This window comes from Jaculus jaculus, chromosome 2 (assembly GCF_020740685.1).
Source record: "Jaculus jaculus isolate mJacJac1 chromosome 2, mJacJac1.mat.Y.cur, whole genome shotgun sequence".
NCBI classification, from domain to species: Eukaryota; Metazoa; Chordata; class Mammalia; order Rodentia; family Dipodidae; genus Jaculus; species Jaculus jaculus.
In genome coordinates, this window is record NC_059103.1 from 134661333 (window position 1) to 134949690 (window position 288358).

Below are 288358 nucleotides of genomic sequence, written 5' to 3' on the forward strand. Positions count from 1 at the left end.
ATATTTTTTCACATGAAAAGGCCTCTCAAAAAGAATTAGAGATGTAAGAAGCATCACTGCAGAACTCAGAATGGTTTGTTTAACAACAAAACTCTTTGAGGCTGGTAATTCTGAATAACACTGTAGTTAAAGACCTTTATACCATTAAACATTCCCTATGTGCTCCATTTACCCTTCTAAGGCCTCTCTACTTACTATTATTTTTCTCCTTCAAAGGAAAAACTAGGTACCAAATAATTAATGTGTCTGAAACTAAGGAGGGCCTGCTTTCTTCATTCAATATAGGTGCGTGCTCTGTCCAGTTCTTACTGGAGTAAACAGCACATGTCCTTAAGGTCAAACAAGTACAGATGCTCAAGCGTGAATAATTAATAAGGATGTACAAGATGTCAGACCTCACATTCCCTGGATTTGCTAAGATACAGACAAATTGGAATCTGACAAAAACAAATTGTGTTTAATAGTCCTTAAAAACGTGATCCCTGAAGCATTCTGCACTGCGTCAGTTGTCCCTTGCGCAACTTCTTTTATCTTAATTTGTAGTTGACAAAGACTAGTGAGAAAAAAAGTGCTTAAACTTCACTGGTAAGATCAGTTACAAAACACTTTATCACATATTTATTGTGCTTTCCTACCATTGTGTGTGTGTGTGTGTGTGTGTGTATACATAATATACATATATACATAAATAACTTTCTATTTGGGGAAGACACATAAAGTATCACTTTTTTTCAGATGAGAAAGCATCTTTCAGAGTCCACTCGGGCCTCAGTAGCACAGTGTGAATCACCCTTGTCAACTACCTTGCTTAAATGAGGGAGATGGGTGATAGAAACTAGTCTCACATCCATCAGGAAAATAAAATGCCTTTTGATGCCTTGAAGCAAAACTTCCCAAAATGGGACATAGCTCTGCCCTGATCAAATTGTGTTGCTTAGGAGGAATTATATTACTAAGTAATTCTACATTCCTCAGAATTTTTATCACCATTTCTCCTTGGAGCAGTATAGAAGGGTCTTCAAACCTTAATATTTGGCATATATATTCTTCATGTGTCTTTATGAGACTATCCAAATATCTTCTTCCTTCATGAGTTGACAAGCCCATTTAGGACTCAACTATACATGTATGGAAACCAGTGAAGAGAAAGCATGAGTAGCATAAATACTTTAAAGGAATATACTAGAAATAACAAGCATCACCATAAAGGGCAAAAAGGTATTAATTACTTTCCATGTTCATATGATTAAATACCTTGTAGGGGCTGAAGAAGGAACTTGCTTACAAAATCTGACAGTCAGGATTCAATTTCTCAGTACCCACATAAAGCCAGGTGCACAAGTGGCACATGTGTCCAGAGTTTGCATCAGTAGAAGACCCTAGTGTATCCATTCTCTCTCTCTCTTGCTCTCTCTCACTCTCTCACTCACTCTCTCCATTCAAATGCAGGAATATTTTTTAAAAGCTGGGGAGATGGACCATCAGTTGAAGGCACTAGTCTACAGAGCCTACAAAGTACCCACATACCCACATAAAGCCAGATGCACAAAGTGGCACATGCATTTGGAGTTTGTTTACAGTGACAGAAGGCCCTAGTGCACCTTCTCTCTCTCTCTCTCTCTCTCTCTCTCTCTCTCTCTCTCTCTCTCTCTCTCTCTTTCTTTGTCTCCCTAAAAATAAATATTTCAAAATGGAGGTGCACTGAAGAGAAGACTCTGCAATTAAAGTTGTTTACTTTCAAAGTCTGATGGCCTAGATTCAACTCTCAGTATAAATATAAAGCCAGATACACAAAGTGACACATGCATGTGGAGTTCACTTGCAGTGGCAAAAGGTTCTAATGCACACATTCCCTCTTGTTCTCCGTTTCTTTCTGTCTTTTTCTTAAATATATGAATAAAATTATTTTTAAAAATAAATACCTAGATCAATGGAACAGAACAAAGGACCCAAATGTAAGTCCGAGTAGCTATAGCCACCTGATATTTGACAAAAATGCCAAAAATACTCATTGGAGAAAAGACAGCCTCTTCAGCAAATGGTGATGGGAAAACTGGATATGTATCTGTAGAAGGATGAAAGTAGATCCTTTTCTCTTTCCATGAACAAGAACTAAGTCCAAATGGATTAAAGACCTTAATGTCAGACCTGAAACTCGGAAACTACTAAAGGAAAAAGTAGGGGAAACACTTCAACATATTGGTCTTGGCAAAGACTTTATGAATATAACCCCAGTTGATCAGGCAATAAAATCACAGATTAACCGCTGGGACCTCATGAAATTACAAAGATTTGGTACAGCAAAAAACACTGTGAATAAAGCAAAGATGCAACCTGCAGAATAGGGAAAAAGTCTTTGCCAGCTATACATCTGACAAAAAATTAATATCTAGGATATACAAAGAACTCAAAAATTTTAATAATAAGAAGGAAAACAAGCCAACTAAAAATGGGCTATGGAATTAAATAAAGAGTTCTCAAAAGAAGAAATACAGATGGCATATAAGCATCTAAAAAAATGTTCTTTATTCCTAGTCATCAGGGAAATGCAGATTTAAAACTATGTTGAGATTCCATCTCACTCCTGTCAGACTGGCTACAATCATGAAAACAAATGACCATAAATGCTGGCAAGGATGCAAAAAAAGTGGAACCCTTCTACACTGTTGGTTGGAATGCAATCTGGTCCAGCCATTGTGGAAATCAGTGTGGAGGTTCCTAAAACAGCTAAAGATAGATCTACCATATGACCCAGCTATAGCACTTCTAGTCATAAATCCTAAGGACTCATCTCATTACCTTAGAAGTACTTGCTCAACCATGTTTATTGACACTCAATTCACAATAGCTGGGAAATGGAACCAGCCTAGATGTCCCTCAACTGATGAGTGGATAATGAAGATGTGGCACATTTATACAATGGAGTTCTACTCAGTGGTAAAGAAAAATGAAGTTGTAAAATTTGCAGGAAAATGGATGGATATGGAAAGGATTATACTAAGTAAGATAACCCAGGCCCAGAAAGCCAAGTGTCACATGTTCTCTCTCATATGTGGATCCTAGCTACAGATGATTGGAGTTCTGTGTGAGTAGGAAGACAACTCAGAAGCAAAGTCCAGTAAGCTAGAAAAGAGATATAAAGGGAAGAGAAAGGAAGGAAGGAGATAATTAATAGGATGGTATTGTATATATGTAAGTAGAGAAATAGTTTAATGGGGGTGAAAAGGCCCAATTGAGGTCAGGGGAAGAGATTGAGTAAAGGAAAGGCAGAGGGAAGGCTAATCAAAATCTAAGAAGATATAAATAAATAAATATGGAGGCCTGCTCCATGGGAGTGAACACATCCTGATACTGAAAACCTACAACAGGGGTTGTCATGAGCCCTAGGGATATAACGTCTGCTGCTGTCTGGCCAAATGTATATACCATGTTCATCAAACTGCCCAGTAAGCACTTTTCTTAATGCTCACACCAATATATTAATGCTACTCTCACTTTTGGTAGAGAAGCTTCTCTTTTCAGATGGCAGTGACTTTGGGATGACTCTGAAGGCATCATGGTGCTGGGAAGAAGTGACAGGAGTGCTCAGCACTGCAAAATCTCTATTACACCTTCCAAGGCTCAGGGTCCATTGAGGAAGAGGTGGCAGAAAGAATGTAAGAGCCAAAGGAGGGGTAGGATTTTTTACAATATGTCCAGACACAAAGTGGCCTGAATATCCATGACCTCACATTGCCTGACACTACCTACACAAGACCATGATAATAGGAGGAAAAGATCATGACATCAAAGTAAAAAAGGGACTGATTGGGAGGAGGAGGAGATATTTTGGAGAATGGAATTTCAAAGGAGAAAGAGGGGGAGGGACGGAATTACCATAGGATATTGTTTATAATCATGGAAGTTGTGAATAAAAGATAATTTAAAAAATAAAATGGAGACTATTAGAGGCTATGTTAGTAAAAAAAAAGAAGGAAAGAAAGAAACAAACAAACATACATACAAATTCCTTATAAGGCTGCAATTTAAAGTAGCAAGGATTTCTTTTGGCTTTCAGTTTGAGAGTGTAGTTTTCCTGGCTGGGAATTCATGGGTCAGAAGCATGAGTAGTAGATTTTCACATCACCTCCAAGGTCAGGAGCAGAGAGAGATGAATGCTGGTGCTCAGTTGGTTTTCTCCTTTTTGTTTAGTGACACGTGCTGTCCACATGCAGGATGGGTCTTCCCTCCTTGTCAACCTTTCTGGAGACACTCTTACAGACACACCAGAGGTGTGTTTCTATAGTGATTCTAAATCCAGGCAAGTTAACAATAAACGTTAACTTTCACAAAAAAAAAAAAAAATCAAAACTCAAATTACCATTCAAGGTTGAGTGGATACAAATTGTTTTTAGCATAGCTATGATACTTCCCAGATGTCAATGATTTCTTCAGTGAATCTTTTATGGTACTGTGTGTGATAAAATAACTTCAATTACACATTTCTTCAAAGGCTTGGCATAAAATCCAAAATAAATTAACCCTTTTAAAAACCCTAGTTCACTAAGGTATGGCACAGGAAAGAAGGGGATTTTTTTCACAATTTAACAGCCACTGCATCTAAGCACTGCATTGAAAAATAGCATTTTCGTAATCAGGTTGGAACTTCCAGTCACTGAGGAAATGAAGAATTATTCACTAAGTGGTGTTGGAAAAAATTACCAATCATTTGTGTAACATTTGAGTTCTTCATATATTATACAACACCAAAATAAAGTTCAAGGAAATTACAGATTTAAATACAAAAATAAAATCATAAAACATTAACAAGAAGTATGAGTAGTAACTTAATAATGATGTGAAGAGAAGGTCTTTTTAAGAATTGTTAAAAACCATAGCTAAGTATTATGCAATTTGATGCTATCAATATTAGAGCTTGTGTATATCAAATATTCATGGCAAAAATAAATCGATATTGAAAATTTAAGAATAAACTACTGGCAATGTATGATGAGAAAAGAACTGAGATTCTTACCAATTAGGTACATAGAAATAATAGCAAAAAGGGTGTTGGAGACATGAGTGAAGGCTTGCTGGGCAAGCATGAGGTCCTTACTTCAGATCTCCAGAAACCACAGGGAAGCTGGATGTGGTGACACATACCTGTAATCCCAGCACTGGGGAGGTGGTCACAGGAGAATCCAACATGTCTGCTCATACATTGAAGCATTCCTAAATGCACGCATGCACACACACACACACACACGCACACACACACACACACACACACACACACACACACACACACATCTATATATACAAAACAATAGAAGAAAACTCACTTTACAAATGATCAAATTAACCAGTTCAAAAAAAAAGTTAAAATGTATAAAACAATGGTAATTAAGGAAATGCACTTTCAAACAGACACGCAAAGCTGTTTTTTTACAGCCTAAATTGGCAAGGATGTTGAAGAGCTAAACTTCTAGAAGCTGACGAGTGAGAACAAGAATGCTCCCTCACAGAACCATTGTTGGCAATGAGTATGAAATGACAAAGATTATTCTCACTCCTTTCCCAACCTCCCATGCCTGGAAATCATCCTAAAGTCGGCATGTGTGGTAGCTTAGTAATATGTTTGAGAATCAGAGCAGATTAAGTCCATTCATCTTCATTTCCACTCCTTTGTGGCACGTTTCTGTCAATCAATATACAATTGCATAATCAATGTTAATGCCTTCATAATATAGGTTTGAGGGGATGTATAACATACATATTCATTTCTATGCTGATAAACATTGAACATGCTTAAGAATTTTGTTTTTGTTTAAAATGTCACAGAAAACATCTTACTAGATACATCTGTATTCACATTTCCAACTAGTTCCTTAAGATTAGTTCTTCAATATAATACCACTGAGTCAATGTATGCCCATTAAAAATTTAAATACAGGGCTGGAGAGATGGCTTAGCGGTTAAGCGCTTGCCTGTGAAGCCTAAGGACCCCGGTTCAAGGCTCGGTTCCCCAGGTCCCACGTTAGCCAGATGCACAAGGGGGCGCACGCGTCTGGAGTTCGTTTGCAGAGGCTTGAAAGCCCTGGCACGCCCATTCTGTCTCTCTCCCTCTATCTGTCTTTCTCTCTGTGTCTATCGCTCTCAAATAAGTAAATAAAAAATTTAAAAAAAAAAATAATCTAAAAAAAAAAATTTAAATACAGTTTTTAAAGGTTGTGACAATGTATTAGTGTCAGCAATGTGCAGGTGCTTTTTCCGCACTCTTGTATCTTTCAAAATACATTTTTAAAAAATATTTTACTTACTTATTCATTTATTTGAGGGGGGAGAAAGAGAGAGAGAGAATAGGCATACCAGGGCCTATAGCCTTTGTAAACAAACTCCAGCAGCATGCTTCACCTTGTGCATTTGGCTTTACGTGGGCACTGGGGAATCAAACGTAGGTTCTTTGACTTTGAAGGCAAGCACTTTAGCTAGTAATCCATCTCTGTAGCCCCACCATTCAGGATATCTTATCAAAAACCCTTTCAACATTTTCATTTTCATACACAATAGTATCTTACAGCTATACTTGCTAACTGAATTTGCCCATCTTTAATTCCCATCTGCACTTTTCTTGTTTGGATGTGTGAATGATGAGAATGTGTGTATTCATGTTTTTATATGTGACGACACATGTATGAAAGCTTACATGCACATACAGAGGTTGAGATTAGATGTCTTCTCTGTTCACTTTATTTACTAAGACAGAGTCTCTCATTGAACACAGAGCTCACTGATTTGCCTAGTCTAGTTAGCGAACTTCCCTAGGCATCTGCTTGTCGCCACCTCCTGAATGGTGTGATTAAAGATGTGTGCCCCTACATCAATTATTCTATGTGGATGCTGGGATCCAACCTTAAATCCTTAGCTTCTGTGATATCTTCCTATTTGTTATTCTCCAGTTAAAGTGTCACAACAAGAACATTATTTTTTTCCTAACTACATGTTTGAGATTATCAAAATATATTCGTTTTTGAACATTTTTTTTATTTTTTTGGTATAAAATTTTAAATTTTACTCTTTGCACCTTTAGTCTTTCCTCTCATTTCTGTACCTGATGTCATTTCAAGGATGTCCTTCTGACCAAAAGTACATGTGATAGAAATAAATCCTCACATAGTGTTGGGAATGCTTTGTTATAAATATTCAAACATATAAAGTGGGGAGACACGCAAAGATGTCCAAGAGCCCATATCTGCCTCTCATTTGTACCTCTGCTGTATTTACTTCTATTCATGATTTACCAGTTTTACTTTGTTAAAATATTTTAAAATTTTTTGTGTATTTAAAATTTATTTATATGAGAGAGATAGAGAGTGAAAGAGGCAGAGAGAGGAAGAGAGAGTGAGAGAGAGAGAGCGAGTATGGGCGAGCCAGGGCTTCCGGCCACTGCAAAGGAACTCCAGAGGCGTGTGCCCCCTTGTGCATCTGGCTAACGTGGGTCCTGGGGAATCAAGCCTTGAACCAGGGTCCTTAGGCTTCATAGGCAAGCGCTTAACCACTAAGCCATCTCTCCAGCCCTGTTAAAATATTTTAAAGCAAATTTCTAACACCATACCCCTTTGTCATATGTATGTACAACTTTCATTAAAATTCACAGTAAGATGTTCACAACTAATAAATCATTGCTCATAACACAACCATAATCAGAATGCCCCGGTTAACTAAGCAATGCCTCTTTACTATTGTTAATTCAAGTTGGTATCTAAGCAAAGCTTACACAGTACTTTGGATCCCATGTTTCTTAGCTCTCATTTAACTTAAGGAGTCCTGCTCCTTCTCCTCTGCTTTTGTCCTTGGTATTGAATTGTGCAAGCAACTAGATAATTTATATTCCCACTTTTCAGATTTACTTGTCTATTTCCTTGTAGTCTTATAACTTATTCCTCAATCTGCATATTAACACTGGACTGAAGTGAACTCTGGAAGCTTAAATTTTACTTTAGATTTTTATATGTAAGAACTTTCTAGGTATTATATGGCTACTATTACATGAGAACTAAAGAACATCTAGCTGAACACTTTCTTACTTTCATGGACAAGAGCAATATGATTACCCTCAATTCTGTTATTCTAATTGCAAACAAACAAAGTTATAGTTTGATACCTAGTAATGTCAAAAGCTGTCTAATTATTCATTAGCTTTTTGCCCTGTGAGCCTACAGGTTTTTGTATATGAAATGTGTTCATCATTAGGAACTCTTATGTTTACAACGTTTAAATTGTGCAATTTATAGCCAGTGGGAGCCCTGTTTAGTTTCCATGCTATTTAATATAAAATCAATAAATAACTGTTAAGTTAGTTTTCTATTTCTTTAAAAAATTGTCTACAATAGTTCATAGTTTCCATATTATCCATACTCACTTTCTCATTATTAATATCTTACAATAATAGGTGCATTTGTCATAATTAAGGAATCAAAACTGACACATTGTTATTAGCTGAAGCTTTTGGTTTTTATCTAATATCATTTAATGCTATATTACATCTGATTGGCATACCTCTGTAAGATCTCCTTATCTCTGACAGTCTCACAGACATTAGTTGATTATTAGAAGTTGCCAGCATCTGAAGTTCATTTTGTATATTTCTCTCCCAATATCCATCATCAATTATCTCGAATTTGTCATTGAAGAATTATATGTAGAATTTAAAAATTGAAGGGCAATTCTGACCAATTGTTACAGGGCTATTATTATCTTTGGACTGGGCTATTCCAGTAAACATAACTTTGAAATACATATTTTTGAGAAAAATAAATTCATACTGACATTTTCTTTTATTTATTTATTTATTTATTTATTTATTTATTTATTTATTTATTTGAGAGCGACAGACACAGAGAGAAAGACAGATAGAGGGAGAGAGAGAGAATGGGCGCGCCAGGGCTTCCAGCCACTGCAAAGGAACTCCAGATGGGTGCGCCCCCTTGTGCATCTGGCTAACGTGGGACCTGGGGAACCGAGCCTCGAACCGGAGTCCTTAGGCTTCACAGGCAAGCGCTTAACCGCTAAGCCATCTCTCCAGCCCCAAACTGATATTTTCAAAGCAAAGTTTAAGGGTTATGGGTATAGTTCAGTGGTAGATCACTTGCCTAACATGCGCAGGGTCCTGGGTTTGACTCTACCATCACAAAAACAAATAAAAGAAAGGTAAAATTATAGAATATTTACTTGTCACTTCAGTTTATACTTTTATCTTTCTGTTACACTGAAAATCCTATTTGGTAATAGTATTGTTATGCTTAGTTATTAGTATTACTTTATAATTAGTTATTTGGTAATAGCATTGTTATACTTAGTTATTAGTATTACTTTAGTTGTATAAAATTTTCAAGATAATAATATCATTATGATCATTAGACTATTATGTGGCCTTTAAGATTTCCTGGTAATGTTTTACCTCTGGACCATATATCACTAAACTATATAATTAAAGTACATTATTCTAAAGTTACTCAGTAAAATGTTTCTGCAATTTGACATAGAGCTAAGCATGTTTATTACTGTTTGCTTTCCAAATTTATAGATGTGTGCATTTATTATTGTTTTATGATTATGTTAGACAGGCTTAACTCCACTCATTTACCATATATTTAATTATTTTTAATTGAAAACTTTATTGTATACACATATTGCATAATGATTATATTCCCATTGTATACAGATATGCATTCATATATATAATATTGTATGCACATATTGCATAATGACTATATTCCCATTGGGTTATACTCTCTCACCCTGTTCTATTTAGAGTATACTTCCACATACAAAGCAAAGTACATTTTATATTAAATTATAATTTATTGTATAAAATTGGGATACACTTGCTTCTCTGTTAACAGCACTGTATTCCTTCCCCCATAGAAGACCACTGGAAAGTCCACCTCTGTGTAATTATCCAAAATAATTGAAATCAGAATCTTAAAGAGATTTTCATTCACATGTTCATTTTGGAGCATTATTCACATTCAACATAAAATATTATTGCCTATATATAGTGGGATATTAATCAACTATAATGAATACCATATTATAGATTCCAACATTATGTCAAGTGAAATGAAATGATTATGGAAAGACAAATACTGTTTGAACCCACTTATATAAAGTATCTAAAGTAATTAAACTTATCAAAGCAAACTTTAAACATAATAGTTGCCAGAGGTGAGGGATAGAACAAATTGGCATTGCAATTTAATAGATATAGTTTAAGTCATGCAAGATGAAAAAAATTAATATATGTGTACAGCACTGTTCTTTGAGTTAAAATGCTGATCTTAGAATTGTGATATATTCCTGAAATCCCAGCAGAAGAGGCTGAAACAAAAGAATCATGCCAAGGCAGCCTGGGCTACTTAGTGAGACCACCATCTCAAAAAAATAAAAAGCATGCCTGTACAATATTGAGCCCATCAGCTGTTTGACATAGAGGACAAAAGGACAAAAGAATGAGATATCAAAACCGAACTTGAGTTTACCCAGAGATCTGATACTAAAAACCAATGTTCCTTGTGTATGAGAGACAACTCTACTATGTTATTATTCCCTTCTTTTTAATTTTCTTTAGTGATTAGGAAAGTTTGTATATTTGTTGTAATTCTTATATTTAATTTACTAATTCCTTATATAAAAGTGACTCAGGGTCAGCCTGGGCTAGACCCTACATCAAAAAAAAAAAATGACTTTAATTTTTATGACATTTTCAAATGCAACTTGTTTTCTTTATTCCCATTCCTCCTTCCTCTCTTCCCCCACCCTGTATTGTCCTTCCTTCTGTTTACAAGAATGACTTCAAGTTTTTGTTTCTTCCTTTTTGTTTTCTTCATTAGTTAAGGATTTCTATCACAATCTCTACTTTAAAGCCTGGCATGGTCACCAATGCCTTTTATCCCCAGCACTCAGGAGGCAGAGTTGGGAAGATCACAATGAGCTTGATGCTACCCTGTGACTACATATTGAATTCCAGGTCAGCCTGGGATACAGCAAGACCCTACCTTTAAAAACAAAACCTAACAACAACAACAAAAAATCTCTGCTTTGATACTTAAATCAAATTTTTTATGATGTAGCTTAAAACTACTCATTGCATAACAAAAACTTGTAGCTTGCCAAATTTAAAACTCATTCAGTTATTCTTAACAATAGAAAATAAAATTTGGGTTCAATTGACATTATCCATCCCATAGAAGATCCTAGTTAGTTTGGGGTAACTAACGATGAATCATAATAAATCTAGATATTCTGGACCCAGAACTCAGTAAAAATGTAACATTCACAATCCCTAGACATGATGTTTTGCTCTTCTCTGCACTTTCTTAGAAGTAAACCCTCCCACATCACGGAGTGATCACTTCCTGGGAGTCCAGGTGCCTGGTTACAGACTGGTATAAAACTGATCAGAAGTACATGACAAAGAACAAAAGCAAATTAATTAATTATTTTGAGAGTATTAATCAAATCTACACATGGTGCTGCTCTGGACTATCTTCTATAAATATGAATGAGGCAACAACAGTTGTATATTGGTTATCTAGGGGATCTAGTCCCTTTCAATGCCTAAGTAGATATTGTGAAGATTGAAGATTTAACCCACATAGGGTGTTTACAGTGGTGTCATTGAAGGGCTTCAAGAGATACTTGCTAGTTGCTCTCATTATAAGTCTCCATTACCATGGTACCAAAGAGAAAGAATCCAGCACAGATGTGCCCAAAGCAAAGTATATCTCCTTTTGTCCTTCACTTAGATGGGCTATTTATCAGAAAGAAAGATAATTAATTGACCTCTGTGCTGTTGTGGTACTTAACTAATTAATACTATAAGTGCTTTGGTAACATCATGTGAAATGAATACACTAAATATTTTGCAACAGCTTCCTTTGAATAGCATAGTCAATAAAGAATAACCTAACTTAAATAAACAATACAAAGTTAAATAGTAAATACCAGAGGAAGAAATAAATTAAGAGGCACAGTCCAGGGAGAAGGGCATGTTTTCAGATAAGGCTTGGAAAGAGATTTGGAATCAATGAGGCAGAGAGACACTAGGAAGCTGTTTTACTTGAGAGAAGATATAGACAAGGTCTCTTCTTAGACAATCTGCTGCATTCCCTGGTACCTAATTATAACATTAAATACATCAGCATCTGCAATAACATGAATGTTAATGACAACCATTGCTGAGACACAAAAGAGCACTTAATTACCCTTTGGGAGAGTAAATGCCATCATTACTGAGAATTGTTGAAGCCATATAAAAGTCGAAAAATGTAATAAGTCTTGACTGGCTAACACTGAAGACCTGTGCTCCACTTCCATAGTTTAACTTTGCTGCAGGGAATACCTGGCCATCAAGAATCTAACCACTTTGCATTTAAAGGAAGCTGGTGGCTGTCCGGCTGATGGAATACAAGCAGAAGAGACACATGTCTGAAGTGGGCAACCATCACTTTTGCTACAACTGTATTCATTTTGCTCCCCACAATCACCTTACAGTGTGTGTTTTGAAGTTAGTGTCATCCAAATGGTAGAAGGAGCCTAAGTCAAATAATCCCTAAGAAAGAAACCCAGGAGAGATATTCAACTAACATCACATACACTGGACCAGGACAAGTGTGAAATGAAGTTTTATTTGTTAAGTCACTCATTGACTAAGGACATAGCATAGTTAGTAGGGTGCTTGCCTAGCATGAATGAAGCTCTAGGTTCAATCCCAGCATCCCAAAAAGCCCGGTGTGGTGGTACACTCAGGAGGTGGATGTTGAGGGATCAGAAATTCAAGGTCATCCTCAGCTTGAGGTAAGCCTATAGTATAGTAAACTCAGTCTCAAAAGATGATTAGCTTTTAAAGTGCGCTAAGAGAATGGCTCCATGTTAAAGTGCTTACCTAGCAAATATTGGGATCAGAGTTCAGTTCCCTAGAACCCAAATAAAAGCTAGGCATGGCTACACATGCCTGTAATTCCAGCACTAGGGAGATGGAGAAGGAGTATCCCTGGGATTTGCAGGCTAGCTAGTCTAGCTGAGTTGGTGAAATTCTGAGTCAGTAAGACTCTTCAAAAAAATTAGTTGGAAAGTGATAGCATCACCCTCTGGCTTCCACACATATACGCACACACACAAACAAATGTGATACACACATCCACCCCACACACATGTACACATGCAAAATAACTCTCATATTTTAAAGTGGTTCATACCATTTCAATTAATATAATTTGTAGTAGTGTATTTTTATTTCTAAATTTAGATTTTTGGCTTAAACATCTAGTTGTATGAAAACCATAAGTATTAAAGATTATGCAATGGTGGGATTGGAGATGGCTCGGCAGTTTAGAGCACTTGTAGTGAGAGTATCCAGGTAAGCAACTGTGCATGGCCATGCATGACTATAACCCCATTCTTGTGGGAAACAAAGACCAGAGAATGACTGGGACTCACAAAAATGCAGCTGTGGGTTAAGAGAGAAACTTGGTCTTAAGGAATTATGAAATATAGAAGGGCATCTGGCATTCTTCTCTAGCCTCCACACATGTGTGGAGGGTGCACACATCTGCACATACGAGAGAGAGAGAGAGAGAGAGAGAGAGAGAGAGAGAGAGAGAGAAGACAGTGGAGGGATAGGGACAGAATCTCATAATCTAGTTTGAAGAACACATATGCACAGAGGAAAAGGGAAGAAGACATATGACAAGTTGGCCCGGATGGCTTAAGAGAAGATGTAAGCAAATGTCTGTGATAAATGGAGCAGAAAGGTCAAATAAATGTTTCTTTTTAATAACATTTATTTGCTCTGCATTGGACTTAAAAATAAGAACATCATAATTGTTTTTGTGAAATTAATTTTCATTGTTAGTAGAATAATTCAAATGATAGGGGATCAGAGGATAGATTAGTGAATGGGAACCAAAACAGAGAGAAAGAAGGTAGAAGTTATCAAGAAAACTGGTCTTAAAGGCAAAGACAAATCGAGGAGAACTGCTACTGGACAGTGTTGAGATAAGTGGAGCTTTGTTCCATTTAATTTTCTTTCCAGTTTGGAATGATGGATGGATACTTTTTAGTGGGGGATATGAGGAGGTGTGGTGTGTGAAGATATGTGTGTGTGTACACGAGTTCCACGGTGTCCACGTCTAGCTCAGAGAATAACACTGAGAGATGACCCTTGTCTCCTACATTGTTGGAGGTAGCTTGTTGTCCATCACTGCATTCATGGGGTTAACTGGTCTGTGAGCTTCTGGGAGATTCTCCTTGTCTCCACCTCCCTGCTTCCAGTACATGCACTGGGATTACAGACCTCTGCAACACTGTCTACTAGATACATAAATCTTCTGGATATACCTCAATGGAATGGAGTGGTGTTAAGGGAGGAAGAGGCTCAGAGCAATGGAATGTTCCCTTACATAATGGGAACAGCACCTCTTCTTCTCAGGCACATGAGGCAAAAGCAGGTACTACAGCAAATTGCAGGAAGATGACTGCTTGCTTGGACATGGGACTTGCAAACAGTTTAGAAAACATGTTTTTATGCTTCTGTTCAGATAATTATGTTTCATCCCAAAAGAGAAAGAAATTGAAATGTTATCGACATAATGCTCAATCAAATAAGAATAAAATACTGAGGACCTGAGAGACCAATACCACACAAGTGCCAGCACACATTTCCATGAGCCATTCTCCCTTCCCTGCCCCAGGCACTGGAACTCAGGGACTGGTGCTTCCTTAATTTGGGCACACAATACTTGTCCCAAAGCCATTCTGCCTTTCTTGACCCTGGTGCTTGAGCTCAGAGACCCAACGTGTCCTCGTTCAAGCACATGGTTCCCTGGAGCCATTCTATGCTTCCCTACCCCTGGCGGCCAGTCAAGGTTTCTCCCATTGAAACTGCGGAACTCAAATCTCAGTATACACAATTGTCCTAAGACATTCTTCTTGCCCATCATTGGGCATCCAGAAGACCTGCCATTGGAGAAGGAGGACATGCACTATGCTAGTTCCCCAAAACATTCTCCCTTCCTCTCAGTGGGTGGCCAAGGTTTCTTCATTTGGAGTTTATCACCCATATCAGCTGGGACACAGCTGCAAACTCACCACAACTAACACATCCACAAAACACCACCAATTATCTGTGAAACTGAACTCCATGCAGCACAAAAAAGAACAGCAAAAAGACAATGAACACAAAGAAACACTAGTACTGTTCCAAATACTCACTTACTCTAGAAAGACTTTAGCATAGCACTATGCCAGATGGGAAACTCAACATGAGTAACATGAAAAGCAACCAATATGTCTCCCCAAAGACTACTAATCCCATAGTAGAGTACCCCATGAGAGTAACTTAGAAAAAACTCCAAAGAATTCAAAATAAGGATTCTAAATCTGTACAAAATAATTATTCTAAGAGGACTCAGGCATAGCAGAATTACACCACAAACAAATACAAAAAGGACACAAATAAATGTCTAAATGAACTCCAAGAGATCACAAACAGGAAGTCAAATGTGGAAATGAAATTTACTAAAATGATAGAAATTCTGGAGACAAACACACTGAAATAAAATAGTAAATGAAACATGCCACAAATCAAATAAAAGCTCCTCCCCAACAGGGTGGATTAAGAGGAAGACAAAATAAGAAAAATTGGAACAGTTCATCAAAATCAATAAGAAGTTTTTTTAAAAAAAAAAAAAACAGCATGAACTGAACATGAGAAGTGTTTGAGACAACTTGAAAAGACCAGATGTTCAAATAATGGGCATCTAAGGAAAAGAACTTCATTCAATGGTGCAGAACATATGCTCAATAAAAGTACAGAGTAAATATCCAAATCTAGGAGAAAAGATGCCTACCCAAGTATACGGGGCATATAGAACACCAAATAAAAAGCACCAGAAAACAAACTCCCCACATCATATTACAGTCAAAACACTGAATACACAGAACAAAGAAAGGATCCTGAATGCCACAGAGAGAAACATCTGGCTAAATGTAAAGGCAATCCCATAAAAATAATAGCCCATTTTTCAATGGAAACTTAAAAGAGAAGGAATTTCAAGTATTGAAAGACCATAGCTGCCAACCCAAACTACTGCACAAATAAATATCATCCCTTATTGAGCTGGAGAGATGGCTCAGCAGTTAAGTGCTTGTCTGTGAAGCCTAAGGACCCTGGTTCAAGGATTGATTCCCCAAGACCCATATAAGTCAGGCTCACAATGTGGCTCATGCATCTAGAGTTCATTTGCAGTGGCTGGAGGCCCTGGCATGCCCATTCTCTCTCTCTCTCTCTCTCTCTCTCTCTCTCTCTCTCTCTCTCTCTGTGTGTGTGTGTGTGTGTGTGTGTGTGTCTGTTGCTCTCAAATAAATAAATAAAAGTAAACAAAAAGTTATTTAAAAAGAAATGCTCATCAAAAACCATCCTCTATAATAGAAGAATATAAAAAAGCTTCACATGACAAAATAAATTAAAGAGAATTTATGACCACTAGGTTAGCTCTTCAGCAGATACTTCACATCCAAGAGAAGAATAAGCACATTTAAGCAGATAAAGGAGAGAACAATAATAATCAATTCTAGAATAGGTTAAGCAATGGGGACTTAGAAAATACCAAACACTACAGAATCATCAACCTAACAAGGGTTAACTCACTTTTCAATAATAATTCTGAATATTCATGGTCTCAACTCCCTAACCAAAATGCTGATTAACGGAGTTGGTAAGAAAACAGTATCTATCTTAACCATCAAAGACAGACACTAACTTCAGGTGAAAAGATGGAAAAAGATATTCCATAAAAATGGAAACAGGAAGCAAACAAGAGTTCTGACAAATATCTAATATTTAATCTAATATCTGACAAAATAAAATTCAAATCAAAATTTTAAAAAAGAGAGAAATGGTCACGTCATACTAAGGGAGCAATCCACCTAGAAGACATTATAATTCTAAATATGCATGTACCAAACACAAGTGTATCTAAAATGATATAAACAGATCCTAGGGCTAGAAAGATTGCTCAGAGGTTAAGGCACTTGCTTGCAAAGTATAATGGCCCCAGGTTAAATTTCTCAGTACCAAAGCCAGATATACAAAGTGGCACATGTGTGTGGAGTTTGCAGTGGCCAGAGGCCTTATCATGCTCCCTCTCTCTCTCTCTCTCTCTCTCTCTCTCTCTCTCTCTCTCTCTCTCTCTCTCTCTCTCCCCTCCCTTGCAAACAAATAAAAAATATTAAATAAAAATAGATTCTATTTGATATAAAGTCAAAGAGAAATCCCAAGAAAGAAATAGTGAGCAACATTAGCACCTGATTCTCAAAACCGACAAGTCATCTGGACAAAAATAAGCAGAGAAACACTGGTTTTATATGATGCCTTCAATCAACTGGACCTGACAGATGCTTGCAGAACATTCCATCCATGCAGTGTAGAATACACATTCTGCTCAACAGCTCATGAAACATTCCCTAAAATAGATCATATATTAAGAAACAAAGGAAATCTCAACAAATTCAGAAAAATTTCTTGAGATGTTTTCTATTTTTCTGACCACAATACAATGAAGCTAGGCATTTTCAGAAAGATTACAGAAAATACACACTGTCAGTGTATAAGGAGAACACATTCTTCCTTTATACTAGGTCCTAATAATTGTGAGTACTATAAAAGTCTAAACAGTATATTGTTGTCAATTAACACCTATCAAATATTCCAAAATGACTTTGTTTGTTCCAAAACCTTCATTGAATTTTAAAATTCCATTTCCATGTTCACACAATAAATAATAATTTTTGCTTAAGTTGAGTTAACCCTTTTTTAAGTTCTATTTGGGATGTTCACATCACACACTAATATATACAATTTTAACAACATGGAGTTAAGAGTTTAGAATCAAAATACTGAATATTCTAATGAAAGTTCACAGTTTTAGGTATCAAAAGAAATCATAATATGCATAATGCACAATAAGCAACATTTGTAAACTACACGTATGGTGTGGGTACATCTGGTGTAATATTTAATTTGAATACTATTTTTGCATTATGTACTGAGCATCTCAAACAGTACCAGGTTTTTCAATACCCCAGCAAATAACAAAATATTTAAGATGCTTCTCTCTAAACTTATAATCAACAAAGCTCCACAAACCTAAAATAATAGTGTGAGAGAAAAGTATAAGTTAAAGGAAAAATGCAACCTCTTTTCTCTTATTCAGTGCTGAGAGTATAGCTCAACGGTAGAGATGTTGCATGTATGAATCCCTGGGTTCAATCCTTTTTAATAAATGCTTTCATTAAGTGACATATGTTGCATCTTTAAAATTCAAACTAAAAAGAGATTTCAGATCAAACCAGTAAATTTTTTTTCTATTTAAACATAGATGAATGTCAGTCTAAATATGTCTATATGTACATATACAGATAAATGATAGACATAAATGACTATCAATCCTTTATTCTATGTATTTTAATTACTTTATTTATACTTAATAAAAAATAGAATAGAAATGAAACAAAAAGTATTCTCATTTTAAATGAGTGTTCTATGGTCATCAAAATTAGTCAAAATCACAAAGAAAAAAGTTAGTGGTTGGAATTATCACTATTATTAAAACCACACTGAGTTGTTAATGCTGTTTGATAATATACAAAGATGAAGAAATCACCACACTTCTTTTGCCTTTCATTTTGTTTTTGTTAATTATAACTTAGGGACTGTCAAGGGCTTCCACATTTAAACTCTCTCCTATTGTACATATTCCCATATACATTTAGTCTTAGTTTTATTTGAAACAAATTGACACTCACCACTGCTGTCCCTTTTGCCAAATCCTGTCTGCTCCTGACCTCTATTTTAACACATTGTATGACTGGCTAAATTTCAGTATCAACTAGCCTTTCCAGACAGGACTCAACAATGTTTAGTCTGTTCATGTTTGGGAATGGATGTCTTTTGACTTCACATTTGATGGATAATTTTCACATGTGGATTATTTTTTTACCATCTTTTATTTTTTTTTTTTCAAGGTAGGGTCTCACTTTCTAGCCCAAGCTGACCTGGAATTCACTATGTAGTCTCAGGGTGACCTCAAATTCATGGTGATCCACCTACCTCTGCCTCCCAAGTGATGGGATTAAAGGCGTGTGCCACCACTTCTGGCTTTGACCAGCTGTTTCCAAATGAAGCTGATTTCAGTCTATTATTTCTGGGCAATTAATACAGCTATGAAGAAATATAAGGCCAGTTCCCTTCTTAAAGGTGACATCCAATTTCTACTTAAATGCCTTCATAATTTCCTCATTGTTAAGTAATAATTTAGGTTTTTTTAAATTCTCTCTATGATGCTCTAGATAACCTGGAACTCACAGATGTTAACTTTCTTCTCTCTTTTCCTCATGAACATTCTATTTGAATCTATTTCAGAAGAAGGCAGCCCCTTAACTATATTACCTGCTACTCTGAGCCGGGACAGGGCAAGCCATGAAGTGATCCATGTTTTTGGATGGGGTTCATAGAAGTAACTCCAAACAGGTTTACTCTTTAATACATAAAGCAAATTGTGTAATTGTCTACAATCATAAATTAAGGGTAAATCACCATGAAAATAAAGTTAATTCTGAACGTAGTTTAAGTGTGTTTTTATTGATGTGTCAAAAAAATTAATCAGGAAAGAGGAAAAGCCAAGGTACTTGAAAATATTCAACAACCACTCACAAAAGTCTTAAATAACTGCAAGGATGTGAATTGTAGAAATTATATTTTACATTTAAGCAAATGAAAACATACACAAATCCACTTTTACTTTATAAAATTGGAGTTTGAAAAATGTCTTTTTCATTTAATAGTCTATTTTGCCATCACCATCTCTGTGACCTCCCTTACAAGTTTAGAGTGTATTATAATTGTCTGTCTTTTCCAAGGTAAACACTGCATATACAGTTGTGGACACAAAAAGGTAGACAGAAGAAGAATGGCAAATGTGTTTAAAAGGGTGTGTCTTGCCCTAAATAAGAGAAAACAGTAATTGCATTGGCCAATCAGTAGTAGGATATTTATTTTATATCCTATGTAAGGGTCACTGCTAGCGTTACAGTAGCTCCATGTTGCTGCAATGAAATTCCAAACAGAAAGTTCATGGGAGGAATGGGATTTATTTCAAGCTTACAGACCCAGGGGAAGTTCCGTAATGGCAGAAGAGGCTGGCCCCCTTTTACATATCTAATCAGAGAAACCACCACCAGCCAGCACCACAAGCAAGCAAACACTGGCAGCAAACAGCAGGTATCCACCCACAGCTCAGACTTCTCTGCATACCTTTAGCCTAGAATTCAGGTCTTCCCCCAGTACACCTTAGGCCTGGACACCAGAATTTATCCCCAATGACAACTTCTCCAGCCAGGCAGCTGGAGATAAGTTCTAATAATACACATGAGTCTATTACATTCGAACTACCACTGCTACTGGGAGTTTATTGAGTGAAGTAGATGCTCTGTTACGTGCATACAGCATGAGCCATGTATACAGATTCAGGTCTATGTCATCATGAGGAGGCAGTGACACCATAGTGTTTACCTTACACAACTGTTTCAGTAGGATTACAGAATGCCACACCCATATAGAATGTGGCACTTTGGAATAATTAATACGTTTCATTCAAAATTGATTCCTTATTACTAAAAGTGACTGCAGGTCTAAAGATAGCTCAGTCCATAAAGTACTAACCTCATGAGTATGAGAGCCTGAATTTGACCCCTAGGATTCATGTAAAAATTACATGTAGCAGTTTATGCTGAGCACTGGGGAAGTAGACATTAGAAGATTCCTTGAGTTCACTGGCCGGCTAATTTAACATAATTAGTGATCTCCAGGCCAATGAGAGACTCTGTCTAAGAACAAAAGAGGGTGGACAGCATTCCTGTGGAAACACTCTAAAGACTGTCCTCTGGCCTCTGCACATGCAGACAATTCACATGCACCCACAATACATGTGCCCTGCTGCACACAAATAAACTATGCACAAAAGATAGAGAAAAGAGTACCAGCATTTACAAACAAGACATTATTTAGGTATTAGCAAGTTTTGAAGAAAGAGAGCCCTATGGGTTAACATTGAATTTTTGCTACTGTGTTCTCCCCAGTGGAATTGAGTTGAATTGAACTGCACGGAACTGAATCAAGTCAGCACAGACAGATGCATTGCAGGAACGTTTAAATAGGCTTTGTCACCACTTACCTTAATTTAGGTTACAAAATTACTGTGACATGCTTCATAGAGGCAGGATCTTTCCTGAGTCTGCTTCTTCAGGTGAGTTCTAACCCCCCTGCTCACTCTTACGAAGTTGAACATCACATTTTATCTTGATAATGAGCTCTGAAGCAGTTTTGACTTGCTGGACTCTGACTCTCCAGAAATAGAATGCAGACACTCTTATGGGAGCACACTGCTTCTTCTTATGCCTCCCATACTTACCTATAGCTCAAAAGTGTCACTTCTATTATGGGTCACCCTCACTGAGAATCAATTCTTTCTTATACGCCTTGTCATCTGTAAGCCCCTGAAAGCTTTTCCTCACACAAAGCTTCTTTTATTATGAAATATTTTCCTATACATTGTTCAAGACACTTTATGAACTTAACTGATAGGCTTCATATTTCTTCATATCTGTCCTTAAAAAAGTTTTTCTCTCTTGTCTGCTATTGTGCTTTGAAGTAGACAAAAGATTGATTTCAAAACTGCTTAACAGTTATGCCTTCATGTCTTAACTAGCATGAGTTATCACAAAGAAAGTGCCTGCATTCATTCAAAAATCTGTTCTGAGATTATTGTCAACATATCTACTTAGTTATAGCATAATATTTTTCAAAACTTGCAAAAATGACCATGTATTTAAGAAAAGGAAAGCTGTAACATCAGCGTTAGTAACCAGGTAACGTAAGGAATTTGATAGAGGCAAAACTCCAAATCAAGAAACAAGTGAAAAGTGGGTCTGAGCTCAAGTAGCATGCAAATTGTTTCCTTTTAAATGGTAGCATGATAACACATGATATTTCGGGATCTTGGCACATCAAGTTACCCACAGGAGAAAGATGACTTAATTGCTTTGACCATGATCAGAGTCTGAATAGCTTGGTTGGTAAGTATAAAAATAGGTTGGTGCTGTTTGCATTTGAACAAAGAATGATTTCAGTTCAATGTCCCAAGTCCAGATAACAAAGTAACTAGGAGGGTGGTGAAACCCTGCTTGCAAGTAAGAGAAGCAATTCCTGACCATAGTGTCTAAGAGTTGCATGGGACACATTGATCTTGTCAGCTACATCCGTGTGCATAGGAAATAACCCTGTCAGTACAGTGCCTTGAAATTCAGATCACAGTATATGGAGAGTTTATGTCTTTGGAGGTATAACAGTTAAGCATTCACAGAGATTTGTTGCTCATGCTATCACCTTTAAATAACCTCCTAAAAATCTTTTAATAAGTCATTGTTACCCTGAATATTTAATGTTACTGCTAATAGCTTAAATTACCTCTCATAATTTTACCTAAAAAAGTGTTTCAAATAATCATAGCATAGTGAGGTTTGGTATATTTTGGACTTTACTATGTCGCAGCCCAAATAAAGTAAAAAATATATAAAAGTGTAAAAATATGACACAAAGAATAGGAATTTTCTTCAGGCTACGTATTAAATGTGAATCTAGAGCAAGAAATGATAAAACACAGATACAGACTCTTCATTCTTCCCAATGGACTATGTTTGAGATGATGTTACTTTTATGTTTTCTAAACTTTGTAATCTAAACAGCAAACTTAATTCAGAAAAAAAAAAATCTACCATAACTGATTACCATAACCAGAATCACAGACATTTAAATCAAAAGTCACTTGAGTTGGAAAAGGTTTAGGTTTTTTCAATAAATTATTTTTTATAATGACTATAAAAGTTATATAGTATACTCAGGCTAGCTGGAGAGAGACACTTTACTGTACCTGAATTGCAGGGAACACTTTCTGAGACATAAAGCTGACAATCAGACATCTGAGTGTGACTGGAAAATAACAGTCCCTGAAAGATTGAAGTCAGAACGTTAGCAACAGGAAGGCAGAAACCATTGTTCTTTCAACCAGGGGAGAGAATGGGTAAATTATGATTCAAAGACATGTAAACTGATGAGAAGACTAAAATCTCATCCCAAAATCATTTTGTCAAAGCAGGTAATAAAATTTCTTGCTCTGTAAATCAATATTTCTTCTGCCTTTTGGAAAATAGTTCTGTGATCATACTAAACTGAATGCATCAAAAAAAGGATTAATTTATAATATAAGACCCTAATTTATAATATAAGACCCTATTACTCTATTGAAATTTAATAAAGTGACTACTTTTCCAATATGATTACTTTGTAATTTTAATGTTGGAAATTTTCTTCAAAAATATTATATCAAAGGACAGATATATGTAGTTACGTTATATATACATATATATTGCCTACAGAAATAATTATGAAAGAGGAAGTTTTAAGGTGTTGATATGAGGGGATTTTAAATAAATTTTAAGATAAGGAAATGAGTTATGTATATTTATAATGGAAAAGAAAATAAATAATGCTGCAAAATCCCTAGAGAAAATGTTAATACTTTTACTTATTTATTCTTTAATGGAAAACAAAAATCTGTCATCTATAATCTTTCCAACTTTTTGGAGGTTCTTTTAAAGAAAATTATAAAACAAATTCCACTCTAAATCTTCTCATCTTTGTTCCCAAAGGTAAACAGAGTTAAATGTTGAGTGAAATTTCAGACCATTTGTTTTTCAGCCAGTGAGTGGATAAAACTCACCATATATGAAGTGTATAAAATGATATGAAACAAAATGGGGGAGAATAAATCTTTCATGTGTTAGTTTTTGAGACAAGGTCTTACCATGTAGCCCAAGTGGGCTTTGAAGTAATTACAGCCCTCCTGCCTCAGCCTCTTAAGGGCTGAATTACAGATATGAACCACTATGCCAGGCTTGGGGTATAATTGTTAATAGGCTTTGACCTTATTTTTTAACTGGTTCTCTGCTGTCAGACTGGCCTTGTCATTTATCAGGGTCCCCACTTTGCCCTTCAATTAAAAAACAAAAACATGTTTCTCATATATATGACTTTCACAACATAGGTTATGAACATCACTAGCAATGTTGGCCTTTCTTGCTGGTGTCTGACTCCCTATCACCACTCGAGCAGGGGAAGTCATGTCAGCTACCTCTTGACCTGCTTGATAGCAATGACAGATGGGCTTGAGCACCAGGAAAGGCATGATCATCACATGGTCATCACAGCTGATAACTCTAGTGGAAGGTCCAAATAAATCTGGAACTTTATGCTAGAGGACCTCCCTTTTCTTATATTAATCATCTTAGACATTGGAAGGAGACATATGCTTTTTAAAAGATGCTATATTCTATATCTTGTTTTTTTTTTCAATTTACATATTACAAAATTTTTTCCAGGCAATTGTTTGTAAAAATTCATCACATTTGCTTGTTCTGAGAATAGGTTTCCACTCTGTATCCCAGTTTTGTCTCACTCCCTGCTCTTATACCTGTGCATCCGTCCTGAGTGTTAGCACTACAGGTATATGTCACCACTGCCAGCTTCATAGTCATTTTTGTAATAGTGAATTATTTCATTGGCTGCAAATAGTATCATTTATTTAATCAGTTGCTTACTGGAGAACATTTAGATTGTTTCATATTATCCACTCTTTAAGAAAATCCAGGGCTGGAGAGATGGCTTAGTGGTTAAGCGCTTGCCTGTGAAGCCTAAGGACCCCGGTTCGAGGCTCGGTTCCCCAGGTCCCACGTTAGCCAGATGCACAAGGGGGCGCACACATCTGGAGTTCGTTTGCAGAGGCTGGAAGCCCTGGCGAGCCCATTCTCTCTCTCCCTCTATCTGTCTTTCTCTCTGTGTCTGTCGCTGTCAAATAAATAAATAAATAAAATTAAAAAAAAAAATTCTCTCTGTGTCTGTCGCTCTCAAATAAATAAATAAATAAAATTAAAAAAAAAAGAAAAGAAAATCCATCCACTCATATTTATATTTCTACATGTAGTCATGTTCTTATGTATTCTTAGGTTTGTACCAATTTTTACTACAACAAACTTTATTATAATTTTTCATATAGTCTTTTTTGGGGGGAGGGTTTTGAGGTACAGTCTCCGTCTAGCTTAGGCTGACCTAGAATTCACTATGTAGTCTCAGGGTGGCCTTGAACTCATGGTGATTGTCCTACCTCTGCCTCCCGAGTGCTGGGATTAAAGGTGTGTGCCACCATGCCCGGCTTAGTCATTTTTAAATTTGACCTTTTTTATTTTATTTTTATTTGAGAGAGTGAGAGAAAGAGGGAGATAGGAAGAGAGAGGGAGAGAGAGAGAGAAAGACAGAGAATGAGCATGCCAGGGCCTCTAGCCACTGCAAATGAACTCCAGATACATGTTTCACCTTGTGCATCTGGCTTACGTGGGTATTGGGGAATCAAACCTGCATCCTTAGGCTTCACAGGCAAGTGCCTTAACCACTAAGCAATCTCTCCAGCCCCAAATCTGACCTATTTTAAAATTGTTTCAACTTTTATTTTCTTTTCACTAAAGATCTCAAATATTTTTTATATAACTTTGGATATTTTATTTGTGTACTTAATTTCCAGATTTTTCTTTTCCAGTTTTGCTGGTAGATAACTTCTGGTAGTTTTTGTGGGTGCTATTTCTTTGTATGTTTTCTGTAATTCTTTTATCCCAATCCAGCTTTACTTTGTTTATGGTATTTTTCTCTACAGAATAGGGATTTGGTATTTTTAAGTATTCTGACCTTTTATATGAGTCCTTAGGTTTTACCTTATGTAGGAAAGCCTTTTTTACTCTAAGTCTATAAAAATAAAACTCTATATAAATAGTATTCTATAGTTCAAGTACTTGAAATATATTTTCTTTTCCTTTTTCTTTCTTTCTTTCTTTCTTTCTTTCTTTCTTTCTCTCTTTCTTTCTTTCTTTCTTTTTCGAATTTGAGTCCCACTTTAGCTCAGGCTGTCCTGGAATTCACTATGTAGTCTCAGGGTGGCCTTGAGCTCATAGTGATCCTCCTACCTCTGCCTCCCAAGGGCTGGGATTAAAGGACTGCACCACCACACCTGGCTGAAATGTATTTTTCAATCCATAGTAAGTCTGATTTAACTTGGATTCTAGCATTGTGTTTCCAGAAAAGAAAAGAAAAGAAAAGAAAATATAATAAAAACTTTAAATAGATATCTTCAAGTACCAAATAATAAAATACAGGACAATAAATAGCTGAGGATTTAAAGGGAAAATAATTCAGACAAATATGACTTCCTTTATTGATTAAAAAACCTAGTTGGTTCAAAAAGCAATGGAATTAATAGCTTACATTATCTCCATAGATCTTTTATTAAAAATTAATTTGTATTGGCTTCTTTGATCTGAATCCTGTCACTGAATTGAAAACTTTCTGATGGACCAACCATAAGCAGCAGAAGTTATGACATCACTCCTACATCCAACCAAAGGGAAAAAGAATCAAGTATCACACTGAACCAGGGACAGAGCTAGAGTAACAGAGATTTTACACCACCCATCTGTAAGGGGAGGGGAGAACCACTACAGGGGCTGGAGAGATGGCTTAATGTTCAAGGTGCTTGCAGGCCAAGCCAAAGGACCCAGACCTGATTTCTCTCTCTCTCTCTCTCTCTCTCTCTCTGTCTCTCTCTTGCTCAAACAAATAAAGATGTTTCAAAATGACATAGCCACTGATCTTCACAATGTCACAAAATTGAGGCATGTTCTAAAAATCAGGAAGCACTGTAGGAGATGATTGCAGTGAGGAACACTTAGTACCTGCAAGTGAAACTTGACTTTGCACAAACCATGGCCATGTTTCTATCCATATACCAGTTACTTCAGACAAATCACACCATGGTGACCACTTTGCAACAGACTAGAGGCAAAGTTATTCAGTTTCAGGCAGCAACAAGAAGACAAGAACTCAACGAGGAAGGCAGTAGGGATATTCATAGTGGCAAAAGTGAGAGGCGGAAATGGTTATGGTCATCAAGGATATAGAAATGTAAAAAGTTAAAACTCTGGCTCCAAGTATTTTGAGACCATGTCTCATAAATTCCAGGCTGGCCTTGAGTTCTCTATGTTGCCCAGGCTGGCTTTGAACGCCTGATCTTCCCGCCTGTCTTCACCTCTGAAGCGCTAGGATTACAGGTATGTGCTACCAGACCTAGCATTCCACGATTGTTCAACATGGTCCAGGCAGTGAAATGGCACAGGCCAAGTGGTGAAACGTGCTCAAAAATCTGATAGTACATGAAAGCTGTGATGTGATGGTAGAAAAACATTAATAAAATATGAACCAACAGCAAGTTAGGTGAAAAGGGACAAAACTGGTATACGTAAAATGACTAAGAGAGCATACGGAGGTATCAACATTAAATCCACATATCATCTCAGACTGGGTTCACAGTCTCCATTGCTTGTACTTTGAGGTAGTTAGGAAAGGCATGATCAACACTTCCATTTTCCTCCTGAAGCAAACTAGGATCAAGGAATTGCAAAACATTACAGTCTACGGCTGACGTGCTATTTCTATGACCTTATAAAACAATTCACAGGAGTGCAGTCAGGCTTGACACATTTGAAAAATCACAATTCATAAACTTCACTTTAGAACAAAAGTGCATCTTTACAAGAAAAGCACTGTCCACATATACTACACACAATAATCACAACTTTTGAATTCAAATCTATATATTTACTTTCCTCCATTTCTTTCTTTCCTTTTGTTTTCTCGTGAGTTTTGTTTTTGCAAACATGGAAAGTAAGTCAAAGGAGTAAGAATATTTTAGTATATGGATACAAAATATTCTATTTTGAAAAATCTCAACTTCTCAAGCATCACAGCAGTGAGGAATTTTGTTTTTCATTTGAGTAGTACCAATAGCCCAGGAGGACCCTTAATCGGTTTGAGATTTGCTTCAGTACCTCTATGCCACCACCCATATGGTATCGCCATTCTCCATGTGGTCATCGTACTAAACTGCAAGTTCTTGATTATAAATGGCCCCCCTTCGGAGAGTGGGGCTGAAACATTTCCTCAGAAGAGGCAGCTTTGTGGGCTGTCCCTGTCCTTTGTCATTGTTATTTGGCTTTGTGTTTTCTTGAGACAGAATCTTCCCATGTAGCCTGGGCTGTCCTAGAACTCAGCATCCTACTACCTCTGTCTCCAGAGTGTTACGATTACAGGCTTTTGCCACCACACCTAGCTTGATTTTCTTTTTCAACACTTGCTAGCCAATGTATAAATATAGAAAAAAAAAAAAGTGTGTGTGTGTGTGTGTGTGTGTGTGTGTGTGTTTATTTATTTTATAATTGAAAAATGCAATCCATGCTTTGCAAATATATTAACAGTACAGCCAAGCCTAATGTTCCTTCAACATAAGTTAATATGATTCTGTGCAACAATATCTTATTTTATAATAGATTAAGTGACCTCATCAAAATCACTTGAGAAGGTGTCAAATATCTCCATGTTAAGTTTCAGTTTTTAACTGTGAAAAGCTCTCAAACTAACCATCTGTCTATCTAGTTCCTCCTATATGTAATCAAATTTCTCCAAACAGGATTTCTTACACTGACAGAGTAAATGAGTCCAAATATTTGGCTTAATAGATCTTCATTTTAATTAATCAAATAAAATTAATCTTCAACTGAAATGACATTTACGTTTATCTGTTTGATCTGTTATTTTTGAAGGATATTCATAATATTTGTACACTACAAAGAGCATCTCCACTTTCATTTGTATTTCAAGCAGCTGGCTTGTGTATGCAATCATTGATGAGAAGTGCGTTAATAGGGATATCATCACTAATTCTTTTTCCTGTATTGCGGGTTACATCCTGGGCCTTGCACGTGTGTAGAAAGCATTTCATCAATGGGCATGCACCCCGACCCTATCCCTCTGCTTTACTACACTTCAACTTTACTTATGGGAAGGAAGAAACCTTCTAAAACTGCACTTCAGAACATTTTAATTCACAAAAGTATTAAGCATCTATGGCTCTATTAGGTGCATTACATTTTTGAAAAATTATTTATCCCCACATGATATTTCAGGGCCAAAAGCCTAATGTAGGCATTCTGTATGACTGCATGATGAAAAAACTGTTAAATAAAGAAAACAAAAGTTTACTAAGGAAAATGGAGCTGGAGTATTTAATACTAAATCTTTTTAAATCACTTACCTTTCTTCCATATGTAGTGTAAATACCACCCACAAAAAAAAAAAAAAAGAAAAGAAAAGAACTGATTCTGTTGAAAGTACACATGTTTGGAGGCTGAGCGTGGTGGCACATGCTCTTAATCCCAGCACTGGAGAGGCAGAGGTAGAGGTAGGAGGATCGCTGTGAGTTCAAGGCCACCCTGAGATTACGTAATTAATTCCAGATCAGCCTGCGTCAGAGTGAGAGCCTGCCTTGAAAAACAAAATAAGAAGAAAGCACTCATATTCCAATGATGAATGTTTTGCTCTGGTGACTATATCTGAATAGTAACTGAGTATTATTTCTTCAGAGCACTTCAGGTGATAGTGTGTATGCAAATATAAATAGTTCAAATTCATCACTTCGAAGCTAAGCTATGACTTAATTTCTTCAAATTATGTAGTTAATTAATAATATTTTAGTAAAACTACCCAGCATAACTATATGTGAATCCATAAGCTCTACAATGTGTCTAAAAATAGCACATTAACTTCTATTTGCAAATAATTCACTTCCATAACTATGTCTGAAAACGGTTATACGTATAAACATCCAGATAATTCTTTCAGTAATAATCACCGAGCAGTAGAATAATTTTAAGGTGTAAAATTAAGTACATCTCTCACACTTGAATATTTCACATTTAGCGTTACAAGATTTTTATATCCGAGCTATTCTCTTTATTGCCAGTAGATGGCGCTGTGGGTCTTAATCACAGAGCTAAAAACCCCAGAGTCCTGCTGAATTTTCAGTTGAGTTGTGTTATGTGTGCACACCGGGCAAGCCCCGAAAGAGTTCACTCTTGTAGCCGTGAAAGTGTTCACCTTTTTGTTCTAATAATTTTAACTTTGACTTTTCTCGGCACTCTGTGAAGGTACGATCCCAGGACAGAGATACGTATCTTCTTATGAACCTCTAGGAAAACACGGGACTGTCTTCACGTTAAGCAGGTAACAGTGAAATCTTCATTAACTCTTCCCATTAATCCCCCACGACCTTGGTCGGCACACATGGGCAGTTCTCCGGGTTTGGGAAATGATTACCAGGTAACAAGTTGTACACACTACGGACGACCAGCCGGAAAGGCAGGCAGGAGACTGGGGACATCTCTTCCCGCAGCCCAGGCGCGGTTGAGCCCTTTCAGCTGGGAAAGCTACTTGTCGCTTTCTGAGGACTTCCCCCCTCCCCCAGTAATGTGTGTCCAAAGTTAAGCCAGGGCTCTCTAAAAGTGCCTAAGAATGGAGAGGTCAGACTCCTAGGCTTCTTTCTGTAAAATAGACAAAGAATCTTCGTGAAGAGTTTCGTATCGAGTTCCAACTTTTCCAGGGTGGGAACCTTGAAGAAAGGCTGAGCCTTGGAGGGATGCTGAGGCCCGGAACCAGCGGCTCCGCAGGCGCCACGACTCTGGACCTTCCTGGCCGCCCAGTCTTGAGCCCCGCCCAGCCTTGACAACCCTGGACCCAGAGGGTCCAGTGCGCTCTGTAGTGGGATGAAGAGGGCCAGAAAATTGTAATGGCGAAATGACGCTGAAAAAGTTTGACCTGGGGGTGGGGTGGGGGAACTTGATGGCTTTGAATTTCTCTGCCGCCAAGTAGATTCCCGCTTCTAAACCTTTCAGGGGCTAGGAGGAGAAAATCAGCTTCGAACCCACACAGGCACCACTAGATGATGCAGGGTGGAAGAGAAGAAAAGCAAGTTGAAGGTCAAAGTGCCTCTCACCGGGCCTGGTGAGGAGGGGGCGCCCATGCTTCGCGGCTTGGGAAGAGGCCTCTCCAACCACAGAGCCACCAGGACCCTGCGATTTCTCCCGCAGGGTTCCTCTGGGGTTCCGCGGTCCCCGCCCGAGGACCCTCCAGCTGGCCGTTCCCTGGCTGTCAGAGAGAGCGCATTTATTTATTTTTTTTTCAGAGCAGCTCCCCAGGTTTTTTGTTTCTTTTGCAAAACTTTGTTTTCATTTTTTAAATGTTCTAAAGTAAACAAATTGAAACACACAAACACAAGTCTTTCTCAGAAAGTACACACAGCTACCCAAATCCAGACTTCCCCTGTCTACTTCAGGTAAAGCACCAACCTGTTCATCCGAGACGAGGAACTAACAAGGAGCAATTCGTAGGACCGCGTTTTAAAGTTAGTGATTTCCACTCTGATTGCTTGGCTCCAATTTCAATTTTCCAGCAAATATTAGGACGTTTGCTAAGAGATATTAAATGTAACCTAAAGGTGGCTTTGGTCTGAAGCACCGCGCTCTAATATCCGAGCGGCGTTACTGAATATTTCGGAGTCATAGGTGTGTTCCCTCCCACAATAACAAAACTGTTCACTTACAAAACGTGCTCTAGGGTGTAAACACTTGGTACCCAACACTGTCTAAAAGGCAGCTATTCCTGTTGGCTAATGAGCATCGCTGATCCAATCAGCGCGATGGCCAAGAAACCCAGCTACACGTTTCTCTGTAGTGGCCCTTCCTGCTGCCAGCCAAGGGGACTGACTGTCGCCCGAGTCTCCAGCTGCTTGGAGAACTCAATGTTCCCCGTTGAGAAACGGGACCAGCCCAGGACTTCCTTCCCTGTTTGAGTCTGAAGGGGTCATCTGTGGGTCAGGAGATTTGGCGGAGGGAAGTCCCATCTTCTCCGCCCTTTCTACAGGGAAGGGGAAGGCTCTGGTTGTAGCCTCCCCTCGTGTCACTTTCCTAACTTGCCCACTGCACGAGTTGCTTAAAGTTGCAGGACACAGTTGCGATTTCTGGAGTTGTTCTGGCCAGAAGGCGATGGGCGAGCTGCTGACGTCACCCTTCTGAGGGCCCGAAACCAGGCAGCTGGGATCCCCCACAAGTGAGAGAGAGAGCTGGGGGCCCGTGACTTAGGGTTGGCCATGATTAAACCAGGTAACGAGACATCGGGCAGATGTGTTTTCATTGCCCTGTAAGATAAATGCAGTGTTAAGTGCCTGACGACTTCCCAGAAGCAATCAGCAAAAGTTTACGAGTGCATAAACCTCAGAGACCATTCCCCGACGGCGGTTATAAGGCCCGCGTTTAGAACGCCCATAAATTCCCAAGCCATTTCCCACAGCAAAGTTTTAGACTATTAAACTGCCACCTCCTCCGGGGAGACTAGGGGGATTTTCTTGCATTGCAACACAAAGACTTTGGGCTACTGCTAAGCGAAATGAAGTTGGCCCAGAAGTTTGCTCCAGAAGTTTGTATGGCCTCAAGTCCAAGGTGGGGTTACATAATCAAAGAAGAGGTCCCAGGAGCTGATTTATCTGCCAGTCATGCAAAACGACCAAAGAAACAAAAACAAACAGAAAAAAAAAAAAAAGGTTTTGCTAGGGTCTCAGATCTTAGCTGGGTGGGGCAGGCTTCCCTTTTGCCAGTGTCGTCCCTGTTCAGCCATCCTCGTCACATAAGGCGCCAAGACACCTGCAGCTAAGTTTGTGGTCTCACCAGGCCGGCGCCCGGGAGATCTGTGCCCTTCCAATATTATCTCCGCCATCCACAGGAATCCGGGCATCCCGAGGAAGGTTCCAGGACTGATTGGAAGTGGGGTAGACACCCCGCCTACAGCCACAAGGTCGCTTGCTTCCGTCACTGTGTAGGAACCCCAGGACTTTGATACGTTTCTGTCATTTGGTACGTAGGTCCCACCTTCGTTTAGAGAACCATAGGTTACCCGCCCTTTGAAAACAAAGCCGTTAATCGGGAAACAATAACTCGGAGCGTTTCTTTTGCTTCCTAAAGAGACAGGTTAACAACTGCTAGCGCCAGAGGAGGAAAAGGCTACGACAATTCGCAAGTGAGGCGCAGCCCTGCACAGAAACAGCTCTGGGTCCCCTGCGAGACACCGGACAGGAGCGGGTCTGGGACCCTCGTAGTGGGCCCCGGGTCAGCGCGCCTCCTGGGTCTCTTCGATCTTTGGGATCCAGTATATCCAAAGGCTCACTGGTTAGGATGGCTGTTTCTTTGTTTTGGCGACTGTATGTCAGACAATTTATTCTGGAAAGACAGCAGCGTCAGGCCCCTTTTCCTCCTTTCCAGGTGAACACGCACGGGGCATCAGCCTCACTCCTCCTTCAGGAAATAAGGCGCCCAACTGTTCTGGTGCTGCCACTCACAAACAGGGTCTGTGGTGAACCTCATTTGTGAATCTATTACAGAGATTAATAGATTATTTCTCCTTTTTCAACTAATTCTCAGTGGGGAAATTTAACCATATGGTAAGGAGAGAATTAGAATTTCATCACATTAGAGCAAAATGTAATGAAAAGAGCCCAACACCTGGGGCCAACTCTGAAAGCCACAATTAAAAGGGTTTTAATGAAACCAGTGAAACCCCAAACTGCACAGTCTTCAGTAATTCTGCCACATATTAGGGAATTATGAGAGGTGTTGGGAAATATTGTTTTTACTTATGTCACAAGGATGAAAACTAGTCGCTAAGTACCATGTGCTCCTAGAGACCAAACTCAGTAGCCAAAGGACGGCGTGTACTCTTCCCCATCCTGCGAGAAGCGCTTGTTTTCACAGTTCTGCCCTCAACTAACCCTTGGGGATCAGCCCAGGCAGATGCAGATGTCCCCAAATGGCTGGCTAGCTGCAGTGGTTACGTCTGCGGCTAAACAGATATGCCCTCCCCCCGACACCCCCCCGCCCCACTCGGTGTGTGAGAGGGTTGGACTGTTGGTGTGCACCCTTATGAGGCAACTGGAGTCTCTCACTGCTTGGGAAATCCATGGCTTCTCTGTCACCCAAGGCTGTGGCAGCTTTGGAGAGTCCTGCAAAAGCCATCCCCCCGCCCCTCCTCCCAGGCTTTTAAATGAAAGAGGCTGCAAAGCCAACCTGTCTTTATGTTGCTTTTTAAAATTTTTTATCTCATCCTTGTAAGAAATGGGCAATGGAAGTGTGTGTGCGGGGGAGGCAGTGTGGGGAAGCGGGGCGGGGGGGGGGCGATTGCTTTGCTCTTGTCATCGCTGACAATCTAGACTGAGTTTTGGACAAGCCAGCTGGGACACCGCCTTCCCTACCCAAGGTCCCATATCCCAATGAAATCTCCTGTGAACAGGGGTGGAGTGTACGTCTGTCCTCTGAGGGTAATGCAGCAGTAGCTGAGACTGCAGTGGAAGTGGGGGCGGGGGTGGGGGTGCGGTGGGGGCGGGCGGGCGGGGGCGTCGGCTTTCCACCGGACTCCCAGCCTCAGCCGCCACTCTACAATTTGCTGGAGGAGCAAAGAACATCCTGGGCTCTAAGTAGGGCTTTTAGTGTGCTCATTGATGAGTGAAAGTCGCCACACATGTCAAGCTAAAGGCAGTTGTTGGGTTACTAACAGGACCCAGCGCCTTGCAAACATATGCGCTAAGCTGTGTATACAGATGGCAGGCAGAATAATGGAGCGGGCGCCTTTTATAAAGCTGTAGCTCGGCCCGTCTTCAGACCTGGGAGATGAAACTATTCAGACTCGCGGCCAGATAGCGCCTGCGATTGTTTGTTACCGTTTTAATCCTATTAATTAAAACGTTAACCTGATTGGGTAGAAAGCGCTGTCCCAACAGGCGAGACTTCTTCATAATAACCTACTCAGAGATAATGATGTAAAAGACTCCCCCGTCTGTGGCGGCGGCTGGTTGATGGGTCCGGAAATCTCTTGAAGGTGAATCCAAGCAAGATAAACGGTGCGGTGCGGAGAGGCGGCGCGGGGCCGGGCTCCGGGCTCCGGGCGGCGGCGGCTGCACTCCGTGCGCGCCCACCCTCCCACCATGCGGGGCCGCGGCCCATGGTGAGCCCCAGCGGCCAGCACCATCGGCTGGAGACGAAAAAGAAGAAGAAGAGGAGGCGGCGAGCGCGGGGGAAGGCGAAAAAGAAAAAGAAAGAAGGGGACCACCGGGCTGCTGGCAGCGCGCGGAGCGACGCTCGCACCAGCCGCGGAGCCCGGCTCGCGCGCGTCGGTGCGGCCGCCGGAGTGGGGAGTCCAGGCGGCAGCGGTGGGCGCGGCGGGCATGGAGCGCGGGCTGCACCTCGGCGCGGCGGCCGCGGGCGACGACGACCTGTTCCTGCACAAGAGCCTGAGCGCTTCCACCGCCAAGCGCTTGGAGGCGGCTTTCCGCTCCACGCCCCCGGGCATGGACCTGTCCCTGGCGCCGCCGCCGCCGCCGCCGCCCCGGGAACGCCCGGCGTCGTCGTCCTCGTCGCCCCTCGGCTGCTTCGAGCCGGCTGACCCCGAAGGGGCAGGGCTGCTGCTGCCGCCGCCCGGAGGAGGCGGCGGAGGCGGCGGCGGCGGGGTGAGTGTCCCCGGGCTGCTGGTGGGCTCAGCCGGCGTTGGGGGTGACCCGAGCCTGAGCAGCCTGCCGGCGGGGGCCGCCCTGTGCCTCAAGTACGGCGAGGGCGCCGGCCGAGGCTCGGTGGTGGCGGAGAGCAGCGGTGGCGAGCAGAGCCCCGACGACGACAGCGACGGTCGCTGCGAGCTGGTGCTCCGGGCGGGAGGCGGCGACCCGCGGGCATCCCCGGGCGCGGGAGGAGGTGGCGGCGGCGGCGGCGGCGCCAAGGCGGCCGAGGGCAGCTCCAACGCCCACCTCCACGGCGGCGCCAGCGTCCCCCCGGGGGGTCCTGGAGGCGGCGGCGGGGGTAGCGGTAGCGCCGGCGGCGGCGGCGGCGGCAGTAGCAAGAAATCCAAAGAGCAAAAGGCGCTGCGGCTCAACATCAACGCCCGCGAGCGGCGGCGGATGCACGACCTGAACGACGCGCTGGACGAGCTGCGCGCGGTCATCCCCTACGCGCACAGCCCCTCGGTGCGCAAGCTGTCCAAGATCGCCACGCTGCTGCTGGCCAAGAACTACATCCTGATGCAGGCGCAGGCCCTGGAGGAGATGCGGCGCCTCGTCGCCTACCTCAACCAGGGCCAGGCCATCTCCGCGGCCTCCCTGCCCAGCTCGGCGGCCGCGGCCGCGGCGGCCGCGGCCCTGCACCCCGCGCTCGGCGCCTACGAGCAGGCGGCCGGCTACCCGTTCAGCGCAGGGCTGCCCCCCGCCGCCTCCTGTCCCGAGAAGTGCGCCCTGTTCAACAGCGTCTCCTCCAGCCTCTGCAAACAGTGCACGGAGAAGCCTTAAACATCCTCCCGCACCCCCCCCCCCAACCTCGGAAACCACAAGACCGACCCACAAGCTACAGAAAAGCGAAAAGCTGTCCCCCCCAATCCCTTTTATTTTGGTCCTCTCCTAGTTGTGAAACCCTTGCAGAGTGAACGGTGCAGAACTGAGAAGTTCCAGAGACAAACCGGACTTTTAGCCTGGACGTCCTCAGAATCTCGGCCTGTGGGGTGGGACGGAGGGAGGAGGGAGGTGGAGTGGGGATGAAGTGTGGATGTCTTTTTTTTCTCCTTCTTCTTTTTCTCAGAAAAGTGGCAACTTTAGTGGCAGCCCAGATCCAGAAGAAGAACTCTTCCTTGAAGGTGAAAATAAATTGAGAAGTAGTGCTTGATTAAGCCTGAAGAGTGTTAGATGAAAAAAAAAAAAAAAAAAAAAAACCTACTAAAAACTGTGAATCTAGCTAGTGCTGGAGGGGACCAACCAGAGGGGTCCAGGTCTGGGAGGCATGGGGGACAGAATATTCATCCAGACAACTCAAGAAAGGGTACTCTATAATAAATTTTGATTCTGAGCCAGGAGAAAACTTGAAATGTGGACTTATTTAAGTGGGACTGGGGGGAGGGGCAGAAGAGACATGTTGCTATGAAAAACTTGTATTTTTTATTGTCTCTGAACTTAAATCCTGTGAAAATGCTCAAAAAGTTTTGGCGAGAGTAATACAAGAAAAAAAAAAACTGACTGTGGCAGAAAGAATTGCATTTAAAGTATTTATGTGCACCTTGTTACTTTCTACTCTGCAATGATGTATTAACAATCCATGGTATTTATTTGTTACTCTCCAATGGTCATTCCGCATCAACAGTATTTATCATGTGTTAAAGTCATGGGTCCTATGTGTAGATTTTTAAATTTCTGTTTTATAGATTAATTTATAATGTGTGCCAAGTGTTTAAAGGTTTATTTGCCAACAAGTATGAAGAAAAAAATATTGATGTATCTGAGCTGCTTAGGTTTTGAAAGGTCACCTGGATACTTTTCAGTTGCATCATCCCTGTATTTAAATTGAGCTTTAATAAATTGCTTCAGTCCAAAAATTACAGGAAAGGTGTATTCTTAATTGATGAATGAATTGATCTCTTTTTTTTGGAAAGGGGACTTCTTTGCATTCCAAAAGGGAATAACATCACAGCAATAGATCCTATAAGTAAGAACGTGCTGAGCAAATATTTTTCCAGGCTGTGCTGTGCATTTTAAAAGGTCTAATTAAATTGCTTTTAATATATGTATATATATATTATTTAACTGTGGAAAATTATTAAGTTAAAAGATTGGTTTGATTTGCTTATGGTGTGAAATCTTTTGTTATTTTTCTAAAAAAAATAATAAAATCTTAAAAGAAATAAATTAAGGTAAGGAAGAACAAGAAGCTATTTACCCAAAGTGAGCTTTCAGTTTTAGTTTGCATGGCTATCTGCCTGCCTTTCCTTCCTATAAAATCAAGAAAACCTCTTTTTAAAAATGGAGTCCTGCTATTTTCCACTCCTTGCAAATAATACAAATTCAATTTGTCAGGTTGGATGTTGAGTTGGGAGCTGTGATGGGACTGTGGTGAGTTTTGAATATGTAAAGAATGATATATATATATATATATTAAATAGGTCAATCAGACTGACAGCTATGTATGACCATTTGTATGTGTATCTATGTCAGAAAGAATCTTTATTAAAATATTTTGATCAAACATTTTATTATGCTGTGCTTTGTGGAAGGAGCCATCACCACTCTTCTGTGTTACTCTTTGCTTAAAAGGTAACAGAAAGGACAGGACTTTCAGAGAAGGTGGAACTAAAGTTTTGGCAGGATTTCAAAATTAAGAATGGCCCTAGTTCATTTGCTAACTTGCTAACATTACAATAACTGGAGCTAGTCATGGAAGGAGAGGTGAATGGGGTCAGTGGTGGGACCAACACAAGGCCCAAAGTTCCTGGATACTGGCATGAACTTTGAAGGCCAGGATATCCCTGGAATTTTCTTCCACTTGTGTGGCATTGATAGCCATGTCAGCACCTGTGAAGTGGGGAAACTGTCTTGAGTTTTAAATGAAAGTTCTATTCCTAGATGCTTAAAGACAAGAGACCAAAAAGAATTTTGATTCTTTGAGAACTGACATTTTTGTGGCTGTCCACTTTTTTTTTTTGTGACCAAAGAATTAACAAGGTTGAATTATGTAATGCTCACAGAGCTTTCAAAAGCTATTGTAGTAGTTGCTTGATAATGAGAGTTTTAGATGCATGTGTTGGGCATAGATTCTATTAATGACTGATATCTATGCATGTATGTAGACTTTTCTATTGCCCTCAAATATGTAGGTGTATTTGTATTGTAAGTGGAGGCTGTGGAGACAGTACTGATGGAGATGCTGGTGTGGCAGTCAGAAGGTATGGGACTTCCTATGTACCCAGCAAGCTAAGTGAGTTTTTATTTTTTATTTTTTTGGTCTGTATAGCCTCAGCTCATAAAGATATCTCTAAATGCCATCAAACTTAGTGGGGAGTGAGAGAGGATATTTTCTGCTCCACTTGCCATCAAAGAAGATTAATCAGAACCTGTAACTTTTCAGAAAACATAACAGCAAAGGGCCTTGAAGCTGAGCCCTCCCAGTCTGGGAGTGGGTGTAGACAGGGGGAAGGGACTAGGGCAGCCCCCAGGCAGAAGACCTGTCTCTCAGCATTTACCAGACAAAGCCTGTGTGCGTCTAATTATGATTATTAAAACAATTTCCATGACGATGTCTAATATTATGTTAATTTGAAAACAACTGTGTATGAAAACTGTCGACTATAATACCTAAATTCATTTAATGAAACACATCGTTAAGGCAATTAAACCTCCTGGATGTGATTAAGAAACATAATTACGACACTGTTCTGCACCATAATTGGGTGTCTTTAATCAAGGGGTAAAGTGATCAGCAACACAGCCATTAGTTTGTATTGTTCTGGCCCTGCTGTCCATCATTCTGATTAGGAATTAACCACAGCACCACCAGTAGTTTTTTTTTTTTTTTCTCTTGTATATTAACATTGTAGGGGACACATTAGCTGTAAGATTTACTACTTGATATTTCTCATTATTAAGAAGGCCTCTTTGAAATACCTCCTTTATACCCTATGTACTATTCAACTCTTATTAGAAATTGGACAGAATAACAAACTTGAACTTCAGGGGGAAAAAAATACTCACTCTCCCCTAACCCTGTAATCATTCAGCCTGAAGGAAGAGGATAAGTTGAAATGTCAGATAAACAGATATAACTTAAATGCAGCAGGGTTAAATGCTATTTATCTTCATTTAATAATTTCAGACAAATCAATCTTCTTTCTAGGTCCAATAATTGTTTTCATGATTTTAGAAATAACCATGGGACATTTGAAAGGATAGACAAGATGACTTTTGATTGCCTTGGGTAGCCTAGCCTGCCCCAACTACAACTTACCCAGAAATCTTTCAGCAGCAGTTTTTGAAGAAAAAAAGGATGTTTAGAGAAAGTCCACTCTGTGTCTACCCCAGTAACCCACAGAGCACGCTTGCTTTTCTTCTGCAGGTTGAGCCCTGCTTTTCTGTCCTCTCTCACTGTTGAGTCCAGGATGTCAGTCCAGCATGGAGAACTCACATCCTCGCCTTCAGAGTGCTGGGCATCCTGCTTCCTAAACCCTAGTGCACGTGGTAGGAAACAGTAGCTGGTCCAGGGCCCTGCTCTGGCTCCCACTAGGCCTTGAGGTGCTTCTCCTAGGAACATTGCTTCCTCATACACCCGTCCTCAGGTTCCTTTGGGGAATGAGAATGGGCAGATGGATACTTGAGCCCTGCTTGGATCTTGGTCTCAGTGGCAGCCCAGTGCGACACTGCCCTGACAGAAGCTTATTTTCTACTACAAGACCAGCAAGTCATCATCTTTCCCCCTCTCTGTGGTGCACATGTATTTGTGTGTGTACGTGGGCACACATGACATGCACTCTGCAGTACACCCTCCACCAGACACCTGGGCACTTCCTCCAAGTTCTTGAGGTACATTGGGATTTTTCTTCCAGAAAACGCACCCCCTGCCTACCATCAGCTTACAGCCCAGGCTCACAAAATTTCCTTTCTCACACACTTTTGGTCCTTGAAACCCAAACAGATCTTTACTCTGAGACCCTGACCCCACGACTGTTCCAGAATGAGTGGCAGCGACTTTTCCAATGTAATGACTTATGAAAGATATAATCATGTGTTAAATTGAATCCTCCGTTTAACTGTTAATGGTGTGCTCTGGGCACCATTTACGTATTAGATGCTATGGTAACTAATTACCACTAGGAAAAAAGGATAATACACTTCCCAGACTTTGAAAAATAATGATGAGAGTTCACTTCCCGTCTTGCAGCACATTGTGGCAGGTGTGCCCGGTGGAGCAAGGAAGAGAGGGAGCAAGTGGAGATGGAGGGTCTGCAAGTGCTCCTGGAACACCTGAGGTAATGAAACCTGCTCAGAAGAGGCTCCCAGGCTCCCATGTCCATCATTTAAGGAAAATGAGTTCAGCTGCGGAGCGGTGGTGGTGGTGGTGGTGGTGGGTGGCCTGGGAAGCGCAGTATACAATGAGGAGATGCATCTATTCTTAATTAAGTTGCAAACCTAAACATCAAAAACACAAATATGCTATCTTTTAATCAAAATACAGGCCAGACTAAATTATCCATGTGCCAAGCACTTTACATCAATTAACGGTTTTTGTTGTGAGGGTAAAATAATTGCGCCAGTCTCCTGTGCAGTGCACAGGCATGGGCAACTATTGTGCCCCTGGAATGTCCAAGCCACAGAGCTCCAGGTTGATTTAAACTCTTCCTTTCGGTCAAACATTAGCACAGTGCGAGGGGGAAACCAAGAAACTGGAACTTCAGTAGAAGCAAGTTTCAGGAAAAAGTCTTTCTCTCCCTGTGGATATCTGGCGCTACTAATACATTGGTATTTTCTGGAACCGGGGTTCCCCAGGCGGTACTGAATAGCCCGAAATTTGTTCCAGTGCAGATCTCCGTCAAGGTTTGTGCCGGCGCCTGGCACCCTGGGGGGACGAGGGGGCGGCCTCCTCTCTCCCCGCCTTGCGGACTGACGCCCTCCACGCGGGCGTCCACCGTGCACTTCCCGCTCAGCACACCGAGCTTTCCCAGCATGGCCCTCCCACCCACACAGTGGCCCAACTGCGGTCCAAGTTTCCTGGGGCAGAAGGGGAACTTCAGGTGCTTAAACCTGACCTCTCCACGGGGGTGTTATTAGGTTAGGGCGGGTCTCCATTCTAAGAAGCGTTCTCTGTACCCCTGGCAAACCTGGAGATTCTGCGGGAGTGCCCCAGTTTTAAACCCCAAAGAACTCCAGATTCCTTACGTGGCAGAGAAATGCTTTGCTCGCCTTTCTTGATTAAATTCTTTTATTTATTAAATTCTTTTACTTATTCTAAGATAAAGAAGAGGAAATTGGAGAGGGAGGGAAGGGAGAAACGGAAGGAGAGAGAGAGGGCGGGACTGAGGGAGGGCGGGAGACTGACAGAGGGGAAGGAGGAATTATTCTCCGCTGGACAGGATTTTCTAATTCAGCAACACAGAAATAAGAGATTAACTCGTTTTGGAGGGGAAATGTCTGGCCACCCTGCAAAGGCAAAGAGAACTTTGCATTTAGGCCCTGCCCAGATGTTGGGCAACCCTATCTCACAAGCCAACAGCATGCTTGTGGTGGAGAGTTGGCTTTAGTTGGGAATGATATGATACCATTCTACTTCCCAGCCCCAGAAAGAGTTAATTCTTTCCCAAAGACCATAGTTGCCCTTGTCTTCTCAAACTGATTCAGAGATGCAATAAAACATGAAGCAAATTTATGATCTGTTTCAAGCATTTTATTGCTGTATTTTTAAATTCATATATGCACATATAAGAACTATGATCTGTGAATAATTTGAAATGCTATAGTAGAATGATACATTTTAGATAAAACATAACTACATCTTTACATAATTGCTGCAGATTAAAAGAAAAAAAAGAAAAATAGATTTCTAATGTGGACCAAACTGAAAAACTAATGAGAGCCATAAACTGCTAACCAACCATAATTTAACATCTTCATCAAATGCTAAAATGGTGTCTGTGGTTATATAAAGCAATTGTTATTTCTCCTTATAAGCTTTAGAATAAAGTTCAGGAATATTTAAAGGATCCATTATTTACAAATGTTTCTTAGTCTTAAAAGATTCCATTTTTATTAGGAGGAAGGGTGCAAATTAAATCGGCTCTGCTAATAGAGGTGATGAGAGACAAGGATTGAGACTTTAACATAAAAATGGTTCATAATTCAACTTTAATTTATACATCTATTCTCATCTTATAATTACTGATCAATTTTGGTATAAGGATTTCTCTGTTAACTGTCTTTATTTAGTGCTGTCCTATCTGGCAGAGATTCGGCTTATGTCCCTAACTAGTTACAATATTAAACACTGTCTTTTCAAGGAAGTACAACCACTTTTGTGTTTATATTCATGCTGCAGTATTATGGTCAGACCACCCACCAGGCTGAGTCTGTGCCCTTCATTGGAGACTTTGATGAAAGGAAATGTTGCTTTTCTAGTCAGACATCCACAAAAAGATAAGCAGCCATGAAAGAGCAAAGAATATCTACTTATTGCATGCGGGATGTAACAGGAAGTGGGGTCAGTTCATACTTGGGGAAACATAACTTTAATTTTCTTCTGAAGAGACATATATTTAAACTGTAGTTCTCTTACAAGACTGAATATTTTAAGTATGCAACTGTTCAACAAATAGAACAATTATAACAATTTGAACAATTTAGATATTTTATGAAAGCAAAACAATTATTTGAACAATGGAGAATGTGAGTAGCAAATATACTCAAGTTACCTCTGCTACTTGGCTATTGTCTGCAGTGTGTTTCTTGGAAAACTATGGGTTATACAGATCAAAGATTAATGAAAATATTCGTAAGTCCTATAGCCCTTCTTTGAGTTTAATTTTTGAATGCATTGATTAGTTTACTTCCTTTAACATTAAAAGTATATATCGTAACTTTTCTGTAGGTCTAATAGTTCAAGATAAAAACGCATAAAAATGAATATCTGATTTCACAACATGGAAAAAATGACTACACTATGAGCTTTATTAAAAATTTTGGGATTTACAATAATTTAAAATATTTATTTTAATGTATAGAACATAAGCATATGTAAAATTTTAATTCTGGTTCTTAGAAATATGGGATTAAACTATATCAGATTTAAACATTAACTTAAAAATAGAGATAAACATTTATTCAAACTTCTTTTAGTATTAATACATACAGTTTATGTTAACTGCAATGGCTGGTTCTTATAAATGAAAGTTATATTGAGTGTTACCTTGAAAGACAGTATCTCCAACTGGTACATGCTTCATATTTACAAATGTTAAAATTTGATTCAATGATGAATCATTACATAGCAATATCTTCTCTAGTTATTCATTCCTCTGCCTTCTACTATAAGCACAAGTTGTTGTCAAGGAAGATAAAATGCTAATGAACCTATCTGTGCAGTCTGAAATATAGTCTTTCCTTATAACAGTCAATATATGTAGGAATTATGTAGGACATAAATTGGAGCCAGTCATGGTGGCACATGCCTTTAATCCCAGCACTAGGGAGGCAGAGGTGGGAGGATCCCCATGAGTTGGATGGAGGCCATCCTGAGAATACAGAGTGAATTCCAGGTCATCCTAGGCTAGAGTGATACCCTACCTTGAAAAAACAAACAAACAAGCAAACAAACACCCTCATAAACTGTCCTTCAAATAATAATAAACAAAATAATAAACAATATCACTTTAGAAAATCCAGTATATCCATAGATTTTCTATTCAGCCTTACTGTGAATGAAATGCACCTTATTACTCCCATAATCATAGCTAATTCCAAAAAAATGCAAATTTTATTTACTTAGAAAGTATTTTTCAGAGAATAATGGAAAGAAGGGGACTTTTTTCTCACCCTGTTGGTAAATATTACTGAACTGACTACTACAAAGGATTAGGAGTACCTTCTGCCACAGTGAGCTTCTGTCAACTGCTAGCCAGAGTACTTCACTATAGACTTCTAACTGCACCACAAGCTCCTCAAAGCCTTATTTACTCTAAGCCAGTAACTCACAAAAGGTTTTAGGAAGCCAAGTGTCTCAATAGAATACTGACTGTATAGTTACTGAAAGAACCACATTTAATTTTTATCAACAGTATTGTGTAACATAGGCTTTTTTTTTTATAATTGGAATTTGTTTTATGAATAAAGTGAGTCCCATCCAAATACTTCTTAGTTTTATTCATTATTGATGGTATGATGAACAAAGATATAGAAGGCAAAAACTAGATCTAATGAGCTCTACCTCCCATTTCCTGATGTTCTTATTCATCTCTTTATCTATGGAATAATGTTAAGAATCATAGCCCAGCAGAATCAGCCCAATGCTTAAAACAACACTTAGTGATATATCTTAGATCTGCTTTTATTTCACACATAAACAACTAAGTTAAAATTCACAGAAATATGTTTATAGCATAACAATTAATACTTTTAAAGAAAGCACTAGAAGATAAGAATATATGCATAGGCCAGCCTGGACTAGAGTGAGACCCTACCTTGAAAAAGCAAAACCATGTGTGTGTGTGTGTGTGTGTGTGTATGTGTATATATATATATATATATATATGTGTATATATATATATATATATATACATACACACACACATATATATGTACACACACACCTATATTATATATATATGTATAGATAGATATAGATATAAAATATAGATATAGATATATAGATATATAGTTATATGTATGTATGTATGTGGGAAGGGAAGTGAGGAATGGAGTCAGGAGTATTCAGCAAAATCATGTTCCAAATAGTCTACTATTTTTAATCAAATACTTTGTCACCCAATTTATTCTTAGTAGAGGAAATGGCAGATAATCATTCATCCATACTTTGCAAGTTGATTTATTAATTTTTGTAAAGAAAAGAACATTATAACATTCATAAAGTATTTGAATTTATTATTTAATAGCCCTTTAAGATAATTTCCTTCCTTATACAGCCATACATATACCATTTCAAAAATAAAAACAGCCTAATATACCAAGTCAGTATTTTATGATTTACAACACTTTTCCATCTAAAAACATTTTCAAACATAATTTCTGACAAATTCTCATGTGTTCAAAGTTATTCAGTTCAGTTTTTCATTAACTAAGTTTAACTTTATGTAGAAAATAACATAACATACATTTAAGCTACAAAGTTCAAACTGACTGACATTACCACTATGAAGAAAAGGAAGTATTAATTGTTTTAGATAAATGATGCAGTTTTATGAGATCACTCATAATTCAAAATAATGCAATAAGGAAATGTAATCTTGGCATGCTAACTTTGCTTAATTGAGTATGTGAATATCAATACCTAATAATGCAATATAAGTACACGATAGTTTACAATATTGGAAAATTTAATAGGTTAAAAAGCACACACCTTAAAAGCATGAAATTAGTGTCTATGTAATTATTTCCATTTTTAATACCATGATCAAAACCTGGATAAATTTTGTGTTTTGGTCTTTGAAGAATTTTAATGTTTCAGTTTAACTGGAAGATGCTTAAAGGGAATTATTATTCAAATCACTTTTTTTTGATAAAATAAGCACAAATGACTTGATGCATTTGGATTGTGGGTTTTCCTTTCCCTTGACATGTGACCCAGGATTTAATGACAAAATGGAGATGACATAACAGGAAAGCCCAAACAAGGCACATGTACCTTCCCAGATAGTTTGCTCCTCAACATGCTTTTTGTTGTAAAAAGTAGACTTAAATATCCCCTTAAGGCATCTCTCTTTTACTAACCAACCAAATATTTCATTACTGTTGGTCATTGGTATAAAACAATACCATGCTTATTATATCATCTATTTATTTTCATTAAAAATTAGGTTTAGCTATATGAATGAGATGAGTCTTTATTTTTCATCACATAGTGGACACACACAATTAGAGCCAAAGTGACTTGTTCATAATAGCACACTAGTTTTTGCCATAGCTGGAATTCTCATCTTTTGTTGTTCTGTTTGAGACATGGTGTTATGGCAGCCCAGATAAGCCAAGAACTCATGGTCCTCCTGTCTCTGCTTCTCACAAGTTGGGTTTACTATCACGTGCCACCACATATTGATTTTATCTATTATTTTTCATATGATCTTCCCTCTATTACTTACTTTTACTTCTTATTTTAAATTTATACATGTATAAATTTAAACTATATATTAACTCACAGTTAGAAAGCAGTGATTTCATGTGTGCTCTCTGCTGAAGTATCATAATGGTGTACTATGAGATTGAATGTGCCAACCTAAGACATTTCTACTTCAGACAACACGGCAAACTAGATGCCCTAGTACAAAATGAATTGACTATGTTTTCTGGAAATAATGTCTAGAACCCAAAGTGTGTGTGTGTGTAGGGGGTGATGAGAAGTCCAATATCCCTGCACAAAAACACCAATCTTCAAAGCCAACATGATTTGTAGGTAGATTAGAAAGAAACATTGCCCCAAAGATGCAGATTGTGGGTCTGCTTCCTGGTCTCAGCTTAGCATCTGGGCGAAACAAAACACAAGTGTCCCTCCGTCTAGTCCTAATCATAGGATTTCATTCTACCTGATTTTGAGCTAGAATTTTTAACACCTTGGTAGTGGCCCTCAAACTAAATTTTCAGTAACCTGAGTTTGATAGTATCAGTGATTGCCAGACAAGAGCAAGTTCTCTTTGAAAGACTGAAGGTGAAGGTCAGGTGGCAAACATTTTCCAGAGAAAAAATCCAAGGACCATGGACTCTGTTTAGTGAGGATGGCTTAATAACCATTAAAAGTTCAAGTTGAAAGAGAATTAAACATACTATAGGAGGGAGAGGTGGGAAAAAAAGAGACTACAGATTATGACACATCAAACACAGGTGAGTTGGAAATATATGAAAATGGAAGCCATGCTTGTTTAATATAATTAAAAGAATAAAAATAATGGTGAATGCATGTTGAGGGAACAAGATATTTAAGGGCTGGAGAGATGGCTTAGTGGTTAAGGTACTTGCCTGCAAAGTCTAAGGACCCAGGTTTGATTCTCCAGGTCCCACATAAGCCAGAGGCACATGGTGGTACATGCACCTGGAGTTTGTCTGCAGTGGCTATAGGCCCTGGCATATCTATCCTCTCTCTTTCTCTGTCTCTAATAAATAGATAAAAATAAATGTAAAAAATACTTTAAAAAAGATATTATTTTTAAAATGTAATGAACAAAAGAAAATTATTGAACTAGAAAATGCCATCCTGAAATGGGAAATTTGAAAGCTGACAAGTTGGAGGCTGCCTCTTTGCTTTAAGTCAAGAGGGTCAGATGGAGCTGGAGGAGGGAAATGAAGGCATGTCCATTGTGTGTTGGGAGAATGACCGCTATCATGAACTACGTGTGTGAGAATGGTTAGAAGTAGGAATTAGGATAAAAAACAATGTGCTATATACACATGACAGAATATTCTTCAGGCATAATGAAGACTGTGTCATTTGTAACAACATAAATGGACTTATGGAAAGTAAAACAAAACTAGGCACAAATAGACTAATACCATACACTCTCACTCGTATGTGAATTTAAAATAATCACGTTCACAGAAACACAAAGTAAAGTGGTGTTTACAAAGGCTAGAGGCAGATCAGAGGTAATGGTCAAAAGGTACAAGAACTCATCTAAAAGAAATTATTTTTCTTTCTTTGGGGCAAGGGGATTCTATTGAACAGCAGAGTGGATATATTTAATAACTGAATTATGAAGTTTAAAAATTGCTGAGAGTATATTTCAAATGCTCTTACAACAAAAATTTGAGTACCTGATGTTAAAGGTATGTTGACAGGTATGTTATTTGGTGGTTTTATTACTCTACATCCTACTCTTAAGTCATAACATCACTTTGTACTTCATACCTTTACATAATTATAACTTGTCATTTTGCAAATTAAACAAAGAATGATGATGAGAATAAAGTCATCCTCAACCAAGCAAACAGAGAATTCATGCCTCTAGATCATCACAGAAGAGCATACAGAGCTGATACTTCAGGAAGGAAAAAGAAGTGCTACAATATCTTCTTTACCTCCTAAGTATCATAACGCTATTTAAAAAATCAATTTGTTTTATAATATCAATAGCAATTTCCCAGACCATTATCATGTCCAATAAATGCAGCATGAATGAACTGCATTTAGTTACCTGCCTTCTCAGTTTACATTTAGCCATTGTGATAGTTTGAATATATATATTCAGTGTTTTATTAGCTTGTACTTTGGATCTGCAGCCACCCTGGCTAGAGGCAATGCTACTGGGTGGATCTTAGAGTCCATCCCTAAGGTATGGTGGTGGGCTTGAGAGTCCAATCTAAAGATATGCAAAATGTGCCTATCTGGAGTTCCTGAAGTGTGCTGAGTGGTGTGGCTTTTGGTTTGTGTCTTTTTCTCTGTTTGGTCTGGTAAGAGCAGGCCAGCTTCTTCTGCCACGATGGAACTTCCCCTGGATCTGCAAGCTTCAATAAGTCCCTTCCTCCATAACTGTGCTTGGTCTGAAAGTTCATCTCAGTGAACCTGAAGCTGTCTGCCAAAGTCATCATTCATGTGGAATATCTATTACTTGTAAATTGATATTAGAAATCATTGAGTCACTGACACAAGACTGCCTTGTGTTATATGTAAATGTACACTTCATAATAATGCAAATAAACTAGAAGTCAAAATGTAGGAAGACAAGAACAGATATTGCTGTCTTTTTTCTCAGTTGATACAGATGGCAATATCTAGAGAAGGGTTTGCTGCAGCATTGGAACACACTTCTGATTTATCCTAAAGCCAATCACTACTGTAAATGCTGTAATGAGCTCAACATTTCCACCTGTAATCAACCTTATACTAATGTCTAGGGCAACTGTAGAAAATACAATAGGGGTTGTGTTTTCCTACACTCTAAATCTTATCAGTGTCTAACTTGAACAGAGAACTTTTAGATAACAAGAGATTCTCTTGTGTTGAGTCATGGTATGCAAAGTAATAAGGAATTTTATGGATGACTAAATATTGAAGTGAAGTGGAAGCATTTTATCTATTGCAAAACTCATTTAATGCAAGCACACCCTGGCAATATAGGAAGTCCTGATCTTGTACTCGAAGGGAACATTTTCATATAGCTTAACTCATAGGAATTTAATTTCCTTCACCAAGAATTTGGAATTTGTTAGACTGTGTCCATTTCTAGCATGATTTCTCAGTACTACATAAAATGTACTTTTACAAATTGGAAAAGGGTTCAGGTAACTTTAAAAAATGCTGCATGCACACAACTGATAAGAATCACAATAGCACAAACTTAAGAAGAGCTAAACTTATAATGGTGATTGCAATGTCCATTTTTATGACACCACCCTATTTTACTTTATCCTACTTTACTTTATGATAGGGTTAGTGACCAAGCAGAAACTGGACTGATCTCAGGTCAAATTTAAGTTGGGACTTTTTAAAACAACAAACAAATGAAATAAGATCTATACTTGCAGGAAATAGAAACAAACAGAAGAGCTTAGGGCATTGAGGTTCATTTGGACAGAGTTCTTTTCCTTCCTTTCAGCTTCTCTATGCTTTTGCCTTGTACCTAAATAAAACATTAGAATCTGGATACTGAACACCAAACAACAAGCGGCTTTGGCCTCGTCTCACAGGCTTCTTGTCAAGTAGTTCTAAATCAAAATAAGTTAAAAATACGACCAGTAGTAGTTTTATTTCAACAACTGCCAGATATCGGCCTGGACATTTGCTGGTCCCAAATCCAAATGGCATTATGTAAAACTTCAGCTTCTTTCCACTTTTGTAAAAGTTGGTTTTCTTCTTACCGTCTTCCATGAAACGATCAAATCTAAATTCCTGTAGAGACAAAAGACAGTTTCAAAGTTATTTTCTGTTCTTCCCCTGTAATTATTGTGAAATAATGAAAGTCAGCAACCCTGGTGTAGATCCCAAAGTTTGCTGGCTCTCTCTGCCTGTTTTACAAGGCTGCTTTTCATCTGCAATGACCAGGAAGTTAAACTTGTCATAGTCAAGTTTACATAAACTTTAAAAATCACAAATGTTACATGGAGATCACTTGTCTATATCCAAGTGAAATCTAAACATCTGTACCACTTCTCTTCCTTGTTCAACCTTCTCTTATATTGTTTTGTTGGTCTTTGGTGCTCTCACTGAATACTTGAGGCTGGGTAATTTATGAAAGAAAAAGAGTTATTTTGGCTTATGATTCTGGAGTCTGAAAAGTCCAAGAGCCTGCTGCTGCTGGTGAGCCTTGTGCTACTGTATATCATGAACTGCATATCATGATAGAAAGCCTAAGAGCACATGCATTCATTTGCAAGAAGTAAAATCTAAGGGGTGGCTTTAATTCATAATAAATAACCCACATTATGATAGTCATCCAAGTTCTAAGAAACTGAGAACTTGCATGAGAAAGGCATAATCACCTCTTAAAGTCCCTAACTCTCCAGAAGCAACAACAAGGCAATTTCTACATGAGTTTTGGAGAAGACACATCATACTCAAACCATAGCACCTATACCGAGCTTTCTAATGAGACAGGCAGTATCTTCCTTTTGGTTTGCTAATGTGGATCTTGACATACGGGTCCTTAATATGCCAGTTTTGTCTAGAACAGATTCCTGTAGTACTGTTGTTATCACCAGGAAACAATGAATCTTAGAAGCTGTAATGTACAGCTTACATATCCCTTGTAAGCCAGCTGCTGACAGGTGAGCACCATGAGTTTAGGATCCAGTGGTTATGTTTGGATTGAATAGATATGAAATAGACCTTTGGCCTGGATGCTCTTCACAGACATCGGAATCCAGCTTTTTAAGCCTTCTAACATGGATTGAAGACCAGCAAAAATTTAGGAATACTCTAGCAGCAGATTGGGCCTGCTGAAGCATCCAGCCTCATTGAGCAGCTACTAAGTGCAGACCATCTGGCCTGTAGACGGCCCATATCCTGTAAGCCAATCCAATAAATCCTCTTTATAATACATATTCATTCTCTTATTATATTCCTATAAGAACCTGGGCTGATACACAGTTACTTATTATTTTTCCTTGTGTTGTACAAAGTTGATAGACATCAGGCTTGGTCATTAAAAAGTGGACCTCACATTCTGTTAACTTGGTCACATTAGATATGAAAAAGCCACTTCCAACCAGAGAAACAAAGACCTCTGGTTCTAGATGGAGCTTGTAAGTCACTGGATCAAGAGATCAACCCTCACCTGCAGACATTCAGAAGAGGTGGGAAAAATAGTAATCTCCTTAAGGAGAAGATGGGTGAGGAAGCACTCCCCCTCCAACACCACACATACACTGAAGTTGCTTCAGCCCTGTGGAGTTGCTCTGTTTTTCTAAGTTCCAACTTTTACCTTTCTTTCTATTCTTTGGATGCCAGTAGACCCCCAAGCAGCTGACACTGAGGCTTTCCCATACTTTTCTCAATAAATCTTCTTTGCCCTACTCATAAAAATGTTATAATAAGATTCAGACAAAACACTAGAGAAAAATCTTAGCCACAAAATCAATTTTCTTTTTTGACATTGAGGTCAATTTCTCCTGTGCCATTACTATCATAATGAACTCTGTTTTGGTTAATACCAGGATATCAGGCATTTTTGCATATTTTCACAAATAAGTTGTTAACTGCTATACAAAATCAGGGGACTGGTTTATCTAGGGTAGTTGGCCTGAGAAGTTTAATTTTGCCATGCTGTCAAAGATTCTTATAGGGGACTGAGAAACCTTGTTTTAGCCCATGGTGAATTAAACCATTGATTAAATTAATGCCCATGGCTTGCATGAAAATGACCAACTATCTCCTGTAGTTGGAGCTCATTAGCATTTGGCCTGATCAACAGACAACTTTGATCTGAACCACATGAAGAAAATGTAAGGAAGCAAGTCAGACTCAACACTATTCAGGCTGTGGTGAAACTCTATAGCATGGTAAGATCATGAATCCATCAAAATGATGTATTTATCTCATTTGGTGCCAGGGTTGCAAATGTAGTGTATCATTTTCCCTAATAGTATTGAGCTTACCTGAGCTTTACCTTTGACTACTAAGTTTAATAAATATTTGAGCTTAAAAATTTAAAAAAAAAAACAAACTTTGACTAGTTCCCATTCCCCTCAAGCTTGCAAGTCAGTGCAATTATATTTTTATGCTTATAATGCAAAAAAATTAGCTTTTTTTTTTTTTTTTTACAGTTTTCTTTATTCCCTGACAAGTAATACTTTGAATACTTCAATGTATTTTACTACTGTTCTGGGATGTACCCTACTTGGCCTTAGTAGTGCTAAACTAAAAGTACCTGTTCCTTCCTGTGATAAAATAGGGGACACATGCTGTTGCTAGACATAGAGGTACTATATAGAACTATGTGGTGAGGAAATGCTTCAATTTCTGGGCCTGCCTGTCTGCCTTTGGTGCTGATGACTTCTCCTTCCTGCAGCCAACTGCAGGAGACTCGTGCTCTCCCTGATAGCTCCGTGGAGAGACCAAGTCCATTTAGGTAAACTTTGCTATGAAACAATATTCTAGAAAACATCTCACTATTGCTCAGGTGTTTAAGCCATAAAATATATAAAAGTAAACTTATCATGGGTTAGCACTTCATAAGTGCCCTGATAATGAATAAGTCCCAAACTATCATGGCTTTCCAGGTTCTCCTTTTGAAAAAACAATGGGTTTCCTTCTAAGAGGCAATTCTCTAAAACTTCTTCTTAGTCATTAATGTGATTCCCCCTAGTTTCTTTGGAATAAATATCTTACACATGTCTATTTTATGGTTTCTTTCATAAAGCTAAGTATCTTCTGTTCCATGACCACCACCACGGGGACATGAATATAGTTTTGAGCCTGTTTCACTGCTGCACATGGTGGTGAAGCCTGAGCAGGTTAGTGTTAGGAAGAGGCTGCTAGAGAATTGGTTCAGTTTTAACTCAAAAGTAAAGGCATCTTCTAATTTTACCTGAGAGTTGTGGGATTACAATGAGCTAAAACAAAGGGGTCAGCAAGATGAAGCCACACTCATTTGTTTGGATCCCCCTAGCTCAGAATTCATCATGCTGGCTTAAATCCTCTGCAGGGGACAAAATATGCTCAATGCTTTACATGCCAAAAGAGTAGGTGAAGTTGGTGATAGTGAAGGAATCATAATGGAATGCATAAGGTTAAATTTTGCATTCCTCCTTTAATTGTTCTGACAGGTTTGTTTAGATCGCACCTGGTATCATGTTCCCCTCCTAAGATGGACTTTAAGTAGGATGTGTGAATCACACTGGCCAATAAAACATGGGAAAATTCTGTGGGGAACCTCAGAGTCATCTTTTTTTTTCTTGTAAAGAAAGAAAGAAAGAAAAAAAAAAGAAATGGTTGGTTATCCTTCCTCCCCTGGACCTCATCATGTGTCTGTGTGATGTCTGGGACTGTTGCAGCTATTCTGCCACCAGGCTGAAGACTGAGCCCATAGGAATAGCAAAGTAAGGAAACCCCCAAGGGGCTGGAGCTTGTCCCATGTGTTATTTACCTATTTCTGCATTTTCAAAGCCTTCAGCACAACACCACTACTAGAGTAGAGATTCTATATATGTGTGTTGATTTAATGAGCAAATATATGATAGTAAAGTGTTCTTTAAAAGCAACATTCTAATTCTTGAAGAAAACAGATATTGTATATGAAAATAACCATGCAAAGAATGAAAAGCAGTTGAATATTCAGAGTTCACAAACAGTAGGACTGGTCTATTGTCAAAGCACTTGACATGAAGACTAGATAGAAGATATAATTTTCTGAACAGAGAATAATTCTTTGTACATATAACAGAAGAATACTGCATAACTTCAACATTTGTGTTTTCCAAATACTATGTTTAGGTTAGCTCAACAGATTTTTTTGAACACTTCCTGTATGTGAAGCATTGGTGTTAAATAAGGATATCAAAATGGTCCTTCTGAAGTTGGTGATACATGATAGGTTCATGTCTTTTATCTACTGAGTTCATGATGGGGGAGTAGGGATATAAATTAGACAAAAGATGTGATTTCCTAGCAATAAATAAACACCTGTTAGTATTTGGAAGGGATGATTAAGGGGCAGCATTGCTGCCCCCGGTTTATAGTGCTCAGAGGACATGATAAAATATAGTCCTTCTTTATCTCCATGACTTGTGTTCATATCTGGTGAGAGTTGTCAGCTAGAACCAGCTGAAAGCTAATGCATGACTCTAGTCAACTGTATGTCCACAGCCTTCATGTTGGTAGTATGCAATTCACCCAGGATAGTAGTGGTTATACTATGGAATCTGAAAAAAGTTATAATCAAAGCTTTTCAAAGCTCTGACCAACCAGGACCCTGGTGGTTTCAGTATGGTAGGCATGAAGTGACAAGTTGATGACATGGAAGAAACTCTATGTGAAGCATTTGGCTATGAGAAAATGGCATGTGATAAGCCAGTTCCCTATATTCAAGACTCTGAAGGGCAATGGATTTTTTTTTTTTTTTCCTGTGTGACCTATTGTGGTAGTTTCAAAGGGAAATGTCCCTCATAATCCCATGTGTTTATGACTAAGCATGCTATTCAATCCCCAGATGGTGGCAATTTGGGAGGTTAAGCCTTGTTGGAAGTGTGTTACCAGTGGTGGACCTTGTGGTTTGTTAACCCAGTTCCCAGTCCAGTACTTAAGACTATTTCTACCCAGGTATGAAAGAAAATGTTGCTTCCTGCCACTTACTCCCTGTCTAGATGAAACTTCCTCTTGAAACAGTAAGCTGAAAATAAACCCTACCCTTCCACTACCTGCTTCTGGTTGAGTGTTTTGTTCCAGCAATGAGAAGGTAACTGCTACAGCCGTTATGGCCATCAAAGTGCTTTTGGGGAAAGTAGGAACTCAATAATGTTTTCTTTCTTAATATCTACTGAGCACACAATTCCTATTCATGCTGGAGTTACAGAAAAAATATGTATGTAGTATTTTCTCATTCATGAAAATTGGTCTACTCTATGAAGAGTGATGATCATGAGAACAGTATTAACACTGAAATCCTGTAGTGATTTAGGATTCTCTCTCATGGGCCTTCAAATTAATTTAGCATTCTTTTATGCCTACAATTCTAAGAAGGAAGAACTGCATAAGTCTAGCACACCCCTTAAAGTAGAACTTCTACAGAGTACTTTGGAGGCTCTGGAATTCTGACATCATGTCATCCTGTGTCTGCCTGGGAGGCTGCATACGGATGTGAGACACTGTCATCTTAAAGGGCATGTTTATTCCCCCGTAGCCCAATAGTGTCACCAGGTCTCTTTCTGTTCCTGAGTACATCTATACCTGGAAAACCAAACCCACGGGGTTGATCTTTCTATGGCTCCAGTTCTGGAGATTTTTGTCCAAAAAGAAGTCACCACCATTTATTTCTGATTACCTGATGACCAGTTACATGATATGTGGGTGATAACGAGTTGCAAAATTATTGAAGAACTTAGAAAAAATTAAAAATCTACCTCCCTCCTATATATCAATTAAGAGATGATATGAAGTTTGGAAGATAGCAACTATACATCCAAAGAGAGAGACAGAGTCAAGACAGGGTGCTTCCTTTGCTTTGATTCTCAGTGTCAGTTTCATTTGCCAGTATGTTCTCCTACATAGGTACAAGCCATCCACATGTAAGACATGGTAACCAGTACCCAATGCTCAGAAAAGAATAATCCTTAAATACAGAAGTTGCATGGTGGTAATTTAGAGGACAAATTAGATCTCATAACATATTATGTATTTCCCATATTGTTTTAAGCACTGTTTTGCCAAATATTAAAAATTCAACACTTCACCCAAAAGTTCCAAGTTCTTAAAAGAGAATCAATATGATTTTCCCAAACTATTTATAAATTTTGGAATTATTATTATGTGGTGCTATATACATGACATCTCATATTTCTTTTCACCTTAGTTCTTTCCACCATAACAAAGAAATGAACAGATGATGCAGGAACAATGGCCATTTCTCTGGAATGAGGTGGAACTGCACATTATCAAAGCAGAGATGATAAAGATGATTCCTGTGCAGTTTAGAACTTCCTGGATGGGCAAGGAGAGAGATGCCAGGAACAGAATGGTGCAGGTGACCGAGCTGTGTAAGTTTGAAGGAAGGCCACAGCCTACTTTGGAATGTGATATTCCAGAGTCTTTGGGGTTCAGACATTTTGAAACTATAACTCACTAGGATGGGAGAGCCTATGTTTTACAAAGGCTCCTTAGCTTCCTGTAAGTCCTCTAGGAGCAGATAAACCTATATTGGAGTTAGGCAGTTCATATTTTTGCCCCTAAAACTATTGCCTGTTTTCTCCATCTAAGTCCTAGTCTTTTCAATAAAAGGCTATAATGAGGAGTATGAATATCTGGTAAACTCATGAGCCAGTTATCTCAGTGACAGGGAGTGAGTGACATGATTTTCCAGACGGTTAGTACATGGGGTTTGGCATGGGCATCTGTTATGTAAGTTTATATCTACTTACTTAGTGCTATCTTGAGTCAAGTACTGAAGAAATTCATGTCCACCTGGGTGTAGTGTTTAGTAAATGGTAATAGAATGAATGTTAAGACCTGGATAAATCATATAAAAGTGTCAAAATTTTATGTATATGTGTGTGTGTGTGTATTCTGTACTGAAAAGTACAAGCATTTCCAAACTAATTTCAATAAATAATAACATGGGAAAAAATAGCTATTTTTACCATGCGTCAGGTCTAATTGGCTAATGTTAAACCTAGTAAACACAGTATTCAACAACTCAAGTTAATGCTTGGTCAATTTTTTTATGTAAAGTTTAGGTGTTTTCATTTAGTATTCCACCAGAAACACAAATTGAAATTTCTCTCTTTCTCCTTCCCTCCTCGTCTCTCTCCTCTTTCTGACATAGGGTTGTGTTACACAGTCCAGGCTAGCCTTGAACTTGCTATCTTCCTATACCAGCTTCTCAAACGATGGGAATACAGGTGTACATCATCACACTCAGATAAATAGCTACATATTTAAATTTTGGTTTTAAATTCTTAAAAATTTGTCAATCAAAGATTTTTTTTTTTATCATGAAGGTAGAGGGAGTAAAAACTGGAAAGATTCCAGGGTACCATAAAGATGATGACAATCTGATAAACATTTGTTGAGTATTTGATGATAACTATAATGTTAATTTAGTTATACAAGTGTGGTAAATTTAGTAACTAGTGGAATAATCACAAAGAAAGCAGCAAGTATAATTTCAGTGAAAATTACAGAGAGAAACAAAACAATTTTCACATTTAATAATATTTTCATTAACTTAAATTCCTTTCTTTATTGAATAGCCACTAGTAACTGGGATTGTTTTGATATGTACAAATATGGTGATGAAGCTTGTTTCTAGAGCATACTTACTTCCTCAGTAGTACTCTATTACCTAGTAACTCTTGTCATTCATATAATGCTTTTCCTTCTGAAGCCCAGGGAAAATGTATGTACTTTCCCCATAATAAAACATTTCTGTTTCGAGACACACAAATTACATTACTTAAAGTCTGTTCTCTTGTTGATTATGAAATTTTAGTAATATGATTCAGCAAAACATCTAAATAACCAGCTTTAAAAGTTGTCCAGGTATGAAGCATTGAATGAGAACACAGAAGTTTCTTTGAAAAAATGGCATGGTCTATAGTACAAGTCTGAGAGCAACGTTACTTCATGAGAAGCACAAGCAGACTATTGCTGCACTCAATTTGCATGCAGGTGGTGATGCTCGGAAGTGGTATTAAGGGATGAACTAGGGTGGATTAATTTCCAGTCTTTGATATTCATTAACTCCAGCTTCAGAAAAAAATACAAGGAGATGACACAATTACCCTCAGAGCTTCACCCGTGAGCAGCAGCTTTACAATCTCTAGTTCATAATGCCACACTAATTGATCAAGCAGGGGCACATACCTCTAGCTAAAAGGGCTTAACTACTAGTCGGGTTTAACTATAGCAGTGATGGTATTTGACTTTGGGAGAGTCAACTGCACTTTGGAAATGCTTAGCAAAATAATTGTCATTATTTATTTTCTATGCTACTGATCAGAAGTTAGCCCTCCATGGTTTCCAGTAATTCTGCATCAAGAACTTTTGATATGGTACCTGCAGGTAATGGTGACCATGGTAAAACGACCATTTCATTTGAAGCAAATAACACTGAGCCTTCTCTGTATTCCAATTTATAAAACACATAACCTTTCAAAAACAGATCCCTCGGTAATATTTACATATAGAGGAGTCTTCCCATTTGACATTCTCATTAGAGGGTAAAACAGAAGTCATCAACTGCCTCCAATCCCTTCTTGAACAAGACGGCACGAGAATGAGAGATCACAGATAGGAATGAGCTTGCATGAGGAAGAAGCAATGCCTGCACTGATGCTTATTTACCTCCGGAGCTTCAAAGACTTCAGGGTCATTGTGGATGACTGGAGGGAAGATGGCTACCAAGTCTCCCTTTCGCAGACAGTAGTTGTTGGTCTCTGAATTGAGAGTCAAGTCCTCTTCAACTAAACGAATTGTGCTCGAATATGAGCACAGTCGAAAAACCTCGAGGATGAAGCTTTCTGCAGGAGATAAACAATATCTTACTGAAATGAGTGCTTCTGAAAAGTGCTCTCAATGGCCACTAAAGCTCATTACCAGTAGCCTTAATGGATAAAGAAACCATTTCTTCATCATAGCCATTGAGCACCAATGGTGGTTGCGTATGCTGATGTGAGCAGCATGGTGGCCTTGCCCAAACACAACTTGGGGAAATTTTCTAGGTAGGAGGTGGCCATGCTGTGTTTGGGCAGAGGTTAAAAGAAAGAATGGTCTGCAAGACTGTTGAGGCCACAAATGTTGGATAGTACAACTATATCCCACATACGTATACCACTGGTAGGTCTTTGACCAGTGGTCATATTAAAGTCAAGCCTAACTACTTAATAAGCACTTAGGCAGTCAATAGTAAAGCAATTGTAGTAGTGCTCACTGAGACAGTTTAACACTTACTTTTATGCCAGCCATAAATAAAATCTGAGTCAGCATTTACTGGAAATTTTTCAAAGGAAAAATACTTTCATAGGATTCAGAAGAAAACGCTATTTTCCTCAGAACCCAGGGAGGACAACAGCCACCATCATATACTGGAAGATTCTAAAAGCAGAATGTCCTTGCTTTCCCAGTGGCCTTCACCTTTTGCTCCTAGCACGACAGATTTTATGGCTAATTTCCGGCAATTTATCCTGGCAGTTTGAGGAGGAATTCCTTTGGGAATAATATGCATAATTTGCATAAATCATTCTGATAGCATGCATATCAGCGTGCAGCTCCTGTCTAGGTCTGCATCTCTCGTTTCATAATCAAAACTGACTATGTTTCCACCAGCGTGAATGGGTCCCAGAATATAAAGCTTGATTCTTTCTAATCAGCAACGTGAGAAGAGCTCAAATGGAGTTTTTCCCCTTCATATGGTAACAAATGATTGTGTTTATGACTCCCAATTTGCAATCCACACACACATATATACTCACAAAGCCTGGTTTCTTGCTGGTCAGCAAAGCTCTGATACACTGAGTTCCAAATTGTTAGTGTACAAGCAGACCTATCAGTAGGGGGGTTGCATTCAGTAAAGCATAAAAATAAATATTATTTTAGTAAAACTTGAATCTCTGCCCAGCTTGTATAGGGACAGGAAGTAGCAGTGGGTGCCTTCTCCCAGGAGGTTTTTCCTTAAGCATGCATTTGTCTAAAGAAATGAGGCTGCGGTCAGCTCTGTGTGGGCAGTGTGGTGATTCAATGTGACGTACAGTGAGGCTGTGCATATTCTCTTGGACTGCCTTCGTTATTATAATCAGGCAGAGTCAAATCGTTTTGCTGGTGATGAGGCCAGAAAAGAACTTTGGTTTTGGAACATGGACTCTACTGCGGATAGCCACAAGGCACCTGACACGATGGATTTCAGCTGGCAACCAACAACCAACATTTCTATGGTGAAAAGCAAGGGCCGGCTTCCGTTGTACTGCTGCTGGCCCTATTGGACCAACAATAACACAGCATCATCTTAGTTGTGGTGTGAAATGGTAGCTGACATATGCAGCAATGCTGTTCACCCAAGTCCAGTAGGGGTGTGGGAAGAAGAAACACAAAAGCAAAATAATGGTGGGGTGGCTTCTGTGACAGAGCAAGCATTTAACAGGCCGAATAACATGATCACATTGGTGTGCTCTTGGGAAGAATGGCAGCTTGTGCCCACTGCAGTATCACAAATGACAATTGGGCAAGCATATCTTATGAAGAAGTTAATCACAATAATGGAGCTCAAAGTGTGGCCCAGCAGTCAGATCGTAAGTGACAAATCTGCTTTACCTTCCAGTACCAGTTATGTGTGCAAGACGAGGTTGGCTCTCGCTCTGAGCGATCATGCCGATAATCATTAGACGACAAAAGTAATGAGTTGCGTTATTATCAACAGTGGAGAGTCTAGCTTATGGGGCTCTGCAGTGCAACATGCAGACATAAAAGCCAGCAGCTTTTCCACCAGCCCCACCACGAGTGTGGGCAGAACTATATGTTGAGAGGAATGACAATGGCACAATAAAAAAAAAAAATTGCAGCTTCTCCTTGTAGTTGTCATAGTTGAACAGACACCAGCCAGTGCCGCTGACAGACCAGCTGGGCCCTGGGAGGACGTCCATGCGACACCAGGAGGTACCGTAAATTATCTTGCACGGTAGAGCAACATCTGTTTCTGTGCTAGTGCCGAACAAACAAGGCAATTTAAAACATACCAAGGGATAACCAAGCAACAAATGAACATGACCCTCATTTTTCCCCCTTCTCACACGCGAGGTGCTAAACTTCATTGTGCAAGCATTCCGTGAAAGAGAAGCCAGGTTTTTATTTGATAAGGTGTTGTCAGAGAGATTTTACATCTTTCCAAAATGGAAAGAAAAAGCTTATAGTATTGTTATTCTTAGAATCTTCCCCCTTCTATCTTCATTTCTTTTATACCAAAGCTAGCACTCAGTTCTCAATTCACTCTAGAATTAAAAAAAAAAAAAACAACTTTCTACATACTTATAAATATTCAGTCTTTAAACCTAATTTGCTATACTTAGTTCACATGCCTTCAAGCATTTGTCTTCCAATTTCCACTGAATAAATGCGTACTAATGAGAACTAGAGCAAGCTGCTGAGGCAAAGCTGGGTGACTTGGGTCTGGCCTGCCACCAGCTTGTGATAGGCGGGCAAATTGAGTTAAAATGAAAAGTCTTGTCAGCTGAAATTCAACATGGTAGCCAAACAGCAAGCTGTCAATCATCCAGCCAAAACAAGAAGTTGCAGGTAATAAAAGGTCATTGTGAATCATTAGTGCACTTGGCTTTCATATGCAAGTTAATTTTAATTAAACATGATATCTATCTGTAAATGTTTTATAAAACTTATTGTGCATAATGGATTGTTAATTTATGCTAGTATTTAGCAGGTAATGGGACCCTCTAATTATTAGATTGTATTGTAGAAAAATGGCTATGAAGCATGCAAATATTTGGGGGATAGAATTTTCAGGCACTGCAAGGTGCCAACAATGGTAGTTGTGGTTAAGATAAGGCTGCCGGTGCTTTAGGAAGAATTGAGTTTTACTGACAAGGGCTCATAAGACAACTAAAAAACACAATGTTCACAATAAGTTTACAATTCCAAGCATGACATTCTTTACCTGGCTTAAGTAAAACACAATTCTCTTTTCAGGGTATGAAAAGGTTCTGATTCAGAGTTCCTTCTAAATAAAGAACTGGGGACTGTCTTGAGCTAAAATGCTTTGCACTGTCACTAGAAGAAAGCTGGCACAAAATTTATACTGTCTTTTACCGTCAGTCTGTCTGGAATAATTCACAGATGATCCTCATTTACAGATTTAAAGTGCTAACGCAGATCATGACAATCAATAATGTGGCACGACGCACACAAGAGCAAGCACATCCTGGTTTCTGCATCATACCTGGGCCAGGTTTGCATATGTGGAATGAATGTACTGTGACATGGCCATGTTGTTAATTTGGGTCATCCTAATGAGTGGTGCAGGCTGGCATGCCATGTGATTGGCCATGGTGATCAGTGTAAGGTGGCAATGGCAGGAGTGAGATGAACTGCCAGGTCTCACCATGTCACAGCAGTTGAATACATGGATGTTCTTAAAGAGAAGATGAATGAGAAAGAAGGGAGAGGCATGGACATGAAGATCACGTGCTCCAGGAGGTGTGATAAAATGGAGTACAGCTCACAATACTTGTGTGTGTGTGTGTGTCCTTGTGTGTCTTTATCTAACTTTTCCAGACAGATGAGAAAGTAAATAAGAAATTTTGATAATTAATATATAATTTGAAGCAAAAAGAAGCACAAATTTTTTGGCTCAACAATTCATATATTTGAATAAAGTTAAAAATAAATCTGAATTGGTACAAATGCCTACCTTCACACTGCATTGCAGAAACAGGCTTAGGTTGATGCTAAATATATAAAATGTAAATCCAACATTTAAACATTCAATAAGTATTTGTTAAAGTCTTGCCCTGCTCAAAGGCTGGTCATCACTGTTGTTGGGACAATGGAACACCACATGTGAGTGTGACCTGTGCCCACATGACAATCTAGGGATTGAAAAGAATTGAAAAGAAGAGGACACACACAAACAAGAAGTCTCCTGTAATGGTACTTTAGAGCCCATTTTTCTTAAATTGGCAAATAAAAATTGCAACATGTATAGTGTTCAACATATTTTGTAATGTGTAGTCATTGTGCAATGGCTCAGACTAATTTACATGTGCATTACTTCACGAATTTATCAGTTATTGGTAGCTAGCCCTCTTGAAATTTATCTCTTAGCACTTTGATATTGTATAATTTCTTCCCTCACTATGTGTTGAGGTAGTGGGTCTGAAATTCAGGGACTTGGACATGCTAGGCAAGTGCTCTACCTCTGAGCTACATCCATAGTCCAAAGATATTGTGAAAATAGGAACTTTGAGTGAGTTTGCATGAATCTGTTAATATTAAAGTAATTGTTTTGTATGCCAGGCATTGGACTCAAAGCCTTCCACATACAAGATGCCAAGTCAGCACTGTATTATTGAGCTACACCCTCTGATTAATGCATTTTTTTTAAGATAGGGTCTTGCTATGCAATCCAAAGCAGCTCTTGAACACATGATCTTCCTGCTTTCACCTCCCAAGTGCTAGAATTATAGGTTCATGCTCCCATGTTTGATTGATACTGCAGTTTTTGATTGTATAATTCTAACAACTGTGTTCTGAAGTCTAGTTTAGCTACACAAGTATTCTACCACTGAGCTGTATTCTGGCCTATATCATCTATAATCACTTGAGGAGAATTTTCTTATTATGTGTCAGAGATACTACATATTCAGGTATTCAGTTTGTGGACATGATGAATAAACTCAGTCAATGTACCTCTTAAAATGACAAAACTGGGTGTAATATTTTGGCTGGAAAAAATGGAGAAGCCCTCTCTTGTTTCTGCACCTGTGGTTCCCAGATGATGGAGATTTGGGAATTAATACTTCCTGGAGTCAGTGTATTGTTGGGGACAGGCTTATGGGTGTTATAGCCAGTTTCCCTTTGCCAGTGTTTGGCAGATACTTCTGAGGATGTTGTCCATCTGATGTTGGCTAGGAGGTGATATCCACCTTTTGGTCATACTATCATTTTCCCCTACCATCATGGAGCTTCCCCTCAGGTCCGAAAGCCAAAATAAACCTTTTTTTCCCCACAAGCTGCTCTTGGTCAGGTGTTTTCTGCCAGCAATGGGAACCTGACTACAATAGTAAAGTTGGCACAGAGTATGGGGACATTTGCTACTGGACACCTGACTGTGTGGCTTTGGCCTTTTGGAACTTATTTTCAACAGGAATGTGGGAGGATTTAAAACCTTGGCCTAACAGTTGCCTTGCAGTGCTATAAGTACAGCTTGATGGTCAGAGTTGAAAGACCTGAATGCAATATGAACTATGGACTGTGAGGTTTAGCTTGTGATGGTGAGAAAGAGCTTTGCCTGGACTGGGCTAGAAGCAGTTTGTGTGACAAGCTTGCTGTTATGCCAGTGTCCTGAGAACTTGTGCAAGGTTGCAATGCATAAAAATGGATTGGTGTGAACAGAGGGGATATAGAACAAAAAAAGAGAAAGAAATCTTTGGGCTGAAACTGCTGCCTGTTCATCTGCAATTGTATGCGTGATTACAACCATTGTGATTGGGCCAGCTGACCTGCATTGGAACAAAAGAAAGAATGCAGTCTTTTGAAGGGGCCCCCGAGGCTGAAGTGTCCTGTTCTTCAAAGTCTGTTTTATCTCCCCCCCCTCCTCCAGGGGCTTAACAAATTGGCATCCCACCTAGTATTGTTGACTATAACAAATGCAGGAAGGAGGGTCATTGAATTTGCAACACAGTCTTGTGTTTTATAAATGGCTATTGGTCATATGAAGCAAGTTTGCTGGATGCCTGCATAGAGACCTGATGAATGATGGGTTGCAGAGGAGACCCAGTGGAGATGCTGGGACCAAGAGATGGCTGCAAAGGAGAGCTGCCAGCCCCACATGAAGTTTTCCGGGACTGTGAGTAGCCTAGCTGGAGGGGCAGAATTGGAACTCCAGAGAATTTTTGCTGGTTAGAATTATCAGACTTTTCACTATGAGACTTGTCACTGGCTAGAGTTGTTGGACTTGGAGTTACAGAGTTTGATGTTTGCCCTGGTTGTTTTAAATCTTGTATTGGTTGAATATTTCTTTGCTAAGTCTATGAACATCTTTTGCAGTGTGGATGTTTATTCTGTGCCATTATGTTTTTCTTTTTTTGAGGGTTTTTATTTTTTGGTATTATGGCTCAGTTGAAAGATCTCAGACTATGGGGACTTTTAAAGCTGAACTGAATGCTTTGCATTTTGCATCATGATGATTATCAGTTTATGGGGGCCAAGGGCGGAATGTGGTGGTTTGATTCCAGTGTCCCCCATAAACTTAGTTGTTCTGAATTCTAGGTCCCCAGCTGATGGAGATTTGGGAATTAATGCCTTCTACAGGCAGTGTATTGTCGGGGGTGATCTTATGTGTATTATAGTCAGTTTCCCCTTGCCAATGTTTGTCATACCCTCCTGCTGATGTTTTCCATCTGATGTTGGCCAGGAGGTGATGTTCACCCTCTGGTCATGCTGTCATTTTCCCCTGCCATCACAGAGCTTACCCTTGAGCTTTTAAGCCAACATAAACCTTTTTTTTTTTTTTTCCTGCAATCTGCTCTCGGTCAGGTGTTTTCTGCCAGCAATGCGAACCTGACTGCAATAGCATCCTACATGCCACACTTCAACTGATGCTTCTTTTGTGGAAACAGAAGAAGAATAGAGTTTTGAAATTTCTCCCTTGTTCTAAGTTTTCTGGTATCCCAAAAGTTACCAGCTATCTTTGTCCATTAGCATCACCTGGAATTGTTTACCACAAATAATCATTCATCTTAATCTGATGGATGAATGTGATTTGCATTGGTTACCTAATTTTTGTGGATCTTGGTGCAGAATTATCAGATGAAAATAATAATACATGATAAGTAAGCTGAGATACATAAAGCACTTAGCACAATGTCTAACATTAATCAAAGCATTTAAATTAGGGATGTGGAGCCTTGCTTACTCATTAGAATCACCTGGGGAGCTTTTGAAGCAATCAGCTTTCGCTCCAGAACAATAAAATCAAGATCTCCAGGGACAGGACCAAGGAGGGGTGTTTTATATGTTCCCTGGATGATTCTAGTAAGCAACCAAGGTTGAGAGTCTTTGCTTTAGTCCTATTTCTCCTTAGACACATTTCCTAGTAACTTGCCATATCTTTTTAACCCTATATACCCTAATTTGCTACTTTAAGTTTCATAACAGTCTCTTTCTGAGCACCTTCTGTTTCTATCAATGCAGTGCTATTTTAAACCCCTCTCAACTTTGTCCTACAATGGAAAGCTGATGGATCTCCAAAATGTTTTAAGTTTTATCTTATACGCTGCCTGCTTCATATGTATACATCTCCAGTTAGATGTTTCTCCCATAGGGTTAAGAGCATGGCTCATGTGCAAGGCTTTGAGTTCAATCCTCAGTAATAACTCCTCTCTTTCCTCATGAAAAGATTTTGGTTTACATCACAGTTGTCCTAATTATTTCAACATCGGGTTTTTCAAATATTATAAATAATATTGAATGATCTTTTCCCAAAATAATACTCACTATTCACTGATCATTGTGTAAATTATTAATAATTGTGGGAAACCTATCATACAAATGTATGATGCTAATAATAAATAAATTTGTGTGGGAGAGTATATTGGAACTATCTCTAATCTTTTTGTGACTTTTTGATAAGCCCAAAGATACTTTAAAGTGAAAACTTTACTTTTTGTTTTAAGAATTACCTATGAGAGCCTAATGTGAACTTCTAGCCCTAGCCTTACCCTCATGCCTGGCAGCATTAGAGAGCTACTGAGACATGTCTTGCAAAAATTAGCAGTCAAGATGCCTGTCCCATCTTAGAACAATTTGCCTCAGGTGACAGTCATTATCATCAGGCATTAAATCCAGGAAGACCTGACATCAAGTCCATATTTAGCTGTAAGATTTGGTTTGACTAACTAATCTTTGTGTTCTTTGTTACTCAATGAGCAAATGAAAGTGATAATGCCCGAGTATTAAATGAGCTGTGATACATGAAGCATGTAACACAATGGTTGGCACATGGTGAAATAATAGTGGTTAATATTATTGGGATGGTAAAATAGATCAGTGGTAGAGTACCTGCCTAACACAGGATCAATCCCAGCACTGTTAGAACAACAAGCCAACAAATCCCAAAATATTATCCTCTCTAACATCTTATTCTGCAGTTAAAACCTCAGTCAGTATCCTGCTTTGGTCCACCTTTGTAAGTCTTGTCTAATTGCATATGGTGACTGGCTTTATAGAACTGAGATGTAAAGAACTCTTTCTTCACAATGGGGGCTATTAGAAAAGATGCTAAGACACATTTCCTATCCTAGTAATTTACAGTTACTTTGTAGCCCCAAATAACATAATTTCTTACTTTAATTTTCATAACAGTTCCCTTCTGAGCACATTCTGTTTCCAAATCAGGAAATATCAGATAGGATCTAGGAGTAAGATGTAGTTATGGTCAGAAGACCTAAATGAAGTTTTGCCTCTTTTTTTGTTTAACTTTCCCAAGAATTTTCTCTTCAATAAAAATGATGACAAAATGTAGTAGCAACCATAGTCTCTTGGAGTATCTTGGTTTAGATCACATTGGGATGAGTTATAATATTACTTTGACATATTTAAGTTGTAAATAGAAAACAGAGACTGTTTAATTATTCATTATTTACTATTATTAGCAATGATAGGATCTTTATTTTAACAACTGATACTTTTCTAACACTCAATCCCCACCTATTTTAACTGCTCCCAAGAAACAGACTTAAAATTCTTTAATAAAAATTTGATGAAGAATCACTGTAATTTCATAATGGTAGAGTTGTCATAATTTATGATTATTCCCGTTAAAATATGTGTCATGGGCTGGAGAGATGACTTAGCTGTTAAAGTGCTTGCCTAGAAAGCCGAATTCCTAGGTTCAGTTTCCCAGAACCCACGTTAGCCCGATGCACAGGGGGCGCATGCCCTGGAGTTTGTTTGCAGTAGCTGGAGGCCCTGGCACACCCATTTTTTCTCTCTGCCTTTCTCCCCGTCCTTCTCTGTCAAATAACTAAATAATAAAAATTTTTAAATGTGTCATATTTTAAATCTTGTTTCACAACATCTTCCTTATTTCAGAATTTCTCACTGTGCTTATAATTTTGCTCAATTTCAGAATATGTCATTGAACAAAATTAGGAAAATGCAATTTACATAAACATCTTATTAGTTACAACTAATTTTGTCTTCTGTTGTTAATGGAGGTATGCTTGATCTCTTCTTTTGGGTGCTGCACAAGATAGCTTTGATTGATGCCAGCTTGTGTCAGAAATAATAGAAAATGGAAGAAAACAATATAAAGTTTATAGGGATGTCATGGAGGTTAGATATCACTTTGGAGACAAAAATAAATAATATTTATTGAGTCTTCTCTGTGTGCTATTAAATCAGTATGTCTTGTTATATATGATATATCAACATGCTTCTTCATGTAAGTTGTAAGTAGTATCCAATATGATAATTTGCTATCAACTTACCAAAATTTCAACAGTGACAGCTTTTCTCTCTTGTGCTATTCTTTTCCTACGTGCCTCTCTTTGGATCACCTTATTTTTGTTTTTGTTATTGCCCTATAAACCTGTCTCTCTATATCCCACCTCTACTTTAGATTTTTCATTTTGAAAAACCTCAAAGATTCTTATTTTTCTGGCAGAGTATCTTAAACTTCCATCCAACTAGCATCTTTTCCCATTGAGACTTTTGCTTCCTAGTAAGTTATCTGAACTTCATTATATTTACTAATTTATTAATTTCTTGGTAGAAATATAAGCATTACTAGATAAATGAATTTAGTAAGGTCATGATAAATAATGAAACATATATATGTAAATTATAATATTGTGCTTTCTTTGTCTAAAATGTGAGCATGGGTTTGAAGAGAGATTATCAAGAGCATTGGGAGAAACACAAATCTATCCTACTTTAATGCAATGATTATTTTGAATTACTTCAACAGCCTATGGCATCCTAGTTTCTGTTCTCAACACTGCTTTTGTACAAAGTATGACAATATACAAAAGGAATTTCAACTGGGTGTGGTGGCACATGCCTTTAATCTCAGCACTTGGGAGGCAGTGGTAGGACGATCACTGTGAATTCAAGGCCACCCTGAGACTATATAGTTAATTCCAGGCCAGCCTGGACTAGAGTGAGACCCTACCTCGAAAAACCAAAAACAAACTAGCAAACAAACAAACAAACAAAAAATCAGGAATCTCCTTTGCCGTACTACTATTAATATCCTTATAAATATGCAGCATGCATTTCATTATTGCAATATTTTTTCTTACAATGATAAAAATTAAATATATATATTAGAAAAGATATTGTATTCAAAACACCTTTTGTGTTTCCTAAAGAACACAAAAGAGGGTAAGCACATGCACTCATATCATGTGTCATCCTGTAAATATTTAGTTTTGTGATGCTTGCCTTTCTCATACAATTTATGCTCTTTTGATACAGGGAAATTCATGATTGAAATACAACTAAATGCAGTGGTTATCTGGCATGTGACTGATTCAGCAAGTGTCACTCCAGTCTTATATCATGAAAGAAAAACCATACATATTTTTTCCCCAAATGACCATTAATTCCTTCATTTTCAGTCCTTGCAATAAACATCACTGGCCTCTGCTGGTGACCCAGGCCACAGTGAACCTGGCTGGTTGCTAAAGGTAATGCCATTGTACAGGCGGGTCTCAACTCTTAGGAATTTTGGTGTTCGCATTGGCTGTTGATAGGACAGCTGTGAGGTTACGAGGGTCCCAAGCATTAAAGTGTTTAAGTTTAGCTATGGATTTAAATGGATCTACATTCCAACTCTAGAAATTGTTTTAGTATTATTTGTTTTCATATTACACATAAAACATTAGGACGGTGGATGGATAGATGGCTTAGGGGTTAAGGCACTTGCCTGAAGAGTCTAATAACCTGGGTTCAATTCTGCAGTACCCATGTAAAACCAGATACACAAAATGGCACATGTGTCTGGAGTTCACTTGCAGTGGCCAAGACACTGGCACACACATTCTCATTCCCCCTCTCTCTCTCCTTGCAAATAAATAAATACAAGTATTTTTAAAATTATGATAAAAGCAAACTACTATTGAGATTTGGCCCCACAGCTACTGTTGTGGCACTTCCATTTATTTTAAGCAATTTGGTACGTTGTTATATTTGTGTTCAGTGTCATGATGCCAACCTGTCTTGAGGAACTGGAAGAGTATTGTTAACATAGATTCTTTTGTCTCTTTTTAGGTTTATGTAGAAATTTAGTTCCTTTAGTATATTCTTTAATTACAGGGTCTTTTAAATTTTATGTAAGCTAGACATGGTGATACACACCTATACTCTCAGCACAAGGGAGGTATAGGCATTAGGAAACTACCTGAATACATGGAAAATACAACCTAGATCACCACAGAAACTAAATTCTATCCCCAGCTAGTATTATACAGTCAAGTGTAGGCAATTACTCATATTTAATATAAATTTAGTGTATCTACTACAAAGAAAGGCAGAAGAATATTAGTGCTTTTAATAATGCTAGGGTTATTCTAGTTCTCCATTCAAGTATAAAATTCCTTAGGTAATACACAATAAATATGGCAAACTCAGCGTGATGAGATTTTCATAATTGCTAGTATCAGACACAATTTCTGCTGTTGCCCTTGAGGAGTTCTAGGATGGCGAGTAGGAACAACCTGTAGAATACCTGTGACATTTCTCTTAACTACCACCAAGACTGTGAGGATTCCCCCCCTCACCCAGAAACCACATCAAAGAGCCTGGAATGTATTTTAAAGTTAAAATCTTTAGGCCAACATAAGCTGAAATATTGGCCTCACTGCCAAAAAACTTTTGCACAGAGATGTATAAACACTCCAGCATTTGTCCAAAGGGATGTAGAGTTCTGTCCTAAAGAACACTACAGGATGAAACATGAACACAGAGAGAATTTATATGGAGTATAACTTTGGGAGGATAAGTTCATGGCACAGCGATATCATGCATTTCTCAAAGGCAACACAGCCTGCTCAGAACTGTGGAAAGGAAATAAGGTTGCTTGATTAACAGCTCAAGTTAGGGGCTGGAGAGATGACTGAGTCAGTAAAGCACTTACTTGTTGCACAAACCCCAAGGACAGAAGTTTCAATCCCCAGCACCCATACAAATGCTGTGTGAGTGTTAAGGCAGAGATAGGGGAATCCTAGATCAAGCTAGAATCACCAAATCATAGAATTCTGGGTTCAAGCATGAGATTTTGCCTGAGTAAATAAAGTGTAAACCTACTTAGGAACACACTTGTCAACCTCTGGTACACAAATGCATGTGTACATGTATGTACTATGATATAAGGGAACATATATGCAGCACACATACACACACATGCAAAAAAGATATTATGTCAATCTATAGGCCTATGACAAAACGAGGGAAAAAAATCAGCTTGTCTTACAAACATAATTGAAATAGGATCACTTTTATTTCATAAGTCAGTGAATCTTTTACAAAATACCAATATTTTACATGAAGTAGTTTGTAGCTATTTTTTTATTCTCCTTACTTCTGTTCCTCTATACTCCCCTGACTTCCTTCTTTATTCTCCCCCTCTCTCCCTTGCTCCATTCTATTCTTTTCTTTCCTCAATTTTATTTGACAGTATTTAAGCCACTGATTTATATTGGAAGAGATTTCTAGTACATGTTCAGAATCACACATCCAAACTGTATAAAACATTCTACCTGTGCCTGGAAATATGGACCTCATTTTAAGATGGAATAAATGATTCTCTCTGAAATACTGTTATTTTCAATCCCCACTGACTTTTCTTGTCTAGACAGTACAGCAGTGTTTGGGAAGCATGAGCAGGTCAGCAGATGCTCAGAATCAAATGACTTAACAGGCATAAACTCCCCCCCCCAAAATAATTGCAAAGCTTTGGTCTAGCCTTTTGCATACCTTGCATAGTTAATTACCTAGGCCTTAATGTTTACATGCAATGAGAGTATCTACAGCTATAAACTACATAATTTATAATTGATGTAAATGGGTGTTATTATGTCAATTAAGCAGCTGTGTCCTCCACCTCTTGGTAAACAGCTATGACTGATAAACTGAGTTTGCAGAGAGGTACCTACTTTTCTTCATAACAGATAAAAATAAATTACCTAGGCAGACCAGGCTGTTCAATTGTTCTCTGGTGAGGTGGATGGAAAATCCAGACCCTTTCTTTTGACCTGTTGACTGCAGCAAACGGTCAATTTCGTCATGCAGTGCCTCCATGGCTTCTGGGTGCCGGAGAAGATAATACATTGCCCAGAACATAGCTGGAATAGTGTTTGCCATAGAGGCCCAGAGTAAGCCCAAATGATGTGCTGGGAGAAAATAAGTGAAAAGGAAGATTAATAGCGTTTATTACACTGATTAGATTTGCAGTGTGCTAATTAAAAGATGTTAGGACACAGACCCAGCCAAGGATCAGTGCATGCTAATGAGAACCAATAGGCTTCTGAAGTCTAATTTTCTGCTTAATGAGAATAGTTTAAAATGTAATATGTATGTGGGGGGGGGCAGAAAGGTGGGGGATGAGATAAGAAGAGTAAATGCCGCTTAGTTATACTCTTTCTCATTATCATCATTAAGTATCTTGTTTTACCTCCTCAGCAAAAAAAAAAAAAAAAAAAAAAAAAAAAATCAATTATCACAGAGGGTTGTTTCAGAGTAAAACATTTCATCATTAGCCAATTAGAAAGAGCATAAAAAATTTCAAGGTCGCCATTTTTGTCTTTTTATTTCAAAGGTCTACTGTAAATTATTTTATTTTAGGCAAGTAATCATTCAGAAGTTTCTTACCTCCTATTTCAAAGTCCTCACGTGTATAATATTTCTCCAGGATATCTTGCCTCTTCTGAACAATTTCTGACCATCCTTGCAGTTGATCTAATTTTTCTGAGGTCAAGCATCTTATAATTTTCCTCTGCAAAGACTTGACATTTCCTAGAAGCTGAATGGGTATGTCAGATACCAAGTATAGGAACTTGTCATCAAACTTTAAAAAGTCATCTCTTAGTTCATTGATAATATTTTTCCTGTCATCAGAAGGAATTTGTCCATATATGGTTGTAAATGTGATCTCAAAGACTAGTGAGCTACAGAACTGCATGATGCCTGTGGTGCTCCAATTTGTAGTTTTTAGTAATTGGGACTCAAACATTTGTTTTACATGTTGTAGCATGTTTTCCAAGAGAACATCCAAATATTTGCCTTGTAAAAGTGCATAGGCAGAATGAATGTCTTCGTCAAGATCATCATTTTCTAACAGTTTCTTGGTGGAGAAGGCTTTGGCTGATACTTTATTACCAAACTGACGAAAGCTTAATTGTTTGTGGTTTTTATTCACTAACTGGTACTGGAAAGGGTCCAGAATAAATGTTATGTACTTTCCTAAAAACAAACAAACAAAAAAAAAAAACAAGAACATAGTTTATTTGATAGTAAGACAAAAATTCCCAATTTGTTTGAAAAAAATTATATCAGTTAGAAAGACAGTAAGAAGTTAATAGTTTTATTTTACAACTTTTAATAAAATTCACCTCATTCAAAGACATATTTTTATTTGAATCATGGAAGGTAGTGTGAAAATCACTAGAGGCTTGCAGTTAAATTTCCTAAAGTTCTAAATGACCATTTGCATTATAATTTATCTCCAATTTTTATTTTAGCTTAATGAAAGAAACATTTTAAATATCCTGTAAATATTCTTAACATATTTTGGTGCAAGTACTTCTCATTAAAATAAACAAAAATGAACCAAGAAGATGCTATTCTGTTACTGATTATTTACACTTGATAACAAGTAATTTTGTACTTGAAGTCACCTTTGCTTTGTTCAGATGAAATCATTTTAACTAAAGTCAATGACATTGCCTCCCCAGGTTAGAATCTAACTCACATACTGACGTGTCTGACAAAAAAATTCCACACTAGAATTCATCCATCCATCCATCCATCCATCCATCCATCCATCCATCCATCCATCCATCCATGTATTCATTCAACATTTATTGAGATTCAGACACTTGATTGACTAGCTTTCTTCTTAAGGTAGGAAGCTGTGGAGAAGCCATGGAGTCATGGTACACAGTTTCATGTTAGAGATGCACACTTGCTAGAAGGTCAGCAGAAACAGGAAACTGCTTCTCTTGCCTTACGGCATCAGCAAGGGCTCCCTGAGCTGATAAGATTTACACTGTTCTTACATCAGTGCTATCCAAACGTGTGGTGGTAAAACCTGTGGCATGTGTTAAAAGTACAAATTCTTGCAAGGTTTTGATTTACAACGCTTGGAGGTTAACCTTATAATTCTGCTTTTCACAAGACCCTCAAGTGATTCTTATGAGGTACATTAAGGAACACAATTTAGTATGGTCTCTTTCTCAAAACTGGCAAGGACCCTGGAGAGTTCATAGCCCAACTCTTTCTCTTTCGAGGTAAGAGAGCTGGGAAAGGCTAAGAGGCTGAGCAAAGATTCTGTGGCCATATTTAGTGGCAGAGACTGGACAAGAAGGTCCTTCCTGTGCACCAAGCTCAACTTCATGCAATCCTGGACTCTTCTCACTAAAATACTGTTTTAATATTCCTTCTGATTAGGAATATTGTAAAAGAAACATTCAACAATGGTATTTTGAAAACCTTTTCTTAACAAAATACATATGGTTTGGATGACCCTACAGCCTTTAACGTTTAGCTATCTACTGTCCTCACTTCCTCTTGTGCATGTGCATGTGTGTGTGTGCGTGTGTGCGTGCCTATCTATCTGTCTATCTGTCCCTGTGGTTTCTCTATTTATAATGACTCCAAAAACATTACAAAAATTAAATTCAACTTGGTACAAGATATTTAGGATAAAGCCTTGAAACAATTTTCAGACAAATCATAAACACAGGATGAATGTGTTCAATTTTACAATTTTGAAACACAGTTGTTTACGTATTTGAATGTATGTGCTATTATTTATTTTTCTAAAATGAATGATGTTACTGGAATTTTATTATCATTTTTGCTTCATGCATTTCAACTGGACAAATCAAGTAAGGGCTGAAGGTAAGCCTGGAAATGGCTAGTTGTTTTGGTCAAACACTAAAGCTATCTTCTACAAAGAAAACATTTCTTCCTTCCTTCCTTCCTTCCTTCCTTCCTTCCTTCCTTCCTTCCTTCCTTCCTTCCTTCCTTCCTTCCTTCCTTCCTTCCTTCTTTTCTTTTGCCTCAAGGAGAGCAATAAGGACTCCACTGGAGCTGGGTATACTCTGTATCACCTGCTTTACCAACACAGCTTAATTAGATAAAATTTCTATCATGTCTCTGACAAATAATTGGAGGAAAAAGTGACTTCTCTCATTTAGTAAAAGATGTAATTTTAGGCTAAGCTGTGTATTTTCACAGGTGGTGATTCATACTTTGCTCCCTTTCTAAATGAACGGATTTTGCTAAATATTTATAGGATTATTTTAACTTAGTTCCTAAAATTCATAGAATGTACAAAAGGTTTAATTTGTAAAACATAATCTTTCTGCCGATTTTATACATTCAGCAAACCCTAAGTAAAAAGATTCAAGCATACCCGGAGGAGGCGTATTAGATTCTTACTCTTGGGCTTCTTGAAACAGAGGCTATATATAGATATACTAAAGTTCAGCTTTGTCTACAATTTATTAGAAATACACACATAATTCCTCTTTTCTTTCTATTTTCTTCTCTCCCCTCTCCCTCCCTTTTTTAATTTCTTCCCTTCCTTTTCCTACTTCTCTTCTCTTTTTTTTTACTTTCTCTCTCTCTCTCTTTATTTGAAATGAGATTCATTAAAAATAAAAGAATTACCAATTATTACCCTATTTTAAAACTACCTATTTGTATCAGGTTTTATAAGCAAGCCCATTATTGATGAGTTTAAAGTAATTTGCACATAAAGTTCCAAATTCTCATGCTTCTCTAGGCTCTTTTTACTCTAGGATCAGTGTTTCTCTTTCTCTTTCTAATTTTAATATCCTATCTCAAGGCATTGACTTCTTGTCTTCTTCCTTCTACCTTTTGGACTGAGATATGGATTGCTTTAGAAATAGATGTTTTGATTTTCTGGATTTTACTATTCAAGAAGGTTTGGAAGTACTAATAACCCTGGAGATGTTAGCTGGCTCTCCAACTTTTAATCTTCAGTATAAACAATTTAAGCTAAGTTTTCCAAAATTAATATTAATTTAAACCATCTGTCCACCATCTGCTAATGTGAGATGCAAAAGCAAAACTAGTTTCTTTGTGATCCTTAATCAGACAGTTAAGAAACACATATACATTTATAAAATGAATTTAAATTTCCTAACAAAGGAAATATTCTGAAAAGTCATCTTGAAGGCTGTGTAGGTTTGGAAAGAAATTCACTTTCAGTCAGTGTGACTTTATGTAAATAAATGCCAAGTGTCAACAGGAAAGTTGCCTAGTCCACAAAGACTACAGGAAGAAACAATATCCACTGACATGTTTTCAAAAGCAAAGATCCTGCCATCATCAGCAGATATAAAATATTGATTTAAAGAATTGGAGAGTTTGCATTTATCTAAAATGTAAATGTCAAAATGATGCTAATTCCTGCAAAAATATAAGGGTGGGCAAGGTGGCACATGCCTTTAATCTCAGCACTTGGAAGGCAGAGGTAGGAGGACTGCTATGAGTTTGAGGCTATCCTGAGACTGCATGGTGAATTCCAGGTCATCCTGTGGTAAGAGACCATACCTTGAAAAGGATTCAGTTACTAGTGAAAAGTGAGCATTAATTTCAGTCAGTTTGTTGATTTTGCTGTGTTATTTTTTATTCCTCTGTCTTCTTACCTACTATTCAAGTGTGGATTATTTTTTCCATGTGGCTTCATGCATGTGTTTATCTTTCTCCTTAATGTGTAGAATTTCAAATATTTTCTGTAATGCTATACTGGTGGTAAATAAGTTTGTTCTCATCACAAGAAGTGCTTCTTTCTCCTTCAATAATGATAGTTTTACTTGATACAGTAATCTGAGTTGGTAGCTACTATCATTAAGAACTTGGAAAACATTTTTCTGTGTGGTCTCCTAGCTTTTACAATTTCTGTTAAGAAATCAGTTGTATCTGATGTGTTCTCCATCATATGTGACTTGGTTCTTCTCTTTTGTAGCTCTAAGTATTTTTTCTACAATTCATTATATATATATATATGTGTGTGTGTGTGTGTGTGTGTGTGTGTGTGTGTGTGTGTGCATATATTATATATATAATTATATATATAATATATATTATATATTATATATGTGTATATGTATTTATATCGACATATATAATCCTTTAACTATATATAATCTTTTTGCATATTGCCAATAATTTTAATATCATCCTTGGCAATTATTTCTACTCTTCCTCTGCCAGAGCTGAATGGGCCTTGAAGGTATTGATTCCAGCATTCTTGGATAATTTGTATATGATGCTTCACTAGCTCAGTATCCATGGACTCCTTGAAATACAAATGCTCAGTCAATAAACATAAGTAAATTTTCTCTAGTTTCAAGATTTTACTCTTTTGTACTTAGGTGGTTCTTCAGTAGATTTTGTTTTTAAGGTTAAGCTGCCAAGTATTTTCTGACAATGACCACTTTTGTGTACTCTCCTTATTAGGGAGATTTCTCTTGCTGTTGACAATGATGTACAGTGAAGGTTCTCTGGGGTGACATCTAGGGAAAATGATTCTGCTGCACCACCACACAAAACCAATTAGAGAACTATTTTCTGCGACAGGTCACAAATTTATGTGGTTCCTCATGAAAAGATGTACTTTTTAATTTCTCTATTAAGGTGACATTTGTGTCCTTTGAGACTTTGGAGAATGACAATCATTTTCTCATCCTGCAAGAATGTATACTCGCTGAAGTCACATTATGGGACATGGGTAGAAGACATTGTTCTTCATTTTTTGGAATGAGCTACTTTGCAAGCTGATCATCAGAACCATGTGTATTCAGATAACTTCTTGATGGATTTTATTCAAACTTATTTGCAAAATGAAAGGGATTGGGGATGTTTACTGTTCAGTTGAAAAAATATAACCATGTCTAATTATTTAGACATTAGAAATTCACTGTTTCACAGAATTCAACATTAAGGAGTCATAAGAGCTGAGGGGCTAGAATGCAACTTCTTGTCTGCCCATGGGTAACACTTAGCCAAAAGTCAAAAGCCAAAGGGATGTTAGTGTCTACAGATTATCGTTTGAGATACAAACAATAACTAAATTAAAAATTAATGAAAGGAATAGATAGATAGTTCGTGTGATAAAACTGTGTGGAAAACTGCAAAGGGGGCCACAGTCAATTTTTACTGTCTATCTCACCAGCTGTGGATTCACCATTCCTTCAGAGAGAAGCATAGTCTTTTTTCTTTGTATTTTTGTCCTTTTGTGTATCTGCATTTGCATACATATGTGCCTGCATATGTACCACACATACCACACACTACACACACACATACACACACACACAATCAAAGAGAAGTCAGGACAGGAAAGGAACTTCACTATGAAGTCTCAGAGGGCACTGTAATTTATTCTTACATATGACAATATGAAGATCATTGCACTAAAAACCATGGCATCTTTTGCATTAGCTCTACAAATAATGCAATATTCTATGAGTGCTCCACATTTTGCATATGGAAAAATATAAATGTAGTAAAGGCTATGTAAGAGATTATGACACATGCAAGGTACTCAGAGGTACTTCTTACCCCCAAGGAGAACAGTGAAAGTGTCACCATGTTGCTTTTGCAGTGTTTTTATAAAACTCAATGGATCTTTATGTAATTGCAGGGCCACACCAAGATAAGGAAGCCAGCCTTTTATCAAGGGAGGTTCACCAGGTCTTCTATAAAGGGAAAAAGAGAAAAAAAATTAAACCATCCTTACTGAATACATACTGGTTTTTCCTTCTATTCATCAGTGAACAGCAGGGATGGAACTGCTACCTTCAGCTCAATGGCCATTTTATGCTGACAGACACCACTTACGGGGAGCCTCTCCACATGTGTGCATCCAGGGAATGCAGGTCCTCTTGCAACTTTTATTGAACAATGATTTGTGCTGTGAAGCTTGAATAGCTGCTGGACAGCTGCCACAATCTGTTTTATTTATTACATATTCAATTTCCCATCTTTATAAGTAGTCACCTGAAGAGACTGTGACTGAGAGGATCTCTAGTAAGCTCCATCTACTGTTAGTATGATCTATTTCGAAAGATCATCACTTTGTTATAATGCTAATCTTAAAAAAAAAAAAAAAGGACAGCTGCCTGATTTTTTGGTCTTCCTCAAGTCATGTTCTAAGTGCTACCAATAAATTCAGTAAGATCCAAACTTAATTTTGATTGTCATTTGTGGTTTGTTATTACTTACTTGGAAAGGTATTATCTGTTAGGCCTAACTGATAGGTAATCAAGCTGCATACTGGAAATCATGTGAGCAAGATATTTCAACCACTGATTATTTTGTATTCCATTTCAGGATGCATTTAGATGTGGAAACCAAGGCAAACTAACTCCAAATAATTTACAGGCCCAACCTAGGTATAGACATTTACAGTTTTCTACAAATATAGGGTATGGATGTTTAAATCCTAACAGTCTTTAATTGCATTCTTACACACTAAAACTTTAGGGGAATAATGAATGCATTATGGGAATTGAAGGTTTTCAAAACTTAAAATTCAGTCAACACATTAAATGGAAGTTCTTTAGAAAGAACCAGTTATGTTAAATTATTTATTGTGAATGTTTTCACTTACTTGCCTGATCAAACAGTTTAGAAATAGGCATCATGGGGGCTTAGGTGCAATCTCTCATTTTTATATATAGGTGATTTAAACTTAGATGTCAATAAATTTTCCTGAATTTATGAAACTACTTACGGATATGTTGCAAGCTAAAGAGCTCCACAATTAGACTCTTATAGCCCTAGGAAACTAGTCAATCCATGAACAGGGGTAAAATTCCCACCAAAACAGCTTCATGCCTAAACTGAAAGACATCCAGTAAACACCATGTCCTGCGTGAGTCTGATAGCTCTTGCTGTGCTCTGAGTGTTGAATGCCAGGTGGTTTAGTTACCAAAGCAAACCTCTTTGTTATCAGCTGTCAGAATGGAATTTTAAAACCAGAATGAAATTTTCTGCTGAGAATAGTAACAACCTCAGCATAGGACTAGGAGTGTTGATCAGTAGCAGTGTGCTTGCTTAGTAGTCAAGAGATGATGTGTTCGATCCCCAGCACCACAGAGGAGAATGAACCTATCTAAATCCTCAACATTATTTTCATGAGGTTGATGGTTGGATATATCCTTTCATGAAGATTTTTTTTATTGCAAACATGGATAGGGTTATTTGTTAAATGGTAATTATAATATGACTTTTTAAATCATATGAAGTATTGTACAAAATACTATGAATTAAAAATAACTTCCTTTTTTGAGGCAAGTCCAACAAATGCCCCCTTTTTATGAGAGAAAGAGAGAGAGAGAGAAAGAGAGAGAGAGAGAGAGAGAGAGAGGGAGGAGAGAGAGAGAGAGAATTGGTACAACAGGGCTTCCAGCCACTGCAATCCAACGCCAGATGTGTGCACCCCTTTCTGCACATGTGTGACATTGCACACTTGTGTCACTGTGTGTCTGGTTTATGTGGGACCTGAAGAGTCAAACACGAATCCATAGGCTTCGCAGACAAGTGCCTTAACTACTAAGCCATCTCTTCAGCCCTTCCTTCATTTTTGATGTATGATTCCAATAAAACGGTACTTTAAAATTTATTCCAAGTTACTTATTTGGGTGAAGGCAATCTGACCTTAATTTTTTCAAACAAATAAGTCATGCTTATTTCACAAAGGATCAAAACAAACATTAAAAAAACTTTGTTTCTCTAGCCCATCTGTGAGATTACTTATACTGCATGCAGTCTATTTCGATTAATCACAAAACTATTATTAGCTCAGACCAAATCAAAGAGCAAGATTATAATCCCACCAGCACAGACACTTATGTAGCTGGATTTACCCTATCCAAAGATTTCATTTTCCCACAACCCATTTTAAAAATAAACATAAATATTTTTGTGGAAGGAGGAATTTAATCTTGGTTGTGACATAAGTCAGGAATATATTTTGTTTATTTTTAATTTTTGAAGATGTCATCTTAATGCTAACTTATATAGTATACACTACTGTTTAAAGGGATACATAGTGATAAATGAAAACAAAACACACACATATAAATGTGGATCTTAATCTCATAGTTTCTTATTGTTTCCTCTTTTTAATTTTAGATTTTAAAATAGGTCCTGACAGGGTAGTCTTGCACTTGGTCTCCCTTTTGACTCTGCCTTCCAAGCAGTAGGATTACAGGAACAAATGATTAATACCTGGTCAACTCATTATTTTCCTGAATAAAAATTAACAATTAAAACTTGTTTTTTGGGGTGGAGGGGAATATAAGACAATTAAGCAAACATTGCAACCATGGTCTTCACGTCCAAAGATTAAACAAGAAGAGATAACACATATGATTGGAGGGGAGGATTCTCAAGATGGAAGGGGTTGCGGCCCATCTGCCACCTGCTTATGACTCTTTTAAGTTTACATGACTTCTATCTCCCATCCCCAGTACCATAGAAAGAAAACAGAGAGCAGGACCCAAGCAGGAGCAGAGTTCGGCAGCAACTTCAGCGGCTCCAGCACGGGTACCAGCGGCCCCAGCAGCAGCGGACCCAGGAGCGGCAGCGGCGGCAGATCCCGCAGCAGCGGCTTCGGGGGGAGCAGCGGCGGTGGTCACGGCAGCGGCAGCTTCAGCAGCTGTGGTGGCTCCGGTGGTGGCAGCTATGGGAGCAGCAGAGGCAGCAGCAGCGGCTCGGTTTGCCCCGTAGGAAAAGCAAGTGCCCAGCTCCAGAAATCAGAACAGCAGCCCGACGACCCAGGCAGCAACTTGACTGAGACCAAAATCACCCAAGGTAACTGGGATTGCAACAGGGAAGGGTCTCACTTGGTCACAAACTGACTTGGATCCTTCAACAGACCAGAAATCTAAACCTCTTTGTTGATAGAAGATCTGGTCATTATAATAACTACTCTTGCATACATACTCGGGGCTGTTTTTGGTTGAATGTGTACAGTGTTTAGTTAAATTTTAGAATCTACCTGTATTTTATTACACTCAGCCTGCTTGAATACTCCTATAGCAGGGAATCTCAACCCCTAAGAACATCTTTGTAGATACTCTGAGAGTCTTAAGAGCCACACCTAATACCTTAAGGTCCTACCCTGAAAATATATTACATCAAATCAATTGATACAGCTAAGAATACACAGCTAGCTAGAAAATCCAAGCATTAACTTAATCCAAGATGCAAAAATATATACATTATAACACAAGAAACACTAAAAAGCAAGATGATATAAATCCACCTAAAAGTATTAATGCATCAGAAATGTCCTCCAGAGAGAAAGAGTTAGAGGAAATGCCTGAGAAAGAGTTCAAAAGAATAATTATAAATATGTTCAAAGAGGTCAAAGAACACATGAAAACAATCAAGGAAGAAATCAAAGAGGAAATCAAAGGAATCAAAGAAGAGGCAGGACACCAATTTAATGAAATAAAGAAGGCAATACAAGACATAAATAGGGAAATAGAAATAATAAAGAAAAACCAGTCAGAATTACTAGCAATGAAGAACACAGTTAATGAAATAAAAAACTCTGTAGAAAATCTCACCAGTAGGATGGATGAGGGAGAGGACAGAATATCTAAGCTAGAAGACCAGGTGGCAGACCTAATGCAGTCCAACAAAGAGAAAGACAAACTTATAGAAAAGTATGAGTGGGAATTTCAAGATATTCGGGACACTATGAAAAGATCCAATATAAGAATTAAGGGCATAGTAGAAGGAGAAGAACTCCACTCCAGAGGCATAGTAGGCATCTTCAACAAAATCATAGAGGAAAATTTCCCCCAAATTGGGAAAGAGGTGCCAATACAGATACAGGAAGCCTTTAGAACCCCAGCCAGACAAAACCCAGAAAGAACCTCCCCTCGCCATATTATAATCAAACTTCCAAACACACAAACCAAAGAAAAATTATTGAAAGCAGTTAGAGAGAAAAATCAAGTTACCTACAAAAGCAAGCCCATCAGGATTACAGCAGATTATTCAACACAAACTTTTAAAGCCAGAAGGGCTTGGAGTGATATATTCCAAGTTCTGAAAGATAACAACTGTCAACCAAGGTTACTTTATCCTGCAAAGTTATCCATTCAAATAGATGGAGAAATAAAGACATTCCATGACAAAAGCAGGTTAAAGGAGTATTTGAAGACAAAACCAGCTCTACAGAAAATACTTGATAGAATCCCCCATGCTGAACAAAAGGAAAAGCACACATATAAGGAACCTAGAAAAAACAAGCTATACTCAAATACCAGTTAACAGAAGAGAGCACAGATAGAACCAGTAACACACACACAAAAATGGCAAACATAAATACACACCTTTCAATAATATCTCTTAATATCAATGGTCTCAATGCCCCAACGAAAAGACATAGATTTGCAGACTGGGTTAAAAAGCAGGATCCTACAATTTGTTGTCTCCAAGAAACTCACCTTTCTACAAAGGATAGACATTATCTTAGGGTGAAAGGTTGGAAGACGGTGTTTCAAGCAAATGGACCTAGAAAACAAGCAGGGGTTGCTATTCTAATATCAGACAGGGTAGACTTTAGTCCGACGTTAGTCAAGAAAGATAAGGAAGGTCACTTTATATTGATTAAGGGCACACTCCAACAGGAGGACATTACAATCCTAAACATATATGCACCTAACATGGGGGCTCCCAAATTCGTCAAACAAACACTATTAGAACTAAGGTCACAGATAACACCAAACACAGTGGTGGTGGGTGACTTTAACACCCCACTCTCATCAATTGACAGGTCATCCAGGGAAAGAATAAACAGAGAGGCATCTGGACTAAATGAGGTCATAGAAGGAATGGACCTAACAGATATATACAGGACATTTCATCCAAAGGCTGCAGAATATACATTCTTTTCAGCAGCACATGGAACATTCTCTAAAATAGACCATATATTAGGACATAAAGCAAATCTTAACAAATTCAGGAAAATTGAAATAATTCCTTGCATTCTATCTGACCACAATGGAATTAAACTACAAATCAGTAGCAAGAAAGGCTATAGAGCATACACAAAATCATGGAAACTAAACAATACACTACTAAATGATGAGTGGGTCAATGAAGAAATCAAAAAGGAAATCAAAAAATTTATAGAGTCAAATGATAATGAGAACACAATTTACCAAAATCTCTGGGACACAATGAAGGCAGTTCTAAGAGGTAAATTTATAGCCTTAAGTGCCTATATTAAGAAATTAGAAAGGTCGCAAGTAAACGACCTAATGCTTCGCCTTAAAGCCTTGGAAAAAGAAGAACAAGGCAAACCAAAAATTAGTAGACGGGAAGAAATAATAAAGATTAGGGCAGAAATTAATGAAATAGAAACAAAAAGAACAATCCAAAGAATTAATGAAACCAAGAGTTGGTTCTTTGAAAGGATAAACAAGATTGATAAACCCTTAGCAAATCTGACCAAAAGAAAGAGAGAAGAGACACAAATTAATAAAATCAGAGATGAACAAGGCAACATCACAACAGATTCCAGAGAAATTCAAAAAATCATAGGGACATACTACAAAAGCATATATTCCACAAAGTATAAAAATCTGAAAGAAATGGATGATTTCCTTGATCTATATGACCTACCTAAATTAAATCAAAATGAGATTAATCACTTAAATAGACCTATAACAAACATGGAGATCCGAACAGTTATCAATAATCTCCCAACTAAAAAAAGCCCAGGCCCAGATGGATTCACTGCTGAATTTTACCAGACTTTTAAGGAAGAGCTAACACCATTGCTTCTTAAGCTTTTCCAGGAAATAGAAAAAGAAGGAATTCTACCAAACTTCTTTTATGAGGCCAGCATCACCCTGATACCAAAACCAGGCAAAGATAGAACAAAAAAAGAAAATTACAGACCAATCTCCCTCATGAACATAGATGCAAAAATTCTCAACAAAATATTGGCAAACAGAATACAAGAGTATATCAAAAAGATCATTCACCCTGACCAAGTAGGCTTTATCCCAGAGATGCAGGGATGGTTCAACATATGCAAATCTATAAATGTAATACATTACATAAATGGGTTGAAGGACAAAAATCACATGATCATCTCATTAGATGCAGAGAAAGCATTTGACAAAATCCAACATCCCTTCATGATAAAAGTCCTACAGAGACTGGGAATAGAAGGAACATATCTCAATATAATAAAGGCTATTTATGACAAGCCTACAGCCAACATATTACTAAATGGGGAAAAACTGGAAGCTTTTCCACTAAAATCAGGAACAAGACAAGGGTGTCCACTGTCCCCGCTTTTATTTAATATAGTTTTGGAAGTCTTAGCCATAGCAATCAGGCAAGAGACACACATAAAAGGGATACAAATTGGAAAGGAAGAAATCAAGTTATCATTATTTGCAGATGACATGATTCTATACATAAAGGACCCTAGAGACTCTACTAGCAAGCTGTTAGAGCTGATCAAAACCTATAGCAATGTAGCAGGATACAAAATAAATACACAGAAATCAGTAGCCTTCATATATGCTAACAACAAACACACAGAGGATGAAATCAGAGAATCACTCCCATTCACAATTGCATCAAAAAAAATAAATTACCTTGGAATAAACCTAACCAAGGAAGTAAAGAATCTATACAATGAGAACTTTAAAACACTCAAGCGAGAAATTGCAGAAGACACTAGAAAGTGGAGAAACATCCCTTGTTCCTGGATTGGAAGAATCAATATCGTGAAAATGGCAATCTTACCTAAAGCAATCTATACATTTAATGCAATCCCTATCAAAATTCCAAAGGCTTTCTTCATGGAAATAGAAAAAACAATCCAAAACTTCATTTGGAATCACAAAAAACCTCGAATATCTAAAATAATACTGAGCAACAAAAAAGAGGCTGGTGGTATCACCATACCTGATTTTAACCTATACTACAGAGCCATAGTAACAAAAACAGCATGGTACTGGCACAAAAACAGACATGTAGATCAGTGGAACAGAATAGAGGACCCAGATGTAAGCCCAAGTAGCTATAGCCACCTGATATTCGATAAAAATGCCAAAAATACTCATTGGAGAAGAGACAGCCTCTTCAGCAAATGGTGTTTTGAAAACTGGATAAATATCTGCAGAAGGATGAAAATAGATTCTTCTCTCTCGCCATGCACAAGAATTAAGTCCAAATGGATTAAAGACCTTAACATCAGACCGGAAACTCTGAAACTGCTAGAGGAAAAAGTAGGGGAAACCCTTCAACATATTGGTCTTGGCAAAGACTTTCTGAATACAACCCCAATTGCTCAGGCAATAAAACCACAGATTAACCACTGGGACCTAATGAAATTACAAAGATTTTGCACCGCAAAGGACACAGTGAAAAAAGCAAAGAGGCAACCTACAGAATGGGAAAAAATCTTCGCCAGCTATATATCTGATAGAGGATTAATATCTAGGATATACAAAGAACTCAAAAAGTTAAATAATAAGGAATCAAACAAGCCAATCAAAAAATGGGCTATGGAGCTAAATAGAGAGTTTTCAAAGGAAGAAATACGAATGGCATATAAGCATCTAAAAAAATGTTCTACGTCACTAGTCATCAGGGAAATTCAGATTAAAACTACATTGAGATTCCATCTCACTCCTGTCAGATTGGCCACCATCATGAAAACAAATGATCATAAATGTTGGCGGGGATGTGGAAAAAAAGGAACCCTTCTTCACTGCTGGTGGGAATGCAATCTGGTGCAGCCATTGTGGAAAACAGTGTGGAGGTTCCTAAAACAGCTAGAGATTGATCTACCATATGACCCAGCTATAGCGCTCCTAGGCATATATCCAAAGGACACATCTCATTTCCTTAGAAGTACATGCTCAACCATGTTTATTGCTGCTCAATTTATAATAGCTGGGAAATGGAACCAGCCTAGATGTCCCTCAACAGATGAGTGGATAATGAAGATGTGGTACATTTATACAATGGAGTTCTACTCAGCAGTAAAGAAAAATGAAGTTATGAAATTTGCAGAAAAATGGATGGACCTGGAAAGTATTATACTAAGTCAGGTAACCCAGGCCCAGAAAGCCAAGCGCCACATGTTCTCTCTCATATGTGGATCCTAGCTACAGATGACTGGGCTTCTGCGTGAGAATGAAAATACTTAGTAGCAGAGGCCAGTAAGTTGCAAAGGAGACATAAAGGGTGGAGAAAGGAAGGGAGGAGGATACTTAATAGGTTGATATTGTATATATGTAATTACAATGATTGTAATGGGGAGGTAATATGATGGAGAATGGAATTTCAAACGGAAAGTGTGGGGGTGGGGGTGGGGAGGGAGGGAATTACCATGGGATATATTTTATAATCATGAAAAATGTTAAAAAAAATTAAAAAAAAAACAAACAGAAAAACCCAGTACACACCGAACATTGTTTTCATGAGGTTTATACTTTGATATACCCCCTTATGGTGCTATTTGTTCAATTTATCTAGAACTTTAGTACATAAACATCCTATAATTTCACTGTATTCTAACCCCAATAACTTTTATTGTCCTCTCTCCCTCTCTCCCCCATCTCCATTCCACTGAGGGACCTCCTTTTTCTATAAAGTCTCTCCTTTTTTTTTTTTTAAATTAGTTTTCTATTTCTTCTCTGTTTTGTTGTTTCATTCCTCTTATCCTCCTCCATCCTTCATGTCAAAATGTTCATGGACTCAGAACACACACACACATACCCCACAGAGGGTACTTTTACTGTGTTTGGTTTGATGTTGCATTGTAACAAAGGTTAAGAATTTTTGTCATATTCTAATTTAATACAACTAATGTCATCTTCTAGGCTGTCATTCAGCCCAAAACTATATTGTTTATGAGGTTTCCACCTATGTGGTAAAGTTGGAACTCAGAGGTCCAGGATAATGTTAATAGTGTTCAGAGTCATAAGGCACATTGGGAAGACATTCTATTGTTACAGAGATGAAAGGGCCATCAGGTCTTACAGATGTGCTAATTTTGGCAGCAATAAGCTTAAGACTAAGAAACAACATGTCACAACTGTGTATCATGTTAAGAGAGATCATGCTAGTTCAACTTATGACCCATCAAAGACTGATGAAAGTGGTCTGACTTTATCAGTATATTTATAAAAAGTATTTAAGGAGGAAAGACATCACAATAATGATCTAGAAAGACCTGTTGACACATAATATAAATATTGCTATTTGTCTACCCATGCTCTATGACTGTGAAAATACTCACTGGCAAGTGAGGATATGGGATACCTAGCATTTCTTATTATTGTTGGAAATAATGAAATTCCACTTGTTAAGTGAATAGGTAAATAGGTACTACTCTCCAGATGGATAGCTAAAAATTTATAATCCTTGTCTTCTCTTTACCTCACTTTCAATAATCTATCATTACTCAAATTTTCTCACTCGTATTTGAAGGACTAAAATGATACAATAAAGATCATAAAAAATTAGGCATTTAAGTACTTGCAATGATTAAATCCCAGTTCTATGCATACATCATGACATCACACTGAGAACTCTTCTATGGATGTTGTCAAGCACATCTTAAAATCTATGTAAAATAATATATCCAAATTTATCTAGAACTAAATAATGGAGAAATCCAAATATATCCCTTTGGTTAAAAACAAGCCCAAGGAAATTTAAGAGTAGTTCCAAGTTACATAACTGGATTTTCATAATATGTGAAGTTCATCTTTGTACTATTCCTGTACCTAGATATGGAGGTTAAAAAAGCAATAACCATCCTTACTACTGATGGTTACAAACTGCTACCCTAGAGCCCAGTAACTACGATAGCAACTTAAACTATCAAAGTAATTTTCTTCTTTTCCTTTCCTGCTGTAACTATTCTAAGTTAGGCATCCAAATTATTGTGCAAACTTTCTAAGTAAGTTGTAAGCATCTTTTATACATGCATAGCAATTCAACAAAAAAATTGGAACTGATTAAAAGTATTTAAAAACATATCTATATACCTAATATTTGCTAATATTTATAGCATGATTTGTTTGGGTTTGCTGAATTAATGGAGAATGTCTTTATGTGTGTGTGTGGTTTAGATTTCAAACTGATACAACTGATGTGGGTCTTCTTTTTTTTTCACCTTAAAAAATTGTATTTGTTTGTTTATTTTCAAGGAGAGAGAGAGAGAGAGAGAGAGGGAGGGAGGGAGAGAGAGAGAGAGAGAATGCTGTAGCAGGGCTTCCAGCCACTACAAATGAACTCCAGATTCATGCATCACTTTGGGCATCTGGCTTTACGTGGGTTCTAGGGAACTGAACTCCAGTTGTTAGGCTTTGCAGGCCAACAACTTAACCACTAAACAATCTCCCCAGCCCTCTTCCAACATTTTTATTGACAATTTTCATACATGTATGTAATCCTCACCTCTTACTTTCTTAATCCCCCTGCTTCCTTCATCCATTGTATCCCTTCTTTCTAGTAAGACTTTTTGGTTCTATAGCCAAGGCAGCAAAAAAGATGATTCATTGCACATATTATACTTGGCCACAACTGAGAATAGATGTCTTAAAATGTCATAAAACTAAGACCAATTATCAACAAGGACTCTTGGTTGTAAGCTAGGTAGGTCTCTCAGAGGTGGTCAGATTGTGTATCAGTTACTTTCTTGTTGGGACAAAATATCTGATCAGAAGTGTCTTAGGAAAGAAAAGGGTTTATTTTTCTACTTACAGTTTCAGGTGATGGTGGGAGAAGCGTGAAGGCAGGAGCTTGATGAATGTTGAAGGCTCAGCTCACCTTCTCCTTTTCATACAGTCCAGTAAGCAAGCCCAAAGCATAATGCTGCCCATAGTTAGGGTTTTTCCTCCCACCTCAACTAATCTAATATTGGAAATCCCTCACAAACATGACTGGAGATTTGTTTCCATAGTGATTTTAAATCTTGTCAAGTTGACAACCAGAAATTAACTACCACAGGTGTTAAAGCTCTAGATCCACCGAGACACAAACTGTCTATAGTAGCTGTCAGACAAGGCTGTCCCAATGTTTCCAGCCTCTAGCACTCCTGATTCCTGCTCCTAAGGCCTCCATGGTGCACAAACTGGTTTCTTTGAACCTCTGCCTCATCTTTCATGACTGTTCTTCTGCTTGCACATTTGCTTCTCTCCACTTGGCTCTTGTGATGAAGTGGTTTCTATGAGGATAACATTTAGGCTGACAACTGGTATTGATTTCTGAATAAACCTTGTTGCTACAAAAGGCACTCTTTTTTTGAGAGAGAGAGAGAGAATAAGGGAGAGAGTGAGAGGGGTGGGGGAGAGGGAGAGGGAGAGAATGGCCATGCCAGGGCATTTAGCCACTACAAACTCCAGATGCATGTGCCCCCTTGTGCATCTAGCTTAAATGGGTCCTGAAGAATCAAACCGGGAACCTTTGGCTTTGCAGGCAAGCACTTTAACCACTAAGCAATCTCTCCAGCCCAAGAAATGCACTCTTATAGTTGCTGTTTTACTTTTTCTTGACTTCTTTTTGTAAGCAACTTCAATGAAAAATGAAATTTGCTTCCTGAAGCCTCTGAGAATGTGATTCTTAGAATACCCTGTGTTTATTCATGCCTTCTGGACTCCAGTGTGGGTATGAAGCTATGTAAAACTATTCTAGCAATTAATTATGAAAATGGGAGTTCCCTCCAAAATGAATGGAAGTTGTGGTTGATTCTAGGCATCCCCAGAGCCTTGGTAAGAGCTCAAATAGGTCCAAGGAAGCATGAGCCACAATGCATTGTTTGGAACAGAATAAGGTAGGAGTTTCAGCCTGCTGGGACACTTTAGTAATTAGAGCAAAGATGGAAATCTTGACTCCTAGGCCTAGCCTAGAAGACACCTTAAAGAAGCAAAAAACAAAAAACAACAACAACAAAAAAAAACATGTTTACAACATGACTCAAACCATAGTAAAGGAGAGAGATATCACTAAATTATAATTAATAGTCATATAGAACCAACTGTTTTATTTTATATTATTTTATTTTTTGAACTTTTTGACAACCTCCATACAGATACACAGAGTCCCTTCTTTTCAACTGGAAATTTAAATTTTAAATAAGAAGTGACTGAACTATTCCTATTGGAAATATTCAAGGTTTGTTGACATCAGAAAAAATAGGGATTCACAACAAGTACAGAAATACTTGATAGAAAACTACCTGGGGCTGTAAAATGGCTTGGTGGTTAAAAGTTACTTGTAAAAACTGTTAGCCAGTGTTTGATTCCTCTTTAGCCAGTCTCGAGAATGCTGCATACATCTTGAGTTTGTTTTCAGCAACTCTAGCACATTCATGCACATGTGTATACATACACAAACACAAATAAATACATAAATAAATGAAAATATTTTTTAACCCTGCTATCCAAATAAAAGGCAATTAGTATAAGTGAAGATGTGGAGAAATTAGAACCCTTTTACATTCCCAGTAGGAATGGAATATGGCATAGCAGCTATGGTAAAACAATATGGAGGGTCCTCAAAAAATAAAAAGAAAAGAAAATTACCCTATGAGCCAATAATTTCATCTCTGGGTATTTAATGAAGAAAAAAATCAGAATCTAGAAGAGATATTAGATATTAGATATGTTGCAAGGATGAGCCAAAGTACAGGAACAACTTAAATATATACAGACAGACTAATGGACAAGAAAACTTACTATATACAGGAAATTTCTGAGATCTGAGGCAATAGGTGCACATTTGGAGAGCATCATACTAAGTAAAAAAGCCAGTCACAGAAAGACAAGCACTGCATGGGACCACCTAAGTGAGATACCTAAAATGGGCAAATTCATGAAATCAAGGCAAATGCTGGTTATTAGGGCTGGGGGATGGGCAAAACAGGAAGCTGTTAATAAGCAGGGACAGAATTTGAGTCAAGCAAATGGATAAACGCTAAAGATGTTATACAGTGCTGCACCTACATTCAACAACATTGTACAGTTAATTTACCAAGAAAATAGACCTCATATTGCTTTTATTATAATACAAAATAAATTTAAGGCCTTCACTATTATTATCCTCATGTCAACACTGATACCTGGGATCAGCTATAACCACAGTTTTCTTCTGGCTTTTCTCTTGTAGATGTTTTTTTTAAAATATGTTTTGTTAATTAATTTATTTGAGAGAAACAGACAGAGAAGGAGGCAAACAAAGCAATAGTAAGTATGGTACTTTAGGACCTCCTACAGCTACAAACAAACTCCAGATACATGTCACTTTGTACATGGGGCTTCATGTGGGTACTGGGTAATCCAACCCAGGCCATTAGTCTTTGTAAGACAACATCTTGAATTGCTGAGCCGTCTCTCCATCCCTTACAGTATCAGTTTTAAAATCTCCCTTTGTTTGCATGAACACCTGTTTTATTTGTATACATTGGACTTCTGTTTGGAGCTCCAATTTATGATTTTCTGATCAGAGGATAAAACACAGAATCACCTGCCTCTTTTCCAGATACTTTTAGGGTTTTAGTTTTTGTATTTACTGAGAAAACAAACCCCAAAAGAAGCAGAAGTGGCTCAGGAGAGCACTAGATCTTAGGAGAAAGCCAGACAAAAATATATAAACAGGCTTGACAATGCTAAAAGAGAGAAACTGATTCATAATTGAAAGTTATTTCAGCTACCTAATTAAAATAGAAAACCATGCAACTGAATTTGTAATTTCTGAGATGATCACTTGCTAATTTATTTTACAGAAGGGAATAGATTGGACTCCATGGACAAGATATCAATTCCAGCAGCTTATCATTTCTTACAGTTGATTAAATCGTTTGATTCTGAAATGCTTAATAAAAAGCTAGAACTCAACACAAGACTACTCAAGAAAGCTTTACAATGACAATACAGAGATCAATGCCAAGAATCTATAAGTGCAGAATCATTAAATGGCATTTCACCAACCCTAGCCAATAAAGGAACAGAGATTCTATGCAGAAGATCAACAATAAGACCATCAAACCTAACTTAGCAGAACCATGGGAAAGTCATCCACTTATTCTAGTTGGCTGAGGTCAGAAGCTAATGAAGAGCCTTAACACCATATATATTAGTTACATTTCTTATCACTGTGCTTAAATATCTGACAGGAAGCAGCTGAAGAGTGGGGAGATCATTTTGGCTTACAGAGGGTTAGGAAGACATGGCAGCAGAAGCATGAGACAGTGAGTGGGTCAGATTTTGCCCACAGTGGATAAGAGAGATGAATGTTGCTGGTTGGCTGACTTTCTCCCTGACCCTATCCCTATGGCACAGTACTGTCATCATTCACAGGGGGTCTTGCATCCCCAGTTAATCCTTTTTAGAAACACCTTATAGACACATCCTGATGTGTGTTTCCACAGCGATTCTAAATCAATTCAAGAGTCAATGAAGACTAACCACACATCATATACCTGCTGTGTAATAATCCTTAGCTATGTCTTAATGTTGCCTTAAAATGTCTGTTAACAAAAGAGCAAAAGCTAATGTCATTACATTTGTCAATGAGCACACAACACTGAAAGGGTAATGCTTTTACCTGGTCACCAGGTATTGAGTTGTTTCAAAGCCAGTGTGACTTTTAGTCATTGCACAGGGGGAGATGACTAATTCAGGACTAGTTCACATCTTCACTGTGGACAACATGGGACACAAGAGGCATGGCCTCACACACATATGTAGAGAGTACTAAAGAAGCCTGCAAATCCTGAAATCCTATTTTAGATAACCTGTGACATGTTTTAAAAATCATTCTTATAGGGCCCTTTGCTCAAGATCTTCTGTCACATATGCAGTCTACTACTTCTTATTCTGGAATAATGATGCTTGGCATTTATACCATTATCATAATTATATGGTGTCCAACTGATTTGCATTTATGCCTGTCTTATTTCTTTTAACAATTCACTACTAGTTCTTATCAATCTCTTTCAGTCCATTTTAAACTCCCAATATGGCCTAGCATATGGTTCTGTAATTTTCATATAGCTCCTGTTCTGTTTTCCATCATCATTTCTTTTGTTCCAATTACAGAGATATCCCCTAGAGTTTATTCATTTCACAGATTATTTTATTTTACTATCATATTTCTAATTCCCATTAGTTTCTTTGTGCTCTCTTATTATGTGTTATAAATATGGCTTTTATTCTTGTTTAGTGACTATAATTTCTTTTTCTGTGACAATTCAGCAGTAATTTGGGATTATTTCCTATGGCCTCCAAATTGTGTGTTTTTTGAAAGTCCTTTCTTTTCATTGTTATATCTTCTGTCTTTTGTGATAAAAACTTCCCTGTGTTTCATGATCCTTGGCTTTCTCTCACATTTGAAGGAAGGCTGTGTGAGTAGGACCCACTGATGGAGGCTGGGATGGAACTTCAACATTTTGATATGCCCATTCTGTCCTAGGTACATAGATAAGCCTGTCTGTTTTTATTTTATTTTTCTTTGGGGACTTTGGGTCCATAACATGGTATGAGGATGTATGTAAATATATTTCCCAGCATGAGTTAAGTAACTAAATTTTAGTATGCCTCAATTATAGTATTTGAGACAAAATTTCATTTGGAGTTAAATTTATACACAAAATTAAAGCATTTATTTTTATTTCTGGAGTTGAGTATAGATCATATTAGAAGGTTTTCTCTAGAGTCCAAAATTTCTGGAGACGACTCCAGGGAAGAACTAGGCATTTTGTTTCTTCACAGTGTTATTCTCAAAATTACCCCAAAACTCCTGTAGAAACAGAGAAAAATAGTAAAAGAACCCAAAAATAAAGAAGTATATCACCAGGCCTGGTGGAACAAGCCTATAATACCAGCATTAGGGTGACTGAGGGAGGAGGATCTTGAGTTCTGGAACAGCCTATGTAACATAGTGAGAGTTTGTCTCAAAAACGAGTGAAAAGAAGAAAAGGTGACGCCAAAGTGAGTAATTTCCAAATTCCTTACATCAAGCTCCCCCAGAAGGCAGATGCCAGAGCTCGAAGTAGTCAGAAAGCATGAAATATGCAAGGATCCTCGTGTCTTTCTTACTTCCTCAGAACTTCCTCGTCACTTCTCAGAAATAGCTGAATTCCGACAGACACTTGCATTTGTAGAAAGTCTTTACCCTCCTCTAAAAATAGCATGGTAACTAAGAAAACAGAAGCCTGTGATGGACTTGTGAAGGGTAGTTAAGTCCACCATTTTGAGAAGCTAGAGGCAAGCTTTGATAACACTTATAATGGTGGCTAGTTCATTCTACTTCTTCCTCAGAATTAGAGTCTTATTTTTGCAAGTTTCAAGGCGTATTAAATAAGTGAGCAGCTCATTTACATTGCTGTCCACACTAATGCTGGTTGCAGGTAAAATTCCCTACAGTTCAGGGAGAAATTACAGAGAAGTCTCACCCTTCTGTGATAAACAGATAAGCAACAAAATTAAGTAAGCACATGTATAAATGTCTGATCAAAGAAGAAATGAGAATGGCTAGTAAGCATGAGATGTTCAGTATCACTAGTCTTTAAGGAATGTACACTAAAACAAAAATAAGATATTGCTATACACTCAGTGGGAAAAATAGCTAGGACAAAAAATGACTGCAAAATATGACTGTGTGAAGAACTCACTTCTCCTAAGATTGTGCAATAGTATAACCCCTTTGCAAGAGTTAAGCATTCCATTATAATGACCTATGTACAAAAAAGTGGACTATTAATTTATACTATGAAAGATTTCTAACAGAAAAACCAAAACATATGTCTGCACAGATTTGTATGTTTATATTAACAGGAGACAATAAAATAATTAAAATGTCTCTTACCTAATGAATGGTTACATATACATATATACATAACCTTGCTCAGCAGTAAAAAAGAACAAATCATAGATACTAAAATATTGATAACCCTTAAGACCATGTAGCTGGGAGAAAATAAAACCCCAGATACATGCTTCCATTTGCATGCAAACTTTAGAAAAGATGAAAGACTGAGGTAGATCTGTTCAGGTATAAGATAAGATGGGGGATTAACCACAAACAGAACTAAGGTAATTCTGAGGGGTGATGAGAGTATTCTAAACTGAACTATGGTGATGGTTGTACAACATTATCAACCAATCTTCATCTAACTGTACATTAAGATGAAGGCATTTCTTGGCCTGAAAACACACCCCAATAAACTTGTGAGAAAACATGACATATATGTTATGATTAATTTCATTTTCAGCTGTCTGACAAGCCTCTAAATGAGATATATCTTCTGAATCTAATATTTAACTTTGGATTACAAGGAGAAAAGCCAGAGTCATCCTATAGAACTTAAAATATTTTGGACACTTGGCAAAAAATGTTTAATTTTGTATATGGTTCAGAATTTTGTACCATTTTTATATATGATAGAACATTTCTGATTACCTGTTTTCAAAACCAAACCCTTTAATGATTTTGCTAAACAATTTGCAAAATTCTGTATGTAAAATAGGGTCATGCAACTGGGACAGATTGGGAAAGTTAACTAAGTTACTATGTACTTTACACATAAGTACAGCAGGTTGCCCAAGTCACATAGCACGCAGCATATAAAATTAGGGCCAGGTCTCCTCACTTACAATCCAATAATTTGTTTCTCTGCACCAAGTAAAGATAGGCCCATATGAACATTAAAGGAGTCTTGACTTTCTGAAATCTGATTTTTCTCTATTTTGATCTGCTCTGCAGTAGCAACGAGCCCTGAGTTGATAATCCTATAAAGTAAATAAACATAAGATGTTATGTCCCATAGGGCAACTTCTGTGTGTAGCTAAATGAGCCAAGATGAAGAAACACTTCAAATAAAAGACTCAGCTGGAATAACACAACACAGAGGCTGCTGAGCTTGAAAGGGAGCCTGGCTCATAGCCACTATGACTCATAAACTATAATGTAATAAACTTGTATGAACAAAAATCTGATTTCCATATTCAACAGTGGTTACCTGAACGAGCCATATGAGAGCTCATTTTTGGAACCAACATTAATTCTCCAGAAACAAAATGAGCCACTGGGTACCAGCAAGAATGTGGTAGCTAAAGGGTTTTCAAGTCCTGCATCCCACCAATACCTATCTATGTCTCTATATTCTGAGTTATCTCTAGAAACTTCTTAAATTGTATATTAGTCTAGTTTAATATCCGTTTTTAAAATCATCTTTGGACAATGGAATTATAATGTAAAGACTAGGCAGTTGAATGTAAAGAACGAGGAGGATACCTGCATCAAAAATTTTTTAAATCTTCAACAGCACACACTGAAAGAGCTCCACTTGTGTAGCACAGAGATGAAGCTATTGAAGGATCTGTGGCACCAAAATTGTTAGAGATTACAAAAAGCAGTATTTTCTTACTAAACCATCTCAATAAAGCTCTGCAAACAAAGAAAATGAGGCTTGATAGTCATTCAATGTAAACTTTAAGGGAAATAGCATAACAGCTTGCATATTTTGTCTCTACTGTTTCTGCTTAAAAGAATCCATTGACACCAGGCTCTGCCATGAGACTTTTCTCAGCCCATGCACTATGAGCAATGACACATGGCACTTCCCAGCAAAAGTTACATGTGCTGGGCCTGGAGAGATGGCTCAGTGGTTAAGATGATTCTTACAAAGCATGAGGATTCTGGTTCAATTCTCCAGTACTCCCATAAAGTCAGATGCACAAGGTAGCACATGCATCTGGAGTTCATGTGCAGTGTTTAGAGGCCCTGGTGGACCCATTTTTACAACTCAAAATTTGTCTGCAGTGGATAGCTCTCTTTAAATCTAGAACCTGGAATGAAGAAATCACAATGCACATAAAAACTGAATAAGAAATAAACTCTTAGCTCTGAATTATTTATTGCTACAGTATAACCTATCAATGATAAAAGAGCCACACATGGAGAGTGCTGCTCTGGGCAATGAACTGCCTGGCTTTTCACATACTTCACATTTGTTGCAACCCAGAAATGTTTATATCTGGCCCAATATTACACAAACTCTTTTAAGCACAGTGTATATTATGAATGATAGACTATGCATACATATTTAAATAGATGGTTATGCAGATACAACTGCAAGTCAGGAAACAATATTTAACTTTGATATATTCTAATATGTTTTTAATATTTATTTCATATATTTATGTATATATACATAAATATATATCTTTATATATATATAAATATATATAAACATATATAAATATATATAAATATATATTTATAAATATATAAAATATATTAATATATATATATATATAAATATATATATATATTTTTTTTCAAGCAGAGAGAGAAAGAAAGAGAGAGAGCAGGCATACCAGGGCTTCTAACTGAACTAACTAAATCCAGATAACTAAAAATGAACTCCAGATACATACACCACCTTGTGCATTTGGCTTTATGTGGGTACTGGGATATCATACCCAGTTTGTTAGGTTTTATAGCAAGCATATTAACTTCTAAGCCATCTCTCCAGCCCTCTTATTTTTTAATGTTTGCTGGAACCAACAAATTGTTGTTAAATCCTTTAATCATGGGTTACTCTCTTAATATAACTGTTTATTAGGTCTTTTAAAATTCCTTTCTTTATTTATTTCAGAGTGACAGACAGACAGAGAGAGAAAGAGGCAGAGAGGGGAGAGAGAGAGAAAGAGAGAGAGAGAGAAGATGGGTTGAGTAGGGCCTCCAGCCACTGCAACTGAACTTCAGATAGATACATGTGCCACCTTGTGCATCTGGCTTATATGAGTACTGGGGGATGGAGCCTCGAACCGGGGCCCTTATGCTTCACAAGCAAGCACTTAACTGCTAAACCATCTCTTCAGCCCCTGCTTATTTGGTCTTGTTGCCTCTGTATCTCTATAAAATGGGTATTTACAAGATTTAACTCATTGTGTTTTATTCTAATTTCTGTAATAACTAAAAACGTTGTAACAATTATTATTATTATTTATTTATTTAAATTCATTTGTGTGTGTGTGTGAGAGAGAGAGACAGAGATAGAGAGATAGAGAAAGAGGCATATAGAGAAAGAGAGTGAGTGTGCCAGTGCCTCCAGTGGCTGCAAATGAACTCCAGATGTATGTGCCATCTTCTGTATCTGGCTTACCTGGGTCCTGGGGAATCAAATCTGGGTCCTTTGGTTTTGCAGACAAGTTTCTTAACTGCTAAGCCATCTCTCCAGCCCCAATTATTTTTTATAATATTTGTGTCAAAATGAAGTTATATGAAAGCTTAATGTAAGATGTGAGAATATATTCTTTCATTGAGTCTAGAAGATACTGTGCTTTTTTCTCAATACTGAACTCATTAAAATGCATATTGAAATAGCTGATGAAATGATATGAAAACGTAAATTGATTAGTAGTTTCCATACTTTAACACTATCAATTATCTGTCCAAAAAATGATTCGAGTTTTATTTATTTATTTGAGAGGAAAAAAGAGAGAGAGGTACATAGATAAAGGGAGAGAGAATGGGCACACCAGGGTCTCTAGCCAACTATAAATGAACTCCAAACTTATGCACTCCTATGACTTGAATTTTAAAATTAAAGTAGAAGAGATGCCTTACCACAGCCAATAAGAAGTGATATCAGCCCTCCATTCTGAAATATTCTAGAATCTGTGCAGTTTTAAATTGTGGTAAGGAAATATATAATATTAAATCCACCATCTCAACTATTTCAAAGTGTAAAGTAGTGTTGAGTATGTTCGTACAATTGTGAAACAGTTCATTTGTATAATGCTTTTCACACTGATCACTGAAACACTGTATCTGCTAAACACTTATCCCACCTTCTCTCTCCCATAGGCCCTTGGTAACTACCCTTGACTTTGACTATCTTTGACTTTGACTACTTAGACACATCCTATGGATATAAGCACATAATATCTGTCCTGTGGTGACTGTCTTAGTTTACTTAGAATAATGTCTTCAAGATTTTTCCATATTGTTGAACATTGCAGAATTTCCTAATTTCTATAGGTGGTCATAAAATCCTTTGTATGTGTATACCAATATATTAACATCAGTACTGGTGATGGGATCATTCTATCTTCTGTCTACTGTGAACAATGCAGAAATAGGCAAATGTGTCAATATATCTCTTTGAGATCTTGCTTTGACTTCTTTTGGCAGGAGACCCAGAGAATCATGCCAGTTTTTATTTTATTTTATGTGTGTGAGAAAGAATAAATGAATGGGTGTGCCAGGGCTTCTAGCCACTGCAAATGAACTCCAGACACATGTGCCACCTTGTGCATCCTGGCAGACAGAACCAGGTAAATGCCTTAGCCACTAAGCCATCTCTCCAGCCCCACTTGCCAGTCTTATTTTAAGTTTTGAAAGACTCCATATTCCCTCAGTAGTGTACAAACGTTTCAAATTCATATTATCATCACTTGTTACTTGTTCTTTGGAAATGGGCATACTAATGGTTATAAGGGGATATTCTGTAGTTAAGCTTTGATTTACATTTATATAATTATTAGTGGTAGGAAGTATTTTTCTCATGTGTTTATTGGACATTCAAATAAATTATTTGGAGAAATATCTCTTCAATCTCTTTGCTTAGGTTTCAGATTGTTATTGTTGTCGATTTTTAGAACTGTTTTATATATTCTGGATATAAACTTATTTATTTTATTTATTTATTTTTAGTTTTTCAAGGGAGGGAAGATGTAGAAGGTTTAGGTTAGATTGATTCTACCCTCTCCAGTGTCTTGTGGTCCAGGTGTTTCCTATAAGGGCCTGGTGAGGGTTCAACCATTTGGTCTGCCTTTCAGGAAGTAGAATTTTATGGTACCATTGCCATTTGGGTCTAGATTAGTGATTCCCACCCCTTCTATGCACTCCCCTCCCTCCCCATCCATCCTAATGTCTAGTCCATGAGATTGTTGCTGGGTATGTAAGGTATCTTGGGTAGATTCAGGTTAGGTGCTGTAGATGAGTGAGACTATATGGCAATTATTTTTTCTGTGATTGGGTAAGTTCACTGAGAATGATCTGTTCCAGGTTCAACCATTTTTCCTCAAATTTCTTTGTGTCATTTTTTCTTACTGCTGTGTAGAATTCCATTGTATAGATATACCACATCTTAGTTATCCATTCTTCTAGTGACGGACATCTGGATTGATTCCAGCTCCTAGCTATTATGAATTGAGCCGCTACAAACATGGTTGAGCAAATCTCTCTGGCCTATGGTTTGAAGGTTTTAGGGTAGATGCCCAGTAAGGTAATAACTGGGTCTGTTGGTATCTCTATAGTCAGATATTGCTTTGCTTTCCAAAGTGGTTGTACCATCCTACATTCCCACCAACAGTGGATGAGTGTTCCTACTCCTCCATATCCTCGCCAGCATTTATTTTCATTTGATTTTTTGATGTTTGCTATCCTTACTGGGGTAAGGTGGAATCTCATAGTTGTTTTAATTTGCATTTCTCTGATGATTAGGGATGATCTTACTATAGTTCAGGCTGACCTGGAATTCACTATGTAGTCTCAGGGTGGTCTCGATCTCACAGCGATCCTCCTACCTCTGCCTCCCGAGTACTGGGATTAAAGGCATGTGCCACCATACCTGGCTCTGGATATAAACTCTTTATTAGGTACAAGATTTCTAATTATTTTCCTCTGTCAGTAAGTTCCTCAACAAGTTTCATTATGTTGTTTCTTTGATAGTATAACATTTAAAAGTATAATATACCTCATTTGTTTATTTTTCAATTTATTTGGTTGTGTTTGTGCATATGTTTAAAGTAAATGACTTAACAACTTACTTAGTTTTAAAGTCAACAAGGACATAGTCTTATGGAGGCATCTCTAATAGTATTACTCTCAGAAGAAAGATAATGGGGACTCTGCATGAATCAGGTTTATTTAGTGTGTGTAATGTCTCTAATAATAAATCAGATAATGTATTACCATGAGCTCTCTTAAGAATACAGAAACAAACCATGGGATATATTTTATAATCATGGAAAATGTTAATAAAAATTAAAAAATTAAAAAATAAAAAAAAGAATACAGAAACAAAGGATAATTGATATGCACTAATGCTTGTGTCACAGGTCAAGTGACTTTCTTAAGGTTAAATTGTGACTGCTTTGAAATTTATATTTTAATTTCCACATCTGAGAACTTTCTAGTTCAACATAGTAAACTAAGGGAATCAGAACATTTTCTGTATTTTGTCTTCACTTTTCATGATCATTCCATAGTATGTCCAGGAATTTCCCCACCCAAGACTGAGATAACGGGTTCAAAACAAGCTTGAGGTCCTTTCCACAGCTTGCCCTGAGTCCATAGAATGTGGTTACAGGCACTGATATACATATTTGAAAGGGAGGGGAAGGCAGAAGGTAGAGAGGGAATGGCTACAGAGGGGTCCTTAGCCACTGCAAACAAACTTCAGACACAAGTGCCCCCATCCTGTGCATGTGGCTTAAATGAATACTGGGGAATCAAACCTGAGTCCTTAAGCTTCACAGGCAAGTGCCTGAACCACTATTTCATCTCTCCAGTTTAAAAGTGAAAAATGGAAAATAAAAAGTGTAGAAAAATGTTCTGGCCAAAGAAGATCTGTGAAAAATCAAGAGACCCTCTCTATTTCTCCAGAAAGAAATGATTTCTCTTTGATGTCCTGACATTCTTTCTTTCATATTTCTAATACATGTGGCATTTTATGTATAATTTCTGTAGAATGTGGCAGATATTGAACTAGGCATAAACCTTCTTGATAGAGAAGCACATGTGACCTTCATCCTTAACAATCCTATACTCTCCACATTGTCTTGTATGAGTGAGCCTCCAAAATGTATGTTAACAAAAAAACAAAAACTGATGGGATTACAAAACTCTGTATTTATTACAGACACATTATACATGGGTGAGGCCATAGATTTGATCCCCAGCACTAAACAAGAAAAACAAATGCAATTTTCTTTTAAAAATGTCCATGAAAGCAAAAGCACTAAGTTTTTCTGTTCAGGCTTTGAAATCAGTGTACATTAGCTACAGGGCTTATAGAGAGCAAAAATGTATTTCTTCTAGTTCTCATGGTTCTGAAGTGTGGCATGTCCAATATCAAGGCTCTGGAAGATGAAGGAGTTTGAGGAGGACCCACTCTCTGGTTTAAAGGGGGTTCCTTCCAGCTGTGTCCACACATGACATGAAAGGAAAGGCTTTCTCTTGGGCCTCCTTGTACAAAACACTAACTGCATTCATAATGGCCTATCCTGTTACCTTGTCATCTCCCAGAGACTCCACCACATAATGATAGCACCTCAGGTAATGACTTTAATACATGAATTTTGGAGTATACAAATAATTAACTGATAGGATATTATTTATAAATGGGAACAATTATAATTGTTCTTTCAATCTTAAAAGTTCCTTTCTTCTTTGCCTCCCTTTTCCTTCCTTCCCTTTCTTTCCCAGTTAACATCTTTGGGTAACTTATAGGAACATGGATAACTCAAAGACAGCTACATCATCTGAGCCCCCTGAGAAAATTGTTAGACTCACTGAAGAATCTCCTCTTCCCTAGCAATTATTTACTGCTTAGGTACCATGAAGAGGCCTGGCATTCACAAGCCTTGTGAGTCCCCTAGCTCCACAAGGAAAGGTTTAAATGTCACATAAAAGTGACCTTTAACATCCATTGTGAGGGCTGCTGAGCTTTGAACCAGGCATCCTAGATTACAAGTTATTTCCAAAGCATTAAAAATCTCTTACTGCTGGTGATATAGGTCTATGGACATAAAACATAAAATGGATATTTGTTAAGTGCACAGTCATATAAAATATTACAAACTTTGGGTGCTAGAGATGGCTCAGTAGTTAAAGGTGCTTGCTTGCAAAGCTTACTGGCCTGGGGTTTAATTACTCAGCCACCCACATAAAGCTGGAAGACATTCCTTTGCAGGCTATTAGCAGGAAAACACCTAGAACTATAGGTCATTATGTTAAGTAAAATAAGTAAGACAAGGAAGGACAAGTATCATAAGTTTATTGTCTCTCACACGAAACTAGAATAATAATAATATATTTTTTAAATCTCCTGAAAGAAATATAGGGGCTATTAGGAAAGGAAAAGAGGGCTGGTGGGGAGAAGTTAGGGGAAATATCAGAGTGAAATGCATTAATAGGTATAATTAATATACATTAATAGTTTTAAAGAGTTAAGGAACTTGCCCAGGGCCACTTAGTCAAAATACAATATAGGCTGGAGTTACATATACATGGTATTACTTCAGGTCCTAAAGTTTTAGCCTTTTGTATTAATTATCATTGTTGTGTAACAAAATATACTGCACTGCAAGTTTTAAAACAATTATCTTTATTATTTCATCATTTCAATGGGTCAGGAGTCTAGGTATAGCTTAGTATGGTTCTGACTTAAAATCTCACATTAAATTATCTGAAACTGGCACATACAATTGATTGTACACAATCAGTGAAAGGTTACTTAACTGTTACTTGAGCTGATTTCCTATCTCAATCAAAAGCTCAATGGCAAGAGTTGCTACAGGACTTGACTCTTTGCTAGCCTCTCTGCCAGGATGCCTCACAGTCTAGGTGATGTGTCTCCCAGTGTGAGTGCCCTGGAGGGAAGGCATCTAGTCATTTTGTAACCTAATGTTGGAACTGCCATCCTATTATTTTTGCTATCTTTGGTTTATTAGAAGCAAAACAGTAACAATAGCTCACACTCCAGGGACAGGAATATGCCACGGTAGGATATCCAGGAGGCAAGTATCACTGGGAGTGACTGAGTACTCCCTACCACATCACTCATAGAGGCAGCGTACTGGATTAACACAGGAACTCAAGGACTAGGTGTGGCCACCTGCATATTACAGAGCAAGAGCATGGAGTCTGGAGGACTGCTTTGGTTCTTGGTTTTCTCTGAGGAGAGAGGTTAACCTGAAAAGTATGATGAGAAAACTAAGAAAGCTAATTAGTGAGAGATTGAAAGATACTTCAATTTTCAGCAACTTGAGGTGAAGTGTCATAGAAGAGTGTGGATATAAAAGAAGTTGTATGTCAACTTGCTGTTGGCCCTACAGCTGAAGTGAGGGTGAAACACTGGACTTCAGACAGCCTACAGGGTTTTGGAGAACTCCAAAGGTTGGTGAGCTGTTAAGACTTGCTGATACAGAAGCAGAGGTCACCCCTGGTTGCACACACTCTCTTTAGTTCAAGTTATGTGAGGGTGGGGTTTCCTGAACACAAGGCCTTAGAACAAAATGCTGTTATCTTCTGGATGAAAATGATAACAAAATTAAACAAGGCTTGGTAAACATTTGGAAGAAGGCAGCTAAGTCTTCTAAATAAAGCCAGTTTCTCCTTAAAATTTGGTCTCTGTTAGCTCAAAAACCCTGGAATGATTTACTGTCATATGTTTGCAACTAATCCTGTTTTTACTATCCTTTCTTTTGTTTTGGAGAACCAGAGATGATTTCAACTAGTGCAGTCGTGGAGGCAGAGTTGTTGATCCTGGGTGTATCCAGATGGTTTGCACAGCCGAGGATAGTTTCTCTTAAACTGTTTAGTGTTGTTAGATAATCCTTTAAATGCATTGAAATTTGTGTGGAGGGCTAATAGGGTTCAGATCTGGTACAAATGGGAAGCTGTGGCTCCTACAAGACTTCTGTCCTTAAGTCCACTGTGGGCTCCACACTGCGATCTCTACACTGCTCTCTCGTACTTGTTCCAATGCAGTTGAACTCACAGCTGCGACATTCAGTTGCAATGGTTCCCCTCAGGGACATTCAGGGAATGTGGATCTGATGTCCTAGAAGCTTAGGCCTTCAGTATGAAATGTATACATTATAAGTAAATTACTGCCTATAGTTTCATGGGAACATACTGAAGGAAAGAATATTAACAGCATGATTCTCTTACACATTGATTTTCCACATGATTGTCAGTTCTCTCTCTCTGTCTTTCATGTCTGTGTGTGTGTGCGTGTGTGTGTGTGTGTTCCCAGTCCATTATTTTTCCTGTATGTCTTACATTCTAACTCCTGCCAACTATATGACTTTTTCCTCTTTCTCTTTTTCCTTTTTCTCCTCTTCATTCTTTTCCTGTACTTATGTAATTTCCTGGCACTGGCAAGTTTTGAAGCATTCTCTTCCTAGGAATTTATCTTTTCTTTTTCATCAAGCAAGCTTTTAAGTATTATTCACAGCACAGCTTAGACAACTCCATCCGTATGATCTTCTTGGTTTTCCTGCCTTTACTCTTGTCTCATATAAAGACAGGAAGTCCACACTCTTCCCTGATACTTTGTTAACAGCTATTAGGAAGTGTTACTTTGTGTTACCACCAGTTTATTTATATTAAACAGTGAGGAATCATAAATTGATTCATTTTGTTCATCTAATTATTCCTCAATGCCTACTGATGTGTCCAATATTTGTCTCTGTTCTCCCAGCTCTTATCACTAGAAATGATACTTAAATGCTCAAAAAAATGGCTGAATAAATGAATGACTATATAAATGAAGGCTTCCCTCAGGAGCAGCAGATTGGATTAACAGCAATTTCTGAGTCAGACTATAAAGCCCCTGAAATATGATCTGCCATGATTCACTTTCCTTTTCCATTTGTGGTGAGGGCCTACTTGATCTAAACATTTTAAAATGCATAGATAGCCAATGAGCTCTCTAGTTTCTGCAAGTTGTGAATACAATGAAAACATATGCCAAATCTTTCCAACAAAATATCCCTTCAAACCCTAGGTGCTTCTCTCTCTCTCATTTCAGTATGTAAACAGCTCACAAGTCACAAGTCCAAGGATGCTCCAGAAACTTGTAAGATTCCCTAGGCTCCTCTCCAAGGTTCTATAAGGAGTGAGAACTGCTGGGGGATGAGACTGACTGACCAGCTGAGTTGTCTGCAAGTTGTGGAGTGAGCTCCAGGGATGCTGCTTCTGTGAGTTGTCACCTGTGCTACATGGGCTTTTTGGTGAAGACGCTGCTTTTCAGTCATCTACGTTCCTATAAGCCTTCACCCAATAAAGTCAATGGATCACTCAACTAGTCTTGGATGGGATGGTTACTTTAGGCTGTGGTAGATGCCCTATATGGGGATGAACAGACATTTGTTCGTGTATCCCTAGGCAAAGTTAGACAAACACACACACACACACACACACACACACACACACACACCTATCATATACATATATGAAAAGTACATAACACATAGACATGTCTAAGAGAAAGAAAAAGGAAAGAGACAGTAGTACAGTTTTCATCCTTTCTCGGCATTTCATTTCTGTCATTCTCCTCTGTCATGCACATCTTTTGCCTATTTCCTGCCACCCAATACTAACGTGACCAATATTCCCTAGCTGTCAGCCGATTCCTCTTGGTCACAGCCAATCAGTCCTCCCCAGCAAGGCTGGGCATAGTAATGCCATCTGGGAGGTGTCAGTATTCACTCAGGGCAGGAAGAAAGAGCTGCTGGAACCATTTCTGCTTGCTGTTCCTCAGACCACAAACTGCCTGAGGTCAACTAGGGGGTGTGTGCATGCATGCTTCTGCCCTTGTTCATATGTGTTGGAACAATATTTGAATAGTCCAGCCGACATGAAGTTTGAACAGTACCGCCAATTAGAATACCCTCTTTTCAATGTCATAGTGTATATATACATGAGTGTCCACACACACACACACACACACACCACATAACATGCACACAAACACACACACACACACATATACCATGTCTGCATTTAGATTAACAGTACTAGCTATTATTTCTCAAACCAATTTGTGTTAAATCCTGGACTAAATGCTTTGAATAGGTTATGTAATTTAATTTGTAAGTCAACTTTTCAAATAGAGTTTATCATTATCTGCATTTACAAACACACACACACACACACACACACACACACACACACACACACACACGCACGCACGGGATATATGGGGGGAGGTGCAGAGGACAATGCAAAGCAAAATACCTGTCTCAGGAAAGCTAGAATTTGTTTTGGGCCTCCACAGCAAGGCTCCCTGGGCTGCAGGATTAACAGACATTAAAGCCACACCCGAGGTTGTCACTCCTTTAAGCTGATGCCCTTTCAATTAAGTTTCATTGACTTTCCATTAATGAGTGCAGAGAATTAAGGGGTATACTTACAAACCTTCCAGAGACCTGTGACAGGCCAGCTTCTGAGCTAAACCTTATTCCTTATGAGAGAGGTATCTTGGCTTTATCTATTAATTCTTGCCTGTCCTCGGGGCACTGAAGCATGAGAAACATTGAGACAGACCAGAGAGTGGAAATACTGACAGAACAATGGCATAATTAGTTTGTCCAAAGGAACCTACGCCAGCTGCAATTTGGCTTGGTTATGCAGGGAATTAGAATTTGTCTCTGCCACTCACATTAGCATCATCATAAGAAGCACTCAGACTTCAGCCAGCCAGTGAACTAGACTCTAGAAACTTAATGCAACTATTTTTAATGTGTCATATATAAAAATGATGCTTGCTCATCCATGACTATCAGTTGGATGTGCATGAACAGTCACTAGTTAATCCAGTGGACATTCATTGATTGCTGGCTATTACATGGGTACTTGGCCAGCTCCTATGTGCAATGCTCTTGAAAAGCCATGACTTTGTCCATGCCTAGGAGTCATTATCAAGAAAGAGGTGAGATCTGACAAGAGGTGATTACCAGGGGGACACTGAGGCTGCTGGAGGCACAAGGTACTCCTGTTTTGCAAATTAGAGGCCATACACCTAGGAAATCCTCTGTAAAGGTATTAGGGAAAACGGGGCATTTATGTGGAATAAAAAAGCTTTTAATATGAAATAGGCTAGGCAAATTGAGTTTGTGCAAATTATCTGCACTAGCTAAACTGCTTCACCTTAAAAGGAACCTTTCAGATTTTAAAAATTATCACTTTTTTAAAATATCTTATTAATTTGCAAGGAAAGAAAGAGAGAAAGGCACAAATGAACTCTAGATGAATGTACCAGTTTGCGCATATGGCTTTACCTGGTACTAGGGAATTGAATCCAGGTGGTTAGGCTTTGCAGGCCAAGCACCTTAACTACTGGGCCATCTCTCTAGGCCCCTAATATTTTTATAATTCCTCAGCTAACTTTTACTACCAATCAAGTGAGACTTTCACTACTTGAAAAGTTAAAATATGCTTTCATCAATATATATCCCTTTATTATTTTTAAATTTTACTGGCACATGAAATATATACATGTTAACTGTAGACCATTTGATACTTCAAACATGTTGAAAGTTGAAGTCAGGTGAAACATTTCTATCTTCTCACACAGTTCTCATTTCTTTATGGTGAAAACAAAATATTCTGCATCTTCCCAGCTATATAAATTTTTTTGCAAGTAAATTTTAGTGCTCTGTTTAAAATGATTCACTATGTATCTTTCTTTTCCTCCGTTTTTCCTCTTCCCTTCTTTCTTGGCAGGAGGTATATTCTAAGGATCAAACCAAGGACCTTGTACATGCTAAGCAAGTGGTCTCCCTGATCTAGACTTCAGCCCTAAAATGTCTTACAAGTATTTATTAAAAGAAAAGTAGACCATATTATTGAGACAGTTGTCATTGCTTTAAAATACCATGGGATTATAGTCAATTTTTATTTCTTTGGTGTTTTTCTGAGTTTTGCCTATTTATAATAATAAAGATGTGTACAAGGCAAAGCTATAGAAATATCTTTAAAATGGTCCTTTAAATGCATTTCAGTGTCAGAGTAACTACATTCATGCTTTAACCATATTTGCACCACACTCAATGTTCTCGTCGTCATATACAGGGCAGAGTCCATGTCTCATTACAGTTTGAAGTCTACTGGAGGAAACAAAAAATTTAAAGCCCTGAAAACCTAAAGAGTATAAAATTTCAACTGGATGTAAAAAAGTAAACCAGGTGGAGTGAATGAATGTGACATGTATTTAAATTGTCAGGAGGGGTTTAAGGAAAGGATGGAATCTCAATGTCGTTTTAATCTTCATTTCCCTGATGACTAGTGACATAGAACATATTTTTAGATGCTTATATGCCATTCATATTTCTTCCTTTGAGAATGCTCTATTTAGCTTCAAAGCCCATTTTTTGATTGGCTTGTTTGATTCCTTATTATTCAACTTTTTGAGTTCTTTGTATGTCCTAGATATTAATCCTCTATCAGATATATAGTTGGCGAAGATTTTTTTCCCATTCTGTAGGTTGCCTCTTTGCTTTTTTCACTGTGTCCTTTGAAGTGAGGTCAAGTTTTAATGACACTAACATAACTGATTTTACAAGGGAGAATAAGTAAGTCCTTCCAGAGTATTAAATTGAAGTAAAACAAACAAACAAACAACAGTTTAGCACTCAGTTATTTGTTTGGATTTTCCTTTCAACATTGTCGAGTATCACCATTATTTAGCATCATGATTAGTTTGTTTACTATAGCTATGTTCAGCCTTTAAAAATTATACATAGCATTAAACAACAAATGATGTTGGCTATTTTTGATGTTGTGTTAAGGTGGCATTAATTAAAAAAAATATTTTTAGTTATTTATTTTCAAGCAAAGAAAAAGAATATGAGTGGAGATGCCAAGGCTTCTAGACCCTGTAAACCAACTCCAGATAGATGTGCCACGTTGTGCATCTGGCTTTATGTGGGTACTCGGGAATCGAACTGAGGTTATTAAGGTCTACAGGCAAGCACCTTAACTGCTGTGCAATCTCCCCAGTTCCAGCAATAATTTTTTTTTGTTGTTGTTTTTTCAAGGTAGGGTCTCACTCTAACCCAGGCTGACCTAGGATTTACTATGGAGTCTCAGGGTGTCCTTGAACTCACTGCGATCTGCATACTTCCGCTTCCCAAGGTCTGGGATTAAAGACGTGCACCACCACGCCCGGCACCAGCATTAATTTTTAATCGTGTAAACACAAATGAAATGTTTGTACCCTGATGTACTAACTTGTTTCACTCCTTCTCACAGCTCTGCTGGGGAATGAGTTCTCCTCAGCTCCCTCATTGCTATGTCATATAAAAAGGGGCAAGATTTTCACATCATCAGATTTTTACCAAAACAAAGTACCTACTTGATTTTTAAAGCTATTTTCTTCAACTAAATATTGTTATCTATTCTCAAAAGGGGTAAAATTTCTGAGTGACTGGATAAATAGCCCCTCATATATACCCTGTTAGTTCCTTGCAGAAAATGTGCTCATGCTTAAAACAGAGTGCAAGAGGCTGAACCAGGAGTTCGAAAAGATGAACTCTTTCATTTTCAAAATAACCAAAGACGACTTAAAAGGCAGCACTACTCTATGGTCCTAGAAAGCGACTTGTTTTATGACTTGGTGTTTATGACCTGGTGGCAGCCGTGACTTTTGAAACAGATGAGGATAATTATTGGCTGATCTGTTTGTATGAAGGCACACTGCAATAGTAGATAAACCTCCTCCCCAAGTGGCCAGCTACAAAGCTCACTTTTAGGGGCACCTTGCCATTATGGAACAAAGTTAAGAAAGCATGTTTCTTGTTTGTTTGGTGTTTTTTTTGTTTGTTTTTTTTGTTTGTTTGTTTTTTTTTTTTGTTTGTTTTTTCTAGGTAGGGTCTCACTTTAGCTCAGGCTGACCTGGAATTCTCTATGTAGTCTCACCATGGCCTTGAACTCACAAGTGATCCTACCTCTGCCTCTCGAGTGCTGGGATTAAAGGTGTGCACCACCACGCTGGCGAAAGCATGTTTCTTAACACATACTCCCCAGATCTTTGTGACTAAAGATGCCTCTAGTTCCTTGGGGAGAATAGGAAAAATGTATATCTGATTCTTTTCTTACATTCTAAAGAAGTTTGTGTGCTTTATTAATGTTGATCTCCATTAGCATCTATAAATACTAGGTATATCATAGACATAGTGTTTTTGTAACTTCACTTAACTTTGATAGTAAGAATTTCTGTTGAAATAATCATAATCAAATTCTCTGTACATATCTGAACTAAAAGCCCACAACAATTACTTGACCTTTGAAAGAATTCTTACAGCACAGGAATAGTTTCAGAGGGTAATTCTTCAACCTTTTCTGTTTTCTTTTCTAAGCGAGACCAGCCTCCCTGCCAGCAGCAGCATTTGAGATGCTTGGAGCCTTACCTGTGATGAATACATGACATGGCACGTTCTACGGGTCTACAGATCCATCACTCTCCAAATTTATAGGGATGTATGCAGTGTGATTTGATAAATTGTTTTGTTTTGCCTTTCATCACTCACACGATATTGGAAGGAAGCTCCCCGTATATCTTGGGCATCATCTATCAAAAAGAAGGCTTTGGGGAGAACAAATAAAATGCAATAAAAACTTGTTGAACTGATAACTATATAATGTGAATGTGTCATCTCTGAATATGAAGGGCCACTAGATACAGCTCATATTTTATTTTTGAGCAAGTTTACATATCTGTCTCCCTGTGCTCTAAACTACATTTTCCTTCAAATGTTTGCAGAGCTTCCTCAGTGTCTTTGGAAGAGTACTATAAATTAAAATGATTATTAATCTTACTAAATCTATTCCTTTTTTACTGGCACTTATTTAGGAGTTCTGAGTCCCATGTGATGGATTGGTTTGGCACTTCACTTGACAAACCAGTGCATGAAGAAGGTGGAGGACCTTGATATTCAGTTTTACTTTGTTTTTAAAGTAAAAAAAAAAAAAAAAAAAATCTTGGCCAGGCATGGTGGCACATGCCTTTCATACCAGTACTTGGGAGGCAGAGGTAGGAGGATCACTATGAGTTTGAGGCTACCCTGAGACTGCATAGTGAATTCCAGGTCAGCCTGGGCTAGAGTGGGCTAGACCCTACCTCAAAAAAAAAAAAAAAAAAAACTCTACTAAAATAGCAAGTAAAGTTTTTTTTTTTTTAAAAAAAAGATCAAATAGAGAATATTAAGATATTATCATCACTGGATCTGGCATTTTAAAGCCAGGTGGACAGGACAATCATCACATTTATGAATTGAAATTCTATTTACATTTCATCATGAGAAATACAAGCTTCTAATAAATGAGATGTTCTCTATTCAAGGTCACGAATGAGTATGTGTCTGCAAAGATGTTTGAATTGCAGAAATAGCAGCATTAAAACTTATACAGCTGAAATTTCTTATCAAATGCAAAAGACATCATGTTACTAACTCTGCCAAACAGGTTGTGTTGTTAAAGTGTTCACTTTGTGTGGAACTTGAAGATTTTCACCAAAATAGATCATTGGATTCCTACCTTGCCAACATAGAATGCTCAGATGAAAGAAAACTAGAAAAACATGAACTGAAACAACACAAAGACACCAAATTTGCTTCTCCAATAGGAAGCATGTCAAAGATGGAACCTTTCCAGGACTGTTGGTAGCATGGGACTGTGAGAATTCTCATACACAGTATTAGCACTATGCCGCTCTTATAAAGGTGAGGACTTCCATATCAGGATAGAAAGACATTGAAGGCATACTGTTAGGTGAAAAGGTAACTTATAGAACAACAGTATATTATGATATACTAACATTTGTGTGCATATACACACATTACCAGTGCAAAAGAGAAGATGTTCAGTTTCATACCAATTTTCTAACACAGTCTGTGTGGAGTTCAAGGTGAAGAGACATTTTAGTCTAGATACTCCTGAACCAACTAAACTACAGCAAGATTGATCCCACAGTCACTAAGAAAACATCACTTGAAAGAAAGTATATGCTGGTTAAAAAACATGTGGGTGACTTATTTCATTCAAATTTTATATAAACATTAGTGCATTCTAAAAGACATCATTCCATTGCCTTGGATTTAGCTTTCAAATTGGAAGCCTTAGGGATTTTCTTGGCTCTGCTTGGGGATAGGTAGTGACAATCAAAGTTGGTGGATTTTACACATGCATGGGCATGATTATGTATAAATGTACACTTCTCTGCCTACTCTGGCCTCCTTCTTTGCCTTACTTTGTTGCACAAATTAAAATTAAGCATCGGAATTTGTGTGAGCAGTGTCTCAAGACTTAAAAATGTGTAATGACTATACCAACTCTATTTTGAACTTTAAATGTGCCCCTGAAATGGTAACATATTTGGCTCAAGGCTATAGCCTACTAGTTGAGATGAGAGAACATTAGGAATGCTGCCTGCCAGGTGTCCCATAGCACCTAGCCTTCCTGTAACTCAGGGACCTCTCATGTCACATGCACATCCCCTCACCTGGAAGTCAGTTGCCAAAGCCAAGAGGATACCTTCCCTATTGATTTCTTCCTACATGTTTGTTTTTACTGTTTTTTTTAGTTGAGAGAAGAGAGAGAGAATGAGCATGCCAAGGCCTTTCAGCCACTGTGAACAAACTCAAAATGTGTGTATCCCTTTGTGCATGTATGAGATTGCACACTTGCATCACTGTGTGTCTGGCTACATGGGACCTGGAGTTTCAAAAATGTGTTCTTAGGCTGTGCAGGCAAGCACATTAACCACTTACCTATCTCTCCAGGCGTGTTTTTATTTTTTAGTATCTTATGTATGTACAATCATTTGGGTTCCTTAAGAAGGATTGGTTTTATAGCCGATTATCTGAATAAATACATAAAATAAGAAAAAGGCAGGTTTTCATCCATTTTCCTCAAGATAAAAAGATTGCCAAACTAACATAACAACATTTATTACACCCAGTAAAATATGACACTGAAATCACAAAGTATAGTATAACATCACTCAATTAGGAGTTGACCCTCAGAATCCAAGGACATAAGACCTTACAGAGGTAGACCTGCCACTCATTCTTCAGGAACTGGAGTGCAATAGGGACCAAACATTCTCTTAAGAAAAGAGTTTGTCATCATCCTCACCTGCACAGACAAACTGACCCATGAGTACTAAGTTACAGTTAGGCAGGAACATAAAGTTCTGGTGTGCTTTTGTACACTAGGGTGATTATAGATGAATAATAATAATTAATAATGCACTGTTTTAATAAAAAGCAGGAAGAGGAGTTATTAAAATGGTTCAGTTGATATAGAGTCGGCTGAGCTAGCATGAGAACTGAGTTAGGATCCTCAGTGACCACTTAAATGCCAGGCATTACAGCACATGCTTATGATCTTAGAGCTGGGGAGGCAGACAGAATTCCTACGAGTTGTTGGCTAGAGTAGCTAAATTGTTAAATACACATTCAGTGAGACACCCTCAAAAAGGGGGTGAGGAGAGCAATTAAGGAAAACACCTCATATCAAACTCTGGCTTCCACATGTGTGCCTGCACATGTGCACCCCACACACATACATTTGCATGCACACACATACAAATATATGCACACCACATACACAGAAAAATTAAAGCTACAAGAAAGGAAAATTTGAAAGTTTTTACCCTAAACAAATGAGGCTTAGGGGGGCTTTGAATGGCTCAGTGGATTAGAGTGCTTGCTGAGTGAGCATAAGAACCTGAGTTTGACCCTAAGGATCCATGTAAAAACAAGTCGGGCAAGGCCACAAAATGCTGGGGAGCAGAAAGAGGAGGATCACTGCGATTTGCAGGTCAGACAGTCTACCTGAAAAACAGTGAGATCCAAATTCAGGCAGAGACTTGGTCTCAGGGATGTAAGATGGAGGAGTGATAGAAAGGACTCCTGACATTGTCCGTTGGTCTCTGCATGTGTACATGGGGCCAGTGGAACTGCATGTGTACACATGTGCACACAAACACAAACACACACCTATGTCACACATACACACACAAAGAAAAATGTTGTTTCAGGAGGAAGATATGCTTTGATCTCAACATTATGAAATGCATACACACAAGCATCACATGATACACCACAATTATGAGCAATATTTGTTTTGTGCTTTATTTAGAAATAAATAAATTTACAAAAGCAAAGCTGGAGTTTTCCTGAAAAAGTAGAAATTTTGCCTCAATGCTGTAGTATCAACTCTTGCCTGAGAGTCTCTATTGTGTCAATTTACAGATTTTGGACTTGAAAATTCATGCAAGCCCATGGGCCAACTCTATAACAAATCACTCATATGTAATAAGCAACATGCTTACATTAAGAGTCCAATGATACACAGATAGACAGACAGGCAGATATGGATAACAGAGAAGTATCCTGCTGGTTTCATTTTCCAGAAAGTCTAGTTTGAGGCAAAAGATTGACAGAACACAAGATTCTGTTACCATGGCCCTCATACTCTCTTAGGGGAGAATTAACAATTTTGTAGACATATCACCTATCCAGAGAAATATAAGGAGTAAACAGACTGTGCAGAAAACAGAGCAAAACAAGTATATTTCCCTGTGGCTTGTGAGGTAGTTTTGAACCAGGTAGTCAGGGAAGGCTTCTTTGAAGCAGTGACCTCCGAGCAGAAACAGGAGGTGACAATCTCATTATTATTTTCCTTCCTCCCATAGATCTTGTATAAAGAAATTTACATAGCATGAGTATAATAAATTGTTTGGAATAAATAATGAATAAATTAATACTATGATCTTAAGGCAAACTGGCTATTCCAATTTTTGGTAACTAAGAAAAAAGTTGAGTTTAATGCCTTAATGAGAAGAATCTGTCCTCCAAGCTGAAATTGCACCAGCCTAGAGCTTGAAGGCCTTGTTTCTAAGTTGATTAATGAATGGAAGAGACTGATTAAGTCATTTTAAGTATGCAATTGCTTTAACTTGCCCTAATTTGAAATGTCTAGCTATGACATAGTTGTTGAAAACTCCACAAAACAGAACAAATATCCCTTCCTGACAAGACTCTGTCCTCTTCTTATCCCCTTATCTGTTCTTACCCTTTCTTTCAAAGCATAAACACTTCCCCAGCCCTTCCCCCCAGCTGAACAGACTGATGGGTTCTTCATCAGGGAGAAAAGATATCATATGCCATACTTTTGTCTATAACTCATCCTACATGGCCAAGCATGCTCAATATATCACTGAATTATGTGTGTTCAAAAGAACTTAGAGATTGTTGCATTATATGAACCCCCCCAAAAATGTCCTTCTCATCCAAAGAGTCACTGTGGCTCTCATCCACAAAGGATGTTCTGAGTAAAACAACCATTTCAGATGAGACAGCAAGATCCAGATCTGTCCCTCAAGCAATGTTGACTTGCAGTTTATGTTTCTTGACACATATAAGCTGACTTGTGTGACTGAGGATAAGGGAGAATTATAGCTAAAGAACAAATGTGGGTGAAAACTAGGACACAATCCGTGAGTGACAGGCCTTCTGTTTGTCATTTGGATTGCAGAATTCCAAGTGATAAGCACTGTTAACTTTGCTTTTTTTTTAAAAAAAAATGCACACTTTTGAGTTGAGTTTTGTGTCAAATATGAATATAGAGGTTGTGTTCAATGCTAAGAAAGAGGGTAAGCAAAAATGTGCTAAGTGGACAAAGTTGAACTCACCTCAAAAGCTCATAACTACCTCTGGTTATATCTCCAGAGGAGTCATCCTGACCTTTCATCAGCTAAAGGTCCCCGGTGCTAGAGAAGGCAAGCCCATGTAAAGCCACTGTACAGCAGACCCCTGGGAAGGAGGCTGAATGGGGCACAGTAATGTGCTGGCCTCCTTACAAGTTCTAAGTGTGTTTCTGGTCAAGCTACAATATCTAAAGCCAATGCTTGCCCTGCTGGGAAGGCTGACTGAGGTGTCTGGCCCTATGATGTAGGTTCTTTCACAGGCTGCTACTCTGGAGCTTCTCTTCCTGTCTCAGTAGTGATGCAGAAAGCATGACCACAGGCTGGTTCTCTGAGGAGATGTAGTCTTAGTTTCCAAACAGCTCTTGTAGGCAGTAGAGGTTGACCAGAACAGGTACTGTGCAGTGAGATAAGAGGCTGAAGACTTAATTAACATCATTGCTCTGAGAAACAGAATGTTTTGCCCAATAGGCTCGAACAGGATTTCCACCAGAGCAGGTCTGTGTGATGGACTGGGTTCCGAGTCAATAGGCTTGAAATTATTTTAAATAAAAAGGTGAAAGTGAAGGGATATGTTAAGTGCATCAAAGAAGACATTCATCTAAGGTTCAGAATGAAAGATTTATTTCATGTTTTAGAATTAAAGTAGCCCCAAAGAGACAACCTTGTTTTTGACATTATTTCAGTGATGATTTTAAGGCTCAAAGGGAAACTCATTGCATCTAAAGCCACATCTTTCCCTGCTCTGAACATGTATTTCTATTCTTCAGGCCAAGGTTGTGAATTCTTGATAGAAAATTTCAGAGCTCGCCCAATACTATGCTATCGACATAAGAAATCACTGAAACCCTGCTTTTTCACATTTCATATGTCACTTGCTATGGTGATCATACTGCCCCAAGATATGTACATAATAATTATAATGACAGTCACCACATTTACTGAGGGATGACAATATAGTAAGGACCATGACACAGAATTATTGATATATTTTTATATGAGGAAATACATATTAGGCAGAACATCAATGGAGTTTCTCTGTGCATATAACTTTCCCAGTGACCCACTACCCATATAACCTTCTAGGCAGTGCTGTATACCTTCTCTCTGAAAGGATCAAGCTTCCTACCTGCCCCACCCCCACCCCATTTGCTCCAGTATCGCAGAGTTCTCTATCTTTTGAGGAAGTTAGTATCTCAGACACATTCTATGGGGCTGTGCCCTGATCTGGTTTACTCTCTCCTTTTTTTGATACAAATGTGCTTCAGTAACCATGCAAAATGTGTTTTATATATACTTTGTTTTATTTCAATAGAAAAGAAAACAGAACTTCTCATGGTCTTCAACTGTTTAAAAACTGGAATACTTTCTTCCTGTCCATGTTTGAACTTGATTAGAGATGGCCTCCCATCGCTTCTATCCAATCTTGGTTTCTTCCCCATTTCTGACTTTCCGCTGTGAAGGGGGTATCATGTATATATAGGTCTGTGGCTTGGGCTCTGGTCACGGTCCTCCTTTTCTTTGTACTACTGTCTCATGAGTACCATAATCACACCTGGGCGCAAGTCTTAACAATTCTTCTCATTTTGAGCCAAGTGTGGGAGCCAAGGAAGAAAGCATCACTCAAACACACCAGTATTTTGAACAGAATTATGACCTACAGTTAATTCATGATTCCATTAATTGTTTATAATTTCCTGCTCTGAGTGAGATATTAGCCACCACCGAGTCTTTAGCCATAATAAACAGTCAGACAAGGTGACAGTGAAACAGCTCCTTGATTAAAAATCTATGTCCTGAAAACCTGCAAATTAGATAACCAGAGTAAATGGGATAGAGTTTCTCAGAGAATGTAACTATTGCCAAATACCTCTCAGAAAATAAATGGCCACAGGGCTAAAGGATATGAGATAAGCAATGTCTAGAAAAGTATAAAATCTATTTTAAAGTGATAATAACTGATTCTGTCAAAAACCTTAAAAACACCTTCAAATATCTTGTTCTGAAAATGCCAAACAGCTAACGTGACCTCCCCTTCTCACTCCTTCCTTCTGCTTTGCCCCTCTGGAACTAAGCAAGGTTTTAGTACCTTGTTGACAGAGCCAAGAAGTGAATGATCGACACTAATGGGATTTTTAATCTTCAACCTAATTAACTTTGTTAAAATTAAGGCTTACCAGGAAGAATCAGCACAAAGAAATTAATTAAAGCAGTGGAAGTTTTACTGGATTTAACAGCTGAGTACCAACTATATACATATATACTAACATATATCACACATGAAGACAGATATCTTACACTCATTTTCATCTTTCGTTTGTTATTTTGGTGTTTCGATTTTCAAGAGAACCAATGTTCCTAGCATCAAGAGTGTGCACACCTTTCACACTAGCTCAGGCAGGCCTCGCTGTAGTGTAGAGGAAGATTTCCATGCTTGCTGGCTTTAGATCGCCTGGTGTCTAGCAAAGTGCCTGGCATATGGCAAGTGTTTGATACGTGTTTGTTCAGAGAATGAGTGCACGAAAGGGCAAATGCTGCTAGCTTTCACTAACTGATGATGATAAGCAATGGTGTTGATGTTCCAGCTATTTTTTCTCACCTTGCACTTATCACATGAAAACAACAAAAGCAGAAGTAAACAGAATGCAAGAGAGAAGGGGCAAGCAACAAAGTAAATTATGTTTGATAATGTCCTAATTAAGCCTAATACTTTGTGCTAATTAAAATGTAAAATTAATGAAATATAAACAACTCATTTGCAGTTTAAAAAAAATGGGGATGAGGACATTTTTCTTCCTTGTAGACACAAGCTGATATCTAGCATTTTATGGTCCCCAGAGACTCTTTCCATAGTTCTGACTTTGAATATACCCATCAGCATTGCAATTCATGTTCACCTGAGACCTGAAATGCTATGAATGAAAAATAAAGCAATATCTTTGTTTTAGAACATAGAGAAATGTCAAATTTTGGATGAGTCAGCTTTATATAATGATAGCTCTCACAAATTGTTCTGCTTAGCAATATTTGTTTGTAAATTTTATTAGGAATCTTCAGACTCAGTACTATGGCACAATTTAAAGATTTTTTTTTTCTTTTTTTAAGGACCAGAAGTCACTTTCACAAATTGCCACTGTACATGAGATGTTCCAAGACAATGAGACTTTTATTCCACCAAGTTTCATGGAGTTGCTTTTTGGTAATCTCTTTTTTCCTTTAAATTTGAGATCTTGGGGAGGGCGGGGGAGCTGGGAGATAGCTCTGTATTCCAGTACTTACTGCACAAGCATGGGGACCTGAGTTCAGGTCTCCGGAACCCATGTAAAGCCAGATGTGGGAGCAATCATCCGTAATCTGCCTCGGGTGAGGTAGGTGGCAAAGACATACAAATCCTCAAACGTTCACACCAGCAGACCCTGTGTCAAACTAGTGCTCACACCCGCAGCTGTCCTCCGGCCTCCACATGTGTGCTATGGCACACATGAGCCTGACTCACATCCACAAAAGACTCCTAAAAACTGGCAACTTCATGCCTGTATTCATCTCAAATTCTGATGCAAGCTATCTCTCTATGTAAAAGCAATAATTCATAGGGCTCATTATAGTATCCTGGCTGGGGATGAGGGGAAAGGAGTAACACCCTGGTAAAAGTGAGTGGAGGTGGCTTCATGGGACAATGATGTGCAGAGTGTAAGTAGGGGCTTGTCAATAAGGAGAGAAATTAAAAAAAAAAAAAACATTTCAAGAGAAATAAGCCTAAGTATAAGGGCAGTAGCTGGCTGGGAAGGGGTGGGGAATGGGAAAGATGGGAGAGAAGACGCTCTCGTATCTCAAAGCAGTCTAAAATGATCTTCACAAGCCTTAAAAGGAAAAGCCCTTAAATGTTTATTATTAAGGGTAGGAGAGAATATGTTAAACTATCTCTTTCACCATTGTGAAGACTATGCAAAAGCAAACAAAGTCTTGAAAAGTCGAGAGAAACTACTGCAGACAGGCTGCACAGAGACAGGATGATGGAAAAGCACATTCAGCAGGAAGCTACCAGCAACCTGATGTGACCTGTACCTTCCCATTGGGTACACTCACACACTGACCTAGCTATTCCGGCCCATGAGCTCCTTGACTATGGGTAGGACACCACGGCTGCTATTTGGAGCTCACTTCCACTCTGCTCATAGTGCTTGAAACTGGCCAGTAACATGCCACTCTTGCCTTTTGCATGGTATTCTCTCTCTGTTTGCTACCTGCAGGGAGCCTGCTACTCAGCCCTCCTAATTCTGGGCCCATTTTACATCAGACTCAGCTTTGGCACCTGTGATTAGTGACCTTGCCTCACTTCCAGAATTTTAAAGAAATGATGCTTTGTTCCTATGTTAAGAGACTCTTGTTAAATTTTCAGGCATGAGACCAGCATGTATATTTTAGCAGTCTCCAGATGATCCTAACATGTGGCTAGACAATCACTGTTTGACACCTTGCCTCATTTCTAATAGGTAATAGTGGCATCTTACAAACCCCTCCCATGAGATGGAAGAATGTGCCTTCCATGTTCAGTTGGATTTTCATTATTCTTGGCTTCCATCAGGTGGGATTCCCCAAGGCTCTTAGCTGATGACAGCAATGTTGTATTCTACCCTCATCTGAAGACCCACTGGAAAAAGAAAAAAACCTACTAAAAACATACCTCCTCTTGATATGTGAGTACTTGAGCCATTAATTGCCTATTTCGTATTTGTTGAACTTTAAACCTGAACACATTCGGTCAGGTGATGATGAATCTGGGCCAGCTATCAAGTCATATAAGCATAGGGACAAGAGCCAGAATGTGGATGAGGAAAAACTAATACCATAAAATCAGATCAATATTAATAAAGAGAAAGAGAAGTCCAGCTGTGTAGGCATATATCTTGTAAAGTTAAGGGCTGAGGAGCTGCATGATTAAGAAAATAATAGACACATAGTATAGTAGCACATAGGTCAGATGTATGGAGGTAAGGATCTGAGTAAGGTGTGCCTCAGGAAAATCCTACTTCTGTAGTCAGGTAGGCCTGTATGCACAGGATGAGAGACAGGTGGGAAAAGGTGGCTGAGTAGGTAGCAGATCAAAAAAAAAGTAGACCTCGGGCTGGAGAGATGGCTTAGTGGTTAAGCTCTTGCCTGTGAGGCCTAAGGACCCTGGTTTGAGGCTCAATTCCCCAGGACCCACGTTAGCCTGATGCACAAGGGGGCACATACATCTGTAGTTTGTTTGCAGTGGCTGGAGGCCTTGGCATGCCCATTCTCTCTCTCTCTGTCTCTTTCTCTCTCTGTCTGTCATTCTCAAATAAATAAATAAACAAAATTTTTTTTTTAAAGCAGACCTCATCGTTGATCATAGGTATGGCAATGAGTAGGCAATATCCATGTAGATTTCAAAATAACCAATGACAAAGCTACTAATGGCCAATCTGACTTTTACTGCCAGCATGCTGCAACAATTCCAAACAATGTAGTGGCAGAACATTCTTCATTTGTTGATCTAAGATTCATACAATTGTTGGGGTTATGCAAAGTCTTAAAAGAAGGTTTCTTTTCTTTTTTTTTTTTTTTCTTTTTTTGAGGTAGGGTCTCACTCTGGCTCAGGTTGACCTGGAATTCACTTTGTAGTCTCAGGGTGGCCTCGAACTCTCGGCGATCCTCCTACCTCTGCCTCCCGAGTGCTGGGATTAAAGGCGTGCGCCACCACGCCTGGCTAAAAGAAGGTTTCTTATGTTCTCTTTCATGAACATGGTATTCTGTGTGTAATTAAACTTGGCAAACCAACATCCATCCTGACATAGACAAGTTCAGCTAAAGGAATTCATTTCAGGAGAGATTACTTAACTATTTGAAATAAGCTAGGAAACTGTGTGTGTGTGTGCGTGTGTGTTTGATGAAGGTAGAAAAGGAGACTTTAGAAGGGAGGAAGAGATCTTAAGTGATGTGCAAAGGATGTGCATATGACATGACAGCAGAAGAGAGATCTATTTATGGGAAGGAAGGGACCTGCAAAAGGGGACCAGGACAGGGGAGTGCAGTGTTGGGGGAATGAACAGGAAAGGAGTATCGTGTGTGTGTGTGTGTGTGTGTGTGTGTGTGTGTGTGTGTGTGTAAATGTACATATATAAATCCCATTGTTTTGCAAACTAACTTTAAAAATTAATAATGAAAAAGAAAACAGATAAATTAATTTTGAATACAATTCATTTTTTCTAACCCAGGAGTAGATTCTAAACGTATCTGAAGGCACCATGATCACAACACTGATTGCAATAGACCCTAGGTTTATAAGTCCATCATTCTATTAAGCCCATGAATTTTTATTTACTTATAGACTAAAAAAAACAATGAAAACTATCGGGTTGTTTTTTTTTTTTTTGGTAGAGGAAAATTTTAGTTCATGCATGCATGGCAAAGTTTGCTGACATTGACTATTATCTACAATATTGAGTTTTCTTTATTTACAAACTAAAATAATAAGAAAATATTATAATTACTACATACTTATAGAAAGAGATTAAAAACCTGTGCTGAGTATTAGATACCTGAATCTCAACACTGGCACACATAGGAGTGAAGAACAGTGAGCCTGATGATTCCTAAAAGCGTGCACTTGAACTTTCGGAGAATCATCTCAGGATTACTATGTGTTACAGTGTTTGGTCCTGGCTAGGAACCAGTGCACTTTTCCTACTGAGATTTTAAAAGATGACTGTACACATGCTCCAAGGCCAATCCTCAGAGGTCTATAGTGCCTAGAACTCTCTCTGATTAGATCTGAATCACTGGGTTTATAAAGCCAGATTTCCTGGAGGGTAAGGACTCCATGCTTCACTTTCTCCTCACCAGTCTGACCACAGCACAATGAATAGCTAAAATAAAGATGGAACAAATAAACAAAGAGATTTCAGACAAAACCATGGTCCTATTTGAGCTAATGCAGAACTTTCTTAAAAGTTATCCAATCAGTGGCACGTGTGTTTTCAGTTTATGTTACCAGTGTGTCAACCATCCACTGGTCAATATACATGGGGTAGCAGGACTGTGAGCACTGGAACCTCACCAGTGAACAGAACATGAGTATGGCCCTTCCTGATGGCTGAGTAACATGACATGGTGTCTCAAGTGTGTGCATAGACACATGAACCTGTCTGTACCAAAGCGACCTCAACAATTGTTCTGGATATATGAACTGAACGGGATTTTCCTTTGAATGGTATTGAATGACCTAGGTTTGGTACTGTGAAACTACCCAAAGCAAATCCTTTAAAGGACCTCTTCGGATAATCGTGGGAGAACTGATTTTTTAAAATCATACTAAAATGATGGGGCAGACATACTGGGTTTGGACTCATGGCTTGTCCATTGTCATAATTTGCCACCTGGTACATAATAAACATTAAATAACTATTTATTAAATGAATTAATCACATAATACCCATAAGGGCTCATTTGTGGTAAGATAGTAATATGTAAAAGTCTCAGTAATTTGTTTTATATTACTATATTTCTCTTGCACTCTTAATTTAGTTTTCAATGGTTATTCACTCCCATTTTCTGTGACCATTGCACTGCATTAAAACGCTGCTTTCTTACCCCAAGCTTTCAATTTAAATGTGTTAGCAGAAATTCCTATTAATTCCATTCCAAGTCTTTACACAGAACTGATCCACCATAGCTGCCTGTTAATGATGCATCTGTCATTTTATTGACACCCCTAAACAGCTTTATTCTCTTTTCTAATTAAGAGACAAAACTGGAATTGTCAGCTGATGAACCGACATTTGGGGGCTTTTGTTCCAATGTGAAAGCAACACATTATGATGCTAAAACAAAAACTCAGGAATGCTAACAGAAAAGCTCACTAGGCAAAATATATTTACATGTACAGTTGAATTAAGCTTGTAATAAGCATATAATATTTTGAGTTACAGGGAAGAAATGTACACTGTGACAAAATGCATTCCAAACAAAATGTAGTGGTTCCTACCCTTGCTGCCCATTAAATTCAGAACAAACTCACCTCATGCAGATGATCAAAAATCCTGAGAAAGAAAGCCTAAACCTTTCAAGCTGACCAAAATGAAGTGCGGCAGTACACATTGTCACAAAGGCACTAGTGATATTTAAATAACTGCTAACAAAGAACTGAATGTTCTTACAGTAAAACCACAAAAATGAGGTAAATAGAACATTTTTAGGACTAAAAAAAAAAAAAGATAATGTCCTGATAATTATATTAGCCAATTCCCAGGCAAATAACAATTACATCCAAGTTTAGAACTAGCAGCTCACCAGAATGTTCTCAAGCAACTGAAGCAGACAGTCCATAAAATCTGTGTCACCAGCACATTAAAAATCTAATCTAAAAATTACTGCATGTCAGAAAATGAAGGATTCATCAAAATATTCCCAAAGGTTATGTGATGAAAGGAATGCATAAGAAGGAGTAAGACTCATTGATTTCTTTACACAAAAATGTATCTTAGGATCACATCTTAAACTAATATCAGATCTGGTCTCCCAAATGAAATCACTGTGACAAATTAGTGGGCACACTTTCTGGTGCTCAGCTTTTAAAAATCTTAGCTGCTATTATCTTTATTATTATTGCTATTTTACTACTCTGTCAGAATCAGCTTGTTGGCTTTCATGGTCGCTCCCAAGGATGAAAACAGTCAATCTTCTGAAGCTGAGCCATGATTGTTTCTTACTTCTGTTTCTGCCCTTGTTGGGAATTTTTTTTTTTTTTTTTGGCTGATTTTGCACTTCCTGCCTTGGACCTGAACTCTATGGTTGACTACATGATTGGGACTGAAGTTTCAGACCTAAGCTGTAACATTCATGTCTCGTTTTTACTGCCCATTTCATGGGATTGTTTCTTTTAAATCACCTCCATATAAGGAACTATGGGATAAACTTGCCATACTCGTATACAATAGCTATGCTAAGATTTATAGGCCTTGAGATGCAAATTCTGGCTATCTTATCAGCAAATGTTATTTGGTTAGGCCTGATGGGTACATGCACTAAAGTGAAGAGTCTATCAATGTCCTCAGCCTCCAAGAGTTACGACAGCGTCCTCTGCTTAGAGGGGTGTTGCAGTTCCCTTCTCATTGTTAGGACAAACACCCAACCAGAAGAAGCTCATGGGAGGCTTCCAGATTTCAGAGGAAGATTCATGATGGCTGAAGAAACTGGCTCACTTCATCACACATCCACAAAAAAGACAGCTGCAAGCATGCACTCACTCTGAACACACAGGGCTAGGCTCAAGCCCAAGGCCTGCCCACATTGGCATACATCCTCCACTCCCAAGCTTCCCTTCTAGGTGGGGATTAAGAAGGAAACTTAATCTTAAACACCTGAGGCTTTGGAGACATTACATTCAAGGTACATATCAGGTTCTTCTGATTACTAAGCTAAGAGGTGACTTAGTATTGAATCCTTTCTGGTTGCTACTGTTTGTGTCACGGGGATTCTCAAACGCATGGCCTTTTCATGCAAGCATTCTACCACTGAACCACATTCTCAGCCCTTAGCATTGATTTTTTAATTCTAGAAAGTCATCACAACAAAAGAAGGCATATATCCAGATGAAAAAATTTTCTTCTGTGATACCACCAATTTATTAATTACCAGTAAGATGTTTGCTCACCCAGTACTGGGACTTTCCTGTGACAGACTCTGGCTTCCAAGTGCTACGTTCTCCACCCCTACAGGGTACTTTTACCCAAACCCTCTCCTCATATACAAACTGCATTTTTTTATTAGCTAACAAAGAAGTAGGTTTCCATATGGCTTCTTTATACCCCCTCTAGTTTTGGTTAAACTGCCACCACCCGTTCTTTCCCATCCCCTTCCTTTCACCTTCCTTAGATCTTCTTATGTTCAATATTCTGTCTAATGAGCAATCTACTATCCCCTCCCCTTAAGTCCTCCTCTATCTTCCCATTTCATGAACACACCACATGCATTGGCTGAGAAATCGAGCTGCTAATGAGCTAGAATCCTTCTCCTGGCTGGCTAGCTGTAATCATACAAGGAAGTGCTATGCAAGCTACTGGAAAGACAGAAGAAATCAAGATGGTTAGGGATGTTGAACATCTTACATGTGCGTTAGCCATTTGTAATTCTTCCTCTGAGAACTCCCAATTTCATTCTCTACACCACTTTTGGAGTGAGTTATTAGATTTTTTTTTTTACTGTTTCGTTTCCTGAGTTTTTAGTAAATTCTAGATATTAGACTTCTGTCAGTGGTAGAGCTGGCAAAGATTTTCTTCACTTAGTGGGTAATCTATTAGCTCTGCTTACGGTAGAAATTCAAAGACTCCTAAGAGCTCATCACTGAAGTAGGCTTAAAACTTACCCACCATGGCTCAGGGAATTTTGTGCAAGAGGAGGTTGAAAAGATTTGTAAGAGCCACAGGTTGAGACATCTTGCCCAGAGGCATTCCCTCCCCAACAATGCATTGCTCCCACAATGAATAAATTACAACCCCCTGGGGAATACCTGCAACCCCACTGAGGAGCATCCCCAACAGAATGGGGGCAGGGATGAGGGAAAAGAAGGTACCAACACATGATGTATCCATATGAAACATCTTGTTAACAATAATAATAATAACAATAACAACAGTAATAAACAATATTATAAAGTCACCCACGGTGAATGCTACAAACTTCACAACTAGCCAGCCAGGAAAGATATGCCTATCTATGAAATAGTGGTATAACTGTTATTGAAGAAACCAACTGCACTCTGATTATATTTGAGGACTGCTCTAAAGGAGGGAATTTTTGTCTGGTTAAAAACATAGTCAGGGCTGGAGAGATGGCTTAGTGGTTAAGTGCTTGCCTGTGAAGCCTAAGGACCCCGGTTCGAGGCTCGGTACCCCAGGTCCCACGTTAGCCAGATGCACAAGGGGGCACACGCGTCTGGAGTTCGTTTGCAGAGGCTGGAAGCCCTGGCGCGCCCTTTCTCTCTCTCTCCCTCTATCTGTCTTTCTCTCTGTGTCTGTCACTCTCAAATAAATAAATTAAAAAAAAATTTAAGAAAAAAAAAAACATAGTCAAATCCACCAAAGGTTACTGGTAGCACCCTACTGCTGAAAATACCACATGCTGTTGGCATGTAACATGGAATGACATGGCTAGAAGCAAGTCAGTCCCCAGATAGTATGTCTAGTGCCAGAAGGTGCTACAAGAGCAACTGAGGAAAAATGACCAATAGCTATCCAAAAAATGCATAGTCTAACCTACAAAACTAATAATAATAATAAAAAGAACATAGTCAAATGACTATGGCTGGAATGGTCATAGGCCCTATGATGGAAGTTACTACTGTTGTTTGACTAAATGGATATGATCTGCCAATCCCATTGACCTCGAAATACTTAAGCTTATGCTTAGAGTACTGCTACTCTCACTTTTGGTCAGAGAAGTTTCTTTTCACAGATGGCAGTAACTACTTATAAGAAAAACTTGTCAAAGTGCTGGGGATAAATGACTATTAAGTTGTGTTATTTTTCCTGGGAAGTTTTTTTTCTAAAATTCACTCCAAATAGAGATGGCAACAAAAGACACAATTTAATCCCAGTCCACTTTGATGAACTAATGAGTTTACTAGGATTGCTTACAGAAGCCTTGGTGATGACTCATAAAAGCTGCATCTCTTGAGATCCATACATAAGGTGCAGGGATCCCAGAAGAGTGTCTGCTCCCCTGGGAATTACTTACTGCTTAGAACCCCAGGGGCAGACCTCCTGAGTCTTGCAGGTTTCTTGTGACATGTTTCAATGTGGAGGAAACAGCTCAGCAACACATGTGCAGCATAACCCAGTGCCTTGGTTTCCATTCACTGGTCTGGGATAAGCCTCAAATCCTGTTGAGCCAAAATGAAGGTTTTGGCTAGAGTAGTTTAGACAAGAGTAGGTACATGTGGTAGTGTTTAGGGTGGAACAAAACATAACTCACCCTCTAGTCACACAGCTGCCACTAGGGAAACTCATTCTAGCCGCAGGAAAATAAAGAGGAAAATACCCTTTTCAGGTAGAGGAAATGCACTGACAATTATGTCTGAGGGGACAAGTCATTGACATTGCAGAAAAGACTGAACCCATATGTGATAGAAAACTGTATAGGCCTTTCATATTCCAGGATACTAGAGCTTATAGAATTTAAGGAAACTGGACTACAGACACCTTAAAATATATTTGGTTGCATGTATATGATAATTCTTATACTGAGTTTCTAGGGGGAAGGTGGGATATAGTTTTGGCTCATTGATATTCATTCATTCGCTCAACAGGCAGCTTAGAGGATAAAGAGATGACAAAAGCAACTACCTTGAGAATGGCATTCAGCTTACTTGTAGAAATGAATAAATGTTATTTTTCAACATCCATTTTTGTTCAGCCAGAGAGACCTGTGCTAATAAACAGAGCAATGGGGGACACCTTTGTGAGAAGACAGTGTGAGTCTATGATTTCATGCTCAACTGTGAGGAAGCATCCCTTCAACTTGAGAGCAGCTCAGGAGGTTCTCTGAGCCCCACACAATCCAGGCTCAAGTCTTTCCTTTGCACTTGTGCTATGTGAGTAGACAGAAACAACCTTCAAAATATTTTATTTTTTTCTAATTTTATTTATTTGAGAGTGACAGAGAGAGAGAGAAAGAGAAAGAGGCAGAGAGGGAGAGAGAATGGTTGCACCACGGCTTCCAGCCACTGCAAACGAACTCCAGATGTGAGTGCCCCCTTGTGCATCTGGCTAACGTAGGCCTGGGGAATTGAGCCTCAAACTGGGGCCCTGAGGCTTCACAGGCAAGCGATTAATTGCTAAGCCATCTCTCCAGCCCCAAAATATTTTATTTTGTAAAATGATTGTTGTTGCTATCATAATTTCTAAAAGTGATTCTTTAGAAAATATTGGAGAGCAATGGCTCAACACAGTGAATCCTAGCAAAGATGGCTCAATTTTAATTTTTTTTTTTTGAGATAAGGTCTTGCTATATAGTCCAGGTTAGCCTTGAATTTTGATCTTCCTGCCTCAGCTTCCTTAGTGCTAAGATTTCAGGCATATACTACCACACATAGATTTTTTTTGTAACTGGAAATTATTATGTGGTTTTTAAAAATGTGTTTTAATGATTTCTGATTTTTAATTCATTAAAAATATTTTACTTTCTGAGAAGCAGAAATTTTTCTCCCTTACTTATCCTGTTAAAATGTCTTAGTCTAGATTAAGAAAGCATATCTTTTTTCTCCAAGATCCTTTGTGACCTTCTTTATACTCTTCTTTTTTAAGAGTGGAGATCAAACCCAGGCCTTAGGGCTCTACAGCTGAGCTAAACAGCCACCCCTGAATGTTTTGTTTTATCACTTCATTTTTCCCCCCAGTGTTGTGCATGCTTGTTTAAACCCATCTAACCAAGACAGCCTTTGTTTCCAAGGCATTCTCTTTTGGCTTTCCCAGTTGATGAGTTCCACCTTGCCTTCTCATTGGATGGTAACATGACAATCCCTGCCTGACACACTTCTATGAGATTTCCAAAAGAAAACAGAATCATAACCTATGTGTGCCAATGCACTAACAATTTAGTTTCATGCATACAACAAAAATGTTTACAACTTACACAGATTCAACAAGAAACCACTACATGGGAATTTTGAAAATTAAAAACAGAAAATAAAAGTGGTGACATTTATCCATGACACACATTTAGAATTTAGCCAGAAATATGGCTCTAATGAAGCAAAGAATGACTTGGTAATGCTGTTGCAGGCTCTCATGTTTTCCCAGACTTTCAGATGGAAATTAAAATGTGGCGCAATATTTAGCAGTGTTGTATTTGTGAGAAAGTACAGTTTTATAAAGTACAGTTACCACTGAAATCTTTGTACACAATTCTGTACTACCCCATCAGATACTGTCAGTGGTTCTTTCTGAAATTACTTTCCTTGACGTCATCATCCAACCAAAAATATTAATCAATAAACAAATGTGTCACATATCTGTTTCAGTCAACAATGGTCCCATGGTATTGTATCACCTACTGATGCAGTAGCCATATTTGTGAGTGGAAACACGTTCAAAGACTGAGACAATGAAACAAGTCACTAATGATACCTTATCAGAATGTACCCTCATGGTAAACTCATGGAAGACTATGCCTTTCTTTGTGTTTCCAGAAGACTATACATTTCTTTGTGTCCCCAGAGCTTGTTAGTTTAGCTCTAATTCTGGGGTCTGTGCACTTACAGGTCCTTCAGTCTGGAGGTTTTGTTTTGTTTGGTTTTCCCCAGACACTCCTGCCGTTCACTTTGTTCTTATTGCTGCTGCTCAGAACAGCTCCCCTGACTTTCTATCCACACACTCCTGCCACCTCATCATTCTCTCATAGCTTACATTACCTCTGGCAACAGTTCTCTTTGCTTATGGATATGGAGGGACTCATCCACCAGAAAGCAAATCCCACCCCCGCCCCCATGAGAGAAAGAGCTCTGAGTCTCCTCAGTGGTGGTCCCCAGGTGGTCAGATAAGCAGGCATTCATCAGTGACTTACTGAATGACTATATGGTTGAGTGAGTGCACTTCTTATCCCAAACACCACGATGACAGCAGAGCAGGTATTTTAAAGCAAGTGGTCCAGACAAATCTGTGTTACTAGCTTTATGACAATGATCAAGTTCCTTCATCTATTTTTACAGCTTCCTCCTCTGTAAACTGTTGATGATAACTGTGCCCACTATTGACTGCTACTTGGGTCAAACAATTAAATTAATGGATCCTACAAACTCCAGAAATATTGCTAAACTACAGTTTAGTTATATATTAAGTATATACTGAACAGACCTATCTAAAAATATGTGAGGTCTCAATCAGCCTTTGAACAATGATCAGGTTTCAGATGATCGTTCAGAAGTTCCTGTAAATTCCTGCTTCACGAGCAGCTGCTGGCATGTGCAGCAGACATGTTCAAGTGCTGAGGGGTTGACTCTATATAAGACTGCATCATTTCTTTTTTAAAATATTTTAATTAATGAATTTATTTTATTTTATTTTATTTTTTGAGGTAGGGTCTTACTTTAGCCCTGGCTGATCTGGAATTCACTTTAGTTTCAAGGTGGCCTCAAACTCATGGCAATCCTCTTACCTCTGTGTTCCAAGTGCTGGGCTTAAAGGCATGTGCCACCATGCCTGGCTTTAGTTGTTTGTTTATTTATTTATGAGAGAGCAACAGAGAGACAGAGAAACAAGAGAGAATGGGCATGTCATGGCTTCTAGCCACGGCAAATGAATTTGAGGTGCATGTACCACCTTGTGCATCTGGCTTTATGTGGGCACTGGAGAATCGAACTTGGGTCCTTGGGCTTTGTAGGCAAGTGTCTTAATCTCTGAGCCATCTCTCCGGCCTCATTTCTTATTTTATTTTATTTCTGTGTGTTTGTGTGGAAGGGAATCACTGTGTATCCAAGGCTGTCCTAAAACTCCCAATCTTGCTTCAGCCTTCTGAGTGATGGGATGACAGACAGGTATGTGACACCATATCCAGTTACTGACTGCCTTAAACTTGGTCTCTTAACTAAGTAAAAACAAAATGAATAATTATAAACAAAACTACTTAATAAAACTCTTCTTCAAAGATGCTATGAAAATGATTAACAAGTCCATGAACAGGTGTTCATCAGTCATTGGACAATGCAGAACAAAACCACAGGAGAAGCCACCTCTCTAAGTAACACTATGATGGCTACTATCAGCAGACCATGACAAGTGTTGGCAAAGAAATGGAGAAATAAGAGCCCATTTATATTGCTATTGGGAATGTAAAATATCACAGCCACTATGAAACAGTCTGGCAGATCTTCAAAAATTTAAATACAAAATTACCAAATGACGCAGCAATTCTACTGCTAGCTATACACCCAAATATAAAGAAAATACACCTCCCTATAAAACTTATATGAGCATTATTCACAGTAGCTAAAAGTACAAACAATCAGATATATATCCTGATGAATGAATAAATACACAGTGGAATATTATTCAACTACTGAAAAGAAATAAAATACTCATGTGCTATAAAATAAGAGACCTTAAAAATATTATGCTACATGAAAGAAGACAGTCACAAAGGACATGCATTTAATGACTCCATTTGCATAAAATATGCAGAATAGGTACATCTATAGTGGCTAACAGGGGTGAAGGGAGGGAAAATTAAGATGTGACTGTTAATGAGCCTCCTTTTTATGGTGGTGAAAATGGTGCATTATTAGATCATGGTGAGTGTTCCACAGCCTTGTGAATGTACTATGAAATGTACAGTAGAAAAGAGTGAATTTCATAGTGGGTGATATTTATCTCATTTTTTAAAACCTAAAATGCCCGACAAAACATTTAAAAGCCTGTGGCATACAACAGGTGCTTGAAAGCTTAAGTTTTTCTTTTATAGAACTCCTTCATGGATAACTGAAAGTTTCTCCAAGTATTTCTCAAGTGTGCATTACTCTATATAGCTGGGAAAACAGCTCCACCTACTTTCGACATTGTGAAAGGAGTAAGAAGCAATAAAAGCTTCACTCACTAATTGCAGGATTTTTCTCCAGTGGTAGTATGGCTCACACTCCCACAGATCTAAGTCTGCAAGATTCTTTTCAGTCTGGAACAGTAGCTAGCTAAAGCAAGAAGTGCTGGGAAGATAGAGATGGTTGATCTAACAAGCATAAATGTACAACAGGTCACATTTCCTTTCCTAGCTATTTCTGGGAATGGACTCCTCTCAGCCTCTATCACAATATGAATAAATACACTGAATAGTAAGTAATAACATCCCACCAATCCTTCCTATGGCTTCAGACCTGGTAGTTGTCATGAAATCCACATCTTGACTCAGCACAGCCCTGATTATGACATAAAATCCAATATTCAAGTGAGTTACTGTGGTAGTTTGAATGCATGGTCCACAATATGTTCAGGATTTTATTTTATTTTTTAATTTTTTTTGTTGTTTTTTTGAGGTAGGATTTCACTCTAGCCTAAGCTGACCTGGAATTCACTATGTAGTCTCATGGTGGCCTTCAAATTATGACAATCCTCCTACCTCTGCCTCCCAAGTGCTAGGATTAAAGGCATGTACCACCAATGCCTGGTTTCAGGATTTTATTAAAGATTGTAATTTAGATCTACAGCCTCCTGGCTGGAGGAGATGTCACAGTAGGTGGGTCATAGGATCCAGCCCTAAGGTGTGGGGATGGATTTGGAATTCCAGTCTAAACATATACAAAGTGCCTGAGTTTTGCCTGGAGTTCCTAAGTGTGCTTGCCTGCTTTTTGGTGGTGGTTTGGGGTTTTGGCTTATGGCTCTTTTTTCTCTCTGCTTGGATCTGTGAAAGGGGGGCAAAATTCTCTTACTATTGTGGAATTTCCTCTGGACCTGTAACTTTCAAATGAACCTCTTCCTCCCATAACTGTGTGTGGTCTGGAGGTACCCTCCAATAACACAAGGCTGTCTACTACAGCTACCCTACAAGTAAAGACCCTGTAACAGTCCTTGCCAGCCACCTCCACTCTTCTGTTTCCATCATCTCAGTGAGCCAAGCTTTAGAGACTTGGGTTGCTATAAGGGTCACAATTAATTTATGGAAAGCATTTCAAAATAGTTTTGAAAGGGTTTACTTTCTAGCTCCTTCCTTTTCCCCTTCCTTTCTTTTATCCATTTATTTACTCAGCATTAAAGATTATTTAATAAAGATTATGTGCATGACACAATGCTCTATGCAGAAAACCCACTGAAGAGCCACCACACACAAGGTGTGGACTTAGGTGCATCCCTCCATGTGAACTCTCAGTGCTCAACTTTGGCTAAGTGCCCGTTTCTTGAATTCTAGTTTCCTAGGCACTGGTGCTAAATATTGTTCACTTAAAAATAAGCTGAGATATCTGCTATTGAGTTGAAAAGTCCTTTCATTTATTTTCTAAAGTTAGTTTTATAAAATAACCAACTATGTAACATTTTTACCTTTAAACTTATTCTCATTTGTCTACAAATACAAAGCATATTTCTTAAGATAACTAATTTAAAATTTCTATGTAGATAAAACATTAAAATATAAGCCATCTTTATAACGTCTTATGGGAGCTCACCAGTTAAAAGAATGATGAAGTTGATATATAATTTCAAAATGCTTTTAATGAATTATAAATTCAATTTTATTTCTCCCTAGAGAAATCCTTGAAGAGGAGAGGGTCATCTTAATAACTAAAACCCTTCAGAAAATGCATCTACAAACATAGGTCTGATGTTACTGACAGAAACTAAGAGGACCATCTTGTATACTAACACTTGCACATCCCTGAATCATAAGAGCACAATGATCTTCTCTTCTGCATTGCTGTTTATGAATTGGCAGTCCACACTGAAATATCCATTGCTTCTCCAGATTATTTACAGATCCTGACAGGCCAATAGACCAGAGTAGCAATTACAGATTCTGGCTCTGCCTTTCACACAGCACCACTGCTCTTTGGAGAAGGCTTCTAATAAAGCACAGCTGTGTGGTGGTTCGAATGTAAAACAACCCCTATCGCCTCAAGTGTTTGTGGTTAAGCCTCATGCTTAATCCCCAGGTGGTGGAGCCTCTGGGAGGCGGACCCTTTATCAAGGAGATATGTTGCTGGTGGTAAACCTTGTGGTTGATTAGTCTAGCCCGCTGAATGTTCACCGCGAGGTCATGCTCTCTGTGCTGCAATATGTGAAGTTGTGAGCAGATGCCATGCTTTTCTCTGCACTGATGAAACTTCTCTTAGAAAAGGTAAGCTTGAACTCTCTTTCCATAAGCTGCTTCTGGTCAGGTGATTTGTCCCATCAATGAGAAGTAACTGCTACATACTTGTACTGTAAGTGGGGTTATTGCTGAGATGAATCCGACCATATGGTTTTTGAGTCTTTTGAAACTTGGATTTGGTAACTTGGACTAGCTTGATGGTCCATTATGGTGAGAGTTTGAAAGATTTAAATGCACAGGGAAATGTGAGCTGTGAAGGCCTGGCTTCTGAGGGAGAAGATTTCAAACAGGGAAGAAAAGATTTTTGTCAGAAATAGGTTACTGGCAGAGAAGCTGGCTGTATTCTGCCTATGTCCTGAGATCTTGAGCCAGGTTGGAATTAGAAGTACTAGACTGCTGTTTTGATGGGGAGAAAGAGTATAGAGAAGTTGTGAAAAAATATAAAGTTTAATACAAAAAGAAATGTAAACAAGTTTGATGTCCTCAGGAACACAGACTGGTTTTAGCCCACTTAAACTGCAACTCTTAATGAGATTAGCACTTTTAAAGATGGCACAACTGTTCTGCATTGCAACAATGGGAAAGATGTCCCAAGGGCAAAGCCAAACCCATCTAAGGCTCAAGCTAGTAATAATGAAATTTTTTGAAAGGATGAGCCTGAAGGAAGAATTCTGCTCCTCAAGGTCAATCTTTATTCTACCCTAGATTTAAAATTTGACTGTGTTGCCCACCTGGCACTGGTTTTGGTAGTATAAGAAATGTAGGTAAGAGGGTCATATGAAATTTAAATGGCTTGAGGAGCCACTGAAAAGCAGCAATGTGAAGCAGAGTTAAAAATCACTGTATGGAATTCCTGTAAGACCACTTTATGAAGCTGTTAGAATAAACCATAAATTATAATTGTTATCCCAAATTATGGAGATGCCAGGACTGGGATTTCCCAAGAAAAGCTACTTGCTCTATCTCAGGTTGATCTGCCAAGAAAGCAAGCAGTACCACAGAAGGGCAGATTTGGGCCTTTTGGAGCTCACAGGACCTTATCAGGGTTCTCAGATGTCAGACATGGAATTATTCAATTTTGTTTGTCCTGCTGGTTATTGATCTTGCATTGGTGCAGTCTCTCCTTTGTGCCATGGAAATGTGTGCTCTGTGCCATTATGTGTAGGAGGCATGCAACCTGTGTTTTGATTTTATAGGGCTCATAGTTAAGAGACTATCTTAAGTCTCAGATGAGACTAGAATTTGGACAGTGTTGAAGTTGGTAAAGATTAAGAGGACTTTTGAAGTTGGACTGAGTGTGTTGGTACTGTGAGATGTTCATGAATCTGGGAGGCCAGGGGTAGAATGTGGTAGTCTGAATGTAAATGTTCCCTACAGCCTCAAGTGTTTATCAGTCCCCAGATGGTGGAGCCTCTGGGGTGTGAAGTCTTGCTGAGGAGGTGGCTGCTGACAGTGAGCCATGGATTTGATGAGTCCAGACCACTGGATGGCTGGAGCCAGCTAACTTGCATGTCTCTCCCTCCCCTGTGGATTTATGAAGTTATGAGAGGTTGACATGCTTTTCTCCTCCCTGATGGAGCCTCCCTTGGAATCTATAAGCTTGTAACCTTTCCTCCCATAAGCTACTTCAGGTCAGCTGATTTGTCCCAGCAATGAAAGAACAATTAAAATCTGTGTGCCTTCCCTGCCAAAAATATATACATCTTGATTCTATTGCATCTATTACATCTTGATTCTAGAAGAATTTCTCAAGATGTTCTTCAGAATATGTTACTGATCATCTAAAGTGATGGAGGCAAGAGGATCATGAGTTTCAGGCCAGCCTGGGCTGGATGGTGACACATTGCCTCAAAAAACCAATGGCTGCATCGTGGGTCAGTGGTGAAGTACTTACCAAGCATGTTCATGGCTTTGGATATCATTCCTAGCAATGCAAAGCAAAACTAAAGCAACTATATGATACCCCTACTTTCCTACATTTATTATAAAACATATCAAAAATTATGAACAAACTAAGAAACCATATATTTTGGAAGGAAATAAAAATACTTGTACTTCTAGCATACTTTGAAATCAAGAACCTGTTAGACCCCTGGAATACTGAATTCAACTTCCCTTTAGATGTTGAAACAAACAAAATATGTGTGGATACGGAGATACATACCTGTAATCTCAGTGCTTTGGAGGCTGACGGAGGAGGACTGGAAGTTCTAAGCCAGCCTGGGCTACACAGTGAGATTCTATTTCAAAAAAATTAATGCTAATATGATTAAAAAAATACATTTAGCCATTTTTCAAAATATGTGAAACTTGTTCTACTTAAAAATGATATATAAATCCTGAAAAGTGAAAAACATTTAATCACAGATTTAAGCTTTTCCTTTAGCTGCAGTTCTATTAACTCAGCTGTAGGGTGTGAACACAAATATTTGCAGGCGTTCACTTTCTGACAGGGCATTTTGTGGTTTAAACAGGAGCATAAGACCATTAGTTTTATGTCTTCCAGTGAGAAATGGGAGCAACTGCTTGTGGCATAACATGACACTCATGTGTCAGGAGTTTGTTCCCACAAACACAGTGCTTTAGCTGCTCTGGATCAAACAAGCCCAAGGGAGACACTTCCCAGGGTGGGTATAGAGGCCAGGTAGCGATAGCGAGGGAGTGAGGTAATATTTCATTACTGCAACAGCATCCATGGCTTCTATAAAACATTTGGAAAGCATAAAATAACAAATAAGTAAATCCTTTTCAAAATTTTTAAATTTTATTTATTTTTATTTGAGACAGAGAGAGAGAGAGAGAGACAGAATGGGATGCCAGGGCCTCTAGCCATTGAAAATGAACTGCAGACACATGCTCCACCTTGTGCATCTGGATTACATGGGACCTGGAGGATTGAACCTGGGTCCTTAGGCTTCATAGGCAAGTGTCTTAACCACTAAGCCATCTCTCAATCCCTATATGCTTATTTATTAAAATTGTATATTTGATCAAATTGTCTAAATATTCTCATTTATCAATGCAAATTTAACCATTAAGCAGGAAAAGTAGCTTAGGTACATTAACTTGGCCTAGTGACACATATCAGCTCTTCAAAAGCTTTTTGTTGTTGTTGTTGTTTTTTGGGGAGTTTTTTTGTTTTGTTTTGTTTTTCAAGGTAGGGTCTCATTCTGGTCCAGGCTGACCTGGAATTAACTCTGCCTTGAACTCATGGCAGTCCTCCTACCTCTTCCTCCCGAGTGCTGGGACTAAAGGCATGCACCACCATGCCCGGCTTCTTCAAAAGCTTTGAAATCAAAGACAGGTGAAGTAAAATTATACCTCTACTACCTCTTACATCCATGTCCAAACACACTGCCAGAAAAGCAAGGATCCATGCATACTCTTCCAACATGCATGTTAACAGGCACCAGAACACAGGATGTTTATCAGGCAGTAGTAGTTAGGAATGGACTGTAGTTGCCCACTGTTGTAGTTATCTTCTCATTATTGGGACAAAGCACCCAACCAAAAGAAGCTGCTGGAGGACAGTATTTATTTTGGCTACAGTCTTGAAGTGAAGCTCAATGATGGCAGGGGGAAGCATGGTATGATCAGAGGCTGACATCACCTCTGCCACAGCAAGTGAAAAACAACAAGAGAGTGAGCCAAGATCTGGCATGGGGAAGCAGGCTATAACACCACAAAATCTGCCCCCAACACACCTCCTCCAGCAAGGCTCCTCCTCTCAAATTGCTACTAGCTGTGGGTCAAGCATTTAGAACACATGCATTTACAGGGACATCAAATACAATTACCACAGCCCACCGAAGTCTTCAACAGTCTTGCCAGAGCTCTTCATTGCATCCTGAGTCTGAGAGACATCAAGCCCTTCAGTGGCACAGAATGTACCTTCCATTTCAATGTCACCTTAGGAGCTAAGTAAGCCTGCTATCTGAGCTCAACAATCATGGGATTATCAGTGTACAGAGGCTCGTACTGTTCACCAGTCTAACCTCATGCATTCATCAAGTGGGAAAGGTCCAAGCAAGGCTCCTGTCTTGTAACTATTGGTCAGGGCATCTTCCCAGTTCTGAATGTGCTTATTACAGAAGCAAACAGAATACCCAGAAGACTGCCCTGCCTGCCATTGGGCAAGGTGTTTATTCTGGGAGGTGCAGGGTATACATATCCCAACTCTATCTTAAAGGAATACAACAAGTTAGCAAATAACTGAGGCCCTCTGCAAGCAAAAGGTTGCAAGGAAATTCACAGGTGAATTTGGAGGGGAAAGATCAGAGAAGTGACTATACAGCATACTGAAAGCATGGGTCTATTTCCAAAGAGCCACAAGATCATCTGCTTTCTACTGGTTCTTAGCCCATTCTCATGAAGAAGCCTCTGGAAGATGAATGTGACTGCAGGTTCTCTTGATTTCAGTAAGCTCTGACCTGATTTATATTGACTTTTGTTTTTTAAATGTTTTATTTTCTATATTTATTTGAGAAAGAAAGAGGAAAAAGAAGCAAGGGGGAGAGAGAGAGAGACTGAAGAATGGGCACTCCAGGGCCTCTAGCCCTACAAATGAATGCCTGATACATGTGCTACCTTGTACATCTGGCTTATGTGGATCCTGAGGACTTGAACCTGGGTCCTTTGGCTTCCCAGGCAAGTGCTTTAACCACTACTTCATATCCCCAGCCCTTTAATAATTTTTTTGGTTCACTTTTGTGTTTTTATATGTATTATTTTATTTATTTGGGAAAAAGAAAGAAGGAGAGAGAGAGAGAGAGGAAAATTCCCTGACTTATATATACAAGTATGTGTGACTCTGAAATGGTCAACCACCAATTATAAATTAATAAAGTCTCATTTATCCGTATTTCTTATGAGACTGCACACCAAGTCCACAAGAAGATGGCTAATCTGTATTTACTGATGAACTCAGATGTGTGAACTGCAGTGAGTTGGGCCATATTTTGGAGTATAAAGATGGAGATTAGACCACAAGCCAGCCACTCTGCTAGGTGCTTCCCTTGACAGCACTAACTCAGCCTTCACAGTACCATTAGACAATGCTCAAAGACATTTCTCACAGTGTTTTATTGACAAAGTCAGATCACAGTGAACTGAGAAGATCACAGCCATCATAAAGTCAAGCTGTTATTCTGTAACTTCTGACCTGATCATACTGAGTACATGTTAACACATAGCAGGAGCGGGAAAAGTCTTCTGATACCCATCTCTGTGCCTTGAATGACAAGCATCTGTATTTTTCATGAAAGCACAGACCCTCTGTATTCACAACCATACACTGGACCTTGTATGTAAATGTCTCAATGTATGTAAGAATGAATGAATGAGGGTCTATGATTCTTTCAAAGGGTTCTTTAGCCAGGGGTTACTCTTCTAGGATCTAATGCAAAACTTTCCAGTTTACCAGGGCAAAAAGACCTTGTCTTCAATTTCCAGAACTTCATATTGGAAGCCAAACTGTTCAAATCTGCCTCCTCAGGGACTGAAGAGGCTGGTCAGGACTAGGTTCTGCCAAATGCCACAGCATGGAGACCACCTGTTTCTTTGCTCTCAGGGCAATGACCTTGGGATTTCATTTGCAGTCTCTGTTTCCCAAAAGAAGTTCTATTATGAACATCTGTGGAGTGCAGCCAGAATAACAGGGGACTGTCAAGCAGAAATTTCAGGACTGGCTTGTGGCAGTGGGGGACAAATAAGCATCAGGACTCAGGACATGTGTGCATGTGAATGAACACACCGGCATGTGCATGCAGTCAAACATGTGTATGCTGACATATGTATAGTCCTATGCATGTACACATGTACAGGCATGTGCACATGTGTGTCTGTGTGTATATATATTTGCGAAAGGGCATGTACACATACATGTGTGTGCTGGCAAGTATGATCTTGGCACCAAGCCTTCAGGGACAGGACTCTATACAAACCTACAAGCTGAGTCCAAAAGCTCTGCACAATTCTCCTGAGCAAGAGACATAGTTCTCAGATATGATATTTAAATGATCATTTTCTTTATGTTCTTTTTTCTTTTTAAAGTAAGTTTTATTATGCCTTATCATCTATCTTTTAAAACAAAACCAAACATAATCATGTAATTAAAGTTGTGACTAGAGTGGGGGTGAAGTAAAAAAAAAAAAAGGATCATAAAACACACACAGAGACAGCAAGCAAGTGAGCCAAAGGCAAGTTTATAAACTATTTTGTAGTTTTGAATATGACCAGTCCCCACTAATTCAGTGTACAAATTTCTACTTGTGGTATCAAGTCACTGCACAAAATGCCTGAGATTTAGGAGTGTTCTACTTTTTGGATTTTCAGATTGAGAATCTATCCACTGATTAGGTCATCAGGAGAATGTGGGTCTGTTGTAATAACTGAATGCTACCAGATAAGGCCTTTTAAAAGTGCCTGCTATGAAAGATGTGTGCTGATCCACAGGGAGGTATGGAGAGGAATGAAGTGTTTAGCACCGTCACAGCATTCACAGAGAAATTTTATGTTTGTTGAATATAATAATAAAAATTAAGTAGTATTTCAAGTGCTTTTTATTTCATCTTTCTGATCATTTATTTTTATTGTATTTTAAAGAAGTATTGATCCACAACAAAGTAAGAAAGAACTAAAAGAACTGGCCCATGGCCATAGAGAGTTTGAGAAGCACAATGCCAGATCATGCCACCAGGCCCTCGAGCCTTCTAGAATTTTAAAGACACCAGCATCTAAATGCAGGAGTAAAAGTTAAGTATCAGTATGTATCTGCACTAACCAGTGTGTTTGCATGACTCACGTTTCATGGTTCTTTGGCTGATTTCCAAGCTCCAGAGCAGTGAGAAGCAAACAATGAAATGAATGGAGTCTAATGTCATTAATGTGTAAGGTAAGGCCTCGAAACAAAAGCCACATGCAACATTTTTCAGTGTGAACTTTCAATTTTATGCTGCTGCTGACTCAAAACCAGGCTCCTTGAGGTAGGACTGGCATCCTTGCCCTCCCCTGCTTCCCCATAGCTGAGGTGAACTGAACAGGTGTTTCCAGTTCAGCCTCTCATTTATAAACAGACTCTGTGAAAACACACACACACAGAGTCACTTGTTTGGCAGTCTCAGAAGAGGAGCAGAGGACTGACCGGACATGAGACAAGATTACCCTCTCACCCCGGGAGAAGTCCCTGCAGGTTAGGGGTGACGCACGCAGCAGGAAGCGCAGCTGCCATCTACGGAGGCCCCGGTGAGAAGATTCCACTTCCAGATGACAAGCCAACCCCCAAACTGAATGATCGGGCATCTTTTGGGTTCTCTTTAAACTTGTCTTCTTTCAGATTGCTACATCTCATTTTAATAAAGCATTTTAAGTTGCAAAAACTGTAAAATTTAATTTTTAAAAAGAATAGAATAAACTAAGATAGAAAAATTTCTTTTAAAAAATAATAGACTTGATGAAATTAAATGTTAGTATCATGGCATTTGTATGCACATGATGGCATGGACAGACAATGGCTGTTTCAACACTCCAACAGCCTGTGCTTCCTGCTCTCCTGGGTTTCTCTGGAGTTCTTGATAATGCAGACTCCCTCTAGTGGCCAAAGTAATACATGCAAATTCACTGGTTACAAGGTGATCTTGCATAATGTGTTTTCAAAAGAAAATTAAAAAATGCTTGTGTTCCAATTATTAAAGCATTTAGAATAAAGTTAATTATATGTAAATATAAAAATGCAAAACATATATTCTTTAGTAAGTTATGTAAATACACATTGAATGTTTATGATCCTTATAGTCTATGAGATACTAATTTGTTCTTCTGAATGTTTAATGCTAAATGTCAAGAACAAAGATGGCCCACTACCAAATTTATCAGCAGGGTCATATTATGTTTTACCAGTGCTTACTGAAATGCTGCTCCTACAAACTGATCCTTTTCGAAGCAGTTATGACATCATTCCATAGGATCTAATCTAGTGCCTGCAAAGAAGGCTTTCTTCAACAAAATAAACATTTAGCCTTTCCAGTGAAGAATCCTAAAATATTAGAACCTAAAATCCTGGTTACTTTTATGGAAACCATAAAATGCAAAGTAAATTCCCTGATTAAAGGCTATAGCATATGGAAACTATAAATTTCAGAGAAAAAAAAAACTACATACTTACGATTTTTACCATCTAATCTTCAAATCTTTTCCAACAGAGCAATAAAGAACCAGAAAGCTCAAATGACTTGCTCAGGGTCAGGGAATTAGTTAGCAGAAAAGTTGACAAGTAGCCAGTTATCCTGCCTGGCAGCCTTTTGGACCTATCTTCTTGTTCTTTTTGAAACTTATATTCTTTTACATTTTCTTGATTTTTTTTTACACACTTTGGGAAACACCTGTTCACTAGTAGAATTAGTTTCTATTGATTTTTTAATGGGACAAAATGAGAAATTAAAAATTAATAATTAACAAAATTAATGTTGTTTAACTAAATATACTATGCCCACCAAGCTGCCATATAAGTATTTTTATTTATGACTGTATCTTCGTGCTGCTTCCACTTTTCTCTAGAGAAGCTTCCTTTTTGCAGACGGTGGTGACTATTGGGGAGACTTAAAGTGCTGAGAAGTGACAGCTGAGTGCTCAGCATTCCCTGAGAGACATCTCTATCACACCCTCCAAGGCTTGGGACCATTACAGAAGAAATGGCAGAAAGTATGTAGGTAGCAAAAAATGGGGAGGAGTGCTTTGGAATTCCGCCTCCCAGACATGAAGTAGTGGTTTCGTTCATGACCTCACAGCAGCTTGCACAAGGCCTGCACAATACTGCGACCATAAACATGTTGTCAGGGATGTCAGAGGACAAGAAATAACATCAAAATAGAAGAGGGCCTAGTTGGGAATAAGGGGTTCAGTGAGAGGAAAATGAGGGAGGTGGAAGCAATGAAAGGGGACTATGAGCAAAACGCATTTTTATATGCATGCAAATTATCAATAAAAATTAAAAACACACAAACTATAATCATATTTCTTGTCCTAATGACTTCCCAGCTATTCTGGATATGTGTTAAACTCTTGAGTTTCTTATACATGTGTGAAGTGTTGTGGAGAACAAATAATATAAAATTAATGAAATGGCAGGTGCTACAAAGACAAATTTTTATTTAGCAAAAATTGCCTCATGCTGAAAAACTAAAGGCTTGTATCTACTGCCTTAGTTTCTGAAGGATGAAGAAAACACAGAAGAAAATCACTGATTTATTTTAGAGAATCATAGAAATAGAGGTAAATTACAGTTTCTCAGCACCAATAATAGCTGAGCATCAGGGCTTGACATACTGTTCATTTCAGATTTTTACCTAACTTAAAGTACAAAGTAGGTTCTGAAGACACATGTCTGTCCTTTCCTCCAAGAGCAGCCAGGAAGGGACATAAGTTTTCCTTTGTTTATACAGTAGAAAGTAAAACAATTTTCTATTTTTATGACCAGAAAAGACCTTCAAAAAAAGAAGCCTCGGGCTGGAGAGATGGCTTAGCAGTTAAGTGTGTGAAGCCTAAGGAACCCGGTTCGAGGCTCGGTTCCCCAGGTCCCACGTTAGCCAGATGCACAAGGGGGCGCACGCGTCTGGAGTTCTGTTTGCAGAGGCTGGAAGTCCAGGCGCGCCCATTCTCTCTCTCATTCTCTTTCTCTCTCTCTCTGACTCTTTCTCTCTCTGTCTGTTGCTCTCAAATAAATAAATAAAAACAAAAAATTTTTAAAAAGAAGCCTCACAATTCTCACTTCAGGGTACTGTTGGCTGTGTTTCAGTCATGAGGGTTTTGGCATTGGAGATAGAACAGCAGTAGTTCCTGGTGTCTCGCAGAACAAAAGCAGGGACTTATCGGGAAGGCGACTGGTAGAGGCTGGCTTCTGGTCCGCATGGATCGTCTCATTCCTTTGTAAGCTTACTCTAACACTCTTTGTCTCTCAGCTAGACATGTAGTTGAAACCTAGGATTGAATCTTTGAGGGCTAACAATGCGACACACCTGGAACAATGACTTAAACGAGCTGTAACACAGCTTTGTGGTCATTGCCCTGACGTGTAAAGCCTGTACCCTGTGGGATATCTGTCCTCAAGCACTTCCTCCCCTTCAGCACTGCTGTAAACACTGGCGCCCATTGTTTCATATGTTTGTTTGTTCGTTTTTTTTAATGTTTCAAATAACAACTACCTTAATGCCCTCTGACTTCCTCCTGAAAGTTTTGGCTTACAATCACACTGGGAACTATTGCAATTAAATTCATAAGTAAATATGGTAATAAGGATTTGCCAAGACTTAGGGAAAACCAAACATGTTCTGAATCACTGAGTGTTTTTCAGGCCATGAAATTTTTTAATACTCTCTTACCACTCCAGATCATAATCTGTTAGACAATAAGATGTGTATCTGTCTTGTTCCCTTTTGCCTGCCTAGTCCCTGGGATGGTGCCAGGCAAACAAGCGTTTACCATGCTTGTGAAATTTTAATTCCACACTGGAGGTAGCATGGTAAAGAAATAAAAGAAGAACTGAGTTAACAGTGTGTGGGGATTCTTTGGTGCCAGGTCAGGAGGTGCACAATCTTTGCAAACAAACCTACCTGAGCCCTGGCTGCTCTGCTAAGGGATAGTGTTCCTGTGGGTCTGACTACCAAACTTGAGGGAGGGTTGATCACAACTTCCCATACTTGTTCTAAAATAGCATCCCTAAACCATCCTGTATCTCCCAAGTATAAAAAAATCATTAGATCTCTACCTCTGAAAAATATATCAGAAAAACAGACTACAGGTATCAATGGGGTCCCTTCAGTGAATAAAAAACAGCACAAAATTAAGAATAGTTGGAACTTTGCCCTTAGTTCTTTAAATGTTGGCCAACAGGGACAAGAAGGAGCCTCACAGACGGCTTTTCCATCTCAGACTCATTATTTGTGGTGATATTTTTGGAAAACAAGAATAGAATCTCCATAACCCATGTCTCTGTGTCAACACAATGGTTTACTTAATAAAACAAGCAAATGAAAAAATAAAAACAGCATTTTCCCAATGTCCTCTTTTGACATCTTTTTTAAAAATCTTAATACATGATGGGTGATAGAAACTTCTTTTTACTGTCAGAGAGATCAAGCAGAGACAGCGAAAGAATCCCGGGCAGATGCTGCCCAGAGATAAACCTGAAAGCAGCAGACAGTGAGGCCAGATGTTGGAGTGACCCTGGCCTGCAGAGCACATGGGCACAATGTTGATTTCGATAGCTGTTGGCAGAAGCTTTGCTCCAGCAGCTGGGAGAAAAAAGCCCTGAACTAATGGAATTCTTTCTTAGTCTTTCCCCTCACTAGCAAACCACAAACCACTGGTCAGTAGTGATGATGGCTGTCAAAAAAGCTGAATTTACCACCCAGCCCTGCCAGCAGGGATCACATCAGAATGGAGTTAGCTGAGTGAACAAGAACATCTCGAGGCTTTGCCATTCTGCATCCCACTCAACTTTCAACAGCTGTTTCTTGAGTGACTACAGACCCCAAATAATTACATGAAGAGATCAACATATCCAAGGTATAATATGAGATTTAGATTTAATGCATGACCACTAATACGAGCATACAAGCACAAAAGGCAGACATGTCTGAAAACTCAGCCTTTCAACAGGTGAAATTAGCATCCGATAAAGGTTCTCTTAAATGGAACTTTGAGCCATGGACTCTGAATACAGCATGAAGAAGCAATTTCAGGCAGAATTTGCCAAATATCACGGACACACAAAGAACTCAATGGTGTACTAGAGTTTAAAGACTCCTATTACATTGTATGATCATTGTCATCACTCACTCAATAGGAGCATAAAGGATTTTTCTAGTGACCTTACTGTTCTCAATATCATAACTACTCATAAATAAGGCAAAGGCTCTCTCATCTTAGGTCCTGACAGAATTTTACATCTCAGCCACCCTACAATGCTGAAGCATGTACAGAACATAAATAGACGCTTGCTTTCAAATATTAGATCTGATTGAGGACTGCATGGTTATTCTGACGCTTTTAGACATTTTGTCACTTTACCTGGAGAAATATACACTGCTTATTCTGAATTGCTGCTGATGTCCAGCACTTGTCAAAACCTCTATCTGTCAAGGCCTTCACAAAGAGTTGCAAAATGACAGATCAGGATGTCTGAGTTGATGGAGCCCCAGGAAAAATGGAACAGATAGAAAATTCATGACTCTAAACTACATCAAAGTGACTTCTGTCAACATCATGTCAAAAGAACTGTTCATTTTTAGAGGTTTTAAAAATTATATAAACACTTTTTTTTAGTATGAGCTAAGTGTAATGAAAAAATTTTCTTAGTGTACAGTATGATCACCCAAATGTTCCAAAAATATACTTTAGATCATCTAGGAATAAGAAACATTCTAATAGTTGTTACAGTCTGCCAGTTAAAACCACTGACATTCAAGAAAGTATTATGAAGATACTAGCTGCCTAAAATAGGATAAACCATCTGGCTATCCCAGAACAAAAGGATATCTTTTGCACACATCAAATTTCTACAACTGGACTAATTTTATATTCTTTCTTTTACAATTACTTTTGAATATTTTTTTTGCTTAATATGACAATTACAACACATCCATGCAATATTACTTTCCTAAAATAGCTGATAATATTTTAACTTTTAAAATTCAATGGTAAATCCTTATGATGCTTAATTTCTGTAAATTATTGCTTTCAGGAAAAAGTAAAAAAAATAAATGGCTTATGTCCAATACTCAGTCCTACATATACAGAGCCACTCCATAATCGTGCTCAGAGTCAGTCACTGAGTGAAATATGTGCTGCATACATCTAGAAATGACCATTCTTTCATTTTAATTTCCAACATTGTTCAGGGAGGAGGCATGGCACCTGGTGCTAGAACCCAGGCAACTTGGTTCCTGCTGCTCACATGTCACTATATAAACAGGATATGAGATTTTGTGAAGACATGACTGTGCTGGGCTTGCACAGAGGAGCAGACATCTTGGAGAATACAAATAATCCACCATGCACACTTGCTGGCACACACATGATAGGCACAGCTTCCACAGTCACCGCCTTGCCTGACACACCCACACTGTCACACCGTCCTATTGGTCTTTACCCAGGATTGAGCAATTTTGACATCAGTGCTTTCTAACAATCACCATCAGATATCATCTACACTGCACTGATTTAGTGTACTTCTCCAGGGGCACAATAAATGTCAATGATCTGTCCTGCTCCCCAGAATGACCAGAAATTTAAACAATAACAACCACTTCAGTCTTTGAGAAAGGAAGTTCGTCGGAAAGCAATCCCCCGGCATTGCATCCATGTTGTATGCAAAGCACCATCTACAACTACAAAAGTAGGACAGGATCACCAATCCTTATTATAAGCAGAACTCAATATATTTTATCTCCTACTTATGAAACGATGTTCATTACCTGTAAGTATACAGAGGTGTAGGCCTCACAGCAGCCGTGATTGGTAATAAGCCTCTTTTCCTCATTTACACTGATAGTGAGCATTAGTGAAGGTATATTCATTTCATTTCATGGTTCAGAAAGAACAAAGTATATGTATATGTGATAGCAGTGGGTGGTTAATGAAATGGTCTGACAAACATAAGCTAATACATAATCATACCGGAATGTGACTGGAACACCTGTTCTTGCTCTGCAGACTTCCAATTCTTCAGGAAAACTTACCACTCTCAAAAAGTGAAGCCACTGCTATTTAGACATCAATATGCTCCAAGGAAATTTTAGTCACTGTTTTTTGGTAGTGGTGTCGCAATCACTAAAGGGTGGCTATTTTAATGATATCAAATCTCTTTTGCTTGTGTCCTAAGAGTAATGAAAACTTCACACATGCATGAAGCTCCAGTAATTATTTTAAACTGCCTTCTGTTGTCCCCCTGAGGAACACGGTGGTATTTGTTTGATGCAGTTTAATTAGTGTCAGGGTAATTAATGCTATGCTATCTACATGAGATCAAAACCCTTTCTTTGTAACACTCTGGTAACTAAGAACCAAGAAAAGGAAGCGTTTTGAAAGCATCGTGGCATGGTGTTAACCTGGGTTCACCAGTGAGTTGAAATGCTCATCTCTTTCTCCACAGTTTGCCCAAATGGCAATTTCAGTTTCTCCCAGGACAAGATTAGACTTGTAATGTGTTAGAACCTCACTGCCAGGCACAAGACCTGGTGGCTACTACAGAATTCTTTCTTTTAATGGTATAATCAAATTAACTAAAATATTCACAGCCACTAGACACCTTTTGTAATAGTTTAATCTTTTAATAATGAAATAGTAAACTTTTGCCCTGACAGAAAACTAGAGCCCCTTATAAGCAGGGTGTCATATTGCCATGTGCTGATATATTTTTCAAATAAAGAAATCATTTGGTTTAATGAATGAATGTGATTCTGCTTAAATGCCTGAATAAAATTTGCATTTAATTGTAGGTATAGACAGTCTCTCTGTTTGATAATAATGTTAAGGGGGGGTGGAGAGACAGGCAAGCAGAGAAGTTAAATATACAAAATTCCAGACACATACATGACATGCACAACCATAAATCCTTTTTAACTGTTTCTTTGGTAATAAGCAACGGCAGTATAAATCTCCCCACACACAAACTCAAGCTGATCACAGGCTTAAGGAAATAGCTCCAGTTATCTTGACTGGATAAATTATTATATTCTAGAGGTTATTCCAATTTCTAATAAAGCACTATAGCTAACCAACACAAATAAAAAAGATCAACCATTCTCTTTATTTTATAACAGATGAAATTACGTGCTGCATGAGACCAACACAATGGCACTGAATTTATTTTAACTCTCAAAAATGCGCCATGCAATGTTCATTTCGGAAGAAGGCTGGTGCTTTAACACAAAGAGGAGGGCCAGCATTAGACTGAAAATATTTTTTTTATAGTCAGGGGAGGCTTAATGGCACATATCTAAAATATAAACATGACTAGTTCCAAGTCAAGCCAAATGGATTTAGCCCATTACATAACTACACTAAGAATGAAGATTACCTCTGCAAGGTACAAGAAATGAACAAAGAGAACCATCTCTGGAGGATACAAATGCTAAGTCAGTAGTAGTTATGATACAGTGTCAGTATCCATCAGTAGCTGAAATTAAGGTTAATGCTATAACATGAAATTTCACTGGCTCAGGCTGTTGGCGGATGACAACCTGAGGGGGCTGGGACCGAACGCATCTTGAGGTCATTCATTACTGTATGCCTGCTGTGATCAGCTGACTAGCAAAATATGTTTTTTCACATCTTCAGTTCTGCTTTCTATGACTTAGTTGCTTATCAATTAAAGTGATAAATACAAGTGACTTTGATAACAGCAGAAACACATTATGTAGTAAAGTAACCTCCAGGAACCCTGCCGTAAGAACTGTGCACAAAGTTCAACAACTGTGAAGGAACTATTAAAGAGGACATACAAACAAGTGACCTTGACTGACAAGCACACTTCATTCCAGCAATAAACAGCAGTGGTGCTGATAACTGCTCATTGGCGCAGAGAGTAATTACCTATCTGTCAGCGTCGCTGGTGTGTGCGAAATAGTATAAATGAAACATACATAATGTACGGCAATAATATCGGGCATGCAGAACCTAATGCATTATCATCATTCTCAGGACCCAGGTTTATGTGGCTGCTACCACTGAGTACATGCCTCGCAGCCATGATAATTTCATTCTAATCTCTGTTCCATATTATAATTTTCATAGCTAAAAGATACTAAGGAGCAATACGTTTCAATCAAGGATTAAATAGAACACAACCTATAACTGGCTATTTTATACACCTATATATTTTTCTTTCAAAAAAATTTAGTCAATTTGAATGAAGAAACTGGAATAAGCTATAAATCTATGGGTGACAAAACCTGTCTGTGCCAATGTCACTGTGTCTAGAGATGGGGCGGAAGGGGCTGATGAAAGTGTTGTCAGCCTCATTCCCCATTTTTTTACAGCACACAAAAAAAATCAGTTTTTAAAAATACTTCCATTCTGTTCTAAAACAGAAGGTAAGAACGCATTTTGAACAAAATAGCTTCATTCAAAAGGAGGAAAACAATCCAGTTTCTTAGAAGAATTATCTTTTGCTTGAATCACTTAGCTACACATCAGAAGTGCAGAACAGCCTTCTGCACAAAGTATCCCACTCTGCTAAACCTTTCCAGTTCCATGGAGCACTCTACTCCCCTAAAAATGTCCAGCTCTTGCAGGCTTGTTGGGTGTAACACAAACATGCCGATGACACTGCTAAGTCCTACCTTTAAGACCATACTAAGGAACTAACAACACATTCTTGGCAGCTAGGCCATCATGTCAGGCCCTTGCCTCACAGATGAATGTTACAGACCCGCCCAGTTAAGAGAGTGAACAGCAGGAAAATGCACATCCTAAACTGTAAAACAAAAGCAGCTGTGGTCTTACCAGCTCCACTCAGAAAGGCAGAAGATACATGAATATTCAGAAAACAAATCCAATCAGCATATCAGATTGTTTTAATCTAGTCCTCCCATCTTCACAGCATGATACCATGTTTTGCAAGCTTTGGCTGAGCATGAAGTAATGATTAATACAATAGTCCATCTCTTCAGGAATAAAAGAAAATATTTTAACTGATTGTTCAGTGCCACCTGCCCAAAATGACAGACACAGGTGATTTTTCTTATAGTAATACCTCTTCATCTTTTAAATTTTTGCTTGCTGGTTGTTCAAAGTGGTTTTCTGACATTAATAGTGTGGATGATAGATGATTTCCTCACCTTAGTCACACCAAAGAATTCAAATTTTTATGGTGTTATCCTTTTTGTTTTCTGTGCCTCTCTTTCTATGTTTCTAATCAGGACAGAAAGAAATAAAAAAAAATAACTCATAACTAGTTCTTTAGGAATATGATATGTCAGCTCTCAAAGACAATTCTGCTCTAAAGAAAAGGCATCACCTTTCCTTTAACATAAAACAATAAAAAATAACATTTAAGTTCCTCAAATCATGACATTTGGTAGCATATTTACTCCATATGTGCATCTACCACCTTGATTGTGCAACCAGCCCAATGCAGAGGGGATTTTTAATTCAATATCAAGACATTTAATCAAAGCCAGCATTTGAACATATTGTACAAAAGGTTAACTTTGTATTGATCATGTATTCCCCAGATATATCTCAGCCATCTCAGTGGGTTAATTCACACACTACTACTTGCCTACGCAATGTAGGTCTTCTTGATGTGTATCATTATATATGTTTTATGTACCAGTGTAAGAATAAAATACTTGCCAGAACATATATAATTTTCAAGGAGAAATATGACCTTGTTTCATAGATTCTAAGGGCAGGACTTTTTTTTCTTTGTCTTACACTTAACTCTTCCTTCTGTGTCACATTTCATTGTATCTTGTCTATGAGGAATATCTGCTACATGCTTATCTTCAAATAGCATGAATCACCATGATCACAGCTAAACAAAATATCCACCCAAAATAATATATTTGTTAATGTTGACATCCAGATTATGACTATATGTCACAAATCATCTGATTGACTCAACAGTTGAATTTTTGTGTGGACTGGGGAAATAAACAAAACTCACTCACTTCTACTAACTGTATTATGACCATAATGATCTTGTATTGGACGTGATATATTTATCCCCATGAACTAGCCAATAATTAACTATGGTATATAGACTGATGTTTTACAACATAGCACTGGGGCAGAATGCCGAGAAAAGCCCACTCATTTCATTGCCCTCCAGGTGAGTATTGCTAGAGCTACCAGTCTGTTTGCTAGAGTGTCGTCACTCGGTGTGTTAGTAGAGCACAAACAGCAAGAACCAGTAGAGAAGGTAATCTACACAATACAAAACATTTTGGGAAAGGGGACAATCACTTTTCATAATTTATCAAGTACTGCCAGGAATATTTGTATTTAATATGCTTAGAATTCAACTTGCTTCTTTATACACCAAAAGATTGCTATTGTATTTCACAATCATTATTCTCAGTACTTAAAACATCACTTTTTCAATGAATATGTGTTGAACAAATGAATCAATCAGTAAGTGAAAGAATGATATTCTCCAAAGATTATTGTATTAAAAGGTGTGTATCCTGATGTTTCAAAGTCCACATAAAAATATCTCAAAATATTAAGCATAAAACACTTTCTTCACTGTGTAATCTTTGGTGCCATAAGATATTTTAGGGAAGAGGTTAATAAAATTATTTAGAATTGATGGTTTTGCAGTTAAATATACTTTTAATTTTGAAATTAACTTGTAATATATGGCTTGGTGATGATAAGACAGAGGTATATAAAGTGTATTTGCCTTCTTATAGGCAATATAATTGATTAATTTTGAACAAGTTAACAGTGAAAGATTAATTAAGAATTTCATCTAGTACAAGCCATCTTTCTTTCCCAATTACTTTCCTTTAGGGCCATCATAACTGTTTTAATATTGCACTGAAATGCTAGAAACCATGAAGATAATACAGTGATTCAGTGAGAACAATAAAATTCAGAAACATGGCACTTTAATATTTGGAGCATTTAGCACTATGATGTCCACAAAAGCCCTTTGAATATAGCAGGTTATTATGAACTACTGGGTCTAAATTGAGCCTTATTTTTTTATTTATATAAGAACCACCTTTATTAAACACCTACTTAGAAATACTTTGCTGAAATATGAAAACAACAATAAGAACACTAATTAGCTGCTATTAGGTTCCAAGGTTATATCAGTTGTGAAATTCATAAGAATTAAAATGGAGTCACTTGTGTCAATCCTAAAAATTAAATAAAGCTGAGATATTACAGGAAGGGTTTTTATGTGTGACTGCCTGATGATAAAAACTACTCACAAGGCTTCTGATAGAATCAGAACACTGTGCCAAAGTCATCAAAACCTCACACGAAAAACACTACTGCAAAGGCTCCTGATCCACAACTGCCTAGTTCTGAAATGACACCCTACCTTGTTACTAATCCTTGCAGTTAAAGATTATTGTTTCAAAAACCTTCTTATTTTGTTCTTAAAATTTTCCCCACGGAACACTGTGGAAAAAAGGGCTGAAAATAATGCAAGAGTCAGAGGATGGGGAGGAGTGCTTTGAAACATTGTCTTCCTGACATGCAATGGCTGCTGCATTTGTACCTCACAGGGACTGTCATTACCTCCACAAGACATGCATAACAATGAACTCATCGACATTTTGTCATGTATGATGGAGGAGGGAAAAAACAAAACATTGGAACGAAGAGTGGCTAGCTGGAAAGATGAAGGGATTTAATAGAAGTAAGTTGAAAGGAGGACAAAAGAAGGTAATGGCAATTATGATCACAATAAAGTACACACATATATATACAAATTATTAATAAAAAAGTTTTTAGGAAGAAATTAAAGGGAGATAATATGACCTGGAGAGATAGAGCTAGGACAAAAAGTACCCAGGGTGGCTCACACCTCTAATGCCAATACTTTGGAGGCTGAGGCAGGACTTATTACCCTTAGCTTTAGGCCAAATTGGGCTACATAGTGAGTGGGGTAAGAGGGGAGAGAGAAATATGCAGTCCCAAGCACACCCTGGGCTTAGTTCCATGAAACTGCTTTACAGGTATATGGACCTTTGACCTAATAGAATACTTTTCTATTGTCTTCCCTTTGCTACAAATTCTGGCAGTGCTCCCATACTTTTTTATAGCCCAGGCATTTGCACTGCAGGGCTGTGCTAATCTCAAAAATCAATATTATTCTGTGGAAAAGCTCTCTTTGGTTGCTATTAGGTAGTAGACTTGTCTCTGAGTAAAAAATTGGTAGAAAACTTTTTGAACAACAGAATATCATGTCAAGCAGTAAATGTCATGCTGAGGAAAATTCTGGAGCACAAGGGCAAAGTTGAAGTTAGAATTCATGGTGAAGTTAATTAGAAAACTTCAGTAAGATGTGCTTATTGTTAATGTAAAGAAAAATTTAAAAATAGGTGTCTTCTTATACTCTAATAAGAAGATTCTCAAAATAATAACTTTTTCCACAGGCTACTTCAGAAGTAGTTCATAATACAATCAGATACTTTCCCACAGGTCTAATTTTGATATCTGAAAACTAATTATAAAGGAGCAGAAACAGCTGTCAAAATGTAACATGTAAAGAATAACAAAATTTTCTTTACTTCTCTTTTACATATGCCAACTGCAGCAAGGAATCATGGCTGCTTCAATGATATGGAAACAGACAAGGGCCTGGGTATTGCTGTCAATTTAACCAGGTCCATTACAACCCCTGGGAAGAGCAGTAAAATGAGCTAGGCATGGTGGTGCATGCCTTTAATCCCATTATTCGGGAGGCAGAGGTAAGAGGACCACCATGAGTTCAAAGCCAGCCTGTGACTACATAGTGAATTTCAGGTTAGCCTGGACTAGAGTGAAAATACAACAAAACAAAACAAAAAAGAATAGTAAAATGATTTTTTAAATGAAGAGACTGTCCTAAATCACCATCAGCAACAGAAAGACCTGAGTCCAACTCTTCTGTTTTTCCCATCAGTCTCTTAACTTTCCTTTGCATTTCATCTCTAAAGTGATAATAATAATAGTTATTATTTGGACATAGGCTTAGAGCAATTATTAATGTAAATTCAAAACTTTTTTCTTCAAAAAGGAATTCAGATTGTTATTAAAAGCAAGACTGTAAAGCTGGCATTACAAGTTAACAACACATCCAATTAACTGCGATCTATCTAGTAGTTCACAGAACCAGAATGTGTATTAGAAAACTTGAATAGCTCAGCTTTAAACAATGGCACATTAATATGCATTTAAATTCTACACCTGACAAACTCAAAATGCATATGCTCCACAACATATGTGTACAACAAACAAGCATTCCAGAGAGAAAAGAAGTCTGAAAGTCATGCTAAGTCGATACTTTTCATCCTTAATGAAATACATTTTCATTTAGTTATGAAGGTCCCTAAAGAAGTCAACAAAAATGAACACTAGAATCATCATAATTTCCCAAATCGCAGAGTCTAATATCTTTCATTATGTTTGTCTGAGTCAAGGTAATATTCCCTGCTGGCTGGCAGGTCAATCCAATTTCTGATTGGTGATCCCCATCTACAGGTGGAAGATTTCTTGCCCTTAAAAGTTCAGCCCTAACTTGCCCAGGAAGACTTGATCAGTACTGAAGAGGTCAGAACAGGATCTTAGTTAAGAAACGAACTCACTCATCCAATGAACTATCACAGTACCTGAACTCACTCACTACACTCTGTTGCAAACATTAGTTTTACTCACTCACAATATTCTATTGCAAACATAATTTTCGACCAAAAGCTCAACACTGGGAATAAAATTCACCTGTCATCTCAAATGAAAACAATCTGAATTACTAACATGACACGTTATATTGATAGTTATCATCAATCTATACAGGTAAACCAATCATCAAAACATCTTGTTCACTTAGTTTTTTTTTTTTCTTTTCTTTTTTAAACTAGGCCTCTAACTTGTTTCTAAAGGCTTTAAAAATCAGATTTTTACTTAAAATTCTTTATAACAGGACCAATCACAAGCTTTGAAATCTGAGAAATATTTCATTCTACCTACAGAAATCATATTTGTTAGCATTTCCCTATAAAAGTATATCTGAAAATAGATGTACACCAGCTAGTGGAGGAAGAGAGGTAGAGAAATGCTGATTGCATCACTGTAATCTCCTTGAGTTTTCTGCTTCATCTTTTGCAAAGTCAGAATATGGGAGCGCAGGCTAAGAAACAAAAGGCAAAGGATGCGTCTCTTCCTTCCTCCCTCATGTCAGTGCGCTTCAGCACCGCAGCATCTGGAATAAACAGCCAATGTTGGACAATAAAGTGTCATTTCACAAAAACGTGTAAAAGATTTGAATGAACACTTGGCTTAACTCATGAAAATTTACTGAGTTTGCATAAAGGGCTGAAAATAAGTGACTGCTCAGTGTTCAGCCCTAAATAAGACATCTATATCACCCCCTTCCAGGGTTCAGTGAGGGTTCAGAGATCTTTGCCTAAGAAGAAGCAAAAAGAACTTAAGAAACAGAGGATGAGGAGGACCAATATGGAACTCTGTCTTCTGGACACGACATAACCACTGTGCTCACACGCTCACAGTGGCCAGCTGTGTCACCCTCACAAGACGTGCACAAGCACATCCCACTCAGAGTTCCGTCATGGATGGTAGAGGGGTTATTAGGCTACCATACACTCTTGAGGAGTTGTTGATAGTTAATGCTTGTTGAGGGATAGGGAGACATTTTCTTCAGCCACTGGCAAAATGCCCAGTACTCCAGTAAATAACCCCTCACCCATGCTCATGCAGGCAACCCCAATTAAACTCATTGTTACACATACATACATCTGCCCCCCCCCACATCCACTGAAGTAAAAGGGGAACTAGCAAAGAAGAAGATGGCATTTAGCCAGAACAGGAGGGGGGGAAAGAATGTAACGGGTAGGGAATAAGATCAAAATTCATTATATATGTGTACAAATTGTCAAAATAAATTAAATTTAATAGTTATTGAGTTTGCATGTTCTGAAATGTAATCTTCTACTTTGCTCCTATTGTGGCTTCTAGTTCACCCTACTCAAAATGTGATATTCATACAGCGAGCCAATATTTTACTACTTTCCCCAGTACCTTTGAAAATTACTTCTTATTGTACATGGAAGTCTAAAGGAAAGAAGTCTCCAATGAAAACCCACATAGACAAAGCATAATGTTGGTATCGAGATGACTGGACATTTGAGTTTATTGCTTTATGTGTCATGATATCCTCCCACTTAACGATGAGCACTGAATGGTTTTAAGAAAATGATAAGAGTTATAATATAAAATGAGAAGACATTTCCAAAGCTTCTAGGAAAGATAATAAAAGAAAAAATGTTTAAACAAAATAAAATGAGGTAAAGTGATTTGTGGTTATTCAGACATCTCCACATTGATTATTATGAACTCAAGTGTTCTAGAAAGAATTCCACACATTCACATTTGATAATGTAATAAGGACTGTTTTTTTTTTTTTTTTCTGTGTGGTAATAGGTACTGTAATGACTTTTAAACTAACCAGCATCTTTCTAGATTAATCTTTTATTGGAAATTTAAAATATTTTTGAAATATGGATTATAATCCTATATTCTTGAGCACATGTGCAATATGTGCATTATCATTCTTTTTGAATAAATTTATTTTGCTTATTTTTATTTATTTATTTACTTGAAGTGAAAGAGAGAGAGAGAGAGAGAGAGAGAGAATGGGCACAGAAGGGCCTCCAGCCACTGCAAATGAACTCCAGATGCATGCACCCTCTTGTGCATCTGGCTTACATGGGTCCAGGGGAATCCAGCCTCTAATTGGGGTCTTTTGGCTTTACAGGCAAGTGCTTAACCACTAGGCAATCTCTCCAACCCAGTACATTATAATTCTATACAATGTTCAACACTGGAATTGCTAGTTAAAATCACAGTCACATATAACAAAATCATAGTCAAAAATATGTAAATAAGCTTATCCTCTAGTAAAACTAGAAGACATACATTGGTGACTCTGTGTGTGTGTGTGTGTGTGTGTGTGTGTGTGCACGCACGCGCACATTAGAGAGGACCCCCATCAGCTGGTTTGGAATACCTAGGAGGAAGTATTTCCTCTTTGTAACACAGTTGTTTTATCCCATCCTCACCACTTGTGAGACCCTCCAAAGAAGGAATGTGAACTCATCTAATCATGGACAATAATCTGACAATCCCAGTACACATCCCTCTAGTGGGTAAAACTAATACTCAAAGAATAAAAGTAGAGGAATATGGTCAGGAAGCTCTTGGAAGGGGCCTGCACTTGGAAGACACCATCATTTGTTTGACCCTTCACTACTTTTGGCTGTTCATCTCCATACAAGCAAGTGAGGATCCACCCAAGCAAATGATTAGTATATAATCCTTTTCTAACAAGTTTGATCAACAGTAAGTTTGATGTTTAGACTTCCATCTTTGCACAATGTGTCTTGTTTACCAGTTGTTGCCGAATATTGGGAGTAGAGAACAAAGAAAAGAAATTTTAAAAATCTCTAAGTGCACATTATGTTTGTATGTGTGAAGAATTGTACACCTAAGTATTCAAACAGCAACTACATTTCTACACAGAATAGACATAAAAGTGTTAGTAAAATAATGAACAGTCTTAAGGAACAACAACTCTGGAACTTATACACTGTTCATCAAAACCTGGAAGATTTTCTATAGTTATTATTTTGATTGTGTATTTGACAAAGATGGAAACAATTCTCAGATCTATTTGAAGTGAGACTTCTTAGAGCTAATTCAGATGAGACCATAATTTGTATAGCATGCATAAGCAAAAGAATAAACATTATAAATAATGTATAGGCTTTTCAATGACAAAAGCAGAAAAAGCAAATATCAATTAGAGTACTCTCCCAGAAACATGATCCGAACGTAAAGCTCAGGAGGTAGTTTTAATTTGTGAGCTACCGTCACTAAACTGACTTTTATCTTTCACGAGATACTTCATCTCATATTAGACCATTATTCACTGTTTGTTTAAGTCTGAATTCATGGCTGATGGTGTCATGCTGCAGAATTTGGTGGGCACTTTGCTGTAGGTGGGATATGGCATAGCTCTGTCAGATAACCACAATGGCTCCACTGTTCTGAGGGTGCTGCTGCAGCCATCGACACCACACAAGTCCTATCTCTCATACTGCATTGGCTTCAAAATCAACCCTTGTCATTCCAGAATCTTCCCATTCACTTTTCTGACAGAAATATCTTTCTTTAAGCACTGTTTCTGTCTGAAACTTAGTAATTTACCACAGTACAGACAAAACGCAAATCCTTTAGACTACATCTGAGGATCTCTATTATCTGTCTCTAAAGTACAGCCATCCCTCGGTGTCTATGAGGGACTGTTTCCAGGATCATGGCTGAGTTACTAAATCCCCAGAAGCCTAAATCCCATATAGAAAAGTTGAATACTGTTTATATGTAACCCAAGCACATATTCCTATGCAAATCCAATAGCTAAGTCAAAAAAAGTCCTTGCAGGTTTAGTACAAACACAGATTTTTAAAAATAGTATGTATTAATCATACAAAATAATGGCTTTCAGGGAAGAGGATGTAGCTTAGTTAATAGAGTATTTGACTAGCATGTGTGAAGTCCTGGGTTCAATTCCCAGGGGCATGCTCCTGTAATCCCAGCACTCAGGAAGTGGAGGCAAGAAGATAAATTCAAGGTCATCCCTTTACTACATAGTGAATTCCAGGCCATCTGTGTTACATGAGATTCTGTCTCAAAAACAAAAACAAAAACAAAACAAAACAAAACATATATATAATGGCTTACATTGTGACATACTTGTGCATGCTCAGATGGGGGTTTTGTTTTTAAACTATTTTTACTCCTCAGCTCAAACTTGGATGCAAGAGCAGCAGCTATGGAGGACTGACTACATTTTTATACACAATTGACCTGAATCCACTTACATTGAGCTGTTCTTCATTCCCTAAGCTTGTCTGGAATTTTCTCTTTTTTCCTTTGCTACTTGGTTGCTTTTAGTCTGAGATAGGTTCCAATCTAGCCACTTTGCAAGACCAAATATCCCATTATTAGCCATTCATGAAGTAACTACTGCCTAAGAAACTCCTGAGGCAGGCTTGCCAATGTTATGTATTCAATTTTTCTTACATTCTCAATTCATCCTACCTTGGAAGCAATCTTTCATTTTTCTGAATTCTTTTAGTACTTCGTGTCTGTTAGAACACTCATTATTACTTTTTATTTATTTATTATTATTCATTAAGGACATGTTTAGTATGGAAGCATCATGTGTTGATATCATCCTTTCCCTCATCCCTGCCCCCATTCTGCTTGGGGTCCTCCTTGGTTGGGTAGAAGGTTTTCCCTGTGGGGTTGTAGGTGATGCGTTGTGAGAGCAGCTGTCAGTTACTGGGGAGAGGCAGTGCCTCTGGGCATGATGTCCCAAGTTGTGGCTCTAACAATCTTTCTAGCTCCTCTTCTGTAAAATTCCCTGGGACATGTTAGACACTCATTATTTTTGGACACAAAAACCTACTTCATATATTACTGTAGGTCCATAGTACATAGAACATATATTTTATCAAACCAATGTTTGAATAAAAGATCAATATGAATCAGAAAGATCATTCACCCTGACCAAGTAGGCTTTATCCCAGAGATGCAGGGATGGTTCAATATATGCAAATCTATAAATGTAATACATTATATAAATGGATTGAAGGACAAAAATCACATGATCATCTCATGAGACGCAGAGAAAACATTCGACAAAATCCAACATCCCTTCATGATAAAAGTCCTACAGAGACTGGGAATAGAAGAAATGTATATCAATATAATAAATGCTATTTATGACAAGCCTACAGCCAACATATTACCAAATGGGGAAAAACTAGAAGCTTTTCAACTAAAGTCAGGAACAAGACAAGGGTGTCCACTGTCCCCACTTTCATTTAATATAGTTCTGGAAGTCTTAGCCATAGCAATAAGGCAAGAGATGCACATAAAAGGGATACAAATTGGAAAGGAAGAGATCAAGTTGTCATTATTTGCAGATGACATGATTCTATATATAAAGGACGCTAAAGACTCTACTAGAAAACTGTTAGAGCTGATAAAAACCAACAGCCATGTAGCAGGATACAAAATAAATACAAAGAAATCAGTAGTCTTCATATATGCTAACAACAAACACACAGAGGATGAAATCAGAGAATCATACCCATTCTCAATTGCATTAAAAAAATAATAAAGTACCTTGGAATAAACCTAACCAAGGAAGTAAAGAATCTCTACAATGAGAACTTTAAAACACTCAAGCGAGAAATTGCAGAAGACACTAGAAAGTGGAAAACATCCTTGTTCCTGGATTGGAAGAATCAATATTGTGAAAATGGCAATCTTACTAAAAGCAATCAACACATTTAATGCACTCCCCATCAAAATTCCAAAGGCATTCTTCATGGCAATAGAAAAAAACAATCCAAAAATTCATTTGGAATCACAAAAAACCTCGAATATCTAATAATAATACTGAGCAACAAAAATAAGGCTGGTGGTATCACCATACCTGATTTTACCTATACAACAGAGCCATAGGAACAAAAACAGCATGGTACTGGCACAAAAGCAGACATGTAGATCAATGGAACAAAATAGAGGACCCAGATGTAAGTCCAGGTAGCTATAGTCACCTGATATTCTATAAAAATGACAAAAAATACTCACTGGAGAAAAGACAGCCTTTTCAGCAAATGGTGTTGGGAAAACTGGATATGTATCTGTAGAAGGATGAAAATAGGTCCTTCTCTCTCACCATGCACAAGAATTAGTCCAAATGGATTAAAGAACTTAACATCAGACCGGAAACTCCAAAACTGCTAGAGAAAAAAGTAGGGGAAACCTTTCAACATATTGGTCTTGGCAAAGACTTTCTGAATACAACCCCAATTGCTCAGGCATTAAAACCACAGATTAATCACTGTGACCTCATGAAATTACAAAGATTTTGCACTGCAAAGGACACTGTGAATAATGCAGAGACAACCTACAGAATGGGAAAAAAATCTTCACCAGCGATATAGCTGATAGAGGATTAATATCTAGGATATACAAAGAACTCAAAAAGTTAAATAATAAGGAATCAAACAAGCCAATCAAAAAATGGGCAATGGAGCTAAATAGAGCATTCTCAAAGGAAGAAATACGAATGGCATATAAGCATCTAAACAAATGTTCCACGTCACTAGTCATCAGGGAAATGCAGATTAAAACTACATTGAGATTCCATCTTACTCCTGTCAGATTGGCTACCATGAAAACAAATGATCATAAATGTTGGCGGGGATGTGGAAAAGAGGAACCCTTCTACACTGCTGGTGGGAATGCAATCTGGTCCAGAATTGTGGAAATCAGTGTGGAGGTTCCTAAAAGAGCTAAAGATTGACGTACCATATGACCTAGCTATAGCACTCCTAGGCATATATCCTAAGGACTCATCTCATTTCCTTAGAAGTACGTGCTAAACCATTATTGCTGCTCAATTTATAATAGCTGGGAAATGGAACCAGCCTAGATGTCCCTCAACTGATGAGTGGATAATGAAGATGTGGCACATTTATACAATGGAGTTCTACTCAGCAGTAAAGAAAAATGAAGTTATGAAATTTGCAGAAAAATGGATGGATCTGGAAAGGATTATACTAAGTGAGGTAACCCAGGCCCAGAAAGCCAACTGCCACAAGTTCTTCCTCATATGTGGATCCTAGCTACAGATGATTGGGCTTCTGCGTGAGAAGGAAAAAACTCAGTAGCAGAGGCCAGTAAGTTAAAAAGGATATATAAAGGGAAGAGAAAGGAAGGGAGGAGGGTACTTATTAGGTTGGCATTGTATATATGTAAGTAGAGTGATTGAGATGGGGAGGGGATATGATGGAGAATGTAATTTCAAAGGGGAAATGGGGAGGGAGGGTATTACCATAGGATATGCTATTCAGCTGTGGACTGAACTGGAGGACAACTGTGTGGAGATATGTGCCTGTGATTATCTGAGGCTTTATTCCCAAAGAAAATCAGGAGGACACAAATACCAGAACTGTCAGAGATGTGATTCCTAGTTGGAACTAGAGGGTTCCTGCTGACACATGAAACCCTGCTTGTTCTTTGTCACATATGTGCGTCCCCTGCACACTGTCAGTGACTTGTCAGAATTCATCAGCAAGTCTGAGGTCAGTCCTCACTGACAGACAGGTCTGGACAGGAGACGGTCCCATTTCTGGTTCTATGTCACATACCGTATGAAAACTGATGTCCCTATAACTCTACTCTCAGAATGAATGGCTGCACACAATGTTGAAGTGATTTTTTTTAATGTAAAAAAAAAAAAAAGAAAAGAAAAAGAAACTATACATGGACATAGAAAGCTGGCTTAGTGGCTAAAGGTGCTTGCTTAGAAAACGTATTAATCAGGGTTAGTTCCACAGCTAAGCATGTGAAGCTGGTTGGGCATTGTTATGCAGCAACAAGAAACCCTAGTGCACCTATACACACCTACACATGCACACATGCAGACAAATAAATACAAAATTCAAAAAAAAAAAAAACTAAACAGGATAAAGTGAATCATATTTTAAATAATTATTGACTTTAATGTTGCAGAAAGTATGTTATAAAAAATGTAGAATGCGGGCTGGAGAGATGGCTTAGCGGTTAAGCGCTCGCCTATGAAGCCTATGGACCCTGGTTCGAGGCTCAGTTCCCCAGGTCCCACGTTAGCCAGATGCACAAGGGGGCGCACGCGTCTGGAGTTCGTTTGCAGTGGCTGGAAGCCCTGGCGCGCCCACTCTCTCTCTCTCTCTGTCTTTCTCTCTGTGTCTGTTGCTCTAAAATAAATAAATAAAAAATGAACAAAAATATTTAAAAAAAAAATGTAGAATGCTTGTTCCCTATGTTATTTTTAAAGAAACATAACATGTTCCTTGTTTGGAAATTAAACTATCAAATCTAGGAATAAGGAATGGATATACTGGTAAATAACTTGAAACCCTGATGGTTCTGAGTCTTTCCCTCAATGGTACAAAGGCTGGAAAATCTAACCAACTTTGGTGTCTTTGCTACATTATAAGAGGTCTATCTTGTTTTAGGAAAAATGAAGACTTATGTTATACTTCAAAGGTCCCAATTGTTTTAAAAGTGATCACCTTACTACATTAGTCTGCTGTAATCCAGGTTTGTGATTGCCACTGTTTCAGTGACTCATGGCCTGAAAATATTTTATGAAAATTTCCAGAAAAAAAGTTCATAAATTTTAAGTAATGCATTGTTTTGTGTAACCTTACAAAATCTTATATTATCTCGCTCTGTTTCCTAGGTCAGGAATAATTCTTTTGTTTTGTGTGTCCACCCTGTGTATGCTATCAACTCATTAATTACTTCAGTTATCTCTACTATCTATAGAATTGTAATGTTTGTGTCCAAGTGATTCTCTTTTGGTAGCTTAATACTACATCAGAATGCCCTATGCTTCACTTTACTTCATCATCACATGGGCACTGGCTCATTTCTAGAAAGGTAAGTATAGAATAATGAGATATGTGATAAAGAAAAATCAATTGTATAACATTTATTATGGTTCATTGTTATAATTACTGTTTTATTACTAATAATTTGCCACTCTGTCTAAATTACAAATTAAATTTATTATGAATACATATACAAAACATTTCAGGTATAAGGTTTAGTGCTCTTCAGCATTATTCATGGTTTCAGGCATCTTGGGGGGATCTTAGAATGTATTTCTTGTGGGTAAGGGGGAACTGTTATATTTAAATTATCCTTTCTAACAGAATAATTTTTGAAAACTTTTTAACATTTTTTTCTCAATTTTTATTAACATTTTCCATGATTATAAAAAATATCCCATGGTAATACCCTTCCTCCACCCCCCACTTTCCCCTTCCCTTTTAATATTTTTAACATAGTCTGCCAATATTATGTTTAACTAAAATATGACTAATACTTTTCAGGAAGAGATGAAATATCACTAACAGAAAACATGGTCTAAACTACATATTATGTTGTCCAAAGAGAAAAGATCTAAAAATAGGGATATTCCATATTTAAGCCACTAAGTATTATATATATATTTCCAAATATTTGGCTGAATATTTCAGAATACTGTGAAAATTGCTTATTGACTATCTCTATGTCATTTGTGAGCATCATTAAGATCTAGCCATTTCAGGAAGCAAGCTTGAATAAGCCCTCAGATCATACTTATTTGGTCTACCTTTAGAAAGCCTGCAACTACAGTCTAACATATGTGGAGCCATAACAACCTGCTAGGTCCACTCTCATGCATATTTCTAAGAGTTTTACTGTTTGGAAAAAATAACTTGAAATTCTCTAGCAATTCATTGTAATGTTAAGGCACAATTCTGTGATATTTAGCAAATCATTGGATTAGTAATAATGAGCTAGGAAACAACCAAAATAACTTATTAATATAACTGACTACATAGACACAAAATTCATATATGCTCTACCTTAACTGCCATGACTGCATGACAGCATTCAACATACAACTCAGGTATGACATGTTTGAATATCTAGTATATGTTATTCCAAAGGTCTCAAGTATGATTCACTGATTTAAGGAAGTTTACATGATGTTTTATCCTGAAGTACATATAATTTCATGTATGTAAAACGTTAAAATTCCAATGTTATAGTAGTATCAGTATCAGTATGCTTACTCCTTTTCACTACTAAAAATTTAAGGTAAAAGTTAATTGCTTTTTTTTTTATCATGGGTGTCCAGTAGCCAAGAGGACACATTACCTAGCCCCTCTGCCTTTGAGGCTTATGGCTCAGGTATGCAGAAATTGGAATTTGCCACCTTAACAGTGAAGAGCCCATATGTGGAGGCATATAAGGACCTAATTTTTGAGACTGTCTTCAAAGGTTCATCATGGAATCGCTCATAGTCCCCTCACATGTGAGGTTGGCCAAGGATAGTTTATTGAGGTGGACAGCTGACAACACTTCCTGGGGAAGAATGACTCATCCCATGTATGCAATAATATCAGCTAAGGGCTGAATTTGCATGGGTGCCTGCAAATCATCAGAAGAGTTTCATCAGGGTAACTAGAAAGGTGATTATGAAGTCCAGGGAATGGTCCAGTGGCAAGGCAGTTATGGGGTGAAGTGACCTCTGTAAGGCCATCAAGATTCCATCTGTTCTGCTAGAAAAATCATGATTTAATTGTCATGGAAGGCAGTGGCTTCTGAATTTGTGGGCTAGTATAGAATTTAGAGCTCACTTGAGTAGATTTTTAAGGAACATCAGCTCAAGGCAAGTAATTCTGACATATTTTTGGACAACTATGCATATGCAACTGACCGTATCCACCACCTTGCCAAGTTAAAATAAAATTTGCAAGAATAAAAACAGAGGAATATATGACTATCATTTGGTTGAGCAATCTTCATGCCCACTCTGAGATTATTCTATGACTGAAACTATAAAGTCTCTTTCCCTCAAATACCTACCACTTATAATAATACCACACTGTTGATTCTAACATGAGTATAAAGCAAAGCCACCAAACAATGCCCAAATCACCTCTTCCTGGAGCCATACATTATTAACAGAGAGTGCAGCAGATTCACATATTATTAAGTTAATTACTGTCACGATATTTACAGTGCTGATTTCTGGGAGAAAAAAAGAAAAAGTCTAGAATTTGAAAAGCTAAAAGTGAGTTTATCTGCCAAGGCAGACTGCTGCTTGTCTAAGCGACTTAGTTTGTGTGACAGAGCTATAAGCTGCCTTTGGGTTCACGAGTCCTTCAAAACCACAGATCCATGCTAATGGAAACCTTTTCAGCATAAAGCACCCAACAATCAGAGTTAAAGTTTTATTTATTGGCTTTGACCATCTACTTCTGTTATCAACCATAAGGGCCCATACACTTCATCAACCCCTAACAATAGCTGCAAGCTTGGACAATCTGTCTTGCGTCTTCAGTGGACAAGACTTCAATGGGAAAGCCTCGATTAAAGAGCAGCCCATGCATAAAATGGAAACTCATTAAAATAAACTTTCTCAAAGGTGAAAACTTTGGTTCCAATTGAACTGCACTGTTTTTATTTCAAAGATGAAAGGCCATTACCCAGTCATACATTCATGTGCTCTTGGCTAAGTGCTTTCTATTTGACAACTTTAACTTTGGGTCCCTTCCCATGTCTTTTTGGAGGCTTTTGAAGCATAATAGGAATTCAGCCCTCATTGAGCCTGATTGGAACATAGTATCTGTGAACCCCTTAATAATACTTTGGACCTTTATGGTTTAATTTGCAATGGTGTCTCTTTTGTTTGCCTGACTGGCCTTTAATCTAAGGCACAATACACCCACTTTACATTTATTTGCTGAAAAGTACTCAATAGCCATGGAATTTTTAAGGTGTCCATTAGAAATCAATCATGATTTTTAAAAACACACAGGTATGATCATTTACATAATAAAATACAAAGCTGAATGAAGGAAAGAATGATGTCAAAGATATCAGTTGTTTACATGAAAACTAACTTGCAGCTTTGAGCCTGGAAACTTCACCTTGAACTTATTAGGAGGGCAATACCAGTGAAAGGAACAGCTCATTAAAATGAAAAGTCAAGAGACTGTGAAAAATCTCCATTGTGTGAAAATATCAGGCGATCTATAAAAAAGTAATATAACTGGCATTAGCTGAAGCAAATAATAATATTTTAAGCTTTAATTTTATATGGATGACTATTAAGTGAAATGAACCACAATCATGGTTACTTAGATCACAGAATATCCACAGAAAATGTTACTACTTAAAGCAATGCAAAAATACCCCAATAATGGTTGTATACACATGCCATCAGAAGGAAATTAAGTCCTTTAAGACTGGCTATGTCATTATAAAACTTTAACTCATACATTTTGTCTGAAACCAAAATATATGTAATATGCATATTTTGAAGGATCTTAGTTGAACAAATGCAAATAGCTTGTGTTATATTTTTTCTTTAAATATACAGTATATGTGGATGCATTTTAAATTTTATTACAATTAATAGCTAGTATAATGGTCTCTGTAATTAAAATGCTCTAAAATTTTTCAGTTGAGTCTGTTAAAAGCCTCTCAACTATATTTTGGTTTTTCTTTATAAGAGAGTAAGAGCAAAAGAGAGACAGAACTGGCATTCCAGGGCCTCCAACTACTGCAATTGAACTCTAGATGCATGCACCACCTTGTGCTCATGTAGAATCTTGCATATGCATCAACTTGTGCAACTGGCTTATTTGGATCTGGGGAGTTGAATATGGGTCCTTACGCTTTGCAGGCAAGTGCCTTAACCACTAAGCTATCTCCCCAACCCTCAACTGTATCTTGAATTTAATCTATTTATAAACTACTTCTAAATGTTATTTTTCTTTATGCAAAAATCTACCAAAAAATTAAATACATAAATAAAACATTTTGCCTCTGAACAAAATCTAGTACAAAAACAAAACAGAACAAAATGCAAAATATTACAAAGTCAAATGGAATCACAAATGACAAAATATTATAGGAAAATCCCTGATTCTTACCTAATTCTTACTCATAAAGTCAGATTCAACTTTCTTACTTATCTTTTTATTTTTTTTCTTGGTTTTTTCGAGGCAGAGTTTCACTCTAGTCTAGGCGAACCTGGAATACACTCTGTATTCTCAGGGTGGCCTCGAACTCACAGAGATCCTCCTACCTCTGCCTCCTGAGTGCTGGGATTAAAGGTGTGTGCCACCATGTCCAGCTAACTTTCTTACTTATCTTATTAAGGCTTTATGTTAAGTTTTTAAATTATCCCAATGTTTATTGACAGATACAAGTATGTTAAATCCGGGCATGAATATGACTTGATAAATTAAGCAGCCTTAATTTCAATGCTATAGTAAGAGGGACCAATTCAAATTCTCATCATTTGTTTCACACCCACATAAACCACTTCAAAGGCATTAACAATCTCTCAAAACCGATCAGCTTTGTGCAAATAAACCATATTGTTTTAAAAAAGACCTGTGTACTTGCCCAGGCCCAAGTATATTAAAATCTAGCACATAATGCCCATTATTAGAGGTAGAAATACAGGCAATGTATTATTATAGCAGGAACCATAATTACAGTTAAAGAATTTTTCAGTAACAACCAAATATATAATCAAATATTACAACTGAAGTATTACTGAGCAAACTCCATTTCTATAGTATTCAGTGCTGCAATTCAGTTTTCTAACTTAAAGCAGCCTTTGATACCTTGCAGCAAGGAAAGTCCTTGCAATAGACTAGACTGCCCCTGCCTGAGAACTTAGGATGTAATCATTGCATGATGCTAATATACCATATAAATTATATTAATTTTGTGTATGTACAGTATGTGTAGTGTGTGTGGCCTATGCACATGTACATACTTGCATGCTGCCCATGCATATGTTGGGGGTACAGAAGAGGACATTAGCTGTCCTTTTTATGTGGTTGGTGGTGATCAAACTCAGATTCTCATGCTTCTGTGCAAGTGGCAAGTGGTCTTGCCCACTGAGACATTTCCTAAGCCCCAGTGACTTGATCGTTTTCCAGATGGGATATACTTGAAAATGGATATTATTCCTAACCAAAAAGCAAATAAAGAATCAAAATCTATGATTATTGACAATGATAATTCAGTCATTCACCAAGTTGCATAGCTAGTTTTAGAACAAGACCAATTATCTTATCTCTGGACAGAAAGTGCTAAGTTGGTTATTAGTTCTTGGCTTTATTTGGCTATACAGGTCCCCCCTTCCAATTTCTTTTTCCTATTACTTGAATTTCTATGTATTACTTAATATTATTTTGGTCTTATTACATGGATTACTTAGGAGAACTAAATGTGTTAATAAAGAAAAATAAAATAAGTAAATAAAATAAAATATCACACCCCACACATTTTCTACATACACACACACACACACACACACACACAATACAGATAATATAAAACTTGTGCTATGTAGTATCAGCAATAGTACTTCTGGAGTAGTAAATGACTCTCCTGCTGAAATGTAGGTTTAAAATGCATACCTCTTGCAACTGTCTATAATAATCTCTAATAGACAACATAATATTTCACATAAATGAAATCACTGCATACATAGATCTCATATGTAGTAAAATATGTGTAGTAATATTATATGTACTATGCTATGATATACAATGATTATATATATCATCATTATCTACTATTGTTATCTACTGTAAATGTTAATAAATTTATTATTAATAACATAAATAAATAAAATTGTTTCATTCAAATAAGTCCACATATCCTGGACTATTACACCAAGAATATCAGATCATAAAAATATGATTATTGGGCTGGAGAGATGGCTTAGCAATTAAGGCACTTCCCTGCTAATCCTAAGTACCCAGGCCCTGGTGTACCTATTCTCTCTCTGTATGTATATATCTACCACTTTCTTATTTTCTCTCTCAAATAAATAATATGATTACTGCTGGGTATTGTTGTCAGAAATCTCCAGAGATCCTCCTATGCCTTCTAAGCACTGGATTACAGGCGTTGGGGCTTGTTGACAAACTAGTGTAGCTGAATATGTGATCTCTACATTCATCGAGATACCCTGTATCAAAGAAGGTGCTAAGCAATAGGAAAAGACACCTGTCATTGACCTGTAGCCTCCACCCACATAGGCACACATAAATACATACATGCAAACCACATATACATCCAAGAATGATTATTAGAATTATTATTCCAAAACTAACTTATGAGTTTCACATTAAATCATAAACCATCAACAATTTTAGATAATAACATAATAGAAACATAAATGCATTCTTGCTGTCAGAGGTTGAGCTATGAAAGTTCAGACATGAAATTTATTGTTCCATAAGGCTGACCAAAGCTGCCGCATTGTATTTACTGGTTAAAGATGACCACTCTAAGTTTTTTTTTTTTTAAGTTTTGTTCTGAATATGAAGTTCCTTTTTCATCATAAACAACATAGGTACTGTCCAATTACAATGAAAAATTACATGCTGGAACCCATGGTCTCTGCAGGACACGTTTGCATGGCAGAAACAAGAGAAAACTAAACCTGTCTAATCTGTGCTTCCCAAATCTTCACTGTTCCATGACAGATATTCCCTCAAACATAAGCACTGTTCACCACACAGCAATGACTATTAACCACAAAATCATTCCAACTTTATCTTAACTTACATTGTAGAGATGTGGAATAATTTTTAATTAAAGCATTAGATACTAAAGAACTTAAAAATTTAGATATAGGATATTATCTACTAAGGTAAATGTAGCATAATGCTTTTACTTTTGCATTGAAATTACTGCATCCACAAAATGTAAGGCAGTACACTTTACTTCCCATGTACACATGTTCATAGCTGTGAGGAATATGTACAATTTTCATTTATATAATTTCATCTTCTGATACTTGCCCAAGAAAATTGGGATCCTATGTAGCAAATTCAACAGAGAATAAAAAAGCATGTAGTGTAGTGTGGTTTTTTTTGTGGGTGGGGCTTTCTTCCCTTTTTTGCTTGCTTTTTTATTTTTTGCTTTAATCCTCTCATTTGGTTTAGAAACATAAGGCCCTGTTCACTTCATTTAAGACTCACAATGACTAGATGCCTGATCAATCTGTCTTGTGTCTTCTTAGGGTGAAACTGAAATTGAGTGGAAGCAACAGATGAACAAAGCCCACATTCAAATCTGTAGCTCATTAAAATAACGTTAAAATAGAGTAAAATCTCAATTGTAAGTGAATTGTAGCTGGCTTTTTTACTCTAAATACATTTGATTAATAAACTATACAATGATTAGAACTGAAATCAGTGGTCTTTAAATTTAAGTAAGTGTCTCTTTGTAAAAATCTGAATGTGAAAACCATCTTATAAATAGGTTTTTAACAATGCACTCTGAAATCCCTCTACAAAATGCTCCAAAAACATCCCACTAAGACAGTGAAGCACAGAGAATCTATGGAAGTTATGGTTCTCCTACAGCACAGAGATGGATCCATGCCCTGGGTAGACTCATGATCAGTCAGCATAACTGTTACCTTTCTCAGTACCTGTCTTCCTAATAAGGACAAACCTTAAAAAGGACCTAATTAAGTAAGGAAGGAAGCAATTTGCTATCCAAATATGAATAATATTTTTAGAACTTCTGATAATTGTAAGCAACCCAGAAGTTCATTGGGGACCTATGAAGTAAGTCTACTGTTCCTGGCAATTTGTTTTCACCTAACCTGGTGAACATTAAAGTCTGTACCTAATACAGATCTGAAATGCTTTGAAACACATTTGACTAAGAGTCAGGATTTTCAAAAGTCAGATTTTAGTTGGGGGCCTATATATCCATATTAAAAAAATGTTGGTGTTATAATTTGGGGTTAGATTTTTAATTGGTTTCACTAGATTCCCATACTGGCCTCAAACTCAACATCTTCTCTGTGTATTGAAAGTATAAGTGACTACCTCCAAGCCCTGCTGAATAGACTGTAAATGTCCCTCCAAAGCCCATATCCTAAAAGTTAGTTTTTCAGCATGTGTCAATGAGAGTTGATTAAAATATTAAGAGGTGGGCATAGTGGATAGAAGTTAGGTCACTGGGGATATGCCCTTAAAAGGGGGTTGCTAGATAATTTTTCTACAAATTTCACTGTGTCACTTTATCTAACTGCTGAGTAGAATTCCATCACGTAGATATACCACATTCTGGTTATCCATTCGTCCAATGGTGGGCACCTGGCTTGATTCCAGTTCTTAGCTATAATGTACTGAGAAGCAATAAACATGGTTGAGCAAATATCTCTGAACTGAGGAATGGAGCTTTTAGAGTAAATGTCTAGTAAGGGAATAATTGGGTCTGTTGTTAACTTTATAGTCAACATTTCTAGGAGTCTCAATATTGCTTTTCATAGTGGTTGTACCAGCTTACATTCCCACCAACAGTGAGTGAGGGTTCCTATTTCTCCACAACTTCACCAACATTTATTTTCACATGAATTTTTAATGTTTGCTATCCTTACTGGGGTAAGGTAGAATCTTATTGTTGTTTTAATTTGTATCCCTGATGGTTAGGGATGCTGAATATTTTCCAAAGTGTGTGTTTGCCATCTGTATTTCTTCCTCTGAGAACTCCCTATTCAGTTATCAGCCCCACTTTGTGAGCAGGTTGTTTAATTTTTTATTGTTTAGGTTTTTGAGTTATTTGTAGATTCTAGAAATTAGGGATCTGTCAGTAATAGCCAGCAAAAAATTTTCTCCCATTCTGTAATCTATTGATCCTGTTTATTGTATGTCTGTGAAAAAAAAAAAAAAACTCTTCAGCTTCATGAGATCCCAATGATTGAGTGATTGTTTAAGTTCATGAGATACTGGGGTTTTGTTAAGGAAGCCTTTCCCCACTCCTATATTAGGGAAAGTTCCTCCTACTTTTTCTTCCAGTAGTAGAAGTGTTTCAGGTCTTATATTGAGGTCTTTGATCCATTTGGACTTGATTTTTGTACATGGCAAGATGTGTGGGTCTAGTTTCATTTTTCTGCATATCATTATCCAATTTATCCAGCACCATTTGTTGAAGATGCTGTCTTTTCTCCAGTCTACATTTTTAGGACCTTTGTCGAAGATCAAGTAGCTGTAGTTGGTTGACCTAAAGGCTGGAACCTGAATTCTGTTCCATGGTCTATATTCATGTTTTAATGATAGTACCATGCTGTTTTTGTTTCTATGGTTTTGTAATATTCCTTTAGATCAGGTATGGTGATTTCTCCAGAGGTGTATCTTTTGCTGTGGATATGCTAACTTGGAACAGATAATATTCAGTGAACTCACCCAATCGCAGAAAGACAATCATCACATGATTTCACTCATTTGCGGCTCCTCACCTGGATCAGCCTGAGATACTGACATATTTAATAGGCATCTTGATGCCTGGACAATGAAGAGGGTAGGGCTTGAGAGGAGGGGAGGGGATTGGGGGTAATACAAAACTGAACCCAAATGGAGCTGGTATCACAGAATCCTATATCCTGGAAGACAGACTAAAAGGTTGAATGCTTAACAGCACCTCAGAGACGGCACCTGAATTGAAGGGCCCTAGAGAGGGTGATAAGAAGCCTAACCTTAAATTTCTCTTCTTTTTTTTCCCTTTTTCCTTTTTCTTTTCTTTTTTCTATTTTCATTCTTTTTCTTCTTTCTTTCTTTCCCTTGGCACTGTCCTGTAACTCCCAGTACCAGGATGCAGTTATTACCCACAATGAGCTGTTGATCAGAGAGACCTGCAAAGCTTCCCAAAACAAGACAGACTTCCGTCAGAGCACTTGATTACCCACCAGAGGTTAATGGTAAAACCTTAATGCTGAATACACCATATGTTGTAGGCACAGACCATAGAGAGACCGGCTGGAATCTGGAGGAGAGCCAGTCCCCAGACAATTAGCATTTAGTGCTGGAAGATGATACATGCACTACCAGAGAAAGTGGTCAACATCTGTCCAAGCAAGTCAAAGTCCACACAACTCAGAAGCAAACAAGTTGATGTGATGCTCACACAAGTGCAATAATGGCACACAGCCATAGTGGGTAGCCAAGTGCTCTTGGATTGGCTAAGAGATCCACTCAGTGGAAATGAAGCCCTATCTGGAAGTGGAAAAAAAGTCAGAATCATATCCTGATAATGAGTTTGCTTTCCATTATCAAGCTTTCACTAATCTTGGGCTACAAGAGGGTCTACACCCATTTAATTCTCTCTAAACTAATAATGGTTATACCATTTAACCTATGGTAGTTTGAATAGATGGCCCCCAATATATTCATTGTTTTATTAGTATGTAGTTTGCATCTGCAACCACCTAGCTGGAGGCAATGTCACTGGGCAGATCTTAGGGTCCAGCCAAAAAGTTTAAGCTATGGTAGTTTGAATAGATGCTCTCCAATATATTCACTGTTTTGTTGGTTTGTAGTTTGCATCTGCAGCCACCTGGCTGCAGGCAATGTCACTGGGCAGATCTTAGGGTCCAGCCAAAAGGTGTGGTGGTGGGTTTGAAATTTCAATATAAAGATATGCAAAGTGCCTATTTCCAAACTGGTGGGCACCAGCATTCTTTGTGACCTCACTGAATGGGATCAGCTCTGCTTCAAGTTCATGCCACCAGGCTTTCTTCCCTGCCATGATTACAACCTATAACTGTAAACTGAAATCAACCCTTCTTCTTTTAGCCCAGTATTTTGTACTAGAAATAAAAACGTAAACAATGCACCTAGTGAAACTAAAGTCATAAAACTATTTCATAAAATAAAAACCAGGAGATGGCTGAGAAGTGAGTATGGGTAGCAGGTTTTCACATCATGCACAGCTTAGTAGGTTCATTCCTAGCATCTCTGTTTTTTTTTTAATTTAGTTTATTTTTATTTTTATTTATTTATTTGAGAGAGAGGGGGAAAAAAAAAAAGAAGCAGAGAGAGGGAGAGAGAGAATGGGCACTCCAGGGTCTCCAGCCACTTCAAATGAACTCCAGGCCCATGTGCTCCCTTGTGCATCTGGCTTATGTGGTACCTGGGGAATCGAACTGGGGTCCTTTTGCTTTGCAAACAAATGCCTTCACGGCTAAGCCATCTCTCCAGCCCTATTTTCTTTCTTTTTAATTTCCAAAATAATTCTGAATTTCTCTAAGCCTCCATTTTCCCCATTTGTGTTAATTAAGAAATTACAAAGTGAGCATAAAACAGAATTGCCTAATTAGAGACCTTACAAAGTGATGATAGAGGATAATCAATACATTGTGACTAATTCCTAAATGCTTCTCTGTCCCTCCTGTCCTTGCTGAGAGCTAGAAGAATGTTCAAGAGGAAATATTTACTATAAGGTGTTCAGATATACATAAACTTCAGAGTCTGACCATTCTAGATCACAAAAAGGAAGGGGAACATGAAGAAAGGAAAGGAAGGAGGGAAAGAAAAGGGAGTAAAACATTTTTAAAATGTCTTCTTGGTGTTGAAATTATATTTAAAAAAAAGATTTGGAATCCTTTAGTTTGATACAGTGTTGAAAAAAAAATATTGTGCTCATTCAAAATCTTGGTTCTGATACTCTGCCCAGATTGTCCTGGCTCTGCTAATGGACCATGGAAAGCCCACTCTTCCATCAGCTGCCCCTCTATGAGAGCTATGGCCATAGCCACCATCCACCATCCTGAAATGAGTAAGGTCAAAGATGTCTGGGAAATCACAAAGGAAGCAGAAGGTGTGTTTCATGGGTATCTGGTCCCCATGTGAGGATTTGACTGACATGTTTTAATTAAACTGGACCACTGGAGTTTAATTAAGGTGTTGTCTTTATGCAAAAAATAGGTCAATTATGGAATAAGCATGGAGGAAAATAAACTTTTTTTCTATCAGTACCCTGATGTTTAAAAATAATAATAAAAAAGAATCTCATACATTATGTCTTTTGTCCCCAGACCTTCTCTTCTTTGTATTAGCAAAGTACTTCAGAAGTGTTTTAAAAGTGGTGTCAGGACTAATTGGTAAAATTCAGAAGTATGTTGGAAATTAGAGAATGAATATGCACCTTGGGGAATCAGAAAGGTCCTTCATTTTAATTCACTGTGTTAGAAATTATGTACCCAGTCTCCACTTATCTACAGAGGACACGTTCTAAGATCCCCCATGGATGTCTGAAATTGCCAGAGTACCTAACTCTATTTATATGTAGAATATGGTTATTTCCCTGTGCATATATACCAAAGATAAACTTTACTATATAAATTAGCCACAACCAGAACTGAACAATGACTAATAACCAAGAACATTATAACAGTGGAGTGTCATGAAAGAATAATTATTACATCAGACTATAATGAAAGAGAACTAAGAAGAGCACTGCCCAGAATACTGTGATATAAAACTTGCAAACGGGTTGGAACTTTCCACTTACTGCTTTTGGACCAGAATTGACCAGGGTTAAATTAAACTGCAGAAAGTAAAAACTACAAGTAAGGGAAGTCATATTAACTATCCAATACTGATGCCAGTTACAAAAATGGGCTTGAATATCATGGGAAAACTAACCAGGTTAAAAACAAAACATATATCACCAACAATCAAACTTTTTTGTTTAGGAAAGGCCTCTGGATTAGAATCAGGATTGCAGGCAATGGCTTTAGAACTTTTGTTTGTTCTACATCTTGGAGCAAGTTATTTACTGCTCTGAACATTAGCACTCTTACATGTAAGGCGGGGTTTTGCGTTTCCCTGGATTATGGAATAACTAATGTGAGAAGCCAGTGTGAACTATGTGGTGCTGCACAAGCAGAGGGACTCATCATTATTACTTGGGTCACTAAGGCAAGTATTTAAAAGCAAGTATTTTTTTTTAAGACATAATACAGTAACTAACTAAAGCACCTGGGGTTTTAGGATCCAAATACACCCTGTGTATCTTGAGACCACTACTGACAAATCAGCTATAGTTTCATGAGATCAATGCAATAAAAATATACACCCAGACTGAGTTTAATTCAATATGACATATGCATTTATTTCTGCATTTGCTCATTCTATAATCATATGTTATGGACTGTAGTCTCTAAATACAGGAAGAAAGACTCATCTCCATTTGTTTAATAAATATTGGTTTAGTTGTTTTATAGTAAAATGGAAAGCTATAAAGGATTCTTAGCATAGTTGATCTGCTTTTTTCTTTAATTAGATAAACCAGAAAGTATTTGTTATATACTCATTGTATTGTTATGTATGTTTTAGTTACAACAGAGAATGTTAAATCCCCTTCTAGTCTCCTTTTTACTGTTTCTATATGCACTCACTCCTTAGATCTGTATTCAGTGGCATTTGCTAGCTTCATGCTAGCAACTGCTAGCCAATAGCTCCTCTTGGTAGAACAACTCTCATGCTACTGAAGAATTTGCAATAAGTATAAAAAGCAGGAAGGGCCAGGCATGGTGGTACATACCTTTAACCCCAGAACTTGGAGGGCAGAGGTAGGAGGATCTCCATGAGTTCAAAGTCACCCTGAGACTACATAGTGAGTTATAAATCAGCCTGGGGTATGGGGTAAGGAAGGACCTGAGGTTCTAGATTCTCTATACCCTCTGGGACTGTCAACCAGTGATTATGGAGGGAGGGAGCAGAGCCTTCAACACAAACTCTGGGAGTTCCCAATCTCTTCTGTAGGAACTGGCTGCAAGTATCCTCTGGGGCATTTTGCATTAAGTGGGTCACCCTTTTCTTCACTTTCTCCCTTGCTTACCTGTCCAAGCAGCCTTAGGGTGTCTCTGCAAGTTCCACCTCTGAGAAACCCAAACTAAGGCAAGATATTATGCCAAAAGCCCTGATAATTCATTCTACTTAATATGGGGACTTAAATAATTGTACTTATTTTTTCAGCAATAAATACAATGATTCACCCTTCCTATTTTCTGTTTCCAAATGACAGAATTCTGAGCACTCATTGCTTTTAACAAATTCTTTTGAAACAAAGTATTTGCTATTTACTTACAATCTTCTAATCTAATATATAGCAAATAACTGATTTTCATGATAATTCTCATGAATTAGAACTTCACAAAACACATACATTGATCATAATAGTAAACAACACAAAAATCTGAGCTCTTGAAAAGAGCAATAATCATGAAGATTTTGGAATCAAAGTGACGACTTCATTCTTCTAAACTGAAAAGAATGAGAGGGAACTGTTAACCAAATGGAAAGCTTTAAGCAACGATTATGCTAACGTACTTGCCCACATAGCCAGGGAAACTCAGTCTAGGAAGATCACTGAGAGCAATCTAAAGTCTTTTTAGACTGAGAAATATATAACCAATATTCAATGTTCATATCCAGGGCAGTGTACTTGCCAGTTCCAGCACAAAATTCCACAGGTGTCTTTCATTTAAAAACACAGAAAACTAAGCAAAAAAGGTAATGCTTTAATAACACTCTGATTCCAACTGAAAGCATGGTTAATTTGAAAGGCATCTGAATATTTAGCCAAATATGGAGCAAGAACATTTGACCTGCCCTCTTTCATTCTCTTCATTAGTTCTTCATTCCCTTATTCAGCACCACAATGGAGAAGTTATGCTTGCCACTCATGCAGACAATGGGGTCATAAGTCTTGAGTTCAGCATGCAGTACCTGCTGTGGTACATAGTCCTCTGTTAATGAGCATGCATAACTCTTTATCACTATGGAACTGTCTCTGCAATAAAAAGATACATAATTTTTATAATGGCAGAAAGAAGTAAATACAGCTCATTGAGTTTTCTATGGGAATATTTGAAGAGTTTAATTATCATGCACTGACTGTGTCTCGTCACAAGATTGGTCCTTTTTCCATGTTTAAGAAGTTTTACATGACCCAATCAAGCTAACAAGTATAATGTTAGTAAATATAAGGTGATAGGATAGGTTCATTTCCATTAGTGAGTTCAGTGTTCGGAGTTTACAGCTCTTCTCAGGAGAGCATCTTAGAACGTTAGAGACACTTAGTTACATGCAGCAAGCAAAGGCGCTAAGTCATCACTGGAGCCTTCCCACTGTGCCATCTGCCTTATACCTTGTCTCAGCTGGGAAAATCTCTAAAGTATAAATTACATTTATACTAATTTATGTGCACTTGAAACCTTCTTTAAAAGGAGGAGTGTATTCAAATTTCAAGTTACTATATTTGTTGAGAAAAAATTATTAATGGAGTGTATTATAAGGAGCTGACATGTATTAGATGTATACTAAATGTTAATTGTTTTTTAAATTTTTTCTAAATGTTAATAATTACTATTTTGATTAACTATTACTATCCTTAAGAAAAAATTCCAAGGAGTCATAGCATTTTCTATTATCCACTACGACTGCCTTCCCATTCACAGCAGCCCATGTGCATGTGCACAAGTTACCTTAGATCTGGCAGTTTCAGAAGGGCTCTGGGTGTTCGTATTCACCTTGAGGTCAAAAGTTAAAAGTCATTTGCTCAGTAAAGTGCAGGCTAGGTAAATAATATCTGCATTGTCTTGATTATTTTTTATAAAACTGCAGACATAGGTGAACCTCAAAATATATAGTAGAATTTCTGTAAAAGAAATTTAGATTGATAAGGAAAACAGCCATTTCAAAGTGCTCCCTGACCACCCAGAAAAAGAAGGGATGATGTAAAATTAGTGAGATTTTTATCAATGAACAATGAATTGGCTTGATACTGTGATCTTCCCATTATTCTGTATCAATAACGAATGCCAACAAAACAAAAACTAAACCCAAAGAATCGCCATAAAAAAGAAAGAAAGAATGGTGAAGAAGAAACAGTAAAAATAAATATTCTTCTCAAGACCAAGAGGGAAATTCATTAAAATGAACCACACAATGGGCCATAAAACACACCTTAACAAATGTTTTAAAAAATGCATTTAAAGTTGTCAGACTACATACCATAAATTAACTAGACATTAATAACAGAAGTAAAACCCAAAGATTACCACATATTTGAGACTTAAACATATTTTTAAATAACAATGAAGTCCTAAGAGACATTATAAATAGCTTGAATTCAGTGAAAGCAAAAGTACAATTTGCCAAAAAAATTTGGATACAGGACTGAATTGAAAATTATAGAAATAAGTGAATATATTACAAAAGAAGAAAGACCTATTAACAATAATTTAAAACACAGGAAATTAGAAAAAATGTTGAGCAACATAAACCAAAAACCATCAAAAGAAATAATTTATAGCAGCAGTAAATTTAATTAAAAATATAGTGAGTAGAAAAATTAATAAAATCAAAAGTTGCTATGTTGAAAATATTAATAAATTAAATAGGCCTTTTTCTGAGCTGACAACATTATAGCATGGAGGTGAAGGGGAGAAGATTCACTTTTATTTATATTAGAAATGAAAAAGGGATCATCACTACATACCCTAAAAAGAGATTCAATGATTAGAAATATAAAAATAGTACAAAACAGTTCATTCCCACAAATTTGGTATTTTAGATGAAACAGACAAATTTCTTGAAGAATGAAAGGTCTCTATAAAAAAAAGTAAGGGCTATCTCATTTGTCCTGGTGCTAACTTACTCTCCGTTGGAGAATCTGCTTCTCTTTTTCAGATAGATGCAGATCCTAAGGAAAGAGACACCCTATCATACCTCAAAAGGGCCCCTGCTGAAACTAAGGAAAATTGGCAAAACAAGCAAGGGTGCTGTTTTCCTGATGAACCAGATACCAGCACAAGGGGCAAGGAGACCAACACAGAGAAAAATCAACGCCTACCAAATCAGAGAGCCAGAGCCTCAGAGGCCCCCAACACCTCATCACTGAAGCAGACCAAAAATGAATCCAACATGGCTCAGGGAAATTTTGTGGAAGGCGGGGGAAAGAATGTCAGAGCCGCATGTTGGGTCATGATATGCAGGGATATTTATGGTACCAATAACTGTGGGCTAACTCCACAATGCAAGACCGATATACCTCAACAAGGAGGGGCCAAGGGGGTAGGTCACGGATGAGCCTAATTATGGTGCCAAACTGCCTGTACTTGCAGAATAGAAAACTAATCTAAAAAAATTGGGGAAAAAAAGGCATTATAACCCATAAAAGTGGAAACAGAATATGAGTATGTCTATATTCATTTAGGAAATACAATCAATAATTATAAAAATCTAAAAAGAAACCACTGAGCACAGATAATATCACTAGTGGTGTTTTTCATATATTTAAGAAAGAAATGGTAACTACTCTTCACAATTCCTTTAAAAGCACTTCCTATCTCATCCTATGAGACTAGTAGCAAGACCAGATAAAAACACTAGAAAAAAGGAAACTGACAGAACAATGGATCTTATAAACACAGGCACATGAAACTTCAACAAAATAAAGAAAGTAAAATCAAATAATATATAAATGCAATTATGCATCACGGCCAAGTGTAATCTACTCTAGGCATGCAATTCTGGTTCAATATTTGAAAATCACTTAAAGTAATCCACTATGTCAACAGACTTAAGAAGGGTTGTAATAGCAAAGGAATTAAACCCAAGAACTGACAAATAGTATTACAAGAAATAAAAAAAGTTGTACACAGCAAAAGAAGTTGTCCGCACAGTAAAGAAACAGACTAGAGGACATAAAAAATCTTGACAACTGTACTTACAATATGGGGTTAATACCTAGAATTGCATATGCCCCCTCAAAAAGATATCTTTAATTCAATAAATGGGATAATGAAATGAAAGGGCAGTTCTCAAAAGAAGAAACCCAAGTAGCCAATAACTGTCTTAAGAGATGTTCAACATCCTTAGCCATCAAATAAATGCAAATTAATACTGATTTGAGATTTCATCTAATCTAAGCAGAATGGTCAACATCAAGAAAACAAATATTGGTGAAGATGCGGGGAAGGGAGAACAGTGATTCATGGTTAGTATGAGTTGAAACTGATAAATCCACTATGGAAACTGGTATGAAGGCATCTCAAAAAATGAAAAATTAAACTACCATATTCTTGGGCATATATTCAAAAGGCTCTAACTCCTACCACAGAAAAACTGGCATAGCTATGTCTACTACAGTACTATTCACTATAGCTAGAAAACTGAACCATAGAAAATGTCCACCAATGAAAGAATGGATAAAGAAAACATAGCATGGATATAGAATAAACTTTTATTCAGTTAAAAAGAAAAATGAAATCATTATATTTGCAGAGAAATGAGTAGAATTGGCTATTATTCTATTAAGTGAAGTAAACTAGATTACAAAAGACAAATATCACATTTTTCTCATATGCAGATACTAGATTATAATTTTTGTACATGTATACAGGTATGCGTATAGGTTATGAAACTAGAAGGCAGACTATGAGAGGGGAAAATGACAGCAAGTGGGTAGGGAAGGTAGAACAAGGGTAACTGTTAGCTTCACTTTGCTATCAGAAAACACCTGATCAAAAGGTGCTTGTGGGAGAAAAGGGTTCATTTTGGCTTACAGGCTTGAGGGGAAGTTCCATGATGGCAGGAGAAACCATGGCATGAGCAGAGGGTAGACATGATCTTCTGGCCAACATCAGCAGGAAAGTATGCCAAACACTGGCAAGAGGAAGCTTGCTATAACACTCATAATCCCACCCATAACACTACACCACCTCCAGGAGGCTTCAATTCTCAAAATGTTCACCACCTGGGAGCCTAACATTCAGAATGCAAGAGTTTATGGGGGACACCTAGTTCAAACCACCACTGTAACAACATTTGACATGCAAGTGGAATGTGTAATACTGCTCAAATAGGCTACCACTGTACTTGTACAAAAGCTCTGATTATAAAAAAAAAAAAACCTGTGCTCAAGTTAACTGAATTATAGTTTTATATTATTTTATAACAACATAAATTATTATAATTAATTACTGTATCTATTCTAAGTAAGATCTGATTTCTACTGAACCAATTCAGAATATGTGAATACTCAGGTATTTCTATGTATAATATGATAGTGATATATGAGTCCCAAGCATGTTTTGAATTTTTGCTTGTTTTGCTAGGGAGCAAAAGTTGCTATTTAGAAAGCTCCAGGGCATGCTGAGTACCAGCATGACAGCCTCAGGTGGCGACTACATCTGATTTATACAAAGGACTTCAGAATCTAAAAACTTGTAGAACTAACAAATTGAGTAAGCTGTAGAACAATATACAACACTCAGTAGCACTTCTGGTGTGTGTAGTATGTGAAGTGTGGTAGTGTATGTGGTGTGAGGTTTACTTAGCTTACAGTTTCTGGAGGTTCAAGGACTTGAAATTATAATGGTCTTCTTGCTGGAGAGTCCCGAGGAAGTACAGGATGTCACATGGCAAGAGATAACAAGTGTGTTGGGATTTACGTGTGTCTCTGGATCTCTACTTAGAAAGCCATAAGGATTAGTCATAATAGTTCCACCCTAATGATTTATCTAACCCAAAAGTTAAAGCCTTACATCTCTTATTATTTAGATCTTTTTTTAAAAAAAAATATTTTTATTTATTTATTTGACAGCAACAGACAGAGAGAGAGACAGATAGAAGGAAAGAGAATGGATGCACCAGGGCCTCCAGCCACAGCAAACAAATTCCAGATGCATGCGCCCCCTTGTGCATCTGGCTAATGTGGGTCCTGGGGAGTCAAACCTCGAACCGGGGTCGTTAGGCTTCATAGGCAAGTGCTTAACTGCTAAGCCATCTCTCCAGCCCTGATTTAGCTCTTAAATGGTACTCAAAAGCATGCTTCCCAGCTGATGGTGCTATTGGAAGTCAGCAGAACCTTTAAGATATGGGAGAACTTAAAGAAAACTATGTCACTGTGGGTGAAAGCTATACAGAAACACCAGCACCTTTCTCTCTCTCCACCCCATCCTCTTTGCTCCAGGGATGCCACAATGAGCTCTGATTCACTGTGAGTTCTCTGTAATAATTTTCCATATCATCACAGAACTCCGTGGAGTCTGCTGACCACTTTATGAGGTATTTTGCAATGGTGACAGAAACATGAGTATTACAACCTCTAAACACCAACATGGGGTCAAACCGCCATACTCTAAGACCTCACTGTGGGCATTAAACCCAGCATGAATTTTGAAAGTATATACTATATTCAAATCTTACTAATTTTCAAGTATTTATGAGTCAATATCAGTGTTATTGTTTTCTTAGCTTCAACTTCTAACCACTTTCTGATCATGTAGTTAAAAATGAAGAGAAACAACAAATGACATGGCCATTGAATATTAAAACATCTTCATTTAATCAGCACAGAGTAAATGTCATTTCTTTTAATTTTTTTAATTAGGCTTTTTTATTTTTACTTATTTATTTTATTTTATTTTTTGAGGTGAAGTTTCACTCTAGTCCAGGCTGACCTGAAATTCTCTATATAGTCTCAGGGTGGCCTCGAACTCATAATGATCCTCCTACCTCTGCCTCCCGAGTGCTGGGATTAAAGGCATACTCCACCATGCCTGGCTAGACTTTTATTTTTTTATTTATTTATGAGAGAGAGAGAGAGAGAGAGAGAGAGAGGGAGGGAGGGAGAGAGAAAAGGGTGTTCCAGGACCTCTAGGCACTGCAAATGAACTCCAGATCAATGTGCCACCTTGTGCATCTGGCTTATGTGGGTTCTGGGGGATTAAACCTGGGTCCTTTGGCTTTGCAGGCAAGCACCTTAACCCCTAAGCCATCTCTCCAGCCCTAAAATGTTATTCCTTTCCTTACAAGTAAAATTTCCCTGTGAATACATTTAGTACATTAAAAATGACATTATTTATTTCCTAAGTCACGTATTTTATGAGTCTGATACATTTTCTTTATAAAATTAAACTCTTTATTTTAGCATCTCCTGGAGAAATTTAAACAATTGACTATGTTAAAAGTTACCCATTAAGCTGGGTGTGGTGGCACACACCTTTAATACCAGCACCCTGGGGGCAGATGTAGGAGGATTGCCATGAGTTCGAAACCACCCTGAGACTACTTAGTGAATTCCAGGTAAGTCTGAACTAGTTGGAGACCTTACCTCAAAAAAAAAAAAAAAAAAAACAAACAAAAGAAGTCGGGCATGGTGGCACACGCCTTTAATCCCAGCACTCTGGAGGCAGAGGTAGGAAGATCACTGTGAGTTCAAGGATACCCTGAGACTACACAGTAAATTCCAGGTCAGCCTGGGCTAGAGTGAAACCTAACCTCGAAAAAAAAAAGTTATCCACTAAAAGGATCAATGTAAGTGATTTTTCCAGGAATTCTCTTCACCAAGAAAAAAAAATTACCAAAGATGACATTAACATATGTTAATCACTTAACAAAACTATTGGTTAACAGCCCCCCTACATACACAGAGTCTTACAATATTGCCCATAGTATAATGTTCCCTACCATAGCTTCCATACCACAATAACAATGACATGGGAGACAACAGCATATATTCAAATGAGAGTGACAAGCTGCTAACTACAGTATTGCTCAGAAGTAATTGTTCAAGTAATGGAAACTACGGATAACTAAAGTAAGATAATTTCTTTAAAAATTCTCAAGCTCGGGCTGGAGAGATGGCTTAGCGGTTAAGCACTTGCTTGTGAAGCCTAAGAACCCCGGTTCAAGGCTTGGTTCCCCAGGACCCACGTTAGCTAGATGGACAAGGGGGCGCACGCGGCTGGAGTTCGTTTGCAGAGGCTGGAAGCCCTGGCACGCCCATTCTCTCTCTCCCTCTATATGTCTTTCTCTCTGTGTCTGTCGCTCTCAAATAAATAAAAAAAAAAAAATTAAAAAAAAAATTCTCAAGCTAAAATGTTATCCTTGCCCTACATTTGACAGTAAACAGACTTCAGGATGTTTTAGTTCAGTCTTGTTCTATGTATACTGTCTTACCTGTGCCTGCTGTCTGACTTCATTAACATATAAAGCCAAATCCCACCCACAAACACATATCTCCACTTGAGAGACTTTTCATTACTCAAAATGAAACCAGAGGCCTTTAAAAAGTCACTAACTCATAAGTATATTCATGTATAGCAAACAACCAGCTTTAAACACATTTTATTAGGTTTCTATAGTATAAGACCAGTAAATTGAAGCGTAGTAATATCATGACTAAAACTAGATGTATGCATATGTTACAACTGGCTGATCATACAAATAATTATTAAATATAAACACATATGCTTTTGTAGATTTGTTGGAGAGATTCGTTAATTGCTTAATGAAAGATGTCTTTCAGATACTAATTCCTTCATTTAGTTCAACAGATTAAATTTTATAGAGAAGATATTAGCATGCATGCATGCAATGAAGTGACAAGGACAACCAAAAAGCTTAAATGTTAATGGATAGAATGTAGCATTCAGAGTATTTAAAAAAGAAACACTGTAATTTCCATCTTGTATGCTTCCATTTGCTCTCTGTATAGACAAAAATGTCATTTTAATATTCATGCAAATGTTGCAGTATAAAGATTCTTTCAACATTTTCTAAGTTGTAAATAAATTGCAAAATGTAAAACAGCATATGAAAAAATTCTAAATAATCTAAGACAATGCATTTTTCTATTTTGCAGAACAAGTCAGGGCTTGACATCTGAAACCAAAGCAAAACCTTTTTTTTTCTTTTGCTATAGTTTTAGGTCATTAGTTTTATGAAGAATCTATAATTCTAGTTTGCAGAAAGCTCTCCTATAAAAATAGCATTGCTACCATAGAGTTAATATTGATGATTTTTTGTGTGTGTTAAAGAAAATTACCACTAATACCAATAGACCTGTGTCTTCATTCCCCTCAATCCCCTTAAATGGCAGTTCAATCTGGTATAATCTTTTTTCCTTCCCCAGTAGGGTGCAGAGAGCCCTCTAGCTTCCAAGCCTGTTTCCTACTGAGGTACATATTGGCCCGCATACAGCTGCTCAGAACAACTATTTGCATCTACAATGGGGTCATCCCACCACGTTCTTTTCAGATCAATATGATTGGTACAAACAATAGTTTGATTTTGATTGCTCTATAGTACGCTTGGGTAGAGCCTCTGAATGCAAGTGAATTGCTTAGAAACAATGGTCTGGTTCATCATCCAAAGCGTCCCTTTGCAAACAGCTGCCTCTGCCACACTCACCCTGACAACGTCCAGAAAAAACAGATGGTTTCAGCATTCATGGCCAGTTCAGTGAAAGCCCCTGAGTCAACCATTCAAGGCATGGTTTTTAATCTACTTGATATTAAGGAGTACTTCTCTCTACTAGAAAGTCCAAATATATTTTAATTCTCTAGTTTGGCCTATGCTCATTTTAAAAGAATGGAAATATTTTGGGGGTGAGAATAAAACTCCTTTCTTAAATCAATATGGCTGTATCTTTTGTTAAATCTCTAGTGTAGACCCTCATGTATGATAAGTGAAGTAATTCTGCAACACAAAAATGAAAATGATAATATAACATTGGCCCCACAGCACTGATCTCCTGAGTTTCTGTTGTCTATTTAAAAGAGAGCTTTAAGTTCACTTTAAAAGAACATTTTTTTTCTCCTAGTTTTCTTTTGTCACAAGAAATATCAGGCCAGGAATTGCATAATAATAATGCAATAGAAACTGCCATTTCCGTATGTGAATGTCACTCATTTGTAGATATATCAAAATATATTTTGTATTAAGATGGCTGCAATGGCTGTGAATACTCAGTACTGGATCCAAATGTATGTGTATTTTGGTAATTTAGGAATAGCAATAACTTAAGTTATATTTATGCTTTCATTTCAAATCTTCTGTGTTTTATAGTCAGCATTAAGAACAATAAAGTCTTACATGTTAGCCAAGAGAAATATTTTTTATTTCAATAATGAATTATTAGCTCTAGGAGAATACAAAATTTTAATTAATTTTAGTAATATTATTTACAATGTAAAACTTTGAAAAAGGAACCTAAAGTAACCTAATTTTATGTATTTTTCTAAATAACGATGTTATCTCCTAATTCTATAGGAGCCTAAAAGATTAAATGGGCATTTGACCCTCTTGCTAATAATGTGCATCTGTGGAATATCTTAAACCTCAATCTGCACTTATAAATCCAAAATAAAATCTGAATATGTATAATTGTATAATGCTTCTATTTTCATATATTTTTCATAAAGTAGTATTATAAATATATACAAGTTATGTTGCTATATCGTTATGAACACAAACTATATTATTTCTATAGATTTTATAGGTAATTTATATAACATAAATATGTAAATATGTTTAAATATTGCATTATAAGTTATGTATTATGTACATATATATAGATATTTATTCTGATAACATAAATGTATTTATTGTGACCTGTAATATGAGTATAATTTTATCTGTTTGCACTGTTAGCTGAAATGTCTTAGATGATATTCATCAAAGCAGTTAAGGATCTGGTTTTGCATTATTCTCACCATTGTCATCATTATAACTTACTATGAAACTATAAACAAAATACAAGACAAAAGGAAATGTAAGTCTCCCAAAGTATCTAGCTAAATCCTTGCCAGGGGAAGAGCTTAGATCACAGCCTAGCCTGTGAACCCTTGCAGTGCTTAAAAGCAGCACTTCAAGGCTCAGGATCTGATGTCTGCCCTTCTTGTCCAGACACTTCCTGGAGGGAGCACTAGATCCTTCTCTGGTCAGCAGAGCACAGCCAGCGTCGACTGGGTCCTCATCTCCACCTCCTGAACTCAGTGATGCTGTCAAAAGTCCTGGGCATCCTAGACTCCAGAGCATCTGCAGAAAAGCTCTAAAACAGGGGAACGGTGAAGCAAGACATGGGGCTTTCCACCTTCCATAAACATAGATCCTCGCACACCTCTCACCGACAATTGCAAACAAACACTCCTCCTTCCTCTAGGCTCACACACCACCTATGGTGCAAGACTTTTCTGTCCCTTTCCTTTGAGAGTGGTATGTCTTCAATTCCTTATTACTTCCTTCTGCCCCAAACAACCCACTAAAAGTAGCAATCCGGTTCATTACTCCAAATCCAAGGAATGCTTTTCTGTTCCTTTGCTGAAGGATTTGAATCTGCTGACCATTGTTCATGCCCCCACTCACCTACCAGCCAGGTACTGGGCCCTGGGGATCCAAAGAAACTTCATGGAAATTATTCTACTTTTCTTCAGGGCTATATTATTTACACTTGTTCTGAGTCTGCATACTCCATTAGCCAATCCTTGCATGCATCCTTTACTGAGTATCTCTTATGTCCAATTTTTTTCTGCGCCTATAACGTAACTAAATATGACCTCCAAACTATATTCCTTCATTCTTCCAACACAGGCTGTTGAGTATGTATTCTATGAAGGCTCATTCAATTACTGATGAATAAACCACAGTCTCCACACAACCACAATACTGACTTACACAGAGATGAAGACAGAGAAGGGTAAACCTAATTTACAAAAAGGGATTAGACCTTCTGTGTACATTTTCTTCAGAGGAGACATTCTCCAACCTATGTTTTGGAAAGATCAATAATTACAGTATGGAGGGCTGGAGAGATGGCTTAGTGGTTAAGCGCTTGCCTGTGAAGCCTAAGAACCCTGGTTCGAGGCTCGGTTCCCCAGGTCCCACGTTAGCCTGATGCACAAGGGGGCGCACGCTTCTGGAGTTCGTTTGCAGAGGCTGGAAGCCCTGGCACGCCCATTCTCTCTCTCTCCTTCTATCTGTCTTTCTCTCTCTGTCTGTCGCTCTCAAATAAATAAATAAATAAATAAAAGTTTAATAATTACAGTATGGAAAACACAAAGGGTTTGTAAGGACGGGTATGCTATACTGATCCATGCCAATAATTATGGCTGACTGGCAGAAGCAGTGGGAACAAAAAACAATATATGGGTTTTTTAGAACTATTGGTAGATAGCACATTTGATGGCCTATTGATTGGGGCCTGCAGTAAGAAACTTCTAGATCAGGTATGTCCATGTTGCTCTATTACAGAATTTATATGATAGCATTTTGTAAGTGCCATATACAATTCTGTCCCCTACACCAGACCATTGGTCTCTGGCCTTTTTGTAAGCCCATGTTATTTATATAACAACTTACATCAAAATATTGCTTCTTCAAAGCAAGATAGAAGAGAAAGGAAAAGAGTGAAAATGCTCAAAGCCTCTACAGGTATATATAATAAAGAAATTGAAACCCCACTGCACCATAGTTTCTGAAAGGAGGTTACCTAAGACCTAGTACAGCATCAGGCACAAAACCATGTGCTAAATGGTTCTTGAATGAATTTGATGAATAAGCAGATACTAAAGTACCCCTAAGACAAGAATACAGTCTGTAAAACTGCTCTGCAAAAAAAGAGCCAGCACTCCCATTGGTATGATTTTCTGTGGTTGTCTCTTCTCTATGGCTCTGGACTTAGGATGGGCAGATTTGAGAAAAGACCTGAACAAGAAACCAAGAGCAAAATTTCAGGTACAGAGAGACATTTTTAGGGCTGACAGGAACCCCCAAGCTTTTCCTCATTTTATATCTGCGGAAACTGGCACCTCCCAGTTAGATACAGTAGTATTAGAGAGAGCCTTGAGCTACTGGCCAAAGTCCAATGGTGTTATTTTCTCCAAAAGTTTACAATCTTAAACGTTTTGCAAGGCTTAAAGCCCTTAGATATTATGAATGATCCCAAATGTTTGAAATCAAAGTCTTTTTTCCTGCTTAAGGAAAACAAGTAAACAATCCATCTGTTGGTTTGGATTTGTTTTTCACCTTATCCCAAGTACACAAGTAGCCCTAAGCATGTTTAGGTCAACAGATGTTGTGCTTCAACAATAAGATAAATATGTCCCTAAATCTTCAGTGCAGTAGTAGTATAGGTAATTAAACCTGTCTGGAGGGTCATCAAGGGCGAAATGTGGAGTCCTGGGACAGTTGCTCAATGGCTTTAAAACTGCTTGAACTTGGGCTGGAGAGATGGCTTAGCGGTTAAGCGCTTGCCTGTGAAGCCTAAGAACCTTGGTTCGAGGCTCAGTTCCCCAGGTCCCACGTTAGCCAGATGCACAAGGGGGCACACGTGTCTGAAGTTCGTTTGCAGAGGCTGGAAGCCCTGGTGCGCCCATTCTCTCTCTCTCTCTCTCTCTGTCTTTCTCTCTGTGTCTGTTAATAAATAAAAAATTAAAAAAAAAAAACTGCTTGAACTTGCTCCTATTTCTTCCCCAGATTTGTGACCCTAACCAAGTCTATTCCCACAGGATCTCTTTCAGAGATTGTTGTTTCCAATATTTCAAATCCCTTTTTAAATTTAATTTATTTGTATGTGTGTGTGTGTGTGTGTGTTTACATGCACCAGGGCCTCCTACCCCTGTGAATGAATGGATGCCTTTGCTACTTTTTATATTAGTTTTGCATGGGTAGATTGAACCTGGGAGGCTTTGCAAGAACCACCTTTAACCATGAAACCTTCTTCCCAGGACACAAATTCTTTACATAAAATATAAAATAGTTTCAAATTTTAAAGTAATACATTTTTAGTTATAGACAATTTATAAGACATAGATGAGAGGAAGAAAATTAATCTGAGATAACTGATGCTGGTATTTTGGCTTATAGTTCTTTAGAAACAGCTAATATACACACCTGTAGGGTATAATACCCAAAATGACATTATAAGGTGTTGGGCTGGGGGGAGTCACAGCTTGGTTGGCAAAGGGCTATAGCCAGGCATGGCAGTGCATACTTGTCATCCCAATGCTGGTAAGGAAAATATAGGAGGAACTCTTGGACTGGCTGGCTAGATACTCTAGCCTAATGGATGAACTCTTGGTTTAGTCAGAGGGCTTAATTAAAAAAATAAGTGAAGAGTGATTGAAGAAGAAAACTGATGTCAACATCTGGCCTCTACTTGTACCTGCACACACATGTATGAGAATACATACAAACACACATACAAACATGCATGCAAACACCACACACACACAAGACATCATATAATATTGCAGTATTATAAGCACCTTTTCCTCCACAGTATAGAATAAACTATTTAATATTATATATTCCTATTAAATATTTTAATATTATTAACACAATTCCATTTTAGAGATATATCATAGCATGTTTAAAACCCTTTTTATTGGTTGTTATGTATATAACTTATTTTTAAGTATTATAATAAATGCTATAATATATACCATGCATAAAGAAGTGCAATGCTTGAAATAAATAAATCTATAGGCATATCTATGATTATTTCTCAAGATAAATTATTAGAAATGATATTGCTTAGTTATGTAGCATGCATACTTTTAAGTTTTTTTATTTACTTTGATTTTTACTATTGTTATTTTGAGGCAAACTCTTACTTTATAGCCCAGCCTGCCCTTGAACTCATGATCTTAAGGTCTTAGCTTCCTGAGGGCTGGGGTTATAGGCCTGTGTCAACATGCTTATATTCTTTAAAGTTTTTGGTGCATATAGGAAAATCATTCTTTAGAAAAACTACAGTAATATACATGTAGTAGTATATAAGAATGCTTGCTGACAAAATTATTTTCTGAATAGTCTTTTCTACCTTAAAGACTAGGTCATCCTAGTCATTTATCAGGATGGGGATTGGCTTTAAGTCCTGCTTTCATAAGGCTGTGGATGTGGGCACATATGAAAACCTCTGGTTTTTCATCTCTGATATCTGTGCAAGAACACAGTGGCACACAGTCATTCAAATCATTTTCTCCCATTCCCATGTCATATACCAGCCAACATGTGAATGATCAATGCCACCCTGTTTTGCTATTTATTGTTTTGTATGTATGTTTGTTTAATTTGCTATTCAAGGATGCACTGTGAATAAAAGCCAGGCCACCTATAGTATTAGAAAGCAATATCATTCATTGCCAGCAGATGCCACTACCTGATCCATGATGTATATCAGACTGGAGGAGGGGACAGGTATATATATTTCAGATACTGTAAGAAAATCAGTACTCAAGGTAGTTCATTAGTGCTACATTTCTGAATTTATGTTAAAATTGTAGGAAGTTTTCTCATAAATAGGGCTATATACATACTATGGAATTTACTTGCATAATTAGATGCCTTGTCCAATTGCTATTAAAAAAATTATGTGTGTGTGTGTGTGTGTGTGTGTGTGTGTACAAATCAAGTTAAATCCTAAAATTCCCCAAGAGGTTTATATTAATTATGAGCTGCTCTCCAATGTATCTCTGCCACCCACTGAGTTCTAATGACTTTAAAATATGCTGGTAATGAGGAAAGACATATGGGATATTATGTAGAGCAGAGGTAGGTGGTAAGAGATACGGAATGAGACTCAAGGAAAGAATTTTTTTCTAATGTTCTCTGTGTGAAACTACATACTACAATATTTGCAACTGTAAAACCTTATGCCTTACTTCTATATATGTCTCTTTCTATAAATATATATATGCATATATATGAAGCATTGACCCTATGCACAATATGTAATTTTTATTACAGGTTCTCTTGAAATATATGATTAAACATACCTTAAAGTAAAATCAGAGGATCTTGTGTCCTTTTAGGAGTCTCCAGCAATATTTTGTTATTCCACATCCGGATGTAGGTTTTCTACTCGGGCATTGTGGAAGTGCTAGCTAATTTACCATGTGGATGCTACTTCCCTTTCATGTTAAAGAGATAAGTTGAAAATTGAGAGACCCTACAGATGGCATGCACATGATTAACATTCTGCAAAAGTTAAAGGAGAGTACACAAAATAAAAGTCCAATAATTATTAAAGTCTTCTAGCATTATAAATGTTTTTTGACTGAAGATTTAAAGGGAAGACTTTTATTTAGAAGATATCACAGTTGAAACTTTCTAAATGCTTATTACTCTTTTAAAAATGATGGAGTCAAATTTAGAAAGCCTGACAGGAATTTCTAAGACAAATAGTAATAGTATTTTTCAGCAAAAATCTTACCTAATACTGCTATTTGTCTTTTCCTTTTATTTTAAAATATACTAATAACAAGTAAAATATATGTCCTCTATTTTGAAATATGAAATACTAAGCCAGTATATTTTTACCATGTAAGCACCCATCCTTTGTAAACAAATGCAGCTTCCTCTACATGTTAACCAAATGTACAGTGGATGTCTTTGAAACTGATGGATGTACCACTGTCACACCAAGAATAATGCTCACTGGAAGGGGAAAACAACCCACCTCTACAGAAAATGAGCCAGACCTTTCAGGTTGACATGTGCTCATTTATTCAAAAGGAACAACACAGGAGATATGGCAGTGCTCAAATCAAGATCTTGCCCTCATGTGTTTATTCTGTAGTCACTCTAAACAATGACCCATACACAAATGTACTGCTCCAGAAAGCTTCAAGCTGAGATCACTCCATAAGGAAAATGAGAAGAGTTCATTTTGCAGAGATTACTTGAGGAAGGAGAAATAAAGGAGGTGGCATTCAAACTGCCCTCTGGCTGCCAAGTGTGAGCCAGTCTTGAAAACGTAGTGACCCAACACCATTCAAAAGAGGACCCAGCTGGGTACATACAGGGAACAAAGAGCCCATTATGGCAAGTGTCTTGTACAAAGAAAGGGCAAAGTAAAAAGGAGACTACTCCAAGCCGAGACAAGGATGGGTACTTTCATCGAAGAGCAAGGGGAAGCCATGGAGAGCCTACAACTGGAGTAGTACATGTGACTTAAGTCGCAAATAGCCAGTCCAAAAAGTGCAGATATCTTCAATATGTTTTTTTTTTCTTTTTAATTTTTATGTATTTATTTGGGGGGGGGCAGAGAGAGAGAAAGAGAATGGGCTCATGAGGGCCTCCAGTCAGTGCAAATGAACTCCAGATGCATGTGGCACCTTGTACATCTGGTTTACATGGGCCCTGAGGAATCAAACCTCTGTCTTTTGGCTTTGCAGGCAAGCACCTTAACCATTCAGTCAACTCTCCAGCCCCAATATGGTTTTTATATTATAATATTTGTGCAAACTGATACCTTACATTCACAAAGTTGGTTTTTGTGATCTCTGTGAGATCTCAGTGTTTGGGAATGTTTGAACATTGAAGTTATGTCTACCCTAACAGTAATATAAACTGTTCAGAAAGAGAATCTACTGAATGTATAACTGTGTTTAAATGTTAGGTGACTAGCAGGCAGGGGTCACAATAGTCCTGAAGGACTGGAGGAAGTGTGTCCAGCAAAGCTAAGGATTAGGGAAGCCTAGAATCAGGCTACACCGCAGACAAAAGGTGATGAGGTGAGAAGCAGGCAAGGGGCGCTGTAGATGATTGTGTATGAGAATATTGCAGTAAGACCTCTGACCTTTGTTACAGTAATGAAAAGCCCTACAGACATTCTTTTTTATCATTTATCAGAGACAGAGAGAGAAGAGCAGACAGAGAAAGTGAATGTGGACATGGCAGTGACTCCAGCCTCTGCAAACTCCAGATGCAAGTGCCACTTTGCATTTGGCCTTATGTAGGTACTACAGAGTTGAACTCACACCATCAGACTTTGCAAGCAAGCGCCTTTAACCACTGATCCACCTCTCCAGCATCCCTTCAGGGTTTTAAATTAATGATGTGATCAGATTCCAGGAGTAAGTGTCTCTAGGGAAAGCTAGAGGAAGGAGGGCAAAGAACTAAGGAATGAGCCTTGGTGTGTTTTTCTATAGAGTAACCCAGAACAAAACAGCAGTCAGTAAGGATGCTGAGAGGCAGTGTGGTGGAAACCAGACCAGCACTTTCTATGAGAATGAGAAATAGGAAAGGTTACTATCTTTGATGATGATGGGTTCTCCTAGCAACTCTGGGGGATGCAGTCATTAATATGGATGGAGAGGGCAGCAGTGGAAGAACTCTAGGTGTGTTCTCATGTGTGTCTGGGTACATGATCATGTGCACATATTTTGTTCTGTCTTAACAGAAACGTTAACTTTTTACTGAGGTCAGAGCAAGCTGGCAAGATCCGAAAGACCCCATGTAAGAGTGTCACCTAACTAATGACAGAACATTATGCTGTTTCATTTACTTGGAAGATCATGTCACTTTTCCCAATTTTTCTCTTTTACCCTCTGCATTATATACCTCCTCTTACTGTCTGGCATCGTTTGCTCTTACCCAAGGGCTGGCAAGCATTGGGACAATGAACATTTCAAGCTTTGACAGCCAAGAAAAACAAGTAATCATATGAGGTAAAATATGCACAAAATGAGGGAGACAAATTCTCTACATATATATTATTGATGAAAATTAAAATACAATAATTGAGCAAAATGCTTCATTGTAAAACGGATTTAATTAACACACTTGAAAGTAGTAATATGAAAATAATGGAATCTGTTGAGAACATTGTTTCACTTAATTGGAATTCGAAGTTAGTACTCTAAATCATCAAATTATTTTTATGTATTTATCTATATGAGAGAAAGAGAGAGAGAATGAGTACAGCTGGGCCTCTAGCCACTGCAAACAAACTCCAAATGCATGTGCCACATTGTGCATTTCTCTTATATGGGTTCTAGAGAATCGAACCTGGGTCCCTAGGCTTCACAGGCAAGGACCTTAACAACTAATCCATCTCTCCAGCCCAGAATCATCAAATTAGTTGCAAATATGTACCGGGAAAACAACATTCTGGGCTGGAGATGACTTAGTGGTGCATCTGGAATTTATGTGCACTGGCTACAGGTCCTGTTGCATCCATTTGCGCTCGCTCGCTCGCTCTATCTATCTATCTATCTATCTATCTATCTATCTATCTATCTATCTATCTATGCCTCTTACTCTCTTGCTCAAATAAGTAAGTAAATAAATTTAAAATAAACAATTTTCTAAGAACCTGGGTGGTTGTTTAATAACTACAACAAAAAAATCATTCCTAGCTTGCACAGTCAAAACAGGGCACAAGAAATTGGCTGCTGTCCCAGGGTCTATAGTTCACTGACCCTTGCTCCATACATCCACAGCATTCTAGGCTTTGTGTGATCCTCAATGGTGACTCCACAGCATGTAACAAAGAAAGGAGGGTCTGGTTTCCATGCTATTACCTATAGACTGTATTTCCCTTTATGCCCAAAATTTTACTCTTTTTCTTTTCCTTTTCTTTTTCTTTCTGCCTTTTTTTCTTTTATCGAAATGATAAAAGCTGTTATATGTAATTTGTGTTTTATGTACAATAGGATGAACGTAGAGTTTACAAGAGCCCTGTCCTTTAAAAATAAAGCTGGAAATGTCCTTCACTTTTACATATTGTTCATTAGAGAACAGTATAGTGTTATAGTAATATTTATATGTAAAATTTCATCAAACCTGTGTGCTTTATCATCTCAATACTGTGTAGCAGACATCTGCATACATTTTCCCTAAAACTTTGTATCTACTCTTTTTCTTTATAAATTTCTGTTTTCTTAGAATTTTATAGACTATTATGACATAAATATCTAACAGCTACACACGTGTTAAAATATAAGGAGGCACTGCAAGAAAAACGCTTGCTAAAGTGTCATCAATGAGACACACCTTTTAATTTCACAATGATGTATAAATCCCAAATATAGTTGAGGATGAGAATACATTCATTTTAGGCCCCTTACACTAAGTAAAAATACATATCCAACTGTTATTTAAGCTCAGAGTTTGTTTAATAGTAGAATTTCTAGATGCTAGGATAGGTTGAAAGAGTAGAAGAAAAAATGCAGAGACAAATTAGGCACTACAGCCTTGTATTCCATAATCACGTGGCAAACACAGACCCTGTTAAGTACTGAGGAGACAGGAATGTTGAAAGCAAAGCCCCTACCACTAGCATCACACAATCTGCTTCAGTGTGGGCTATACAGCATAAAATACAGCTTGGAAGGGACCTCAAAGACCACACAACCCACACCCATATTTTGTAAATGAAAACACTGTGACACAGAGAAGTTGACATTAATTTTCTTTGTAACTTTGGGCATGCCTTATGCTTTAATCTTTATGTTTCTGAGTACTAGAGAAAATGTGGTTTTCCAGCACTTGTGTGGGATGTTGGGGGTATAGTTTCTAGGAACTTTCAATGTCAATTTGTGCTTATGAAGGTTTAAAGATTCATGGGTTCAGAAACTCAGCTGTGAGTCAGAAGTGCCATGGGAATTTCCAGCACTTACTGTGGAAACCCGCCAAGTCTCCAGCTAACTTACTTGGAGGCTGTTGACAAGCCTGAGTTCTAGCAGTGAGTTCATTTTTAAAGTTCCAGGGTGAGTGAGAGCTCAAGCATTGGCCAAGCCATTCTGTCTTTAGCAGACAGCCTGTGGAGTGCACACCCAGAAGCCATAGATTGTTATCAGAAAATTTTCAGTGCCAGGGATGGGAAAACTTCCAGTGAGTTGTTGACCAGGGAGGTCCCTGATGTCACAAGAACATTGTAGGCCATTGCCAAGGCTCTTCATTTCCCACCAGGAATAGATGGTAAGACCCTATTGCTGAAGACTCCACATGTTTGGGGTGGGTGCAAGATGACTGAAAAATCAAGAAGGCATTGAACTGAAAACCTCCTCCCTGTAAACAAGCTGACAAAAAGCTGGAAAAAGCTATGCTGCATACAGCTCTATGGGACAGACAAGTCATCAGTGGAGATAAACAACAGTGGACACTGCAAGCCTTAAATTTGGCCAGCCAGGCCAATTGAGCCAATAGGTGCAATAGTGGCCTGAACTTTTATATGGGAAAACAATCGCTCATTAATTGGACCAGAGACCCACTCCACAGGAGGGAATACATGCCTGGTACTGAAAACCTATGATAGAGGAGGTCATGAGCCCTAGGGGTCTAATGCCTACTGGTGTCTTTCTAAATGCATATATTACACTCACCATCTCCCCAGTAAGGAGCTCTCTTGATGTTCATACTCTTATATTAACACAACTCTCACTTGGGGATTAGAAAAGCTTATTTTTTCATTTATTTGAAACAAAGGGAGAGGGAAAGAGAGAGAAAGAGAGAATGGGCATGTCAGGGCCTCTAGCCACTGCAAACAAACTCCAGATGCATGCTTACAATGCAGTCTTCCAGACACAAAATGGCCTGGATATCCATGACCTTGCAATATCTGGTACTACCTACATAAGGTAATCATGATAGAAAGAAAAGATGATGATATCAAAATAAAAGAAAGATTAATTGAGAGGGGTAGTGGATATGATAGAAAGTGGATTTGTGAAGGGGAAATGGGGGAGGGGAGGGCATTATCATGATTTATTGTCTATAATTATGGAAGTTGTCTATAAAAAAAGAAACAATAATAAATTAGGCACAGTTGAATTTCAACTCAGCTGCTCACTGGGAGTGGCCTTCAGCAATGCTGACAGGCTCCCAAGGCCAACTTCACCAGAGAATTCAGATTAAGTATACCATCAGCCTACATCTAGTTTAAAAGTTGACCAGTATTTAATAAAATAGGTTTATTAATGTTCAGTGTGCTTAAACTCTCATAAATTAGTAATTAATGAGTCTAACTTTTAAATTAAAAAATGATAGAGAAAGAAAAAGTTCAAGAAGAAGAGTTAATGACTTTAGTATTTCCCTAGCATATCTGTATCTTTGTATACATAATTTATGCATACCAAGGTCCTGGAGTAGCACAGGCCCATGAGTTACAGAAATCAACAATGCTCAGAGTTCTGTGGGACCTTATTTCAAGACCCTCGTAGCCCACTAGTCATACCACTATCAACCCCAAGCTAATCAAGTTCCAGGCAGGGTTTTATCTACTCCATTCAAATGTAACTTGACCACATATCACTTAGCTACAGTCTGCCTTTGCATTGGTAGCTTCATGCTTTTTACACCTGGTTTTCTTTGACACCACTGCAGAGGACACTACCACCCTAAATCTCTGAACACATGCAGTAGTGGAAGGATGTGGGTGACACTTATGAAACTGCCTGCATAGCATGGGAACCTGTACATAAGTATTTCTTGATCCTCCCATGTGCATAGTTCTCAAACTCAGTTCATGAAGTGTTTGCAGTCATTAAAGATGTAGTATCTAAGTGGCATCTTAACATAGCCTTGTATTGGATTTTCCTCCTCCCCCAAAGCTTGGACCTGCTGACTGGGGTCCCATTCCCAATTAAACTACCTACCCACTACATAAACCTTTGTCTCAGACACAATTTGCAGGGAAAGGCAGGTCAAGATACTACGTAGCCCTACCGTAACCTAGAATGCAGGCTTGTGGAATGAAAATGGACAAGAGAGCTACTCTACTTTAAGGATAATAAATATGTGGTAATGAGTCTGCCCCCCCCCCACTTTGTTTGTTTGTTTATTTGATGTAGGGTCTCACTCCAGCACAGGCTGACCTAGAATTCACTATGGAGTCTCAGGGTGGCCTCGAACTCAAGGCAATCCTCCTACCTCTGCCTCCCATGTGCTGGGATTAAAGGCATGTGCTACCACGCCCAACGATATTTATATATTAATGCAAATCTCACTTCTGGTTAGAGAAGCTTCTCTTTTCAGATGGCGATGACCACTGAGATGACCCAAAAGGCAACATAGTGCTGAGAAGAAGGAACAGAAGAGTGTCCAGCACTGAAATATCTCATACCCTCCAAGGCTCAGGGTCCATTGCAGAAGAGGTAGCAGAAAGAATGGAAGAGCCAAAGGAAGAGTACCACACCTAACATACAACTGTCCAGATGGAAATTGGCCTCAATATCCAAAACCTCACAGTGCCTAGAAATACCTATATAAGACCCTCATAATAGGAGAAAAAAATGATGACATCAAATTAAAAGAGAGAGTAATAGAACTAGAAAATGGACTCTGATACATAAACTATTTGCTAAAAAGTATATGGAATAGGGGCTATAGAAATAGCTCAGTGGCCTTAATCTTCTACAGCTTCCCTCCCTCTCCTCTCTCTCTCTCTCTTTCTTTCTCTCTCTCTCACTCTTGTATATTAGTTATCTTTTTCTTCCTTTTCTTATTGGGCACTGACCTGTAACTCCCAGTACCAGCATGTGGCTATCATCCACAATGAGCTTTTGATCAGAGAGACCTACAAGGTTTCCTAAAAGAAAGATTTCTGTCTGAGTGCTTGATGACCCACCAAAGGTTAGAGGTAAGACCCTACTGCCAAAGACACCTTATGTGGTCAACACGTAAAATGGAATGACATGGCTGGAAGCTAGAAAAGAGTCAGTCCCCACTCAGTCAGCACGTGTGGTGGTTTGAATAGATGGCCCCCAAAATATTCAGTTCTTTATTGTTTGTAGTTTGCATCTGCTGGCTACCTGGCTGGAGGCAATGTCACTGGATGGATCTTTAGGTGTGGTGGTGGGTTTCAGATTTCAATCTAAAGATGTGCAAAGTGTGCCTAGCTGGAGTTCCTAAAGTGTGCTGTGTGGCTTTTGACCTTTAGGCTTGTACCTGTCTTGTTTCTCTCTGCTTGAGCCTGTGAAGTCAGGCCAGCTTCTTCTGCCATTAATGGAACTTCCCCTGGATCTGTAAGCTTCAATAAATACCCCTTCCTCCATAATTGTGCCTGGTCTGGAAGTTCATCTTAGTGAACCTTAAGCTGTCTGCTATAGCGCACCCAGTGCCAGAAGGTACAAAAGAGGAGAATGGGGGAAAATAACCAATATCTGTCCAAGCAACTCATGGTCTAACCGACTTAGCAGCAAATAACCTGTTGTGATGCCCACACAAGTGTAATAGTGGCACACAGCCATGATAGGCAACCAACTGCTCTTAATTCAGCTAACTGATCCCCTCAGCGGTATGGGACCCATAGCTGGAGCTGGGAAAAAAGTCAGAACCATATCCAAATATAAGCCCGCTCTCCATTATCAAGCTACCACCAATCATGGGCTACAAGTGGGCCTACACCTATTAAATTCTCTATAAAAAAAGTAAGGGTTATCTCATTTGTCCTGGTGCTAACTTACACTCTGTTGGAGAATCTGCTTCTCTTTTTCAGATAGATGCAGATCCTAAGGAGAGAACCACCCCATCATACTTCAAAAGGGCCCTGGCTGAACCTAAGAAAAATTGGCAAAACAAGCAAGGGTGCCATTTTCCTGGTGAACTGGGTACCAGCACATGGGTTAAGGAGATCAACACAGAGAAAAATCAACTCCTACCAAATCACTGAGCCAGAGACCCAGAGGGCCCCAACATCTCATCACTGAAGCAGACCAAATATGAACCCAACATTGCTCAGGGAAATTTTGCGGAAGAGGGGGCAGAAAGAATGTCAGAGCCACATGTTGGGTCATGATATGCAGAGACATTTATCCTACCTATAACTGTGGGGTAACTCCACAATGCATGACCCATATACCTCAACAAGGAGAAGCCAAGGGGAGGGGTAGGTCACGGATGAGCCTAATAATGGTACCAAACTGACTGTATTTGCTGAATACAAAACTAATTAATAAAAACATTTAAAATTAAGATAAAAAATCAAATAAACAAAAAGCTACTGTCCAGAAAAGAAAAAAAAAAAAAAAGAAATAGCTCAGTGGGTAAAATGCTTGTCACATTCAAGCATGAAGACCTGAATGCTCATGCCAGCATTGTGGTGCATGCCTGTAATCCCATTGGTGAAAGAACACCTTTGTTGCATAAAATATCTTATATGATAATTTTTATAATTATGTATACATATATACAATATTTAAATCATACTTCATAATCAAAATTACTGTAACATAAGGGCTAGGGAGGTGGATTAGCCATTAAGAGCACTTGCCTCAGGCATAAGGGCTTGAGAGAACCTGGAAACACATGAGAGTTCAGGAGTTCAGTTCTCCAGGGTCCACACAAACAGCTGGGTGGTGGCCACACAAGTTTGTCAGTTCTGGGGGAGCAGAGACCAGAGAATGAAGAGAGACTTTGTCCCAAGAAAATCGGTGGATGAGTGGCTGAGAAAGTACATCCAAAATTTTCCTCTGACTTGTGTGCATCTGAAAATGTGTCAATAATACACATGCATATATATACACTACATATACCACATCACGCACACACACACACACACACACACACATACTCAAAATTACACTAACATAAAAAGAAATGTGGACCAATAGAATAGAATGGAGATGCCAGGAATAGACACCTATATATAGATCAACAAATCTATAATAAAGATGACAAGAATACACAATAGATAAATGATAGTCTCTTCAATAAATGATGCATGTAAAAGCTAGATATCTACGTGCAAAAGAATGAAATTGGGACTTCTGGGTAAAATGGTGCCGTAGTAGTCATGCCAAAGCAGCCTAAGGGAAGAAATAAGCAAAAAAAAAAAAAAACAGCAAAATACACTCTGCTACTGAAAAGTGAATGTGTTATCAACCACAGCAGAGAAACAGGAGAACTTCTAGCATGCAGGAAGCACAAAAGCAGCTTCCACCAATGTGAGTGCAGCCCTGATCCACACACCAGCCTGGCCCAGTGCAGCCCAGACCCACAAGAGGAAAAGCCAGGTGAAAGGATTTTCCACTCACATCACCCTCCTCACAAAGTAAAAAAAAAGGAAAGACAGCAGGTAGGAAAACACAAAAACTGGATCAGCTGAGCAGATCTGGTCTAACTTCATTTCCCCTGCACAGCCTCCCTTCCCCCATCTATCCGCCAGTGCTATGAACCACCTGGAGAACTCATCCACGCCCCCGACACACAGCATCCAACACAGCGATCAGAACACCAGGTCCAGCAACTTAAGCAGCCTAACTGAATCCACAGCACAATACAGAGGGACCAAGGGGGGACATTCAGCATTGGTGAGACTGGAAGCCATTCCAAAAGGAAACAGGTGCTAGGGAATGGGAGGTGGGAAAATGGGAGAAGTTAGTCAAAGAGTACAAACTTTCACTTACAAAATGAATAGATTCTAGAGAGGCAATATATAGCTTGCTACAGCTTACCATGATGAATTAGGCACTGGAAACTTTGAGTAAATCCCACATGCACTCATGTCAGGAAAAATGGTCACCAAATAAAGTGATGGACATGTTAATCAATTTGGTTCTGGAAATGATTATAAGTTTATAAACATCATTTTTATACCACCATTTTCCACTTATAAATAATGCTCAGGGAAAGTTACCTAAAAGAGACCAAAAATTGCTTTTAAAACCTAATGTACACATGTAAATATAGGTTTGTTACTCAGGCAGAATATATTTGAAATCATCAAACTAGAAAATATCCAGGGGCTGCAGAAATTGCTCAGCAGTTAAAGGCACTTGCTTACAAAGCCTAACAGCCTGAGGTTGAATTCCTTATTACCCATGTCATGCCACATGCACAAAGTGGTACATGCATCTGGAGTTCCTTTGTAGAGGGCAAGAGGCCCTGACATCCCCATTCCCTTCCTCTTCTCTTTTCTTTCTTTCTTTCTTTCTTTCTTTCTTTCTTTCTTTCTTTCTTTCTTTCTTTCTCTCTCTCTCTCTCTCTCTCTCTCTCTCCTTACAAATAAATAAATAAAAATATTTATAAAACCAGTTCCCAGAATGGTGGGTACATTCTCAGGAAATATATGCTTGAGATCTGTTGACCCCCCCCTCCCAAAACCTTACTTAGGGCATTTGTTTTGTACCAGAATGCACATATACCAGAGTATATTTAGGACTTGTTCTATTTCTAGTCACACAAGTTTTGTTTCCTAAATAAGACTTCAGATTACCATTTTGGTTTGTTCCCCAAGTTTTCAGCACTCCATATGGCTGAAGATGTAGTCCTATCTTAGCAAGACCTTGTGTGAACTGTGTACAGTGCTATCTTCAAATTCTTCAATACAAATTCTTCTATCTTCACTTCCATGAGATTCCATGGTGAGAAGAAATATAGGGTTTATTGGAAAAGCAGGAAATGAGAAACGCAGGCATGTTCCAAAGTTGAGATTCTGAATTGCTGTCCAAATTTTCAAATGTGAAATTTTCTTTCGTTTGCTGAAACTGTTATAAATGATAGCACAGTGCATACACATTCGGCTTGTGGAAAGCCACACAGTATGGTAGTTATCTTAATTAAAATGACAAAACCTACCATACTAGTTTTAGCACACTAATAATAATATAATAGTTCCAATATTATATCATCTAAAATAACTGATGTGATCTGAGGAAAAAGCCTTCTTGTTTATGATGGACCATAGGGAGTTACTTTTCTGACTTGTCTCTACAGGTTTAGTGGGCAGCTTAACTAATACTTCCCACAAATTCTAGAACTTTGTCAACACTAATAATAATTTATATGCAAGAAAGTAAGAGTGGACTTCACTGCCTAAGTAAAATTAGCTTGAGAAAATGAAACAAATTTATGTAAGAAACCAAGTTACTTTAGTAAGTTTTCATGTATTTTAGCATTAGTAATGCAATAACCCAGTCTTGCCAATTGCTAAAGCACAAGTCTATAGATTAAAGGCAGACATCTTAATAGCTTTTATATTTTAATATGTAATATCTTTTTTGAGAGAAAGCCATTGCTCATAGCAATTATTCATAAAAGTTCAAATCTTGCCACACACCTTTTAGATAACTGTTTTGTGAATTAATCTTATGAGCAAAATAAACCCAAATATCCTGTAGTATTTCCACCCCAAATGTCACCCACTACTTCATTATTAATTATTATAACCACAAGGAACAATATTTGTTCTTCATATGTTTACTTTTGTTTGTGTAGGACGCATGCCTGTGTTCAGATGTGTAGGTGTGTGTAGGGGGGTTGTGAATGTGGAAGTCAGAGGTTGACACTGGGTATCTTCCTCTATCACTTTCCACCTTATTTACTGATATCATATCTCTAAGTAAACAAATTCACTGATTCAACTAGACTAACTAGCCAATTAATTCAGGATTTCCTCTCTGGCTCCCAAGCACTAAGATTACCTGCATACACCACAACTCTGGCATTTATGTGGGTTCTGAAGAATCGAACTCAGGTTTTCATGCTTGTATGACAAGGGTCTTACAGACTGAGCCATCACCCTGGCCCAACATATTTCCTAATTATTGGACAGACAAGAAGATCATAACAATGTCAAACATTAAAACAGAGGAAGTGAATGAGGAAGTATTACATATGTTTTGCTTTTCTGATATATTTGCAATATGTAGCTTATTAAATTGTGTTTTTCAATTTTTCTCCCCTAAAGATATTCCTCTCTTTTCCATCTCCACACCTTTGCCAGCCTCCACCTTCATTCTGGAACATTCTCTTCTCCTTGAACACTAAGTTCCATATCATCCTCTAAACACTGGGTCAGGCACCATCACATTCCTCAGGTTTGCCAAGAAGTCTCAAAGTCTCAATCAGCAGTGAAGTTTGGCAGGTCCCAATGCTGTCATTTACAAGGTCGGTCATTCTCTCTCTCTTTCTTCTCTCTCCCTTCCTCTTTTCCATATTGCTAAAAGCCATGCTGGGAAGCAGATTATTACCAAGTTCATTCATGTTTTCCATCTGTTGCAATGCAGTATCCAGTTACAAGAGGGAACACAAACCATAGGTGAGACCAAAAGTGTGCCATAAATCCAAAAATACAACTCTCCTTAGTCTCAAGTATAATTTTCAAAGAAAAAGTAGAACAGAGCTGGAGATATGGCTTAGCAGTTAATGTGCTTCCCTGTGAAGCCCAAGGACCCATGTTTGACTCCCCAGATCCCATGTAAGCTAGATGTACAAGGTGATGCATGCACAAGGTCATACAGTCACACAAGGTGCTGCATGCATCTGGAGGTCAAATGTAGTGGCTGGAGGCCCTGGTGTGTATATTCACTTTTTCTCTCTTTCTCTTTCTCTTTCTCTCTCTCAAAAAGAAAAGGTGGAACTTAGAGCTACTGTATAAAGCCCTCACTTTACAGGTAGAGACCTGAAGGCTCAAAGGTGAGAAACTTGACTTCAATATCAGAGCTAGGAAGTGGAAAAAAATGACTAATATATAGCTCTGTTGATATACAAAGCAAAATTCTTTCCATTACAATCTACTGTTCTGCTATAAATGCCTATTAACAAGGTTATACTTCACACACTTAATATTTTAGGAGCCTTAATTTGCAATAAAATGTTCATCTACCATAAAGAATGAAACTATTGAGCCATAAATCTAAAACCAATATACTTGTCATAATAAACACTAAACAAACAATACACAAATAAAATCCCCCGCAGTGAGCTCCTTAGGGGAGCACTCAGGCACTGATGGGCTCATGGTGTCCCCGGCACAACAGGTGTAAAAGGGTGCATGAATCCCCAACCTATAATGCCAGCCTGCTTGAGCTATATACAAAGCTGGTTCTAGAAACAACAGCTACCCCAAGGAAATGTGAACATCTTTTTCTTATTCTAGTAGCATGCAGAGATAATTTCAACACCCACTGATCATTTAGTTCAGAGATTAATAAGCAGCTTCTACATAATTTAAGAGGGTTTAATAATTTTAGTTGAGAGAGTTTTGTTATATGGTTCTTAAATCAATGAAGGTTTTAGTTCTGTTTGTATGTGTGTACATGTGCGTATGTGTGTCAGTACATATGTCAAAGCAGCAGATAATCTACGGTGTTGTTCCTCAGGCATGTACACTATTTTTATTTATTTTGTTTTTTGAGGTACAGACCTGCTGTAGCCCAGACTGACCAGAAATTCACTATGTAGCCTCAGTGTGGCCTTGAACTCAGAGTGATCCTCCTACCTTGCCTACCAAGTGCAATTTACAGTGAGAGATGGTTATGAGTGTATTTGGAGCCAGGGACAGAATGTGTAAGTTTGAATGCTCCCCAACAGAGTCAGATGCTTTTGTTAAAAAGCTTGTCTTCAGACACATGGCTGAAGGAGATGTTGCTAGGAATGGGTCTGATTACTAGCCTAAAGTGTGCAGAGTAAGCTCTGAGGGTCCAGCAGCTTCCGGTTCCTGTGTGCTTGGCTGGCTGTTGTATCTCTCTGCTTGGGTCTGGGAAAAGGGCCAGCCTCTTTTGCCATTATTGATCTAAGCTTCAAATAAACCCCTTCATCCCTTTAACTATGTCTGGTTTGGAAGTTCATCCCAGCAGTGTGAAGCTGTCTGCTACAGCTAGTAACCTACCATACTGTGTAATGGAATTGCTGGGTTATTTATGTCTCTGTAGGTTTGGGGCTAGTCAATGATTGTGTACAGTCAGCAGCTAAAAATATGCTTAGACATTAGCCAATGAATCTGGTCCTGACAGGACGGGATCACCCAACAGGTAAGACTGATGACCCTGAGATACGAAAAAGACTAGTGGAAAAGCCATGTCAGTAGTAATTATTGGCACTGGTAGCTTCTGTTCTCCTCCCAGTACAAAATGAAGCTTAAAAGATCATGGGGAAAATACATAGTGTATAAATTCTGACAAATACAGGTATTGACTGTCTTGAATTAGGAAAGCAGGGAAGCGTGAACTTGGAAGGCTTCGTTTATTTATAGATGTTCTCTTGCACAGAAATAGGGGCTTCTTTTGCTTCTGACCCAGCCCAGAATTTCCCACATAGCTGGGAGTTCAGTAAGTACTACGTGCATTCACTTCTCTTTTCCTCGAAGAGTCTAAGCAATGGAATCTTTTCAAAGTCATCCACCTTTCTTGTATGCTTCTATCCTCAGAGGTAAAATATCATGCTGGACACCTTAAATCTAGAAACTAGTGGAGCTAGTATTCAAAGTTTTTCATAGCTCTGATACTAAGGCCCTTGCTCAAACCAGCCTGATGTGTTCTTTAAAAGTACTACAGACAGAGAGGGATAATACCTCAACCTCTGCTTCAGTTTTAAACAAGATGTTCATGTTCATGTAATTGATATATTACAACATAAAGTAATTTCTTTGAGTCAGGAACTTGCTATATAGTCCAGGTTATCCTTGAAGTCAAGATCCTCCTGCCTTAACCTCTGAGTGGTATGATTATAGGGGTGAGCCACCATACATGGCCAATTTATTTTCCTACATGGACTTCTCTTCTTCCATCCAGGTTCTGGGCCTTCTTAACTCTGAGGTGAATTTGATCAGACTTGAGTTCTTTCTACTGATTTTGGGGTCCAAATATCCTTAGCTAATCTAATGAAAGAGCAAAAAGAAAATGCTTCCATTAAAACTGTCAGAACAATATTGCTGTCATCTTCAAGAGTGAGACATTTCTCATGGCCCTGATTTTCCCTGGATTTAGAGTTTTGCCTTCCTGGTAGGATGGACCTTGAAACTACAGTCATTGTTAAAAATGGTCTGGAAGAGTATCCAACTAACTTACTGCTGACATGTGGAGTCATGAGTCATATTACTTGTAGTGAACTGTGAGCAACGGGTTTAATTGAATCAGTTAATAATGACCAAGAAGAAAACTGTCTGTAGGAGTTGTTTATCATTTGCTACTTAAATATGTTATATTTTTTAGACTGTGATGTGAATTTGGAGGTGCTGGGGAGGAGCCAGTCAACTTAGCCTGAGAGAACTGGGAAAATTACAGACATGGAATATTTATATGGAGTCTAAGCATGTAGAAAGGAAGATACCACAAGAGTCAGAAAGAGATGGGCTGTGCTTGGGGATATGTACAACCCACATAACTAAAATTCATGTGTTTGGGGATCAATCTGAGAACAAAGTTCTTGTAGAACCATATTATTCAAAAATAATTATGGGCAGGGGAGATGGCTTGGTCAGTAAAGCACTTGGATGCAAGCTTGAGGCCCTGAGTTTGGACACACCAGCACTCATATAAATGTCAGGCAGGCTTGGCAGCTCATGTGAATCCAAGCTCTCAGAAGGCAGGAAAAGATCATCAAAGCAACCTGACTAGCTATACCTGCCCATTCAGTGAGTTCTGGGTTGAATTGAGAGTCTCTGTCTCAATAAGTAAGGTAAAAAACAATAGAGGAAGACACCAAATGTCAACCTCTGGCCTCCAGATTCACACACATGTTCATGCTCACCAACATACACATGTCCATCCACCTTTGTGAACACAAATGTACACATATCACAGACACATGCATGTGCAAATAATGGCTGCTTACTCTGACACCCTCATTTGGGATGAGAAAATTAAAGCTCAGTAAAGGACAAATGTTGTTCAATCTATGTATGGAACTTTCACTATTGCTATCTCATAAATGCCATGGTTCTTGGAGTTTTATTTCAAAAGGGATAAGAGCTCTTAAATATTTTCTTGTCCTGCCTATTATTTCAGAGATCTTGAAAGAAGTGCACTCTGTGGGGCTGTGGAGACAGCTCAGTAGATAAGAAAGCAGGGGGGCCTGATCTGCCCTGAGTTGGATTTCCTAGCACCCATGTACACAGCTGGGCATGTCCGTGCACATCTGTAACCCCAGCCCAGTGGGGACGGGTAGAAGTCAGAGAACAGCTGGGACTTGCTGGTCAGTCACTATGACCAAAAACAGCAGGTCCAGATTCAGTGACATAATCCATCCCAAAAAAACACATGAGTGACAGAGAAGGATATGCAATGTTCTCCTCTGGCCTGTGCACCTGTGTGCATGAGGTGAGCACATCTGTCTGCACACATATGTGTATACACAAAACACACATATGCTATGGCCATGGATAAAATTCCAGTCCTTTGCTGAAGTCATCTTGTCATAAAACAATATTTTTGAATGTTTTCCTTTAGGGGATAATTATTCCAAGGAAGAGGCGAACATGTAAATAAATGGATACATAGCCCAAATGGATTTATAGCACGTTGAGATGGCTGACAAAGGACAACTAATTTTTCAGAGTCAAATAATTGACCAGCATCATAAATTTGTTACACAGCTCATGAAATTAGCCCATAGATTAGCATGTCATTCTGGAGCACCTGCAGGCTCTTTTCCCCAGCACTTAACAATCCAGCCATGCTGTCCTTGGAATGAGATTGAAGACAATTCTGGATCAAAATCTGGAAACTGCATTTTGTTCCCATCTGAATTCATGTTTCTTCAGCCTTTCTTTTTTAAATATGACTATTTAAAAGAGGATAGCTCCAGAGTTTTAATGAAAATTGAGTTTGTTACTCTCACTGGGGCAAACTAAAATGATAGAAAATAGTCATTGTGGAAAAGAAAAACTGTTTAAATATGTTCTATGTTACATAGTTATATACATTTTTGCCTATAAGACATAACTGAGTTTATACATATCCTTCAATGAAACATAATTAAAAAGATTTTTATCTCTCAGTTCACTTTTACTATTTGGGACAAAAATTAACTGTTGGACACATGTGCCACCTTGTGCATCTGCCTTTATGTGGGCAATGGGGAATCAAACCCAGGTTGTTAGGTTTTGAAGCATGTGCCTTAACTGCTGAGCCATCTCTCCATCCCATGAGAAGCTATCTTCAGGGTTGAGGAGAAGATTAAAGGCATTTGTTTGCAAAGCCTACAGGCCCAGGTTTGATTCCCCAGTAACCTATTTAAATTCAGATGTGCAAAATGGCACATGCATCTGGAGTTCATTTGCAGTAGCAAGAGACTGTGGTGCACTCCCTCTCTCTCACACAACCTCAAATAAATAAATAAAAATTTTAAAAAGTAAAAAAAAAAAAAAATAACTGTTGCATATTGAGTCCCCAGTGATCAAAGGAAAGTCATAAGAAATTTAAGTGCAACTTCATTTCATTCACTCCAGAAATACTGTACAGTCCGTTCTGAAACTTTTTATTTTTTTTTAAAAAAAATTTATTGTGTTTATTCATGGTACATGGTGCTGCTTTATATATGGACATTTGAATACAAATATGTCATGTCCACTGAGTCTCTATTCTTTTCTTCGTTGACTACAACTCCCATACATGGAATTTTAGAGAAACTGCAGTGGCCATGTCATGTGCAAGTCAAACAGCCCATCCACCTGCAGTGGGTTTCATTGTCACAGGCTCTGCTTTCAAAAACATGAAGAGCCACAGTAGATACTAACTCTGGAGTCCAAAATAAAAGCAAGTTCTGCACATAGACATAGAGGATTTTTATGTGGAAAGAAAAATAACTTTAGTCCATTTCTATAGAAATATGAAAAGTTCAAGGTCCTTATATCTGAACTTTTTATCTTAGGAAGTAATGCCCACTTTAAGTTTAAACTATCTGCTCTTTGTAGAGCTTTGGGTACAAAAACCATGTATTACCCTATATATACTTCAGAGTCACAAATGCTTTTGGTTAAAAGTCATTATTACCCTTCTTCAGGTGACTGATGATTTCCTATATTCTTGAAATATTTTTATCTTTTGACACAATATGGGATAACACACTGACAAGAAAAATGGATAGAACTAGTTTGGAAGACATACACACATATATTTAAGCATATATATGTACCTATACATACATGCATATACACATACAATGCATGAGTAGCAAAAGAAGTAGCCATGTATAATGTCAAAGATGTATGTATTCTGTTCACAATACAGTGCTGAGATTCTTTACCCGAATGGAAAATGTTTTTCAAAATCCAAAACAAGGTGAAATGCCCACTATAGACCTGAGGGCATTCAAGAGACACATCACTAGCCACCATGTTTTGCTACATCAAGTAATACTTAAACTGTCTGGAACACTCTCAATCAATGTTGAGTGTGACTTCTCTACGTACTATAGCAACTTTAGCAATGATATGTATGTATGGCAACTTACCTAACCCATTTAGGAAGGACTGTTAAAGGGGGGGTATACTAACTTACCTGCCTTTAATGCATTCCCAGAGGGAGAAAATATCCTTCACCTTTGACTCTCAATGTGAGCTTCCTTTAAGAAAGAGTGGTCCAGAGGCAAACTTTACATATTTTCAAGCATTGATATATGATTTTAATTCAGCCTGACCATTACTATCTTTGTGTCACAGGTCCCTGCTTCATCATATGCTCTGCTGAGCCAATAAAGAAGTGCATGTAAATGCCAATATGGACAAGAAAAAGGAATTTAAATTTCACATCTCATCCCTCACATGTGGCTGCCACACAGTCTAGCACAAGAGGGAGATGGCAGACCACTTCAGGCTAGTTTTAAGGTTAGACTAAACATAATCATCTTAAAATTTCAAATGTACATATGTTTACCTTAGAGATGCTTAAAAGTTGTGTTGGATATTAGTTTCTTTATTTTTAGGAAAGGGAAGGTGCATTTGTCAGAGTGGTGGTAAAAAAGTGATAAGAATAAAACAGCGAAAGGATTGGGCTTGAATCCAAACACTATGGCTTTCAACACTCTGCATTAACATGCTAGCTTTATGATGTTGAAAACATCATTTAATGTGACTTATTTCATAGCTATACAAAATAAAGAATGTTCTTGTTAAAGGATTTAATAAAATTCAATACAATAAGAAGTACAAAGTATTTCCCTTATGTCTGGTACTCATTTGGGAAATGAGTCTTGGCACTCAATATTAAAAGTCAGAAACAGGGGGACTGGGAAAATGGCTTAGTGGTTACGGCATTTGCCTGCCAAGCCTAGGGACCTGGGTTCAATTCCCCAGGACCTAAGCCAGATGCTCAAGGGGACACTTGTGTCTGGAGTTTGTATGCAGTGGCTAAAAGTCCTAGCATGCCCATTCTCTCTTTCTCTCTTTCCATCTCTTTCTTTCACATAAATAAATAAAATATTTTTTTTTGAAAAAGCTCTATCGTACGATATAGTCCATATGATTAACCCTAAAAGTGGTATCTGTCATTGAAAGGAGTTAATTCCTTCACTCCTAACCCAAAATAACAGCATTATCAAAATAAAATTCCACAGCACTTAGTCCTTACTGGATATGATCAAGCAATAAGCTACTAGTCTTCCTGGGATAAAATGGTTTCAAGTTCTAGGATATAGCCAGTAAATACAAAGCATTGATTTGGTGAGAACAATTTTGACTTTCAATCTAAAAACCTAGTCTCTGACATTTTATGAGCCTCCAGTTTACTGTATTTATTTAAAATGTACTAAGAGCCAAATATGTCTGAACGATTCAGTATGATTACCAACAGCAGCATCAGACCTTTCAGAAAAAAGTTCCATTTTCTAAAATGAAGCATTTCTTCATCCTCTCTATATTTTCTTTTGATGCAGAGTCTCACAGGCTGACCAGCCCAGGCTGACTTGGAATTCACTGTGTAGCCCAGGTGAGTCTTGAATACAACGTAACCCTTCCTACTTCAGTGTCCTTCTGAATGCTGAGATTAAAGGCATGAGCCACCCCACCCACCTGCAACTGCCCACCTACATGAGTGAGGAGTATCTTATAAACAAGTTCAGCGCCTAAACCTAAATGTAACAATACATATTTTAAATTCTGAATTTTCAGAAGTAGAAATTTTAGGTGTTGGCTGCCCTCCAGTTACTGTTTGAAACTAGGTTTATATTGAAGAATAATCATTGTACCAATATGTTCTCTTTTTATAAATATTCACGATAGGTAAGAACTTGCTAAAGAACTCTTTACTTTTTACTTTTTAAATGAAGAAGGGGAATTTGGGGGTATATATAACATAGGGTATCATTTTTCATGTAGTTTGCATATTTCAATATCAAAACAACCAAAAAATGTACTGGGAGATAATAATGACTGTGCAAAATACTTCATTCACTCATTCATCCATACTTCATTCTTACAAATAGTTGTCCAGAACCTAGTCAATGCCACATATTGCACTAGGTGCTGAATCAGGTAAAGCTTGTAAAGTTTTTTCTTCATTAATATTAACTATTTTGGATGAAGTTATAAGGAGAAATGGCAATGAATTTAAATCCTATTACAGTTATACTTTTGTTAAAAATTCTATTAATTTTTATATTCAGCAATTATAGAATTAATTAATCCTTTCCACTTTTCTACAGACAAAAGAAATCCATCCTAGATACTTCTGTGTTAAAAAAAAAAAAGCCAAAGCCATAAATTGGAACACTTCGCTATAAAAATGCATGATATAATTGATCTCACCTTCTCTTACTCAACAAAGTAGCTTCCTATAGCTTCGTCCTTTGCCTTTCACAGAACAGTAACCTGGAGCCGTTTCAATGGACTTTTACTTTGGATAAAGTATAAAATAAATGCTGTCCCACAAGAAGCTGTTAATCTTTCTTCTTCACCCTACAGGTTCCTGCTCTCTTACTTTTGAGAAGTCAATAAAGTACCCATCAATTCTTCAAGGTCACCACTCTTTCCTGAATGCAGCCATGAGTGCATGTGTATCAAGCTTATACTAGAAGAAGCCTTTAGACCAAAACACCTTAGTCCTCATACCTGTAGCATAGGTCCCATTTTGAAGATTCGTGGAAGTATTAGATAAATTAACAAACCTTCAAAATTTACTCGTAAATTGCTTGGTAAGGAGCGGAGACCCAGATGGACAGTTCATGACAACCTGTGCCTAAAGCCAGGAATACTCAAACTGTTATATATAGCACAGTGGTGAAAGCACAGAAGTTTAATAAATGTTCACTTTCTAACCTGCTCCTCATGGCCCACTAGCACAATCAGCCATGGCTCAGTCTTTCTCACCTTTTCCCTCTTATCTTTGGAGGCAGTGAAGTTCAACATATAAAGCTTAGGAAGTAAACTTATTCATGTTCTATGAGTGCTATACCAAACTCCTACAGGCTTAGTGGCTCTATCAGTTACTGTCTTGTTGCTGGGACATACTACCTGACCAAAACCAGCCTATAGAAGGAAAAAGTTTAATTCATCTTAGAGTTTTGAGGGGAAGTTTCATGATGGCAGGAAAGGCATGGCAGGCTAGAACAAGAAACCAGCGTCACATTGCAACGCAAGAAGCAGAAAGAATGCACATGGGGCCCAGTTATCACACCTCAAGGCGAGTGAACCACTTCCTGCAAGTTCCACAAGCTTCCCAAACAGCACCACCAGCAGGGTATCAAGTGTTCAAACACGTGAGCTATGAGTAGAAAGCATTTTACATTCCATCCACCATAATGGCACAGCACAAATTTATTATCTGACAGTTCTACAGTCCAAATAACTAGTATGGGTCTCCCTTGGCTCCAGTCATGGTGTCAGCAAGGCAGATGTAGCTGTTCCCTTTGGGAGCCTCTGGAGGAAAATCTGTTGCCTTACTTTTTCTAGTGTCTACAGGCTGACTGTGTTTGTTCTTTCCATGTATTCTTCATACCTCTTTAAAACCAGCAATATGTACAAGGTCTTTGGTCTGACAGCTAAACAAACCACAAACAAACAAGAACTGCCAGAAAAAGGTCAAGCCTTTCTTAAATCATATCATGGAACAGCAAATCACCCTGACCTCCTTGTCTGCCTTGCTCTCCCATTTTTAAAGAGCCTTGTGATTACACAAGGCCTACTGAAATAGCAACTTTCAATCTGCAACCTTTATTCCTCTCTGCCACATACCTAATCTATGCACAGGTTCTCAGGCTTATAATGAGATTCACTCTGGGATTGAGAGCTTTATTCTAGCACAATTCTAGTGGATCCAGAACTAAAAGCCTAGTTGTATTCCTGAGTAGCACTGCACCGCAGATAAATTCATCTCTTATTTTGTCTCTTAGTAATTGATTGATTGATTGATCTGCACATAAGTGTGTGGCTGTGTGGTAGAGAGGAGTGTATGGGCATGCCAAAGCAATCTTGGTGTTACTTAACCAACACCAGATACTTGTACCACTTTTTGTGTCAAACCCATGTGGATAGTTTGGGATACAGATCTGGGCCAACAAGCTTTGCAAGAAAATACCTTTAACCACTGAGCCATCTCCCCATCCCCATGTTTCTTCTTTAAAAAAAAAAAAAAGCTTCATAACAGTTATCTTTTTAATGAGAATGCAGATACAGCGAGAAAACATGAGAAACATCTAAGCCCACAGCCTGAGTCATCATAGTTTTCCAACATCATTCATTTCCATTTTCCTTCATCATCCTCACAAAAATCAGCCCTGTGCTGTGCTGCAACTACATTATGGACCAAGCTTTACTTCAGCCTCAAGGCCATGCTCTTTACCTTAAACTGCACTGCCTTCTGCAAGAAGGTCTAAGTGCTGAGAAAAACTGAGCCATGGATAACTTCACATACACTATTTTCTGACTTGATCTACAAGTGTGTGCCCCTCCCACTCCCCAAGGCGATAGTATTAGGAGGTCATAAAGTTAGAGCCCTCTTGAAAGGAATTGGTGTTAGGATAAAGGAGGTCTTTGAGAGTTCTTTTGTCCCTTCCACCACATGAAGATACAGTGACAAGATAGTTGTCTCTGAGGAAATCTGTATCCAGCGCCTTAGTTAAGACTTCCCCATCTCTAGAACTGTGAAAAATAAATTTGTGTGACTTAAAAACCACCAAGTTTATGGGATCTTTATATAGCAGCCCAAACAAGATAGGTATTACTCCTCATTACCAGGTAAGAAGCCCAAGATTTTACTCCTATAAAGATAAAAAGACATGTTAATCTAACAAACTTTATGAATTGATTTTCTGCTGTAAGAAACATGACACATTTAAAGGGATGTCAGGATTTATCAGGAAAAAGCAATTATAGAATTGAGCAATCATCAAAGTTGGTCCAATTGGCAGGACTGAATGTTCCAATGACCCATTATATGGGTACCTTAAATGACAAACTTAAGTCAACTGCAAAAAAAAAAAAAAAAAAAATGTTTTTATAGGCATCACCTTCCCCCATTAGATCACAGAAATATTCTGTCTTGGGACATTTTTTATTTTTTAAGTTTCAAAATAAAACAGTAAAGTAAGCCAGAAATCTGTTTTAAGTGGTGGGGAGATCAGAAAACTCTGGGTTTAAGAAGGGGAGACACTGAAGTGCCAGGAGGGCTCTTGACCCTCACCTGAGCACCCCCCCATTAAGAACACAGAATTCCATTAGCCACACACACTGTCCAGAAGCACTGCACTTTTTCTCAGTGCCCACAGCCTTTGCTAATACTTGATGGAAAAAGAGAAAGTAAAGATGCTGTTAATTATGGCATCCTAGTCCTTCTCATTTTCTAGGGAGTTGTGACAATGTCAAAGACAGATCTAGAATATCATGGGTCTTTCTAAGTGTAATTAAATAAAGTTAGCCTGCAAACTCCCTGATTCTACATTTCTAGGTTTAACCAACTGCAGATTGGGAATATTATGAATAAAAAATCTATACAAAACATATAAGGACTTTCCTCCTTATAATTATTCTCTCACCAACACTATTTAACTAGTATCAGGTATTTAGCCAGGAATTTTTAAATATTATTTTATATCAGGAACTTGGACATTGTTGATTTTGGTATACAGTGGGATCCTGCATTCTCTATAGCTACCAAGGGTTAATTGTAATTAGAAGCAGAAATATTTGTTTTACCACACATTTTGATTTCAGGATGTAAAGAAACCAAGCCTTCAGAAGCTTCTGCCCTACAAACTAGCTTTCTCCTTGCCAAAAGATACTATGCAAGCTGCTGGTGGGGGAAACATCATCAACAATCCTACCTAGCTATAGACCCTACACACTTCACAACCAACCTGCAAGGAGAGTATGTCCACTGATGCAATAATGGCAGGAGAGGTATGGGAGCAACCAATTGCTCTCTGATTGGTTTTGCAGCTCATTTGACAGGAAGAAAATCATGCCTGGTATTGAAAATCTAGACAAAATTCTGTCCTTAGGCACTGGCTGGGGGAACAGGGAAAGGGAGTGACAATACTGTGGTCGTATTAGTTAAATAGCATGTCAAACTGCTATCTAAATATCTTTGTTCTCATAAATAGGTACTGCCTGCAGCCTTGAACACAGAAAATTCTTTACCAAGAATAAGCTACTAGGTTGTGCTTGACACTATGCATGACATAAAAACCATAACCTCCAAGGCTCAGGGAGCCTCACTGAAGAGTAACAGAAAGAATAAGAGCAGGAGGATGAGAAAGCAGGGCAGCAGAATGCTGTCTTCTGGATCCAACAAATCTACTACACTCATGCACACCCAGCAGATATGATTCATGCACATGATTGAGAATGGCAATATTTTATCATGGAGGAAAGGGGAGCTGGTAAGACCCGGCCCCCACCTCCCAGAGTAAGAAGTGCAAACTTATGATTGATAGGAGAGGAGGAGTCATAGCTTTTAGTGGTGTAGCCACTGGAGGACTGCCCATTCGAAAGTAAATAACCCCCCCCCACCCATAATTACGGAAACAACTCTAATTTAAATCAGTAGGTCAAAAACATGAAGGCATGGAAGTAAGATGGGATCTAATAGGAAGAAGAAGGATTTTAGTGTACAGGAAGGGAAGAAAGAGGATAACTGGGGAAGTGAGATCAAAATGTAAGACATATAATGAAAGTGTAAAAAAATAAATTTTAAAAGGAATATTTACCTGTGTGAAACATTAATATCAACAAGTCAATATGTCAAAATAACACATTAGCTGTGTAACCTCAACATATTACAACTCAAAAATGTTACTGATTTTTTTTATCTTGGCTAAAATTTAAGATATTAAGATAAATAGCATTTAAATTGCATTTCTTATAACAATTTAGGTGTGGAGTTTGGAGGCATGTGTGTGGGGAGAGGAATAAAAGGAAAGAAACTCATGCAACTTCTTTTCTGAAAACAGTACCTAGGAGAAAGGGTGTCCATGACATCTGCTTTCTAAGCTTTCAAATCCAAATCAACTATGATATTCCATTACTCTGCATTTTATCTCACACCCTCATCCACAGGTGACAAAAACATTCTTGCTTCCAACAAGGCTTTCCTCAGAAATATGGAGGATGATTAATAGTTCCACATATGTGTATTGTCCAAATCAGCATCTTGATTGGTACAAGCTACAATACTTTATTATCTTCCATCTGCAAAGGGATAAATGAAAAACCTGAAAGTTGATTGTGGTTGTTTAAAACAGATGTCCCCCATTAACTAGTGTGTTTTCTTTCAATATTTGGTCCCCAGATGGTGGCAATTTGGGTGGTGGTGATTTGCTGCAAGAAGTATGTTTCTGTGAGTGAACTTAGGAGTGTTATAGCCAAGCTGCCCCTTACCAAAGTTCAGCTCACTCTAGTGGTACACTCTGCCAGTTGAAGTGACAAGACTGTGATGTCCAGCCTCTTCTTGTACCATTCTTTCTCTGCCATCATGAAGCATCCCCTTTCTCCCATCAGCTACTTTTAGTAGGATGTTTTGTCCCAGAAAAATGAAGGTAACTACTCTGCCATCATGAAGCATCCCCTTTCTCCCATCAGCTGCTTTTAGTAGGATGTTTTGTCCCAGAAAAATGAAGGTAACTACAACATAATATTGGTACTATAGGAGTGATAATCACATAATCAAATTCTCATCCTTAATAGATTTAATGGCTTAGATGATGATATCTGAATTGTCTGAACTAATGAGATTTAGATGAAGTTTTGGCTTTGAGCTGATGATGATAAAAGTAGATTCAACTGGCAAATGTTAGAAATGGACTGAATATAGAAAGGACAGTTTTGATACTGGTGAATGTTAAACTTCAGTCTCTTTCTCTCTCTCTAAGGTAACATTTCACTCTAGCCCAGGCCTGGAATTCACTATGTAGTCTCAGGCTGGACTTGAACTCACATTGATCCCCTGCCTCTGCCTCTGCCTCCTGAGTGCTGGGAATAAAGGGATGAGCCACCACACCCACCAGTCAATTTTTTGTGTGGATACAATGGACATCTTTGAGGCTGGCGAGTGTTATCATGGGGTGAATGTTTTGTGCATGTAGAATGGATATCTTTGAGGGCCAAAGAAAATACCACGTTGAGTAGAATATGTGATTAAGACTTAATCATGAGATTATGATTAAAGATCATAATCTGGGTTAATTCCCAATTATCTGGGTGAGTACAATATAATCAGAATGACCTTTATAAAATACAGGAAAAAAAAAATGTCAAGACAGAAAATTGGAAAAAAAAAAAAAAAAGAAAAGAAAAATAGGCTTTAAAATCAGCAGGTCACTAGAAGCTGAAGGAAGGAAGCAGATCCTCAGTAACATGGCACAACCAGCACCTGAGTTCAGGCCAAAAACACCTATTTAGGGTGTGATATCTTGAAATGTAAGATTTTAAAAAATCTGTACTCTGCTATACTCCTTATGATATTTTCTATAACTATTTCCCCCTAATCATTGTAAGCTTGGATATCTGTTTTAACTACCCCAATTAAAAAACAAAAATAGGACTTATTTCCCTTTATTTAACTTATTTGGAAGAATATGTCCATTTTGAATTTAATTGCTTCATAAAGAACTAGTATCTGTGGCTGAAGAGATGGCTTAGTGGTTAAGGCACTTGCCTTCAAAGCCAAAGAACCCCAGTTCAACTCTCCAGGAGCCACATAAGCCAGATGCACAAGGGGGTGCATGTATCTGGAGTTCATTTACAGTGGCCGGAGAGCCTGGCGTGCTCATTCTCTCCTCCCTCCCTTTCCCTCCCTCTCCCTCTCCCCCCCCTCTCTCTCTCTCCTCCCCCCCTCAAATAAACAAATAAATAACATATAATTTTTAAATCCTAAGTATCCAAGTTCTATTCCTCAGTACCTACGTAAAGTCAGATGTTCAAGGTGGTTCATGTGTCTGGAGTTTATTTGCAGTGGCTAGAGGATCCGGTGTGCCCATTCTCTTTCCATCTCTCTCCCCCCCCCCATCAAATAAATAAATATTTAACAATAGAATATGCTATATCCACCAATTCCACAAGTCAGTACCACCACCATCCATGACAATGTGCCAAGCACTGACCTTCTCATTAAACCGTCACAAGAACTCAGAGATGCCAATTACTATTCTCACTTTACAGGTGAGAAACCTGAAGCCCAAAAAGATGGACTCCCTACGTTCCAGCCCAAGATATCATTGTTGAAAGGATGAGAATTGCATGAGAGAAAGATGTAACCACTGAGTGCAGAGAATCTCTTTAAAACTAGCTGAGGATAAGGGGAAGCTGGTAGATAAATTTATTATGTCAGGGTATAACAATGGTTTCTAAGCAAGGAGATATAACAGAAACTTTTAAATACAAACTAAAATCAAAATCACTACAATCCTCATACCTCTGCCTCCCAAGCACTGGATTAAAGGCATGCACTACCATGCCCAGCCTTATTTTCTTCCTTTTCAGGAAACTCCATAATGATTTCCATAGTGGTTGTACTAGTTAGCACTCCCACCAGCAGTGGATAAGGGTGCCTCTTTTCCCACAGCCTCGCCACCATTTGTTGTCCTTCAAATTTTTGGTGAGTACCATCCTTATTAGAGTGAGATGGAATTTCAAAGTTACTTTGATTTGCATTTCTCAAATGATTAAAGATGTTGAACATCTCTTTAAGTGTGAATTGGCCATTAATGTTTCTTCCTTTGAGAATTATCTGTTCATTTCTCTACCACATTTTTTTTCTCTACCACATTTTTTATTGGATTTTTGTTGTGGTGGTTGTTGTTCCTTAGTTTTTTAAGTTCTTTATAGATCCCAACAAAGCCAGGAATCCCACACCTGTGCAGGTAACCAAGTGCTCTGTGATTGGATATCAGACCCTCTCAAGAGAGAACTCATACCTGGTGCTGGGAACCAAGTAAGTATCCATCCCATGGCCAGGAAAATTAGAGATTCCAGAGAAAAGCTCCCACTGCTCTCTGGATGTCAAGAGTGAGCATAAACACCAAAAAGTCTCTCAAATAACTATGAAAGTCCCCTTTAATCCAAGCTGCTCTCACTGTTGGTTGGAGAGTCTGTCATTTTACAGATGGCAGAGAAACTGAGGAGGTCCAAGATCCACCGACACAAGAAAAGATAGCCAATAGCCCACCACAAGACATCCCATGTCTAACACCTTACCTGTGGCACAGAAGACACTGCAGAGGAAGCAGAAACAGGAATACACCTCTCCCTGCTAGCTCAACAACCAGCACCAGGGTGATGGCAACAGACAACATAGCCAATCAAAACCCATCAAAGTATAAACCCAGAGGCCACAGAAAACTCAGCACTAAATCAGACTGCTAACAGGACCAAGATGGTTCAGGGAGCCTTGCAGAAGAGGGAGCAAAAATATTGTAAGAGCCATGGTGGGTAGGATTATTCTGAGGCACAGTACCCCACATAAAAGGCCTTCATGACCCCACACAGAGAGAATACCAACAACCCCATGGAGGAGGACCCTCGGAGAAGGGGGAGAGAGTTCTCACAGAAGTGAGAAGATCTAGAGTTTAACTTTTTATAAAATATTTTTTTTAAATATAGAAAAACAAGTTGAAACAGTGTTTTTCCTAGTATTTTTATTAGCATATATATGTTCAGACATATTACTGTCAGCACACACACACACAAATCTAAGAGAACATCTAATTCTAATTATGATTTCCCCTCTTAGAAGTGACATTACAGCATTTTCTTTTAACAATAAGTTATCTAAACATAGGAAACAGTAATGATTTAAAATTAAAAAAAAAAAAAAACAATTTTCTGGGTTGGAGCAAGTCAAGTCACCTTTTACATACTGAAACGATGCATCAGACTCTTAGAATGCAATAGCCTATAAGTTTTGCATTAAACAGCCTTCCAGATATGAAAGAATTGACAATTGATAACATGAATATCTCAGCCAAATAAAATTTTAATGACACAAATAAAGATAGATCTAGTCTCTGATTGCTGGAGATAAAACTTACTTTGCCCTTTGACCTTCTTACTATTATCTTAAGTTCCACATTCTCACCCCAATTATTCTCAATGGTTCAGAATGACCTAGTCAGCTTGAATGTGCCTGCTCTGCATATAAAATGGGACTAAACAACAGCTTTCTTGTTTATTGCCTCTTTTAAAAAACATACCTAGAAGCAGCTTAACTGGCTTTGGCTGACACTGCCAAGAATCATAACCTCCTGAAGTTAATTGACCTAACCATTTTGAGTACAACAACAAGGCAACCATGGGAGAAGGCATGCTATGAGAGAGTATGCCACATTCCAGAAATTTTTCTGAAAATTCGCATGGGAGGAAATGCAAGTACTATTATCCAGAATATTTATTCATGACCATTCTAAGATTAGCCACAGATATTTGTCCCCAAACCTTTGTCACGCCTCCTTATACAAATGCACATTGACTATATATACATATATATATATATATTTATTTATGTTTAAAGCAGTAATTATAATCCCCCCCCCAAATTTGTTTGATTTTTCAAAAGTCAACCAAACTACTTGTATGAGAGACAAGACAGTAAAAGAATGAGAAAAAGTGAATGACTGCATTTGAATTTCACTACTTCTACTTCCACGTTTCATGTCAGGCAAAGTGATGAGCTTCTGAGTTTTTACTGGTTGTTAACAGTACAAAAGCATAAACACTATTATCTCACTTACTTCTCACACACAAAAAAATAATACCGTAAGAGGTAAGTACTACTATTCCTTCTTCCTGAAGATGTATATAGTCAGGTAAACTGAGGTGCACACAACCAAAGCATGAATGTCATTAACTCATTTACTTGTTTTTTTTTAAAAAAAATAAACCCACGATAAGTAATCATTATCATTTCATTTTTTTCCTGATAAGTAATAATTGGGTAAACTGAGGCACGGGGCAGCACCTAAGCTTACTTACTGTTCATAATCACGCACTAGCATTTTTTTTTGTTTTGTTTTTCTTTGAGATGAACGTAACTTAGGAGAAAATGCTCTACCTGCCACGCTCTCAACTCTGGGGCCATGGAGCCACAATTTGAATGTGCGTGTGCGGGAGCCGCGCGCGATGCCCAACGCGCAGGGCAAACCTCCCCGAGACTTTCAGCCTGCACTGAGCCGCGGGTCCGTTGGGGGCTGCAGACGTTCCTGCGCGGAGATGGCCGGCCTTTGTTAGGACGCTCGCTCCCCACGACCGGAGGGGCCGCGGCGGAGCGCGTCGAGCGCGGCTGGGCAGCGGGGGGCGGGGGGCGGGGGCTTCTCCGGGGGCCGCGCGCGGGCGGCCGGGGCGCTTACCTGCAGCGCCTGCTGCGCAGACACACGGCCGCGAGCAGCAGGAGCAGGGCGAGGAGCAGGCCCGGGAGGCCGAGGGGCTCGAGCGCCATGCCGGGGACCGGGGTCGGTGCGGGGACGCCTAGCTGCCGGGCGCGAGCGCCTCTGCGTCCGTCTGTCCGTCCGTCCCGGAGCAGCGAGGCAGCCAGCCCGCCCCGAGTACCCCGGCGAATCCCAGAGTTGGAGGAGGAGTCCCTCCCCCGCCGGCCCCGACCCTCCCCCGCTGCTGCCGCCCCGCGCCCCGGAAAAGGCGCTGCTTGCTCTCTCCTCCGGCAGGAAGAAGGCCAAGCGCAGGGAAGGAGTTAGGGTTCCCCGGGAAGGGCGCCTGCAGGAGGGGGATTTCGCTGGTGAGTCACAGGGGAGCCCGCGCTGCTGCAAGGACCCCACGTGTCCCCCGCCCCCACGACGGTCGGGGCTGCGCCTTCGCCCGGGCTTCTCCGCATCGCCCCGGGAGCTAGGCTGCGGCGCCTACCAGAGGAATGTGCCGCCCCTCGCTCGGGGCCCAGGTCCCGTGCTCGCACTATGATGTTGAAACCCGGTTAAGTACCAAAGGTTTTTGGGCCTGAGACAGGGATTCAGAAGGCCTGAGATGCAGAGCCCAAAAAGACCACGGAGAAAACCAGGGATGGGACAAGCGCCCACCACCGAAGGGCCCAAAGCAGTAGTACAACTTGAGCAAGTCGTACTGACAGAAGAGGAAAAAACTTTAAAAATACCTTTTCTTGAAGAACGCTCATCTAACATGGATTTTACATGTTTACTTTCTCCTACAGACTTGTGATGTTTTTAGCAGTATTAAAAAAAAAACAAAACTGTGATTGAATTTGCCCTGGTGGTTCCGTGGATGAAAGTGTCCCGTTGTAACCAAATCATATTCTAAAACCTGGGAGTCCTTGCCATCAGATAAGGCACGATCTTCTCCCTGTGACAGTAGCCTCATTACAGCTCTCTGAGCCTCTCTTCTTTGACACACACCTGCTTTCACCATGGCCAGCACTCTGTGTGACCAAGTGACAGTTACTCCACTTACAATAAAACGGTCTCCACAACCTATCTCCATGATGCGCGAAGCTTAAGCCATTTTGTCCTTCAGTTCAGCCCACTAAGCCTTTGTTTACACAGTTCCATGTCTTCAAACATTGCCCTCCCCCCTTTCTCTCTCTCAATTTCTGAAAGTTCAAATGACATCTATCTTTCAACTCAAAGCTCACTTGGGGAAGGGGGTTGGAATGCTTTGTGCTTTTGGTGTTTTTGTTTTCTGAGACTGTCTCACTACTCAGCGCTAAGACGAGACAGGCCTGCAATTTGCGGCAATCCTCCTGTGTCAGCCTCTCAAATGCAGGGATGACAGGTGTGTGCCACCATGCCCAAATACAAATATCACTTTCTTTTAAAATTCCTAAACTCTGCTGGTGTAATTAATCTTTCTTCTCCCATGCTTCTAATTCTTGTTTGCTTTTGTCCAATCACGTTTCCTATTACTTGTAAAGGCCTTTTCTCCTCTTATAAAAAGTGCATACTATGCCTGAAACACAAGAACTACTTTATCACAACTCACAGTATCATGGTACACACTCTGCCTCAATGAATTGCATCCAATATTATTTGCTGCAAAGGACCTATTTTTTTTTTTATTTTTTACATATGGAAGATGTAATTTAATGACAGCTTCTGATCAGAAGGAAAAAAAGTACAACAACTCTGTAATTCTGGCTGGCTACCAGTTTCCTTCAGAAGTCAGACACATTTCTTTTAACATTGATTGTTAGTATTGTCTTGAGTACCTTGGACACACCAGGCCACAGTCAGCCGCTAAACCTAGTGGAATTGCTGTGGCTTGCCTTTAAGGCTTCTGGAGGTCCAAATATGGAAATGTCTTGAGAATTTGATAATACTTCATATCATTTCTTTGTAGAAAATACTGATCGTGAAACACACTGAGAAGACACACAAAATCAAAAGTAGAAGTCACAAGAGAGGGAGCCAAAGGGGAGGAGTGTGATGTTTTGGAGTCTGTGAAGTAAGACTCAAGTGACCTTCCTTCAGGTGCCCTCAGGTGTTGTTACATTGGAAACTTGGTCTTCAGAGTAATAGTGAAATCTTTAAGAGATAAAGGCTAATGGAACAGAGTCAACTAGCACATTGAAGATTGAAGGCACTACCCTTAAATCTTCTGGAACTTCGGAAAGAGCAAACCTGTATCCTGGCTCTCTGGCTCCCAGACCTGCCTTGTGATTTCTCGCTTTCCCTCATACATTGTCTCCATAATGCCAATCTGCAACAGGGCCCCACTGAAGGTTCAAAAAATAGGGCTGCCTTATCTTGGACTTTCAGCTTCTAAAACTGAGCTAAGAATTTTTTTTTTTTTAATTAACAAAGTACCTAGACTCAGGTACTCTATTATAACAAATTGACAAATACAAGTAATCAACATCCTGTTTCTCTCTCCCACTCTCTACTGGAGTTCAAGCACTTAGCCATTTCCCATATACCATCGGTCCTCCTTCCTAAAGTAGGATAAAGGCTGGAAGGAACTCTAACCTTGCTTTCTTCCAGGACTTCTCTTTTGAGGCTAAGAGCCTTTTGAGGTTCACCACAACCTGAAAAATGACCTTTTTATCTTAACATTTCAATATGGATGTCCTAATTCTGCTCAGACTCTGAAGATCTTACACTGGGCTGAAACATACAAATACACTTAGTTAGTCTTCAATAATTTGTCAAACATAAACTATGTCCATGGTGGTAGACTTGGTCCATTGAATCTATAAAAATAAATATAATGCCACCTATCTTGAAAACCTGGAATATAGAGGACAAAAAGGGTTAATACAGGGTAAATGCTAGAAAAGAAACCAGATGACATGAGATTTTATAGTAGTAATGAGGGAGTATAAAAGCATGCACACATATGGCTTCAATCTTGTGTGTTCTTCCAAAGCAAATGATGTGTGAGGGAAAGGGTAGATTACAGGACTCAGTTGTTAGGAAACAAAAAATACCATTGTGAAAAATGTCAAAGAGGAATTCCACACATTCTTCTGATATCATAAAACCGGGGTTGAATACTCAAGGATGAAAATTTATATCAATTTTTGACATAAATATAGGCTGGGTTTTGAATCATATCAACCCCAAATCTTCTGACTACAAAAAATGACTTTCTGTGATTTTTTTCTCCTTACCTTAAGTTCTGTGTGGACCAACTTTGCTTTCCTATTGTCCTCTATTAGAATTAATATGGTTACTGTTGTGAAGTAGAGAAAGAAAAAAGTGAAGTAAAGAAGGGGCTGGTGAGATTGCTTAGTGGTTGAGGCACTTGCCTACAAAGCCTAAGGGCCCAGGTTCAATTCCCCTATACCTATGTAAGCCAAATGCACAAGGTGGCACATGTGTCTAGAGTTCATTTGCAGTGACTAGAGGCCCTGGTGTGTCCATTCTATCTATCTTCTATTTGTCTCTTTCTCTCTCCCCCTCTCTCAAATAAATAAATAGATATTTTCTTTTAAAAAGAGAGCAAATAGATTGCTTCTTTCATGCCTACTGTTTAATCTTCAAAATAAATCTGTTGTGACCGGTTTGTTCTCCCTTATCTCATTGTTTAGGACAGTGTGTGTCTTGAACTTGGGATGTTTTTCCTTATTTTTTTAAAATTTATTTATTTATTTATTTGAGAGTGACAGACACAGAGAGAAAGACAGATAGAGGGAGAGAGAGAGAATGGGCACGCCAGGGCTTCCAGCCTCTACAAACAAACTCCAGATGCGTGTGCCCCCTTGTGCATCTGGCTAACGTGGGACCTGGGGAACCGAGCCTCGAACCGGGGTCCTTAGGCTTCACAGGCAAGCGCTTAACCGCTAAGCCATCTCTCCAGCCCTTCCTTATTTTTTTTAATAGTCACATGTATGTAATGAAATATCTTGGGGAATTGCACTGAGAGGCACATATACTCTTTATACACATAGCCTGAAAGTAACATTACATGATTTCATAAAATTTTTGTAAGCTACCATTTAAAAAAATTTTTTTCTTTTCTATATTTCTTTCCCTTTCCTTCATTCCTTCCTTTCTGAGACTGGGTTTCACTGTGTGTCTCACACTGATGCTGAACTCCAACATACCTACCTTAGGACTATAACTTTTTACATGAGATCATGTGTAGAAATTTCTACTATGGCATAATGTCACAGTGCTCAAAAAAATTCAGAATTTCATACTGGGGAAACTGAAACTAAATTCTCTTTTACAAAACAAAATCAAGATAAAAAGGGGGCTGGAGAGATTGCTTAGCAGTTAAACTCTTGCCTGTGAAGCCTAAGGACCCCGGTTCGAGGCTCGGTTCCCCAGGTCCCACGTTAGCCAGATGCACAAGGGGGCGCACGCATCTAGAGTTCGTTTGCAGAGGCTGGAAGCCCTGGCTCGCCCATTCTCTCTCTCTCCCTCTATCTGTCTTTCTCTCTGTGTCTGTCGCTCTCAAATAAATAAATAAATTTTTTTTTTAAAAAAAAGAATTTTAGTAATGATATGTATGATTACTCAACTCCTGTTTCTGGATGTGAAGTCATCCTTCTTTTACTCTATTGCAAAAGAATTTTAGTAATGATATGTATGATTACTCAACTCCTGTTTCTGGATGTGAAGTCATCCTTCTTTTACTCTATTGCCTTGCCCTCCTATGGCTTTCTTCCTTTAACCCTTCATTATACTTGTTCAGGCACTCTTGGCACTGTTTGTATGGGTGCCTTGTCTATTCGATTTTCCATTACTGAGATAGTCCATGGAGTCAGCTGAGCTTCTATGTTCCCAGCTGACCTTCCCTGGCCTTTGAGTACTATGGAGCTAATAATACAATATGAAGATACCTGCCTCAGATTTATGCAAAACCTATGTATAAACAAGTAGAAATGAATTCACCAGGCACATTCAACCCAGCTGAGGTATTAATTTATTGATTTATTATTTCTGCTCAATAAATGTAAACCATGTGACTTTCTTCTTCTATCCACTCTCTAACTACAGCTGAAGTAGCAGTAACAACCAGGTATACTGATACTGCTATAAGCCCAAAAGCGATTGTTTAATTTGGTATGTAATAGCTTATGAGGAATTGTAGATGCAGAAACCAAATCTAACTAGAACTATCTTAAATTATATTCCTTCCTCTTAGTCTCTTATTCTGTATAATGCTAACAACTGTTCTTAATTCTGTTGTTTCCTTTGTCTTATAAAGTCAGTTTACAGTGCTGAACTTGCACTCAGCTTAGTGCAGGACACATATAGAAATAACACGCAAAAATCCTGACTACATAGAATGTTGGCTACATATATTCATGCATACCTGTAATCTCAGCCCATGAGAGGTTCAATCAAGAAGGCTGGGAGTTTAAGGCAAGTCTGGGACATCATGAAATCTTGTCTTTAAATAAGTCACAAAAGGCTAATGAATGAGCAGGGTGACTCCATTTAAACTTTATTATTTTCATGTAAAATACAATTTGAGGTAACACCTGAATATATTATTAAGAAGGAGCTTTAAAAATGGTGGAATAAATGGCTCTGCTTATCTCCAAAACCAAGGAAAGCTTGGAGAGATTTTGTTTCTTGTTTAGCAGCTTTGGCATTGATTATGCACACTTGAGTTGAATATTCCAGTTTATAAATTCATGACCTCATGCTAAACCTTACTTCATTCTCACAATCTGACGTAGATTTCCATGACAAGCCCCAAAACTCATACTATTTGTCTCTGACATACACTGGCTTTTCATTTTCCAATTAGATTATGAACTCAGAATTCTGAGAATCAAAAGCACAAAGCTGTTCCTGAATACTTGTTGCGAAATACTCCCTTTACTCTGGTCCCTGACCACCTCTTCATCTGGAACATTTCATTCACAACATTTTCTTTGGATTGGGCTGGAGTGGTTCCCTAAGAATTGTCAACCAAAGTAACAGATGGAGGATGGATGATTCACTAACGATCAATAAGTTTACTGTCAAAGAGCAAAGCATCATAATAACTAATGGTTATATTCAAAGAGGTTGAAACAATGGGAATTTTGGAAGGCAAAATGAGGAGTATTAAATAACATATTGTGACTATAGCCTTCAGCTACAAGGATTAGTGTCAAAGGTGGTATCAGTCTGAGATTAAATAGACAGTTGTTGGACAGCCACCCTTGCAGAAGTATTCTTATGGGGTTGTATGTGGTGGCTTTTGTATAACATTGTGGGTCTGAGAGTAAGTCTTTCATGAATAGTTCCTATTATCAAAGAATTTTGTAAAACGCAATTACTGAGGTATATATTAGAATTTTACCCTCCTGCAGAATTTCCTATCTTTGCTTACTTATGGTTCTAGGTAAGATTTAACAAGGTGACTACATTTCAATTCTGACAGCATTCACAGATACAGATAAAAAGTTTCTTATGGAGCTGGAGATTGAATAGTGGTTAAGATGCTTGCCTGAGAAGCCTAAGGACCCAGGTTGGATTCCCTAGTACCCATGTATGCCAGATACACAAGGTGGCACATGTGTCTTGGATTTTGTTTTCAGTGGATGGAGGCCCTGTGTTGCAGTCAGGTTCTCATTGCTGGTAGAAATCACCTAACCCAGAGCAGTTTATTGGAAAAAAGAGGTTTATTTTGGTTTACAAGCTTGAGGGGGGAAGCTCCATGATGGCAGGGAAAACGATGGCATGAGCAGAGGATGGACATCACCCCCTGGCCAACATCAGGTGGAAAATAGCAACAGGAGAGTGTGCCAAACACTGGCAAGGTGACACTAGCTATAACATCCCTAAGCCCACCCCCAAAAATACAGTCTCTAAGAGGTGTTAATCCCCAAATCTCCATCAGCTGGGAACCTAGCATTCAGAACACCTAAGTTTATGTGGGACACCTGAATCAAACCACCACATTCTGCCCATTCTCTCTCTCTCAAATAAGTAAATAAATAAAATATTGTTTTAAAGTTTCATCTGAATAATTAGCATGCAATATATTCAAAATATGATCATATAAACAATAATAATTTGAAATATTTTTTGAGAAGAAACATGAATCATTGTGTCTTTGGGGAATGAAACTAGATGCTAAGGAAATTGGGAGAGTACTAACCCCTGTGTCTATTCCTAAAGATGCTGTAATCACAGTAACTGGTTAGTCAGAGCATATATGAATGGACAGATGTCAACACAGGTCCTTTCGGCATTTATAGAGAGTTGCATTGCTTGGTATGCTGTGTCTTTTCTTTTGCTTCTCCACCCTTTACTGTCTAACTTCTCAATATATAAAGATTCAAAAGCTACCCTTGGCTTTTCAGAATTTTCTCTTCCTGCCTTTAGCTGTTTTATGGCCATTCTCCTGTATTTTTCTCCTCCTCTATCAGTTCTAAAACATTTGGAAATCTGTCCTATGTGTAACTTCTCATTTCCAGTCTCATTAAAAAAAAAAACAAAAAACACTGAAGCCTTCTCACCTCTACCTCCCCTCTGCCTCTAGCAATAGCAAATCAACTTCTATGCTCTAAGAATTCTCTATCCCAACTGAATCACTAAGATGTCTATTGAAACTCTCCCTCTTCTTCGCCTTGCATCTGTCAGTCAGGAATCAGAACATAACCTTTGTTCTTGGTCTGATATTAAACTATTTGTAATTAAAATCTGAAAATAAGCACTTTTCAAAGTTGATAAAGCATTCTAGAACATTACATCATTTAACTAATCCAGTGAACTGAATATTATCTTCACTTCACTCATGTACTCTGTAGCCTCCTTAACAGCAGGCACCATGCCTGTTCATCTATATTTTCATCAACAGACAGTGATTATTGTAGTATGTGGCATTTAGTAGATTTTCAGTAGATGCTTACTAAAGGAATGAAAATGTAAAAACTGATTATAAAAATAAAACATTTTATTTGTTTTCAAGCAGAGAAAGACATACACACAGAGAGAAAGAGAGAAAGAACGGACATGCCAGGGCATCCAACTGCTACAAAGGAACTCTGAATGTGTTGCAGTCAGGTTCACATTGCTGGCAAAACACACCTGACCAATAGCAGTTTGTTAGGGGGAAAGGTTTCTTTTGGCTTACAGACTAGAGGGGAAACTCCTTGATGGCATGGAATACGACAGCAGAGGGTGGACATCACCTCCTCACCAACATCAGGTGGACAACAGCAACAGAAGAGTGTGCCAAACACTGGCAAGGGGAAACTGGATAGAATACCCACTAGCCTGCCCCAACAATACATTGTCCGCAGGAGACGTTAATTCCCAAATCTCCTTCATCTGGGAACCTAGCATTCAGGACACCTAATTTTATGGGGAATACCTTAATCAAACCACCACAATAAACATATGCCACTTTGTGCATCAAGCTTTACATGGATACTAGAGAATCAAACCCAGGTCATTAGGCTTATCAGGCAGGTGCCTTAACTGCTGAGCAATCTCTCCAGCCCTAGAAAACAGACTTTTACAAATGAAATCAACAACGGAGTGAGTGTCAGCCATGTGATGATCACTAAGATAAATATTCTTATGGATGGTTTATCTGAAAAAAATGTTACCCTAAGCATTATATGTTGAGAATGATGTTACTGAGTTTCCCTTTGTATTTTCCTAAAGAAATGAGCTTGACTGGACAGTTTGTAGACATATCAATAGTCACATGCCAACTGAACAGGAATAAAAAACAGAAGTATTTTTTTATGGCTTAGTGAGGCTTGTATTTTACAGAGAAACTTTCTCAATTGTATCTATAAGAGGCCTCATCATGATAACTTACATCATATTTGCTATAAGGAGTTATCAGTGTCTTCATGAAATAAAAGTCCAGCCGTGAGTACACTCAAGTAAAAGATTGGTACCATGAGAGTTGCAAAAGCTCATTCAGAGGACATTCATTAGGAGAATTAAAGAATGATTATTCCCACCACACTTTAAGCAACTTGACTAACCCATAATGCTCATAGAAAGGACCATTTTTATATTAGTACCCTTTAGTTTCTTGTGTCTTTATCTCTTCTCTGTCATATCCTTCACCACTTGAAACAGAACCTTGGAATAAAAGCTAATAAAGAAGAAAACAAAAGACTGATTTTGCTTGTTTTTTCTATGCTATCAAAGTACAAAGCAGTGTGACCCATATGCTTGCATGCAACACAAAATGGGATATGAGTATATTTACTGCTTTACAAAGTAGCAGCCTAGGAGCCTTGGACTCAGGCAGCCAAAAATGCAGGAGGAAATAGAATTCTGTCGTGTTAACAGGCGAACTCTAGTAACCTAACTACATGATGCAAGATTCATTGGTAGGTTTTCAGACCATATTTTACGAAATTTCCCTTTTGGCCATAATCACTTCCTTGAGATAATTACTCTCAGCTTCTTAAATGTCCTCTTACTTCTCTAGTTCATTCTTCATAGATGCTTCTTCCTCTGTTTGGCCACCCAGTGTCAAAAGACTCAATCCCAGATGCTGAGCTTTTCTCATTGTAACTACTAAGTAGGCAAACTTCAAGTTTTAAAAATTATAAGCAAGTAAAAGCTCCTAAAGATGGTATCTTCATATATCTCAAAGAAATACTTCCATATCACATATCTTTCAAATAGCCCACATAGCTATTTCACATGTACTTATCTTAACCAGGTCAAACAACCCCTAACTACCACATCTCCCACATCTGCTCCATTTTTTAGACATTACCATCCCATGGCTAATGCCCAAAACTCAGAAGTTATGCTTGCCTCAGACTCATAATACTAGGTTAAATGCACCTTAAAATTGTCTCCTTTTCCATCTCTACAGCCATTTCCTTAGTCAAAAATGACATCATTCCCTACTCATCCATCAGTTCTCTACATGACAACCTTGTCAATGTTTTTAAATGTGAATATAAATAATATTGGTATACTCTTTTAAGGCCTTATAAGTGTATCACAATAATTTTGGATAAAATGCAAAATTTAACCCTTTGAGATTGTACAATCTTCAATGACCTGGGCCTAAGGCACAAGGCTAAGGCCTGTCAACTCCAAAGACACTCTAATACTGACTCCTATTTGACCAGAATGATGCTGGCCTCTTCATCTTTCACACACAATCCTTACATTTGTATCTAATACCCTCCCCTCCTTAGAGTTAGCTAAATTCTGAGTTGTCTTCTGAAATGAAATTAATCATCACTTCTGAAAATGATTCCATATTCCCCGGACTAGGGCAGTATTACCTAGTTTTTGCCCATTTAATATACTGAAATACATCTTGCTAGCACTTAATAATACTGTCACTAAATAACTCATTATAATGAACTGAATATCTCTCCATAAGAATGGCAACTTCTGTAAATAAAGAATGACTATCAAGTTCACTATTCTGTCCTCACACAAGGTCTTCAATGTAATTGGTACATCCATATTTCTTGGATAGATAAATCACTAGTAAATAAAGAAGACAAATAAGTAAAATCATTAAATATTCATTAATTATTTATTGGATGCTATTTACTGATCTAAGGTCTTTTGTGCATTTATTAACTTATATGCCACAGCAAACCTCCATTTTGATGGATAGAAAGATGAATAATGGGCTGGATAGATAGTCTAGCAGTTAAAGCATTTGCCTGCAAAGCCTCAAGACCTGGCTTTGATTCCCCAGTACTCACATAAAGCCAGATGCAGTGGCACATGCTTCTGGAGTTTGTTTTCAGTGGCTGGAGGCCCTATTGTGCTCATTCTCTTCTCTCTCTTTTCTCTTCTCTCTTTTCTATATCTCTTTCTGCTTGCAAATAAATTTTAAGAAATTCATTGTATCAATTTTTTTAAAAAGAAAGATGAACAATTTGAAGTTGCAGAAATTCTAGCCCTGCTATCAAAGTTATTTTGTTATTGATTAATTGCTATTAGTCAAGAACTGAAGTAGTTGAGGAAAGAAGCTAGTTATAAAGGCCCTCCTCTTCTGAGATTGTCCCTTAGGTAGCATGTACATAGGCCAAAAATATGTTTACATTTTATTCTAGTTTAGAGAGGGTTGTCTACATATTTCTTTTTCAAAAATCCTTCCATGCTGGGCGTGGTGGTGCGCGCCTTTAATCCCAGCACTTGGGAGACAGAGTAGGAGGATTGCCGTGAGTTTGAGGCCAGCCTGAGATTACATAGTGAATTCTAGGTCAGCCTGAACTAGAGTGAAACCCTACCATGATAAACAAAACAAACAAACAAACAAACAAACAAACAAAAAAGTCCTACCATAATTGTCTATATACATAACCACAAGACAAAACTACTAACATTCATGAATCAATATAGATATGTACTGCTGACAATCTCCTTCTAGGTACAACAAACTGCCAAGAAGATTACCAAAAGTTCTGTCCACTTGGAAGAATAGTCTTTACAACTATTCTAGAGGAGAATTTTTATTTTCGCTCTTTTTAAAATTTTAGATAGAGAGAGAAATTGAGAGAAAGAGAGAGTGGTATGCCCAGGGCCTCAGCCACTGCAACCAAATTCCAGATGATTGCACCACCTAGTAGGCATGTATGACCTTGTGTTTGCCTCACCTTTTTGCATCTGGCTTACCTGGGATCTGGAGAGTTGAACATGGATCCTCAGGCTTTTCAGACAAGTGCCTAAACTGCTAAGGTATCTCCCCAGCCCTTGAGGAGAATTTTTGAATGGAGCTATGGTATTGCAGCTGTCCACTTTTGGGTGATACAAAAATACCCCACAGTGCTACCTGTAAAAACAAACTTGATTATTAGTATTTTGTTACCCTTCAAGTAAACAGATCAGGTAACATAGTTATCAGCTGAGAAAGTAGAATAACGAAATAGGTATGAACTTTGGGAGTCTGAGCTACTTGTTCTTAAAAATTATTTTTGCCTTTAAGATCTTACCTATTCCACTCTTATGGTCTCCCATTTATTTACAGGCAACTAAATCCATGTGTGTCATTTACTTTTTTTGATCACTGTAACCAAATACCTAGCAGAAACAAATTAAGGGAGAGAGTACTTGTTTTAGTTCACATTTACAAAGGTTTCAGTCTATGGTTGCTTGTCCCCATGCATGTAAGCAGAAAATTATTACAAAGGGAATGTGAGGAAGAGGATAGCTATTTGACTTGTAGTTGAACAGGAAGCAAAGAGAGACTAGTAGGCTTTTCTGTCTTTCTCTTTTTGCTACTTTTATTCCATTTAGACCTCTGTCCATGGCATGACTCCACCACATTCAGGATAGATCCTCTCTCTTACCAAATAATCCTATCTGGAAATGCCCCCCCTCCAAAAAAAAAAAAAAAACCCACCTGTAGATACATCTTGCCAATCCTGTAGATGAGTCTAAGTCTAACCAAATTGATTGAAGATTAATCATAAAACATAGTAACTTTACTTATTTCCACTAAATCATTCTATAGTTCAACTACTTGGAACAAAAGTCTTTTCAGGTGGTTCCATGGTTCTAAGTGATTATTGGGTGATTAGCATGTCATGGACTACTCAGGCCGCATTAGCCACTAACAACATAGTCATTGATGATTTCATATCTAGCAGAAGCAATTCCAAACCTACAACTCAGCTTCTGCTACTGTGGAATTACTTTTGGTAACAATAATTATACTGGCCACAAAGCAGAAACATTATGAATATTATGAAACTAAGAGATTTACTATGGAAATTAGGCTTTACAAATTTGGGGAGGAGCTGAGAAAGTGACTATTCAGAAGGAAAAATTTGAAGGATCAGAGAAAGAACCATTAGCATCAAGGCAGGTAACCTGCTTAGCTGCAGATGCACAGAGCTGGGACTTTCAAATTCTCCCAGTGTTTTCCTTCATAGCCCAGTCCAGCTTCTGGATGTTTCATGACTGTTTTGCAGCTTCAACATATCCAGCTGACCAGGAATTGGAAAGATGAGCTACAATAAAGGAGAGTACGGTGGTCAGAGAACACACTGAGCAAGTGAGGATGCAAGGAGAAGTTGAGATGATTGCAGTCAAATAGATCCTCCCAGTTTCATCACTACTATGAGTTTTCACTTATTTAGCTCTAAATATGGGCAAAACATCTACTTTTAATGAGTACTTATTTACTCCCTCACTTATCTTTGGGTGAGAGGAGAAATCTCTTTATTCTCCTGTCCATTTTGTTGTTGTTGTTGTTGTTGTTTTGTTTTGTTTTTGTTTTTTCAAGGTAGGGTATCACTCTAGCCCAGGCCGACCTGGAATTCACTCTGTATTCTCAGGCTGGCCTTGAACTCATGGCAATCCTCCTACCTCTGCCTTCCAAATTCTGGGATTAAAGATATTCTCCACCACGCCTGATTCCTGTCCATTTTTAAGGTGGCAAAGAAATATTTTTCACCATAATTTACAATAGTTCAAAAGATGAGGGGTTAACTGGAAGATTTAACTTGACATTTGATAACAAAATGTAGTATCATTAGTTTTCAATGCATCCATACAATGTGCTCCAAGCAATTTTATGCTCACCACCATCAACTTTCAAAAATACATGAATAAGCTCTTCTTTAACAACCAGAAATTTTATATTGTTCTATTTTCTCCTTGAACTCATATTTCCATTCCATTTATCCCACAAAATTTTATCCTAACATAATATATTTTTATGCTTGAAGGTTTTTTATTGATAACATTTTATATCTTTCTGCAATAAAATATGTATATAAATTGAAATTAATTTTATAGTCCCTGTTACCATAAGACCTATTATCTTTTTATCTGGATTAAGGTATGATTACAATTACCATCAGCACATTGTTAAACAAAAGAAACTTTATAAAGAGTGATGAGTAAGCCTAAAATGTCATTTAATTAGAGAAGCACATTTTAATATGTGTATATACATGTGCTTATGTTTGTTAGTTGTACTTCAACATCACTATATTTGGGCAATCCCATCTCTATGTTACCAACTTCTCATATCCACCCCTCCACAGTCTTTTTTCACAACCTCTTCCCCTCTGTGAGTTCTCACAATCTGCACAGAATTCTGCTTTTCTGTCTCTGTGTAGGCACCCTTCTTGTCCTTGCTATTGGATTATACCCCCCTACTTCATCTCTGTAATTTTTGCTCTCCCCTCCATATAAGTCTTTAGGTATATTTTTTTATTGACAACTTCTATACTTACAGACAACAAACCATGGTATTTCCCTCCCCTGCCACACTTTCCTCTTCATAACTCTGTTCTCTGTCATACCCCCTCCCTCTCTCCATTAGTCTCTCTTTTAATTTGATGTCATCATCTTTCCCTCCTATTATGAGGGTTTTGTGTAGGTATTGCTAGGCACTAGCTTTTGAGCTAACTTATTCAGACAGAAAATTCTGAAATAGTGTCATAAGACACAGAGCATATCTTGCTCTTATTTTGTGATTCTATAACAGAATGCCTAAAACTGGCTAATTTTATAATGAATTTATTTTTTATAGTTCTAGATGGGAGGTCTAAGGTCAAAGTCCCCACATCTATTGTGAGTCTTCTTACTGCACCATTGCATGGCAGAATATACAAGCAGAGGTGGAGAAAAGGGGAAGAAGAGATAGAGGTCAGGAGGGAGGGATGGAAGGAAACAAAGAGGAAAGAGGAATGGGGAAGAGAAGGAGAAATATTTTTGACAAGTCTACCTCTCAACACTAGTTACACTGGGGACTGAGTTTCTAACACATTAACTTTCAGAGGCACAGTTAAACCATGGCAGAAATGATAATTAAGGGTCTTCATCAAGTAAAATAACTTAAGACTTTTTACTGTCTCACTTTGGCACTTACTTCTCAGGGTCTCCTTCTGTATCAAGGATTTCTCTGATGAGAGTTAAGAGAATGGAAGAAATATGTTTCTAAAATAAACTGTCATTATTCCTCACCCAACAGTATAAGCATATCTGGTATCAGAATATTTCAGTACATGCAAAATGTCCCATTTCTTATCTTTCACCTTATTGAGAACAGAGAACAAACATATGAACAAGGGGGGAAAAAGCCCTTTAAAAGTTTGTAGTGACTTCCTTAAAGACACCTTCAGATACTTGAATAAATCAGGATAAGAGACATGGCGGTTTCTTTTGTAAGGATGTAAATCATGTGGTTGTGAAATAGACAAATAAGAAAGGAAGAACAAATTAACTTTGACAACAAAACTATTCTCAGGTAAATCAAATTTAGTTAAAAAAGTCAATGTTATGGATATTAATGTGGACTTACTTAAATCTAGGAGTGCCTACAGAGTTCTTGAAAATTTTTCATGGATTTTAATAGGGACATATAACTATAGGTACTCAAAAATTAAAAGCAATAAATTATATTTCACTGATGACTATGAAAAAATAAAATAATTCATGTAGATAATCCAATAATGTCCATGGATTAATGAGATGAAATAGGTTAAACATCATTCATTAATTAGAACAAGTTAGAATAGAGTGTGAATTGCACTTCTGTAAGAAAAACATGTAGTAGAAACTATGAGCAACTTTTTCAATTTATTTTTTATTTTTTATTTTTTTTCTTTTTCTTTTTTCTTTTTTGTTTTTTAATTTTTATTAACATTTTCCATGATTATAAAATATATCCCATGGTAATTCCCTCCCTTCCCACCCCCACACTTTCCCATTTGAAATTCCATTCTCCATCATATTACCTTCCCATTACAATCATAGTAATAACATATATACAATATCAACCTATTAAGTATCCTCCTCCCTTCCTTTCTCTAGCCTTTATGTCTCCTTTTTACCTTACTGGCCTCTGCTACTAAGTATTTTCATTATCATGCAGAAGCCCAGTCATCTGTAGCTAGGATCCACATATGAGAGAGAACATGTGGCGCTTGGCTTTCTGGGCCTGGGTTACCTCACTTAGTATAATACTTTCCAGATCCATCCATTTTTCTGCAAATTTCATAACTTCATTTTTCTTTACCGCTGAGTAAACTCCATTGTATAAATGTGCCACATCTTCATTATCCACTCATCTGTTGAGGGACATCTAGGCTGATTCCATTTCCCAGCTATTATAAATTGAGCAGCAATAAACATGGTTGAGCATGTACTTCTAAAGAAATGAGATGAGTCCTTTGGATATATGCCTAGGAGCGCTATAGCTGGGTCATATGGTAGATCAATCTCTAGCTGCTTTAGGAACTCCACACTGATTTCCACAATGGCTGGACAAGATTGCATTCCCACCAGCAGTGCAGAAGGGTTCCTTTTTTTCCACATCCCCGCCAACATTTATAATCATTTGTTTTCATGATGGTGGCCAATCTGACAGGAGTGAGATGGAATCTCAATGTAGTTTTAATCTGCATTTCCCTGATGACTAGTGACGTAGAACATTTTTTTAGATGCTTATATGCCATTCGTATTTCTTCCTTTGAGAACTCTCTATTTAGCTCCTTAGCCCATTTTTTGATTTGCTTGTTTGATTCCTTAGTATTTAACTTTTTGAGTTCTTTGTATATCCTAGATATTAATCCTCTATCAGATATATAGCTGGCGAAGATTTTTTCCCATTCTGTAGGTTGCCTCTTTGCTTTTTTCACTGTGTCCTTTGCGGTACAAAATCTTTGTAATTTCATTAGGTCCCAGTGGTTAATCTGTGGTTTTATTGCCTGAGCAATTGGGGCTGTATTCATAAAATCATTACCAAGACCAATATGTTGAAGGGTTTCCCCTGCTTTTTCCTCTAGCAGTTTCAGAGTTTCCAGTCTGATGTTAAGGTCTTTAATCCATTTGGACTTAATTCTTGTGCATGGCGAGAGAGAAGAATCTATTTTCATCCTTCTGCAGATATTTATCCAGTTTTCAAAACACCATTTGCTGAAGAGGCTGTCTCTTCTCCAATGAGTATTTTTGGCATTTTTATCGAATATCAGGTGGCTATAGCTACTTGGGCTTACATCTGGGTCCTCTATTCTGTTCCACTGATCTACATGTCTGTTTTTGTGCCAGTACCATGCTGTTTTTGTTACTATGGCTCTGTAGTATAGGTTAAAATCAGGTATGGTGATACCACCAGCCTCATTTTTGTTGCTCAGTAATAGTTTAGATATTCGAGGTTTTTTGTGATTCCAAATGAATTTCTGGATTGTTTTTTCTATTTCCATGAAGAAAGCCTTTGGAATTTTTATAGGGATTGCATTAAATGTGTAGATTGCTTTAGGTAAGATTGCCATTTTCACAATATTGATTCTTCCAATCCAGGAACAAGGGATGTTTCTCCACTTTCTAGTGTCTTCTGCAATTTCTTGCTTGAGTGTTTGAAAGTTCTCATTGTAGAGATTCTTTACTTCCTTGGTTAGGTTTATTCCAAGTTACTTTATTTTTTTTTTTGAAGAAATTGTGAACGGGAGTGATTCTCTGATTTCATCCTCTGTGTGTTTGTTGTTAGCATATATGAAGGCTACTGATTTCTGTGTATTTATTTTGTATCCTGCTACATTGCTGTAGGTTTTGATCAGCTCTAACAGTTTGCTAGTAGAGTCTTTAGGGTCCTTTATGTATAGAATCATGTCATCTGCAAATAATGATAACTTGATCTCTTCCTTTCCAATTTGTATCCCTTTTATGCATGTCTCTTGCCTTATTGCTATGACTAAGACTTCCAAAACTATATTAAATAAAAATGGGGACAGTGGACACTCTTGTCTTGTTCCTGATTTTAGTGGGAAAGCTTCCAGTTTTTCCCCATTTAGTAATATGTTGGCTTTAGGCTTGTCATAAATAGCCTTTATTATATTGAGATATGTTCCTTCTATTCCCAGTCTCTGTAGGACTTTTATCATGAAGGGATGTTGGATTTTGTCAAATGCTTTCTCTGCATCTAATGAGATGATCATGTGATTTTTGTCCTTCAACCTATTTATGTAATGTATTACATTTATAGATTTGCATATGTTGAACCATCCCTGCATCTCTGGGATAAAGCCTACTTGGTCAGGGTGAATGATCTTTTTGATATATTCTTGCATTCTCTTTGCCAATATTTTGTTGAGAATTTTTGCATCTATGTTCATGAGGGAGATTGGTCTGTAATTTTCTTTTTTTGTTCTATCTTTGCCTGGTTTTGGTATCAGGGTGATGCTGGCCTCATAGAAGGAGTTTGGTAGAATTCCTTCTTTTTCTATTTCCTGGAAAAGCTTAAGAAGCAATGGTGTTAGCTCTTCCTTAAAAGTCTGGTAAAATTCAGCAGTGAATCCATCCGGGCCTGGGCTTTTTTTAGTTGGGAGATTATTGATAACTGTTCGGATCTCCATGTTTGTTATACGTCCATTTAAGTGATTAATCTCATTTTGGTTTAATTTAGGTAGGTCATATAGATCAAGGAAATCATCCATTTCTTTCAGATTGTCATACTTTGTGGAGTATATGCTTTTATAGTATGTCCCTATGATTTTTTGAATTTCTCTGGAATCTGTTGTGATATTACCTTGTTCATCTCTGATTTTATTAATTTGTGTCTCTTCTCTCTTTCTTTTGGTCCGATTTGCTAAGGGTTTATCAATCTTGTTTATCCTTTCAAAGAACCAACTCTTGGTTTCATTAATTCTTTGGATTGTTCTTTTTGTTTCTATTTCATTAATTTCTGCCCTAGTCTTTATTATTTCTTCCCGTCTACTGATTTTTGGTTTGCCTTGTTCTTTTTCCAAGGCTTTAAGGCGAAGCATTAGGTCATTTACTTGCAACCTTTCTAAGTTCTTAATATAGGCATTTAAGGCTATAAATTTACCTCTTAGAACTGCCTTCATTGTGTCCCAGAGGTTTTGGTATGTTGTGTTCTCATTATCATTTGTCTCTATAAATTTTTTGATTTCCTTTTTGATTTCTTCATTGACCCATTCATCATTTAGTAGTGTATTGTTTAGTTTCCATGATTTTGTGTATGCTCTATAGCCTTTCTTGCTACTGATTTGTAGTTTAATTCCATTGTGGTCAGATAGAATGCAAGGAATTATTTCAATTTTCCTGAATTTGTTAAGATTTGCTTTGTGTCCTAATATATGGTCTATTTTAGAGAATGTTCCATGTGCTGCTGAAAAGAATGTATATTCTGAAGCCTTTGGATGAAATGTCCTGTATATATCTGTTAGGTCCATTCATCTATTATTTTCTTGGTTGAATAAAAATTACCTCAACTATTTAGATTTAAGATTTAAATTACTTTTTAAAATCAAAATGACAAGATATACTTTTAAGAATTGTTATACTAAATTCACCCATATATTTCTGTCTTTCATCAAATAGCTTAATGCCTACCAAGGCCGAAGTACTGATCCAGGCATAAACTCAGGGAATTTATAATAGTGTTTGGAATAAAGATAGTTTTATCATCTATGAAGAAAGATTCTAGAATCCTTTCATTAAAAGCAAAATAACTTAAGAAAACAAGTCCACGAAAGAATATGAATTAACTCATTGAAAGGAAAGGCTAGATCCAGGTTGACATGTAAGAACTTGAGGCTAGCTGTCTTAGGTAACGTCATTGGATAATCTATCCCAAAACACTTGCATAGGTGAGTCTTCTCTCTAATTTAAACATCTCTAAAGATGTCAGTAGTTCATGAAGCAGCATGGGTCATGCTTCCATCTCTAGAATTGAATGTATAGCTGTTGTAGGTGCCACGGCCATAAACACAAGGAATAAAGTTTCTTTAGAGAGAGAAAAAAAAAAGGGGTTTTCACTTCAAGGAAAAAGAAAAGTGAGTTTAAAGTAACAAGTTCCACCACAAATTTTTGCTGAACCAAAACCTGAATCTAATTAATTCATCTAGTTAAAAGAAAGACAATTTAATTTATATTTGCTTAAAATTTAATGTTCGAACCCTTATACTATTGCTTTTTTTTCCTTTCTCTCCTCTTTTCTTTTATATACTATCTCATAAATAGCTACATGGTCTAGTTTTTCCTGAGAAAATCCAAAACCCATGACCATCTTCATATTTCATTTATTCAAGAGCCAGTGATGTAATAATTCTTTATAATAATTAAGAGTTATGTTTTTCAGATCAAAAAATTCTTTTTTATTTATTTACTAATTTAAGAGAAGAAGAGGCAGATAGAGAGTATGGGCATGCCAGGTCCTCCAGCCACTGCAAATGAACTCCAGATGCATCCACCATCTTGTGCATCTGGCTTACATGGGTCCTGGAGAATTAAACCTGGATCCTTAGGCTTCACAGATAACTGCTTTAATTGCTAAGCCATCTCTCCAACCCTCTTTTTCATATATGCATGAATGCATACATTTTCTATGTGATGCACATCTAAATCCATTCTCATCGTGAAGCACATCACATAGAGAATCAGCACAGTGACCACTCTGAGCCTGCAATTTGTAGCATATACCATCATGTCCTAAATGTGTCTAGGGTGAAAGAAAGGCTCCATGGAAACAGCTGATGTTTAAGAGAAAGGCTAGTCCCAGGGACCCAACCTTAAACACGATTTACTTCCTTTAACTGTGTGTCGCGCCCACCTCGCCAGCAAGGAAGACGCCACAATCAGGATTCTTCTGTACACACTTTATTGGGGACTGCCAAGCTGCTAGATGCCAAGACCTCGAACCAGGAAAGGCCACGGGTTATATAGGGTTCTTGACTGCATGTCCACTAATGATTGGTTACCAAAGGATATGTGACCGCCAGTGATTGGTTACTCCCTGGATACCTCATTAGCATCTGCCCACACCAGGTCGCTTGCATAAGTGAACATGCGCACTGTGCTTATTTACTTCAACTGTGACCAAGAAGAAACCAGAAACCAGTGCCATCTTGTAATGGCGTCTGCACGGCTCCTTACAACTGTGCTCCATGGATATGTGGTGTTTTATACCCTGATGTCCTCTGTTAAATATTTAGGTTTCTGACTGGATCTGTGTGACTATATGACAGTGGTCTGTTATTGACCATTTCAGACATCCGAGGACTGCACAAATTAGCTGACATGGAGCTGATAGTGTATTCCTCAATTTGGAGCTTATGTTTGAAACCATGGTTTGTTTCCTGTGTCAACACATCTTATGATGCAGAGTGTATCTTTCTTGATTTGTTGATGGCTCTCTGGGCTGGTTCTATACCCTTGCTATTGTAAATAATGAATTAACTAACATAGATATGCAAATATCTCAATGGTAGTATATAAAATCCTGAGGGGATACACTTAGGAGTGATACAGCTGGGTTGCATGATAGCTCTATTTTTAAATGTTTATAACCTGCCATACTGATTTCCACAATGACTGTACTAGCTGTACACTTCCACCAGAGTGAATAATGGTTTCCTTTTTCCTACATTCTCACTGGCATTGTTGGGCCTTGAGAGGGCCAGATGTGAGGCCTAGAGGAAGTTCCTGAGCCTGGCTAAAGTTTGGCAACCTGTCTCTGGCCAGCTAGGACTCAGCAAGACGCCTAATGGCTTCTTGCCTGCTACTTCCATGCAGGAGTTGGAATTATCATTTCAATAGTCACAGTTTACTATTGGCCCTTACCTCTCCCCACATCCTAGATTGCCCGCCTTCATTCTCAACATTATATAGGCAATCACCTGTAACAATAAAGTGAGTTCCTGCTTCAACAAGACTCCCGACTCAGTGTGGTTTTTCTCTGGTGACTAGGAGAGGTTCTGAGTCGTCCAACGTTCACCCTCTTCCTCAACCCCTTGGGAGGATCCTGGTCCTTCCTCAGCACTACCCACTGGGGGAGCCCAGCATCTGATGCCTAACGTGGGGCTCCGGGAACCTGGCAGACTAGTACCCCGTGAGAGGCATTCTCGCTGAGGAGGTCAATCAGTTTACATGTGAGGGTGAGCATACCCTTGTAAGTTATGAGGCAGTCTTAATATTTAATGCACTAAACTTTGCTTCTATAACCTGTTCTTGCTTATCGACATCTCTTCATTCTCTTTCTCTTTCCTTTAACTTTTGGTTCACTGGCAAGCTGCATCTGCAGCTTTTGTGTGTCTGAACGGGTCATATGTCCCTAGTGGACACACTGTGTGGCTTTTGACCTTTAGGCTTGTGCCTCTCTCTCTCTCTTTCTCTCTGCTTGGGCCTATGAAGGCAGGCCAGCTTTTTCTGCCATTATGGAACTTCCTATGGCTCTATAAGCTTCAATAAATACCCCTTGCTCTATAACTGTACCTGGTCTGGAAGTTTATCTTAGCTAACCTGAAGCTGTCTGATACAAAACTTGGTACCACGGAGTGGACTGAGATGAACCTGACCATGTGGATGTTGATCTTGTGGAACCTTTGTTTTGGAGGAATAGGCATGGACTTGATGCTTACAACTGAAGGTGTCTTCTGGAGTGGTAAGCCAAGTTTTATGGACTATTCTGATGACAGTCTGAGAATGCTAAGTACAGACAGCATTGAACTTCGAGGCTTGGCTTATGAGCTTTCTAAGGGGAAGGAAAGATTGCAGAGGACTTTGTTGGAACTGGGCTACTGGCATAAGGGCTGGCTGCATCCTGCAGCCCAGGCACAGAGAGTTTAACCAAGGTTAAATTTATAATGGACTGATGTGTATATGTAGGAAAGAATTTTCAGGCTAAACCTAAACACCATGACTAAAGTTAGAGATTTTTCAACTGTTTACAGACTCTTAAGGATACTCTAAAAGTTTTATATAGGGACATAGTCTTAATCTAAATTCATCTTACATTAGACACAGGTGATGTCTATGCTACGTGGGTCACCAAGTCATGAGCACAGATGTAATTGGAGGTTTAACCAGGTTAAACATAGACAAGAGTCTATCACCTTGTGTTTTGCAAATGGGTAAATTTTTATGTATAAACAAACAACTTCAGAATTGGATAAGAAATGTCAGGATGCTTATCTCTCTGCTCTGTAATTTCATTTTGCTCTTGCTTTCCAACATATGCTACTTAAATTCATGGAAAGCTGGACTCTAAAAAAATGGATAAAACCCCCTTTATCTCAGATGCCATACAAGTTTAAGCCACATGTCCCCCAGACTCTGACTAGAAACAAAATGGCCATTTGTCTCTGACAAAAAAAAAAAAAAAGTACAACATAAAGCTTCTCTTTAGTACTTCTCTTTTAAACACCTAAAGTCACATCTGTTGGATAAAATTTCTCACTAGACAAAATGTTAAATAGGTCAACTGAGTCAAGGTATTTGACCAGGTTACAAACTCCTTACATAAGATAAGCATCAGACTTACCTAATGTGTATATCAGGGGATGGGCCCCTTCATTAAGACATTCAATTGGATTAAATCTAATGTTTACCTGATGCATGCCAAGGTTTTAATCAATGGAGAAACTGAGTCTTATGAAAAGACCTCACTCATTAACAGGACTCTGATGCTAATTTATTATGACTTAAGGGTTATAAAACTGGCTTTAAGACTCTCTCAGTAAAGTAAATTAGGTTCCTCTTTTCATCAAGGTTTTAACTTTTCTTAAGATAAAGGCTCACATAGAAGTGGTTATTTTCTAAAGGTGAAGTACTCATACCTAAAGCCATTGTAACTTTAAAAATAGCTTCTGTCTTATTTATGCTAATTCTACTGAATGGACATAACTAGGTTTAATCACTTAGGTTTAAGTGATTTCATTTCAGTAATGATAATGTTCATCTTCCTGGGATATGTTAGGATAGCTTGCTTAAGCTTTATCAAATTTAAGTCATGGGTAAAACATAAAATTCTTTTAATGTTAATAGGAGTTTCTGTGGTACATAAAATCAATAACTATCAAGCTTAATCCAAAATCATGGGTTGTCAAATAATGTTTTTTCTTTCAAAAAGATTTATCAAGGGTTATGTTAAAATTTAGCTAGCTGATTTGGTTTAAAAAAAAATCATTAAACTCTATGGTTCTGTTTCCAATGTTCTCTGGGTAATTTGTACCAACACAGGTATCTAAACTAATCAGAGATGTTTTCAAACACAGGTGCTAAAAATTTCTAGGTTAAATGAATTAGTCTATAAATCAATTGGTACTGTTTTCAAGACTGGTGACAGGTTCTGCCTGTGTTTATAAGTGTTAAATATTTAAAATGTGAGATATTTATAAGTATTAGATATTTAAAATATGAGATATATTTACTTTTTATATCTCATATATAAGGCTTATAATACCATATTACAACTAAAAACTTAAAGATAGGATAATCAGACTCTCAAGTCTCAATTACAAAAACAAAAGCGGGAATCATTACCCCCACACGACCAACTAAAAAAGGCATTATTTACCCTAAATATTTTAAATTTTTCTAAAGAAGATAAACAATTATCTCCTTTCCAAAAACATTGCTCCTCATCTGTTACCTACAGTTCTATCTGGGTAAGAGGGAGGGACCTATTGACTGGGGCCTGGAGAGGATCAGATATGCTCCTCACAGCAGGGAGAGGGTTTGGATGTGTTTTCCCTCAAGAGAGACCTAAAATATTTGTCCCAACAAGGGGACACTGACAATCACTTCTCCAGGGAGTGTGCCACCCCTGAGGACTGTTTCTAAAATGGTCTTCATCCTGATCTGGCTTTGCCTCTGATCTGGGCCTCCCTGGCTGCTTGCAGTACAGTTGCCCACACGACCTTAAAAAATTGTTCAGCCACCTTCCCCATCCCCATCCAACTTTTCTCCAAGGTTTCCTCTGGAACTTGCATTTGGGCCCTGCCTTCCCCTAATAATTCCATTATAGACATGGGGTACATTCATCCTTCCTCATGTGCTTTTAACACAACTGAGCCCAGTGCTGAACGCTGCCTGCTTTCTGAAATGGTTTATGTTTGTGGAGGTGGGATGGCTTATGACTTTTTGCCTACCAATTGGATGGGCCTTTGTGCCCCAACCACCTTAATCCCAGATGTAGATATCATTCCTGGAAATGAGGCTCTCCGTATTCCCTCTTTTGATTATATCAGAGGGAGACCTATTTCCAACAACAGCTAGATTCCCTGGCTAAGGTAGTCCTACAAAACAGGAGGGGACTAGACCTACTAACAGCCGAAAAGGTAGGCATATGCTTGTTTTTACAAGAAAAATGCTGATTTTTACGCCAGTAAATTGGGAATCATCCAGGACAAGATTAAGAGGCTCCAGGAAGACTTGGAGAGGTGGTGGCAGGACCTCCAAAACAACTCGCTATGTATGCTTATTTCTTACCTTACCTTCTCCCTCTACTTGGGCCCCTCCTTCTCCTTATCCTCACTGTTGGGCCTTGTGTAATTAATAAGATTACACAATTTATTCACCAATGGCTAGAAGCAATAAAACTTCATCATGTCGAAATACGTTATCACAGGCTCGCTACTCAGGAGTCAAGCTCCTCATATGACTGGCTGTCCTCATATGAGCGTCCCTCCTCCACCCTCCATCTGACCAATGATGGATAAGATCTCAGACAGCCTGGGACAACCTCAGACAGGTCATGGAGTGGATTCTCAACAAGCTGGATACATGGTACCCCTTGACAGGTAAGATCCCCAGAGGGGGTCAACCTAAGACAGGGGCCATGTTTTCCACAATGCTTACAAAAACAAAAGGGGGAGATGTTGGGCCTTGAGAGGCCCTGACATGAGGCCTAGTGGAACTTCATTAACCCAGCTAAAGTGTGGCGACCTGTTTCTGGCCAGCTAGGACTCAGCAAGACACCTAATGGCTTCTGGCCTGCTACTTCCATGCAGGAGTTGAAATTACCATTTCAAATAGTCACAGTTTACTATTGGCCCTTACCTCCCCCCACATCCTAGAATCCCTGCCTTCATTCTCAACATTATATAGGTAATCACCTGTAACAATAAAGTGAGTTCCTGCTTCAACAAGATTCCCGACTCAGTGTGGTTTTTCTCTGGTGACTAGGTGAGGTTCTGAGTTGTCCTACGTTCACCCTCTTCCTCAACCCCTTTGGAAGGAACCAGTGGGCCTGGTCCCTCCTCAGCACTACCCACCGGAGCAGCCCAGTACAGCATAGTGCTGTCTCTTTCCTCAATATCAGCTATTCTTACTTGGGTGATATGAAATCTCAGATTAGTTTTAATTTGTATTTCCTGGATTGCTAAGGATATGGGGACTTTTAAAAATACTTATTTGCCATTTGTGTTTCTTCTAATTTTATTTTATTTAAAAATTAATCACTAATTATATATACTAATCAGGTTTAGTGTGATATTTCTAGATATTATTTGAATTAAGTTCTGATCAAAAATAGCATCATTTTAATTAATTAAAAATCGGATGCCAATATTTATACTTCAGTTTTTCTGTTTAAAAATTATTAATGTATATTTATTGTACAAAGTGGTAAATTTCATAACATTTATTCAAATTTATCTTTTACCTTAAACATATTCATACCATATTTCATTCTTGTCCCCTGTTTCCTCTCTTGATACTGCCCTTCCTTTTTCCAAACAGGAGTATCTCTTCTATTTTTGTGTTTTATATATATACGAATCCCACATATGAAGGAAAACATGTTGTATTCATCTTTCTGGTTGTGACTTATTTTGTTTAATCTGCTGTTGTCCAGTTCTGGCTAATTCTTCAGCAAATAATGTAGCTTTATTCTGTCTGGGTAAATAAAACATATATATCAATCACAATTTCTTTATCTAATTGTTGATGAACATCTAGGTAGTTCCATATCTAGGCTATTGTGGATAGCTCCACAGTGAGCAAGTAAACATGGGTGGATAGGCATATCTGTAGTGTGTTGATTTCAATTCCTTGAGCATATTACAGGAATGATAGTGCTGGGCCATATGGCCTGTGTTTAGTTTTGGAAGGGTTTCCATGCTGACTTTCATAGTGTCTATACTGGTTTACATTCCAAACACTAGTTAGTACATAAAGGTTTCTCTTCTCTCACATCACCAGAATTTGTTGCTGTTATTTTAATGATAGCTATTCTGACAATGGGATTCAATGTGTTTTTGATTTGCTTTCCTAAATGGCTAAGGATGTTGAACATTTTTTCATGTCTCATTAGCCATTTTTACTTTTTCTTTTCAGAAATGCATGTTCATTCATTTACTTGTTTACTGACTGAATTATTTTTGGTTTTTATTTTTTCTGAGTTCTTTGTATATCATAGATGTTAATTCCCTGTTAAATATATACCTGGTGGGGATTTTCTCCTATTCTGCAGGCTGCCCCTTCTCTCTGGTGCATAGGGAAATGGAAGCTTTTGAATTTCATGGAATCTTGCTTGTCAATTCTCGGAATTATTTCTTGAGCCCCTGAGGTTTTCTTTTAGAAAGCCCTTGCCTATCTAATATCTTGAAGTGTTTGCTCTATGTTTTTCTCCAGTACTTTTCACGTTTCAGGTATTAAATTAAGGTCTTTGATCTATTTTTAATAGATTATTGGACAAGATACACTCCCATTATTCTTTTTGTCTCCTATTCCCCCTCCCACTAATCTCCATATTCTTCTCAAATAAACCCTCTTCTATTTTCATGTCATATATGAGTGTCTGCATATTAGACAGGGATTAAGCAAGAGCAATAAGGCAAGATAATAAGATAAAAGGGGTACTAGTAAGAAAGGAAGAAGTCAAATGATTTCTATTTGAAGAAACCATGATCTTATACTCAGAAGAGCCTAAAGATTCCACCAGAAAATTCATCTATCCCATAATCACTTTCAACAAAGTAGCAGACTAATCTAACATTAAAAGTCAATAGTTTTTAATATAACAATAAAAGCATGCTGAGAGAGAAATCAGGAAAGCAATCCCATTCACAATAGTTCCTGCTCCCAAAACCTGGGAATCGGCCTAACCAAGGAAGAGAAAAACCTCCAAAACAAAAATTTTGAAACATACAGGAAAGAAACTAAATAGGACACTGAATGATGGAAAGGCTTCTTATGTTCATGGTTTGGAAAAAGTAACATTGTGAAAATGGCTATATTGTCAACAGCAGTGTACAGATTCAATTTAACTCCTATCAAAATTCCAGTGGAATTTTTCACAGAAATAGAAAAAATTTCTGAAGTTTATATGAAATCAAAATCCCCAAATACCTAAAGCAATAAATATGTGGACATGCTAATAATACTACAATATGATCTCAAGTTACAGTACAAAACCATATTGTCAAAAAATAGCATGGCATTGGCACTTAAACAGTAGATAGAAGAGAGGAGCCTAAAATAAATCTCAGAGCTACAGCCACCTAATTTTTAACAAATGTCAACAATATACAATGGAGAAAGGATAGCATCTCTCAATAAATGGTGCTGGGAAAACAGGATATTCACATGTAGAAGAATGAGACTAAATCTCTATACCTAAGTTTTCATGATTCAAAGTAAATCATAATTGTTGGGACTATCAGGAAGTTATTTAGTTTTCTTATAAGGAAGAAAAGAAAAAAGATGAATAGAGAGAAGCAGCTGGTCATGGTGATGCACACCTTTAATCCCAACACTCAGGAGGCAATAATAGGAGGATTGCTATGAGTTTTAGGCCCTCACAGGACTACAAAGTGAGTTGCAGGTCAGTTTGGCCTCTAGTGAGACCCTACGTCAAAAAAAAAAAAAAAAATCATTAAAAGAAAAAAATGAAAAGAAAAAAAAGAAAGAAGGGCTGGAGAGATGGCTTAGCAGTTAAGTGCTTGCCTGTGAAGCCTAAGGACCCGGGTTCAAGGCTCATTTCCCCAGGACCCACGTTAGCCAGATGCACAAGGGGGCGCACGCGTCTGGAGTTCGTTTGTAGTGGCTGGAGACCCTGGAGCGCCTATTCTCTCTCTCTCTCTAACTGCCTCTTTCTATCTCTGTCACTCTCAAATAAATAAACAAAAATACACAAAATATTAAAAAAAAAAAAGAAAGAAAGAAAAGCAGACGGCTTGGGACTCAGGTCCCCTCAAGCTCCTCAGTTGAAGCTTGGGTCCCCAGCTAATGGTGTTAATTTAGACAGTAAGAATTTCTCTTTTACTCATGGATAATTAACCTCTATTTAACCTTTGTTAGAGATTTTTTTCCTGTTACCATTTTGCTGGTTTTTGTGTGTGTGTGTGTGTGTGTGTGTGTGTGTGTGTGTGTGTGTGTGTGTGTTTTAATTAATGGGCTGGGGAAATAGCTCAGTTGATGAAGTGCCTATTTTGTAAGCAAGAGGATCTCAGTTCAATAGCCTGCATCCATGTAAGAAAAGCCAAGCATAGTGCTGCAGACAGGTAATCCCAGCCCTGGGGAAGCAGAGAAAGGCAGATCCCTAAAGCTTTCTGGCCTGCTCATCTAAACCTAACTAGTGAAGTTCTAGGCTGGTCAAAAGATCCTTTCTCATAAAGAGGTACATGATGTACCTGTGGATTACACCTGAGGCTGTCCTCTGGCCTCTTCATGTGAACTCACACACCTATAAACATCCACACACGTACGCATACCATACACACATGCAAAAAAATCCAAAAACTTAAATGCCATAAAGTTTCACATTCTTATAGGGAACAGTATGACAAGATGATACATGTATATGATCGGTAGTCACAAATCAGGGTAATTAGCATATATATCATATCAATTAGTTCTCATCTGTTTGTATTGGGAATATTATATTTTAAAATCCTTGCTTTTAGCTATTTTCTATTGTTTGTTTCTTTCTTCTTTTTTTTCGCTTTCTTTCTTTCTTTTTTTTTTTTTTTTTTTTTTTTTTTTTTTTTGAGGTAGCTCTTACTCTAGTCCAGGCTGACCTGGAATTCACTATGTAGTCTCAGGGTGACCTCAAACTCACAACAATCCTCCTATCTTGGCCTCCCAAGTCCAAGGATTAAAGGCATATGCCACCACACCTGGCACTATTTTCAAATATATAATTACTGCTATATTAAATTAAAATGTATTATAAATTGCTATTAACTATAGTTATCTTCTGTTTTTAAATTTTTATTTATTTATTTGAGAGTGACAGACACAGAGAAAGAGGGAGAGAGAGAGAGAGAGAGAGAAAATGGGCATGCCAGGGCATCCAGCCACTGCAAGTGAACTCCAGATGTATGAGCCCCCTTGTGCATCTGGCTAACATGGGTCCTGAGGAATTAAGCCTAGAACTGGGGTCCTTAGGCTTCACAGGCAAGTACTTAGCTGCTAAGCCATGTCTCCAGTCCTATAGTTACCTTCTTATACCATAAAATACTATAGACTGCATGTCTTTTTTTTTCTTTTGTTTTGCTTTTATAAAATAATTTTGCTATGTAGACCAGGCTGGCCTCAAATTTGTGATGATCCTCTAGCAATAGCTTTCAAAGTGCTGGCATTATAGGTGAAGGCATGCACCTTACTGCCCAGCTTCTAATCCCATTTTTGTACCTAATAATTAACCATGATTCCCCTCAAATCCTTAATCTTTCTGGTCCTTGGTCAGCACTCTTCTTCAATTTATTTAGTTTCCAGCTGTCTGCTACTGTTTCTAATTTGATTCTATTGTGGCGTGAAAACACATACCACATGATTCAATTTTGAAAATTCTGTTGAGATTTGCTCTATGGTATATAATATGGTCTATCTTCATGTATGTCCATGGAACCTTGAAAAGAAAGTGCTCTCTTGATTATTCAGTGGCATGACCTAGAAACACCATGGATTCCTTTCTTCAGTGGAGCTAAATGGTAGTGTCTACTACGTCAATCAGTTGTGATGGGGTGTTAAAGTCTCCACTTATGAGTTGAATTTCCTCGTCTCTTTCAGGTCTATCAGTTTGTGCATATGGTTCTAGTACTTGATATACACACACTTAGGACTGCTGTCTTTTTGGTACACTGACCTTTCCACAGTGTCCATGTCTCTCTGGTCTGGTTTTCTTAGCTCTGACATTGACTTTATCTGCTGTGAACAAAGCACACAATCAGCAAGGATCACACTCCACCCAGCAGCCACTGGGAACTGCTTCTATTCACCAGGCCCTGCCTGAGCCATCAAGAACAGAACTACTAGGAAGGAATTCTCCCACCCACACCAGCCTTGCAAAATCAAAAACTCGAAGGATAAGGCAACACTGATGAGCTGAGCAGATCCAGAACAACTTCAGACAGATTTCCAAGCCTTCAGTCCCCCTGCTCCAGCACCAGGAACCACTGGACATCTCAAGATACCAAAGGATCCAAGCCACCCCCCACCACAAGGCATCCAGCACACTAATGTGAGAGAGAGCCCATAGTGTGACAAATATAATTCCAAGTATCTTTATGAGAGAGAAAGATAGAGGGTTAAAGAAAGTGATGCACAAAAATAGGGCCACATCCTTACTGACTTTGGAGATGGAAGGAGGCCATAAATATGGAATGTGGGCAACTAGGTCTAGAAGCTGGCAATACCAAAGAATGGATCCTCTCTATCAACTTCTAGAAAGGATCACCCTGCTCACATATTGAGTTTAGGCCATGATATGACTGTAAAATAATTTGTATTGTTTTAGACCACTGGGTTTATGGTAATATGTTATGAGAGCAAGGGGAAACTGGTAGGTTATTGTATCCTTTGCACCAGGAAAATGTCTTTTGTGATGGAAGACATCCAACTTCCATCTATGCTAGCTCCTTTATACCTTTCTGTTGATTACATTCTCCTTGTCTTCAACTCAAGATTCCTAGAGCCAGAATGAATACCTCTACAAATGCTTCTCTCGTGCTTCCCTTTGGGGTCCTCTATGTTCTATACACAAGGTCTTCTCCCTTCCTCAGTCCTTCCTTAACTTCCCCCAAACATTCCAACAAAGCATCTCTACCAGATATAAAGAACAACATTTATACTCCACGTGGCTGGCTTTGAACCTGTCCGTTAAACAATTCTAATTTTTTTTTGAAGTTTCAGGCTTTAACTTCCAAATTGGGGAAAATGTAATAGCACTAATAAAAACATAATGTTTTAAGTATCTTGTCAGCTCAAATGCTTTGTTACTCTCCAGTGCCCTTGATGTTTTACGAAGTTGTGTCTTATTTGATTTAGACCTTCCTTTCTTGGCACAGCTACATTTCTTTAGGTTACTCAGATGAAAAGCCATGCCCTGTCTACAGTCCTTCATCAAATCAACTAAAATCAACTGCATGTCAGTGTCTGTTCTGTCTCCTCTCTATTCATTAAGAAGGGCAGGTGCTGACATGGCCACAGGTCCAGACAATGTAGACAGAAGTTAGGAGACAAGGACCACTGTGAAAAAGAGGCTCAAAAGCGATGAGGAGTTGGAAGGGAGTGAGAGAAGCAATAGGCAGAAAGATGATTCTGAAAATGCGAGTTCTTGAAGGTTAAGTAGAGTAAATGATGCCCAGGTGACAGGCTTGGTTCATGTTGTAGGAAAGTTACTATGAGATTAGCAGCGGGGAAGAGAACAGAGTTCTGGTACTTAGGCTGGCATCAAGCAGATTCAATCGTCTACAGCTAATCTGGACAGTGAAGGTCTATTACATTTAATTTTAGCTAAATTTCAATATCCTTTTCTTAAACAACTTGAAAAATGGATGTGAAATCATCAATGAATCTTATGTGCCTTTGGTTTTGTTATAATCTTATCCCAAAACACTAAAGTATTTTTTTTTTATTTCTCCATAGTACCTATCATTGTACATTAAGGGGATTGCTAAGAATAAGATAGGAAATCCAACCATTTTGTAATAGATCAATACAAAGGAAAAGAAATGTTCTAAATAATTATTGTACACCAATATACCCAGTTTTATTTAAGGCTGGTAATTCAATAAGGTATAAACAGTAAGTGGCCTAATTTTTCTCTAGTCACTGCCTGACAATGGCCTGTTGTAACTGTCTCTTTCAGGTATTTAAATGGTATCTATCCAAATCTTATAGCTAGTTTGTAACTTTGAGGCAAAAAAAAAAAAATAGTACAGTTTAGTCCAACTTAAACCTTTGGACTTAGGTTAGTTTTATACCTTCCTTCTTTCTCTTCTTTCCCCATTGTCCCCCAGGCTTCTTTTGAGGGTCATCAATGGAGCAGGGAAAAGCCAGCTCCTGAGGCCCTTTCTTCATTCCTCTCTACTGCACCCATCCCAAATTCTCTAATCCAGCGTTGAGGGTAGAACAAAGCAGGGCACTATCTGCAGCTCTGCTCTGTGTTGTCTTTGAATGAAGTAGCAAGGCCAGCAAGGCCCTCTGTGTGGGAAGTGTTTACATGTCCATGTTCCTCTGAGGCTCTTGCATGTTCTTCCACAAGAGGCTAGACAGGGTCTCTCTGCTGTCTGGATCCTGAAGCAGAAGATATATTCTGGGTGGGCCTCTGCTCTTAGCACCACGCCCTGGCAGGTTACCCCATGGATTTATCTCCTCTACTTCCCTCTTCAAGTGACTTGCCACTTAGATGGGATGAAGGACTCCTGAGATGGTCCAAGCATGGTCATCAATTTACAACCTGACTTGTGACATTTATCCATGTCATGGACTGTTTAATTATGCCACTTTTTTACCTCTTTCCATCCCATGTCTTCTCCTGCATAAATAAATACAAAAAGTAGATCAGTTGGAGAATGAGATGAGAATAGTCCCTTGTGAAAATTACCTCAAACCTGTTGGGTATATAGCTAGATAGTAAAGCATTTGCCTACTGAATTGCCCCAAAACAACTATCTCAAACCTCCATGAGTGATTGTCTTGGACCTGAATTGGTTTATATGAGGTGGATTTCTCCTTTCTGCAAAAGAAAACATAGGAAAGGAATATTTAATCACGGTAAAGTCTCCTTCATTCTCCTTCCTGTCTCTCTGGTGCCTGGGACAGTAGGTGTTATGAGGTTAGTTTTAGTCAGAAATGAGACAAGGAAGAGGGAGTCTCCAATTCATTGACATTGGACTGCTAACCTCTTGGTTCTCAGCTACATTTCATAGTGTCAGGGTCACAGGAAATGCCCTTTCATTGTCTTGTCATGTGAAATTAGAAAGAGGTAAAAACTAATCCATAGGCTACATCTGCAGATGCTGATTCTAACATACAGTTTTGGGCATGGGATTATTTCATAGGGATTAAGAAATGCAGAAAAGACATGTTAGCCTAGAAGGTTGTCTACCATCTAAGACCTGCAGTCTCAGTCAAGTCATTGAAAGCTAGATTATGGATATCTACAAGAACTTCCCTCACCTTTACACCCCTACCTCTCAGCATCACTGAGCATGGACTACTTTGGTAAACCCCTCTCTGAAGCTGAGGCTACCTTGGAGGAGCTTCATGCAGGAGCCTATATCTGACCACACTCTACATCCTGGCTCCTTGCAAAGGGGTGAGGATAATGCTTCTTCAAATCTGTCACAAAAAAGCAACTGAAATCCTTTTGTTCTGCCCCAACATTTATTGGTATGTATTTGAACTGTAGTGCCAGAATATTTACTAAGAACAATTACAACTCCTTGTGGAATAAAGAAATTAATGTGTTAAGTAGATAACAGGTTTAGAATGAAACAGTGTGCTAGTGTAACTAGGGTAAAGTTTTGTCCTATACCTTAAATAGTGAAGTGAAAAACATCACAATGGTTCTCAGTAAAATAGATCCAATTTTAAATAGATTTCACACAGCACAATTTCATGGAGTGTCCTGAAGATAGTCTTTTTCCAGTTTCCCAGGACATGACCAGCAGTCATGAAAAGAAAGCCAACCCCACACTGTTTCTCCAGAGTGGCCACTGAAACATAAAGTCAGAAGGGTTTCCAGCTAAGCTGACTCATGTTCATGAACTCGAATGAAAATCCCTGCCAAGGGCTAAGGCAAGGAAGGTATAAAGACTGTTTGTTTATATTGTGAAGTTGATTCTTGCAAAGGGGTTTAGGAGATTTGCTCAAGAACAGCAATTAACTTTTGTATTTCTTCCTTGGGTTTTCCCCTGACTTCCACAAAAACATGGAATGCCTTGCATAAGAGGATGTTTTTTTTTAATTGGTAACTTTAATATATGAATAATTTGGTTGTGTTCCCAACACATTATTCAACACATTATTCAATTTGTCCCTTGTTTCCCAACCCTAATCCACTGAGGACCTTTCTCTTTCAAGGTAGTTCTATTTTGTAATTTCCTTTTTTGTCCTCTGTCAAAATGTTTGTGAGCTTAGAACAGTGCAAATACCAGAGTCTATGTGGCGTCATGAATGTTCCAGTAAATGTCCAAAGGACATTGTCCCACAGTTCACCTTCCTACCCTGTGGTTTTTATATTCTTTCTGCTTCATTCAGGAAGGTTTTTCTAAACAAAGCAATTTAAACCCTTTTCAAAGTGAATTTTGAATCACAATGTTTCTATGTAGATTTAGGCAAATGTATAACAGTGAAAATTATGTCTTTCTGTACTGTGTATTTGAACCTCATAGAGTCTTGCGTAAGCATCCTTTGTGCATCCCTGATAAAGTAAAACATGAGCACTCCAAGGATTATTGGTATAACTAATGTTTGAACATTTTAAGTAATTATTTTGCTAACTGAAAAGTTGTCAGCTATAATTTAAAATCTGTATCATATTAGTAAATGCATATGGTATATAACAACATATAAAAGGAAAAATTGTAGTAAATGTTAACACTAAGTTTATAGGTTAAAAAAAAAAACAAAAAACATCTAACCAAGTTTTTCTTTCTTTTGGTTGTGTTGGGACAAGTTCTCATGAACCCCAAGCTGGTCTTGAGCTTCTGATCCTCCTGCCCAAGGGCCTGATTTCTTTTTTTTTTTTTTTTAATTTTTATTAACATTTTCCATGATTATAAAATATATCCCATGGTAATTCCCTCCCTCCCCACCCTCACACTTTCCCATTTGAAATTCCATTCTCCATCATATTACCTCCCCATTACAATCATTGTAATTACATATATACAATAACAACCTATTAAGTATCCTCCTCCCTTCCTTTCTCCACCCTTTATGTCTCCTTTGCAATTTACTGGCCTCTGCTACTAAGTATTTTCATTCTCACACGAAAGCCCAGTTATCTGTAGTTAGGATCCACATATGAGAGAGAACATGTGGCGCTTGGCTTTCTGGGCCTGGGTTACCTGACTTAGTATAATACTTTCCAGGTCCATCCATTTTTCTGCAAATTTCATAACTTCATTTTTCTTTACCGCTGAGTAGAACTCCATTGTATAAATGAACCACATCTTTATTATCCACTCATCTGTTGAGGGACATCTAGGCTGGTTCCATTTCCCAGCTATTATAAATTGAGCAGCAATAAACATGGTTGAGCATGTACTTCTAAGGAAATGAGATGAGTCCTTTGGATATATGCCTAGGAGTGCTATAGCTGGGTCATATGGTAGATCAATCTCTAGCTGTTTTAGGAACCTCTACACTGTTTTCCACAATGGCTGGACCAGATTGCATTCCCACCAGCAGTGAAGAAGGGTTCCTTTTTTTCCACATCCCCGCCAACATTTATGATCATTTGTTTTAATGATGGTGGCCAATCTGACAGGAGTGAGATGGAATCTCAATGTAGTTTTAATCTGCATTTCCCTGATGACTAGTGACGTAGAACATTTTTTTAGATGCTTATATGCCATTCGTATTTCTTCCTTTGAGAACTCTCTATTTAGCTCCATAGCTCATTTTTTGATTGGCTTGTTTGATTCCTTATTATTTAACTTTTGAGTTCTTTGTATATCCTAGATATTAATCCTCTATCAGATATATAGCTGGCGAAGATTTTTTCCCATTCTGTAGGTTGCCTCTTTGCTTTTTTCACTGTGTCCTTTGCGGTGCAAAATCTTTGTAATTTCATTAGGTCCCAGTGGTTAATCTGTGGTTTTATTGCCTGAGCAATTGGGGTTGTATTCAGAAAGTCTTTGCCAAGACCAATATGTTGAAGGGTTTCCCCTACTTTTTCCTCTAGCAGTTTCAGAGTTTCCGGTCTGATGTTAAGGTCTTTAATCCATTTGGACTTAATTCTTGTGCATGGCGAGAGAGAAGAATCTATTTTCATCCTTCTGCAGATATTTATCCAGTTTTCAAAACACCATTTGCTGAAGAGGCTGTCTCTTCTCCAATGAGTATTTTTGGCATTTTTATCGAATATCAGGTGGCTATAGCTACTTGGGCTTACATCTGGGTCCTCTATTCTGTTCCACTGATCTACATGTCTGTTTTTGTGCCAGTACCATGCTGTTTTTGTTACTATGGCTCTGTAGTATAGGTTAAAATCAGGTATGGTGATACCACCAGCCTCTTTTTTGTTATTTTATTTTATTTATTTTATTATTTTAGATATTCGAGGTTTTTTGTGATTCCAAATGAATTTTTGGATTGTTTTTTCTATTTCCATGAAGAAAGCCTTTGGAATTTTGATAGGGATTGCATTAAATGTGTAGATTGCTTTAGGTAAGATTGCCATTTTCACGATATTGATTCTTCCAATCCAGGAACAAGGGATATTTCTCCACTTTCTAGTGTCTTCTGCAATTTCTCGCTTGAGTGTTTTAAAGTTCTCATTGTATAGATTCTTTACTTCCTTGGTTAGGTTTATTCCAAGGTATTTTATTTTATTTGATGCAATTGTGAATGGGAGTGATTCTCTGATTTCATCCTCTGTGTGTTTGTTGTTAGCATATATGAAGGCTACTGATTTCTGTGTATTTATTTTGTATCCTGCTACATTGCTATAGGTTTTGATCAGCTCTAACAGCTTGCTAGTAGAGTCTCTAGGGTCCTTTATGTATAGAATCACGTCATCTGCAAATAATGATAACTTGATTTCTTCCTTTCCAATTTGTATCCCTTTTATGTGTGTCTCTTGCCTTATTGCTATGGCTAAGACTTCCAAAACTATATTAAATAGAAGTGGGGACAGTGGACACCCTTGTCTTGTTCCTGATTTCAGTGGAAAAGCTTCCAGTTTTTCCCCATTTAGTAATATGTTGGCTTTAGGCTTGTCATAAATAGCCTTTATTATATTGAGATATGTTCCTTCTATTCCCAGTCTCTGTAGGACTTTTATCATGAAGGGATGTTGGATTTTGTCAAATGCTTTCTCTGCATCTAATGAGATGATCATGTGATTTTTGTCCTTCAACCCATTTATGTACTGTATTACATTTATAGATTTGCGTATGTTGAACCATCCCTGCATCTCTGGGATAAAGCCTACTTGGTCAGGGTGAATGATCTTTTTGATATATTCGTGCATTCTGTTTGCCAATATTTTGTTGAGAATTTTTGCATCTATGTTCATGAGGGAGATTGGTCTGTAATTTTCTTTTTTTGTTCTATCTTTGCCTGGTTTTGGTATCAGGGTGATGCTGGCCTCATAGAAGGAGTTTGGTAGAATTCCTTCTTTTTCTATTTCCTGGAAAAGCTTAAGAAGCAATGGTGTTAGCTCTTCTTTAAAAGTCTGGTAAAATTCAGCAGTGAATCCATCTGGGCCTGGGCTTTTTTTAGTTGGGAGATTATTGATAACTACTCAGATCATCATGTTTGTTATAGGTCTATTTAAGTGATTAATCTCATTTTGGTTTAATTTAGGTAGGTCATATAGATCAAGGAAATCATCCATTTCTTTCAGATTTTCATATTTTGTGGAGTATATGCTTTTATAGTATGTCCCTATGATTTTTTGAATTTCTCTGGAATCTGTTGTGATATTACCTTGTTCATCTCTGATTTTATTAATTTGTGTCTCTTCTCTCTTTCTTTTGGTCAGATTTGCTAAGGGTTTATCAATCTTGTTTATCCTTTCAAAGAACCAACTCTTGGTTTCATTAATTCTTTGGATTGTTCTTTTTGTTTCTATTTCATTAATTTCTGCCCTAATCTTTATTATTTCTTCCCGTCTACTGATTTTTGGTTTGCCTTGTTCTTTTTCCAAGGCTTTAAGGCGAAGCATTAGGTCATTTACTTGCGACCTTTCTAATTTCTTAATATAGGCACTTAAGGCTATAAATTTACCTCTTAGAACTGCCTTCATTGTGTCCCAGAGATTTTGGTATGTTGTGTTCTCATTATCATTTGACTCTATAAGTTTTTTGATTTCCTTTTTGATTTCTTCATTGACCCACTCATCATTTAGTAGTGTATTGTTTAGTTTCCATGATTTTGTGTATGCTCTATAGCCTTTCTTGCTACTGATTTGTAGTTTAATTCCATTGTGGTCAGATAGAATGCAAGGAATTATTTCAATTTTCCTGAATTTGTTAAGATTTGCTTTGTGTCCTAATATATGGTCTATTTTAGAGAATGTTCCATGTGCTGCTGAAAAGAATGTATATTCTGAAGCCTTTGGATGAAATGTCCTGTATATATCTGTTAGGTCCATTCCTTCTATGACCTCATTTTGTCCAGATGCCTCTCTGTTTATTCTTTCCCTGGATGACCTGTCAATTGATGAGAGTGGGGTGTTAAAGTCACCCACCACCACTGTGTTTGGTGTTATCTGTGACCTTAGTTCTAATAGTGTTTGTTTGACAAATTTGGGAGCCCCCATGTTAGGTGCATATATGTTTAGGATTGTAATGTCCTCCTGTTGGAGTGTGCCCTTAATCAATATAAAGTGACCTTCCTTATCTTTCTTGACTAATGTCGGACTAAAGTCTACCCTGTCTGATATTAAGATAGCAACCCCTGCTTGTTTTCTAGGCCCATTTGCTTGAAACACCGTCTTCCAACCTTTCACCCTAAGATAATGTCTATCCTTTGTAGAAAGGTGAGTTTCTTGGAGACAACAAATTGTAGGATCCTGCTTTTTAACCCAGTCTGCAAATCTATGTCTTTTCGTTGGGGCATTGAGACCGTTGATATTAAGAGATATTATTGAAAGGTGTGTATTTATGTTTGCCATTTTTTTGTGTGTGTGTGTTTCTGGTTCTACCTGTGCTCTCTTCTGTTAACTGGTATTTGAGTATAGCTTGTTTTTTCTATGTTCCTTATATGTGTGCTTTTCCTTTTGTTCAGCATGGAGGATTCTATCAAGTATTTTCTGTGGAGCTGGTTTTGTCTTCAAATACTCCTTTAACCTGCTTTTGTCATGGAATGTCTTTATTTCTCCATCTATTTGAATGGATAACTTTGCAGGATAAAGTAACCTTGGTTGACAGTTGTTATCTTTCAGAACTTGGAATATATCACTCCAAGCCCTTCTGGCTTTAAAAGTTTGTGTTGAATAATCTGCTGTAATCCTGATGGGCTTGCTTTTGTAGGTAACTTGATTTTTCTCTCTAACTGCTTTCAATAATTTTTCTTTGGTGTGTGTGTTTGGAAGTTTGATTATAATATGGCGAGGGGAGGTTCTTTCTGGGTTTTGTCTGGCTGGGGTTCTAAAGGCTTCCTGTATCTGTATTGGCACCTCTTTCCCAATTTGGGGGAAATTTTCCTCTATGATTTTGTTGAAGATGCCTACTATGCCTCTGGAGTGGAGTTCTTCTCCTTCTACTATGCCCTGAATTCTTATATTGGATCTTTTCATAGTGTCCCGAATATCTTGAAATTCCCACTCATACTTTTCTATAAGTTTGTCTTTCTCTTTGTTGGACTGCATTAGGTCTGCCACCTGGTCTTCTAGCTTAGATATTCTGTCCTCTCCCTCATCCATCCTACTGGTGAGATTTTCTACAGAGTTTTTTATTTCATTAACTGTGTTCTTCATTGCTAGTAATTCTGACTGGTTTTTCTTTATTATTTCTATTTCCCTATTTATGTCTTGTATTGCCTTCTTTATTTCATTAAATTGGTGTCCTGCCTCTTCTTTGATTCCTTTGATTTCCTCTTTGATTTCCTCTTTGATTTCTTCTTTGATTGTTTTCATGTGTTCTTTGACCTCTTTGAACATATTTATAATTATTCTTTTGAACTCTTTCTCAGGCATTTCCTCTAACTCTTTCTCACTGGAGGACATTTCTGATGCATTAATACTTTTGGGTGGATTTATATCGTCTTGCTTTTTAGTGTTTCTTGTGTTATAATGTATATATTTTTGCATCTTGGATTAAGTTAATGCTTGGATTTTCTAGCTAGCTGTGTATTCTTAGCTGTATCAATTGATTTGATGTAATATATTTTCAGGGTAGGACCTTAAGGTATTAGGTGTGGCTCTTAAGACTCTCAGAGTATCTACAAAGATGTCCTTAGGGGTTGAGTTTCCCTGCTATAGGAGTATTCAAGCAGGCTGAATGGAATAAAATACAGGTAGATTCTAAAATTTAACTAAATACTGTACACATTCAATCAAAAACAGCCCCGAGTATGTATGCAAGAGTAGTTATTATAATGACCAGATCCTCTATCAACAAAGAGGTTTAGATTTCTGGTCTGTTGAGGGATCCAAGTCAGCTTGTGACCAAGTGAGACCCTTCCCTTGTGCAATCCCAGTTACCTTGGGTGATTTTGGTCTCAGTCAAGTTGCTGCCTTGGTCGTCGGGCTGCTGTTCTGATTTCTGGAGCTGGGCACTTGCTTTTCCTACGGGGCAAACTGAGCCGCTGCTGCTGTGTCCACTGCCGCTGCTCCCCCTGAAGCTGCTGCTGTGGGATCTGCCGCTGCTGCCGCTCCTGGGTCTGCTGTTGCTGGGGCCGCTGGTACCGGTGCTGGAGCCGCTGAAGTTGCTCCCGAACTCTGCTCCTGCTTGGGTCCCGTTGTCAGCCCAAGTTGACGTGGCCGGGTCCCGGGCCTCTGCTCTGTTCGCTGGAGCTGGGCTCAGGCGGTGGGGGAGGGGAGGGAGCCGTGGCTGCTCTGGTTGTCTCGCTGTTCCACGTGTTCTTCTACCTCGCGGTCTGCTCCTCCATTGCTCGCTGCCGCTCTCCCCTCACGTTTCCTGAGTTGCGGAGAGCGCGGTGTGAGGGGAAAATCCTGCACCTGGCTTTTCCTGCGGCTGGAGCCGAGTCTGGCGGTTTTCTGCTGCGCCGCAGCCGCGGCGGTTGGCTGAGCTGCCAGAGCCACTTTTCCCACCTGTGCGGGCTCTGGATGCTCTATAACTCTTCTACTTCTCCGCTGCCGCTTTAATTTCCTATACACCTCACTTTTTAGTAAAAGTGTGTATTTTGGTGAGTTTTTTTGGTCTTTTTCCCACTAGGCTGCTTTGGCGTGGTACCTACGCCGCCATCTTAACCGGAAGTCTCCAGGGCCTGATTTCTTTATCTGTAAAAGGTTGTCCTTGTGAGATAACACATCTAAAGAGTGTTATGCAGTGCATAGCTCCTAGTATAAAAACTTACTAATGCAAAAGTATAAGAAGTCAAGTCTCTCAGTCAGATGTGTAGAATATGAAGGAACCATGAGTATTCCATTCTGAGTAGACAGAAAACAAAAGGTAAGATTTTTCTATAGATAAAATGGACTGCTTTCTAAAACACTGTAAAGCACTGTAAGCAAACTACTGTGTGCTAAATGCTTAGGTTAAAGTAAGATAAATACAATGTTGAAAAACATTTGGCTACTGACTGGGGTGACACCTCACAAGGTAGCACTTTGTTAGTGGCAACTCTGGATTCCGGGTATGTATGTTGACATGTGATCTTATGCAAATCAGAATAGATAAGATCAGCTAGAATAGATTAACACTGAATAAAGTTATAAGAGACAAATATGTAAATCAAGATGCCAATGTGTTAATTTGACTTCTCAAGTACAGAAATACTTGAATTCTCCATTGAGAGTATCAGGGTGAATTAAATGTGTGATCTGGTGAGGGAAGAACAGAAGTCATTAGGCAATGGATGGTTCTGAGAAGAACTAGTAGGGACTCAAGACTGAAGAGAAAAACATTAGACCTTCCTAGTAACAGAGTAAAACCCAAGATTCTCATCAATGGAACAACTTTTACTGCTAACATTAGGACCTGTATTCCTTTCTCCTGCTGTGTGGAAATTGCTTCTCTGGTGCTACTCTGTTTCATAATTCACTCTTCTTTGGAGTTCATTGTGGGAGATGTTACATTTCAAATATGGCTATATCAATGTCTCCATCATACATGGTACACTTGCCAGCCCTTCATTAATAGGTAGAGTTAATGTTTCTACCCCCTTCCATCTGAGTGATGCAACAATTGATTGATTTTCCCAATGGAAGACAACAGAAGTGATATTGTACTTGCCTCAGCTGAAGTCAGGCAAGGCTTGGCAGCTTCTTCCACCAGGCTCTTAGCACAGCAGCTTTTAAAACACTGTTCCCAGAACCCAGCTACCATGGGCTGTTCATTGCAAATTCATCTGAGTTCCCAGACAAGTGCCAGCTTATATCAACTGTGTCTCAGCCACCATGAATTTGCAAGCCATCATGCCTGCATCTGGAGTAGGAGTTGGATTATCTGTTATGTAAGGAAGGGATATTTTTGTTGATTTATTCGAAAGAGATAGAGAAGGGCTAGAGAGATGTCACAGTGCTTTGTTGTGAAGCCTAAGGACCCAGGTTCATTTCCCACTACCCATGTGAGCCAGATGCACAAGATGGCACATGCATCTAGAGTTTGTTTGCAGTGGCTGGAGGCTTGGGTGGGCCCATTCTCTTTTTCTCTCGACTTCTTCCTCTCGCTTCCTTTCTCTCTCTCTCTCTCCCTGTATGTGTGTCTGTCTTTCTGGTAAGTAAATAAAATAAAAATTAAAACAAAAAAATTATATTAAAGAAAGAGACATAGAAAGATACAGAAGACAGAGTATGGGTGCGCCAGGCCTCCTGCTTTGGCAAATGAACTCCAGATGCATTTATTACATTGTGAATCAATTTATGTGGGTACTGGAGAGTTGCATGCAAATAAGCACCTTTAGCCACTGAGCTATCTCTCAAGCCTGAGATTCTAGTGAGATGTTTTACATAGCAGTGACATCCCAAGATTGACATTTAGCAGAATTATTTGAGAATGGATCACAAAGGAGATAAGCAGAGAAACCAGTGAGGAAGCTATTGCAATCATCCAAGTAGAAGACAATATGGCCTTGTTTAGAATGGTGTCTGAGGAACATCAAAGCGCGGGAGTCTGATTTTTCTCCACTTAAAGCTAATGTATTGAACACCACCATTCCTCAGATTTTGGTGGAGGACACAAAACTCTTGGATTAGAACAAATGCTGTATGGATCTCAGCACATCAAATGGGATGAGCTTTATGTTCATATGGTGCCCTGGTCCTGGAGGCAGTATGGACAGACTCCCACTGGTGGTACATAACTAGTGGGCATGTGTTGCAGATAAGAACACTGAGCCTGGGAAACCCATCTCTTGACAGCAGTCAGTGGAAAACAAAATTGCTGTTTGTCTTGGAAGATAAAATTGCTCCATGCTCCTTCAGATTGCTCCCAGCAGGTGTCCTGAATGAAGAGGTCAGAGCCTTGCATTCTTTTCATAGTTGACAAGAGTGTGCTGAGACTCTCAGATGGTTTTCTCAGAAAACTGAAGAACTCAGTTATATATATATATAATATATATATATATTATATAATTTTACATATATACATATATATATATAAATTATATATGTATATATGTATATATACAAATATAATATACATATAAATATATATATATATATATTTCTATGGGTTTTGATTTATGAAACATTTTTCTAAATAATTTGAACCTTTTCAAGTTTAAATTCTTTGAGATAAAGTTCACTGGCAAATATCAAAAATATTTTATATTTGCTTCCAACATAACTGATACAACTTATCCTCTCAAACTCTAAACTTAAATATATATATATTCAGCCAGGCATGGTGGCACATGCCTTTAATCCTAGCACTAGGAGGCAGAGGTAGGAGGATTACCATGAGTTTGAGGCCACCCTGAGACTCCATAGTGAATTCCAGTCAGCCTGGGCTACAGTGAGACCCTACCTTGAAAAACCAATCATATATACATATATATATATATATATATGTATATATTTTTTTTTCAAATCATAATATGTATAAAAGTCCTCAGATAAAAGAACAGATTAAACATCTGAATATTTGGCCAAACCTCAAATTTGTCAACTGGTGAAATAATGCATGATTTAGTACAATTTACAAAAACTGTAGAAAATTTGAAGAAAACAGAGCTCTGCTGGATTCTAAAATACCATTCCTCCATTTACCTGGGTGTTATGCATCATAGTATGTTATTAGATAGATCGAAAAAAATTATTCTTAGAAAGGCTATTCTCATATACCCCAAGCCTATTCTTTTCTTTTATTCTTAAAACTTTCATAAAAATTACTTTACCCTTCCTGGTCTTTTTGTATACCCTAAGACATCCAAATCTAAAAACTCCTGTTATGCAAACTGTGACATCTGCCAAATGTTGAGATCTATATTTTTTTGCTTGTTTTTGTTGTTCAAGGTAGGGTCTCACTCTAGCCAAGGCTGACCTGGAATTCACTATGTAATCTCAGGGTGACCTCAAACTCATGGTGATCCACCTACCTCTGCCTCCTGCATGCTGGGATTAAAGGTGTGTGCCACCACGCCTGGCTAAGAGATCTACATTTGATAAGGCCACAAGATGTGGTGAGTTTCCTCTACCACTTAGAGTACAAACCATATGGCATCCAACAAACATCTCAATCCCTTGGCTTGTAGGAGAATAAAGCTATTTTCAAGATTTCAAGTGTGTTTACAGAACAAAAGTTCTGTGGGCAGCAGTAGAGGTGGAGACACCTGCAGCAGCGTGAGGGGTTCCTGTACCTCTTAGAGACGTCCACTCTGGCAAAGCTCAATTCTTGGCTCCATCAGAAAAAGAAAATTCATGGTGAAGCAGTTTGAGTCAGAATTGGAGCTTAATAAAAGGCATGTTTAACATATCCTTAAAGGACAGGGAATTTATAGGAAAATGGTAGAACTTGGAACAGATCACACTCAGAGACTCACACAATCTCAGAAAGACAATTGTTACATGGTCTCACTCATTTGCAGCTCCTAACCTGGATCAGTCCAGAATGCTGGCATACCTATTAGGCATCTCAAGGCCTAAACAATAGGGAGGGTAGGACTTGAAGTAAGGGTAAGGGTGGAGGGGGAACACAAAACTGAACCCAAATGTATCTGATTCCATAGAGTCCTAGATCCTAGAAGATAGACTAAAAGGTTGAACTTTCAACAGGACCTTCTAGGATGCACCTGAATCAAAGGGCCCTGGAGAGGGTAAGATGAAGCCTAACCTTAAATTTCTCCTCTTCCTTCTTTCCTTTCTTTCTTTCTTTCATTCATTCATCTTCTTTATTTTTCTTCTTTCTTTTCCCTTGGCACTGGTCTGTAACTCCCAGTACCAAGATACAGTTAACACTCACAATGAGCTGTTGATCAGAGAGACCTACAGGTTTCCTAAAACAAGTCAGTCTTCTGTCAGAACACTTGATTACCCACCAGAGGTTAATTGTAAGACCCTACTGCTAAAGACGCCATATGCTGTTGGTATGGAATATGGAGAGTCATGGCTGGAATCTGGAAGAGAGCCAGTCCCCAGAGAGCCCATCTATTGCTAGAAGGTGCTATATGAGCTACTATGGGGAAATGGCCAGTATATGTCTGAGCAACTCGAGGTCTAAGCTATTCAGAAGCAAACAACCTCACGTGATGTTCACGCAGGTGCAATAGTGGCATACAGTCATGGTGGGTAACCAGCTGCTCTTGGATTGTATAACAGATCTGCTCAGTTGAAAAGAACCCATATTTGGAACAAGTCAAAATCCTATCCTGATAATGAGTTTGATTTCCAATATCAAGATCCCACTAATCTTGGGCTACAAGAGTGTCTACAACCATTTAATTCTCTCTAAACTAATAATGGTTATCTTATTTAACCTGTGATGACTTCACTCTCCGTTGAAGAATCTGCTTCCTTTTTCAGACAGAAGTGGGACATGAGGAGAAAAATGACCCATCACTCTTCACCAGGGCCCCAGATGAAACCCTGGAGGAATGGGGGAAATGAGCAAGAGTGCTGCCTTGTTAGTGAACCTGATATCATCACAAAGGTGAAGGAGACAGACACTGAGGACACTCAACACCTACCAAACCAGAGATGCAGAGGCTCCTAAGAGCCCACCACTGAAGTAGACTTAAAATGAACCAACATGGCTCAGGGAATTTTGTGAAAGAGGGAGCAAGAAAGATTGTTAGAGCCACAAGTTGGGATGTTATGCACAGAGACATAGCCTCTCCCCCATAACAGATGGCTGCCCTCACAGCACAAGACCCATAATCCCCATTGGAATGACGTACATCTCCAATGAGGATCGTCTCTTTGGTGGGGGCAGGAATGAGGGAAAGGATGGTACTAACATGTGCTGTTTACACACTATGTCCATAACTATTGTTTTTTAAAAAGAGGTGTATTTAGTTTCCAAATGTCTATAGATATTCCAGTTATCTGCTATTGACTTCTAGTTAATTCTACTGTTATTGGAAAATATGCTATATGACTTCAATTCTTTAAATAAAAGGACAGGGGTTAATAAAAGGAGGTGTGCTTAGAGAAAGAGTAAAGCACACCTGGGAGCATGACTGTGAACTTCTCAAAGGAGTCACACTTCGTAGTGTTTACATTAGCTACATAAACAGTATTGGTGGATTTTGAAAATTTTATCTTTAAAAGTTATTAGGAAATTTCAATGAGATCACAGTATGGTTCCTGAAATATACCTGACAGGATTACAATTAACAATATAAACCTCAAGATAGTAGGGATGCAGGGAGTTGTGATATCTTCACTGTACACCTGGTTACTATAGTCTTGTTTGTGAGATTCCCAGCAACTATCCTGGAAAGTGGTGATGCCTTGCCCAATGGCATACACAGTACACTTGGAATTCAGGTCTGGTTTATTGTTATTTTAACATTTTTATTTGAAGACATTTCTTTATAAGAGAAATATTGTCTCTATGTTGGGAACCTTTACAGAAAATATTCTCAATAAACATTTTCCCCTCCCTTGATTAAGTCACCACTCCCTTCTCTACCTATTCCCACCACCTGATAGTGTCATTGTTTGGACAGATAATCCTTTTCTGCAGAATAAATTCCCATAACAACTGCTGTGATGATAATATAAGCTACATTGAATTTTTTGTACATACTATCTCCCTATAAACATCAAACAAATATTTTCCTTTAAAATGTTTTGCCAAGATAAAATGTTACTCATAGCTAGGCCTGGTGGGGCACTCCTTTAATCCCAGCACTTGGGAAACAGAGGCAGTGAGTTTGAGGCCACCCTGAGACTACATAGTGAGTTCCAGGTCAGCCTGAGCTACAGTGAGACCCTACCTTGAGAGACAAAACAAAACAAATAAAAACTTCTGTCAAAAAGTAGATTTAAAAATTTGAAAACATAACATTAACTGATCCTAAGCCATGGAACTTCATACATAAACAAAGTCAAGTTCTTTGAAGCTTCATTTTCATTTTTATTTTAAGATCAAATAAACTAATGCTGATTTAACCATCATTGCCACTGATAAAGACTAGTGACCATAGCCTGACTTTCTTGGTCCTACCTAGCAATTAATTTCTATGATTGCTTGAGTTATTTCAAAATGAAAATCCTATTATTATTTAAGCACAGTAGCTGTAGAATATTGATAGAATTGAAATATTACATTTATGCCATATGGCATAAACACTAAAGAAGTAAAGCATACAAAAATGTGTGCCATAATTATGGCTGCATCTTTGCATCTATTTATCTCCATCTTCTATCAGTAAAAAGTTCTCTATCACTTAAAGCCAGTACTTTTTTATTTTAAAATAGCAGGCCTGTTGGAAGTTGGCTGACAGTAGTAAAGGTGTTGTGTATGTGTTAAGAAGGTAATTTCAGAAACAAGATCTCAATGATTCAAATACCTGTTAATATCTATACCATATAATACTGTGTGATCTTGGGCAGGGAGCTCAACCTGTCTAGCCCCTAGTAGGAATAAAGATTTTTAAGAAAAGAATATCAATAGCTCCCACTTCACAAGGGTATTATAAAGATTAAGTTAATTCCTGTAGTGTGTTCAGTGTATTATAAGAGCTAAATAAATGTTAATATTCTCATTAAAATATTTTACTGACCAGGGTTTTGATAGCTATTGAAATGACAGTTTCTGTGGGCTGTCTGATACATACTATCACATCACCTCTGCAACTAATAATAGCAATTTATAAAAGTGACACACTCTATTATATAAGAGATGAAATGCAATCCTCTTTGTCATATAAAATTTCCTCCCATCCATACTTCCGGTAGGGGATTCACCCATGTTAAACCAGTGAAAATTCTTAAGACATCTGTTTCATCTTATGAGTCATGTATGTCTTCATACTAACACATAGGTAGCATGTAATTTGTGGTTTGTAGCTGCAAATATGTAAATAATGTTTTAGTAACATTTTATTCTGCATTAAACATCTGGTGTCAACATAAGAAAAAATGATTGTACTGTCAGAGTTAATAATTCAGAAATATTAATCAGCTCTTGTAATCATCTATAGTATATCATGCATAATTGGCCCTTATGAATTTTTTCCCCTTGTGTCACTTACTGATTTTTATAGCTAGCATTTTAACCAAACTAAACATGTCATCAGGTGCATGACTTTCACTTACCTATGATGCTGCTTTGTAGAAATTTTTGAATACTTAAGATAAATAGCTTATCATCCTCACTGAACCAGGGTTGAATGTTAGCTTAATGGTAAATGACCCATGACTCCAAGATAATGTCTTCACAGGTGGGACTGTTCCAATGAATATTTGATCATCAACTATCAAAAGGGTTACACAGCATGGTCTTGGCATTTTATAGAAGGAGGATTTTTATATCACTGTGTATATGGCCTTTACCAAATAGTAACAGTGAAGGAAGAGGCAGTCTCCAACCAGATGTGGTGGAAGCCAATGACAATCCTCTAAACCACACTGTGTGCTGAAAGAAGATAAATGTTTGAAGTTTAATAAATTTTCAGATGTACAGCAACCTTTTTGTTTAAAACTAGTTCTAGTGTTTGACTTCTGTATGTTGTACTTCATGTTGCACATGGTAATTTTCTTATTTTGCAGACTGGCGTTAACATCTACTGTACTGTCACATTTTACTATGCTTTAAGCATCTAGTATCAATAGACTAAACAACACAGAAAGCAGGATTATGCTGTCAGACTTAATAATTCAGAAATATTTAAGAGCTCTCATAATTATCATAGTTCTTCATGGATAATTAGCCCTTGATATACATTTTGTATTACCATGTAGTTTTCTGCATACCAGTATAAGCTAATAGTTGTGAATTTTTCATGTAACTAAGTTAATATATGAATGAATATATAATATATAATATAATATATATATTATATAATATATATAATATAATATATGAAATGAATTCAGTTCATCAACTATAGTTCTTTCAAAAGGTGATTACACACAAACATGTATATACACAATACCAAATACTTCATTTAAAGTAACACATGATTATTTCATAGAGTAATAAGCAAGGGAAGCCATTTTAGCATTACACAAAGCTACTTGGCCTTAAGAAAACTTGAGAAAGGAGAAAATCAACCATGTCTTCCACCTGGCCTGTGAAGTCAATATATGGACTTTATATCCTGTGTTACTGTGAGCTTCAGTTTCAGACCATTTGATTCTGTGCTTAATTAAAAGATATTGTTATCTTCTTTAACTCCTCTCCTATACTGCTGCAGGACTGTACAAAACCACTTCATACTGAAGTTGAGCAGCTTAATTGCTCAGCAATTCCTCCACTAGTGGAGGGCCAGTTGTCTGGAGGTTGAGCTGAAGTAGTCAGAGTTTTATATTATCATCATGTCCTAGACATTTACTATGGTGATCCCAGAGAAATACTTCTAAAAATCTTGTTTGTTGGTACTAATATTTTCCATCACCTGCACTCTTCCCTGCTTGTTACTACATGTATTATTCTTGTTTAAAAATTTAAAAATTTATAAAAAAATAGCAACAAAGTACAAGCCATATAGAGGCAGGCAATAAATGGCTCTTTGGGCAGAGGGGGGAGATAACCAAGATAAAGTTTGGCACCCAAACTGACACACTCTTGTTCTCCACCAGTACTACTCAATCAACCTGGTAGCAAGTTTAGCATTGGTTCAGATCTTTCTGAGAACTTCAGTTCATAGTTCTCCTCATTGGCCAAGCATCTCAATTTGTGCAGGAAGAGAGGCCAAATGTTATTTTAAGTCCCATGGTTCTGGGACTGCTCATTCCTAAGTTTTGATGAAGGTGAGTTTGAGTAAAGAGGAAGGCAATACTCAGAACAGACAAATAATTGGTTAAAGCATTAATGAAAATCTCTGGATCATATGTCTATTTGCCATGATAATGCAGGTCTTATTCTGTTTTGTCATCTATAACTGATAGAACATTTACATTTTAAAACAGGCATATGTCAAGAATACCATGCAAACATATGACTGGGCTTCTGCGTGAGAATGAAAATACTTAGTAGCAGAGGCCAGTATGTTAAAAAGGAGACATAAAGGGAAGAGAAAGGAAGGGAGGAGGGTACTTAATAGGTTGATATTGTATATATGTAAGTACAATGATTGTGATGGGGAGGTAATATGATGGAGAATGGAATTTCAAAGGGGAAAGTGTGGGGGGTGGGGAGGGAGGGAATTACCATGGGATTTTTTTTTATAATCATGGAAAATGCTAATAAAAATTTTAAAAATTAAGAAAAAAAGAATTCAGCACACCATGTAGATTCTGAAAGATGTAGAGAAATTTTCAATTATAGTGTACATAGATGGATTAAGAAGCCATCGTGCCATTTGAATTGTGAAGGATGAAAATTTTGAGGCCATGTAAAATGTTTTCATTTACATGCCAAAGATGATCTTTGAGGCAATAGCAGCCTATACAACATCCATTGCATTTTGACTTGCAAGAGAATAAATGTTTATTGAGGAAAAAATAAAGGATACCATGCAATATTTAAAATTATCTAAATGTAGTATCTACAAATTTTATTACTCACTTTTTCTTAGGACACAAGATGACATGTGGAAACAATTACCATGAGAAGATAAGAAACAATTAAGTTAGGCCAAGGTGTATCTAGTTTTGTAAAAAGTAGGTTTCCATCTCTACCCATGTGTGATGTATATGAGGTTTAGTGATATAGAAGATCAAAAGGCAAGCCTTATCCTGTACGTCACATTTCCCTGCTTAGGACTGAATGGCAAATAAATGGGGATTTTAAATATAGTTTGAGGCTCTTTTTTTTCCCTCTAGGTTTTATCCTAAAACAGGTCAAAATAGTGTTTTCCCCATCCTAGAGATAAAGAAGATGAGGCAAGTTCAGAAGATAATTGATAAAACGGGGTTGAAAAAAGATAGATTTTTTAATTCTTATATAACTATGCCTGGTCTGGAAGTTTATCTCAGCGAACCTGGATTTGTCTGCTACAGTGGGTAACCAACTGCTTTTGAATTGGCTAATGGATCCACTCAGTGTAATGGAACCCATAGTTGGAACTAGTAAACAAGTCAGAACCATATCCAAAAAATAAGTTCACTCTCTAATATGAAGCTCTGACCAATCTTGGGCTACAAGAGGGCCTACACCTATTAAATTCTCTCTAAAATAATAATGGTTTTCCCATTTATCTGGTGCTAACTTCACTCTTCATTGGAGAATCTGCCATTCCATATAAATTTTTTATTTTTATTTATTTACTTGAGAGCAACAGAGAGAGAGAGAAAGAGAGAGAGAGAGAGAGAGAGAGAGAGAGAGAGAGAGAGAGAGAGAGAGAGAGAGAGAGAGAGAGAGAGAGAGAGAGAGAGAGAATGGACACACGAGGGCCTCCAGCCACTGCAAACGAACTCCAGAAGCATGCGCCCCCTTGTGCATCTGGCTAACATGGGTCCTGGGGAATCAAGCCTCAAATCGGGGTCCTTAGGCTAAGCCATCTCTCCAGCCCTCCATATAAATTTTGAGATCATATTTTCAATCTCTGTTAAGAAAAATGTTGGGATTTTTATTAGTATAGTATTAAATCTGTATATTACTTTTGGTAAGACTACCATTTTTACATTGTTAATTCTGCCTATCCAGAAGCATAGGAGGTCTTTCCATTTTCTCAAGTCCTACTCAATTTCTTTCTTGAATATTTTTATGCTTTTATTATATAGGTCTTTCACATCCTTAGTTAATATTATTCCAAAGTTGCTTTTTTTTTTTTTTTGCTATTGAAAATGGTAAAATGTCACTAATTTTTTTCTCTGTATCTTTGACATACTACCTACCAAAGCTAAACTCAGAGCAGATTAATCTCCTAAAAATCCTATTATACCCATTGAGATTGAAAAGGTAATCAAAAACCTCCCCCAAAACAAGAGTCCAGGATCAGATGTCTTCTCAGGTTAATTCTATCAAACTTTCATGGAAGAACTGAAACCAATTTTTCTCATACTGCTCCACATAATTGGAGAACAGGGAAAGAGTCCCAACTCCTATAATGAAGTTAGTATCATCCTAATACCAAATCCAGACAGAGTTGCTATAAGAAAAGAAAATTATAGGCCTATTTCTCTGATGAACTTAGACACAAATATCCTGAACAAAATTTTCACAAACTGAACGCAACAACACATCAAAAACATTATCCACTTTATGGGTTGGTGGAAGCTAGTGGTCTATTAGTACATTCTAAATGATTTCACCTGATAATCACAAGATGTTAGATCAGACACAGAAGTGGGCTAAAAAAAAAAAAAAGAACAAGATAATTTGGCAATGAATCTGTAACATTACATCTCTCCACAATCCCAGAAGTGTTCCTCAGTCCATCATCTGGTTTTTGGAAAGTTTATTTCACAATTATTTTGATATATTTGCTCAACAAGAAGCAATTTCATTTCTAACAGAAGGGAGTTTTCAGAAATTTATCAGTAACATGATCTTGAGGCTATAAAGACTTAGAACAGAGCTAGGAGACTTCTCTAGTTGACTAGCTGTCAGGATGCTGGAAAGAGCCTGCAATGGTGTTAACCAGTAGTGGACCCTGTAAGCTTTATGGCTGGGCAGCCAGGCTAAAGGCAACAACTGGTGCAATGGTAGAATGTCTGTTATGGAGGAAAACAACTGTTTTTGGATCCAAGGTCCATTCCACAGAAGGGAATTCTTGCCTGGTACTGAAAACCTAATCAAAAACCTATAGCTGCAGAGGTCCTGGATCCTAGGTAAGAATCAATTCTGTTATCTGGCTTAATGGATACATTGTATCCCATCAAACTGCCTTCTAAATACTTATGTTTAATGCCCATATATTAATGCTTCACACATTTTTGCTTAGAAAAGTTTTTCTTTTCAGGTGATGGTGACTACTGAGGAGATTCAAAAACTCATCAGAGTAATAAGAAGAAATGATAGTGGTTTGTTCAACACTAAGTCTCACTGAGTGAGTCATTTGTATCATCACACCCTTCAAGGCTCAGTAATCATTGGGGCAAGAAGTGGCAGAAAGAATGTAAGATCCAAAAGAAGCAGGGAGTGCTTTGCAACACTATCTTCCAGACATTAAATGGCTATGGTATTCATGACCTTGAGGTGGCTAATATTGCCCTACACAAGACCTATAGAATAGGTGGGAGAAAAATGTTGACATGAAATAAAATAAAAGTGAGACTAGTTGGAAAAAACAAGGGATTCAGTGGAGGATGGATAAGGGAAGGGGAAATGGGAAGATAGCTGAGGGGATTATGATCATGTTATGTTGTCTTTATACATGGAAGTTGCCAATACAATATTTTTAAAAAGACTTAATTTTATTCTACTGAATAACTTCCTATTTTACTGAAACACCAGAAGCTGTATGTAAAACACAGGCAAACATACTAACAGTCCTGGAAGCTTTTTATTTTTCTTTGCAACAAATTTAACTTATGTTGTTATCATTGTTTTTCAAGGTAGTGTCTCACGCTAGCCCAGGCTGACCTGGACCTCACTCTGTAGCCCCAGGCTCTCGTACCTTCACCTAAAGGGACTAAAGATGTACTCCACCATACAGGGCACAAATTTATATTAACCAATTAGTTAGAGATGTAGGTCTTTTCCTAATAGCCATTGAGTATCTATTTTTGTAAAAAAAAAAAAAATCTTTTTTTAAAATCTTGGATTAGAATGTTGCAAAAACTTTAGCAAGAAAGCCAAGTGCCAGAGAAAACTGGAGGACTTAAGAATTTATGATTATGCCGGCTAGCTGGAGGGAAGTTTATGCTTCAAAAACATCTCTAGCACCCTGAATTGGGCCACTCCACTTTTATAGTCAGGTTTACAGAACTATGTGCCTAGGAACTTGCATGGAACAGAGGACAATAAAATTGCAAGTGGGGGGGACACTATGTGACCTTAGGTAACTATTGACTATATACAACTTTCCCAGAGTCACAGTTGTCTCCAGTATGGACTGATGCACTGTAGCAGGCTGATACAAACCAGGATATGTCTCCTGCTAACTCCCATTTCTCTCTTGAAGCTGTACTCAGCGGAAGCAGAGGAGTAGGGAGGAGCAGCAGCTTTCTCACTGTCCTTGGCTCATAGCATCCAATGGGGGAAGAAAAATGTAAACAGAATCGGAGTCTTTTCTAACTTGAAAAGGTACACTTCATTTTCCAATCTTTTTATCAATTTTTCATCATGTTGGTAACAAAAGGCATGATTAAAACTTTTGATATTCCTTTCTCCACCCTGTTTATATCCTCTGTATTTTGGGTTACCAGATTATATCAGTAAATAAGTGTATTAGTACTGAGATAAGTCGCCAGTTTTAATCTCAAATTCTGGGAATAGATGGGCCCAACAGTGCCCCACAGATGAGGACAATTTTCTATGAGGATAGTCTTGTCTGATTAAACCTATAGATCTGGTTTGATTTTAAAACTACTTTTTTTTCTTCTTCTCTCTCTCTGTCTCTTTTCTCTCCAAGTGGATTCTGGCTGATAGCTGGCAAGCCCATAGTCTGTCCAGGCTCATGTGTACAGGAGAAGACGTGGGGGATGGGGAGAGCAATCAGTACTGTCATGAAGGGAAATAGTGGCCTCCCTTGCTTCATGCTTCAGGGCCTGGAAGCAGAGCTACCTCCTTTCTCCTCTTAAAGGCTTCACTAAGCCATCCTCATAAAGGGGAACCTTTAATTAAGACAAGTCTTTGTTAAGGCTGCTTGCTACCTTGATCAGTAATTGTAAGAATGTTAAAGTCTGTAATAAGATGTGAGAAAAAGAAAGGGAAAGAGGAAAAAAACCTGCTGCATATACACCCTATACAAGGTGGCTTGAATTTGAATTCTGATTTCTTCCCAGTGGTGGCCCATAAATATACTGTGTGACTATCTCATGGAGGGTATTGGTAAGAAAGGCCCTTTTTAGAGGGTGAATCTCAGGTTTCTTGGGGTTGGAGCCTTCCAAAAAGATCCACAGGAAGGACCAGTTCCTTAACACCGGAACTCAATTTCCAAATGAGTTTAGAAACTTGGGGTCCCCAAGCTTAGAGCAGAGGATAAGAAAGAAGTTAACAGAGAGAATTTTAGAAGAAGGAAAATAAGAAATCTTTTCCTTGGTACCACACATATGTAGTGGACCTATTCTGTGAGGGATGGAGGTTGAACACTTGTGACTCAAGGTGTGACTCGAGCCTAAATGAGGCAGGGGGCAGGGAGGGCAACAAATGTTCATGTTATTCAAGGACATCCACCTACTCACCTGCACTGTTAGGAGAAATGCTGCTTCAAATCTGATTTCTTAATAGATGGTTGCATAGACAAGTCTTTCTTATCTGTAATAGGTTCCTAGTGAAAAGAGAAATCAGGAAGTTTCAGGGTATCGGGTATGTGGTTTCCGAGGTAAGAAAGAGGAAGTAGATGGTGTTTAAGTCACACTCAGCTGGCAAATGCAATTCCTAAAGTGGAGAATTCTACTCCATTAAGAGAATTATTTAATCTCTTTGAGACTATTTCCAATTTGGAAAATGGGAACAATGGAAACTATGCAAGGTTTTCCGAGGCACAAAAGCACTATGCATGATCACAATCAGTGTTTTTGGTGTTTATTATTGTCAGTTAGGACTCAGAGACAGACATCAACTTGGTCACAAGATTTATATAACACTAGGTGAGTATAGTAGAGAGGCTTCAGAATCATGAGTAAAGGGAGGTAACAGGTTTGGGGGGAACTGGAGGAGGCTTGCATGGTATGGTAATGTGAGATGATAGAGGAGAGGAGATAGCATTCCCTCCTACATTCCTGGGGCCATAAAACTTAAGCAATTTACATAACACTGGAGATTCAAAAATTCCAGAACATCTCTCTCTTTTTTTAATATTTTATTTTTATTCATTTATTTGTTTGACAGAGAAAAGGGGAGAGAGAGACAGAGAATGGGCATGCCAGGGCTTCCAGCCATTGCAAATGAACTCCAGATGCATGTGCCCCTTGTGCATCTGGCTAACATGGGTCTTGGGGAATCGATACTGGGTCCCTTGGCTTTGTAGGCAAATGCCTTAACCACTAAGCCATTCCTCCAGCCCCAGAACATGTCTCTTTTGGGGTTCCACATGTTGCAGCTGTGGAGAAGGCAAGAGAGGAGACAGCTAGCTCTCTTGAAATCTAACAATTTTGTCTACCAGTTGCTATTTTACTAGAAGCCCTGAAACACTGCTGCCAGAATAAGATTTAGTCCTTAATTATGGCAAAATATCAGTAAATTAGCTTTGTTACTGGTTTTCTGGGTCAGAGTCCATCATCTCACGATGTGAAGAATGATGAATATGGACAGAAGAAGGGCAAGAAGGCAAAGTTTGATTGAGAAAAGGTCACAAAGAGTCAGGGGAAACACAGGATTTCAGCCAAAGAAGAGAAAGAAATGAAGTGGAAGGCACAGTTATACTTTCTGAGTGAGAGCTCAGAGAAGGAGTCAGGATCAGCAGGAGGATCTGAGAGAAACTGCAATGTGGGAGGGACTTCTCAATCTTCCAGAGGCTTTAAAATACCATATGGAAGCATCAGGACTTTGGTTTAGGGAAAGCTCAAATTCTAATTTGAGCTTCAACCACTGGCCCTGGGGGGAGATATGACGTTCTAAACTATACAAAATATGTAACAGTGGTTGAGATGTTTCCATTCATTTTATTAAAAATATCTTAGTATTTATTTATTTGTTGAGGGGAGGGAAGAGGCAGATAGGGAGAAAGAGAATGGACACACCAGGGCCTCCAGCCATTGCAAATGAACTCCAGAGGCATGCACCCCCTTGTGCTTCTGGCTTATGTGGGTCCTGGGGAATGGAACCAGGGTCCTTAGGCTTCACAGGCAAATGCCTTAACTACTAAGCCATTTCCTTAGCCCAAGATGTTTCCATTTCTAATGTCTCCAGGGAAACCAGAGGTGGTGGCTGTTCTTCAATGACTAATGCCTGCCTACCAACAACCATATTCCATAGCATTAGTATGGAGTTCAAGTGATTCATTTCCCATAAATAAGGACTATCTTGATATGACAGGCTGGCGAGGGGATTCCAGGAAGAGCAGACAAGAAGGCATAATTTGGTGCATGAGGCAGTGGGATTAAGTATGGAAATGGAAGTACAGATGGGATGTAAAGCAAGGAAGAGAAAGCAATGGCAAGGTGTAGGATGAGACCATATATATCCCTGTATACTGGTCAAGAGGTAATCTTAAATGCAGATCTGAGGGGTCAGCTAACCTGATGTAAACCTCTAAAATGCAGGAACAATTTCTAGCCTCTATGTTAACTATTTAAAACTAAATTGACAAGATGTTCAAATACACAGAAATTATTTGAGGAAAATGGAAATATCTCATTTAGGCAAGATAAAAACAATTCACCAAATTGAATGAAATGTGAAGTTTTCAGATTATAAGAGTTGGCATTCTTAATATGTGAATTCTATATCCAACTTAATGATAGTCATTATGAAACTAAGGAGAATACTAAAGGGAAAAATTTAGAATGTAACACAATTTTCATTTTTTTTTTTTTGGTAAACAGAATTATGTTCCAAGTAAACAAGCCACCTTTAAAATGAAAGGCAAGATGGGTACTTAGTGTGAAAGATAGTTACATTTACTATAAGGCAATAGTATTTTTGCCTATTTTTTACTCTTATTTTGTTTGTTTGCTTTTGGTTTTTGGTTTTTCAACGTGGAGTCTCACTCTTGCTCAGGCTGTCTTGGAATTCACTATGTAGTCACAGGATGGCCTTGAACTCACAACAATCCTCCTACCTCTGCCTCTCAAGTGCTGGGATTAAAGGCATGTGCCACCATGCCCAGCTATTTTTTTATTGTTGATAATTTTATGCATTTTATACATAAATTAAGTAAATTAGGTAGTAAATTATTATATAATTATATATAATATAGAATTAAATATAATTATAATATATGAAATAAAATAATAATATAATTATGTATAATTATACAATACATTGTTATATGTATTATATAATTTACTTAATTAATTTAGTTAGTTATGTGTGTGTACAGGTACATCTGCCAGAGCGAACATGTGAAGGGTAGAGGGCAACTTTGAGGTTCTGTGTCTGGCCATTGAGAGTCAAACTAACTGGCCCTCAAGCTTTGCATTCTCCCTGGCTCTACCTCCCATTGTCATAAGCATGTTGGGATCACAGATGTGTGTTCCGTTCACCTTCAGCTTTACATGGGTGCTGGGGAATTGAATCCCATCTAGCAGGCTTTGCAAGAAAGCACCTTTAACCACTGAGAAATCTCCCTAGTCTCAAACAATATATTTTGAACATAATTCTCTTCCATTACCTTCTCTTGTCCCCCTTACACTGAACCCCTTTCTCTTCCCAACTAGTCCCTCTCCTACTTTGAAGTCTTTCTTTTTCTTGTGTGTGTATGTGACTCAGTGAGTTTAATTATGGTTTCCTACATGAGCATGGATAGGAGATTATTTTCCAAAACATGTGCAATTTACAAATGGCTACACCAGCGAAGAAAATGGCTCCTTATCTCTCAGTAATCATTAATTGACAAAAGCTCCTCAAGGAGGGATGGGAACCCCATGCCCTTTCCATGAACCAGGATAGAATGTTGTTGGACCCAATATAGTGCAGCTAATAACAGTTGCTGTGTATTCACGAGGACAACAGCC

At 38.1% G+C, this 288358-nt stretch overlaps 2 protein-coding genes across 2 annotated transcripts; one reads left to right on the forward strand and one right to left on the reverse strand.

Moving 5' to 3' along the window:
• Positions 1 to 35354: 35354 nt before the first annotated feature.
• On the forward strand, positions 35355 to 38181 carry Bhlhe22 (basic helix-loop-helix family member e22). The gene has a single exon (XM_004653322.2). The coding sequence runs from the start codon at positions 35355 to 35357 to the stop codon at positions 36459 to 36461; it is 1107 nt and encodes a 368-aa protein (XP_004653379.2). The 3' UTR covers positions 36462 to 38181.
• A 10905-nt stretch (positions 38182 to 49086) lies between these two features.
• On the reverse strand, positions 49087 to 228447 carry LOC101599339 (cytochrome P450 7B1). Its single transcript, XM_045143410.1, has 6 exons — positions 228289 to 228447; positions 79324 to 79460; positions 73378 to 73968; positions 72693 to 72899; positions 59128 to 59303; positions 49087 to 50523 (listed from the first exon to the last, which is right to left on the reverse strand). The coding sequence occupies exons 1-6, from the start codon at positions 228375 to 228377 to the stop codon at positions 50236 to 50238; spliced, it is 1488 nt and encodes a 495-aa protein (XP_044999345.1). The 5' UTR covers positions 228378 to 228447; the 3' UTR covers positions 49087 to 50235.
• Between the last annotated feature and the right edge of the window lie 59911 nt (positions 228448 to 288358).

Bases quoted from the DNA above. Each gene is read 5' to 3' on its own strand.
- Bhlhe22 (XM_004653322.2), top strand. From the start codon at position 35,355: ATGGAGCGCGGGCTGCACCTCGGCGCGGCGGCCGCGGGCGACGACGAC.
- LOC101599339 (XM_045143410.1), bottom strand. From the start codon at position 228,377: ATGGCGCTCGAGCCCCTCGGCCTCCCGGGCCTGCTCCTCGCCCTGCTC. The intron at 79,461-228,288 runs GTAAGCGCCCCG...TTCCCTTTATAG, and splicing joins CTGCGCAGCAGGCGCTGCAG to AAGACCTGGTGAACCTCCCT. The intron at 73,969-79,323 runs GTAAGAAGTACC...GTTTGTTTTTAG, and splicing joins TTTCACTGTTCTCCTTGGGG to GAAAGTACATAACATTTATT.